Genomic DNA, 242,235 nt, shown 5'->3' with positions numbered 1-242,235 from the left:
CAAGTCCTGTCCTGAATTTTTCCACAGCTGAGGTGACTGAGGTATGATTCTCATTTTACCGGAACGCACCTGCAAGTAAAATCATCAGTAAGGGCTGTTAATTTGGGGCCCTGCTGGTACCATACTTCCCCTTCTTACTCCTCTATAATTTTGTTTCTAATGTAGTTAAAATCTGCAGCAGCTAAGATTTGGGGCTCTACCTCACCAAACAAGCGCAGAACATGCCCTTAGCAGTTGTGCTGTGTAAGAAACGGTGCTCGCTGTCTTTACAGTCAGCTCAAAAAGTGCGAGCGACGCACTGCCATTTTAAAGAACTTTTTATTAGTAATGCATAAACAGGAAGTTGCATTTCAGTACCACGTAACATGAAAACAAGCAGAAGACAATTCTATTGCCTCTCTCTGTTAGAGCTGATGCCCCGGGTGTACCTGAGGCTGCACGGATGGTACATGCGCAGTGACAGCACAGAAGCAGAAGTTCAAAGGGGAAGGGTTTGTGCTTTGGGCCTATTAATGTCCAAAAAGTGCATCATCTCCTGTTTGGGATTTCTTTTTCTCCTTTATTAGAGGAGAGGCGTGGGGAGAGGGAACCAACTTTAACAGAAATACAGCTCAAACACAATCCTCATTTTAGTTTCGCTTTCTAATTCACAGGCAATGTAACCATCAGGCCCTTCAACAGAAACGTGCCCATCTTAAATGTCTAAGCCGAAGTTGGGCCTTGGCCTCTACCTGTCTTGTAAGCTGGGCCATGAGAATGCAGCCTCTCTCTCTTTCTCTGTGTGTGTGTCAACTGGTGCTTATTTCCACCAAACTTTGGAAGCCAACCTTCTGCAGAAGTTGCATCAACTCATGCCTGTGTCCTTTAGTTCTAGACTGAGCAGCCCCTGAAACCCAGTTTAACAAACCCACCCTGCGATGCTTGGCCTACAGCCTGTCCTCCAAAACCCAAAGCATTGCTGGCTCCCACTGTTCAGCACTGACATGACTCCAGTTAGAGAAACACAGGGAGGACTCGTAGCTTAATGTAAAGGTTACAGCTGAATGGGAGGCACCAAGAATGTGTTTTGTTTCATACTGGCTGCCCACCTTTTTGCACTTGCAGGTTTTTTTAATCAAAGGGATGAATAATCAAACAGGTCTTTTCCAGCTGTGACTGTACAGTAAGTAGCCTGGCACCTCCAAAGACGATCTGCTTAAAAATGTGTTTCATTATTATCTATAGAAAGGCCTATTCTGAATGGCTTCCTCTAGAACTGCTCTGCAAAGACATCTTGATGACCTTTGCAGACTGCAGTGGCTGCTGTCATGTCAGGACACAGAGCCCAGGCTACCTGCGTATCTGACGCTCAGTTCAGCCAAGCACTGCTGCTGCAAAACAGCCCGACCCGAGGACGCATGGAAAAGTCACTGAATGGCAGTTAAGTGCAAATAAACAAGCGAAACTACCGCCACATAAAATTTGCTGTGTCTGTTCCATAACTGTTTAGCTCCACCACCTGATTATGCCCTAGGATGTTTATTGAGTGCGGAGCACCATGGTAAAATTCACTCACGAACCTTTGCTTGTCAAAGTGTCGTAAAGTTTCAACTATCTGGAATTCGGTGTGCCTGGAAGTGGTGCCAATTGCTTTCAAGCACTGAAAGCTGATGGCAGCTTGCAGCGCAGGATCCTGTTAGCTCTGACACCAAGAGAGCGCGTCTCACCGTTGGCCGATCCCAGAATTCTTTAAGCAGCTGTAACCGCCTTGTAGGCCTTGGTTTTGCAGGTGGCAACCCCAGGGCCCGGAAAGGCTCACAGCTTGCGCCAGGTCAACTGAGCAACACAAGCAGCTCTGGGATTCTTCAACGTCAAGCCGAGAACGCGGGAAGGCTGCGCGCTTCCTCTGCTCTGGGCTGCCAGAGTTTGCAGGCGCTGCTCAGTGCCCGCCCCTCGTACGCGGTAGCTGGCACCAGCTCTCCCAGCGGGAGTGGGCTGCGGGGCTGGACTCCATCGAGCTGCCATCAGGACAACGCTCATGAACTTACACTTGTGTGTCAGGAAACGGGTTCTGTGTCTTTGTGTATCGTGTCAGACTGAGCTAATGCCCTTCTCTCGTGGTTCTCCTAGCAGGAAATTTTGGTGAACAGCAGTTTCAGGTACCCAAAAAACTGAAACACAGTAGTAAAAATCAGACAGAAACAACAAAACAGATCTTTATAGCTGGAATCAATATTCATAAACATTCTCAGATTGGCCTTAAGATACATATATACAGAAGAAGAAGAAATAAACCAGAGCAGCTCCAAGTTGCCAACATGGAAATACTACAGAATTTTATGGTAACATTAACATAATCCATATGCTATAGCACCAGAGCGTACAGTTGCAGCACCTTTCCCTCATGCCTGTGTGCTGTCACTGTTTCACAAATGAGACTGAGCTCATCAGAAGGACATTTCTAAAAGACGTACAGAGCTGCTGGATGAGGTAAAGCATGAAGGTAGTAGTCGGGAGTCTGAAGTTGGAGCTTTTAAATTAGTTTTAACCTATACGCATGCAGGCAGTAACTAACTATGGAAGCTGATGCTGAACTTGCCTGGGAAAAGAGGGGAGCTTGGAAGGGAAGAGAGAACAACATAGTAACTGTGATAAAAACATTGTCTCCGTTTCTGGTTTAAAAACTAAAACCAATCAAAAACCTCTCCAAAAGACTGCCAGCATTTCTCTCCCAAAGATGAGGACAGAGATTTCCCAAAGCCTGTACTACATGCAGGACGAGCGTACCTTACCTGCAGACCATCAGTGTTTGAAGTAGCAACACGCTGGTGAAGGAAGGAGCTGGCTGGAAACAATCCCTACATTCTAATCACGTCGCTGGGGTTACACAAGCAGTTTTATTGCTACTCTAAGAGTACTTGGATGTGTTTCCGACCCTTCATGCAGCCCAGCCAGTGTTCAGCTGTTATTCAGTCATTTTCATTAACAATTCTTTGCCAAAAGAAACGTCTGACTGATCTTACAAAAGTGTGAAAAACAGAAGGAGAAAGAGAAGCTTTACATCTGCTTACACGTGAAGAATTAACACAAGGGCTATAATGGAAAGGCATTTTATTTTCGCCAGGTAACACCCCTTCCTGTGTAAAGAAAGTAATGGGGAAGGAGGAAAAACCAACAAAACCCGTAAGCGCTGTTGTCACCACGAGTGTTCGGAAGGTCAGGTTTGAGAGCTCCAGCAAAGGCCTGCTCGCTTCCTCCACCGCCGCCGTGCGGCAGAGCTGGCTTTCAGTTCTCCAAAACCTGGTTCACATAAAAAACAAGACTGATGCTGCCAGTGGCATTTTTTAACTCCTTAGATCTCCTGTGATGTGTTCAAACAGACCCTGGGCATATTAATAAAGTTAAAAAAAAATGAAAAGATTTTAAAAACTCACGGAAGGGATCTCACTGTGCTAGTCCCGCTTTTTTTTTAGCAGTAATTCACTCTAAAATGCCTGTGGAGTGCAAACTGTATCAGGGGGCTGAAGGTGTTAACTCTAATAAAGATAATAGCCAAGACACATATAAATAAGACTCATTTCCTTTTTAAAACAATATGGGAAAGTTAATTCCCATTGCATGATTGATGGAGACTGCCTAAACATTAATAAATATATTACACATATTTACAAGCTGCTGATTTCATCCTCTGATGCTAATGGCAAGTTCAGACCGTAAATAGGACACGCTGGGCAGCACCGCGGGGTACGCAGGCGAATGGCTGCGGCGGATTTGGGACGCTGGCGCAAGCAGCGAGATGGGAAGCTAAAAATAGCCCACTCCGCAGAGAGCCGGGCAACAGAGCTCCTTCAGGCTTTGCGCGACAAACCAACGTTCTTCTGCGGAACGAAACGCCAGGATAATGCAGAGCAACCGTGGCAGAGAGGAAGGGATGGGAGGGAAGCGGGGAGGCAGCCCTCCGCGCCACATTTTCCGGCGCTTGCCACAACGTGTGTCAGCAGCCTGGGTGTTTTTTTCCAGGGAAAAAAGGAGGTATCCAAGCCCTGCCCCACGGCAGCTCCGCGTGAGCAACATGGAGCTGTTTGTACAACCACTGCGTTGTTGTTCGGCATTGGCGCCCTGCCTAGCGGGGCAGAGCCTGGCCTGAGCCAAGGGCTGCTGGGCATCCCAGGAGGGCAAAGCTGGACGCCGAGGCTCCGCCGTGTCCCCAGAGCCGCCCTGGACACTGCTGAGGCGGAGCAGGGATACAGCTCGGGGATGGCGCGGGCATGCCGTCAGGGACTCACTTCCCTTTGCACACTCGGGATTTACTTAGTCCTTGATCCTGCCTGCTCTGCAACATCCTACGTCCCTCTCAAAGGGGAAAATAAGCGTGCTGGATACCCTGCACCTCAGTGGCTTGAGGATGCCAGGGAAGAGGACTGCGAGCAGAGGATTAGAGCGATTATAACCTGTGGCTGGGGCTTTTCCAGAAGAAAATGGTATGAACAACAACAGGGGAGATGCAAAGTGAGATTTCCTGCATTTCTTTCAGTCTAGTTTTCCAGATGCACTGTGCAGCCAACACACGGCCTGGTTTTGGCACAGAAACAAGAATAAGTGCTGATGTGACTGAGATCAGGTGACCCTTCCAGCAAGAGCAGATCTTTCAAATCAGCCTGTCCGAGCTGCTCACCTCCTGCAATTCTACATCCTTACCTCCAGGTGCTTTAGCATGCAAGACACTCTTCCAGACTGTCTTGGAACACTCCCCGAGGAGAGGGCCGTGACAGCTGACCTTACACAGGACAGCTAAGAGGGAGAGTTAGCCTTGAGCCCTGCTTTTCCTGTTCGCATTGGTTCAGAAAAAATTAAAAACATTAATTCAATAATCCCTGCATATGCAAAAATTCTCATTTGCCAAGGGGGTGTTTAAAGAAAAATAAGGATCGATGAGTCCCTGGGAAGGTGTAAGGAGACTTTTGCATGTGCTTTTCAAATCAACTTAGAAGATATGATCTGAGTGGCTGCTCCGAAGGCGGCGATGTAACATGCAAATATACTTTGAAGGGTGTCCTGGTTTTGACTGGGACAGAGTTAGTTTTTCTTTTTAGCAGCTAGAAGAGCTCCGTGTTTTGGTTTTAGTCTGGGATTCCTTATGAGAAGAACGTTGATAGCGCACTGATGTTTGTAGTTGGTGCTGAGACATCACGGACTTTTCAGCTTCCTGTGTTCTTGCCAGCGTGCGGGAGCACAACAGGCTGGGGGGGAGCATGGCTGGGACAGAGGGTCCACAACTCCCCTTACGATTTGAACTTAGACTTAGGATGGAGGGCCAAATTGGCCAATGGAGTATTCCATATCAGGCAGTGTCATGTCCAGTGTATAGATGAGGGTTGACCAGGAAGTTGAAATCTCAGTCTTCTAGGGGGACTCTCAGATTCTCATTCTCTCAGAGTTCTATGTCCCTCTCACTCTCTTTTCGGGCCTCTTACTCATCCGGAATTGCGGACTAACTCTGTCCCAGCCAAAATCAGGACAAAGTGGATGCCTTGTTCCCCTGGGCAGCAGGAGACAGCCCACAGTGGGACTGAAGCCCAGCTACCGCACGGGAGCCAACCACCCCTTGTGCCCCACGGCCTCTGCACTGAGCCTTACTGCAGCCTGCCTTTTCTTGGGCTTTTCCATGCACGAGATTCGGACAGGAGAATCTGTTTTGATGAATACGTCTTTAAAATCATGTTATGGAAACCTAGTCCCAGCTACTTTGGAGCAGTTCTGAGGTATCTCTCATTAATCCGAAGTATAGAAATGTTAATAAATAGATCTGAAACTTTTCTGCTATGTCATTCTATAATACACTGCTATATAGATATTAAATATGCCTCAGGGTATTAAAAAATTTATGAAAAAGTTACAGTAGTTGATTTTCAAGTATTAATAACTTGGCTACGTTAGCTTGTTTTTGAATACGAAAACGATCTGGCCCCAGATTATTGACTAAACTCTGGCTATGCCTGAATTTAAAAAAAGTATTTTGAATATAAAAAAAAGTGCAAAAAAGCATGAGATGTCAGTTAACGTTGTAACATTGTTGGAACTTCTAAATAACTAGTCTAGCTCTATTTCCTACATGAAATAAAACCAGAAAAAGAATGAAAAAAGGAAAAAGAAAAAATAGAGAGAGATTGCTCCCAATCTGAGACAGCACTGTCCCAAATTTCAGCAGAACACGAATTTTTACAGCCAAGTTATAAACCCCAGAAAAAACGGGGTTATCAGCAGCTACGCTGTCAGACGTAACTATAGCAGTATTTGTGTGCTCCGTTATAATACAAATGTACACCTTACCCACCGTTTTCTCTGAGGAACCACGAGAACAACTTGACAGGTATTCAGTTAAAATCAGAAGCCTCCCTTATTTCCCACCCTCCCCATAAACTGTACAACTCTGCCTACTACTAAAATTCACCGCTACTAGTAGTCGTCATCGTACATTCGAGATAGAAAGTGAACTACAGACGCCTGCTCAGGAGACACTTAGCAGTACACTAAGGCTTAGAAAGTCCAGCAGCTCAGAGGAACGGCCAGCCAGGCGGGCGAACAGCGTCTTCGCCACGTGTTTCGCTCTAGGACGCAGACATTGTTGAGGCCCGTGCTGAACCCTGATCTCAGAGCAACCGAAACGGTTCAGAGAGAGGCGGCTTCGACCGCGGTCGCTCACACTCGGAGTCTGGTGCGCAATACGACCCTTTCCCGTTTCAACGAGGACGTGAGCATTACTGGGGTGGTGACGCCAACGTGACTTACTGTGTGCTACCGCGCTAACGCTGACACTTTGTTAGATTTGGTTCTCCATTAAACATACGTTTTCAGCTCACCTCCTGAAAAATGATTCAAAGCATGGTTAAAAAAAAGACTGAAAGCAAGAAAAGGCTTTCTAGTTTCAACGCACACGTACAAAAGAGGCAACAATTTCAAACTACTGATTTTCTTCCAGTGCGAGCAGCTAACCCGTTGCGTATCATTCTGCACAGACCTAAACGTAGCGTCCTGCGTCTCTGGGAACCGCTGGAGTAGGAAATCCTGTGATCTACTGCAAGTTCAAGCCTGTGAAGTGAAATGAAGCAACGGAATGACAATCCAGTTTCGGTGACCTTGCTCATGGATGATGACCTCATGAAGACAAAAGCAAAGAAAAAGGCACAAGGCTCAGATCTCATTGATAGTCCTTTCAGAGGGGCAGTATTCAGAGGTTCCCGGTGACGACATGTAGAAGGACTGTGTTTTCCTTTTTAACCTGGCTCGCTTGTTGGCCAGAGATAGGCTGCGCCGGCTTGAATTGATGATTTCTGAAATAAACTTCTTGCAGTCCACACACACCTCCATCGTGCTCCAGTCCTCCATTAATTCTTTGGGAAACTCTTCATGTGACTTATCCACAGATTTGGACCTCGAGGTCAACCTGAAAGGCAAAAAAGCAGGACCTGTCACATTATTTAGCAGCGTGGCAGTGGGACCCAAGGGACACTCTCACGCAACAGCACATCAGAACGGTCTTGATTCAACTCTTCCTTTCTCCTGTCCCAAAAACGACACCAGGAGACCAAACACTGGAGAGGACAGCCTCTGCCTGGTTGCAGGGTCACTAACTGAGGGCATGTGTAATGTTTACCTTAACAAAAACAACATTCCTAATAACTATAAATAGATGATGTGTTTGGCTAACTTGGCTCAGCATTGTAGCACTAGTGATTTATGCAGAGGGTTTATACTGTAGATCCCCTCAAAAAGGAGCATTTCTTTTATATCTAATTTGTTGGATTAACTTCGTCGACCATTTGCATATAAGATATAAAACCAGTAGATAACTTCATAATGTCAATGCAAAAAAAAAGGGGGGTGAAAATTAGAATTAGAAAAAATTAGGAAAAAAAAAGATAAATCTGTGCAAGACATCATTGGATTTCCATTCAGTGAGTGATTCTAGCCTGTGAGATTTCTCTCTGGAGAGTCTATTCACACCAGAAAAAGACAGGCTAAGGATATTTTTGCAGAGGTGCTACAGAAATGCAGTTGTCTCAGACGCGTATTATTTTTCACCTTTTAAGACACTGTTAGTATTGCTGTTTCTGTAAATCAAAGCAATGTGTGGAAGAGACATGATTTTCAGGCTTCCGAAAAGATATTACAAGTATTAGAAACATCGATAACTACAAAACAGGTCGCCAGTAATAATGATTGATAACTCAGGAGGAAACATTTAGGAAGTGCTTCCAATAGACACAGGTGAGTAGAGTTGTTTCTCACCTGGACATGCTCCGCAGCGATCGGTGGTGACTGGTAGAGGGTTTCTCTGGCCTCATGAAACTTTCTCCTCTTTGCAAGGTTGAAGGTCCCAGCGAGAAGATGGGGAGAGTAGAATATGGCTTTGATGGCAACCGCATCTGTTGTGAAAACAGCAGAAGGAACATGCAGTATCATTACAAAGACGACAGCTTTTTAGAAAGGTTCTAACCATGAGTTTATTTACTTACTTTTTTGCAACACTGTGAGCATACAGGCCTGTGTGAGAAAGCAAAAGCATGAATCATTTAGTTGGGCAAAATTACATTTAAATCAAGAATAAGGGATAAATGTTTTCAGGAGTTAGAATCCTCCCCCATCCTCCCCTTAAATAAACATTTTTATTTTTAAAGCTTCTTCAATGTAATAACTTCAACGAGAACATGAAGCCAAAAGCAAGAAGAAATGCTAAAAAGAACTACAGCTAAATTAAAAGATAGGGGGGGAAAAAAAAAAAAGCTGCTTTTCCTCTAAAGCAACCTCGTTTACTAAGTGATGCAATAAATTAGTGATTCCATACATCTCCAGAGTTATTGTCTCACTGTTCGACTTAACATTTTTCATTTTATCTGCAAATTATTCCTCTTCCCTTCTCCACCCACGAGAACTCCAAAAATAATCCAAAAGGTAAATTGCCTTGAAATGTTTTCCACAACAACAGAGATTATGGAAGTGTTGATTGAGGAGTCTGAATAAACCCCATCTTGCTCTCCCATGAGCATAAAAGAACAAATGGGTGTTCTCTCACTTTTAGCCTGGAGTTTCAATCCTAGGAAGCAATTCTGTCACTTAGGAAGGATCTGGTTTTGCATTGGTTTTTTTTAACCTTGACTGTCACAGAAACAAAAATCAACAGTATGCAGTGGAAACATTTGTAAGTTTCTAACATATAAATCAGTATTTTTCGCTCTGAAATGGTACTTATTTATTAACAGATACTAAATATTTACCTCTTACAGAACTGACAAGTGTAAGACCAGGTAAAGAAAGAAAACCTTCTTGTTCGACAGCAAAAGCAGAGCTAAAAGAAGAACAGAGGAGTCCACAACGTTAGGCAAAGTCCCACACAATAATGACTTCATCTATCAGTTGCTACCAGTGAGACCACAGTTGCAGCGCTACATCAGTTCTGGGGTCCATACTTCTAAGACAACATTGAAAAGATTGGTCCAGAATTGTATCTTCATATATTTAGAAATACTCTTCAAATTTTTTACCCGAATTAAATACTTGCCAGTTAATTATTAACTTATTTTTATTCCTCCCTCACTGATGTTTCTATCATTACTACACAAAAAAGCAATGGAAAAGTACGAGTAACACCGGTAAGGAAGGGTACGTGTTACAACTGAAGAACACAAGAATAAATGGGCATAAATTCAATCATGAATACATTTAGGCTGCAGATTGTTCCTAACCATCTGGGTCAGGCTCTGGGACACAAACGTTTTTGCCTGTGATAACATTTGATCATTTTCTCCCAATCCTACGTTCCTGAAAACTAGAGGAGGTGCAGGAAAGAGCTATTATAACAATCTTACTTGAGGAAAACCTGCTTTATAGTGGGATGATAAATCCCATCTATTCAGTTTATTCAAAGGAGGTAGGGATCACAGTTTAAGAACATTTCTAGGAAAGAAAGGCATTGAACAATGAAAAGATTTGCAGTCAAAAAAAAGATGACGTATCGAGATACAAAGACTCAGGTGAGACTAGATAAATTTGTTTAGAAATAAAAGTGAACCATTTTAATAGTGGGGTAAATTAATTAAAGCATCAACTTTGAGATTTGATAAAAGCTCATTACTAAGTTTTATGTATCGTGACGATATGCAACAGGTGAATCTAATGAACAACGTATTAAGATTTTTGTTCCTCTGCCTTAAATGTATGAAATCATTTAATTAAATCTGTATAATAGACACAGGTAGGCCTATAGGTGAAATACACCGTGAAGTCAAAATACACTTGTGGGAGATGTTCAAGAAGCACAAGTCAAAAATGGGAGAAAAGGACACTGCTTCTACTGCTGAATACTAATTCCCAATCTGCAGTTACGGAAAAAAATGTTAGTTAATGAGTTATCTAATATTGAACCTCCTTCTGGGGTCACATGTTCTCTGACTTCTCTGAAGGCTTTCATCTCCTCTTTGCTTGACAGTGAGGATTCATATGAAAAACCTGTGGTAATTTCCCGCTGCTAGCTGTTACTCTGTTTTCTGGAATAGAAATACTGCAGAAGGCATCGGGGCAGAAACCACTTCAGTCAATGAAGTTTAAAACATACACATACAGATACGCTCTGATAATTGCAAACACTACTGCATTTTTATAGACAATCTAAACAAATAAGGTACTTCCATGGAAATTTTCCATGTTTCTGCACAAAATTCAAGGAAGCTGACCTGTATGTTACACAGTTAGGGGGAGTTTGGTGGATATTCCTTCTTTTTCTCCAGTACAGGGTAAGAAACAAATGTGTGAATGGGAGGCTTGTGTGACCGGCCTCCCTCAATAAGCTTCAGAGCCTCCACGGACCCAGCCCTACCTTTCCTTTTTTCAGAGCAGTGTAGACATCTTTATACTGCTGATACTTTTCCAGCTCTGCCTTCACCAGCACCTGACGGATGTGCATAACCTCCTCCACCGTCAGAGCCAGACATTCCACTGGGTAACAGAACTCCTCCTGGAAGCCAAAAAAACCTGTATTATTTCAAAGCCAAATGAGCTCTTCCAGACTTCAACCTAGACAACCAGCCACCTGGTTAGTAACTCCAGAAACAGAGGGTTTCTCCCTTCAAACTGGAATAGCACTGGCTCATTCATGGGCATCACATGAGTTTCAAACCATCGGAGACTGCGTAAGCGTGATCTCAACGGTCTGATGTTCAGCCTTCACAACAATGAGTTTTCTTCATTTTTGCTCCTCAAACCACTTGACGCTTCTCTCCATTTGTCTTTTGTTAGAAAGATTTGTTTCAAACCAATCAACGTTTGGGTTTGTAATTTGAAAGGGAAAAGGTAATTTGGCACATGGTATTACTATTAAGCATATTGTTTGAAGACACACAATTTCTCTCAGACTTTGTGGTGCCCAGAGTGGCCAAGGAAAGTTGTTATTAGCCCATTCTAGCAGAAATTTTTATTCAGTGGTACCACATCTTGGTGCTCACATGATCAGAATCTCACCAAGACTACAAAAGGTTACGGCAGTTCAGGCAGAAAAGTTCCCCTTTCTGCCCCAGGAAAGTAACAGTAGCAATTTAAGCTTTATAGAATAATCTCCAAATATAAAGCAGGAGAACTGGTTACCCAGTGTTGCATTATTAATGGCAGAGACTCAAAGAGAGACTAATGCCACAACTTCCCACTTCTAAAATTTTGCGTCTGTTCTGTATTACAGCGTTTAGGAGACTATTGAGCGGAGAACTCCTGAATTTGGTACCAGAGAATAAAAAGCACCAACCCAATTTGTAATCCAGCCCTGTAGTTGATTATACATTTCCAACAGAAAGACAGAAACCTCTGTGGGAACTCCCATCGATTTATGCTTAGTGAACCTTTTCAGTCGGCCCAGAGGGGCTACTGTGCGGTAATGACAGTGACACGTAATGCTCTCCGAATAAAGGAAGGAAATCTCTCCTGCAAATACAAAGACGTGGCTGACAGTTTGGAGATCCCGTTTACAAATTGAAGTGATGAATCGGATTAGCAGTGAAATGCCCCATTTCCATGTACTCAGAGGTCTGTTCTGTCTTTCCATTAGATTAAAAAGAAAATCTTTTCTACGTTGCAGACCTGGCAAACATTAGCATTTAGGAACCACCACATTTTTAAAAACTGTTGTCTTACCTATCTAGAAAGGGAACACAAAGAAACTTCACTCTGTTTAAGGTACCCCACAAAAGACTAGAATTGAGTTAACTTTGTTAGATTTGCCAGCTAAACCTTTGGGGTATAGAATCACTAGTTTTCTAGAAAGAACAAACTACATCAAAAGCAACGGCAATTTGCTCTGAGGTGTAAAACCGCACAGCCAAAACAAAGTAACTTCTGTTCCTTACGAGCAACTTTACAGCTCACCAGCAGCTCTCAGCGTTTCATTCTGGGTTCTCCCCATAGCAACTGCCTTGCTATGGAGAAGGCACGGCTGAAGGCTGGGGCGAGACGGGAGAGGAAGTGGGTGGGAAAGCGTGATGCACACAATGGCAGCAAAAAACCTCAATTCTGCATCGTGGGAGACTGAGAGAAACTGTCCGAGGTGAATGAGGCTGACTGAATGCTTGTAATCAATCAGAGCTTTAAGTCCTTTAGAAATACATTTCTTACTTGAAGCTCTTCCTTCCCCCTCATGAACGCCCATTCCTTTAATTTACAGAACGATGACGTCAGGGAATATTGCTCCTTTGAAGAAAGTCTGCCATCTGCTATAGGTGTAGAGCAGGTACTAGGGGAATAGTGTGGGCCTGTTGTTGTACCAATCGAAAATTATTATCACTAAAGCGAATAGAAATAGCTAGCAGGCAACAGGGGAAACAGAAAAAATGTTTACATGTTTAAATGCTAATGTTTTAATTCCAGAGGTTACACAAGGACAACAAAATGTTAATGCAACATTAAATGAAAGATAAATATTATGCTGATTTCAGAAAACTGCTCAGTTATTTTCTTTTTTTCCTTTTCGGAACAGAAATAAGTACACGAGAAAATCTTTTGTTTCAACACTAGCTCTAAGGCATTGAAATTAATTAAAATTACGCTAAGCTCTGACTAAACTTCATTACACAATGATGCTTTGGAGTTATTGCTCAAACTCTCAAAAATAATCTTCACCCAATTTAGGCAGCTCCAAGTGAGAGAACTTCAGCTCTCTGCAACACTTGCATACAATACAACATACTAAAGAAAAAAAGTGGTTTGAATGGTTTTGATTTTCTGGAATTGTACTCAATACTAATTTTAATATGAAAGAGAAGTCAGTAGTCTTCTTTTTAAAGAGAAAAAAATCTTACTTAAAAATATTATTTTGAACTTGAAGTTTTCATAATCCTCATGAGAACTGACTTAACACTTTGACTGTGCAATCTTATTATATACACCATAATAGCTTAAGGTGTATATGTGTAATTTTTTTACCTCAGGAAAAGTAGGTACTAAGAATTACATATCCATAACGCGAAATAAAGTGCTTTGTAGGTCATTCTCACCATACACACACCTAATAGGTCTTTACGACTAACATATTTTTACACTAATAAAAAATTCTAATGTAAAAATTCTCATTAAAGGATGTCACTAGGCATTCAAATGAGCTGCCCTGGTAAACTGCAATATGAACAAGTGCCAGATTGGTCTCTAAATTCTGCAATTCACAATTAGTCAAGCACTCTAAACTCTTGTTGCTTTTGCAGACCAACAGTTTCTAGGAAGTCAGCTGGATATCTCAACTATAAACTCTCCTGCAACAGGTTTCACACTTTCACTTATCGGTTGGGACAAGAAAAGGAAGGAGAAAATTAAATTATTCATGTTCAGTTCTACATAGGGGTAAATTAATTAGTTTTTCTTTTCAGTGGATTTGCCTTCCCTGGTACATAGTTATTAGTTATTCTGAATGATCTGATACGTAAGTGTGCTGAGGACCAAAACCATGTGTAGGTTTTCAAGTAAACCAGATTGCAAATGCCCTTCCATTCTACATAGAGTATCTTGTTAGAAACATAAAACCTTATTCTTTTCAACATAGTCCGAGGATTATGATAGTTTTGGTGGATTTTTCTGCAGGATCTTCATGTGCTGTAACATTTAAGGTCTGTCCCATTGATAATCTTGTGATGTTGCATTTTTAGTTTGCTGTCCTTTCAGAACTGATTTCTTTTCCCCGTGAGGTGATTGAAGACACACAAATATCCTACACACATCGAAATCAATGTCAATCAGGTGCAATGTCCCAGCCTAAGCTTTAATTCTTGCCACAGCTTAGGACGTGCTCCCCTAGGAGGGAACATGCTGGTGAAGGTGATTTCCAAAGCCAGCAAAAAGAGGCAAACCTTTGCGGGTTTCCACCTGCTGGCAAAAGCTCTCTCACAGAGATAGTACATAGCCCCTGCCACCCCACACATGGCTGCTTCAACGGGATGAGAGCTGAGCAGAGAAGCTGTTTGCATAGTTGAAAAAAGTGGTCTGAAAGTCATCCTTGGAAATAAACTGGTTATCCTAGGAACCTGAACGATAGATAGGAAGCAGAGAAGCGAATGCTGTGTATAAATGAAACCATTAGCTTTGGTCCTCTGGGTCATGAAAAAAAAAGATTATAATAATAATAATTAAAAAAGCAAACAGACTACAAAGGCATCCATATGTACATCTCAGGACACTGGCTTCATCCCACTGATTAAGCACCAAGTCAGCTCACTACAGCAAGCACACCACCAGGGCTGACCCCCCCCAAAATCACTGAGCTGCCCTGCCTTTCCATGTAGCACTGGTAGGGTGACATATCAAAAGGCCTATTTTGGCATTTTTCCAGGTTTGTTTCCCCTCCCCACCTACTTCGGTCTAACTCTCTCGGTCTGATGAGATGCCAGTTCACAAAACCGTCGTTAGTATGCAAGACCAACCAGTTTCTTGCTAATCCTGCTAAGAGACTGTAGCAAACTCCTGCCTGTTTTCACTGGCATTGAGGGCTATTTATTGACGAGGCCTTTTTCACCTTGGAGAGAAACTGCGGTCACAGGAGCAGGTGACAAGAAATGAAACTCCATCAATCCTGGAGGAAGGGATGAAGAAGTGTGAAGTCAAATAAAAAGGAAATAATATTCTGCACTCATTGAGAAGCATTCACTCTGGGAATGGCAATGTTACATATGCAGCATCTGGTACAGCCCCTGAAAGAAGCTGGCATCTCCCTGGGGAAGGAAAGGCTTGTAGTAAGCCAAAGCGTGGAACCGAGCCAGTGCCAGCATATCAGAAATCATCTACCAAAACAAAAAACAAAAGTATTGTGGGAGTTGTCTGTCACACCCTAGAGGGCACTATTGCCAAGTTAAAGAATTAGCTCTCTAGGCATCAAATAAAATAGGTTCTTATTAACAGAACATCATTTCACTACTGATTTTCCTTCTTCCTCACTTCACAGCCAAAACCAAGCTAGCTGATGGTGCTCTGAAGATTTAAAAAAAACACCCCAAAACCCCCCAAGCACAAAAGAAACTAGTAAAGCCTCTCCCCGCATGTTCCTGCATTAGCCTGACTTATCTAATGTCATCTTCTCCCTTTTCCTTTAGCATTTTTAAGGGGAAGTGGAATAATCGAATTAGCTTTCCTGCAGTGGTTTTATTTTTTATAAGCTTTTCTAGGCATGTATCAGTGAACAGACTGGCAGAAGGAAAATACGTATGCGGTCAAAAGGTGCTGTTAAGAACTTGGTTGATCTATTTAAAATAATGGCTTCATATATAAGATTTTTAAGTTGCATGATCCCCTCCAATAGATGATATGAGATCAGTATTATGATGTAGCATAGTTAGATACATTGAAAGTGTGATGGAGCAAATGCCTCAGTATAACATATAATACTTTCTCCCCTCCTCCTTGTAAACAAAATGTCTGTGAGTGACTCTGGGCCTAGCAGAAAATAAAGCTTGTGCTTCCACATACAGTGAGCGCAGCCAGTGATGACTGGACAATCCATTTTACATGACAGTGCCTTCAAATGCACGAGTTCAAAGGAACTCTCCAGCTTAGTTCTGGTGCAGTAGTTTCTGCTCCAAGTTCACTTTGGCAGAAGAAGTCTACTTGTGTTTTGCATTTATCAACATGCTACTACCTGATCTTCACCTGGAATGAGAAACTATGTTCGACTTGGAAGGATATAACAAACAAAACCCAGCAGACCCTCTGAAAAGAAGAGGAGGAAGCACGTTGAGGGAATATTTGGAGACTATTTTCTTGTTACCGTTCAACTTCATCATCTAATAGGTTTGGAGCCCGGCCATCATCTCTTGGGCCGACAAAAACACTCTTCAGAGCCCATTAATACCAGTGCACTACAAGATGGGGCAAGTGAATATTCCCTTTCTTTCAAAACTCTGATGTATTTATCGATTTCTCTATTCACCAGCACCTCATGGGGCATACTTTGAAACCCTGCTGGTAGGAAAAGAGACAAGGAACATATCCTGCGTGAAATTACAAAGCACTAATCAGTATGTCAGCATAGAAGAACCAGGATTTCATACCCTTTGCTGTTTGTACTCTGCTGGAAAACAGCTCTCAATTAAAGCTAATTGATCAAATGTACTGTACTTTCTTTTCAAGCGGCAACACAGGTTTTTGCCTCAGTAACTTCAACAAAGCAACACAGACAAACCTTGATTTGGATTACTGAAAGAGCTTTCACATGTATAAACCTTACCATGCAAGTTCTTAAGGTGGGAAGAAAAGAAACCATTCTATTCATTCAGCCATTAACTAAAATACTTCCAAAACCGAAAAAATTCCCCCAAATCCCAAAATAGATCCGCTGCTTTGGAATTGTCTCTATTCAAATGGAAAATCAGTAAGGTGAAGTTCGTCTGTTTTGGTAACATTCTGAAATAAAGTCAAGGCACGTGGCTTTACCCAGAGTCCTAATCAAAGTGCAAATGTTTTCTGAGGGACCTGTACCTGGGATTTTGGATAAGTATGCTAGAGAGACAAAGTTCACATCTTGATTTCGAAATGTCTTTAGTAGCCAAGGGCTGTTTCTGAATTGAGGAGTTTTCTTTTGAGTCAAGTTCTAATCACACTGAAGCCAAGTTTTAATTTTCATTATACTTTTAACATGCCTCTTTTTCTCTCTCCTACCACTCACTCCACTTACAAGTGATCTGGAGCTCTGTTTTGAAGGTGGTAGGAACTGTCTCACATTGGTTGGCGTTTCCTTTTCAATGGAGTGTCGTCTCTGAGGTGGCTGCCGTCTCTCAGGCTGTGGTGTAGATGATATGGGCAAGAACTTTGGAGGCACTAAAGATTCAACCAGTATCAAAAAATTAGTTCTTCTAAGACAGACTGTTGGATAACATTGCTCAGTACTTAAATTTGCTAGAATCCCCACTACTGGTGGCTGAAGTTACACACCCACTCTCAGAGCATCTTCAAGACAGGTATCATATTCATCACATTTTCCAGATTGAGAGAATAGCAATACTGATAAAACTAGCGAATATAGGCATGCTACTGTCCAGTTACCATTGTATATAAATTGTTTCAGGGTATTGGCTTACTCTACTTACCTCACCATTGTGCACAGATTGCACGTTTCATTACAAACCCTTTCCAGTGAAACTGAAACACTTTGAAATAAATGAAAAATATTGGTACACAGTAAAGCCTACAATAACTGTGCCTGAAAAAAAAGAACAGATCTTCCCCTCTTCCCAGTAAGTATGTATGATTGCTGTATGGTGATTGTTATGTGTCTTTCAAACACGTACATTCACTGCCACAGTGACAGAGATGCAGGAAATATTTAAATTGATATTAGGTTAGAATGCATTTCTGCAGCAACACATCCTTTTATGAGATGAGCAGAGTTAAACTACCCTCCATTCACTTCTGACTTCCTCTACAGTTCCACATTGAATTCAAGTAGGAAATCACCTTCTGTTTCACCAAGACATCTACATATAGTGTAGCCTAATGCCTTCTAATCGTTAATCACATTTGACCTATTCAGCAGGTTCTAGGGTTCAGCGTTAGAGATTTATTCCATTATCAACACTCAGCTTCAGCTTTCTACGAAAGTTGCAGACAAAGTTCATAGAACAGAAGACAACAGAGGTATGAAAAAGGTCTTGGCTTTTTCATCAAAACTCACTCTTTCTGCTGCTGGTGCCTTCTTGAGAGGGGTCTTCCACTTGTGAGGGGGAGATGCTGCTGCTACTCGCTGACTTGTGCACTGATTCCTCCTGTGTGGCAAGAGGAAAAGAAACAGAATTCCTCAGGGATTGTTTTTCCTTCTCTTACTACTTCTTAGCATGCAGAAATCACAAGCTATCAAAGGTATTTTGCAGCATTCAATCACTCAAATCCCTAGAAGAAGTCCTAAGAAAAACATTGATGCTACACAGCATGGAGTAAATGGAATTTCCAACACTCAGTTTTTTAGAAACTATACGAATAAATAGCACATGGTTGGAATTTGGTGTATTTAACTATCACATGAAAGAACAACATCAGAAGAGAGGTGCATGAATCCACTGTGTAACCTATTTATTTTCCTCATTGTATTCACGGACTTCTAAGGATTTGCAGCTACAGGAGATACATTAACTCAACTTTATATCTCACACTAGCAAGGAATCAGCACTTGAATTTCTCTGGTCTCCAAAGGAATGAGAGCCACTCATACAAGTGACTCAGGTAAAGAAATTCATCTGATCTCCACTGCACTCTTCTCTAATCTTGGTGAGCTTCTCCTTTCTTCTGTATTGAAAAGAAATCTCATTCATTATATAAGCATGTTCCATCACAGCAGCCAAGAGCAATTCCTGCAAGATGAATGAAAGTGAAATGGGCTTTGACTAACACCTTTCTATATCTAAATCTAAATCATAATCTAAAGCATTATGCCACCCAAATTATTAAATCCTTTAGTTTTACCTAAAACCTCTGTCTTCAGCCACCAGATACCAGCAAGATACAGATCATCACAGGAGCCTCCCAAAAGAACAGAGTTGAAGGACTGAGTGTGAATGCTGTTTAGCTCTAATGTGAATGCTTCTAACCAAGGAGACTTACATCATTTAAGTTGTCAAGATTACAGATCAAACGAGTGATCTGCTCCAAAATTCAGGAAGTGGCTGAGCTTCTCTCTCACAAATGTTCTTAGTTACATGAATGGCAAGCAGGAAAACCTCCACTGGCTCAAAGACTGCCGTCTTTGGTAATGGCAAGTTGGAAAAGAAAAGCTGTCAGGATCACCTCAATGAGCACCATGCATCACAACACAGAGGCCTTTACAAATTCCATCAGGTGATGTGTACTTTATGCTTAGCCCAAGGGTATGTATGTGTTGGATGTGAGGACACCGTGATGCACACTGTTCCCACATATATGCTACAACGCAGTATTCTGCAAAGGGACTCAAACCAGCTCAGATCCCAAACAACATATTCACTTTAACTTATCAAGCGTGACCTCACAAAACAGTTGTGATGGGAAGCTTGTAGGGAAGTCTGAGCAGCACATTTAGCTGCATCAGCTGTTTTACTTCCAGTTCAGTTTCGCTACAGGGCTAGCTCAGATAGCTTTGCATATCACCACTTCACGCAGCGTGGTTGCCTTAAAAGACCACTGGTGCACTTGCAAAACAATTGGATGCACTGTTCTTTAGAAGGGGGGCAGCAGTGTTCAGAAGTCTAGAGTTAAACATTTGAGTTTTGTAAAGGACAATAATCCCTGTACAAACAGAACTACTAAACTTTTCACTTTGTAGAAGTCAAATTTTTCAGAGTTGAAGATTACTTTCCCATTGCCAGAGAAGCTAACAAGCTAAGACAAAGAATTAAGTAGGCTGTCAATTAAAAAAACATAACCATGACGCTATGCTGCTTGTTTTCATGAACGAAGAGCAGCCAGGGCTTCAGACAGGGGTTTTTGCGGAGCAGACAGGGAACAGCTGTCTCTGGAGCACAATCCAAGCAATCCTTGCTCTAGAGAAGTCTCTTGTTCTGTGGGAACCTACCTAGTCCTGACAAAAAATTGTAACTGCTTCAGTTGTCGGCATCTTACGGTGTAGAGATTTATAAAAGACTGAATCATGATTCAAGCAACAGTCTGTGCATTGAGTTTATTTACATGCTTTTCTGGGTTTTACTGTTCTCCTTTTTCTTCCATTTTTCCTGTGTCTGAAACACTGGCACAGAGAGAAGAAAGACAAAACAAGGTGCACACTGAAAATATCAAAAGATTATATATATTTTAACGTAAAACTGCAAAATAGGGATTACAGAAACATTTCACATGTCTGTAATTTTGCTAATTGCCACCTTTCAATGGAAAGAAATAGCTATTGACTATTCTTCATTCCACTTCTGAACTCAAGATGGACATGATGTCTCAGTCAGATGTTGCAAAACTAGGTAGCGCATAGATGTCTCCATCTTGCTCCCATTTTTGTGAAAGATTTCCAGTTACTTCACTAGTAATGGATGAACACTGGCTATGCCAGTGGCCTAGGGCTCTCAAAAAAAAAAAAAAAGAGTGAAAGGAATGGACAAAAATAGAGGTGTTAGGGGCTTCTCTGTGGTAAAGACCTACAAGAAAGATTCCAGGAGCCACACTTATTCTAAAGAATGAGAGGGAATGAACTGTCAGAGCCAATGGCTAAGTATAAAAAACAGGTAGGTATAAACAGCCAAACCAGGGATAATGGAATCCAGGAGTATATTAACTCTGACCTATCATCCTACTTAGAAAACAGGTATTCCTGGTTTGTAATTTCAAATTAATTTTCTGCGCACAAACACATGCACTGAAAATGCTATTACTGCCCTATGATTTCTCAAACACAGAAGGCTTTTTTGAGAATGAAATCTTGTGTAGGAAGTACTGATGAACTATCGTATGAATTTCTTCATGCCAATACAGTAACTGTCAATAGCAGTAACTGCTATTATGATAGACTATCCAATGTTTTACATCTGAGGTTGCACCAGCCCAACATCCGGGACTGCACACTTCTCCACAGCAAGCTAAACAATTAGAATTCTACAAGCACAGAGAAAGCTGCAGCTTTAAAGGCATCACCTTAAAACTTCTGAATATGTTATTGACATGATTTTTGTCCGGATAGCTGTAGCTTTGCTAGGAAGACACCATTTTTGTATCTATATCAAAAATCACTATTAGATGGCGACTTCTTTTAGCCACACAAAGCAAAATAGCACTTCCTGCTCCTCTTCTGAAACTGTGATTCTAGTGGTGATGCAGAAAAAAGCAAGGACAGAAAGCAGGAACGGTTTGTACAATATTCATCCTTGCCAGCAAATGGGCATAGGGCTGTATCAGACCTTCCGTTTCACCTCTGGCTGGCAACACTGAGTGTTAGGGTGTAGTCTGCATCACTACGCAGCTGAGAGAAGAACAAAGGGGATGGAGAGGGAAAAAAAAATGCATCTGCATCATAGCTCATTTGGAGGTCCACAGCTCAGCAGTGCAGATATTTGCAGCCTGTAATTTAGGGCATAATACAGTCATAATTTAACTCCCAGTGAGTAACTCTAAGTAGGTTAAGCCCAATTCAAATTGCAGGCAAAGAGGTGGCCGAGTCATTTATAGGCAATGTACACTCCTCTGTCAGGAAAGAAAGAAGACATTTTGACAGAGCAACGTTCACTGTCTTCAAATGTTCTGTGTCCCACTCCCTCTGTCGGCTAGGAAAATTTCACCCAAACTCCCTTCAGTTTGTTTATTTACACTACTTTAGCACTGTTCCTCAGCCCCAATCAGTATTCTGTCGAGTATCTTAATAATCGTAATTGCTTGACCAGCTACTTCTGTTGACTCGAATCAGTACAGCATCTGTTCTTTGACAGCTTGATGTGGCTGATTTATTTTCAATTTATCTTTTGCTGTATGTTTCACAGCTTATTCTATACACATTTTTTTGCCTACACAGTAGCCCCTAATCAACAGTCACAGTCAGACATCTTATTTTCTCCCTCCTACAAGAATCACTTCACATTTCCCTTTACAGCATTTTCTTTTACTGACTTCTGCTCACTTTTCCATGTGAAATATCATGCTGCATGAGCTTCAGGATGCACCAAGCTTCAAGTTGGAAAGCTGTAAATTCAAGACTCAGCTCTCACTGACAGGTCTTAATATTCGTGCATCCTGCCCAGCTTCACTCATATTAACAAAACCTCATATAGTCTCTATGGTAATTTTAAAGACTGTTGAGAGATTTCAGAATGCAAATCTCTTCTGCTTTCAGAACAGATGCACCAAATTATGCACCCACACAAGTCACTCATAGTATAACCTGTAATACAAAGAGGGCCAACCGTTCACAGATCAAGAAAGTATGCAAAGAGAGAAATTTCTCCCCACGTGTATTTCTCCCCAGCCTCCTATCTTTCAGCTTAGATGCCTTTGTAAAGCACCCTGTCAGAAAACTCCTCCTTCCCCATTTACTAGAGAGAAGGAGAATCAGGGAAGAGTGCCTTCCCCCGGCTAAAATTAGCCTCTGTGAATAAACCCTGCCTGTATGCGCTTTCCAGACAGCAGAACTTTCCTAACTTTCAGAAAGCTCCAAACGGAATTAATACTACTACTACTGGTCCAGAAGACAAAGCTCATTCTTGAGGATGTAACATTGGTACTTCTTGAGGATCATATATAATGCAGCTTTTAAGCTAGAGAGCTTTTTTAAGCTTTTCTGGCTTTTAAGCTTTTTTAAAATCATTAACTCTCCATTTGAGAGAGGATGGATTCAAAGTTGTTTCCTCATCGTATTTGCGTGTCCCTATCTGTGAAACATTGGCTGGGTGTTACTTCCCAAGCCCACGTAACAAACTAATGCACTGACATTCGCAACCGAACCGCAACCCGTCTGGCGCAGCTGACGCTCTTTAATTTAACAGCTGGTACCGTGAGGCTGGCCTCACGTCTGAGGCCTTCAGTGACAGCTCCTGCACGGGTGCCAGAAGGGTGCAACGCTTTCGCCTGCATTCCCAAAAGCATAATTGCTACAAATACACTGTGGACAGATAATGAGCATTTACTAAAACAAGTAATTACTGGGTTTAAGGCCAAAACTAGCGTTTAACCTTTTAAAACAAAATTCTCATTTTTGAGGTCTGATGTAATATTTTTGAAGTTCTGTGGGCTGACAAAGCAGTCATGGAAAATTCAGGTGATAATCTGCAAAGTCACTTCCCAGTTGATCAGCTCAGCAACTTAGGGAATAAGACTCAATTCTGACAAATCAAGCAGCAAGGTGTGTCCTGATTTTTTACCTCTGAATCTGAGCTGTCAAGTTCAGCCAACGTGGGAGCCTTAAGGAGTCTCTTGCGTTGTACTGTCACTTGTGTGGCTCCATTCTGCTTTCCTTGTGGTGCCAGGCCACCGTTCACTACAGAGGCATCCACTAATTTTCTTCCAGCCTCTGGCGTAGATACATCTAGCAAAAGAAACAGAAGAATTGGTGTTTGGATCTGATTTTTATTTGCCTTCTCAAATCTTACTGTAAAGGTAATACACACAAAAGGAGAAAAAATATTGTGATAGTTACATGTGTGCAATTATTTTACTTTAGCAATACATTGCTCAGAGAACTACAGGCAACAGCTTGTGGTACAGAAGCAATATGAAAGAATGAAAGCAGTGGAAAAAGCAGCAGTGCACAATACTAAAAACCAACTTCAGACTAACATCAATCAACTTACAAAAAAAAAAAAAATTCCTGTGTTAAACCCAAAAATATTCTTCCTTCAACTTATAGTCTATGATTAACTATATAATAAGTATCAGAAGAATGCACAACCGTATCTTGACAAGCAGGTTTTCAGTCAATCTGAAGACAACGCCACACAGAAATTAGGAGGTTTAGCATGGAGTAAACCTAGTTTTTCCTGTGAGGACAGAATTACACTTTATTCTGCAGTATACAGAAAAGGAATGAAAATGAGCTAAATAACTTACATTCATCAAAAATATGCACAATTCTTAGGCTTGCGTGGTCATTTGTATTAAAAATATGTCTGTGATATCAAATCTTCATGTAACAGAAGAAACCTGAGGCTCCAGCTCTATTTCACCTACACGAGCTTTACAAGGATGCAACTCTACTGAGTAAATTACTCGGGATTTCTGCCAGTGTGCAATGAAGATGCATCTTGGATAACGTAAGCATTGGGTCTGCTGTGCTTAGCCTAGCTTAGCTTAGACATTAAGATAATGACCTAGGCTTTGATATTTTAGGAGAGCTTAGAGTTTGGTCTAATAAATCAGCTTTATCCCTGTAAAAGTACAAAGTGCAGTATTCCAATCTGGAGAAAATTATGTCGGAGGGAGAAGGAAGAGAAGCTTTTAATCTCCCATTTGCATGTATGCCTAAGCATCTGGTCTTTCTACAAATGTGTTTTTCTCCCCATGTAATTATAGGACTCCTTCCCCAGTCTTGTAATAACAAAGTGCCTCCAGATATTTTAAGGCTAGGGTAACGATGAGTTATTAGTCCCATTTTTATACACGGTGAAAAGAGGCACAGAAGGTCAAATGACTCGTACCTTAGGTTACAGGGAGGACTACACGGAGAAGTGATATCACCCAGATATTCCCAGTGCCAACAACGTAAGCACTCACACATCATTAGGAGTTACTTACATAGTTGCCCTGGTATAAACAGACACGGTCACTGCTGCTACAACACAGTTTGCACTGATAAAAGCTGTTCTTGCACTAGGTAAGTTAAAACTACGCAGTCTAGACAATGCCTCAGTTGCAGTAGCAGGTCTGTTCTACAACATTCTCACCGGAGCAGCTATTGAAAAGGAATAAGATGACAAATAAGTTAAATCAATACACACTTTAAATAATTAATTAGGTTATTGTTAAATGCTGGAAACTGAGCTAGAAAGGACAGAGGATGTATTAGTTTCTCTGTAAATCATATCTTCAACTGGGAGCATAAGGAAAGGCAATTATTTTAACTATTAAAGTCATGGTGACATTCCAAACCTATGAATCTGTGTGCTACAGTGTTATTACTGTCTTCAGGTTCTCCCTACAAAGAGTTGCAATCAAAGACTTAGACTCTCTAACCCTTAGTTCCTATCTTCAAAGGCTTTGCTAATGGGTGTCCTAACTAGCACTATGGCTTATAGGTCATGGTTTGTTTTTTTTTCCCCTCCTAGATTTCTGCGAGTACAGCATGGGCGTCCTCCACATCAAATGCATTCCTGTTCTAACAGCCGCTCAACACAACCCCAGAAAGCGACAGCAGGAAAACAAAAACTGAACTGCCTCACCTCCCTGCTGCAAACCCCACTTCTTGAGACCTCATAATTAGCTGGCATGCAGTTGATTGAAGAAGCTCAGGGTTTCCCAAATGAGCAAGAGAAAAAGCTTTGATTTGCCTTTCGATTGCACAGGGCAGCTCCTGAACAGACTATCCAATGAAGCAGCCCCAGCACCAACAACAGTAAAGCCAAAGGTTACGTCCCTCCTTCCAAAAACTTCCTGGGTGATGACTCCCTTTGCCTGATGGTAGGGATGTTGAAGAATGGCCTGTAACTACTGTTGGGACTCACTGAGAGAATAAATGATGAGAAGGCCAACAGTATTGTCTCCTTCCAAAAATGTAAAACCCATGATAGATCTGGGGAAAGGAAAGAGGAGGGAACATCCATCAGACATACCCTAGCACTATGGGAGGTGATGGAATGGATATCCAGGGTATGTCATAAATTGTTTTCTGTTGGGTTTTTTGGTTTGGGTTTTTTTTTGTTGTTCTTTTGGTGTTTTTGTTTTGTTTGGTTTTGGTTTTGGTTTTTTTTGCTTGGTTGTTTTTTTGTTTTGTTTTGTTTTCTAAGAATTTAGGCTTCATTTCTTTACGTCCCAGAAATGGAAATTTCTGATCCATTCGGGAGGTAATTTATATAGCCAATTACTATCTACAAAGCCTAAACTAGTTGTTATTAAAATTCACACACATATGAATTGTTCATGCATATTGTTAAATTGTTCATGTGTTAGTTTATAAGTCTTCTTGAAATACCAGAGAAGTTTTAGATGAATCGAGAAGACAATTCAACATAGTATTTCTTTTGAAGGGCTCTTCAGTAGGAAATGTCATTTATCACCATTCTTTCCTCTAAAGAAAAAAACGGTGAGTTTTTACAACTTGCAAGCATTAAAGAATAAAAATTAAAAAAAAGGTAAAACTAGAAAAGCATCCAATTTATTAAACCTGTTTCGTTAATAGTGCTCAAGTTCAGTTTATCATTCCTGCACTTACAGTACCGGATATACATGAATAAATGGATTATCATAATTTAAGGAGAGGATCATGAAATTTTACCATTTCAGTAAACAGATTTCAACAAAAATAACTTGTTCCAAAATTAAAACCAGAATTTGTTACAAGATACAGTCTAAAAAATTATTAGTTTAAGCTATTTTAGTAACGTACTCAGGAAACAGGAACATTACTGGGAGGCAAATAATGGTACATCACCATAAAAAAGATAAAATTAATCAAGATAAACAAGTCAGAAACAACCAATAGACTAATGCTTATAAAAATGAATATGACAGAAGAAAATCATGGATAATTCTTTTAAACAAAAACCTAAATTTATTTTTTTAAATGGATAGTAGTTCATGATCTCTAGTTTCATAAAACATCTAAATGTTTTGAAGATGATTCAAATGATATTAAAAAAAAAGGCTTGTGTGAGTAACAGCCTGGGGTTAAGATTTTATTAGAGAGACAGACGCACTGGGAGAGTGTCATTTCTCCGTGTTTTCAGGCAGCAAGTACAATGAACAGTACTTGCAGACTGGATGAATATGTTTGGTTTCTTTTGAGCTTCTTCTAAGCTATCATTACAACAGGCAAATGAAAGAAGAGGTCTTGATTTGATTACTCGATCTTTGTGTTGGCCTTCCCTGACTAGCCTTAAGAAGAGGCAGACAAAAAAAAACCCACCCTAGGATAATATGAAATGCGCCTTTATTTACATGTAAGATCACGTCTCTTACGAGACAAGGAATTAAGCAGACCACAGATTACATGCAAACCACAGCAGCCATGTAACCATACGCTGTCTGCCTCCTAATCAGCTCTCCTTGGCAAATAACAACAGAAACCTGAATTTTGTTCTATACAGCAAATGTACTCCTCAACCTTATAATTTTTATACTGAGTTTAAAAGAAGGCTAAAATGGATTTGCAGAATTAATATAGGTTTACTCTTTTCTATTTATGATGATGATAATATACTGGGAAAGATTATGTAATGAATAATGGCAACAGAGATGTGCTGTTCCTTTCAATGAACTTTGATGTTGAAGTCAAACCTCAGAAGTAATAAGTCAGTATAACAAACTGCTAGTCTTTTGCTTGTGTTTGCATCACATTTATTATTGTATTATCTAAATTAAGAGACAAATTAAGGACCTGGTGGAGTTCCTTTCTCACACTGGTCGGAGGCACATATCAAGTAAAGCCAACAGTGATATACATCACTTCACAGGGTTGGGAACAACAGGAATAAACCCTGTGAAATTTCAAGTTAAATGTTTCAGTTTCCTTTTTCTTCTCTCCTTGCACCCCACCCCGCCTCACTCCCAAAACCTACAAACTTTCTGAAGTAACAACTTCAAAGCAGCCCTGCATCCAGCTTTGAGGTAAGGATTTGAGGGTTAAGAGTGGGAATGATTGATCTTTTGAGCTGCATTCAACATAGTGCAGCGCAATTAAGCCGCTTGTAAGCTATTTTTCTATTAGAGGAAGTGGGCCATGACTGCCCTGGTCCCTAGTCGATATCTGAGCACCTCTCAGCTTACTCTCATTCCAGGTGGCTACCGCTTGCTACTTCTATTCTACCCGTAGAGAACAGCAGGGTAAAAAGAGGTCCAAGGCGCCCCTCCTCTCCTCTCCAGGATAACAGCAGGCAGATGCGTGGAGCCGGGCAGCGTGACATACCAACTACACTGGCTCAGTGCCAGCTAGTGTCTTCTCAGACTCGGTCTGCATCATCCCAGTCGCAGACAGCATGTGTGATATAAGCCTGCCCCTCTCCTTTATCACTTAGTAGGAAACACTTCTGGATTTCAGCTGGTTTGTGCTTTTTCATGGCAGCAATTCCATCGAGCAGAGAGCAATGAAAGCAGTGAAAAAGCAAGTGTGTGAAAACAGTGATGAAAGCAGAGCGTAGCTTCCCCGTCTCCAAAATAATGAAAAAAGTAAAAGCACGCAAAGCAACGACATTCAAAATCACCGCTTATCTGCTTACTATCGACATCCCAACCCATCTAATTCATTTGTGCTGCTCATCTGGTGTCTTGCATCTACGTAACTGGAATGTTTTAATCATCCTGAATTCACTTCTAAAGACAATTTATCAGATCACTCAGTCACGCCATATGATACTACTTGCTGAGAACCACATGACTTGAAAAAACAAAAACAATCACATTTGGAAGATGGATAAAGAAAACAGGAAGAGTTCTTCAATGGTCAGTCAAAAAGAGCAAATCCAAGTATAGATTGCTATGAAGCTACTTCTTTAAAATAAAAACATTATGGTAATGAATTAATGGATTATGAAGGGAGCTTTTAAAAATAGTGTTTGGATTTAAACAAATGAGGATGTCTGAGGATTCTTAGAAATAAAAGGCAAAAGAAGAAGCAAACAGACACATGTAGAAGGACAGATCCGAACATTTCCCTTTTGTTGGTCGCTGCCACATTCAGTTTTACAGTCTTAAAACTGAAGAAACTTCTGGCATAGCTGAAAGCAGTAATACTTTTTGAAAAATGAAGTTTGCTTGTTTATGCTATTACCTGACCCTCTGAGGACCCTTCAGCTTTCAGTGGAGTAAAACATGATACCAAGTACATACATAATTTGAATCCCACCAGACAGCTGCAATAGCTGTGCAATATGCCATGAGAGTAAGGTTTCACAAAAGAGCTCGAGATGGATTAACAGCTTGTCACTGTCTCTGAGGTGGGAGGTTCCTTCCTCCCATCCACTCATGTCATCATCTGCCCTCACCTAGCTCTCTGATCATCATCTGATCAGATAGCAAGCAGGTTTAAATCACTAAAAGAGCAGAAAACCAACCTGGTAAAAACCCAAAAGTATTTGTTCCTGGGTTACATGAGTTTAATAAGGTCATCTTGTGAATAAATGAGCAGGACTGGCACAGAGGAGGAGGGGGAATCACATGCTTGGAAAGGAGCTTGGCGGGGAGAGGGAGCAGCGAGGGCCCCTCCTTGCCTCTTGACAGTGGCAAGCTCTTTACTTGGCCCAGCCAGAACATGAAGCCACGTTTATAGATCGGTCACTTTTGAACTTCACTCCCACATTACAAAACTATGGTATTTTTTTATACTATGGTAATCAAAATAACTTCTGTATGGTCTTTCCAGTTCACAATACGCCAGCATTTCAGTCAGGTTATGCCTTTCTATGGGGAAAATGACCACAGGAGCTTAAAGGGTGCATGGAGAAACAGAGTTCCAAAAGTCCCAGATGAGATGTTTCCACATGCAACTGCAAGGAAGGGGCGGAGGGTAAAGATGCTGTTGCTTCTTCAGAAAATGAGAGCATGGATTTATTTGGACGCTGTTTTTCTTGGGAGTCACCTAGGAGAAATAAGGTAAGAGCTAGCTTAAGAGCTCTCCTCAGTGGACAAACCTTTGAGGCTAACATGGCATATTTACGACCTCAATCATGGAGTCTTCGGGCCAAGGCATCCTGGAAAGTTAGTGCACAATGATGGAGGAAATAATTTATTTTCTGGCTAGTAGGCACAAACTCTCTGTGATGTTGTTGTCTCTGAAGTAGAACGTGTTCATACAGTTATTGCATGTTCTAACTAATGGCCCACCAAGGAGAATGCTTAAATTTGCTATTAGATAGTCGATGAAGGATCAGCTATCGAATCCTGCGTATCAGCTATTACCAGCAAACTTCAGCAACTTATTTTGCTAGCCAGGAAAGAAGAAAGGTTTAGCCTCTTTTGAGTGAATGTCTTTGATTTCACGACTCACAAAGCATTTACTGTAAAGACACTCAGTAGAATTGACAGTTCCTTTCTAGATTAGTATTCATAGATGTATTTCATTAAGTCTAGAAGGGTAGACGAGTTCAAAACTAGTTTTTGGATCCTCGTGAGAAATGAAGTACTGCAAAAGATGGTCTAGTCAAAAAGTGAGTGTAAAGACACAAAGTAAATCAGACTTGAAAGTGACACTGTATTCTGCAATCCTTTTTAGAGTTCGGAATAGCTCTGGGCCACCTTATTTAGGCTATTTATTTAAACAGAATTCCAGCACTCTACTTCAGGTGAAATACAGTTATTTTTTATACCTAGGCATCCTTTTTTGGCAAGGGAAATGTAGGTATTGATAGGTAATTTATGTTAATTTTTGTTTTCACTGACCATATCTTGGAAGAATCCCTTCAAGTTTCTTTCTCAAATGGGAATTCAACAAACAGATGGAACAAATTCCACAATAAGCACAATAACCACGTCAGGTGTTGTTGCACCTTTTACCTGACAAGTCAAAACTGTAAGACATGCTAAGTGGCCGCATTGCTGTAAAAAAGAAACAAAAACAACAAAAAGAAAACGATTCAGCTATTAGAAAAGCAGAGGGGTAATGAAAACAAAAGATTAACTCCACTTGAGACATTTTGGATTCTGTTGCCTAAATCCAAAATGTGTCAGACATACCATTGCTTTACTCTAGTGAAGCTCAAAGTCTGAAAACTACAGTAGCATAAATGGGACTTGCAAACAGAGCAATTATAAAGATATTTGTATAGTTGTAGAATGTCATTTTTGGAATTCAATAAATCAAATATCAAAACAAGAGGCAAGTATCTTAAAAAAATGAATATTTTCAATTAAAATTAAAGAGAGAAAGGGGAGAGGGAAAAGAGAGAGAAAGGAGAGAAAGAAGGGGAAAGTACAAAGCCACATTTCACACAAGTTTCAGTGACCTGAAATAAAGATATTTCTAATTTTTTTAAGCGTAATCTCCAGTGATTATAATTAAACTAATAAAGACAGACACTCAAGCTAAGCTTGAGCAGTAGTTTCCTTGAAGAGGATGGAAAAAAAGGCCAAACACAGTGTGATTTGTGCTGATTCTCGCTTTTTAAAAAAAATCTTAGGTGGACTTAGCCTTTAAAACGTAGGCATAATATTACCCTCTTCTTTCTGAGCCTTTAACTATTTTGTTCCTAGATAATAAAGTGGTCGGATCTTCTTTATTTCTGGAAAGACCTATCTATATTTCAAACAGTGTAATTCAGGGAGTAGACACTCAAAATATTTCTCAACTGAAAACAAAGTTTCAACGCACTAATCCAAACAAGCAGGCCAAGCCCAAAGGCAAGAATGTACAAGAATACATCAAAGCTGACATCAGTTTATCTGTCTTATTTGACCAGTGATAAACACCCAAGTTGGTATGAAAGAGCCTGTCAGCCACACATACCGCAGCATTAAAAGATGTTAAAAAAGGGTTATGCTCAGACAAGTTTTGCTCATGAGAATAAATCTATGTGGTGAACACAGTAGGCGGCTGACTCAAAGCTGAATTTGGGAGTCAGGGTCTTTTTCCTGTAGTACATTAACTAGACAACATCAACCACAGATAACAGCTACAGAAACACTATTTAAATCCCTGTTAAAACGTAGCATAAAGGCAAACACATTGTAAAGCGTGAAGGGTGTTTATCACCTAATGCTGAGTCCTAACTGAAAGTTGATAAAACAAATTTCTCTCCAAGCTCCACTAGCTCAACTTGCTTGAGTCACAAATCCATGCTTTTAATTAAAAGGACGTGTACCTCAGGGCTGTGTTTGTCTCGATAGCTTACTCTGATGATTTTATGAGGTCATTTGAAAGCTCAATCCAATTCTTCTACTCAAACCTCTCCCTTTGTGAGAACAACTACTGAGATTAAATTACCGTTTCCAAAGAAGTTTTACATTGAGAGTGGCCAGTCACAGGCTGTTTCTTCTCAGTGGCAGCTCAGGGTAGAGAAGATCTTACCTGTACACGTGCTGTGCAGAGCAGAGGGACACAGCCATAGGTCTACCCATATCACAGAGGAGGAACTGTAAGAGTCCAGCCCCCCTCACCCAAATAGTCAAGTGTAGTTGTGCCCTTGACCGCTATAAACTAAGCAACAAGGAATAACTGCGACACGTGCAATGTACCTCACACTCCCAAATATTTCACTCTAACAATCTTTTTTTTTTTCTCTTTTTAACAGCAACAAATATTTCTGTCCAGATGGTGCAAGTGTCCCACATGGTGTTTCTACTTAGATTTATAATCCTTAAATCTCATTACATTACATGTTGTTACACTAAATTACATTCAGTGGTGATCTAAACTATATGGCAGATCTATTTGTACCATCCTGAATGTTACTAGCACTACTCTATTCTCAATTCTGCACAAACACATTTCATTCTAAAAGGAACTTTGGACATAACAATCATTCCAATGTGAGAAAAAACAAAACCTCATATTTCAACATAAGAAAAAATTATCTTCAAGGCCTTTACTCTTTTTTCTTCTTCATGCCAGCAGCAAATAAACACTAGGGAAATAAAACCTGCATGCATCCCTGTGCTGGTTTTCGCTGGGATAGCATTATTTTTCTTCATAGTAGCTAGGATGGGGCTGTGTTTTGGATTTGTGCTGGAAACTGTTGATAGCACAGAGGTGTTTTCACTACTGCTGAGCAGCGCTTACACAGAGTCAAGGCCTTTTCTGCTTCTCACACCACTCCACCAGCGAGTAGGCTGAGGGGCACAAGGAATTGGGTGGGGACAGAGCTGGGACAGCTGACCCTGACTGACCAAAGGGATATTCCACACCATATGATGGCATGCTCAGCATATAAAGCTGGGGGAAGGAGGAACAGGGGGATATTTGAAGTGATGGCATTTGTCTTCCCAAGTCATTGTTATACGTGACGGAGCCCTGCTTTACTGGAGATGGCTGAACACCTGCCTGCCAATGGGAAGTGGTGAATGAACTCCTTGTTTTGCTTTGCTCATGCACAGCTTTTGCTTTTCCTATTAAACTGTCTATCTCAACTCATGAGTTTTCTCACCTTTACCCTTCCAATTCTCTCCTCCATCCCACTGCGGGAAGTGAGCAAGCAGCTGGGTGGGGCTTAGTTGCTGGATAGGGTTAAACCACAACAATCCCCTTCCACGCCTCCAGTAACGTAGCTTTTAATCCAAATAGTTCACTGGACTGAAGGAGAATTACCACAGTTCCAAAACTCAAAAATTTAATTATTTAACAAAAAATGAAGAATTGGTGAAAAATAGGTATTCCTCATTGGAGGCCATGCCCTGAAATCAGCTCAGGAAGTCCTAACCACTGATATTCAAAAATTTAACATTTTTTTTAAAAAAGTTTTTACTAAATGGGTTTGATGTCATTTATATCAGTTAGAAATTTTAAAGATATATTAGATCAAATTTGCTGTCCCTATGAGGACAGGATAGTTCTCACATGGAGAACATCTAAAATGCTGAAATTGAATGTTTGAAAGAAAAGTAAGGAATCATTCCATGTTTTTACAAGATTCCTACATTTTGAAACATGTTTAGGCCTATTAGAAACACTAGTTGATACAGCAAGCATAAACTGAATCCAAATGAGAAACTGGAAAGCCTAAAGAAATAATATTCAAAACATCATGCTTTTAAAAATACAGGCAAGCATTCACCAAACTCTTCTGAGCACTTCAAAAACAATGCAATAAAGCAAGACTGATGAAATTGTTTTTCTCTGGAGACAATGGGTTGTCACAACCCACTTGAATCTGGACCAGTGCCTCTAAGCACATGTGGCAAGCACAAATATTTTGCAAAACGCAGTGACAGGGAGTACATACGTGGATTATTTCATGCTTTTTAGCCATAAGATGCCACTTTTGCTCTTGAAAAATCCAGCTAGCTCAGTTTTTCTGATACAGATAAATACCATGCTTTTAAAGAAACATAAGTCACAATGTAAGACTTATGTAATATTTGTCATGCTTTTGTCATCAGAACCATTGAACTAATGTAAACTGGTGATCGTTGGAAAGCATAGTATTGGGATAATTTCATAGTAGGTTGTTGAATATACACTGCAGAAATGAAATGCTCTGCAGTGCCAGTCTGAATTATTTGCTTGCTGAAAATACATATAAACACATGTTCCATAACTCAGAAAATGAAGCAAACATTGAGATTCAAAACAGAAGCAAGAGATTCAGCCACCAAAATAAAAGCATATTTCAAATTAAAATATGGAAATTTATGATACTAACAACAGGAAACAAAGAGAATAAAATTACTTAGAAACAGACATGTAAAGAATACTTGCAGATACATAAGGAATATTGCACCGGGGAGGAGCAATACCCATTCCATTCTGAACAAATCTAACACTGTCACGTGCAACAAGCAATATAACGCCATTAAATTTATCTAATACTTACATTAAAAACTTGAAGGGAACCAAGCTGAACCATACAGTATCTTATTTTTAAATATAACTTAGCACAAAGACTGCATGGCCCTGGTGAAGCCTGCAGGTTCTTTCTTTTTCTGAAGGGATGAGAATAATTTTATCTTCTATGCCATGTGCACAGACATTGCTAATATTGCTGCTTCTTATGTGGGAAGTTTTCTGTGGATGCTGCAGGTAAAAACTAGCAATGTGCTTACCCAGCCTGCTACGCCTTATCTCATCGGGTGAGACTGGACGTAACTTCCTCTCTGCCTTGATTTCCTCCAGTATCCTTTCATGAAGGCTGCGTGGCCGTGGTGGGGTTGGTTTCAGTTTTCGTGCCGAGGCCTCGGGATATAAAGATAATCACGTTTACACAAAACAGTGCTTCCTTGAAAGCAGATTTCACACTTTTTGGAAAAAAAAAAGTGGAATTCTGTGATACGATTTTACATGCACTCAATTGTAAAACTCACATAAATTGGAAATAGGATTGTATCTTTCCCCAATTCATTATGATTTCCCAAAGAGATAAAGGGTCACCGGTAATAACAGTTATAAATTGGTAGGTGCAAGATATTGCACACAGTTCTTTAAGAGACTACATTCTATATACAGAAGACAATGTTTTTGAAAGCTCATGTCAGAAAATGTGATATTTAACATATTTCCTGGACACAAATGTGATTTACAAAGCCACATTTTTGTTAGGAATGAAGCCCACTGGATTACATACAGGATTTAATGGAGGTCGCGATCGGATGAAATCCAGGATTATTTCATGGGCACTCTTTTTTAATCGAGGTGGAATGTCACCGTTGACCTGGAAAGGAGAAAGTGAAATAAAGTGAAATACATATTTCCGTGTTTTGCAGTCATATTCACGCAGATGATGAAATCAATTGAAAACTCACAACAACCCTGACAGAGCTTGCAGGGTTCTGACACCTGCATCAGACGTAAAACCCCACCAGTCCTGAGCAGATCAATAATCCATATGCAAAGCACAGGCAAGCAAAAACGTGGATAACAGCTTTTCAGCTTTGCAGACAGCTGCAGAATAATCACAACAGCAGCAGCTTTATCCAGAAATACTTAGGATTTTGAAATGATGAAATCAAATGTCAAGACTGTAGTCGTGTCTATGGGAGAATGTAGACGAAGACCCTATCTTGCTTGGACGAAAAGTTGCCAACACCATTTTTAAGAACAATTATTTGAACCATGTCTCACTGTCAAACATTACACAGTCTCTAATACTCTGTTGTTTGCCTCTGAGAAAACATGGATGGTCTTTAAGGCCCCAGTTTGCTTATCATCTCCCAAGCACTGACGGGAAAGTAAAACTAGAGCTGGCATAATCACCAACAATTTGCTTGTAGCAATGGATGAGAAATATGTTCCCCTTGGTTTTTTGTTTTTACTACCTGTCTCTGCTGCTCTGGCTGGGAAGAGGTGTCCTTGTGTGTAAATCCCAGCAGAAGGAGAGGGAAGCCCTGAGCATGTTTTCATAACTACCTCTCCCCCTGCACTTTAAAGATTACTCGAGTGTAAAATGAAGTTTGTTAACAAGTCTAGAAAGGTAAATCATTAGAATGCCATGGCATGCCATTGGAAGTGCAGGAGGTGCGTTTCCTTGCTGTAAATCATACATTTCTGTAGAGAGGGGCTGGATGAGGGTTGGTTGGTTGGTTTTCTCCAGAAAGATATCAGCAATTCACTGTACGTACAGGATATAAAAGAAGGCAATGGAAGTTTTCCTATCACGCGAAGAGTTTATGAATTGTAAACTGGCAATAAATGGATGGATTTGCTTAAAAAAAAATCCACCTGTCAGGTTCAGTCTTCCTATAGCACAGTACCCAAGTACACTGTCAGGGATGAAAGAGTATCCTACACCATACATCCTTTTAGTACCTTCTGTCACTACACAGTAGCTGGCTATCAGCCCTGTCCTCCAATTTGATAGGAATTCCCATGACGCTTTATTTCTTAGACCAAGTGTCTCAAATTTCAGTACTTTTTTTTTTTCTTTTTTAAGGGTCAGTTGGCTCATTTTTCTTTGGGAGACTCTATTCATACAAGCTCTGTAGCCAGAAAATGTATGTAAAGACACAGTTCTGGTTTGTCAAATCACATGGACTTTTGCTAACCAGAAGGAATGCTGCAGTCAGAAAAATGGGTTTAAACATCCATAAGGTCACCTGAATATGATCTTTAACTGAACTTCACTAATGCCATGCAGCTTCCATATAAGCTCTGCTCACCTCAGTCAGACATGTCCTGTTTCCAGGCTGAGGCAGAGCGACAGCCTCCCAGAGAAGATTCATCCGTTCCCGGATAAGGAAGCAGCTGCAGAGTCCCTCCTGGGCAACATTTCATTGTTTTCCTAAGGACTCCTTCTGGAGATATCCTACACCAGACACGGTCCAAATTCTATTTCTTCCTCCCACTCACTCCCTTAGCTTCCTTAGAGTGAATTTCATACTGCTTGGCACAGAATACCAAGCTGCTAAACTCTACAACAGGTATCATCTTCCCAAAAATAGTGCAGAAAAAAAAAATCGAAAGGTTTATACTAAAGGATGATTTGACATTTTATGATGAGGAGAATATTATTTTAAGTAGTGTGACTGACTACTTCTGTTTAGAGACGGAGCAGTTTTTTGAGGCCAGCATTCTTCGCAGGATTGTTAATGAAATGAGAAGTCTCTCTTCCCCGAGTTACTGTTCATCAGATGTCAAAGTTGATAGCTGAAGTTGAGAGTTATTACCATCAGAACAGCCATTTTGTAAACTGATAACCTCCGTTCCAGCCTTGGGGAACAACCCTCTGCATGACAATAGGAAATAAATAATACATGGCTTGGAGCCTTTCACCTCAGGGCACTCTATGCCCTGACTTAATGCCACCAGGGTATAATGAGAATCAGTATTCCCATTCGATCGGAAAAGGTGAAATGTAAGATTTGCTTAAGTGATTTTCCTCAGGACACATGGGGAGGTGGTGGCAAAGCAAGTGGATGTTTCACAGCCAACAAGCCAAGAGCAGAAGCACTGGTGGCAGAATGTACCTTCTCATACTTGGCACCCAAACAAGATACTGATAGGAAAGGCACTGAAGGGAAGCTTTTATCCCCTCTGTCCACATTAGAACTATTTCTTTATTCAAACTAACTTTCTCTGTAATGAGGAATTTCACATGCATCTTTTAATTAATTAAAATTCATGGCTCTTGATTAAAGTCAAAATCAGAAATATATTGCACAGATGCAGCCATGAGACATGCAGGGGAAGAAAAAAACCCACCACTATTCTCCTTTTTTTTTTATTTTTTCACATACCAGATTGGCCCCAACTGCAAACTAGTATTTAAATAAATACCTCAAAACACTGTAAAACTATCCTAAGTCTACATGTGTGTAAAACGGCCTTTGTACAGCAATATGCATTAAAACTGGCAGCGTGAGGAAAGCATAACCAATGATTATAAAAATCAACCAGAAATTTAGAGATCCGAAGAGCTAAAGCACAGAAAAATTACCATGCAATCATCTACTCACTCACAACCTGCTACAGTTTAATATAGAAACATGGATTTGCAGTTAAAAATATAACTGCAAATGGTACTTAGTAACCTTTGGCTGAAGCTTGAGCTTTAAAAACGGTGATCCCAAACAAGAAGCACATTGCACATGACTCACGAAAAATACGTCACTTCTCACTGACATTCAATTATCTCAGCCATTTATTTGTCTCTCTATAAAAGGTAACAGCATTAAGTAGGAGAATGCTATCTCTAAATAATAGGCAACATGAAACTGATATTGGTTTGCACTACCTAGAAATTTTCATTTAAAATGAAATTGCATGGACACTGAAACAGACAGAGAGGGCATGCTACATAATTTCCAGAACAGATCATGATAAACGTTCTGTTGTGAATTTAAGTATTATAAGTTGGTGTATATTTGCCATCTGTCACTATGCAGACAGTATAGTGCTTTTTTTAACATGGTTGTTACACAGTGCGTATTGGACAGCCCACAGCAAGCTCAAGCAACAGTGTCCAAGGACAAAGTGCTTTGGTACTTCACATGGTAAGCCACTGTATTCACACTGCTGTTCCTGCACTTCTATTACAGATACAAGTTTGTGACACCCCACGTTAAGCATAGTGCTTACACAGAGTCACTCCTTCTTTGAATACCCCTAAAGCATGATTAGGAACCGTAAAGCTCACTGCTCTACCTAGGATGACTCCTAAGCTTCTGCAGAAACATATGACAAAGGCAGAAAATGAAAAATGATAGTTCCCTGCTTAAAGAAGCTGAATACCACACAGTAAAACTAAATCAGACCTGTGCATAAGAGAACAACAGACTCTACAACGCTCAGCTGGACAAACTGGTCAAAGTCTCTTCCTCACATTCTCTATGCTCAGCTCGAAACATCTGAAATCTCACCTATAAAAATACTATCCATGCGCAACTGCTTTTGAAATTAATACAAGTAGTGTAAGATGCTGAATACTGTAAAGAAATAAATATTTTTTGTTAAAATATCCAGTCATGCCACAAGATTCTCAGATCAGACATTCAAATTACTGCGTATTTTTGATAAAAATAGCTTCAATCTATATGCCTACATGCCCTTTTGCAACATGGCCAAGCTGATACCACTGCATCAAGTATTTGTGAAGAGCTCAAATATAAAGACAAGAGCACAGCTACCTATGAAGAATTTAACTGTTACGCAATGTAATGCTAAGTGTGGATACTACATAAAAGGTACTTTACAGCATCAGTTACTGTGCAATAAGCACTGCTCAAGAAATACAGAGAATGATGCACATCTTGGGGGTGGGCGGGGAGGTTGTCAGGAAAGAGAGCTAATTGTGAATCAATACTCATAACAAAGAAAAATTAAGCCTGTAAGAGTAATTTAATTCTTAAATTTCCTCATTTCCAAGCATTGACTCTAACAATGTTCACAATTTTCACCTTTTTGGAGTGAGTGGTCCACAGCAGAAAAATGCTATTAAATCTCTCCAGGTAGTCATGCAAAGATTACAAAATGCCAGGATGAAAGTCATCTTGTTCCCACAACAACCATAGAAACAAGGACTCTTGCATCAGAGAAACAGAGATGATAAATTTGAAATTATTTTCGTATGTACTGAAATAGAAATGCCAACGTCGCCGAAACTAATTAAACCAGTCACTTACAAAAAGCCCAGAATTTGACATTTTACGTCTTCAAAACATTTTGAACATTTGCACTATGATAGAAGATGGGCGCGAACAGGCAGCTCCAGTTATCGGCATCTGAAAACTCAACACTTTTGATAGCCTGAAACACCAAAATAGTTCCTAAGTACTGCACCTAATAGGAACATCTGTTTCTTTTGTAATTTCTACTCAGAGTACTGAGCAGTCAGGAACAGATCAAGCTACTCTTTTAAATACAGCATTACATTAATAAAAAGGACAGTAAAGACTTCATGTTGCATTTCATTCACTTAAAAAATTTACTTAATCTCTTATCATTAGTAGCACATGCATTTTCACAAGCTACCAAGTCTAAAAATACTACCGATAAATTTAAAGCAAAAAATGCTTTTAATAAAAATTTTGTCAAACATCTATTTTGGCTGATACAAAGAAACATAATCCATCTTTCTGAGGCTGCCTTAAATCTCAGATTTAGGATTCTTGTCCTTTTCTCCTCAAGAATCGCGACACTTTTCTCTGATGGGAATATATATAATCAGCTTTGACGCATGACGGTTAGCTAAAAGATGCTTTATTTATGGGATCCAACTAAACTTGTAATTCTATGTGAGTCCTTCAGGCTCCACACATTTCATGTAAAGCTGCAGTCTTATTATTGTGCATGCTTTGCACATTCTTCAGGCAGACCCTGCAGCAGAATTCAAGTCACCGAATTTAAGGTTTCTAATAAGAAATAAGTTCTTTTTCTAACACAACATCATTAGTAGTTGTCAGACTAAGCCAGCAATTGCATCACAGACAGCGCTACAGGTACTATACCTGCAGCTGATTGTAATCCCAATTCGTGTTTACGCTCAGAGGTCACTTTGGAGAATTCACCTAGTAGACATGATAACAGGACAAAAAAAAGATGCTTGCAGGGATTTCGTATACAGCAAGAGTCTGGATGAGCAGAGGAGCAGCTGTGCCTCGAAGACCTACCATATAATGAAGAAGATCTCTTCTGAAGAGGCAGGAGCTTGCTCAGCAGAAGATGAATTAAAAGCTAGTCTGGCAAAAGCAAAATGAGATGACCCAGGGGTTCCCATTCAAACAAAACTACTATCCTGATTGCATACAGTAATCAAAGTCCTGAGGGGACTGTTCCTTTTTTGCAGAGGGTATGAACACTTCACACAGTTCTCTGAATTGTTAGCAGAAAGACAGACAACATCATTACCTGAGGATGTATTTTATCCTATTGATTTAACACTTAAGTGACATCTGCTGCAGAGAACAAATACAATCTGATAGCCTAAATCCAGATCTTGATTAGGAAAGTAATTTCGGCTCATACATAAAAGGCATTTGTATTTGTAACAGAACTAATTTATTTGCTCCCCATGTAGTTGTTCCAATTTTTTCCTCCTTTATTCTTTTTTCTAATGATCTCTGATAGAACAAACTACGTGCACCTTCTGTCTCACTTTCCTCCCATTCCTATGTGTTAATTTTTCAAGTGGAATCATGGCTTTCTCACTAACAAAAGTTTAGTGAGATTTTGTCAGGAAAGCAAACACATTTGAACACTGAATATTCTAAGATGATGCTTCCACTGTAACTAATAACAGGCAAAGATCAGTAAGTGCAGGGTATAAATATTGACGTTCACTAAATAGGTGCCTCTGAAAGGGGTTTAAAATGTCCTACTAGGGATAAGGAGCCCTTTAGATCAGTTGCTAGCTTATCAGGAAGAACATCTTAATGTTGAACACAACATAAACCAAAAGGAAAGAAAGAATAGGAAGACACTAGTAAATATCAAATTGATTCTGAAAAAAGAGCATCTCAAGTCAAGCTTGCATACACCTTTATGATTATCTAGGAGGAGACCCATCAACACTCTCCAGCTTGCTTTGACATATTGTCTTGACTTGAAAGTAGCAACAGGATATGCTGAAACTAAGTAAGCTCAACTTCTACAAATTGAAGATTTAAAACTTTTTACATAGTGTATTCCTTGAAAATTCGTAACAGATCATGGTAACGTAAGTTTTCAAACACTGCAATATAGGTAGTAGGTGATACAATTTTTCAAATATTTTGAAAATATAGGTTTTCCTTTCCTGTCACAGTATTACTCATGTAACAGCACGGTAGCACTTTACATTCTGGAATTCCAAAAATTATGTTGTAACTCAAGATGAATGTTCTCCTCAGTAACAAAAGCCTAAAACAATCTCTTGGTGGAAAGCATGACAGGACTTTTGATATGACTGTTAAGGTTATCATAAAATCAATACAAGTAATTTGTTCAAGCATATGATATGTAGGTATGTCTTTAAGAATTTTAAATGCCTGCCATATGGAAAGCAAAATACGCAACATTTCTTGGTTTCATGATTTTCCCCTCAACATAATACACAAATTTAAGATGCCAAATAAAAAACAGGAACGTTGCTATCTACAAGAAACCACAATGTCAAGGTTCTCAGAAAAAAAGAGAGGAAAAGAAGATTAAGATGGAGAAGAACGTTTCAGATTTGACAAATTCTAGTGATTCTCTTGACTTACCATGACCTTCCTTAATGTATAGCGTTTGGATCTAATATCATCCATCAGCATTTCATAGGGTGTGAGCTGATATTCTATTGGGAGTGGGTTGTACTGACGCTCTTGAACTTTCTTAAGTTTAACACCATTCCGTAAATCTCGCATCACTTGCACCCAAAAACGAGCCTGAAGAGAAGAGCGAAATTTTATTTCATACCTTAACCTTGAAGATCACCTCAGATTAAAACAAAGTTGTTCACTCTCCTTTCAGGACACCACCAAATACGTACAGCAGTACTATTTTATTTTAACACATCAACCAAAACCCATCTTATCTGTGGTTATTTTATACAAGCCTGTTTTTAACCCTCATGAATGTAAGAAAACTTCGTTGCAACTCAGCAGCACTGCAGAGTCTCACCTCAAGTGATTTTCATCTCTAAGAGAATACAGAAAAGGGATTTTCAATTCTCATACCATACATCTATATTTCCATTTCAAGTATACTGCCAGCACATCAGGAAAGTTTCTAGACTTATAGCTAATATTATATGAATTAAAAGAGAGATTGAATCCGAAACTTTGTTTCCCTTAGCCTCAGAACTTTCTTGCAGAATCTCCCAGCAGTTGTTCTTCAAATAGAAATTTTAGAAAGGACTCCAAACCCTAAGGCCTATCAATATCCTCTCAGTACTCAACTTCCTTTTGCTCTGCCTGTAAGAGCACCACACACTAAAATCTCTCTCTCATTTTTCAGGCAGTGAGAATGGCTGGAGAGGAGGAAGAATAGATGGTGGATAGGAGATTGGGAGATGGAAATCAAGTACTTTTAAGAATCTCATAATATTCCTCTACAAACTGGCAACAATAGTAACTAGAAAATAAAACAAGCTACTTTCTCTTGAGAGTTTCTCTGTAACATTTTTCTTTCACCATTGGAGAAACTCAGCTGGTGGCCCTGCCTACTGCCTGGCTGCTCCTTTGAAAGGCAGCCAGCATGACACCTGTCTAAATGTCCAGTCTTTTTAAACTGCAAAAGCTTCTCCATGAAGACAGTCTAAAGAAAAAATGTAATGCTTGGATGCTTGTATTGTTTCATCTGTCTGCAAAGGAACATTGAGACCCCGTTTGGTTCTAACTTGTCATAACTTACTATTGATTCATATGTTAAAAAAAACACATTGAAAACCAAACAACTTTAGGTAAGCATTATCAAGAAATATAAACTACTAGCAATGATGCTGAATCAGTATTCAATTGTTGTCTTACCCAGTCAGCATTTTTCAAGTCATCAAGATCTGTGCTGGATTCATCACTTGCCTCTTTGTCCATTTCTTGAATCTTCTTCAGATTCTTCCAATGAAAAGAAAATGAGTACATAAATGAATGGTGGCATCACCCTCAAGTAAAACTGAAGCTTAATTTTTGACATTTGTTGAATTATGTTGTTTGGGTAGTCTACTGAGTGTTTCATGACTTAAATAGTAATACTGAAAAAGTAACTTGAAATACTATTTGAATGTACTTCTCTTAATTGGAAAGTGGACCTTAAATGCAAGAAAAAAAAGCTTAAGTTTTGAGTATGAAAGTACGTCAGATAATAGCATGCCAGAGGAAAAACTATACATAGAAATTTAAATATTTCTAAAATTGGGCTATGCATAGAAAAAAAAATGAGCCACCTTTCCCATCTGTTAAGCTACAACACAGAAAACGTTACCAACTTGGTAAGGATCCCATTCATACCAAAATTACTGTTATTTGTTCAATTTAAGACAGTTCATATTTGTAGAAGGAGAAATTCCCAGCAAGTTAGTTGTGAAGAGAAATAAACAATGAGAAATAGTTTAAACTGAATAGTGACAGACTTTCATATATATTGAAATATAGTAGTCTGTGTAATGTGGTTATAGATTCTGAAATCAGAGTAATAAAATCATGTAAGGAAGAGAAACAGATCTTTCAAAGGTAAAAACTGCTATTTATGAATAAGATCAGATCATGCAAATATGGAAAAGATTGTCTGCAAAGGGGCAAAAAAAGTTTTCATGCTAACAAGAATACAAAAATGGTTAAAAGCTACAGTAGATCAAAGAAAGCTTGCACACAGACAAATGCAAGCAAAAGATTTAAAAGGCTATGGGTTTACAGAAATGATCTCACACACATAAACAATTGCATATTCAAAATGCTATTTTTCAGTTACTTTTGTATTGAAATGTTCTGGAATCAGCAGTACAAACAAATTCTCAATAATCCATTCCACTTTTACTGAGAGTTTTCCAGGAAATCTTCAGCAATATTTAACTTGATCTGTTTTCTAAGTACTCACTAACGTATTAAAAAAGTAGTTCCAAAACTGCCAACATTTCAGTGGAAGAAATGGAAGCACTGGAAGAGTGCTTAACTTGCGCACCGAATGGAGTGCAAGTATCTACCAAACCTGGTTACAAAGACAGCATATGTGGGTCAGCCACCATAGAGGTTTTGGAAAGAGGGCAGATGGGTTATTTATTGTCTTATTTAAGTAAGTAACACACTCGCTTTCATATCAAAGAAGAAATACTACCAGTGCCCTATAAAAATAAAATACATAATTTACAGGAAGACTCTAAAAAACCCATAAATCACCTACACTACAGAAGCAAATATATCATGGGACAATGCGGGAACGTTTTGGCACGACTTGCAGTATCACCACAGGATACGCAATTGAGAAAGAATGTCTTTATGGAAACTTGTGTTGGTCCTGTCGCTGTGGTCAGCAGTCAGTCTGACACTTACAGGCAATCATCCTATTCTAAGGAAAAGAGAAGAAAAATGGAAAGAACAAGTAACATAAAGGCCTCGCTTATGTGTATTTTGCCATCCAGGGTTTCTTTTTTTCTGTATCATACAGTTGGAGTAATCATTTCAAGTACAGTATCTGTGATTGCTTGCAAGCTACTTGCTTTCTTGCAAACTGCTAACATTTCTTGATATCAACTGCAAAATATAAAATCATTCTGATACTTTCTTGTTTTCCTCTTTGTAATCAAAAAGCTAGCTTCAGTAAATGAGCTCACACTGTCAGATTTGCTTCTTTTTTCCATATTGGAAGGTACACATTAATTTTTTTTAAAAATTAACATGTTCCAGCTGCTTAACCTTTACTTCGACTGTTCAACAAGACTTGTGGCAATTACCCATCTCAGCTACTATGTTCCCTACCACACAGTTTACTGGGCTGGTTTATGCCCAAAGGCTCATGCCTCTGCCTGACATAAATATTCCATGAAGCTAAAAAGATAACAACCTATTTTTCTTAACAGCAGAAAATAAGAAGGGGAAAAAACCCCACCCTGAACAGCTGAAAGATCTTCCAAATAAGGCAACCACCTAATTAGTTTCTCTGGAACATAGCTAGAGGGGGAGCTTCTACCCGGGAGAGCGCAGGTGTAAGTCAAGCTGGCTACACTGGAGAGTTGCAAGAGCAAAACCTGCCAGCCAAGAGTCTCTCGAAGTGCAGTTTTATGACCCAAATGAGCTGATACTGGAGCTACTGCCAAAGCTGGGCTCCTACTCTTCCCCATGCTAGCCAAGTGTTCCAGCTGCTTCCCTCATACCAGCACATACCGGCACTTCGCAGGGATAGTTCAGTCCCCTCCCTGGCACCCAGCTCAGATCCCTAAATGCAGCTCACGCAGTTAGTGGAGAACCGTAGAAAGGAAAGGAATTTCCATCATTATAGAAGTTAGAAAGTTTTGGAGGATTAGGGAGAAAAAGAAACAGTGATTCTTGCAGCCAGTGCTTAGGAAGGCTTCTTTAACTCTACTCCACTTGTCAGGTGCTGCTTAGGAAGGAATAAATTCACTCTGACAAATGATTATGTTTAAACTTCCAGACTAAATAAAATATTATTATTTCCCTCCAGCACCTCCAGCCAGTATCAGCGGGTTTCAGCATCTGTTTCAATCGTAAATTATGGAAACCAACACATTTACAATACAAGAGACCATTTGTCAGAACTTAACTGTGATCCAAAACCTGTGAGTAACCTCAGCTGCTGTAGCCACTCGTACTTACCCTTGGGACAATGGACTAAGAAGAGCTATTACAGTATAATAAATATATGACCTAAATGGGTTTCCATTTCAGAAAACAGAAACATCTTAAAAGGGTTTTTCTAAGTGATCCTGGAACCTCAGGCCCATACCACAGACCTGATTCACCTATTACAGCCTGGGCGTTTGTTCAGAAAATAAGAGATGGATGTGTAGGAAGCAAGTGTTTCCACAGCTTTGGCTTTTTTTAAACCATTACAGCATTTGGCCTTTTAAAAAAAAAAATAAAAAATCTGCATTTTGTGACGAAAGCTAGAAATAAAAATATCAAATGTCATCAAACGTCTTGCTGCACTATCAAAAGCAGGCAGCTGATTTGCTGCTGCTGCTGTGTGTCCCACATTTGAGACTCGCTCTCCTGTGCTCGGTGACAGATGGGAGTTTATGTAAGACACTTGACAGCACAGCGTCAAAGACTCGCTTCCACAAAATGCTCTCTAAAACGCAACATTTTAATGAAGACAGTATTCTCAGGAATCCAGATCTGGACTTGGTCTTTCACCAACTGCAGAACAGAGTCTACTGCAGTTCCCAGTTTAAATTCTTAATTAGGAGTCATTTGTTTGCCGATGAAAGTAATTCTTATGCTGCTATCTGCAAAACTAATAAAATATTCTTGCACCTCTAGGTTCAACGTAAAAATACATAACCTGCACATAGGGGAAAAACTGCTTTTATAGAATCATAGAATGGTTAGGGTTGGAAGGGATCTCAAAGATGACCTAGTTCCAATCCCCCTGCCATGGGCAAGGACACCCTCCACTACACCAGGTTGCCCAAAGCCTCATCCCACCTGGCCTTGAACACTTCCAGGGATGGGGCATCTACAACTTCTCTGGGCAACCTGTTCCAGTGCCTCACCACCCTCAATGTAAAAAATTTCTTTCTTATATCCAATCTAAATTTACCCTCTTTCAGTTTAAATCCATTGCCCTTTGTCCTATCACTACACGCCCTTGCAAAAAGCCCCTCTCCAGTTTTCCTGTAGGCCCCCTTTAAGTACTGGAAGGCTGCAATAAGATCACCCCGGAGCCTTCTCTTCTCCAGGCTGAACAGCCCCAACTCTCTCAGCCTGGCTTCATAGCAGAGGTGCTCCAGCCCTCGGATCATCTTCATGGCCCTCCTCTGGACTCGCTCCAGTAGCTCCATGTCCTTCTTGTGTTGGGGACTCCAGAGCTGAACACAGTATTCCAGGTGGGGTCTCATGAGAAATACTATATATATATATGCTATATATATACTATATCTATATACTATACATAGATATAGTATGCTCTCTCTCTCTATATATTTTTTTTTTTTTCAGCTATTATGGGTTTTAATTTCAAGCGCTTGGCCAGCAGCATTACTCTAGTTTTTTGAAAAGATCCAAAACGCATTTAATTCAAACGTGGGAACAGGATCAGTTAAATCAGTCCCTGAAAACCCCTAGGGTAGATAACAGACAAAGTTCTCCATACATCGCGGTACGGGTCGACGCACTTTGCTCAGCTCTGGCAAGGGCATTAGTCACGACACCACTCAACATAACTGTTTAAGAGGAGGCAAAACAACCCCAAACCAAGTGCATGCAACACTTATTGAGTGACGGGGCCTGCATCACTTAGGAAAAACAAAACAAAACAAAACCCCAAAAAGAAAATAGCAGCCTTTTCCCTTATTAAAGCTCCTAAATTGAGAGATCAAACAAATCACGATGGAGCTGCAAGTCTGACAACACGGTTGCAAAAGTGGAGTCACTGGAAGCCTGAAAGTGTAGGCAAAAGTGAAGTTATGAGCAGAAAATTTTGTGAATCAATTTCTTTCTCCAGCAGTGCTGTCCAAAAATCCAAGCAGCAGGGTATTTAACAGCTTTTACAATCACGAGACTACTAAGAGTAAGTTGGCTAATGACCATATTTCCAAAATAAGTTAGCCATTAACATTGTTTAGGTACCTATTAACCACCTCTATTATCATATTTTGTACAAATAATAGTATAGCCATGTTAAATGGAAAGTAACACTTGACTTTTTTAATTAACTGTTTTCCAATTGAGTCTCTGTATGGCATGAAACTAGGAAAGAAAGGAAGGAACAATTTCATTTCCACTCATGTAGTTAATTAGAATTTGTGTGTTTACATTTTCATACAGATCAGACTGAAACATTTCCAGGCAGATTGAAAGAATTATGCTTTTACGTCAGAAAGGACAGAAATGAAAGGCGACAGATCTAAAAGAACAGTATGAAGATGACGGACTGGGAGCTCTATCTGTAGTCTATGAAAAACTTAATTACAAGGCATACCGTGGATAATGGAATTATGGAAAAGTTTTTGATGAACATGGACTTTCACTGCAATCGAAGATGTAAGCAATTATAAAAATTATAATTAGTTAAACTTAATTAGTTTGGAAGGAATATTAATCTTGATGCTTTAGGGCGTACATCAATCTCGAAAAATTTTGGAGGTATGAGTCAAACCTATTGCAGCAGATTAAGACACATCTGCCTACTGGAGACTTCTTGTATTTTATGCTGGCCAGCATCACATGGTGCCTTTTAGCACCAGCTATGCCAGCTGTGGAATCACCCACAACCCACTCATGAATGCTTAGCTCTGGTACAGGCTGGCATCGACATTTCCTGGTACCACTCACAGGCTCACAGAGGGCAACCTGTGCCACTGCTCAGTCACCCTGACAGTAAAAAAAAAACACGTGTTTCCTGATGTTCAGAGGGAACCTCCTGTGTTTCGGGTTGTGCCCACTGCCGCTGGTCCTGTTACCGGGCATCACTGAAAAGAGCCTGGTTCCCTCCTGTTTGCACTCTCCCTTCAGGTACTTGTACACATTGATAAGATCCACCTGAGCCTTCTCTTCTCCAGGCTGAGCAGTCCCAGCTCTCTCAACCTCTCCTCATATGTGATATGCGGCAGTTCCTTCATCATCTTCATGGCCCTTAGTTGGGATTTGCTCCAGTACGCCCATCTCTCTTGTACTGGGGAGCTCAGAATTGGACAAAGTACTCCAAGTGTAGCCTCATCAGTGCTGAGTAGAGGAGAAGGATCGCCTCCCTCGACCTGCAGGCAATATTTCTCCCAATGCAGCCCAGGACACCGTGAGACTTCTTTGTGACAAGGGCACATTGCTGGCCCACTCAGCCATGAAGCGCATGTGGAACATTAACTCCAGCAGAAGGTAGGACTGGGCAGTAACAGGGAGCTGAAGGAGGACTAGGGCACATATCCCCTCATTAAAGCAGGTTCATAATGTGGGTAGCAGATCAAGTAGATCCTGAGTCCGATCCAGAGCAGCAATTTCTGCATTCCTATGCTTGCAGAGCCTCTCCCTGTCTCTCTCAGTCACGCTTAATGCCATTTCTGAGCAATGTGTGTGACCTTTTCAGATACTCCACAGCAGGAACATCTGCTTTATCTCATAGACATCACTTATTTGCACCTACAGTTCTCTCTACGGCTAGGTGCCAACAAAGGTGATCTCAATGACTTTTGGATAATCCTGAAAAAGATGAATCTTATTCTTTCATGAGGCCCATTTTTAGTAGATATTCAAACTATCTTCTCCCTTGCCACACACGCATGCATCTCCTCCACCTTGTCGACCATTTTCCCCCATATACAATCAAAAAAAGAAAAAGGGGAGATTTTTCCTTTTTGTGAAAATTTCCTCTTGCAATTTTAAAAGCTCACTGCTTGAGATGAGAAATGAGCTGCACGTCATTTTTGTCACCAGCTGTAAACACTTAAACAGCAGGACACAGACTTAGAAGGTCTTGGCCTATGGAAAGACCACTTCTGGATGGCAGCAGATGGTAGCCAGGGTGGATCTGCAGCAAGGGCACCTTTCACAGAGCCTGAGCAGCATATAGATGCTGTCAGCAAGCTGAAAAAAAACACCCCAGAAACTTGCTAGAAAAACGTCACCTTGCAAAAAGATGCAAAGTTAGATCAGATTAGTTAACTTGATTTCAAGCCTACCTTTGGAGTTCCTGCTGCTATTCGACAGAAATATAGAATTTTACTACTGTTATTCTATTTTTTTTTTTTTTTTACTATTGCAATAGTAGTATCACACCTTTCTCAACTGTGGCTTGAGTCCTCTCCTGTGCATCCACTACATGAAAAATGTCATTCTCTTTAGGAAGAGAAGTACCATTTCCCTGTCTGCACCTCGGCTTTACTGCTGACCTTTCATACACAGGGAATCAGAGTGGAAATAAAATCCACACGGTATCAAGTATGTGACAAAGTGCCTACAACATTTTATTTGACATCCATTGAGATGACCTGAGCAGTTCACTCATTGCTTCATCATTTCTGATTAATGCACTCACTCAAATGCATGCCAGTAAAACCCTTTCTGAAGCTCCGCTCCGCTTGTTTTACGACAGTGATGTTGACAGGATAGACTGGAGAGCACACAACTATTCAGTGTATATATCAGAAACAAAACATATTACAACCCTATAGGCCTATCCCTCCTGCCTCCTGATGTATTCCTCATGAAATCCTGCGACTTTTAATATTCTGAAAAGTTTTTAGAGTGCCAAATCAAAAACAGCATCACAGCAATATTTTTTTCTGCCTCTTTCACAGTTTATTTCCCTTCTAAACTTGTCCTGGGCTGTAGAATAAGATAGGACAGACTTGGTCCACTCCTAGCAAGTGAATTACTGCAGATAAAAATTCTCTCTCCTTCCTACAGTGAAGTTAGCTGTTTAAGCATCTACTAAGCAAAAACTATGAACTTCATATACCTGGGAAACAGAAACCCAGATGCCATTCAGTGGCCCTAGAAGGAACCCAAGGAATTTCAAAGTAATTTTTATTCAGAGGAAAGCTATTTTAAGTAATTTTAGAATATTTTTTCCCACTCTTTAGTGTTTTTAATTCCATTTTGATCTCACGTCCACAACTATGTCTAGGTCTGAGAGATTCTTAAGAAAGATCTCTAAATAAAGCTGTCAGCTTTTGAAATAAACTAACAGTTTATTTCAAAATTATTATTTATTATTAAAATTACTGGCATCTTTAGTATCATGAAACCAATATGACATAGTATAAGTTTTTTTTAACTGGAGCTGACGTATGTAACTGGGTTTTTTTCCCAAGTTTTGTATTTGCAAGACAGAAGAACATATAAACAATACCACAGCTTTTAGTGGCACAAACCTAGTGTGATCATATGATTCCTGCTTGTCTCAAGTATAAACTATAGAGGTAATTTTAAAATGGTGTAACAAGATTTACGGCATTCCACCTCATATTTTCTTCATAGTTATTTTTTTCTTTGTAAGCTACATTATTTTCAAAATTAAATACATTCCAAATCTATAGTTAGATGAAATCTATAAGCAAGGATCAAGTGCACAATAAAACCAAAGTACTCAGATTCCAGAAGCTGCTTGTACGATAATTTTCTTGGTCTCTTCTTGTATGCCTACTGGGAGAGTAAAATGAAATCAAAAGATCAAAATTCTGGCTTTGGTTTGGTGCAGCAATAAAAGTCTTACTGATTTCAGTAGGGCTAAAATTCCATCTACAAGGATTACTTCTTTTGACCTAAATGTGCTTTGAATCAATCTCTAATAGCCTTTGAGAGGCAAACGGTTTCTTTCATTTGGGATTAACTCATAGTATGCTCTATGGTGTGATCAGGTGTTATACTTAATTTTAAATGGTTATAAACCACAATATTTTAATTGTCCTTGACAACAGAGATCATAGAATCATAGAATAGTTAGGGTTGGAAGGGACCTCAAAGATGACCTAGTTCCAATCCCCCTGCCATGGGCAGGGAAACCCTCCACTACACCAGGTTGCCCAAAGCCTCATCCAGCCTGGCCTTGAACACTTCCAGGGATGGAGCATCCACGACTTCTCTGGGCAACCTGTTCCAGTGCCTCACCACCCTCAGAGTGAAAAACTTCTTCCTTAGATCTGATGAAAATCTCCCCTCTTTCAGTTTAAAGCCATTGCCCCTTGTCCTATCACTAAACATCATTGTAAAAAGCCCCTCTCCAGCTTTCCTGTAGGCCCCCTTTAGGTACTGGAAGGCTGCCAGAAGGTCTCCTCAGAGCCTTTTCTTCTCCAGGCTGAACAACTCCAACTCTCAGAGCCTGTCTTCACAGCAGAGGTGCTCCAGCCCTCGGATCATTTTCGTGGCCCTCCTCTGGACCCGCTCCAGCAGCTCCACGTCCTTCTTGTGTTGAGGACTCCAGAGCTGAACGCAGTATTCCAGGTGGTGTCTCTTGAGAGCAGAGTAAAGGGGCAGAATCACCTCCCTCGACCTGCTGGTCACACTTCTTTGATGCAGCCCAGGAGGTAGCTGGCTTTCTGGACTGCAAGCGCACATTGACGGCTCATGTTGAGCTTCTCATTGACCAGCACCCCCAAGTCCTTCTCCTCAGGGCTGCTCTCAATCCATTCTCTGCCCAGCCTGTACTTGTGCTTGGGATTGCCCCGATCCATGTGCAAGACCTTGCACTTGGCGTTGCTGAGCTTCATGAGATTCTCACAGGCGTGCCTGTCCAGCCTGTCAAGGTCCCTCTGGATGGCATCCCTTCCCTCCAGCGTGTCGACCACACCACTCAGCTTGGTGTCATCATTACTGCTTGCTGTGCCTTATTACTGCTTACTGTGGCCAAAACGCTCAAGAACTACTGGAAACATAATTTTTCTCTGTGCTGGTTTCACTGGGATAGAATCATAGAGCCAATTTTCTCTTCAGAGAAGCTACATTTCTAAAGCTGCATTTTTAAAAAGACTGTAGCACTCGATTTGGTGAGAACAAAGTTGATAACACTTTGTTTCAGTTTGCAGCTAGCCGTGATATGCGGGTATCTCTAGTGCTCAAGAACTTTTCAACTTGTTTCTTGCCAAGGACCCAGATGTCTGAGAACCTGGGGCGAGTGTGGCCAGGGTGACTGACATCTGAACTGGCAAATGGGTACTCCATACCATAGAACATAATGCTCACTTATAAATTGGGACTGCTAGCCAGAAACAGGCTGGACATTGGCCAAATGCGCTGATGAGCAGCTGCACCGTACATCACTTGTCTATAAGTATTATTATCATCATTATTAGTTTCCATTTTTATTTTATTTTATTTTATTTCAATTATTAAATAGTCCTTATCTCAACCCACAGGTCTTCCTTCCTTATCCCAATTCCCCTTCTCAAGTGGGGAGCAGTCATTGGGTAATAGAACAGCTGGTTATTGTTCAACCCTGGATACAGGCTAAATGTAGACACTGTCTGAGCAGAAGGAACCCTAAAGGGCCTTATCTTTGAACTTCAATATGGAGTTTGCAATAGCTGTTAGCTGAGGTGTTTCCAGCACAGGTCCCTCAATTAGTATATTCAGAGATCAGAACACTAAGAACAGTCAGAAGTCGAGATGTGAAATTAATGACGTCACGGTTCAGGAGACAGATCTAGCACAGAGACACAGTATCCTGTCTGCTCTCTGTGTCAGGGGCACGGGATGCAGATGAACCATAACGGACACTTCAGAAAACAAGTGGCTCTTTAGTCATGCTGACACTGTCAAAACTATCCTTGTATGATACTGCTTCGGTTTGAAAATTGCTTTCAGTTTAAGTAGGACTAGAGAAAAAGTGGAGGTGAAACTTGACCCCATGCAACAGAAGAACATCTCTGAAGGATTCTCCCCCTCAGACGGATGTATCTCAAATAGGATGGAAAGATAGCACCACTTCCTTATGTCTCTGACTGGTTTGCGTCTTCCACGTGAGGACAGAAGCTCTTTTGTGTTGCTGTGAGGCTCATGTGATCCTTTAATAAGCTGATTCAGCTCATTAACCTGACAAGGAATGACTCTTTTATTTTTCTTTGGTATATGCTGTGTTTGTTTCCTAGACCTCGAAGAAGGAAAACAGTGGGAGCCCGTATGTGTGGGTGGAATAGCTCTGCCTCTTTCAGCAGCCAAATTTTTAGATCAGCCTGTAAAATCTTATCCTGCTTTTCAAAGGTACTGTACATCTTGACTTACCAAACAAAAGAAAATCCTTCAGGGATTTATTAAAAATAAAAGTTATGAAAGTGTTGTTACTTGACAAGTTGGCTTCAGTAAAGAAAACAGCTTTAAGAAGCATGTTTCCCATCCTGCCCTTCCCCTCACCCACCAGTTTTCCAATGTAAGCAAGACCGGCACTGTGTTAATACAATTGTTTATGGAGCCATTCTGCAGGCCAGACCATTGAAACTATCTTCATTAAAAATCATCCACCCATCCTCAAAGTCATTCTTCAGCCAGACCATTTAATTGCAGTGGTCCATAGGATGGCCTTTCAGAGAACAGTAGCAGCCAAGCAGGCAGTGAACATAAGCATCACGACCTACAGGTGGAAATTCTTTTTTTTTAAGTTGACTCTGCTGTGAAGTCTAAGTGACAGACAAACAAGCCAATTGCACATCGAAGGTAAGGGAAGCTGCTGACTGGGGACAATATGAGCAAGAAGAATCTCAGATAATTCTCAGCCAAAGACAAGGCATGAGAAGGAGCTGAGGAACAACAGGCAAAGCTCTGACGCTTCCCAACATCCCGAAACTGAAAGTTTTCAGACTCAAATACATTGCATACATGTATGCAATGTGTAACCCTCCAAGGAAAAACTTCTGGTTTACTCCCAAATAGACTAGTCACAATTAATAACAATCTCTATGAGACATCTGTAAAAGGAAATAGGCCAAAAGAAAAAAAAAAAACCCTCAGCTGTAGAACTGCTCTCCCTGAACGCTACAGATAATTTCCTCAAGCGTATGACATTCACTACTGACTGGGTACAGAAGTGATTTTGTAAGCCTAATTCACATAGTAATGAGCTCAAAAGTAGAAAACCTTCTCAGACTGCTTACCTCTTTTGCACTTTTAATTTTGGCCAAGAAAGTGTACAGTTCCATTGTTTCAGCGAACAGAGCCCGACATACTGCTTGATAGTGGTTCGGTGCCTCTGATCGGGTTGGCAGGTGGGCAGCACACAGCTAGAGAGAAAAATCAATAGCAATATCAAAATAATGCCTCGTTGCTTTCATTAATGCTACAGAGCATGAGATAACATGAAAGCGAATGCAATGGAACATTTAGGGTACAAGAATCCATGAGACATTTATGTTGAGGCAGAAATTGCATTGTATTTTCTAAACCTTCTGCTACCATGTACTTTATGAGAAGAGTTCTGTAAGGATGGTAAGGGGACTGGTTGACCACATCCTGGTTATGCAGTCAGTCCAGCATTGCTTTTAGAGTAAAACGTGCAGCTCCCATTTCTGACAAGAGAAATTTCACCGCAACAAGCCTTTATATTTCAAATAGAAACTGTATGAGCAACATCCAGCTTCATGAACATCCAGCTTCTACTATTGTAGAATAGCACAACACTAATGCTAATAGATGTAATATCTTTTTCCCCTAAGTCAAATCCATCACCTGTAAGTATTCATCACAGAAATCTTGGCTGGAAACGGACAGAACAAAATAACATCTATAATTTGTTCCCTAAATAGTTTAAAAAAAAAAATCCCAAAGCAGAAATAGAGCACCTCTATCATGTATCATAGTGGTGAATGCATTAAAATAAAACAAAGGCCTTAAAATTTGTTTTGTTACTGTGGTTTATAGTAGCTACTTATTAAATATATATAGCTGTATTTATAGCCATAGAGCTAAAACTAAGAACAAGCCAAAACCTGAGGCAGTGGGTGGCTACACTCAGATCTCCAGAACTAAAGCTTGAGACAAAAGCCTCTTTAGGAGAAGAGCCCTTAATTAGCCGCGCGGCGTATTTGTCTAAATCTCCCCCGTTACTGCAGTGAACGCTCTGGTTACAAGGGGCACAACGCATGTAAAGCTCGGGCTGCTTTTTCATGTTGCTTTCAATTAGATTTAAATCCATACTGCCACTAAAAGGTGTGGTGCTGTGGCCCCCAGCGGTACGCATCCACTGATGCCCTTTGTGTTGACACCAGAGTTCGTGCCCTAACTCAGACAGGATTGCTCACCTGGACAAAAATTAACAACGTGAAGGAAGTAGGGCAGGAGACAACTATTCCTCATGGCATGGGGACGCATGTAGTAGCGCAGGTGGAAAGGAACAAGGGGAATTCGCTGCCAGAGTGGGGAAAGGGAGGAAGGGCTGAACAGTTTCTTTTGGTTGCAGTCCGATTTAGATTGGCCCAATCTCACTGACAAGTTGCTTTCTAAGGCCACAGGCCCCTTGTTATCTCTTATTTCTTCCAAGTAGTAGTACAGTACAGAGCTCAGCGGTCAGATACGGTCAACTTCTTTGACAAATTTTTAGAAGCACAATTCGGACTCCTGCGATAATCTATTCTGATTATTGTGCCCATATATATATCTCCTTTTAGACATAAAAAAGAATATTTATAAGGAAAGTTTATATATATGTGTGTGTGTGTGTATTTTCCTTCCTTTCTATACACTTTCCTTATATACAGCGAATGCAAGGCAGATATGTTTACAAAACTATCCCTGATTTCTCCCTTTCAAATTTTATACTCCTTTACAATGACTGCCAAAATTTTCTTATACTCTTCAAATTTATTTCTGGATAATCACAAAGACATAGTTGACAGAAACAGAAACCACTTTTTCTCTTTTTTTTCCCCTGTCTTTTTTAATTCCTTTTTTTTCCTCCCTACACCCCCCCCCCCCCTTTTTTTTTTTCCTTTTTAACAAATCATATCATCTCCTTTACAGGTAAAGGGAAAAAAACCTAAACAGATGCACCTCTAATGTGTGCTACAGTGACAACACATACCATAAAGATAGAAGCTATTATTTCCCTTGACTTAATTAAAAAGTCAGAATATTTAAAAGATGAAATTCTGAGTATGGTTAATTTGTGTTCCTTTCTCGCAATAACTAATCATGCCCTTACCTGCCTTACTATGTTTTCAGTAAGCTACTTCTGGTTATTAATTATAGTACAGATAAAAAGCATTTCATTCGAAAATATACCACTTACAGGAATAACTATAAGAATAATAACAGCAGCATTTTCAAAAAGGTCATAAAATGGTACAAGTCTTCATAGTTGAGAATAAAATTTTAATATTACAGAGATTGCACACAGGTTTTTAAGAATGCTTTCTTCCTTTATTTAGAAGCATGTTAATTAGAAATAATTTGCATCAAATATTGAGAAAGCTAATGAAATGTAGCAGTGGCAAGCTCAAGCAGGGGATGGATATAATCTTGATTCTATTATTGAACACGAAGTGAAAAAAAATTAAATGCCTGCTGCTGAACTTAGTTACAAAAGTAGCCACATAAAAAGTTAACCATTTGGTTTGTAAACGTTAGGCTGCAGATATTAAAAGAGGGCCAGCAGCTCCTACTAACTTCCATGTTCTGAAAAATCAATCTCTGAGTGATCTTATGTGAAGATGCATTACACGCAAAAACCACTTATGGTAACATTAAGCCAAGTAACATAAAATTTTGGATTAGGAAAGGTAAACCTGAAGAAAAAGGAAAATGCAAATAGGACAGACTGGGGTTTTTTACCCCCTTCATTGTAACATATTGTACTTGCATGTTGTTCAGAGCACTTGAGAAGCTGTAACCTCCGCATGAATTATGAACCTGCCTATAAACCTAGGCAGGCAAGGCAAATAAAGTATGAAATGTCACTTCTAGCTTGAGTTCAGGATATTTATCCACTTTAAAAAAAAACAAAAATCACATCTTTAATTTTATGATAGTGTTTGAAAAGCCAGGTTACTGTAACATACCATAAAAATCACAGTCAGAATGTTTTAATAATTGAGGTACAAAAGGACAGTCACCTAATGAACTCCTCCTCCTCTTACCATGTCATAGAGGTCGTGGTGCAAGAAGGACTAAGGTCAGGTCTGCAGTCTTTCCCAGCCATTCAGAGCCCATTGAGGAAAGGAAGCCCCTGTATGCTGCTTATTCTGACATTTGCCTTTTCATCCTTCACGATACAACTTTATACTAAGGGGAACGAACACAAACAGTGCCCAGAGCTTAATACAAGGGCTGTTTGTTCTGTTTCCAAGAAGTCTCGAAAAGTATGGTAGAAAACAAATTATGTGGTCTTTGCAAACCGATGGAACATTAAAAATATTATCGACTACTGAAACATTAACTCGCTTGGTCTGTATTTCCATTTGCAATCACTGTGAAGAGCGGGGATTTTTAATTTTTTTTTCTCTTAACTGAGCCTATCCAAAACCCAGCTTGACCCAAAGCATTCAATCTTTGCTTAGATCACTAAGCAGATTAGAGACTGTTTCCATCCACATTGAGGGTTCATAGAAAAAAAAAAAAGGCATTATGTAAATACCATAGCCTTGCCAGCTTCTCTGTCCAAATTCATCCTCAATTGACTAGGAAACAGAGTGCACCAAGCCAAAGCAGTGTTAACAGAAATCACAATTTAACCATTTGAAGAGATCAGGCAGTGTTTCTTGCATCCGTTTGAATATACACTATCGAGGGATCCACAAACTTGCAAAAAATATGACTGACTCACCCACTAAAGCTCAGGTAGATTTTGCAAAACCTTTTTGGCTAGATATATACTGGAAGCTTCATCAAAACATCTGGCCTGCTGGAATTCAGATTTCAAAAGACAAAAAGTGTTTCCACTTGCAATCATCTTGGGCAGAGGGCCTGTGTGAATGCATCACAAAGGAGAAAAGGATTTCTTTTTCCCATGGGCCACAAAGACAAGCTATTGATATTATGCAAAACATACTACCAGCCTGCAAATGCCAGGTTTGTTAAGTGTTTTGAAAGCCTTGGGGTATTAACATAGACTTAAAAGACGTACTTTTTCTTAAGCAACGAGAAGAAATTACTTTAACCAACACATCACTGAAACATGCAACTGGACTAGGCATCCACCTGATCCTTTGCAGTATGATGCTGCAACAGGTTCAAAAAGTAAAATTCAGCTTGAAATGCCTTCCTAATTCAAGGTTATTTTCTGAAAGATTTTATCTCATGCAGATAAACTAGACCTTGTGATTAGGCTTTTTTTTTTTTTAATATCTATCCTTTTATTCCTACGAAAACGAACTTCAAGGAGCCATCTGCCTGACCAGAAAAATCTTACCAAGACAATATCTGTGTATTTACAAAATTCAACCAAGGATTTTGCTTCACTTTATTATCCAGAATAACATTAAGGAACAGACCATTCAGAGGAATAAGAACCATTTTGACAGGAGTTTGTAAGATGTTTCTGCCTCCTAGGAGCACCCCTGTTCATAATACATAGGACTTGGGCATAGTGCAAGATTTGAGGTGGCTTTCACAACACCTGGAGCCAGCTCACTGGCTCCCCACCCGTTCACAGATGCTTTCTCAAATTTTCCAGGCAGAGATTTGCCCCTGGCTCTGTTGTTTTTAATGCAGGAGGCCAAGGACTCGCTGATCCCTCTGATAATGGATTTAATGGGAATATTAGTGAGGTAAAACTGATGGGAGCCGACTTAGCTATTAATCCACAAAACAAATTCACAGAAAGTACAGAAAGTTCCTGTTCCCAGAGAGCTACCTGCAGAATCTTTGTAACTTTTAAAACTGGTATTTTAAATTATCATTTGCAAGTGCCATGGAATGTCCAATTGCTTGACATGAGCTCCCAATTAATGTTACACATCTCAAGGAAACGGTAGATTTTGTGGAAATTGAGGCAAATTGCTAGTTTGCTGGTGTCTAGCACTTCTACCTCATTATTTATGTGTTCTCTAGCAATCTGGTAAGGCTTTCCTCTCGCGCTGGTATTTGTCGTTTTGACCATGGTTTTCATCACTTTGAGGTGGACAAGAGAAGAACTATGGAGTTCTCTACTTACACAAGCTTAGAATTTAATTGTTTAAGTGAACCTCCTCATAAAATGGCTTAACAAATACATTCCTTCTTTACTGATTTTCCTTTCTAATACGAAAACCAAAATGCAGCGGCAAAGCTATTGCATTGAGCAGTAACAGGTAAAACTGATGCAATAGTATACTTGGTTGGCTCTCTCATTCAGGACTGTAAAAAGAAGAAAAAAATGTAGCTACTGAAATTAGAGCCAAAACTGCAAATGGGAATTAGATGATGCAAAGACTGAAAACAGTGCTTTGCATAAGATCTTGATCCTTAAAGAAGAGTTCGGTTGTCTGCATCATGCAATCTCCATCAGCATTAACTACCCTCTGCTTTGCAAACTCTGAGGATTAAAGGCCTCGAGCAAATTATTTATATATATGCTTAAATATCATACAGGAATGGACTAACAAGCGTTGGCAAATCCTCTCCTGAGTCAAACTTCCACACAGCCAGTGTGGAAGTAAAGTTGAAAGACTCATGAGGGTAGACTGTGTTTGGGAAATGCTGCAGTCCCGTTTCATATGCTGTAGTTGTTTTTAGAAATACAAAGCAAAACTTGTGCAATTCAACAATGCTCAGGACAAAACTAGTACATAGTAAAGGATTCTCCTCCACCATTTTCTTCTGAACAGAGTATCTGTCCTGACACTTTCCTCCAGGTACTGATTGCCTTGAGGTGCCGAGTACTGTGATCCATTTTCTTTCTTAAAATCTTCCATTTCACAGCTATTTGAAGAGTCTTCACTACTTTTCCACACCATTAGACCAAATTTGAGCAGTGATGAGAATCTTGATGAAATTTCAACAGACGGCAACTGCCAGACTAATACCTCATTGAACTGCCTCACTTGTAAACTTCAACCTTTTCCAATGACAGAAACAATTAAAGGGGAAGACAATTTGTATTCTGTTACATTTGTATGATACTGTCTTTAGGGAAACAAATCTTACAAATATTTAACACAATTATGAGCACTTTTGAAAGCAGTACTCGGGTGTTAAGAAACAGAAAGCAAACTACAGTACATGTTACTAACTGCATTTCAATTTTGAAGCCAAATCCTGTATTTTTCATGCTCAGTGAACCCTATTCTTACTCTTGATTAGCTTTCTAATGAAGCTAATAAATGTACAGAATGAAGACCTTGACTATTGAAATTGACTTCCAACGAAGGTCAACCTATGTTTTTGTGAGACAAGGATATTTCCACTGGACATTTTGACATTAATTTTTCAATGATTGACTAATTCTGTGTGCTAGTGCAGACTTCTTGACAAAGCTGCGTTCGTGTAAATTCTCGTTTCTTCTTGAAAGCTATTAAGCTATTTTTACCCCTCAAATACAGCCCCCCCTTGCATACAGCTGTTTCTGGAATATGTGTTAGGTTACACTCTCTTTACACAGTGGACTAACAACATCCTGCTTCTCAGAGAGGCTTGTTTCAAGAGCCAATTAAGTGAAACCCAATTCTGTATTCTCTCTTAGTTTAAGAGAAACTGTGCTCTGTTGTTTCTTAGCCGAATAATAGAGGAATTAATAATATAAATATGCAGTAATGTGAATTTGCTAGCTCTCGTTCTTTGACTATTCATGGAACATCAATGGGATTATTCATGAGCAAGAGTGAAATCCTACAATTTCTATTTTTCCCATTCTTTTACACAAAATATCAACCCCTGCAACATTTAGCAAAACCACTAGTTAGCCTGTCAGCAGCAACTGCTTCACAACAAGCTCTCTGCTTCACAAGGCAACAGCTCTGTGTACGTTCAGCAGCTCTCATCTGTACTGCTCACACATCTGTATGTCATGCAGAAGCAGCAGCGTAAAGGACAAGATGGAGGCATCTGGGCAGGGAAACCACCTTCAGAAGTGAAGTAGAGGCACAGATGGGGAAACATGATAAAACTGGATAATTAAAGGAGAAAGGGAGTGGCTGCACATATTCACAAGGCTACCTGCAGTTGTTCAGCTAACAGCCCATTAAGCTGTGGAACCACCCTTTACATTATTAAATAACTTAGACCCAAACAACTGATAGCAAAGGGTTGCACTCCTGTCATGTCATTTTGTATGGTTGTCTGTCAACGCTTCTCAGGCCCTCCTCAGGGCTGGAGGGTGCCTTCCTACCGGAACTACTACTTCTGTTCAGCAGAAAAGAGAGGGGAAAGCTGGCTTTGTACCAGGATGCTTGTATGCAGAGAGAATGAGAGCAAGATAGATGCTCTTCTTTCTTCCTCTCTCCACAAGCCTCCATACAAGCATATAAAGCAGCCATTACACTCAGCATACTGCTTGGGAAAAAAAAAAAAACAAAACAAAGCATCTCTGGAAACCAGTAGAAAACAGGGAAATTTTCTAACAGAATAACAGAGGAAACAATTTTTCAAAAGAAAACAGAAAATAGCAGGGAATGACTCAAATCAGAAACCAAACCTCACTGACATACATAGAAAAGGAAGGGGAGAATAATGCAGAACTGAGGTTGTTTATCGGTTTTTCAATAACACCCATCAATGTCATTACTAAACAGTTCAGATGTTTATGTACTTACTAAATGAAAGACAATATATTAATGTAAGGCAGTTTTATTCATGAGTCACTTAAAATCCAATTAAAATGTATCAACTAAAATAAAAACATGCACTTTCCTTGGCAGCAATTTACAGTTCATGTATAGAGCTTTAAAAGGTACATGTGTGGGAAGCTTGTTTGTTTTTATGTAAAGTGCTGAAACTTCTCTCAGTAGGCATAACAATAATTTGCTTTCATGTTTTGTCCTGAAGCATGATTTTTTTATTCCTATCAAAAAAAAAAAAACAGATTTCCAGCTGCATAACCAAACAAACTGCATTACTAAACCTAACAAGCTTTTAAACTTCACTCCCAATGAATAAATCCAGCAACTTTTAACCGGTCTCATTTTGCTTTCATTAGATTTCAGTGTATGGAAACCTATTCTATTCCTTCATGTATGCCGTACTCCTTATTTGTACTACCTTTGTCAGGAAATCAGGTCTTGAAACTCTGATTGCATGAAAAAGGCCTTCAGAAAAATTCTTCCTCTTCTTCTAGGCAAGTATGCTCAATATATTTTTCTTAAAATTCATAGCCATTGAATCTACATTGCAACTGTCTTACCAAGCATATCAGTTACATCAATGTTAATACTTAAAACACATGCCACTCTAAGATAGGTATGAACAAAATCATTTAACCCACAATTTATTGATTAAATTAACTGTTTAAAAATAAAATACTGCAATTTTGATTCAAATATATATCTTTGCTTATTCAAGCAGAATAGATATCCAATAAATCAAAATTTAAAAGATGTTACTTTGTCCTCAATTCCCTCTCTTTCTAGTGGTGGTGCTCTTTTCTGTCCTTTTCCTCTATGCGCACTCCATTCCTGGAAATTGTCCCCAGTATGGTAATTACTAGAAATGGAATTATCTATGGCTTTGACATACACCCTGTATATAGGTGGGATTAACCACCTGTAGGGACTGCAGATGGTGTTTATACTGCCCAGACTGCTCAGAGACTTGAGGGGAAGACAGCTTTACTGCTTCGCTTTGGCTCTGCAAGTTTCTTGCCTGTGGCAGCAACAGGAGTGAAACCACCACTCTGTCAAGAATTCAAGGCCACTTCATATATCCCAAACTGCACTGAGTCTACACCACGGGGAACTGCAGTGTGCTGTAGAGGTTCCACCGCAGTAGATGCCTCACGATCCATGCTGCATGTATTCTCTCACTCTTGTGACACTAGGAATTATCAATTCTATTTTGCCAGTGGAGCTCTGAGGCTGATGCAAAGCTCACTGAGCTGGTCAGGAATCTTTTCTGATAAAGAAGAGAAAAAAATTCTGTATCAAAGCCATAGATGACCAAATCACGTAAGGTGCTACAGCATATTTTTCCATCACGTCCCTACTTTCTTGGTCTATTTGCACTCCTCGCTGCTAAAAAGATTTCAGTCTCCATATAAAAACTTAGAATAGACAACTGCAGTGATTTATTATGTATCTTGTAGTAATTGGTGGTTTTCCTGAAATCTTAGGTCCTGGACTCGTAGGAATGCATATGAAATGAAATCTTCATTATTTGTAATTAAGAGATTGTGAAGATTCTAGTATAATCTAAAGGCTGACCTCTTGCTCCAATCTTAAAATATATTAGTTTCATTTTAACTTGTCTCCTTGGAGTGGGCAGTCTCATCAATACAAGATAAGAAAACAAAGATAAAGAGCATGAGAGATCCTCTCTTGCTAATAAACTAAATTCGGAAACATTTTGTCTTCTTCCCTAGAGTTTGGCTGTTCTTTCTAACAGTTAGCTCACTCATTTCAAAATATGCCACTTGCAGGAGGCAAAGCCATGCACCTTGGCCAATCTTTGATCGCAAAAACAAACAAAGTTTGTTTTATTTTCAAAAAGAGCTACTTGCACTTTCAAATGCTGAGCATTCTTTTTGAAATTAATTCCTTTGCAGACTCAAAAAAAAAAAAAAGCATTGGAAAAGAAATACATAGTTTAAAGTATTTGAAGAGTCTTCTCAACTCTCTTTGCTTTTAATTAACATAAAATAATTTTGCACTTCATGTTATTTCACTCACATCAGTTAAGTTTTACCATTCTTATCTAAGAAGCAGCTTTGTAGAAACAAGCATATTCTGCAGTAAAAGGGATATGTCCTTGGCAGAGAATAGTTAAGGGAAAAAACAAAAAATGAAAAACAACAATTAAAAAACCACCACAACCCAGCTACCACCCACCTCTCTTCATCAAAATCTTATTGTCTGGATGGAAAAAGAGAAAATGGAAGTAGGCAAATCACTTTACTAGTTCCCCAGTCAACTGCTGCATGAGTGCTTTGTTTTCAAACACAACTCTTAAAATAATTAAACTACTTTGTGCCAAGTATTCTAAGGACCTGCACCATAGATGATTACTTATCTGTTCTCAGTTACATATCATGAAAGATATATCTCTGCAAGTCAGGCAGGAACTCCCAGATCTGTTCTTCAACTTCAAAGCTACCTTTAAAACCCCTGGCACTTGCAGAAGCATCTACTACACGTCCGTTGAAATAGATGCTTTTTCATGATATGTTTACTAATGCCTTCCAAAGCAGAAATATAAAAGGAATTAAATTTCTGGAAGGTAATTAATACTGTAGCGACCTCAGTCCATGGAGAGTAAGGTTATCAAAGGGGTGATCGTGGCAGAGCACTCTCCTGCGTGTAGTCAAAGACTAATTGTTACTCTTGAGTAACTCTTCTGTGCTGATATTTTTAATGATAAAGCCACTTTGGAGGGCCGAAACCCAGGGCAGTTACTTTTTAAATGAACAAGACTTAAGAGCAAAGTACAGGTAACTAAAAATCCAAATCTATAAATCTATTTCAAACATTGCTACCTTCAGCAAGATCAAAGACGGTTTAAAATCAACTTCATATAGAAGAACTTGACAGCGATGGATAAAGGGACAAATCCAAGACACTGGCAAAGTGCCTCAACTGGAGTCTGTTGACAGCTCGGAACTGAATTTAGGATGTACCATCACATCTACAGAGAGTCTAGTGTAAAACCGACGAGTGTTAAAGCTTACAGCTTGTTCTGCCAGCAAAATAGCTGAAAACATCACTCTCTTGTCAAAAAGCCCCAGACCAGGCGTTTGTAAAGGACTTTTTGCCAGTATCCTTAAGTACACAGCAGGGTCCCATGAGAAAGACGACTTCAAGTGACAGCTGGGGGTGGTGGGGATGGCAAGTGGGGCTCAGCTCCCTCAAACTCTGCGGGACACCAGCAGGGAGCTGTCAAGAAACCACTCTGCTTGCAGCGTCTTCATTAAAAGACCTAGATAGCTGCCAAATTAACCTCAAAGAGAGGTTATCTTTATCTGTCAGAGTGGTAAAGAAAATTGTTAATCGTTTTATTGCGGTAGGCATGTAAGACAACAGAGGTTAGTGGGGGGTGGCCCAGTTATCTCACCAGTTATCTCACCTCAGCAGCCGGCTGCCGGGCACCCAGGCAGCAGCAACACCCAGTGGGAGACCACAAACCTCCAGAGTTTCATCTTTAGGGCAGAAAGTGTCCTGGATGCAACAGAGACACCCGTCCTGTTTTCGCTGCTCACTTAAGCCTGGAGCCAGGCTGAGGGCAGACGGGTGCCATGCATGCCCTGGCCACCGGGACAGCAGCTGGAAGAAGGTGCCGTGTCCCCTCTCCCCCTCTCCTTCTTCAGCCACTTGTGACAAAAAGCAGGCCCAGGTAGAAAAGAAAAAATAACCTGCAGCGTTCAGAGGTATGCTTTTGGCAACTATTTTGCAGATTGTTTTTTTTTAAAATGTTTCCTGTAAGGACAGATTTCAGCACTTCTGAAGGTGACACCATAAGGCCGAGTGTCTCCAGCAGACAAACTCTTCACTGGAAAGTCCTCGGCAAAGTGCCTTGGCTCCCAGCACAGTAAGCACCATTTCCAGGACAAGAAATTGCAATAAAGGCCTCTGCTTTGCTCACTACCACATTCAAACGCGTAAAGGATTGACATCACCCTTTGAAAATGAGCACAGTGGTTATTTCAAAGTAAAGCAGATCACGTGCTGACCTCCAATTACACTGCCCAGGATGAAAAAATCAAGACAACTGTTTAAGACACCAAATGACATCACTTTAATTAATGAAACCTGTCTATCAGTGTAATTCACTTAAACACTTGTCACGTTCAAAGCTGCTTTGAAATTACAGTAAATGGATTTACACAGACTGTCCCCAGCTTTCTTGATCAAGCTAAGGTACAGGAATCCCTTCACTTTCTGTATGGGTTTATAAGAAATTAAACGCAAACACAAGGGCAAAATTAACTTACTGAATATTTTTATTTCCAAACATGCGTGTTGCCTGGAAAACATATTTTTCTATTTATTTTTTTACCTCTGAGCCATTAAAAATATTTTGACTGTGACACAATTCCTCTGCCCAGACATGAAACGGCTTAATAAATCACGCTGACTAATACTCTCCTGAACTTTAATTTTTTCATTTGTTTATTAATATTACACGCTACCATCCAGTCAAAGTTTTTTTAAAAAACAAACCCTATAGTTCATTTTCTTCCCCCAATGCTGTCATGTTTTCAAACATCGCCTTATAATATTTCCGTTTTAGAAGGTGGATTGAGGACAGTGATATTTTACATCTACCTGTGCAAGTGTGCGTGACCGTATAATATACATATATGAGAGCTTGTTACAGTATGGTATAGTGGACTGATCCAACCTGAATTGATTAGAAGAGATCAGTTCACAAAGAGATTTGGATTCATGAGAATTTCCTCATTTAAAGCAAGTTTTGGTCTTAGTGCTCACATCAAAAAACCTTGGCATGCCGAAAAGGAAAAACAAATACAATTGCTCATTAGGGCCTTCTTGTCCCAACTCCAAGCTTGCTTTCTCCTAAGAGGAAGCCAGGCAAAAAAACGTAGAACTCTCTTTTGGCTTAAATCACCCAAAGTATCTTGTTCTTCCTTGCCATCATGAACTCAGTAAAACAAACGCCTGTTTTTTCTAGTGTTTAAAATCAAGTTTCTAGTCTCTTTCTCAGAGATGCAAATACATACATAACAATAAAACAAAGGGGTTTGTTCTCTCTTCAGGGCAAAGGCAAAAAAACCTCCTCTGTTTTCCATCCAACCAGGCTTCCAAAAAAAGTCTCCCTAGCGCTTGCTTTACAGGCTTTACACAAAGCAAACTCAGAGCAGAGTATGAAGCATTGCCCCCGTGTGCAGATGGCCTTCCTTAGCATGATCCCTTAGATCCCTGCCCTTGCCAATCCCTCAGCTAAATCTTCTGCTTTATATGATTTAGTTCGGGTGTTCAAACAACGAGTAGCCATGGCTGCTACTCAGCTCTGCCAGTTCGCTTTGCCTCTCCACACAAAATCCTTGAATTCCCATGCCTGCTGTCTTCCTACAGCTTCCACGCTAGCCTACACCTTCCCGTCAACAAATGCTCTGCCAGAATTAGTAGATTCAGTTTATCTCTTGGGACCAGTCTGTTCAGTGGCACAAATTAGTGTGAGTTATTAGGAAAGCTGCTACATTAAAATGTTCAAATAATTCTCCACAACTACACATACAAGACTCACCTGCACAGATGCACAAGCTTTGGGATGTACGGCCCAAGAAATGCAGTAAGGCAAAGCTAAAACTACCCAAGAAATGCACTGAAGCCATCACCCAAAAGAATACTGCTTTTCCCATTGCGTTATTTCATTAAAAATATTTACAAATCAATCATTTAAAATATACTCAGGGCCATGGACAATAGCCTTTTGAAAGCTACCCCTGAAGACTGCTTGAGTTACAATACTACTTGAGGATGTTGCAACTACATGTTTTAAACAAAAACCTACTGTAAAAATCCTTTTACTAAGAAATGCAAAACATTCCCTGTCTTGAGGCCAATCTTTGGGATAAATAGGATATTCTGTCTTCTAGATTCAGATCATCAGGGGACAGCACAATCTAATATACACTGTTTATTTCTTTGTATCAAATGGCCTTATCTCACTTCAATATTTTTCTAAAATACAGCATGCAACAGTACACTAAGCAAAGGAGAGCAGAAAATAGCATCATTGGAACCCAGTAATCAAGAGCAAATGAAAAAAAAAATCACATAGCTAAACCAGAGATTATTAGTGGTACTTTTAAGTCAATTCAAACAACTTTCCTCCAAATGTTCCATTTCTTTTAATACTGTTACCAGCACTGAAATACATGCACCAAAAGAAACTTTGCCTCGAGCCCAAGGCGCTCTCTTGAATAATTCAAAAGCAAGAAGATCACAGTGGCTTAATTAAAGGGCCCTTGCTCCATTTCTTTACTTTTCCCGTGTTGCTGTTACAGTACAATATGCCTCTATAAGGAATTAGGTAATTTTATAGCATCTATGCGGCTTCCATTTTCTTTAGCAATGCAATTATATCATCCTTAAAGTGACTCTGAACTAGCAATATTGACAACTGAAATACCCATAGTTTTTTCACACGACTGCTATCAGCAAGAAAAACTTCCGAGTGTCCTCAAATCTAGTCATTTGTGTCCTGGCAAGAACAAGAAAAGGCAAAGCTTCCACAGCCACTTTTCCTCTTGACCCCTCTCCTGAATGGAATGGTGGATTGTGAGGCTCTAATACATCACAGATGTTGGAGACTCCAAAATTTAGAGTGGACAAGCACTTGGAGAATCTGCCATTAGACCTTTCCATTCAGCCTGGAAGGGCTAACGTATTTTCCTCCAGCTAAATCAGTTGGCCTAATTAAGAAGTTCTCCCTCACCCCGTAAATCCTGCTTCTCTCATGTCGGTAGAGCATTACAGCTACAAGAACACCTATACTGCCCATTTGAGACAAGAGCTGGACACGCACAACTTAAAAACTGCAGAAACAAGTTACTGTTTTGAACACGGTCTGTGAGGGCAGGTACTGAGAACCTTCAACACTTAACACCATATGAGAGAGAAAATTGTACAGCAGTTTTGCATGTCATTTAATTTACTTGTCTACTGCAAGATATATCACATAAATAATGTAAATAATATAATAAGCAGTACTGATAAAGTACATGAGATATTCCCTATGGGATGTGGGCATTACATGGAAATCAAAGAACACTTGTGCCTTACAGACATGATAGAAGATGTCACGTGAGTCTGTATAAAAATGGCCTGCATTTTTAAAGCAGTGAAAGGAGTCAGGAGAGCTAAAAAGCTAGCTGAAACACCACGAACATCCAAAACTGCAAAGTCTGCGTGGGTAGAAGGTAGATTCTGACAAAATGAACCTTTGCCAAACTCTAATGTAAAGCAAGCTGCTGTCCTGGCTAATTTTTCTGAGCAGACCTACTGCCTTCGCCAGGCTGACAGTGAATCTGGAAAATCAATCACGGCCTTCTGTGCAATTACCAGTTTTTAACACTTAGAGAGGGGAGGCAGTTGCAAGTTGGAGAGAGAGACTCTCGGGCAGATCCCTTCAGCATTGAACAGGTCAGTCTGCACGGCCTGGCTGAGTGCTGGAGTTAATCATAGGGTAGAGAAGACATGGGTCACTTTTCTAATGGCTCTGCTCTTTTTTGGCTTCGTTACATAGAATCATAGCATCATAGAATGGTTAGGGTTGGAAGGGACCTCAAAGATCATCCAGTTCCAGCTCTCCTGCCATGGGCAGGGACACCTTCCACTACACCAGGTTGCTCAAAGCCTCATCCAACCTGGTCTTGAACACTTCCAGGGATGGGGTAGCCACAACTTCTCTGGGCAACCTGTTTCACTGCCTCACCACCCCCAGAGTGAAAAAAATGTCTTCCTGATATCTAATCAAAATCTATCCTCTTTCAATTTAAAGTCACTGTCCCTTGTCTTATCACCATATACCCTTGTAAAAAGTCCCTCTCCAGCTTTCCTGTAGGCCCCCTTTAAGTACTAGAAGACTGCCATAAGTTCTCCTCAGAGCCTTCTCTTCTCCAGGCTGAACAGCCCCAACTCTCTCAGCCTGTCTTCATAGGAGAGGTGCTCCAGCCCTCTCATCATCTTCGTGGCCCTCCTCTGGACTCGCTCCAACAGCTCCATACACTCCAATGTCACTACAGCATTACTGTGTTAACTGACAAACCATTACTCTAATTTCCAGTAATTAGTTAGAATTTCAAATTAATCTGATCAAACAAAACATACCTTGTGAAAGTAAACATTCATTGATCTACTTGAGTCTCCAGGGTCTATTTTAGGCTATGAAGACTAACAGGTTCTCTGATACTCCAGATTAAACCTCATACTCGGATGTGTTATTTCTAACAGATTGCTTTGCATGTTCTAGACATTTGTATTTTTAAAGGGAAAACTGGAGCTCTGTCATGATGAATTTTGCATTTTATGCACTACCGGACACCATTACCACCAAAGAATCATTCCACTTTCACTAAAAACTGGAAATTTATTTTTATCCATGTATAAATTATTTATAACTGCAGCATAAAACAGATATGAAAAAAGTCCATGCCCTGCTCTGCTTGTTTTAGATGCATAAAGGCCACATACAAGTTTCAGGTGTATTACAGTCTCTCCATACATAAAAATAATCTGAACAACCAATCTGTGTTTCCTGTTTTTGTTGGACAACTCCTTGGATTCCTCAGATTATTTTAGACCTTAGACAGGTTATACCAGTATAATTATGTGAATTATGGGTATAGGGGTTTTTTAACCTCACAGTATTACTGTGAGCCATAATGGGAAGGTAAAAATCACCTCAGAAAAGGTGATTTGGTTTTGTCTCTCAGCCTGGAGTAAGACACTCCAATCCATCTAAGACCACACTGATGGAAGGGATGTTTCCACTGTTCTGTATGAGAATAACTAAAGTAAGGGAAAAAAACCCAAGCCCTTCTTTTTTAATGGAAAGACCAAAGTCGTGAGGGACAACTTCCTTGCAAGTATATCTGGTATAATGCAGTTCTAAACAAAACCTCTCTAAATAAATGTTTCTTTATTACTTCCATTTCTACTTATCCTTCTCTTGCAGTTCTAAGTTGTCATATATCCACTTGCTCTGCAGCTGTTTATAAAGCCCTTCATATCAAAGCTCTATTATTATTGTTAACTAATTTTTATTTTAAAACCAACAACATGGCGATATTGCTCATACATTACGAAGACTCAAACACGCAGAGAGACACTCCTGCTTCATTTCGCACAGTCTGCCCTCAGCCCAGCTCCCTGGGCCTGCACAGCACCAAACCTTCAAACGCTGAAACCTTTCATGACTCAGCCAGCAGCACAGTTTACTCTGCCAGCCCTTCGGCTGTGCCTGTACCAATGTTTGAGGGATCTTGCAGCATAACACAGGAAGGAACTGATGGGAGTTTAAAAAAAACAAACAAAAAAACCCTTTCAGGATGCTTCGACTAAATATAGGTGACATGGATCTTAGCCAAGGTGACAGCACAGACAGGAGAAACACACTGTGGTTTGAATGAATAACCATGTTGTACAACGCTTGCTTGGGCAAGAGAAAAATAGCAGGTTTACTGCATTTCTAAGACAACTAAGCTCAAAGAATGGTGAAGAAATAAGAAAATGCCTGCAGATAGGTCCTATTCAGTCAAGTTCTACATATTCCTTTGTTAACCCAATCTCAGCAATTGTTTTTCTGGGACCTTTGCAGTGTCTGTGTGTCTACCTGAAGACACTGGGTAGTTGACACAATAACGTCTCAGTCAGCATGCTTTGGGAGGGTGAGAGCCCAAAAGGAAATGTTTTTAAGCCTCTGAGCACAGGAGATGAACTAGTCCTTGGGAGTTCGCTGCTAAACTCAAGAGGTCTCACTTTTGTCAAGGCACCACAGAGAGAAAGCGTGGCCAGGGAGCGTGCCAACACAAGTCGTCTACCTGCTCAGACCAGCACCATGAAGGTGCACCTTCAGAGGCCCGAATTCCCCAGAGGCATCCACCTTGGGGTGTCCTGTCACAGCAGTGTGACACATGGAGGCGTTCACGAAAATCACTCTGAGACATCTTTGAGTTTCTTTCTAACTTATAGCCCCCAAAGAGTTAAAGTGCAAAAAGGAATAGCCAAAGGAGAATCTGCTCCCTTCAGAAATTAAGAGGTACAAAAATTAGATGGTTGTACTTTCAGGGACCTTAACAGTTGGGACAGGAGGTTCCCCAACATTATAAAAGGGGTCTCAGACACCAGGTTTGTGTGGACAACTGAAGATCCGCAGGTAGAAGATGACTAATTTTTAGTCAAGCCAACATATCAAGCTCAAGTACCATGACAACAAAAGCGAAGGGAGCTGAGGACTTCTGACCCACTGTAATTTCAATTTTTTTCCCCAATAACATGTGGAGACATAGATTGCCTTTTTCTAAAAGAAGATTCACCAAGATAAAGACTAGCATGTGACATTTGAGTACACTACGAACAGGACTCCAGAGAAGACAGCTGATCAATTGTTGTCTTTGAGTGTGACGATTTTCACAAATGGCCAATGTTGTTGCATTACTTTTTGATATAAAATGAACTGACAACATCTGAGGCACTGGTTACCATCTCAGTAAGGTTTCAAAACCTTCACCAGCTTCAGAGTTACAGGGTACACTGTAAGTTGCTTGTTTTGAAATGAAGCACAAATACTGTTCCACAGGCTCATATAAAAATGTTAAAGCCAACTCAGCCTTAAACTAAATTACACTCAGAGAAAGTTGTATCTTACTAATTTTAACCTCATGGACTAGGTGAAATTATGGGCCTTTGAAATCCAGTAACATGAACTCTCTAACTGTCTGACATAAACAAATACCTAGACTTGGTTTTGACTACATTTTCTGGTTCCTCTCTGACAGGTTCCCTATTATACTTACAGGGGATCATATCATCTATATCTATTACCAAATAATGTACATTCTCAAACTCAGAAGGGAGTCTCCAAAATACCTATATCTAAATGTAGATCTTCTCAGCCTGCCTGCAATTGCATGGAGACAGGACATATTCTTCTTTTCCTCTATAACTCTATGCATACCACAGACAGATGATATGTACTACCATCAGAGTACTCAAAAGAAAACACAAGCAGATCAATATCAGCACTGTAAACTTCAGTTCCTTCCAGCTGAAAGAAGTCAATTATATACTTGAACTACTAAGACACATGAGTCACCCAGACTTGAAAGTTTCTCATTTTAGAGACCATGTCGATGATTGAAGGACAATTAAAATATCTGAAATATGGAGAGGGTTTAACAGAAACAATTTATTCTTCCTCTTTGCTTATAAGCACAGCACAAACATGAATTTCTATCAATAAAAATATTGCAAACTGTAATCTTGTTTACGTTTGTTACAGTGAGATAACACAACACTGCACACATTGCTCTGAAAATAATTTTCATACGAACGAAAAAGATCAGCACAGAGATTTCCTAAGTATGAAGTTTTTTTTAATATGGACCTAGGTCACTAACTCATCTTTGTGAAGCAGCAGTTGCATGACAGTTAATTTTTGGTCAGAATCAACAAATATTATTATGGAACTACCTAAAAGTGATTAGTTAGGTAAGGCCTGGGACCAGAGGCCACTGAGCACTGGGGACCATTCACATATATTTGTCTCTGAGACGAGAAGGTGTGGCTTGGTTACAGATCAGGTTTCTGTTAGAGTTAAGTTAACTTCCAGGATGAAGGGTGAACATAAATAAGAGCAAAATATTGGTTCAAGAAGACCACTGCCTCCTTACATATCTTCTACGAGACCTGCAGAAAAAGGCAGCAGAGGCAGTGACAAAGGTTATTGTCATGACTTGCAGATACTACTGACAACGCCTCTGCTCTGAAGAAGAGCTAAGGTAAAGTCTGGCAGTAGCGATTTGGCTACGATGACATTCAAAGCTAGAAGAAATGATAGAGCTGGGGCTGGGATGGCAGTCCAGCCCAGCAAATGTCAGCATAGAATAAAACCTGCTATCAAAGGCTTATGTGGCTTTATTTACATCTGGAATTAGAAGAGACTGCTGGCATAGAATAAAGGAATTAAGGTTTAGGTTTTAAAACCTGGAATTAGGTTTAGGGTTGGGGCTCAGATCAGCAGATATTGATAAACTGCAGCTTAGAAAGCACCTCCAGGTTAACATGAAAAGTGGTGTTAGCTTAAACCATCTGACAGCAGAGATCTGTGAGATAAGGAGTGAGATAATGTTAAGATAAGGAGTGGAATTAGGGTTTGAGCATACTCTGGAAGAGGTTCATAAACTGTATCATCTTGTTTCATTATCAGGGAGGGCCACACACTGTGATAGAGGTGCCACATGACAAGACTTCACACTCCCTTAGCAAGCCCAACACCGCCCAGCATGCCAGACCTACTCTGTCTATACTCTCTGTTGACCCACCGCTCCCCAAGCCATACATGTGCTGTCAATTTGATGCATTCCTGACCCCTTGGGATTACTGTATATGTATAATTCTGTACTTGTGTATGTGCACAGCAAACGTGGCACTCCTGAGACATACAGGTTCCCTGTACCGTATGTGCATAGTGTGTACGTATTGCGGATGGAGGCAGGGAAGAGGGCCTCAAACAAGGAAAGCATCTGTCTGAGAACATCCAGTCCTTACTGTCTCTTTTTCTCCCTTCATTTGCACTAGGGCTGCATATCCAAAACATATCAAAGACTCAAAAAAGGGTCTGGTAACCAACGTCTCCTCTCTTCATAGATGCAATTTTAAAAACAGTGGATCAAGTCCATGCAGCAGGTTGGTCCTGCCAAGGAAATCAAAAGCCAAATCAGCCAAATATACCAAGAAGCAGCACAAAAGCTTTTCTGTGTCTTCTCCAAACAGAAGCTTTGCCAATGATGATCTTGGCAGTACTATTTGACACTTATCCTTTTCCCAGTTCTTAGGAACAGGTGTCCACCACGTTACTCAGCATTTTCCAGGTTAGGGGCGGATTCAGGATTGACCTTTACTACTTCACATTACAGAAAAACCTGACACATATCTTATCTCCGTGTTTTAATCACAAAATAGGCTCACCTACATTAGTGATTAATGGTGAAAAATTCAGTCTTAGTAGCAGACAGGCTTTGGACACATGACACCTGACACCTTCTGGAGAAGGATGAAACATATAACCACGTGTCAAGGACAAAATGTCCATACTGGAGGCTATGTAGTTAAAAACCTTAAAAATCAATACAAGTAGCACACAGCCCAACTCTACCATTTTCCAAGCTTGCAATTTAGAGAATGCAGGGTAGGCAAGAAAGACAGTTGCTCAATTCAATGAGCAAACCTGCTGCAGCATTCAGTACAAACTGCAGAGGAGAAAGCCTCACAGCGAGCCTTGCCAAGAGGGAATTACAATTATCGAGCCTCATGGTCACAAGACCACACACTACTGTTGTGAAACAGTCACTGGGTAAACAAGGGTGTAGTCTGCAACACAGTTTACCACTTGGGGAGGGGGGAGGAAAAAAAAAAAAAAGAAAAAGCCACACGCTAAACATGGTCTTACCCCTGGAAAGGCATGAAGAAAAAAGGATCTTGCAAATCCCCACTGAAGTCAAAAATGTGGCAGAATGATGCTGCCGTTCTGGTACTGTCAATGCAGTAACGACACAGAGTAGGGAACAAAGGCGAGTCGCAGAGTTAAGCCTGCAGCAAACAATTTAGGCAAAAGCAACAAGAGCAAGAAAAGAGAATTCCAAGAGATGGAGGAGTAAAAGTTAGGATGATGTAGAAATGACAGTTGAACTTCAGTTCACTGAGGTGAAGTCACAAAAGTCATACACTTCCAGAATGATAAAAAATTAATAGCAAAAGATGATAAAAGTTAAAATGTAAGATGCTGATTTTAAAACATACAAATAGGCAGATATCTCAGACTAGAGATACACACTAACAAAGCAGAACCAGAAAGATGCCACTCGGCAGCCTTAACAGTTGAAACCTCACCAAACATTTTCTTAGCTTTTTTGTATTTCAGGGAGGCGTACCAGCCTAACGGAAGGAGTTCAGAGAAGTTTTCCAAACTTTTCTTGTTTGCAGAAATCAAGTAAAGAACTTGCAAAATAATCACTTCTACAAGCCACTGCCCTCAGTTCTGCCTCTGCACTAAGCAAAACTTCCTCTAATGATCCAACTTTGACTGTTCCAGTAATTCATGGCATTTTTGCCAAACTGGGAGAAAAGAGGATATATTTCATCTGTCCTCTACGTAACATGGTGCTGTTTGGAGCAGCTCCCACAGGGGCTTAGCAGGGTGCTGCCGGCCACTTCTAGAGAAGACAACTGGACGACAGGGAGCAGCAGAGCAAGGAGAGAGCAGAGCAACCTTCGCTCCTGCCTGTAGCGAGGGCACCGACACTCAGCTCGGCTGGGAGTGGCAAGGGCTTGAAGGGGAGACTACTTCAAGTAGTATGCAGTAGTATGCAGCCTGGACCTCCCCACCACAGGGGAGTCATAGGCCATTTCATTCATTTCTCCTTCTGACCGCTGCTTCTCTGAGGGAGGGGTGAAAAAACGAAGGCATTAAGCATTTAGCGTTATTCCTGATGCAAGGAGGATGCAAAAGCATCTCAAACAAAAGCTACTCCCAGTCTCCTACAAGCTTCCTTCTTCACTGTCAACCCATCAGGAGTGGTGGGCTTTAGCGGGGTCTTGTTTCTGCGTGCTAATGCGTCCTGACGTGCTACCCGAGACAATCTTCCAGCTTCCACCACTACACTCGTATCAATTCCTGTGGCACGCTAAGCTTCTGGTCTTTAGATACGACTTGCATTTACAAAGAAGCAATATGCAGGGTTCAACCCCCCGGTACAAGTCAATATATCGTTTTCTAACCTGTATTAAACTCTCAGATTATTTATGAGGTAAATCAATTACACAGATTTTGTCCAAATCCACACTTCGTCTGTACTAAGAGCTCATTGGGCTCTAAAATTTGTACTGAAGACTATTCTACAGAAAATAGATGGCTAATATTCTCATACGATTGTTCACAGTAGCCCAGATAACATTAAAGAACCTGTTGCAATTAAAATCCATAAGGTGTATTTCCAAAACTCACAACTCGGGTCAAGAACCATAACCATAATGATGGTCAATGAAATACTGTATCCTGACTCATTTCATTCAAACAAGCTACTCTTACAAAAGCACTCCTCTGCTTCAGTAGAGGAGGGTGGCAAAGGAAGAAACTGATAAGGAATAATTCAACTAACATTGCACTAATGAAAAGGTGAATTAATTGAAACAGCCCATGAAGCATCCGAGTGCACACAAAGTAATTCAACAGATGTTACACTGGAAAGCTGACTATCCAGTGCATGGATGAAATCAGAAAGTGCTATTAATGGCACATCCAACAATAAAGTTGATCATGAATTTTCTGCTGCTTACAGTCAAACATGAAAAACTACTGCACGTCATTTTTGCAAGCAAACCTTACAGAATGACCACGGAAATCAGAAAATGACATAGCCAGTATCACATTGGACAATAACATGGAAAACAGAGTTGATTTTCTCATTGATAAAACCAGTGAAATATCATATAAACTGCCCATTACTGTACCTTCATGACATCTTTATAGGAATGAATGGTCTCAACTTCCTCTTTGTCATCATCATTGTCATCCTCCACTCCTTCATCCAGAGCATCATATCCTTCATCCCTACTCCCATCTGTTTCTGTGGTATTAGTCATACAGTCAATAAGCTGCTCCAGTGGAGGACTTAATTCTCGCTCTTCATTGTCCTTCAAACCATAGTCCAGGGCTTTATATATAATAATCCCTAGGGATTCAATAACCTATAAAAGTGAAAAAGAAATATTTATTAATGCCATTTACATGAATGAATAGGTCAGGCTAGGAACACCCTTTTATGGTCTTTATAGAACAAACTTAGCAACTGAGAGGGCAATAAAGATCAAAATTAAAGAGAAAAATGATCATCTAATACCTACAGTAGTACTTCAGTAATACAGCATAGAACATGCCAGAGCGAGTCATACCACATACCTACTGCTTATTTCAAAGTTTGAAATAAAATTTGTATTTTAAAAACAAAGCAGGACCTTTTTAGATTATTTTATCTTTTTAATATGACAAATCTCAAGTAACATTACTCTAGACTTTGTAAGACTGTACTACATGCATACGACCTTTTTTGGGGAGGCGGGTGGGAAGAAATTAAAAGAAAGAATAAACTAATATGAGATGCCTCCCTCCTCCCACAAAGTAATGACACTTGGAAACTGCCCTTCAGTTTCTGCATCTCTTCACTGACCTGATGGGTGCCTGGACACAGCTGCGGACATCCCAATACTAACTCACTGAGCACTGGGGCATCAGCCCACAAGAACTCCTTTGCCTGTTACACAGCTGGTGGAGGCACACATATTTCGCTGAAACTATCAACAACTGAATTTCATAGTAACAAGGTAGTACGTCGATTTTTCGTTGAACTCGAGGCTTCCTTTTTGTGCTCTGTCAAGAGCAAAGCAAACAGACAACCTCTTACTCAGTATAAACTAGCAAAAAAATTGTCATGAACATCCCAAAATACTAAATGCACGTTTTCCTTCTTGGCATTATTTATTTTCCTTATGAGTAATAGTGAAGCTTTTAGCATTTTAAAGATGTAAAAAGATGGCATTTCAAACCAAGTAGTTTGGAAATGGGTATTAATGGAGTGGGAAGGTAAAATGGGCTTGCAAGAGTAAACCACAAGAAGGTAATGTCGCTGCTGGGAGATCCTTGTCTGACAACAGAAGTAGGACTTGAGTTATTGCATGTAATCTCTGATCTTCCTTGAGTGTTGTGATGGCTAGCATGTCACACAAATGAGCAGACTCCCATGTGGGAGTAGTTGGCACTAGAGCAACTTTAATAACAGAGGCATTTCTAAACATGCCAAACCTTGTCATCAAATGCCATTTTCTCTCATCCGGCTTTCAGTACTATCCTGGTCAACATACTTTTTAATGCAGATTTTTGAAATTCTATTCAAATGGGTTCTTAAAACATTAAATTTGACTCTAGCAGCTTACTTATTTAAGCACAGCAAAGTATTTTTGGTCTGAGAGGCTGGAGGTTAGCAAAGACCTAAAATAATATCGTATTAGATTATCTAGACACACAATTTAATGAACTAGCTGTAGTCTGACAGCTTTACACTTCATGCTCCATTCCTCTGTTGAGATGACTTTGCAGTGCAAATTCACTTTGCAAGACAGTGGCTAATAATAATAAAAAAAAACCTTAAAAGCAATACATAAACCCCACCCTTTTATAATTTATTTCCAATAATTTTGGTAACTCGATTCAATATAAATTTTCCTATGCTATTATCTTGAAATGTGTTTATACATTTGGAAAATACTCTTAAAATGCAGTTAAGAAAAGTGATTAGGCAAATTGTCTTAATTTATTTAGTTCAAAGAACGGCTTCTAACTTAGGAAATGCTAGCAAAGTATACCAAGGAAGCATCACTGCATGCTTGCTCAGTTCTCATACCTTTCCCCAGACTTCTGCCACGACCCACTTTGGAGACAGGACAGTACACCATATAGACCTTAAAAATAGCTGTGACAAATCAAACGTACATTTGCAGCATATCTGATTTGCCTCTTAGAGAAGCTATTTTGTAATAATTGTCCTGTAAAACTTGTACTGTTACAAAAAATTAATCTGAAAATGTGAAAACTTCACAAAATAAAATACATTCTACTGGTAGATATGTATGTTTCCTGTAACTCAGGTTCTGAGTACAACCTCAACGTGTATCTTTTCAGCAACTGAAAGGGAACAAAGAATACCAAGGTAATTCCAATTTGAAGTAAAGCTAAATTAAAATGAAGTACAACTGAATAATTGCTTTGATATTTCAAACACTTGGGAGTAAACAATGTGAGTAATTTCTAACTTTAATAAAAACTAAATTTGAAAGAGCTTAGCATACATGAGGAGGACTGAAACATCCCAATCAGATGCAAAGAAAATAATGTCTTGTGCCATGCAGTGATGGCTGCTGAAGACAGCTTTTGGATTTTGCTACATCAACACTTAAAAAAAATACAAAGGAGGGGGGATATAAAGAAAGTGCACTCTCTCTGCCTCCTTCTGTTTGGGAAGAGGATTAAGGCATTCAAAAGCACCGTGGCTAAAACTGGATGACAGCTGCTGCTTTCTTTGATGTATCAGCAGTGGGGCTTTTGCAGTTCAGTAATACAGTTTGTGCATTTTTACGTACAGATTTCATAATACATGCAAAGCTGACAACACGAAAGCCTGCAATGGCACCATTTCAGACCTATATTTCAGTCTCTTAGCACCTTATTTAGGAGTCATGATCAAAACCACATTTATTTAGTGTCTGTCAGTATCATAGATTCTTCTTGCTGAAAGACAAAGCAGCAAACATCCTAACTGAGAAACACTGCTTTGACTTGCATTAAAACTGAAAACATTCAGCACTTTCAGCAATACTGGTCTACCAAGGATCTTGTAAAACCACACAAGTGCCATATGAATATCAAACAAAAGTCGCAGAATCGTCAACGCTTCTTCACAGGGACAGAACTAATAATGCCACTTCACGCAAATAAAACTTCTGTCTATATAATTAGAAACATAATATACAAGGTTAGACAGACAGCTCGTTGTTGCTTAAACGCATGAGTGCTGTCACTTTGCCTGTAATACAAATCAAATATAAACAAAAAACGAAAAGCTTTTCACAGCTGAATGGATGAATTGACAAATACGCAGGGTTTTTTAGTTGGATAATCAGACCCTATCACTTTTTTTTTTTTAAGTATCAATTATTTACAAAGAAGTCACTGGTTCTAAATGGCACTGTTTGCTGATTTCACACAAAATAAATAATTCTGGCATCTAACAAGTGACAAGCACTGGCACAGTTTTCAATTATAACTGTGAAAGCAGAAGTATAGTAGGAAAAACAAGGCTAAAAAGGGACTTAGCAAGGCTCTTGTAAACCAGAGTTGTACCTTGACACACCAAAACAATTGTATGACACTGAAATAAGTGCCAGCACTAATGATAAATGATGCTGCTCAATTCTGATGAAAATCAAATATATTAAGTTTTACACCTTGAATTTTAGAATTCATTTGGTTTTGATTGATTTAAATTTTGGCAAAGGACTTGATATTTACAAATCAATCAGTGGCTAAGTAACTTAAAAAATAAACAAGGAAGTCTGTGTTATTATACTTTACACCTCCTCACCACGTTCTCTTGAAAGTCATGGCTTCAGACCAAAAAAAAAAACACAAACCACCAATGTTTCCCACAGACTGAACTTGTACTCTGTTGTGCTTAAATCATTAGTGAAAGGGGAATTTTGTCTCACGGTGAGTATTCTTTCAGTTCCTACACCAGTCTGGACTTGTATTATACTGTTCTTTTATAACAAGTTGTGATAAAGTTGCTGGAATGCTTTGACTTCAAACACGATGCAAAAACAGTATCCTCATGCTGCCTTCACACACGCAGCAAAAACAAAGCCCAAAGCATTCAGGTTATTTTCGTACACAAACACTGTATGGAACTTTTCATTCTGTGTACCTTCCTCCTACATATTAAGGCATGCCTCTTGGAAGGGGATGCATTAGCATTAGGTCTTTTATACGACACAAATGATGTTCTCCCAATGAATACTGTCAATTTAACATTCTGAAAAACTCTTCAAATATACAGCCCATGTATAGGAACCAAACATGTTGGTTCCTTGCGAAAGTCTGGAGTGAAATTATGGAGAGTACTTCACTTTTTTTTTTTTTTAAATTTCAGAGAAGAATCCTTTTTTCCCCTCACCACACATATACCTTTCTGACTCTTGCTCAAGTGTAGATGAGAACAGGCAGAATCCGCATGCCGTTCCCCCTACTCCCCACACACACAAAAGGGCACTGTCTGAGCTTTCATCCCCTTCCTAGGCTTGCCTCAATTTTTAAACAAAGCAACAAAGCCTAAGGACAGGCTCGTACTTACAGCAGCAAAGGGCTTTTTTTTTTCAGCTCAGATGCTGTCCCCTCCCTAAAGTTCCCTTCCTCCAAAAGCCACTCAGGTTTTGTATCCCTAAATTGGGATTAAAGACGCCATAAAGCTCCAGCTCCTAAGGTGATTCAACTAACTTCTAACTTTCCCACAGGGACCTCAGATACGGCAACCAGTCACAACAATATTTGCATTACTACTGCGTTGCCTTTTATGAATTCTAATAATTTTCTTACTAAAAATGTATACTACAATTATTAAGTGTGTCCATTTCTTACAAGCAGATCTCCAACACACTTCATGAAGGAGAATCATTCTGCCTTACGGTAAGAGTGTCAAGAGCCTGGAGCTGGCATTAGCCACGGCACTCCTTAGGGCAGAGCTCCTCTCCGCCACCAACTCTGCCACCACTCCTGGTATTAGGCAGCACTTAGTCAATCTGCAGAGACTAACCTGTCCTGCTGCTGACTTTAAATTAGCCTGCCAGGAGCTTCACGCTGTGCTTCTGGAATCATAACACACAGCATTAGCATATCCACAGACACCTTGAAGTCAAGAGTCACGTTTCTTAAAATTTACTATGGTGCGTTAGGAGAAGACACACAAACACACACAAGTTTTTCTGATAAAACACTGTACTACAGTCTAACAGAAAGGCATGTTAAAACTTTATGTAAACCCAACAGTTCCTCTCCAGCTACAGGACAGAGGGAGTAAGCTACTGCTCTGGTTATCATTTTCATTTGTAACACAGTAATTTGTTGTTTCTTCAGTATCCAATTCTGGAGCTGAAAAAGACTGTGCTTTTAGGAAGTGGGAACAAATAACGGGGTTAGGATAAACCAAAGTACACTTTTCGGTTATTTACCTCATCCTTTGATGCCCTACAGAACTCTGAAGAGTACCTCATGGAAGAGTACATCTAAGTAGGTTGTTACAAGAGGTGCATTGCTGTCACTGCATACCTCAGGTATACTAATGTATTTTTTACCACAGCATTCCCCAGTGGAAACAGGCTGGCATTACCCAGGTTTTAATAGCTGGGGACATAGCTAAATTTAAATATGACCTTCACTAAATCAGAGCAACTTGCAACAGCCTGTCAAATGAGAACATTGAAAAAACCTCCAAGTGCTTCCAGGTAAGCAGCAAGGATTCGGACTATTTCCAATGAATCAGATGAATCACTCATTTCCAAAGAATATAGACATAAGATATAGGATTATTTAACTTCTGCATGATGTTGGTTTGCTACCGAAATAACAAGATACTGCTTTCTTTAATATAATGAGCCTTGCTATTTAAGACAAAGCAGTAATAAAAGCAAAGCAAAAAAAAAAAAAAAAAAAAAATATCAGAGTATGTCGGGTCTAATAGAGAGAGAAATATGAAATGAAATTAAATACACTCTTTTAACAAGATTCAGTCTGGTTTAGATACATTCAGAATTAGGAAAATTTCTCTACTGTATTCAGGGGAGATCTTTTTCAAAATTATTTTATATCTACAAGTCTTTGAATGCACTAAGTGGGTAGAGACCTACTTACTGAATTCTTTTTACTAGTCAGGTATACATTAAAGAGATTCAGTGGAAGAACTCCTGATCAAAGACACAGAACAATCCTAAAACATACAAAGGTGATGCTAGCTTTTTTGGGTTTGGTTTTGGTTTTTTCCCCTCAAAGTGAATATGTAAAAATTTACGTGTTGTTGGACTCATTTCTCTCTAATAAAATAGCAGTAATTTAACTGTAAATTTATTAAGGCTCAAGTGTAATGTAACTCTCCAACTTATTCAAAGGTTCTGATAATTATAAACATGTTTTTGGTTGTTCAAGTTTCACTATAGATATTATCTAAGGAGAACTATCATTTATTAGCATAAATGAAAGCAGAATTTATTCCACTGTATCAGTCTCAACTTACATTTTATCTGCTGGATTCAAACATTGAAACAAAACCTTCATTTTGCTTCTAGTTTTTGTTCATACATTATAATCCCCAAGTTAAGACAAATCGTTACTCTGTTATTAAGGAATTTATCCAACCTGAAGGAATTTCACCAAAGTGACAGTTGATCACCAGAGAAAAACAAAATTAAATGCCCTGATTTAACTGTGCAGACTCCAGTAACAGCTGAAGGTCCAGTAAAAGCATTAGGCGCAATAATTGAGTAACATACATGGTGAAACTAATTTGAAAGTTCTTAAACGCATCTCTATTCATATCACTGTTTTAAATACAGGTCATGTTATCCTGATCCCATTTAAGTAAATGGCAGAGATGGCGATGACATTAAGAATTCTAAAGTTGGAATATATTTGCTGAAACAAATAGACAGAATGGGTATGTTGTTACATTTCCCTACCATAGGCTTAAAACTATCTTAAAATTGTCTTAAAATATCCTATGTATTTAGAATTTTAGGCACTGTATCTCGTCTTGACTTTTTTTAGAAACATCTTATTATTACTGTCTATGAAGACACTTTGCTCAAAAACTTTATTCCAAATCTCAGGAGCTTCGAAATTAAGTATATCAAAATTAAGGTCATGAAAGCACCAGTGACTATGGAAATGCTATTTGGAAACATCAAGAGAATACATGGGGTTTTATCTCAAGTTAAGGACACAAAATCAGACCATGTCACAAACTTCTGTTCTAGTTCCCTTCTCATCTACATCAAAGCCATGAATCTGCTATCACTCTTCACAGTAATGCTTCTTACAGACAAGGGGTAATTTTTTAAAGAAAATTTTCAATCCAAAATTAATCTGATAAAAGGACATGTAGTCATTTAGTACTACACCTATTCAATCAAACCAATTATTATTCTTTCCAGCACACGTAATGCTTCAGTATTACTGACTTTACTAAATAAAGGTCTAAACAAAGTTTTTGCTCTTTTTTTTTAAAAAAGATGAAATACAGTTAAATATCTATATATAGTTTTATAGAAAAATAGAAAGCGATCAGGTAAACTCCCCAAGTAAGCCAACAGAAGGAGCAAAGACTTTAGCTGACTACCAAAAACATAACCAAGCCACAGAAACTCCAATGGGGTCAAATTGTGTAAGAGGCAGAATTTGCCATTTGCCACATCAGCTTTTTAAATAAAGCTTTATCTAGACTACATGAGAGTATCAGATTAACTACAGCAAAAGATTTTGTAGTGAGAGAGGGAAGTGACCAACTCAAGGAAAACTGGAATAAAGGAGAGTGAAACTAGTTCAGTAGCTCTGATCCTGAGAATTCATGCACGACTGGTTTAAATTTGGCTGATACTGCATACCTGCCTATGGTCTGTCAGACAAGCTATAGGAGAAAGATAATAAAATGCTTACAGTAGCTTTGATTCAGTTCAATTTACAGTAGTCACGAAGCAATGCAAAATCAATGGCACTTTTTTTTCAAAAACATCTACACAGTTCAACTGATCTACTCAAAAAGTCAGTTTGCATTAACTTCTCAGCCTTCCCACATAGATTTCATTTAAACCACTACAGTTGCCTGCTACAGGCTTGGGCCCCATTTAATTAATCCAAAAATTAAAGTCAGTAAACACCTGCTGCAACATAACCCATTTCTTCTTCTGTGAGTCAAGAACTTTCTCACACCTGTGTTCCCCAAAATTAACAACTACAAAAGCCAAGCAAACAAAATACCTTTACAATGAAAGCTGTTCTTTTAAATACAAATTTTTTATTAGTTACAGTTTTACATTTGCATGTATGTCTTATAAGCTTTCTAGCAGTGTCTCTCAACAGACTTTGCAAAAGTTAGGCTGGTTTCACCTTATTTGTCGGAGGTATATGTGCATTTCAAGCGTTTCACAGATGATGAACTTCACAAAGACAGATGAAGCACCTGAACAAGTTCACAGAGTTGGGAACACATCATCTCTTTTGGTTTAACCGTAGCTTTCCTAAAATCCACCCTTTGTTCCTGAAAAAATATGTCTTTCTGTCTCTGAACAGACTTCACTTGTCAGCTGAATTGTCAAAATTCCAAGATTTCAAGGCTACACTCAATGATGTCAAGAAACAAGCCCAAATGTAATCACACAACAGGTCCCTTTTTTAAAGTGATGTGCCACAGAAGAAGGCTGACATATGCTGCTGCTTTCTAGTGACTGAACTATTCATTAACTTCACACAAAGTAATTCAAATTTAATGCTGCTTGTCTTAAAGGTACTGAATATTGATGGAAAGTCAAATAACCACTAAGAAGGTTGTCCTTTTCATCCATACTGAAGGAGAAACTTCAAAGATGTCTATGGGATGCTAGCATTTATTACATAGCTGCCCAAGATGAACCATGCACAGCTACCTCCACTGTCTTGTGGAAGAGCACTCAGCCATACCTAGGCAGATATCTATACTTGACTTCTTCCTAAAGAAACTAATAGGAATACGGTATGTGAACAAAAAGCTAAAAAAATTAAGAGACTTTTACTGAGAGATTTTTGTTAGTCAGATGTGCAAAGAAACTTGAGCTCGACATTAAGGACATAACTTGATCATGAAATACATGAATTTTCACATGGACTATATCATGATAGTCCGAGGAGTTACTAATATGCCAGACATTGTCTGCACAATTACCTTTGAACTCTTGCAATGGCCTCTTTGCAAAGACTGGCATTAGCTACAATAATCGAGAAAGCATTGGTAGGCACTGTTGACAAGTTATCTACTCATAAAAAGATATAAGCTTGACATTATTTTTTGGGTCTGAAATTCAGATACAATCATAGCATGGAAGGCTGACTTATGCTAAACCAAAGAGCAACAGAATGTGTGGCTGAGCCTCAGCAGAAAGCTTACCACCTGCTCTTTGGGCTGCAAAACCCCAGAGAATCCATTTATGAAATGACACTCAGAGTTTTCTATTTCCTTCACTGTTCCTTCTGAACAGTGAAATCCACCCCTCTCCCCCGAAGAAATCCATATTAAAACATACCTGCACCGTAGTTAAAGGTTATTGATATGTAAAACATACAGTTTATAACCCCAGGCATGAAGTACCTTAGCACAAGAGATTCCAGCAGCTGCCATCTCAAAGTGCTGACCTGTGACAGTTTATTATCTCTAAAGGGACAGTCATATTCCTGTATTACAAATTGCTGAGCATTGTTTTATCGCTCTTTGCCAATAATGATAATATCCATGTATTCTAGTACAGCAATGATAACAAAGATTTGCTTACAGTCACAGTTCAGAAGTGCTGTACTATTTTTAAAAAATAAAAATTCATATGCATTTTATGCTTAGATTAAAAACAAAACCAAAGCATTTCTAACTCTGTCTCTCTGCAGAAACCTGTATCACACAGCCAGATTTTCTACAATGTTCAGCACTTGGTCTTCTATCAAGAGTAGAGATATTATCTAGGTAATTCATTTAGCTGCTTAGATAGCAGTCAAATTACTAAATAGCCAACCATTGGTGGAGAGGGATTAATGCCAGCACTTACATCTACATATGCTGCACAGGTACTTGGGAACAAAAAAAAAAGGCTGAAGTTTTATTAAAAAAAGGTATATGCATACCAATTAACTCGACTTACTGCCTCTAAATCTATAGTGAAATTGTCTGTCCTATTTAGTGCGTTTTGCAGTTAAGAATCTCATAAACTTAGGCCTAAAGGGCCAACCTTGAGTTTCTTCTGTGTTGAGACCTTGTTAATGGATGTGCTAAAGTCAGTTCCTGTACAAGCCACTCTCTGGTCCTCAGGCCAAAGAAAAGCAAGATAGGTGAAAATGTGCATCGCAGAAAACACGCTAGCAAGGGGAAGGGGGAAGCACCAGGGCAGAGTGACCTGTCACTTTCATAGGACTGCGATGGGACAGCTCTAACACAGTCCTACACAATTCATCCCTGGATCAAGGATTCACAATAAGCTTCTCAAAGCTTCCTCGCTGGGTTGCAAAGAACAGAGCTGAGCTCAGGTGCACAGGGAGTATAAATCTCCTTAGAGTTCTCATGCTTTGAAAATTAAAATGATGCAGCGATATTCCCCTGTCTTTCTAGACACCTTATCATCCTTTAAATGGCAGAATGGGATCACTACCTGGAAAAGGAAAGTCAAGGTGTTATGTTCCTACTGTGGCGAGTTTCCTGGTTTTGAAAACATCACACTTTTTTGTAAAATATCAACTGCAATTCAGAGTTTATAATTTCTAGGTCAGAGTTGCCACAGCATCTCTAAGTCGGAATATAGTTGCCTCCACAATTTTCTTAACAAAAAACAACTAAAGAATTCAAATCTTCAATTTAGCCTCATCTTTACGGCCCCAAATGCCTCAGCAAAATAAACTGAGCTGCCTTTCCCAACCACATTGTAAACCACAGACATTACCTCTTCCACCCAGTACTTGAGCCAATTTCAGATGTAGAAAGTGTATGGGGCTGAAGGCCCTGTGGGGTTTTCCTAATTGCTCATTTCTTGTGAGACCTCACATTTGTCATTTCCCCTCTCTTACAACAGCTTTACCACCTATAATACGAGGATATTGAGCTATTTTCAAAGCTTTGGATGAGAAGTGCTGTGCAAGTCTAACTTATATTTCTGCATGTCATGCACACAGGCTTAAACTCAGCTGGAAGTGTCTCTAATCATCCAGTTTTCCCTATGACTTTTGTTCCCTATAAACTAAGGGAAGGAAAAATGAAGAAAAGTACATGCCTGAGGCTAATGAGGATAATGGTTAGGCTTATCAGCTGGGTGCAATGCAACACACAAAACTGCTTTTCTCTGAGAATATAAAGCAAGACCTAAGAGTGATTAATTTAAATGTAAGTAGCACAGGTAGCCAGAGAAAATAGCTACTAAGATTAGACTCTCACATTGTTCTAAACTTCACAGGAAATAAATTCTGACAGCATCATTCCTTTGTCTTGTTATACCAATGCAATTATGCCTACCAGTCTACACTCTAGAGAATGAACGTCTTGAAGTTTAAGAAATAGGAAGAATGGCCAGGTTTTAATGATTTTGGACGCTGTGGCTTTAAATTTAATTTAACTACAAATTCCTAATTATTTTAAACATCCTTTAAGATTATAACATTTTACAAACTAGATCATAAACACACACCCTTTTGGGAATACCTTTTGTAATACACACAGCGTGACAGTTCATATTACAGCTCAAAAAGAAATTGCCTGGCAATTTCTAGACCAAACAAGATGGAAAAAAGGTTGTTTCTTCAGATCATTCTCTAATAAGTGAAATAATTTTCCTGCAAGGATTAAAAAAAATACTAAAAATACTATTAAAAAAAGCAATTTAACAATCAGAAGGTCCATTGCAGAAGGAACACTAAATTCTGCCGGACTTCCATAGGAACTGCAGCTTTGGAATAGCAAAACCATTCCTGGCTAGCCAAGAAACAAGTTACTCAAAAGTTATCTCCTTAAATCAGAGACACATCAATTTGATTCCATCAAAGAATCTTTTTTTTCTTGCTCTTTTATTTTATAGCCCTCCAAAAGTTTAAGAAATGTAAGAATAAAAGAAAAACATCATTGTATTACAAACATAAGCCTAGATTTCTTTAACTAAATAAACACAGCCATCAATACCCTTGAAGAAGTTAAAGATCTTCAATCACATCAGTTTGAAAGAGCATCCACTCAACTACCTCCAGGGAATGAGACATTCAGTATTTCAAATGCCAGTGAACTATTTATATCTGTGAATTCTGAAGCTCAGAGTGAAGGCAGAATTTGTTTTTATTTTCTTCTTGTTAACCCTTTTGCACGGATTGTTCTTCTCCTTTGTCCAGTCATACTACACTTAGTTAAGCTTCGTATTCTCATGTAAAAAAACAAACAAACAAAAAAAACCCAAACAAACAAAACAGGCAGTGGTATGTAAACATGAGCTTATGTGGAGGTGAAACCTCACAAATGAGGGAAGTCTTTTGTAAGGATTGGGACCACAAATAAGTGTCAGACGAATTGCAATGACATCATTTCAGAGAACAATGGGTTTTAAGGAATAACCCAGGGGTGGGTGGGTGCCATCCTCACCTCTCCACCGTCCTAGTGCTTGTGTTGCAATGTGGTTTGCCAGATGAGGAAACTGACTTTGCTGAAAAAAAATCATGCTTTCCTGACCAGCTTAGGAAAAGAAAGTTAAAAAAAAAAAACACAACCAACCCAAACCCCAATTATCTGTTCTACCATATGCACTCTCTATGCATGTGCCTATGCACTCTCTGTGCTACCACACATTAACTTTGGCTTCAGGCCAAAAAAATGCACAGCACTGCAGAAACCTCAAAGCTACACTTACAGATAAAAGAAATGTCTATTTTAACTGGAAAAGCTAAAATCGGCCTTAACAAGGAATGACAGCATGACTGTTTCCCATAACTATGTAATATTTTTAGATAAAATGCTTGATGTAAACATAATCCTTTCTCTAACAATTTTTCTACTTTTTTGCAATACACTGTCTTTCCCCAATCTCCAGTTTTACCTATGAACATAGCTTTTTACCACATACTTATTACGATGGTTAGAGCTGGGATGGGAAAATGTTAGGAGGTTTTGCCTTCTACAGTTCAGATTTAAAAAAAAAAAAAGTTTGGTTATTTTAAAATTATTCTCTAAAGATGAATTGAGTCAATCAAAAGCAAGACACAATAAAATAGAAAAGTAACTCAAACCACAACATTATTTTAAATCAACTTGCTAACTAGTAAGAGAAATTTGATAACATTAAGGACATTTCAAAGTGGAGCAAAATACTGTAAATAAAGTGTTTTCTTTTCGATTTTTAATTTTTAAAAAAACCCACTAATTGAATAAAACCCCCTAAAAATCAAATTTCTAAGGATTTTTCCACTACACTTAAAGATTTTTTTTTTTAATGGAGTAGTATGTGACACTCCAAGAAGGCCCAGGTGCAAAACAGAGCAGACTGGAAACACAACCTTCCCTGCTCATTGCCATTATCTAATTAAGGTAACAAAAAGTATTCTACCAGAAAAAATTAAGCTTTTCTCTGTCCAGAAAGGTCTCTATTTTTAGATGATCAAATTGAGGGAATGAATAATGTTTATAGCCATTTTAACACATCTCCCAGCTAAAACATTTATTACATGAATTGACCAACCAATAGGACTACTTAAGTGTCTGACCTAGAATCTTATACAAAAAACAATTCAAGAGAAAAAGAATTTTTTTATTTGTTACACAGAAGGTACACCTCGAACTGTGGATTACTGCTCACTAGAAAGCATGGCCTCAGGGAGAAACTTCTTCCAGCGAGCAGATGCTTCAGTAGCTGCTGCTCATATGGGCACACTACACAAAACCTGTGTTAGGCAGGATGGCCAGCAGCCACCACAGATACAGACGGTAACAATTCCTCAGAAATGTTTAACTGAAGGCAAGACTTAATATTCTTAGAGTATATGTGATATTTGCCGAAATCTCTCCAGCCATTTGACTACAGCTAATTTTTCTGGACTGATTTACAGCTGCTTCCTCCAAACATACCTCATCTTACTATGAAACTTCCAGTTGATCTCTATTGGAGTATTTTGCTCTTTCCCAAAGTTTAAAAAATTCTGGTCAGGCGTTAACACTAAGCTGTTCGCAACAGACCACTGGTCACTCTTTTCTAAGGATCAGTAGCCATTACACCTAGGTGAGGCAACTTGAGATGACCATCTGACCTACCAGGTCTCCTACGAACATTTATCGATTTTTCAGCGTTCATTACTGAGGGCTCATATTTATGTTTCTTGCTCAGTCATCTTTTTCAGCCAAAGCATTAAAAAAACCACTGGATCTGTAAAAACCCATTTTCTTTCTCTTCCGTAAGTCGCTAATGAAGAAGTACCTGCTTATGAATTACAAACTTATAGAAAATACAAGCACAGTCCTGTTTTTGCATTCATTACTCACCCTGTGATGAACGTGCTAAAAGTGGAACAATGTTTCAGACTTACTGGGGGTTACTAAACTAAGGGAGCAACATGCTTGGATGAAGCACCTACCGTCACTAAAGGGTACTACAGCACTTTTTACAGTTTTCAAGCAAAATGGACTTTTCTTAACCTCAGATTTTTGACCCACCATTGTGGGTTCCTCTTTGGGGAACTCACATTAGTATTTACATTAACAGATCAGAACAGCGCTTTTCAACAGCTCCCCATCGTTCCTCTCTGAGCTTTTGGGTTGCATCATGGCGTGCTGTGCAAAATGGGGCTCCTTTTGGATGAAGCTAAAACAGAAGGTGAAATCCAGAAACTCATCTAACATACTCATTTTGCTGATGGCACACCCAACCTAAGGCTCTCAGAAGGGAGCTAATCTGAAATAAAGCAACTGGGACACATACTCCATGGACACTGGGTCCTCAACACCAACTTCCTTGCTCTACAGACTTGCAAGATGCTGTTTGTTGATGCAATGGACTGAGTTGGGACCAAAATGTCATCAGTAACTGTAATGCAAGACTAAAGAACAACTGAAAAGTTGTAAAGTAACCACAAAACTATTAAGCCAGCACAGAAAGAATAGCAGCAGCTAGTATCTTGGACGGAATTTTGTAAATGGAAATTTATGGCAGGTGGCTGCACCTCTGGGGTATTTGGGCCAGCACTTGTACCCTGTGATGAAAATCCAGCAGCATCCACTGGATTTCCTTCCCTTAGCTGAAAGAGGATGAATATCATCATGGCTGGATATGCTGATGGCAGGGGAATTTAATAATATCTATATTATCACGCTATCTATAACATAGCATATTAATGTTAAAGCATTCCACTTTGAGTCAACACACAAAATCAGCACGGTAATAGGAAAGAAAGAAATTTTTTTTGTATCCTTCACCTTATCACAAAGCACAATGGAAAGAGAACACAAATTTGGTAATGTAAAATACTTCAGAACTCCCTTTAAAATACTCCTTTGCAATAGAAGTGAAAATATTGTCAGAACAGAAAATTCTCTAAGATGAAAACCACAGCCCTATTTTGCAAACCTTTATCCTTCCATAGGTATAGTACAAGATGATGCCTTTCACCAATTTTTACAAAGTGCTTTAAATTCAGTCAAAGAGCATTGTCTGATTCCTTCCCTACACTTTAGCTTCTACTCTGATGGAAACTTCAGAAATTCTTAAAAAATGTGCAGTGGATGGTTATCATCATTACAAAATAACTTGAATCCAGTAGAACAAGTGGAAGAGCTAAAGATTCTTTTAAAACCAGAAGTGTCAGTAATTCAAGACATTCTAAACAAAATAGCCTGGTCTTCCTCCTTGAACATCTGTATATTTTCTTGCTGCTACAGTGTTGTGAAACTGCAAGTAATTACCATCAATGTAAAATTACAGTAGAAATGTAACAATCACCACAATGTAACAGATCTAAAATAGAATTTGGAGCTTTGGATATTAAAAGGTAAAATAATACAGGTAACACCTACACTGGGGTTCAAACCAGCACCTTCTACGCGCCCTCCTTTACCCTATATGAAGGAAATCACACACAGACTAGGCAATGGATACTTAAAAAAAAAAAACAAACAACAAGCAATGTTAAAACCAAATGGATAGTTTAACATTACTGACAATCATTGTTTTTTTTTAAAAAAATAAATACCAGTGTATATATACACATTGTTTAGCAATCTACTTGTCTTCTTTTAGGACGTCTATGTTTCTTACTGCAGGTTCAATTTCAATGGGACTACAGAATGAAATACTAATGAAATGAGGTTATAGTGATACACTAAACATTTACAACATCCTGTGAATAATTAAGGCATTGCAATTTCAATCTTCCAAGTCACACCCTTCCCCTACAGGATTTTTTTCACCTATGTAGTACCTGACATGAAACTTGGGGATCTCCTCTCTGCTGAGTTCCTGCTTGCTGAGCAGAAGACTGAGATGGGAGTGATGCAGGAGAAGGAATTCATCACTACTTGGCCACTTCTACAACCAGAAAGTGGTTACATCTTCTAGTACCTAAAGCAAGGGATTCAGGAAGGCCAGAGGGAGTCTGGATTCTCTGCACTCACCAAATCTAGTCCCTCTTTTCACCCCCAGGTTAAATTACTCAACACTTTTCAATCAGCAACTGAGAGAACAGCAGCTTCTCAAGGAACACCAAACAAGGACTGCAAGTTAAATTCTCAACATTTTTCCTTTCTCTCCTGCAAAATGAAATCATTACATTCATAACCTTAAAAAGGCAAGAAAGGAGGTATACGAAAAGAGCTACTAACAAGAAGTGACATGCTTGATTAAAACACATAGTGGAGCAAAAATACTCCCCATTAAAAAGTTCCTCAGGGTAGAAAAGGCAGCTTCTTTCATCTGTCCTACAGAGCCTCTCAAACACTAATAAACACTTGCTTCATAACAACAAATATTATCAGATTACTTTGGACAATATATAATAATATTTTTTAATCTCATCTCGCAATGGTTGATAAACTTACTTTGCTCTTTCAAAATCCTCTTCTTTATATCATAGACTTTGCAAAAGGTTAAGAATCCCATACAGATGAAAAAGTCCACATTTTTATCTACATAACCCTCACCTGAGATAACCTGCCTCCTATAGGAAACATCTGTATTGGAAAGTAAATCCTCAGATAATGTGTCATCTCAGAAAACCTGCACACATGGTGGTATCACAAATAAACGGGAGTAAGGGAAATTTTGAAGCATCAAAATCAGAGGTGGGAAAGAGGAGGGAGACTGCAAGGAAACAGAGCTTAAGAGTAACTTACACCTTATACAACCACTCACACGTACGTGAAACCGCACTGCTGAACGTCTGCAGGAAAAAAAGGAGTCAAAAAGCTGAGTGAAAACTGATAACCTGTGTGAAACGCACCTGAAAATACAGTCAATAATTGTGATCCATGGTCCCTAAAACAAATGGCATCAGGAACACAAGTGGATGCAGTGCCCTAAGCCACTTCGTCACACAGATCTTTAGCAGAGAGATCCCTCTCAAATGAGCATTTATACCAAAGGGGAGATAACTTCTGAGCAGATCAGCATTTGTCCAACATCACCTTGAACAGTTCGCCGTGCCGGAGCTACACTACAAGAGACTATAAAGGACTCTAATGAGGACTTGACTCACAAAGCAGCGTTGATGTACAAACCTACTTCGCAAGCAGTTACTGTAGCTACTTCACAAAGCCCAGCCTGTGAGATGCAATCTCAGGTGGTCTACACCTGTTCGGCAGGGCTTCGGGCTGTCAAGGTCAGGTATCTTGAGCTGGTTGCAACTTGAACTCTGGGGGAGTTCAAATAAATGCAGTTCAAGAGAGAAGAGAAAGCTTTAGTGTCTCTCGAGTATCCTATTCCAACAGAGAGCAAAGGGAAATAGAAAGAAAGTTTGTGTTAGTAACACAGGCTCGGCTCTGTCTTTTTTCCTTCCCTGTCCTGTCCCCAAACCCACAGGCATTGTTAGATGTCTAATTTTAGTTTCAAATAGCAGGTATCTTTTTCACAGCTTCTCCAAGCAAAATGAAATACTAAAGGGGGAGCTTCTTAAAATTTTAAAGGGCAGAAGAGAATCTGTTGCATCTCTTGCTGTAACTGTTAATTATAGATACTAAATAGATTTAATTAGAACCAACCAAACAGAAAAACATTTGTAATCTATGCCTTCGGCATAGTGAGAACCATACAAAGGGCAATGAAGCAAACTCTTGCCGGACAATTCCATTAATTTTATTTTAAGAGGAATACCCAGACCAGGATTCAGCAAGGATATTTCTAGTAATTGATAGATGATCGTTGTTATGAAGGATAAGCTTTAAAACCACATTATGTTTTGAGACAGTAAAATGCTTTGTCATGATAGATGAAAATCTTGTTATGTGAGCACAGGATGTTTCCTATTGTGACTGAATGGGCAACACTAATTTTGCAGTTTCCCAAATCTCACATCCATGAGTTCATACGTTTTATTTTCTGAAAGCAAGAAGTAAGAAGGGGAAGTGGGGGAGCTAACAAAAATTATCTCTGTGAAAGCATTACTATCAAGACATCTGTAAAATTGCAACCTTTAACCCAGAACCTAAACACACTACAAAGTTGCTATCTTCCACATGAACTGATTTATCCTTGGCAGATATCTGGAGAGGGAAAAAGATGTCCCTGATACTTCTCACCAAGAACACTTCAAAAGCATGTGGCCTGTCTCTTTCACCCATTATCCCCCCTGATTCTACTCCTAATGGAAAAAATTGAAGATATATTGTGTTAAGCTTGGGCAGTCTTTTACTGGCAAAACTTTAGTCCCCACTGGTTGGAAGGCTGGCTTAAAACGTATAGGGCTGTCCATGGCTTCAGTTTCAGGAACGACTCTTCTTGGCTTTAATAAAATCTTACACCATTTACTCACAGTAGATCTTTATAAATAGCCACAAGACCAGCTGCCCATACTTAGTCCAGGTAGCCACTAAATTTTATAGCCCTCTTTTCCTGTAAGCCTGAACTGTCGATGTAGGTCTGAACAGCAGAGGCACTGAACCACCAGAGCTGAAATGGAAATCGGTGACAGCTGTGCTCTCAGAGCTTGAAGTGCTGTACAGCATTAAGTACTCTGAAAGTCAAGTTCTATATTCAGAATGGGGTACCTAAAATTAGATTATCTGCACAACAAAATGAAAACATACTACGAAAATATACATTTGTAAAATCTTTTGAAATTACAGTAATTAATATAATGGTAAAGTCTATGACAGAGCCAAACTTTCATTGAAAATTGATTTGAATGTTATAACTAAACCATAGGATAACTCTGTGAAAATCCTGTAGAAAATCTGTAAGATGGTACAAACGCAGAAAGGAACCAAACTGCTCTTGCAAGGTCACCATCAATTACGGGCACTCTGAGTTTGTGAACTCTCGAATTTACAACCTTACGGAGTTTTTCCTTTTTTAAACACGCATGTGTGTAGAAATAGTATCATACACAGATCTTCCTTCACAACGATATTTTAAAATATACCTGTGCATAGCCCACTTTACGACCGTTTTGACATGTGCGTGCACATGGTATGCACGTGTGTGGATGCACATGCGCACATACACACAGAAACACCACTACCTACAGCAGTAAACGATTTTCTCATCTATCTCCTGCTATGGCTTTGAAGCTAAGCTGCTTATTTTAAAAGAGTTGAACCTACTCTACTCTGGAAGCTTATTAGAAACAGCGATTTTATACTGTAACTGTTAGAGGGATAATTGCTTTAAAAAGGCAAAACTGAAAAAAAAAAAAACAACAAAAACAGTTTGCGTTTTTCTGAAGACCATAAAACAAATGTTCAACCCTCTGTCTAGTGTCCAAGTATCTCACAAAGTAGAGACCAAACCTAGACTTCAGTAGTTTTTTTCCTGTGGGAGAAGCTACTATAGGGAAGTCAGGCAGCCTTTGAGATAACGCTGTCTGAACCCATTTAGGGCTTTGAACATAAGCAGCCCGATTTAGAGCCGCACCCAGAACGCGACTGGCAGCTGAGAGCAGCGTAGAGCACAGGCACAGCACCAAGCCCTCTCATCAGTCAGCTCCACAGGGTAAACCCGGCATTTTTTCCTTTCGTGTTGCCTCGTAGCCATGCAATAGTGAGCTACAGATACCATAATTCAGTCCTTCACAAGAAGACCATTAACTACAGTCAAAGAAGCAGTCAAGAGGAAGGGGTTCAGAGCCCCATCAGCAAAAAGTATCAGATGTTAACCATTACCACTTGTTAGCAGCTTGCTTTAAATTAAAACGAGTAATTTAGAGAAACAATGCAAGCTTTTCTCGACTACCAACTGCTAGTACCACCTACGAATTTCAAGCACTGGGTCAGTTCCACAGAACTCGAGAAAATCAGCTTGAGCTTTGTTAATGCTTAGTTTTAGCAAGTCTTGTTTCCAAGTGTTTTACAATGTGATTAAGCAAATTGTAAATTCAAGCGTAGTTTGAGAAGTTCCATTTATGAAATGTGACTTGCAAAGGTGTTACATAAAATTAATTGGGAAAATAATAATCATCTAGAACACAGTAATTACGTTTTTGAAATTAAACCCTTGGCCAATTCACAGCTATCCATAACTAGGGAGTTCATAGCTAATGTATCTAATATACCACTGCTCTCGATGTTCCTTTGTTTGTTTGTTGTTCTTTTTTAAAGGAACAGCCATAAGGCCTGTAAAAAGATGAACCTTTGTAATCCTATCACTCTTTCAAATTAATGATGCCATACAGGGAATAAAAGAGCAATTATTTCTACACATTTAACAGACTTAAAGATTTTTAAATCAGCTCTTAATAAGATCATGAATGAATGTGTGAACTTGGACTTCCATGCCCCTTCAAAGATATACGAGGAGATAGATAAGCATTTCAGTCAATACAAGCATTACCAGCAAACTAGTGAAATGAAAGATCTTTGTCATGACAGAATGGTTTAATTTTTTGTACATATTTCTACTCTGTATCCATTCATATCAAAATATTCTGCAGAATTCCATTTCAATATAATTTCAAACACTTTTGCCAACAATTGCTAGGAAAAAACTCAAGGGTGATTACATGTGTCCTGCTCAATTAAGATCTATTTACAATATAATTTTGCAGAATTTTGTGAGATTAGAGTGCAGGATAGTAGAAGAAAAATAACTTCAGAAATATATGCAAATATTCTCTCTAATAAAGAATATAATCTGAATATTAATGCTACAAGTATACAGAATAGATAGCAGCAAAGAGGATTTCCTGGTGGCTTTTGATTAGTTTGTTAGTAAACACACTGACTAGCAGCATAACTAGGAATTTTGCTCTGTGCCTGCAAGGGCAGAAAGGTCAGGAACACAAAGCTCCTTTTTTACAAGCAGGAAGAAAGAAGGTTAATGAAGGCGTCATAAAAGAACGGGGTTTTTTCCCCTCCTTGCTTTCAAAAAAATAAGGAATTGGAGACAAGCTTGGTTAACTTTTAAACAACACCAAGAATTTTTTTGTTCACATAAAGAAGCAATTTTATTACAGCAAGTACCTCTACTGTTTTGCCTCTATACTAAACAATAGTAAATGCCAAGTGCATCTTGAACATTATCAGTTTAAAGAATTCAAAACAAAGGATGAACAGAGTATTAGAATAACTGCCAGTAAAATGAATGATAAAGACCTTTTGGTTTTAAAAGCACACAGATCTTCCTGCAGAATGTTTCTTTCACTGACAGATCACTTTCCCAACATGACGTACTGTTTCCATGAGCACTAATTCAAACCTATTGATGTATTTCATACCTCTCCACCTATTCTTATAGCTCATTTAAACAATGCCTTCACAAAGCAATCCATGAAAGTCTCCAGAAAAAAAGTTACATGAGTGCTTACAACAGATTCAAGAGTCAAGCAAACAGATAATCAGATAATATGGGAGAGCCTATTATACTGCATGGGTCAAAAGCTTAAAAACCCTCCTCATTAAGATTTCATTTTTAATCACTAAAATGCCCTGTGTTCTTATCATAGTAAGGTTCTTATATCTTTGTAACACCATATAGCAAAGCAGTGAGTTCCCCAGACCAGGCTTTGGCTGGGAACAGGTTGAGTTTCCTTCCTGCTCGACTTTACAAAGTTCTGGAGGTGTTCCTTCCCGCCACTCCTCTCCCCTCCTCTACTCTAATTAGCCCTTTAGTATTATTTTACAGTCTCTTAAAATATAATTTGCTGAAAAATATTTAAAAAATAAATCATAAAAAATAATCCCTGGATAAGACTCTCTTTATTTCCTTTGTTATAGATAGTTGGGTGTCAGAGCATTTGCCATTAGAGGAGAGGCAGATGGACCTGTGCTTCTTCGAGGCTGGAGAAGAGAAAATTTTGAGGGAGCTAATCACAGCCTGCCAATACCTGCAAGGTGGTAATTAAGAAGACAGAGCTAAGCTCTTCATTGAATTGCAGAATGTGAGAACAAGAGACAACGATCATGAAGCGACACAGGAGAGGTTCAAATTGGATATAAGGGGAAAAAAATAATCACCTGGAGGACAACGAAGCCCTGGAATAGGCCATCCAGAGATGTTATGGAACCGCTGCCCTTGGAGGTTTTCAAAACCCAACTAGACAAAAGGCCTTGAGCAACCTAGTCTGAACGGAGAGTTGACCAGAGGCCCCTTCCAACCTAATGGTTTGTCCTGGTTTTGACTGGGACAGAGTTAGTTTTTCTTTCTAGCAGCTAGAAGAGCTCTCTGTTTTGGTTTTAATCTGGGATTTGTTATGAGAAGAACGTTGATAGTGCACTGATGTTTATAGTTGGTGCTGAGACATAAAGGACTTTTCAGCTTCCCATGTTTTAGCCCGTGTGCGGGAGCACAACAGGATAGGGGGGAGCATGGCCAGGACAAAGGGCCCACAGCTCCGCTTATGATTTAAACTTAGATTTAGGATTGAGGGCCAAATTGGCCAATGGAGTATTCCATATCATGCAGTGTCATGGCCAGTATAAAGATGAAGGTGTTGAGGAAGAAGAGTTCTTGCTCTTCCAGGGGCTCTCACTATCAGACTCCTGTAGTGCTCTCTCTCTCTCCTTTTTTTTTTCAGGCGTCTCACTCATCCAGGATTGTGGTGTTGGGACTTACCTGTTTCAGAATCATTTGCCAGGATGGCCCAGGCCTTGGTCACCAGGTGGTGAGCAACTACACTGTGCATTGCTTGTTTGTAAATGTTATTATCATTATACATATATTTTTTTCATATATTATTATCATTATTACTTTTATGTTATTACTATTATTAAATTTTTCTTATCTCAACCCACAAGTCTCCTCCTCTTTTCCCCTTTAATCCTCTTCCCTGTTCCCTGGGGGTGGGGGAGGGTGAGTAAGCAGCTGTGTGGCTTAGTTCCCAGCTAAACCACCACACGGTTCTGTTTGGAAATTTTTAGGCAAACGTTTATCTTTAAATTTTAATGTTGCAGTTGCAATGGAAACAGTGGTTGGCCTAAAGGAATCATACTGATGGCCATAAGCAAACTTGTGAGCAGCAGCCAATACAGAAATGAGGAATTTTCTTTTTAGAGAAATAGAGTGATTAATCATCATATATACATGATTTTTTTAAAAAGGCTGTCCCTTAAAATCCAAGTTTTAGAGGCTGCCAGTATTTATTAAGTTTTATCTTTTCTTAAGATGGCATCTTTCAGTGGACATGAGTACATGCACATGCATACAGTATTATTATCTCTTTCTGGAATAAGTGCTATTGTTATGTGTTACATAAATGAAAATATAAAAGTCATTACATATTTACATATGGATGTTTTGGAATAAAACTGTTTTCAGGGTTGGTGTTTTGCCTGGCTAACAGAGAATAAATGATTTTCCTGGCAAATTAATTAAAAATTTGCACATAACAATTCGTAATTTATAAAAAGATAATTTTTTCAGTCAAAGTACATTTCACATCAAATGGAATGCAAATCATTATAAAAAAAAAAAAAAATCCCCCCCTCTCTTTTTTAATAACAAATGTAAGCAGTTACCCTACTTGAATCCCTGTATTTTTTTCCATTATTTTATGTGCCCGGATGATAGCAATGTACTGAAGAACTTCCAAACAAACTTTCAAACGTCGTGCTAAATTATAATACGGGAAAGCAACCAAACATACCAAAGAACTAAAAGCCACTAAAAAATCTCTAATAGCCAGAACTCACTCCTGATGTAGTAACTCTTTTTGCGCCATCTGATTTAGCTGCCTGCTGTGGAGTACCAAATATAAACACATCCATCTTGTTTCCAAGCCTGTACCTCAACAGGGAGAAGACCGACTTGAAAATAGACAACTTAACTGCAGGTGAGATGGCACCACATACTGTCTGAAGGACAGCAAGTAGGAACAGATTGGACATAAGGGGGAACACATCTAGGAAGATTCCGGTATATTCAGAACTCCTGAGTTATGTAGGTACTTTATCAAAAAGATCAATATTGACTGGTTGGACAAGGTTTTCCTATTCTAAACAATTAAATACTTTACTTGACTTGCAGAAGTGCTGCTGTTTGACAGAGCCAACTCTCTGAAATGTTATGTAGAGTCACACTCTAAAATCCAAGTCATTTTCTCTTTTCAGTAATTACGGAATGCATATGTTTCTACCAGAACAGCCAGTCTTACAAAAATAGTATTTGTGAAAAGCAGAAATTATGCCAATGTATTCTGACTTTGCCAGCTGAAGGTTCAAATTATGGGTTGTATCCAGCAGTGGTTCACAAAAATACCTTGATTTCCACTCCCCACAAGAAGAGGAGGCTTCATTACAAAGATGTAACTCTTCAGATAACTCTCTATCCAAGGACTCCTGTTATTTTGCTGTTCTTGATGCCAGTCTTTGTATCACAAAAAGGCTACATCCAATTTTTTCCTAAAATATTATGTAAATATTATGTTTACCTCTGGTAATACAGTATAGCATATTTTAGTTGTATCAGATGAATGTGGTAATATAATTTATGTTCTAGGCATTCCTTAGGAGCCCAATTAAAACTTGGCTTGAAAACTTTTTAATGAAAATGTAAAGACAAACTTAAAATACACAGATCTTTAAGACAACTGATGAGGTCTGTAGCACAGCAGTTACGAAAAACTATCTAGTTATATTTGTAATAAAACCTGTTCTGTCTTGAGACATCTTTCCAATTGCACTTGAAATATTAGTTACCAGTTCTCATGATTTCATCAAAGACTCATGCAATTTAGCCTGTTCCTTACAGTCCCAATTCCTGAGTTGTGCAACAGAGTTTAAGGATTTTTGCTTGTTCATTTTAAAGTGGAGTTTTTCTAGCCTCTAAAGTTCAAGTAAATAAAAAATAAAAATCAAATCCCAGGAATTCTAAAAGGCTTGGGGCTTTAAGCAGGAAATGAAAGAATTCAAACTCATTAATTTCTGAGGAAAAAAAAGGGATTTTTAAAGCCTGACCCAATTTCAAATGCTTGGATTTTATACTACTGCTTTGCTTCATTTCAGATTTCTCTTTCCCATAATAATCATTATATAACTTCTACTTTTGAACAGTTGCAGATTTTGCAGGGATGCCTAGGATATACAAGCTTTATACACATTTTACACAAATATTGTAAGTGCTAGGGAGGAAAATGAAAAAGAAGAAAAAAACCAAACTCACACTATCAACATTCTTGCTCCTACAAACATTAAGCTATTTTTAAACACCAGCCAAATCCTACTCAAAAAGGGTAGTATTACTAGCAATTATCATTATCATACTTTCCCAGTATCTAACCAAGGCTAAAACTCACTACCTAACAAAAACCAAGCTTACTGGACTCCGACTTCTAACCATATGCAGTAAATTCACAGACTTTCAAGCAATTTACTTAATGCAGCATACAAAATAAAAGCAGAAAACAAAGAAAAAAAAAGAGTAATGCATAGTTCTTCAAAAATCATTAAGCATTCAAGAAACAGTTTTTACATTAAACCTCTCCTGAACTTAATCTTAGCTAGTTTTCACTCTCATTTCCTCAGACATAGACCAGACAGCCCTTTATTGTATCCAAAGGATTTAAAGAATCAGGAAACATCATCAAGAGGATAGAATATTTACAGCATAGGTGGTAGATCTATTGTGTTACGTTAACGCAAAGGCATGAAAGCCAGCCACCACCCAGAAAGCAAAAGATAAGGATTCACATGCCTTCATTGCTTTTTTTTATTATTATTACTATAAGCATTAATATTTTTTCCTGGTAGGGAGTGCAAGAACAAAGAGGAGCAGCACAGGAATAAACAAGTAAATCAACTACTTTTCTAAGAAGAAACCATCTAGTGAGTGAAAGGTGATGGCCTAACTTACACTTTTTTTCTGCTTCCATGTAGAAGGGAGAATTATACAAGATTTCTAAAAGTCTCTTCTACCGACATGTTTATGATTCTGTGCTTAATACAGCTTCAGGCAGCTATAATCACTAAAGACTCCCACACTGAGTATGCAAGATGTCATGAGATCCAAGAAATAGAATGTTTCTATTGTTCTGATGGGATAGCAATATTCTAAAAAAAAATATTTTCACCATTCTTCCTAGAAGACAGATGCAATGTATTTGTAGCATGGCATTATTTTCTTAGAAGTTTATCTATCTTGCAAAATTTCATGTAAGACCTACAGTCTTGTGAGATTTCCCACTTTCACATTCTGCTGCTAATGGAAGAAAAAGAAGCTTCAACCAGTCATCCCTGGTATGACAATTTTTGACTTATCATAAGATATGACATTAGTTTTGGGCACATCTGTTAGGCTGGCACGTATAAGTACTTCTATTGCAAAGTGACTTCTGTCTAATCTTCCTTTGGAAACTACGTTTACGTAATCATATGAAGTTTGTTCAAAGATATTGCTTCCCAACTAACGTACATAGGCAGCCCACCAACATTATGTAGCAGTGAAATAATACTACTTAATAACAAAATTGCAAGTCAACTCATCACATTTTTTCTTGCTTATTTGGAGAACTGTTGCAACAGGCAAAGTCACAGAGAGTCACCAAAAGAGTCGAGACAAATAAAAAAGCATTTTGCTAGAAAAATAAAAATCGATTGTTCCCTGCCTCCCTGATGCTTTTGAATCAAGTACCTTGAATAATCTCCCCCATGGATATTGCTCCATCCCTGGAGACATTCAAGGCCAGGTTGGACGAGGCCCTGAGCAACCTGATCTAGTTGGAGATATTCCTGTTCCTTGCAGGGGGGTTGGACTAGATGACCTTTGAAGGTCCCTTCCAGCCCTAACCATTCTATGATTCTATAACCATAATAAGTTTGACTCATCAATCACACCCTACATCAGAGAAGAGTAGTATGTAGGACTCTACACCCAGTTTTGCTACCAAAGAGCACTTTTCAGCAGCAAGTACAGCATCTATTCTGCATGGACTTTGAGGGTACACCCACACCGTGCACACCACCAAAATTTCCAGCAAGCTGTGGCTCACACCAGAAAACTACCTGTTGCACTAGCTGAGAGCTGCAAGCAAACGACTTTACAGTAGCATCGCACACGTGGAGCTGTGGGCCACCACGGCCACCTGCATTCACAAATAGCTCAGGGAGACTGAAACAAAAAGCCAGGTATTCCCTGTGGTTACGAGTATTAAATTTTGTGTTTTCTATTTGGAAACTGTGGCTATCATAGTCTTTTAGCAAGACAGATTCAGAGCCCAAACTCCTGCACAAACACTGAAACTCTAAAATTAAAAGGCAATCATTAAGCCAAGAGTTAAAGTTAAGTTTCCAATTAAGATAACAGGCATTTATCCAACCAAGGTGGTCCTTCTATATTAGATACTACTATATAGATGGCAACATCATAGATACATAGATTTTCATTAAAAAAAAAATATATATGTGTGTGTGTATATATATATACATATGTGTTTGAAACTTTTCTAAGTATTTCCTTTCTGGAAAAATTGCAAACTCAAATCCAAAGCATTGTAATCTCTGCTCCATCAAGGCTTGAAGGCAGCCCAAACACATCAGTCAGCTCAAGATGGAAGAATCTCAACTACAACTCACTGGTTGGGGAATTTCTGCCCACTCCACACCAATTAGGAAATGACTCAGTCATGCTGAAGAGAGTGGTCCTCTTGCAACACAGCTACTGAAAAAATATCTGTACATCAATTCATACTCCAACCACCCTCCCTGATTCACAGTCTCAGCCAGTGTGCGGTCAATCTGTAGATACTTTAGTCAAAAAAAAAAATATAATTTTTATGTAATATATGAATATTTTCTGTTCTTGTTTTTAATGAAATCTCTGTATTTGTAAAATAGCAGCGCCTAGTCAGAGGAGCCAGAATGGCAGAAAGATATGAAAAAAAAGTGGTATTCGATGATGCTGGGATGCTCACCTTGTAGGATCTGTTAGATATAACCAGTTGACTAAATAATATATTTTTCATTTAACGTATTTGATTCTTTTATTCATAGAGCAGCCACAGCTCAGGTAACAACTGTTATCCTCTCTGCTGAGCTTTTCTGAAATATTGTCTTAGTAATTTAGACAAGGAAGATTTTTGAAGTTTTCCAGTTTGCAATAATAGCATAAGCAAAGCTATCTAATAAACAGTTCTAACTTAAGAGCTCCACAGATATGTGAAATATGTCATCATTCCTCTTTGGAGAGCAATGAAAATGGGCAAAGGATGATTTTGTGTGTTCTGTAGAGTCCAAAATTAACTTTGGTATGAAAGCAAGTTTTGACTAATACGTTAACAGTATGGAAGTTACAAAACTGATGTTCCTGGAAAACAGCTCCCAGTTTAGACACTGCAAGATGAGAAAGGACACAGTATTGACTTTGTTATGTATCCTTAGAAAGGACAGGCTTTTACTATTTCTGTTTACAGTAAGTGAGGTTCCCTCTCTGCATGTACTATCTTTTCTTCAGAGAGAAAGCGGACACAAAATGTATAGTTTGCTTTAAAACTATTGTTGGAGTATTGTGTGATGATGTTAACACTGCTAATGAAAGTAAGTGAGGGGCACTTACAGTATTAGATGAGATTTAGTATTCACTGTATTATTTTTTGTTGGCCTGAGAGTTTAAGCCTGCTCTTTTCTGACTCATAAAGTAAGTAGACATCATAATTTCTCTTCTCAGAAGTTCAGTGACAACATTTCTTTCCAAATATAATTTGCTATGAAACAATTGAGATGTTTGTTTTTCCACATAGGAATTCCTCTCAATCACAAACAAGTCTCTGACCTTCAAGGGAATAGGCACAATGATTCCAGTAATAATCTAAAATTATATTGTGACTTGTTCACAATAGCCACATAAAACAGACATCAAGGGTAAAAGATGGAAAAACAGATAGACCACAGTCACCCCACTGGCTGGTTGGTGGCTTTTCTATGGTGTTGCGCCTATCATCATGACATCTCCACTGGCTGGGGAGAGGATGTGGATGTAAAATACTGAAACAAATCTGGAATGAATTGATAGGGGGAGGACAATGGGGCATGCTGACTCCTGTCAGCAGTTAGGGCATAGTAATGCACTGGGACAAACACAGGACAACTCCTCAGCATTTACTTTGATATCCCACTGTGATACTCTCAAGATGGATGAGACATTAAAGCTATGACTTTTCCAGATCATTCATAACTTTACCTTAAAATCCTTTATATTCTGTGTTCTGCAAACCTGTACTCACATGCATGTGTTGGCTGCCACTGAGAAAAGAGACGCGTGTGTATCCTCCCTTACAGGGTTCGGCATCCATGTGTGTCTGTATTTTCTGTACTGGTGTTTTATGTTGTGATCAGAGAAAGGAAACATGCTTCCCTGTTTTTGAATGAGCAAAGAAAACCACGTGAGGAAGCGGCAAAGGCAGCAATCTCCGCAAGGGAAGGCGAGTCAGCAGCTGAGGGTGACCAGAGAGGCAGAGGCAGTGCCCTCACCGACCAGGGACGTAGTCCCAGGTACCCGAACAGGAAAAACAAAGCAGGTCTAGTGACAGAAACCAGGGTCAGCCACAGTCCACGATCACCAAAGAAGCCCCACGGTGACGAGGCAGGTCCGAGGCTTGGCCAGGAAGGCAAGTCAGCGGGTCAAGCCCAGCAAGGGACGTGGCTGGGTGCAGGAAGGGCTGCAGCGCGGCTCAAGAGACAAAATGCAAAGGCTCAGCTTAAACGTTGCTCCTGAGAAAACAGGAAGAATGCCCACAACGAGGCTTCTCATGGCTCTTCACAGCTCTGACATGGCTGTTTCCACAGCTGCCCGATCCAAGGCTACAGCTGCACCACAGCAGAGCTGGCCTTGGGCACAGGCAGCCCACCCCTACCCAGGGCGTGTGCGCAGCACCCTGGGATGGGGCACTGTGCTTCGGTACCAGGAAATACCACAACACTAGAGGGAAAAGAGCGTATTCTTCTATTTATCAGTATGTGGCAACTATCAGAAAACAAAGCATTACTGAAGAATCAGAGGTTTAAAGTCAAGATCAAGAACAACCCAGTGTTCAGACATAAGATACTGAAATATATATGGACTTTGAAAGTTAGCTTGTTAGAGAGCTGCATTGAAATCTATATTTATCTTGAGTTTTCCTGACCTATGAGACAAAATACTAGCCATGTTCTTCAGGAAGAGAAAAACTCCATCCTCCTGAATGAAGAAGATTTGGCAATTTGCTCGGTACACTTGTGTCATCACTGATCACGAGACCAACTAACAAACCCGTGTTGTTCATCTTTTAATTAAATGAAGTCTATTATATTTGGGAATCTCCTGGAAAATACTTGTAATAAAGTCACTGATGGTTTTGTGTGAGAGAACAATAGCCTTTTTAAGCCAATATTGTTTATGAAACTAACACTGATTAGATCCATCAACAGCATCACATAAACAAGACCTCCCTTTAAAAGAAAGGATAACAACTATTGCAGGAATTACTGAAAACAAACATGCACACAACTTTCACATCCACAAATCAGTCTCGGGTATCACGTTACTGTGACTCCTGCACTGGCCAACTCATTTTGGGTGGCACAAGCCTCCCCAGTGCATATATGGGTGCAGCAGTATCCTCATCCTGTTCACACTCTGTCCTTCGTATGGGCCTCTGACTCACTTTAAAGAAACTAAACTGTTTTAGCCACCTCATAGTGCCTCATTCCTTCCAGCCATCTGACCATCCTACGCTCCCCGTGACACTCCATGCGCCAGCCAGCAGTGCGTGCGGCCAGGGCAACGCTTCTGCCTCCACCCTGAAACCTCCCTGCACCATCTCTGACACCTCATCTCCGTATTCGAGGTCAGCATGGGCGTTCCAGGCTATTAAAATATTTCAGGACTCCCGTGCGTTAAGACTCTCTTTCTCTTCCCTGAACCTGGAAAACAATCAAACTTTCTTTCCGTCAAATACTTGGAGAGGATAATGCAGACAAGTAAATACACAGCTAAAATAACCCTTACTCAGAGCATTCAAGGAGCAATAAAAAGGATAGATTTACACATAAGGATTTGGTCTTTTTTACATAATTTATTTCATTACAGCAACATGAACAAACAAATCACCAAAGTGCTCCAAACGGTATATGTTCAGGCTGGTTTAACAAAATGAGCAGCCAAGAAAACACTACTAATATCTAGGAAATACATAAAAATCTTTGCTTATCTTGAAGCCTTCTCATTTTAAAACTGAATTATCTATATAGGCATATATATGAGCAAATGTTTTATAACACATGTTGCTTGTTGTCCTTCTGTAAGACATATAAAATAATCTCAGGTATGTAAAGTCTATACAAGTAATCACTGGCAAACATGTATCTAAATTTGAGACATTCACATGGGGGGAAAAAAAAAAGGATGCATACAACGAAGTGCAAAAGATCTAGGATAGACAAAGAGTTCTTAGTTTGCATAGAAACTGTCCAGTCTCATACGTCTGGAAAACATTTCATCACCAGCTTTACTGCAAGTAAACAGTGACACAATCCAAACTAAGAAATGAAATATATCCAATTGTCTAATGATGATGTTGCCTAACAGTCTTTTTAAGATTATTTGATTAAATTTGAGACTGGCTACATTGGGTATTTCAAACATTACAGTCCATAAGACTTGTTAAGTAATGGCAAACTTTATGTAACATTAGGTTCAGTAGTTAGAAGTCTCTTCTAAAACTTGTGATCAGTCACAAGGCTCTATGACTCTTCAGATTATCATTTCACTTAAAGGGAAACCGTTTTTTTCCCCAGATCTTTACATATTCAGAATGAGCACATATCTACTTATCATAATTTAACAAAAAACTACCAAGTCTCACTTTACTTTTGCCTTGTGCAACACAAGCTAATTCCTGATGTTGTTTCACATGTGTGTGAACCAAACAATACAATTCCACTGCTAACAGGAAACACCAATGTATCCACTATGTCTTCTTTTTGTCTGCTATTTCACATGACAAAAATAAATATGGATACATACATGCAAACAAGCATATGTGGTTTTGTTTGCTAGGCATGATAAACATGAGCTTTGTATCAAAAAAAACCCCAAACCATCAAAAACCTTAGCACGATTTGCAAAGTTTAATTAAGATCACTCATTGAAGACTGATGTGAAATCGCTGGAATGAAAACCATGTCAATCATTTTCCATACGAGTATAAGGTTATGTGCAGAAACTAGGAACAAAAGGTTTATTACCAGTGACCCAAGTTCCTCAAGATCTGTAACCCAAAGTTTCAGTACAGAAGGGCGCTAGAGTTTGGAAAGTCTGTTTCTGACTTTAACAGTACCCTGAGAAGGAGCCCATGCCTGTGTCTTTGATGTTGTGCTGCCACATCAATGCCCTGCTCTGAGCACTAACCTCCATGCCCCCAGTATTTCTCAACCTGCAATTCAAAAGGAGTGCTAGTAGATTAAAGACAGAAAGAATGTACCCAGACCTGTGGATTACATTTTCAAGTAACTACAGCTACTACTAAGAAGTTCTTTTTCTGCATTTGAGTGGCTGTCTGTGTATGTGTTCTTCACAATGAGGGTGGTGAAAGAGAGGAATAGATTTCCCAGAGCGGTTGCAAGATCTCTGACCTTGGATGCAATCAAAACTTGACTGGACAAGGTCCTTAACTTTATCTAACCTGAAGTTAGCATTATCTTCAGCATGCTGGTCATCTAGTCCACACTGGACGACCAGAGGTCCCTTCTAACTATGTTATTCTACAATTCCATAACATTGTAACTTTGTAAGACAGGGTTTGAAATTGGCCAAAGTTACAGTCATTAAAGAGCAGATCGTAGAAGCCTTCATATGTGGCAAGGATCGAGAGTCCAGCACAGTCCTTAGCAAGCAGCATTGTCGACAGTTTTCAGCAGTGCCACATAGCTTAATGAAGTTACAGAGCTCCTGGTGGCCATGCCGAACAAGTCAGTCCTGGAAACCTTCCCAACATCAACCCTAATGCAGCTAAGGCTCTGACAAAATAAATGGAAATCAACAAAGCCAGCACGACCACAGCTAATATAAATCAGTCTTGGCACAACACATTAGCCCTGTCAAAAGGATTTAAGTAGGGATGGCCAACCTCCCCCAGGTTACTCCACAGTGAAGACAAAAATCTGAGAGATAATATGAAGGGCTTAGACCTGTGAATGTTAAAAGACAATTTTTCATATTCAGAGCAAGTAATAAAGCTCATAAACTTTGTGCATCCAGAAGGAAAACACAAGTAAATTGTCTGTATAGGAACAGCAGGCAGAGGATCTTCAATGACTTCTCATAAATAACTCTGTGCTTAACAGAAAGACCAACTTCATAGAAAGACACACCAGTAAATATGCTGCCAAAGGTACAAATTCAATAGGATATTTATTGTTCAGTGTCTCATGATACAGGAATCAGGTTGTTTAGCATCTTATGACCCAATAGTGTTCTGTGCAGACTGGAAAAGGACAATGCTTGTTTTTCTTGACCCTAGAAATCCTGGAAGATATTCTTAAGTCAGTCACTGTAATGGAAGAAGCTGAAGAAATCAGAGACTTCGCATAGTAATTACATCTCTAAAATGGACTGCGGCAGCATGAGTTATTCCTCCACCTTGGTGTCAAGAGGACGCCGTGCCACGCAGCAGGAGTCATGGAGGTCAGATGCCAAGGACACACAATAGACAGAAGGTATTAAGAGGGACATGGCATCCGTAAGAGTCTTCCATACGCTCAGGATCCTGACTCTCTGTAGCTATAGGTGTTATCAGAGAGTGCAATGGCAGCAGCTGCTAGGCTTAGGGCAGTAGGAATTTAGCAGAATTTGTGGCTGAGGACAATCGTTTGCTGTATACATTTATATCTGTTTCTTTTGCTCAGACTTTTTTGCTCAGGATACCCTTGTGAGATCTACAGGTGAAATCCTGCACTAGGATGATGAGGATCCCTGTGATTTGCAGCCCCTAGAGTGATGACAGAAGTGGGTCAAGCCAGGGACAACCTGGATTGGCCTAGAACACCAATGGGGCCAACAAAGTCTAAAAAGCCATCCATCACCCTTACAAGAAGGGATTCTGCAGATGTGGGCTTTGCTCCCTCTATTTGTGGGACTTGAAACTACTAGTTGAAACTTCATCAATGGATCTCTCCAGAGCAAGAGAGATACTCAAGAGTGCGGGTGGATGACAACAAGTATGCTTTGAGGAGGCTGTTCTCAGGGGGTAGATCTCTGTCTACTGGCAATTTAAAGGAAGGCAGAAAAGACGCAGACTGCGATTCTCATTCACTGAGGAGCTAAAGAGGTCTGGCACTAAGAGGTGACAGGCAAAGTAATTAGAAAATAATTATTTTAAGAGAGATGGGGATGCAAAAGAGTAGTATAAGTGAGTCAAGATCATTCCAACAGAATGAACCATAAAAAAGTAAACTCAGAAAACACGACATCCATAATACACAGCTCCTGTTGTGCTGGGTGATTCAGAGGGACGGACATGCTCCTAACTAGATCTCTGCACATCACACAGAGCCACAACAGAGCTGCTTGGATGAGCACTGTAAAAATCTCTGGTCACGTGTGTCAGTGGTGCACAATAATTCAGGTCCTGAATGAACCTGGGACCTGTCACCGAGAGACAAAGTACCATGTCTTATTCAAATTTATGTATCAGTGTAAATGTAATTACATGTAGTTGCTTTGGATATGGGACTGGGACTATAAAAACATAATTTCTGAGGAAAACAACATTGTTTGTAGTTTCCATACAACTGTTAGATAGGCTTTTTACTTCAAAGTCTAACAATTTTTAGTTTCACAGCATCAAAGCCACAGAGGTCATAACTATCATAAAGCCTGAAGCAGCTGATGTTCTTTGTTCCTATAGCCATTAAACAGGAAAAAAGCATAGCAATCAACATTTTTCTACTCCAAAAAGCTTTTGAAAACTTGCTTTCATAGTCACTTTATTAAATCTGTAATAGGTCACATCAAACAAAACCCCTCAGTGTCACAAATTCAGCCACCTTTGGTGAACAGTATCTCAGTTATACAGAAAAAAAAAACCACAAATAAAATTGTCTGTTAATCCATAACACTCAAGTTTCCATGCCAGGATAGGAAATGCAAGACAGTGTGAATGTGTATCTACTACCAGTGTCTGTTGTCTGGTAAAATCCATCTATCTAGATATTCACACAGACATAAGATTGAAGAACCGAGACCTTAATACAAATACAAGCAGACTTTTTCAAAAACAAAAGGATGAGCCACTGACAGGAAAGTGCTTGGAATCTCATTAATTTGACACTTTGTGTTTCAATATGACATTTGAAATGCTAGAAGAATACTGAAATGCTATGTTGCACTGTAAATCCACAGTGAGGTTCAGGCTGGTTTTAATGATTGTATCTTCGTTCACGATACATCTGCTGAAAAATGATACCAGTCCTCTGAAGCAGGTTTTGTGAAATGAAATTCTATTTTTAGGACCACTAGCTTACTCACTTCTAACAGTTGTTTTTTTTTCTTCAATTTCTCTGTCCTACTACTTATTACTAGAGTATTACCACACTGTGAAGCTACACGTTATTTCACCCACATTTTAATGACAATACACTTCATTTGTTTCACTGCCTTTTGAAATGCTGCAGTAAATAAAGGTTTCCTTATTCTGTATTAGTTTTTCATGCTTCTTTTCCTTATCACTGGAATAGTTTCCCTTTCCTCATATCTAAATATGAATCCTACTTCACATGCCCCCAAGATTGCTTTTTTCTTCTATGAAACGATTCATTTTGATATTTCCTAAACATTCTACCTCTGTTTTGAAATGCTTTCTCTGTCTGAAATGCATACAAGACATTTAGGGGTAAGTTTGTCTTCTGTGTAGGAACAAAGCTCAGTCTATCTATTGCCAGCAAGTGAACAATAGAAAGTAAAGTCTGCTTTTGTAGTAGTATGGCAACATCTATATGTATAACCCTGAAAGAGAAGAGATTTATTTCAAAAGAGAATGGGTTACTACTTCTATAGAATTTTAAAGTATTTAAGAAATCTACACAGGAAAAAAAGGGATAGCCTAGCCTGAAAGTAAATTCCTAGTAGCTTAATGAAATGTCTCTCACAGGAATTAGTATTTTCTTGGCAGTGAAGTAACAGGTTTGTTATTTTGGGTAGTATTTAAAATCTGAAGAAAGATTTTTTGGTTTTGTGATTATGCTTAAATAATCTAGATTCTATGCTGGCTCCACCATGCAACCCAAAATTCACAGTGGGCAATTTGCTCAATGTCTTCAGACTTCATTTTTCTTTCTCCAAAATGAGAACAGCATTTATTTTCTCTCACCAAACATTCATTTTGCCTACTTTAGTGTCCATATAATTAAGTCAATGGGGCAACTCATAGAACCTCAAGTTCATCATACACCTCATTTACTGCTGGTCTGGGTTTTAAACTATAAAGCTTGCTACTATATTTGCATATATAACTAGCATAACAAGACACAGAAATCAACTGGAGGATCTGAGAGTTACAAGCAGACAAGAGTCCAGAAAGTTGGGAGTCCAGGGATTTAAAACCCTTAATTTAAATAAACATTTTCCTTCTGTAAGAGAACAAAGTACTTTAAATTTAAAAATAATTTTACTGTAATCCCTCTAAATAAGTGGTAAAACTCCTTCCATCACAATGGCTTTTTTTTCTCCCTTTCTGTCATTTAACAATTCTCACCAAAATTTTTCAGATTAACTTTTTATTTAACATCCAGTCTGAGACATGAAAAACAAATTGTATTCCAATACAATTTCCTAGTGCCAATGCTTTAAATGTTACAGGCATAAACATGCAGCTGACTCTCCATGAGCATGCAGTGTTACTGTTCAAAAGTCCCTTAGGTTGTGTGATAAAAGCACCAGACTCTGCACACAGAAAGCCAGGTTCAGCACTAGCTCTGTTTACCAGATCTGAACAAAAAGCTAAGAGTTGACAAAAGTAAAGGCAAAACTTTGAAGAAGAATGGATTACAATAAAAAGTTTGTTTACTAAATAAAATTATAGCAGAAGTCCTCAAGTACGTTAAGTTGGATAACGAAAGCTAAAAGTATTACGAAAAAATAATGCTGAATCTTACAAACACATCCAGGCCAACAAAGTTCATTAAGAACATTATTTCTGTTTGTGTACAGACAGATTAAAAAAAAAACACTTTCTGCATGCCTTACTAGTCGTAGTTTTAAAGTGAATTCCAATAGCAAACAATACAAAGAGTTACAAACAAGAGCAGCCCTTTGGAAAATTACAAGGCAAAAAGGTGGCCAAGGACCAGAGACCACAATTACTTCACTGTTTTCATGCAGTTTCAACTGTGTTTATTTTCTCCACGCTCAACTAAATGAAACATTTGTGGAAGACCTAGGAATCACATGGAGCTTTCACTCCAAGAATAAAAGTGAAATACTCAAGTATTCAAGCACAAGCAACATGCTCAGAAAAACAAATGTAATCTGCCATGCTACAACGCGTATTCAAAGGAAAGTATTGATTCACAATCACCAAATGATGAAGGAGTTAGAAATATATAGTTTAGAGGAATACATGTCCATTTTTCGTATCTATGTTCTCTGAAACATTTGTAAGAGCTTTGCTGCAAAGCAAACAGAACGCGCAGCACAAGGAATGGCACATTTTCCTAACCGAACAGACCAGATGGAGCAACTTGTTTACTCTGCAGTGACTGTCTGCTCCAGACCTACACTAGTAGGAAGAAGATAGTCTGAATGTGCAGACTAGAGATGAAGAGAAAAGCAACATATAGCAACTCCAAAACCATGATGCAGCCAGAGAAGAGTCTTTCAAAAAACTTTTAAGAAATATTTTACATCATTGCCAAGAAAGGAGTAGGTGGCAGGCCGTTTGCATTAGCCAAGGCAGCTCAACGAAAAAACCACAAAGCCTGAATTATCATCTTGGCAACACAGAAGGGTGCTTTTAGCAGACGGCAATTAAGGATTTGGCAAGCAACTGGCGGAAAGGAAAGAGTGCGAGTCAAAGATAACGCTAACATCACAAGTCCAGATAACAGAGAAAGATAAAGACACAATGAGAAATACGTAGCAGAGAAATAATGAATTCAGGTAGCAGTACAACATCCAGTAGGAACAAGAGAAGAGACAAGCAGAAGCGCAGGGACCTGTGAAAGAAAACATTTGAAGCAGAGTCATCTCTGCAACACTGAGAGTCATCAAATATTGGGCAGTAACACACAACCACAAAAGCAGATGATTAACTATTTGGTTAGGGAGAAACAAAGGAAGTTAATGAATGAACTATGAAAGATTTTGAAAGAAAACAGGAGAAGGAGGCTTGGAAGTAAAGGTACAATACAGATGGGAAACTCATAGGAGACTCAATCAAGGGTGTTTCAGGTGTAAGGACAACCATGTGGATGAGAAAAACTGTCAGTTTAACAGAACACTCCTACCTTCTTAAATGAAGCAGGAGTTAATCTACTAAGTGTGAACAGCTTGCCTTGTCCTAGTTAATTATTTAACCTTCACTTCTTGCTGAGGGTGAAGTACTAAAAGCATTACAGGTGCTTCACAATTATTACTGGTTAATAGAAGAAAGGGACACCATGAAATATACATTCAGAATTCAGTCACCTCTGTTTTATCTGTAAGTTTAATTTACCCTCTGTTATTTCCTTTGGGTAAATGAAAGTATTTTACTTCACATGCTACAGCACACAGCAACTCTAAAGGATAATCAAAGAGCTCAGCACTGAACATCTTTTAGAGTCTTTCCTTAACACCATTAAGCGGAGATCTTGGAGCTTGCTTTGTTTTCCCATGATTGACATTACAAACATGTAAGTGGCAGGCCAAATTAAACAGTTTAAGATTTAAATGTTTGCATTGATAGGTCATGGGGAGCACAGAAACTTACTAGTTGCTAAAAATTTCTCTTTGGAACAAAAGCTCAAATAAGTTGCACTGTGTCAAGTCTGACAAAAGAAAGTACAAAACTAACAAAAACTCCTTTTTGCCTCAGTGAGCCCCAAGACCGATTCAGTATCCTCTGTGCCAAAGAAAGCATGCAGTGCTGCACACTCTCACGACTCAACTGAAAATCTTGCTTTGTTTAACATCTCAACTTCTCAGGTCAAGTGATTTAGATAAAAAGCTACATGTTAGTGTCATGTGAAGATAAATGTTTAGTCATAGAACTGCAAAGAAAAAAAATAAATGTTTGAGTATGTATTAACCAAAACCTAGAAACTAACCCAAAACATATTATTTTCAACAGTTTGTTTTCTGCTGATTTCACTGTACGACAGAATAAGCCTTATGATTTTTGAATGCTCAAAGACAGTGTTAGTGGGAACTTCTGAACTGGCCACCATGACCTACCCTGTTATAAACCTACTGAAAATGCGTATCTGACTAAAATTTCAATTAAGCTTTACTCTTAGTATTTTCTCTAAGTAACCTTTGGAAATCCTGTGAGAGAACACCACGTTTCTCCTCCTTTCTCTTGCAGTAACTGAAGCTTCTGCACATTCACAACCAGAGGACAGCAGCTCTTCTTGCTCCCAGCAGAGAGACAAGATAGCAGAAGGCAGTAAGAGAAATTGAAGGTTGAACAAAGATTAACCACATCATCTACTTGTTCAGACAAATTCCATGTGTTCATCTGCATTAGATCAGCTAAATCTGTGTTAGAAAAAAGCCTTTCATAATGTTTTTTTCTCCAACTATAAATTGCTGGGGTTCTACATATATAAAGTGGCCAACAAGAATTTATTTTTTAAAACGTGATCTACTTCAAACAAGAATGGTTTAGATGAACTAGATCAATATTTCTAAGCACATTCAAAGCAGTAAAGCTATAATGGCTCAATGTTAATATATCACTGAAAAGAAGAGCACAGGCATCAATAAACAAAGTAGGTGGGAGCACTCTGGATTCACCTCATTCATAAATAACTATCTCACTTCAAATCTCTTCACATTTTGAAAATAAACTTATTGATATTATTAGATTCATCTTTCAGTCTTTGCCTCATTTTCTTAATGGTTAAATTTAAAACAACGTTTGTTTTTAAATTATAAGTTAGGAAACCAATACCTGGTTATCAAACTGCTGAAGTGAAATTAAGCGTTCAGCTCCCTTGAGTTCCTGTTTTCTTTGACCACTGATCAAATTCAAAACTGATAAACAAGCAATTAGTTTATCTTAGCTATGTTAAAATTAGCCTAATCCAGTAACACGTTATAGTTGAAACAATGCTGCTCAGATATTCAAGAGCTACTAAACCCAGCCACCCAGAAATAAGAAAAATTAGAGGTCCATTAGGAACACACACACACTCAAAGGTCTAATTGAAAAATTTTCTCTTTTAAGGTGATTTAATAATGTAGTAGGACTATAACATTTTACTAATTAAATTATTTTTTTTTAAAAAAAAGCTATGCGTGTTCTTTATAAAACACCACTAATACCCACTTCAGTCAGAAGAAGTCACTTATGTCCTGTAATGAGGTGACTATGATATCAAAAGTAGAACACCTGGAAGGATGAAGGAAGAATGCAGTACAAAATGAATAGAATAGCATACTCAGATACTTAATCAGCTCACCAAAGTGCTCCTTGCTCTCCTAAAAAAAATATGTGCTAAAGCCTGATTTCCCTTGGCTTCCCAAAAGTCTAACCACTCACTGAGCCTATTCAGTACTCCCAACTTCATCCCTGCAAGCTTAAGTGCTATGTGGACTGAAGTGGTACAAGGAAAGAAAGGTTGTAAACAACCAGAAATCTTCACAGATTCAGCTTCTTTGTGTGCTTTTCATCTGTCATTTAATCTACATTTTATTTACTTTATTTTCATCACCTGTAAATCTTCTGTGTACTTTTTATATTGCAGATGTTGGACTTCTGAGTTGTTTGGTTTAGCCCAGCCAGGAAATAAAGGGCACATAGCTGCTTGCTCCCTCTCCCTTACCCCAAGGGATGGGGAAGAGAATTAAAGGGGAAAAGGGAAGGAAATTCGTGGGTTGAGATAAGAACAATTTAATAATAATAATAATAATAATAATTTTTAAAAGGAAAAATAATAACGATAATAATAATATATGAAATATATACATACAAATAATGATAATAATATATACAAACCAGTGATGCATAGTGTAATTGCCCACCACCCGTTGACCAATGTCTGTCCCGTCCTGGTAAATGATCCCGAAATAGATAAGTCCCGATGCCACAATCCCAGACGAGCAAGAAGTCCGAAAAGAGAGAGAGAGGGAGAGCACTGCGAGAGTCTCAGAGAGCCCTCGTATGATCAAGAGCACTTCTTCTTGATCAACCCTCATCTATACACTGAGCATGACGCTGCATGATATGGAATACTCCATTGGTCAATTCAGCCCTCAATCCTAAATCTAAGTGCAAATCATAAGGGGAGTTGTAGACCCTCAGTCCTGGCCATGCTCCCCCCCAGCCTGTTGTGCTCCTGCACACTGGCAAAAACACGGGAAGCTGAAAAGTCCTTGATGTCTCAGCACCAACTATAAACATCAGTGCACTATCAACGTTCTTCTCATAACTAATCTCAGACTAAAACCAGAACAGAGAGCTCTTCTAGCTGCTAGAAAGAAAAACTAACTCTGTTCCAGTCAAACCAGGACATGAGTGAATAGAAATATTCAGGAATGGAAGGCTTGGGTTGGGTTTTTACCCACAGATCAAAATGCCAACACTATCAGGTCAAACTTACCACTGAAATTGAACTTACTGAACTTGGGGGTGTGTTTTACCTCAGTTTCAGAATTGCCCTAGGCGAAATCCACAAAGAAATAAAAAGAGCTCCCTCCATGCAATCACTCTAAGAACTCTTATCTAATTTCTATTCATCCCCAGTAAGCGTATCCTGTGTTTGGATTATGTTTTTACTATTAACTATTTGCTACTTAGCAAAGAGGCAGGAAAACACACAATCTCCAACAGAAAACTCGTAACTAGCAGACTTCATAGAAAAAGAACATTATATGATCTCAGAAGCCTTTGAAGGATTTAGCAGACTGGGAATGTAGTTATAACTTTTGTAGCTTAAAATTTATTTGCAATAACAAGCAAAAAAAAAAAAAAAACCTACCAAAAAATAAAATGAAACATAGCATTCTCATTTCATACTGATACTCTAAACATGTCTCTTACATACAACAACAAAGAAGGACAATACAAAGGGTCATTAAATTGTAGGCATGTAAACAACATCTAAAGCTTAATTTTTCCCCTGCAGTTTGAATAAGCAATCAGATTATTCTTTCTCTTGGTCTGAATAGAGGCACAAACACGTCCACTGGCATTGGTCTACTAAAAAAATACCACCTTAAAGCTAATTGATACAATAGCTATCATATCAATCAGTACATACGATAGCTACCATAGATAAGATAGCATGCCATTGATATCACAGGTATCTTCTCAAGCACAGTATAATAGAATTTATATAGAAAGGGTTCTGCAAAAACTAAAAACCGGTACAAATTACCTTATTGTCCAAAGACAGATGGAGATCCCTTTCAGAGTCACATAAAGTATATTTGCAAATTTTGACATTTAATCTCACGAAAAAACTGGGTAATTCTGTAGTTACCACAGGGTAACTATATAGGTAATAATTCTGTGCTTTGAGATTTAAATAAAACAAAACAAAACATAAAAAAACCCACCACCCAACTTAATGCTCCATGCTCTGCTATTTGTGCTTTTCACAGGCAAAACATTCCCTGGAGGGAAGTTACTGCAAGATCTAGCTTTCCACCAGTCATCTGAAATTGTCAGAAGACCAAGGCTGAAATCTGCCTCTGGACTCTTGCCCACCTGACTGAAAAGTTTACCAGTGGCATCACTGGAATGAAGATTTCATCATAAAACCTGTGTGACTTCAGGGTGTGTAGATTATTAAGGTACATCATACTACACGGCAAAATTACAAAGCCTTTACAAGGAACAGTCGAATTCTCTTTAGAGACTCTGGACAGATGGCAGGATTTGACTATCACTAAATCAGCTTAGACAAATACATTATTAGTTCTCCAGCCCAATATTCACTGTGTATTCCTAATGAAACTGCTGAATGGAAAGGGTGATGTGCCAAGCTTATAGAACGTAAACAACAGAAATCCATTTTCCTCCAAGATCAACCTCCTCCTGATGTGCTGTAAACACTTACACAAATACAAAAACCAAGGCTCCTCTTGAAAAAGCAGCTCATTACAAAACACAAAAGATCAAACCCTAAATTCTACTTTTTTGTGTGCTTACTAGTTAATCAAGTGTCTGCTAGGCTGCCTCTCTGTGACTAGGAAGTAATTCAGAAAAATCAGGAGGTCAGACTGCCTGCCACAGAACCACCGCATCAATGAACGAGCATAATGGTACCTAAAATAACAGGACCCTCAAAGGCTGGATGTGCAGCTTCCCTGTGAGATAATTCCATCGGCAAGGGATGAGTTTTTCACTTATCAGAACTGGCACGAAATGCTCACGCACGACTTAACGCTCACAAGAAAAGATGCACGATTCTACTTTGATTTCCAGAAGTCAATCCTGAGCTCCTGTTAATTCACTTAACAGCACAAGCAATCAAAACCTCTCATAGAATTACCACATTTGCAACCAAGCATTCACACAGAATTGAATTTTTTCAATGCATAACCAAAACTTATTTTGATGGAAGTCACACTCAGTCATATTTTACTAAGAGAAATGATTCCCATAAAAACATTTTTGCCTGTCCTCCAAGCAGTGACATTTCTTCTCCCTTGTCACCATAAGACTAATGCTCAGGAAGTAGAACAAAGTGATTATCACTGTGCATGACAACGATCATTTGCTGCAGCAGTTTCCCCGCAATCAGAACGTTGCTTTTGTTTACACTCAATAGGAAAAAAAAAAAAAAATATGCTAAATACACCCATTCCACATTGCTTTAATTTTGAGCAGGCAACACACTTTTATGTAGGTGTGGCATTATTTTTAATGCAAAATTATGACACCTCTTTTGAAATCCTAACATTGTGTGCTATTAAATAGAAGCTCTCATTTTCATTGGCATGAGAGGTGGTTGATTTCATTTGCATCAATACAATGAGCTAAGAAGTATACTCTTATTTCCTTATAACCTATATATTTATTTCTCTAAATTATTATCTGAAATATAGTCAATATTTCAAGTTCCCAACGAAAAGGTAAAAAGAAGCGATTTTAGCTGCATAGACAAGTATTATGATTTTCACTGTATGTTAAGATTTTTAATAACTAGAGACAACATATAACTGATAACTCGTTAATTGAATTTGCACAGAAATCACAGTCTCCCTAAAACATTTCTACAATTGATTCCTTTTGTCATTTGACATGAGGTGACTGGTGCTGAACAATTTATACACCATTGTTTGCGACAGGCTATTTCATTCATTTCTGACTTTTAAACAAATGTGAGAGGCTGTGTGTATCTTCATATTAGCGTACAAACTGGTTAACTAAGTTAATCACACACAAAAGGCCTGTGCTCAGTTAGGTGGGTCTTTTCAAATAGTAACTCCTACATATGACTCACTCAGCATTCACGGAATGCTTTCTATATGAGCACTAAATGTTTACAAATGAGGCTGGCATATTTTATCTAATCTTCACCACCTCGGTTAAGACAACTAACGAGCACTATCATTATGTACATAACAGAGTCACAGGCAGATGCAGATTAAATAAGGTCACCTTATTCCTTACTCCCATCTTCCCATTATGGCTATGGCATCTGGACTCTGAACTTCACACACCACTCATATTGCTAGTTTGAAATAAATGGTGTACCAATTCAGGATAGTTTACACGTGCTGCAGAAATGTTACGACTGTTATTAGTTACGATTTTCAGAAGTTTCCCACATATTGCAATACATTCAGTGAAGCCACGCTCTTTTCCACAGGAATCAAAAAGTGAGATAGGCTGTCTCTGCTGAATTCCTGTTTCTGAAAAACACAAACATCAACAACTCCAAGTCTAAAGCTGCAGCCCCAAAGGAATTCTGGAGGAGGAAAAAACCACTGACTCCTTCACAGTCTCCTTCAAAATGACAAAGATAAACAGAAGAGTCAATATGTTAACGGTCACAGTGCTGCTTATTAGAGACAACTTAAAATGAGGCCTCTTGTCTCATGGGAAACTCTAATCTGCTTTTCTTGCAACTACCAGGAAAAAAATATTTTAAAAAGACTGAAATTAAAAAACTCTTTTCTCATGGAAGACAAAGTATAATATATCCAACTGACTCTCACTAGACATCTTCATTTGAAACAAAAGCACGTTTACTTCCCCAAAATTAAATATTTTTTTTAAAATATTTTAACAGAGGTTTATTATTATCTGTGGTTTTAGCGTTAGGACCTTTCATTACCTTCCGTTAAAAAAAAGCAAAGCAAAATTGTAAACAATATTTAGTATGCAAAGCGAATGACACACTAGATTATCATTTGTAAATAAGGTACTAGATTTATGAACTGAGATTTTACAAAAGCTGAAACAAAAGCAGAATGCATTTGCTTAAACTGAACCACACAAAGAAACAAAGTGTGCCGACTTCCAATTTTCGTACTTAGATCAGTTACACATGACTCCTTACACTGTACTCTGCAGAAAGGACATTTCCTTTTTTAATTATTATTAGTACTTGCGAAAATCCGGATGGCCTTAGCATTTTACCATTTGTAGTTGAATTAGCTGGCCTTTCATTTTGATTTTAAACCAGTCATTTTGATGCACAGTTTACCTATGTATAAACCATTCAGTAACAGCAGTTTATCACTTTCACATATATTATTGATGAGAAAACAGACAACCCACCAATTAAGATGCATGCACTTGCCCCATCTCCGGGCTCAGCCTGAGGTACTGACGGAACAGCTGAAGTAAAAACTCAGTTTTACATTTCAAAGAAAGTTCAAAGGCAGTGCGAAAAGACTGCCCTGCAAAGGACACAGAAATTGTATTTATTGCTGGAAAAGTTTATTTACGAAGTGGACTATATTATTTACTGTGTATGATAATAAAAATTATGCTCTGAGTCCACATCTTGTTCAACAAGATGGTCTACTTAAGTCTTCCTTTCAGTCTTGGATTAAATCTGTGAATCTGACAAAACGATAGTTTTAACATTCTTACAACACTAGTCATAACTTAGTATCAAAGACAGAGAGTCAAATAATGACCAAGATATAAACCAAGCATATTTAACTGGATTTGTGTTTCTGTTGCTACCCCAGCAAGACATACGACAATGTTTCTTGGGCCCCAAAATATTGCCAAGTGATTAATTAAAGGAAATACTAAAAGTATCTGAAATCAGGATGTCTTTAGAAGGACAAATAACCCAAAGATCAATTGTCTTCTCTGCTTCCATCCAAATTCTTGGGCTGTCAAAAATCACTAAGCCATTCTATAAACACTAAATATTTTCTTCCATGACCTATTAGTCCATCCTAAAGAATTCAGATAATTTATCCAATAGAAATTATCTAAAACAAAATATTCTGCTAAAAATATATATTTTAAAGAAATTAATATCAAATGAGATTCCTGCAGCTGCATAAAATATCTCTAACTTGGTTTTTGGTAAACCACATGGCCTTTCTTTCCTCTGTTTCTGAACATGAGAATAAATATCCCATGTTAAGACACTTAATTTATGCAGCTGTTAATGAAAGTCATAAATACAATACACATTTCGCAGTACTACTTTGCAACAATAACTCCACACCATAAATGCACCACATTTACACTATAAGTTAATGGGAAAGAGCTGAGTTAAAATCAGCACTAGAAAAGAACACAAAATACTTGTCTTACCTCCATTTCTGTGCAGTGTAAATGGCCCGACTTATCTGTAATCGAAAAAAAAAGTTTTCAGATTAAGTAAAAGACGACGGACAAATAAAAAACTAAAAACTTCAGTAACTTTTTTTTTCTGAGTAATTGCCAAATATTCTTTGCCTTACTTTGATCATACATTTCAATAATATTTCTATTATATATGCATCATAGAATTAACAAGAAGGCAGCGCCCTGCCCTCTTTATTTGGATCCTTCACAATACTCCCTTTTAAAAAAGATGTGTCTTTAATGCCTGGCTTCATTATTTAAATTGTATGACTGATGCTTGGCCATGGAGGGAACATGAAAACATGTTGGCTTAAATTAAGCAACAGCAAATAATTAATTCCAGAGAAAAAACAACATTAATTCACAAACCAGGGAAAGCTACTGTTTCATCTGATACTACTGGGATACCAAAAAGTTCAATAACAACATGAAGTTCAAGCAAATTAATGTTGAAACATTACTGGAATATTTTTATAAGTCTCTCTTGTCAATTTTTGCACTTCCTCCGAGTTCAGAAATATCACTTTGGAATTTACATAATATAGAAAAATTAAGTTTCTGAATTGTTTCATCAAATTTAAATCTCAATCTTCTCAAAGACAAAACACTTTGGTATAAAAGTGTAAGTGGCTTGACATCTTACAAAAAATAGGACTGAAATTCCACAGCATATCAGGTACCATTTCACTAAAAGCAGCAAGCTTATAATTTCTCATTAAAAATTCATATCAAAGTAGGGTGAAGTAGGATTATTCTTCTGTTGGAAAAACGATATTCAAGAAAGTCAAGTAGTCCACAGAAATATATCCATTTCAAAGGGGAGATACCCAAAACTCTAATTTCAAAACACAAAGATACTGAATTCTACTCTTTCTGTCTTTGCTTTTCAGCTGCATTGCACCTGCACTGCTAGTTTAGAATTTGCGACTTTGGGCCTGATGGCACTCACCGTAGGAAACGCGTGACACGATTCCGAGTCTCCACACACGCCCGAACTAGAAGGGCGCGCGTTCGCTTGACCGCGCGTACACTGAGAGCATGTGTTACAGGTGATGGCTGTCGAACACCACTCGGCATGATCGAAGGATTTAGTGCAATAGTTAGGAAAAGCCTGCAATTTGTAGCCATAACTGGGAGCACCGTTTTATCAAATTGCCTGGCAAGCCCAAGGAAGCTCAACCAACTGGTTGGCATCACGTTTGCACAGAGGAGTGAACATGCTGACCTCATACGTTAAATCTGAACAGCATGCAAAGCTGTCGGCACTAGGGAAGACTCACCTGCATAGAAAGACCAGTTCAATTTTTCCTATTGAACTGGTCACCTTCCCTTTGAAACTAAAGGTTAAACACACCTTGAACAAATAGGGAACATCCACCTAACAGAGTGAAAGTTGTTTACCTTCATTTTGAACTGTTGCCAATGCAAGCCGAACACTTAGCACTGGTGTCTGACTTCAAAATGAAGAACAGAAGTGACTTAAAAAGGCTGCTTTTGCACCACATATCATCTTTTCAAAAGAACTGGGGATTCTGGTTGATTCACTTCAAGATTCACATAAGAGGTTTTTGTGTTTAAAATAGTAACATTCAAGTGATTGTTATAAATTATAAATAGGAGAAATGTACTGAGAACTTTTTTTAAATACTCCTACAATTATTAGCAGATTTATGAATATTAGGGGCTACTTCTGTGAAACTCAGATAACAGATGATCAAAACAATGTATCTCCGTGACACAAGATGATAAAAAACTAATTCACAGAAATGTAGTCAAGATAGGGGGAAAAAAAAAAAAGCGTGCTGCCCTTTTTGGAAAAACAGTACTACATTTTTTTAAATTAACACTTTACAAAAAAGCAGTAATTTTAAACCTGTAGTGATGCAATGGCATACAGAAGGCCACCAATGTTTGCAATCACTGATCATTTAAAGTATCTTGACCTGCGTCTCCTATGGTCCAACACAACAGGGGTCAAACTGTCTACTAGATCCGCTCAGTAGCACAGACACAAAGTACTCATTGCTGAGCCTCATTGCAATGCTGAGATCCTACAAAGATCCTTTTAATAGAAGTCCCAACTAAGTCCTGAAGCGTGAAAACAAATAAATCAGTCCAGATGAAAACAAGTAAGGCAAAAATTGGATTTCTGAAAGGAACAGCAAGAAACTTATCTCATAGCCCTTCTGACAGGTTTTTGATAGACTTCCATGAAAGCTGTTCTTCAAGGAAAATCACTCAAACTCTGGAAACTTCCTTTATTTCATATATGGTACTATCAACATTTACTACTGCTTTCAGAGTAAATCATAATTCACTTTTTCTTTAATTATAAAAATATAGGGAACATCTTAAACTGGATTATGTATAGAATCATAGAATGGTTTGGGTTGGAAGGGACCTTAAAGATCATCTAGTTCCAATCCTCTTTCACGGGCAGGGAAATCTTCCACTACATCAGGTTGCTCAAAGCCTCATCCAACCTGGCTTTGAACACTTCCAGGGATGGGACATCCACAGCTTCTCTGGGCAACCTGTTCCAGTGCCTCACCACCCTCAGAGTGAAAAATGTCTTCCTTGTATCTAGTTTAAATCTATTCTCTTTCAGTTTAAAGCCATTGCCCCTTGTCTTATCACTACATACCCTTGTAAAAAGCCCCTCCCCAGCTTTCCTGTAGGCCCCCTTTAAGTACTGGAAAGCTGCTATAAGATCACCCCGGAGCCTTCTCTTCTCCAGGCTGAACAGCCCCAACTCTCTCAGCCTGTCTCCATAGCAGAGGTGCTCCAGCCCTTGGATCATCTTTGTGGTCCTCCTCTGGACCCACTCCAGCAGCTCCATGTCCATTTTATGTTGGAAACCTCGGAGCTGCACACAGTACTCCAGGTAGGGTCTCACAAGAGCAGAGGAGAGGGGCAGAATCACCCCCCTGGAACTGCTGGCCACGCTCCTTTTGATGCAGCTCAGGATACGGTTGGCTTTCTGGGCTGCCAGTGCACATTGCCGGCTCATGTTGAGCTTCTCATCCACCAGCACTCCCAAGTCCTTTTCCTCAGGGCTGCTCTCAATCCATTCTCTGCCCAGCCTGTACTTGTGCTTGGGATTGCCCTGACCCATGTGCAGGACCTTGCACTTGGCCTTGTTGAACTTCATGAGGTTCACACACACCCACATCTCCAGCCTGTCATTCCCATTTATACCAGCATTTTAAAAAACAATAGTATTGTCATGATCACAGAATGGTTAGGGTTGGAAGGGACCTCAAAGATCATCTAGTTCCAATCCCCCTGCCATGGGCAGGGAAACCCTCCGCTACACTAGGTTGCCCAAAGCCTCATCCAACCTGGCCTTGAACACCTCCAGGGATGGGGCATCTACAACTTCTCTGGGCAACCTGTTCCAGTGCCTCACCACCCTCTGAGTGAAAAATTTCTTCCTTATATCCAATTGAAATCTCCCCTCTTTCAGTTTAAATCCATTGCCCCTTGTCCTATCACTACATGCCCTTGTAAAAAGTACCTCTCCAGCTTTCCTGTAGGCCCCCCTTGAAGTACTGGAAGGCTGCTAATGATTCCACATGCTGGGGAAGGAAGGGGGAATAACAAGTAGTTTAAGTCTCACACCAGCTCAAATGCACCACAGAAAGTATTCTAGACAGGTGCAAACTACTAATGAACTTACAACATTTTAATATATACTGCATTATGGTAATTATTAACCATACCATTCCATGTGCCTCTGTATCTTGAGTCCAGTTAAATACTTAGCAGATTTCCCCAAGCTGTCTGCAGTGACTTATACACCCTCTCCATCAGGAATTTCCTATATTTCTGAAGAGACCGGCATTAACAGTATTGACCCAAGAAACATGCACTTACTTACATCTATCAAGACTGAAATGAATTTGCTTTTGTATAGCCCATGCAAGCCAATTTACTTATACTGGCTTTACTTATACTGGCTGGGAGTAGAAATTTCTTCTCTTTTCAGCTGACATGACTTAAAAAGCAGAACCTTTTAAATGTAGCCTAAGGGTCCCACTTTCTTAATTCACACTGAGGGGAAAAAAAAAAATCCCTGTATGAAGTCATAGAATAGCCTGTCTGCAAGCAGCATTAAATGCTTGTCTGGTAAATAGGTAAAGATTTACAAAATTATTTTAGCTGCTGCTTCTTAACATAGATGCAGACTTCTCCAGACTTCACAACCTTTCAACTAGATACTAATCTGTGTAGCATTTTCACCACTCTTGCTGCCAAAAAAGACTCAACAGTATTTTTCCATGACAGCTTTCAAATAGCAACTAACGCATTCATTACTAGTAAATAGCATAACTTTATCTGTCAAGTTAACTTCAATTTATAAACAAGCTATAGTTTGAAGATTTATGGGTTTTTTTACTCACAGATCATTGAAATGCAAAAAATGAACATTTTTTGCAAGAAAGAAAGATACTTAAATTGGAGGTTTCCTATGTCTCTGAAAACATATTTTCCAAATTTTCCAAATCCAGAGACATATTTTCCAAAAAAAAAAAAAAAAAAAGGAAGAACTCCAAACCATCTCATTAATTTTTCATTCCTCAAAATTTCTATTTGAAAATTATTCTTAATTCAAACCCTCAACAGGAGGAATCATGCCAAACTTTCATCATGCATTACAGCACACTGTCTCACCCATCAAGGCAGGAGCTTCAGGCTGCTATTTAGACCGGAAAAAATAATTCTTTTCACAAAATCTCTCAGAATGCTGTTAAAAAAACCCAAAACTCTATTTATCTATAGCCCGTGCTTCACTGAAGCGCAATTTCCCTGCCTTCCAAGGATTAGCAGGTCACGGTTAGAAAGGGTCCTCATAGATTTAAAAATAAATAGTAAGCATATCATGTACTGCTGCCAACAGTAAGGAGCACACATTTAAGACAGAATTTTAAAAGCAAAATAGAGAATTCTGCATGTTAAAATAGATTGACACGGGATATTTGTAAGAAAGCATGTAGGATGTGCAAAACCATTTGCACTCTGCTATCTGAAGAAAAACTGAGCTACAGAGTTGACAGTAGTGATGTGACACCACGATCGCACGGCCACTATTTCATCCATAACCAGCGCTCTAAGAGCCTTGTAGCTTAGAGCCTCAGAGCATCTTCCCAGCCTTCCTCTACTGTCTCTAATTCCTCTGCACAGATCCAAAAGCATTTGCTTAAGACAGCTTCTTGCAGAACTGAAATTATTAGCACTGATTTTCAGGCAACAGGGTAGCTGATGCACATACTGGCAACAAACCTGAAACTCATTTTGTGTTACAGATTAATATTCTAATTAAATGCCACAGCCTATTTCTGCAGGTTTTAGGTGTAACCAAGCTGCTATTTCCACGATAGGAGACTCAAGTTGCCTTCAGGAAAGACGGTCATTGCCCATGCATACTGGAGGACAGCAGAAGAGGTGGCAGAAGAAGGAACACAGGGGCTGATTGAAGGAAAGGGAGTAAGGGAGAACAGGACACTAACTCAAGATCCACAAATACAACAGTCTTTAGACAGGACTCTAAATTAAAGATAAGTTGAATACGTATTTGCTTGTAGTTTTTACATCTTTTAGAGGCACTTTAGCTACAAAAGTAGGCTTTTCCCTGCCCTGAAGAAAATGAGGAATGCTCTTTTTAAAAAAAAGAAAAAAAAAAAGGTTCAAACTCCCATTTAATCATCTGACTGCAAGAACTGGAGCATTAGTTACCAAATCTGACAAGATTGTCAATACAAGAGTCAAGATTAGTACCAATGAAAGAAAAGGGAACGAACGAAGAAAGCAAAGGCAACCAAGTAACATAACAAAGAGAGATGAATATGCCAAGAACGAGATTCATAATTAAATGGAGAGGAAAATATTGATGTAGCAGGAGGAGTCAGACTTCTGGCAGAGGATAGACATTACAAGATCAACAGAGGAGCACAGAGAAATCTTGCATGATAAAAGAAACAGAAAAAAGTGAAAACAACAAAGACAAATATAGGTAAAGTATAGCTTAGGAGTAAGAGTAAGAGACATCAGGCTGCAGGGAAGAAGGTCAAGAAGAGTAAGAAGATGAGGAAGTGAAAGGAAGCACACTGGATTAGCAGAGGGAATCGGAGACCCCTCAGAGCAGTGAGCATGGAGACTCATGTTTTTAAGTAAAACACTTAGGCTTCGAGGATCAACATAGTCTTCCTTTAAACTGTGTAATTAGAAGGCAACAAGAAATAGTGTGTTTTTACAGCTTGTGGCTTCTGGGATCTGACTCAAGATTTCTGTATCAGCCTACAGTTGATGATTAAGAAGTGGTATGCTTCATTTTTCTACTCGGGAGAGGGAAAAGGAAAGAGAAGATTTGTAGGAAAATTCTTAGAGAAGTTACTAGACAAAAGGCAGCCAGGACTTTCCTTCCCTGTGTCAATCTCTTCATGCCTTCATCTTTCTCCATTCAACGCGTCACTGAAGTTACTCCTCATTTTGTACAGTCATAAGCAATCCTCTGTACATTGCACAAAGCAAAGGTAATGACAAAGAGGTCTTCGGTGTTAACATCCAGTTAAATTTTGTCAAAAAAAAAGATTTTAAAATAATATTCATTAATTCCAAATTAACAAATCTATACTACCTCAGTGCTACCTTCTAAGACATAAGTAAATGGTCACTCTTTGTCTTGTTCCATTTCTACTCTGCACAAGGAAACCGGCTGTGGCCACCATGTCACTCTTTCTATGTTCCACTGCTCACCTTCTATAGCAAACCTGTAAGTCTATCCAGGGGTCACATCAATTTGTGTTCTTCTAAGATAAATACTGTGGTAGATACGCATCTCCAAGTACTGCTGAGCTCTATTTGTAGCTGCCAGTCTCTTCTGCAGATGCTTAAGTACAGCTACTACACTCACTCATCTCTGGCCTGTCCAGGTATCAACCCTCCCCAAAAAGTATGAATATGCACTCAAGAGTTCACACATCTCTTTTTTTTTTTGAAGTTCTGTTACTTTAATCATATTCTAATCTTTCCTGGAGCTATTCACGTGCTTGCTTATTCAACAAGTATGTGTGCTTGCAGCTGAATTCTGACTCCACTGAAGTCACCAGCAATTTCTGCTATCATGTTTGATGGATCCAGAGTTTCAAGCAGGTTACAGCTTTTCTAAGTTGATAACACAGCAGTATTGGACCTGTTAGGAACTTTGGCCAGCTGTTAATAAACTCGGCCAAGTAGATGAAAAAGTAGTTCTCTCAATTCTTCTCTACCTCAGCTATGTCTTTGCAGTCTTATATTTACACTGTACAAACTAACACATCTCCTTTTGTTCCTCTTAAAGTGCACATCAATAAAATTCAATGACACGCTCATAGTTACACGTGTCATGCAAGCTGGCTTAAGGTTTTATCAGGAATAGAACAATATTCATTTTGTCTCCTTACTGGATCCAATGCTGTAATTCAGAAACAAAGAGCGAACACTCTCTAGTTTTCTTTTAACAGTCATTACGAAAAAGCTTCCCCACTTTTATAAAGATACGTTCATTGCCAACATGGATCCAGGATGTTATGTACCTTTAATCCTCTTGTCACCTGCAACACACCTACTCCACACTTGGCAAACACAGTCACGCTCGGGTCAGACTCATTCACAACGCTGCTGCCGGGCGGGCCATTTTCCCTGCCTGTCACTCTGATCACATCTTGCTCTCTGCGTTGTCCTGTTAAAGGTGTGCTCGCACTCTCTGTCATATCATACACAGCTACTGTCTTCATTTTCAAAGCTCTTCTCTTGCTATCCCAGTCCTACCCACCACCTCTCACTGGGTACTGTGGGGTAAACTGTCACCTCCAGCCAGCCCATGAAGTTGGACTCTGCTATCCATTACTTTTTTGTTTGTTTGTTTTAAATGAAAGCATCTTTGTTCTATCCCCAGTGATGCTCCTTAGACATCAGATTAACTCTCTGCAACATCACGGCAGATGTCTCATTTTTCACTCTACTCTTCAATCACTGTTAACAACGACGACTACAATTTCACTTTCTTTTCTACAGCAACATTTTTACTGCAGTACTCAAGAAAAACCTCTGATAAATTACAAATGTGTTATCTTTTACTTCAAGTCGTTATGAACATCAGAAGCCCACAATTCCTCAAAGTTCTTTGCTCTTACGTTTTCCTCGGGAACAAACGCAGATTTCAGACAACACAAAATTAGTCCTCATGCCTTCACTCCCTGCTTACCATTCTCAACATTTCTGCTTACAAATACAGGTAGCCAAGGTCACCTATCACTGTTAGCAACTTCCTCACATTGCTTTTGTGCAGGCATTTGGAATATGCTTTTTATTTTTTTTTAAGCCAAAATCCATATTTTCTTATGTTGAGATCTTTTCTTTGGTTATTTTTTCCTCCTCCACCAGAGCTGTCTACCATAAGGTCCCTAGCCATCCACCTACACTCACAGAGAGGCCACGTAACCCCCAGTGCACAGGATGCATCAGCATAAGCCATGACTGGAAGCCTTCCAGTTCACCCTTGCGTACTGGGAACCACACTGATGGCAGAAAGCCTTGCATAAACAAGGCCTAAGCTTTCTCTCTTCCACAGATCAGCAGAGCAAGCAAGCAGCGATAAAGCATCGACTCAACAAGGCTCCCCTCTGCTGTGTAGTGCCCGTTTTCTTCCTACCTTGACGTCCAACATTAACATATCTATATGGATTATATATAGATATCTGTTATCTTAAAACTCTTGCAAGGAAAGGTGAGGTTCAATACATCAAACCTTACTATTTTTAAACACAGATGTTTCTGAATACCCTTGAAAAAAAAAATCTGATTTCAGAGCATAATTAAGTCTTAATTCTAGAGATACTATTTATTTTAGCAGTATTCATAGCAACACCTCTTTTGAAATTTAAACAATTTTAAGAAGTAGCAAGGCTACTTCTACCCATTATGTTTCAAAAGGGTCAACAAAACTAGAAGTAAAACGTCAGTACATTCATTTCCCTCTAAAAATCCTGCATATTTTTCCTCAGCACTCTACAAGAGACTGACAGATGAGAACGTCTTGATGCACACAAGCTAAATTTGCATTTACTCGTTCTATATTTCTCCACGCTGCTTTCCAACACCCGGGCACACAAGGGTTTAAGAAGGACAAGAAAGTCATTAAAACCGCCAAGACAACGTGAGCTATTCCTCTGCAGCATGTCTCACCCTGAGCCCTCCGAGTCCTGTGAAAGCCACCGCGCAGTCAACTTTTCTGTGATCTTTCTGATTCAAAGCCAGAACGCTCCATGCGTTATGCCCTCCCGCTGAATGCCTGGCAGATTTCCAAGAGAAAAAAATCTGCATAGTACCTGCTTCTGATAAAGCCAGCAGTAATTTCCCTCTGTGCTTTCTCCTCTAGGGCTGGAGGACAAGGCAAAAGAAGGGCCACCAACACTACCTGCAGAGGCATGCTCTCAGGAGGGAAAGGCCAAGGAGCGTGCCAGCCGACGGCTGGAAATCACCATGCTTTGGTTTTCCAACTCCTTGCCCTTGACTCTTTCTGAGATCCTCAAGGCTGTTTCTCTTCAGGAGCTCAGCGCAATGCCCAAAAATCACTGTCTGCCTTTGCTAAGTCAGAGATCTGGTACTAATAAAACACGTGAGGAAAACGCTCAGTTTTTCCAAGCCTGCCCATCCCTAAAGCTGTCCCGTGGGAAGGAGGTAGCACAGCTGGCGTGCTGAGAAGCGAGAGCCCCTTATTTGGCACGCAGCGACAACGCGACCCCAAGGAAACAGCCTCCCGTGTCCTATGGCGTTCTGCTGCCATTAAACACTGGGCACGAGGTCGATTGACAGCTCTTGTGTGGGTTTTCTACTCCTGTATCTCTCACTTCATTATGGCTTCAAGTTTATAAAGATGCTTATAAGTACTGTTTCGCAAGGAGAGGGCTTGGAGGAGTCAAACCACATGTTTACACCCAACGTTTTAGCTCGTTCAGAAGTTATTTTTTATTGCATCTGGCACTTTACTAGATGCCACCGTTAGCTCACTTCATATAAATTACAAGTAACAAAGAGATGGCTAAAACACCCATTAGGTAAAATACATTCTGCGCTGTATCTCCGATTTCATCGTGGGTATTTCTAAGCAATCCACATTTCTGTGGTATTTAGATGTCAGACAAAGATTCATACTAAGATGACCACAGAGAGCTCTTTCATTTTTTGCACATTCGTGTTTCTTTCTTACTCACTTCAGTTCTGGAAAAACGATAAGGTTTGCAACACACCATGAAAACATCGCTCCGTGAGAGTCTCCAAAGCAAACTCTGTGACACGGCCGCGTTTGCTCCTGACTTAGCCCGAGCTCCACTGACAGGCATGACTGATCACATCGTTCTTCACGACCCTGAACAAAGCCCGAATGTTCACTACCCAAAGACACCATTCTTCGGGGACTTCTTTATTTGCCCACACAGGATTCTGTTGTTCACAAAAATAGAAACTAACAGCCAATATTTTTTCCTGTGAATTATCCAAACCTATGCACCAAACTACAGCTATACATTTTTTATGTATCGCTAGAACAAAATAGCTTTAGAGCTCAGAGCGTTAACCCGCAGAACCCCTATTGCTCTAACAAACCTCCTGACGTAGGCATTTAAACTCAAGTTGTCTGAAATACAAAGGCAGGAAAACAATGAGCAAGAATCCTTCCTGATCCTCCTCTTGCCAGGGATTCAGGTAATAGCAATACTTACATGAAAATGGACAACTGAGTGATGATTTCATTCTTAACCTTTTTACGTTTATTTAACCAGAACTTTAGGGGTTTTTAAATAAGATAACCAAATATTAATAGGCCACATGGGTAAAACTGGAAAGATCTGAGAATCAGTCTCTGGCTTTGGTTAAGGAGAGAGACTAAACTCCAAGGTTGTTTTTCTGCTCTGGTATCAGTGAAATTCATCTTTGTTTCCTATCTCAAGGACATTTTATTCAATTTCTAGATATTCTGACTTGGAATTTGAAGCATTGCGCATTAACCAAAAAACTGTTTCACAAGAAACAGCTTTGGAAAAAGTACCATCAGTTTCCAAGTAATTAGTGATTCTTTTTAAGAAAACTTTAATTTGTATCTACAGAGCACAATTAATGTGGCCAGGCAGCTCCAGGGCCTACGCTCCCCAAGTCATAGCGCCAGGGCAACGGTTCCTCTTAAGCTCTCATTGCTACTAACCGGAATACACGAGCCTAAGAATAAATACCCATTCAAGAGGCTCAAGCTGAAATTGGCTCAGAAAGCTCATTAATCATCACCTAAGGACACTGCAGTGAGCAATAGGAAAAGAACCAGGACAGTTCAAAAGATAGCAAAGAGAAGCAAGCCTACTATCAACTCTTCAATATTCAGTATAGTGAATTGACAACATTCACTGTATCACACCCACCATGTTTTCCAGCAAAAACCTGCTACACATTCCAGAAACCAAGGAAGAATGGAAGCCAACCGATTAGGACCACCTTTGTTTCATGCTGTTGACAGTAACTCCCACGAACACACAAAATCCTTTGTGAAAGCCTGAGGGCTGAGCAATGGCCTGTATTGCAGAAGTCTATTCAAAGTTAGGGAGATGAGGAAGAGCAGGGGCAGGGAGAGGACCCCAGGAGGAATACCGCCTCCTTTCAAACCCAGGCGCCTACCAGCCTGCGGCTGATGCAAAAATGGGATCACTGAATATGGTTTAAGAATGGACATCTGGCAGAAATCTGCCCTCCTCCCCTTTTCTATTATACACACTGGAGGGGGTGGTCTCCCTACATTATCCCCCCCTCATGCTTTCCTGGGAGGTCTTAGCAAACTGCTTATCCTTTTATATATATATACATACACAGACACACACACATATATATACACACACTCTCTAAGATTTTCAAGAAATAAGCACATGTATGTGGTGTTAATTCACATACAATATAGTACATACAATAATAAGGTTTTAGAAAAAAAAAGAGATAAGAGAAAAATAAATTTAAAAAAAAAAAAAGTCTTATCTATCCAAAGATTTAAATGCAGTATCAACACCTACAGGTTAGCATGTCAACTAAAACATTTTAAAAGACTAATGCAGATGTGGCATGCAGCTTTAGCATAAACTAAACGTGCTGGATGTCAATGAGGGGCCTGAACTTTATATTCAGATATCTCCAACACCTTTCTAGGAGCCATTAAAGATGTACTGTAAGAGGAAACAGAGTAAGTCCCAAATAGCAAGGAAAAAGCAACAAAAGAAAGAAATACATTGTAAACTAATATATTTCCTACAGTAGGAAAGAGAAAGGAAGTCTGATTATCATCCCAAGACACTGTAAGTAAAAGCAGCACACAATATACAATACAGAACTCTCCAATGCTCTTGTGACACGCAGATGTCTTGGTTGGGAAAGTATTTTCCTGGAACTTCTGGGTGTTGGTCTAGCATTTTATTAACAATACAGTAACCTATTGTTTAAAATGATTAAAAAAGCACATCAGATCACATTTAAATGAAAGTCATTATTAGGCTTATTGCAATTGTGGAACAAAATTATTTCTCTTCTTCCACTGAATTTATTTTGGTATCTGCATCTTCCACTAGCTCCAAACTGGATTACTGCAAATCTCTGCCAAAAGACTTTTCAGACAGGCACTCCATTAAAAGGCTTCGTTAAATTGTAGCACCAGGCATAATATCCATGTTCTAAAGGCTGAAGGTTCAATTAATCCTATTTCGTGAATTTACCATTGCCTTCTGCTTCGCATAACTTTGAAATCCTGAGATCTCTCTCTTCTTAGAAAATTCAGTCACGTTGAACATGGACTAGGTTGATACTGGGCAATTCCACCCTCTGTGTGACAACTGATCGCATCCCTCGGCTGCCTAGCTTTAGTTTCTTTTCAGAAATCAAGCTTTACTTGCAACGAAAAATATTCCTGTCCACAGTCATAGTCAGAATCTTTGAAACGCTGAGAAACAGACATGCGCCCTTCTTCTCCTTTCCAACGCAAAATATGTTTTCCTGCGTATTTTAAAGAAACAGATGGCAGGTGCTAAGCCCCTGGCAGGTGTACACGGCTTTATTATTTACTTAATGTCAGCATCCCTCTAAATTGATCTATTTCTAATAGGTGCCTTTTGATGCCAAACTGCTTCCGAGAGGCACTGCAGGATGAGCAATACGGCCAAAGGAACCCCAAAAGCAGGCGCTGTACGTGCGGATGACACAGTATTACGCACCAAACGACGACGCAATTACAAAACACTAAACCCGCATTCACCTCCCCCGGACCCAGACGCCGGCGATGAAATTCAAGGCGACAGTTTTTCCCCTTTCCACGCCACGAAAACAAGAGACGGTGCAGGGACACCCACCCCCCGCCCCCGGCGCGGCTGAGGAGCCGAGCGCTCGCTCGCTCGCCGCAACCCGCCGGCGGGAAGGAGCCCGTCTCCTCCCGGCTGCCACAGCCCACGGACAAAGGCGGAGGGAGAAGGGCAGCCGCCCGCGCCCCACACCTGGCTGCCGCCCTCCTCGGGCCAGGCCGGGCCGTTCCCGGGGGGCCGAGGGGGTCGGCGGCGGGGCCTGGCCTTACCTGAGGCGGGCGGGGGCGGCCGGTGGGGCTCGCCCTGCTCCAGGGTGACGGCGCCGTCCCGCCAGACACGGAGGCTGGCGGCCGCCCCCAGCCTGGCGGCGGGGGTCTCGCCCCGCCGGGCGCGGGCCCGCAGCGAGCCGCAGCACTGGTAGCACACGGCCCACGCCTGCTCCTCGTTGATGGGCTGGTTGTAAAGCCTGAGGATCTCCTCCAGCGACAGCGCCTCCGGCTGCCCGCCGGCCCCGCCGCCGCCGCCGTCCTCCTCCTCGTCGGTGGCGCGGGAGGCGCCGGGCTGGGGCTCCGCGCCGCGCTCTCCCGGCAGCGCCATGCCTTGCCTCCGCCGCGGTGCTCCTCGGCTCAGTGACTGGCCCCGCCGCAGCTGCTGCTGCTGCTGCTGCTTGCGCTGCTGGTGCTCGTGCTGCCGCCGCCCGGTCCCGCCGTGCTCATCCTCCCCGCCCCGCTAGTGCCACCAGGCCGCCGGACAGCCCGACCCGCGCAGCAGGCAGGCGGACAGCGGCCGGCGGGCAGGAGAAGCGACGCCCGGACCGCCCGCCGCTGCCGCCGCCGCAGGGGAAGACAGCTCATAGCAACGCAATGGCGTCCTCGCCCGCCCCCGCCGCCACCGGCCGCCGCCCGGCGCCGCAGCGCCCCCTGCCGCCACCGTGATGGCGGGCGGCGACCCGGCTGCGCGGGGCGGGAGGCGGGATTCACTTCGGGGGCTGCCGCAGCAACCTCCGTGTCCGCGGGCTGTGCTTAAACGCCCTTGCGAGGTCCCAGGCTTCCACGCCTGCCTTAGACACGGGTAACGATGCGGTGTTCTCACCTCACAGCCCTTGGGCCGCTGGTTCTGCGCCCAGGGTTGGTAACAAGCCCCCCGCCCCTCCGGAACAACTCCAGTGGGAAAGCAGGATGATACCCTCCCGCACCCCCAGTAGTGGAACAATGACACTAATCCACGCCGCCATCAGGGACGTTCGGGTTTCAGCAGAAAGCGTTATCAAGCCCCTGTTTTCCCAACAGGGAGGCGGCCGCACATCCCACGGTCCGCCCTCGCCAAGCAAACACCCCGCGCCGCACAGCTTCCTCCAGCAAAGCTCCATCCCCTGCAGCAGCGAGGCAGGAGCCGCCGAGGGTACACAGAAAGGCTGACAGCAGTTGAACGAGCATGGTCTGGAAATTAAAAAAAAAAAAAAAGGGAATGGCCTTCCGAGTAGTTGGGAACTGACGTTCCAGCCCCTGAAGGCAGCCGGGCAGGGAAGGGCAGAGCCTGCCCCTTCGCGCCAGTTCTCCCCAGCCGCTACCAAGTAACGAGCCCTGCACACAGAAAAAAACATCATCTTGTTGCGGAGACTAAATAACTTCAAATTCACATCAAGAAACATTTTATTTTTTTTTTCCTTTGGTATTCTACGATTTTACCTAGCATACGTAAAAGGAAATGAAAAACTTCCCCGTAGCGCCGGCCTTCCACGAAAGCCTGACGGGTGTAAATGAGGAGGCAGCGCTGAGCAGCGTCCCCTCCTGTGCACGCAGAGCGCTGCGCCCTGGAAGGGCCACGCCACGCTCGGCTCTAAGGAGCGAGCTCCTGTTCCGCATTTCACTTCTAGTTGGATTGAACATGGGTGCTTTCTTCCTCTTGCAGTGACATATATGTGTGTAACATACACTGCGCACAGAAGATACAACTAGTACTTCAATAAAGCTATTTAATGTATTTAATTTAGCAATATTCACCACACAATATGATCCAGGTGTTCACGTTACATTATAGATGTACAGTCCGAAGCTTTGATGAGGGTCCTGCATGTTGTGTAACAGGCAAATTAATATATTTTGATGTCAGGTATAAAAAGTAAGATCAGACAAAACCAGATTTGTAAAGTATTTTAAATCTGTTAGCAGCAAGGCCCGTAAGTACGTAACATACTATTAACCTCTCAAGTTAAAACCCAAGTGCTGCAGTAGGCAGTATTTAACACTTCTGGAAAAGACTCCTCAAAAAAGCGTCACACTACCACACTTCTGATTAAATGTACAAGCAAAACGTCAATGCATGTTTCTGTTGAACGCGTTGTGAGCTTCTATAGGGTTAGGTTTTTTGGGTTTATTCTCCAAAACCAGCAGAAAGATTTTGATCTTTCTTATAAGTGGAAGAAAAAGAGGTGGACATGGATAATCAAAGATATGGAATGGTTTCTACCGAAGAAATCAAAGTTTCAGATTCTTCAAAGAGATGGCTGGAGTCTATGTGGCGAAAAACATGAGAGGCAGGGAATGAAGTTCGTTAAATCCAATTAATTGTTTGCCATTTCTCAAAGCACAAAGACCAAAAGACACCCAGCAGAATCATCATCTACAGGTTTAAGGCAAAACCACAGATGGATACTTCAGTATGGATCGAGTGTCAGAATTAGACAAAATCATGCGTGGTTGTTAAGCAAAAGGGTCTGGCTACAACTTCGGTGTCAGAAACTTCCTAAACTCTGTTGTCAGAAACCACAAAGGAGTTACAGATTTTTTTTCTTTCCCCTCCACTAAATCGTTTTAACATCAGGGAAACGGCATCAGCCTAAACACACTTCATCTAACCCAGCACAGCTATTTACACATTCAAGTGCCCAAGTCTTAATTTTAAACATTAGAAAAATGCATAAATCATTAAATTAATAAATTAACAAGATTACCTATACCTGACTGAACTGTTCTTAGAAGATGAACTTGGAAGCTATTGCTGGGTCCAAGAGAGGCAGAAATCAATTTCCCTGTGAAAAGGAGACATCCTTAAACTTTAGTATTTCTGGATCTCAGTCACTCACAAACTCCATCCTGGATGCTACACGGAGAGAAGTAAAACAGTGTCTCTTAGCCTGGAGAGGTAAACCAGACTTTTTTTCTAAATGAATTCTCGCACTAAAACAGAACTGCAGAAGAGAAGCCAGTATTTTATGCAAGCATTTTAATAACCCGACCAACATTCCTTTAAGTATTAAAAGTAACTTTTATTAAAAATAAGAATAAACTCTTTTTATAAATACAATAATTACTGTGTACATTATTCTCTTCAATATACACACTGTGATGTTCAAAATCAGTGGCATTTATACAAAATCTTAGTTTTAAATTGCATAATTTTATACGCACATACATTATTTTGCAGATCTAAAAAGGTATGAATAATTTCAGTTTTTTCAAAGGACAGAGCGGTATTTACAAGCAAACATGATCCAAACAGCACATGCAGACTCAGGGTATGTAAACACTCGTACACGAACTGCAAGTCGCACTTGGTCTCCCCTACAACAGATTATTTCTTCACAGAAAGGAGACCTATTTGACAAAAAGAAAAACAGGTGTAACACATATAACTAAACTGTTATTAACATTTTCTATCGCATATGTGCAGCTATTTCAAATGTGACTTACACTTAAATAACAATGAGTGTCGTGAGTCTGTCATTACAAATAATAATATTGTTCCATAGTGCAGGGGCTGTTGCCGTGGAGGAAAACGAGAGCATCATTGATCACTTTTAACAAGTGCAGAGAAATTAAATGAACTCCTTGTTCTTTAATTTAACGCATGAGAAGTCTATCACCACTGAATTCACCAATGTAACGTAAAAGCTCTGTACCACGACCCATTCACATACTACACAACTCTTCTTCCAGTTGTAATTTAAGAAAATTAAATTTTCTTTAAATGCCATTATAAAAAAAAAAGGAGTTGCAATTCATAATTAAGTATTATTATTTGGTTTTAACATACATATCTTTACATTCAAACTTACCGAAGACACGTGGCAAACGCTCTCCTTGCATTTCTGTATACAAAATGGATAGGAAACCCTTTAAATGTGTGACCATCAGGCACTGCTCTTCTCACAGCATCTTGAAACTCTTCATTTCCTGCAGAAATGCTTGTTGTACGTTCAAGCTCATAGGCTGCTAATGCTGGTGACAACAGATAGGATAGGTGGTCATCCCAAACAGTAGAAAGGCCAAGATCCTGTGAGGCAAGTCACAGAATTAGGACAAGCGTGCAGAATGAACAACAGGATATGACTAAGCTTGTATACTGTATAGATTCAAATAAATCCATGACAAATCTTTAATCTGTAGTTAACAGAAGTGAACCCATGGAGCAGTAAGATTTATATATTGACTTACACACCAACCAGAAGAATCAAACACCACCACCAAAACATCAAACATTTTGCAAGAAACTCAGTTAGACTACTAGACTAAACAAGACCAGCAGAGTTGAAACTAGATGTTTAGGCTAATGTTCAAATCTCTGCATGAACATAAGAAGATAGTGCATAAATACACACAACAATATGGGAAAGATCAACTAAGATTCACCTCACATTTTTCTAACATCTCTCACGGAAACCCCCTTCTGAAAAACAACACACAACAGCTCCCCAAAACACATACATACGTACATGCATCTTCCTCCTACCATCCCACAAGTGCAAAGAAGTAGAAAAATCTACCACATATGTATTCAATGTTGCATGAGATTCATACTCTAACAATTATTTGCCACCCCAAATGTGAGCATTGTGTGGGAGATTAAAACAAAAACAACCAACAAAATCCATTAAAATCAGGCATAAGCTAACAGGGATTTAAAATATCGTCTCCTTCATATGCAGCACAGGAAGAAAAATTTCTGGCACATTACGTCTTATAAAAATCCTGATAAAGGGCTAAACTAAATTCTAGAAATACCTTCTGATTTTTTAAAGCAGTCAGAATAAGATCATGAAAGCTGAAAGCTTGCTTTTATCTAGGGACTAAAATAATTTGTGATGGATAGGCAAAGCCCACAGACAACCAGACTTGATCTTCCCAGCTTTTACATAGGTAGTAAGCTGAAGGTCACCGACCTAGAACAAGAGGCAATGCCAGGGGGCTGGGGAAGAAGAGTCCGAACCTGAGACTATGGAATCACCACTGCAAATAATATGACGTCTAAACTAGCTCAGTACAGTCATTCCAAACAATTTTTCAGTTATTTCACTTTTCACATACTGCATTTCTGCAAAAGCTGATGGAGAACACATTGTAAAGATAGGAGTACGTGAACTAACAAATGGCTATCCAAAACAAGCATACAGTAAAAACATGCACCTTTATTACCATAACAGATCAGCGACAATCTTTAAACATCATTACCTTTCTGTGTTCAGAGACCAGTATTCTCAGCTGCAATTCTATCTCATTGCTTGTTACCGCAGCGTCTACTGCAGAAGCACACAGAGGAGGAAAAGGAGGAATTGAAGATGTTGTTCCAGGGGGACACACAGATTTTATTGCTTCTCCACTCATTGGTTTCCATCTAGATTCATCATGCAGGTCAAACACACAGACCTCCACAGCATCAGAGGGCTGACAATTTCCAAAGAACTTTTGATGGTTGAAGATACAACCTATTGTGCGATAAGGATACAGTGGCTTGGGTTGTTCAACTAGTGGAGGGTCATCAGGGTTGATAGGTCTGTGGATATACCTAATCAAAAACATTCAATTTCTTATTAACACACCTTATTTCAAAGCAAGGTAAAAAACACTTAGATGAGACAGATATAAGGCATTTCTCCATTTAAAAATGTAAGCCAAGTTTGTTAACATTTTTTTTTCCCCAACATGTCATTCAGTTCTTTACAGAAAATTAATGATATATATTTTGGAGGCATAACATACAGTGAAATAATAAATCACTTTTTTATTTAAACCTAGAAAAGTAAGCTGAATAATCAAGCAGATACTCAACAGTAATTCAATTTTGCAACTATAACAACATAACAATACAGTTTCCCCACTGTTCATCACATTCAGAGAAACATCTTTAAATGCTAAACACAGGATACAAAAACAGTGGCAAAACTGACTTGCTTATTTTCAACACTGGATATAACAGGTTCCAGAAACTTTGGAATACAGAACAACTTCATGTGCCCTTCTAAAATGACTCAAGTGAGAGAGAACCTCAGAAAACTTATAGAGATTTCTGCAGGGGAAAAAAGTAATGTAACACTGATTTCACAGATAAAATAAGGAAAAAATACAGGTTCCTAAACAATCATGTCAGATTTCATCCCGTTCCTTACGGACAATGGCAGCAATAGCATCAATGGCAATCAGCTGCCATCAGACACAAAACAGTTACTATACGGTATTAAAGCCACTGAAAACTGTATTACAAACTGTTGAAATATTTCACCTCACACTGAACCAGTTATTTCCCAAACAAAAGCAGTACACAGAAACAAGACTCAACAACAAAAGTCTCCTGGATCACCTAACAGTTACATGACAGGGTTTTTTTTAAAGATAAAAAACAAAAAAGCAACAACAACAAAAATATCCCACACAAACCTCAATATAGTACAGTGTTCTCATATTCCTTTTACTCACCTATGTCCTGTTAAGCTCTCCCAAAAAGTAATTGTTCCATCAGTTCCACAAGTCATTACCCAAACGTGGGGGACTCCTTTTGCTTTAGTTCCAACACACACAAAGGCTTCCAATCCAAACCCAAGAAGAAGACTGCACAGAAGGTTAGCATGATCTTCACAGTCACCCTGGACAGTAAATATTAGTAAGTCGGTTTGAGTATCAGGCATGGATAAAATCTTGAAGAAAGAAAATAGTGATATTTCTCTAACCATTATTTAACAAGTCATGTTTCCCTCTTGTTTACCTAAATCACATATCAGAAGTAAGGATTTTAAGGTCTAAACTTGACAAGTTTTAGTTTTCTGTAATAGAAAAAATCAGTTAAAAACAGCAGTATGTTCTAATGATAGACTACTTATATTTTTCTTTAAATATCCTGTATGATTAATACTAGAAAACATTTCTTATGATTAAAAAAGATACCTCCAAGTAATAAAAAAAAATCAAAACCTATCGACCTGTGAAGACAAAACTAACATTCTAATTAAATGTAAAAACATACGTAATACAAATACCTGAGGTAATACTAGAAATTACACAATATTTTCACACAGTTAGGAAATTTAGTCACTTAATAAAACTAAATTCTACTCTTATTTCACTATCTTGAATGTGTTGTCAAAGTTGAGAAATTAAACAAAGATAAAATAACCTCTCTCACAGGTCTAACTATAAACCAGCTGAAAGTCATGTGTAGCTGCTTTTTCCTTCAGCCAGAAAAGCATTTCTTTCATAAATATATCACTATCACTGATAATTCACAGAAAACAATTTCTGAATGTGACATCTAATATTCTTTGTCTCAAGTTCTGAAGTACAGATGTTAGCTGTAAAGTAAGAACAAAAATTCCTCATGCCATGAAGCCTTCATAATACAAAGCACAGTATTCAGAAGTGAAGAGTAAGGCTCTTTAGTCAAATACTATTCAGAACGTTGAAAATGTAAAATTCAATGTTCTTGGGTGTAGCTGATCATTACACAGGTAACACAATCTTCTCCTACCATAATGTATACAGAAAATATGCAGAAAAGTAGGTTTAAACAAGTTTCTAGGGAACTTGTGTTCAATTAATAATGCCATACCACTTTCCACAAGAAAAATAATAATGGTCCAGCTGGTTTCTCAGAGGCTAAATTCAGCTATTTTCTATAAAGCTTTCCACTTCTGCCTTGGAGTAAATCCTTTCTCTGTGCCTCCAAACACAACAGCCCTCAAAGTCGCTATCGTCTCCACCTGCAAGTCAGTGGGTGACCAATGATGCCTTTATATGGTACCTATGCATGATATGATGTTCAGAGACAACAGCTAATATCTGTTTGGTGTGGTATTTGAGACAGATCTAGAAACTGAGATACAGCTTATGGCACCAATCATTCTTACCCAGCTGGACTGAGTTGAGATAATGAACTACTACTAATTACTAATCAACTCAAGGTACCTATCCTGCCTACAAGAGGCAGGCCATTTCCTCCTGGCTGTGGAGGATGCAACAGCGTCTTTGGTGCCGCAGCCCAGGCTGGTGAGCAACAACTGGTGACCCCAACGTGATACATCCGTGAGACCCTGGGAAGCCCCGACTCCCTCGCTGAGCCGAGAGCCCGAGCCAAAAAGGAGCCCGAGCCAAAAGAGCCGGAGCCAGGAGCTCGAGCGAGAGTCCTTCGGAGAAGAAGGTAAAGCCGCAAGCCCTGACGTGGTATTCACGGGAGGGAAGCGTGCTGGAGTCGGATGAATGGGCCGGGTCTCTGCTCACCCATAAAGCCTTTGTGAAAACAAAAAATACTAAAACAAAAAGGGGGAATTATGGCACCAATCATTCTTACCCAGCTGGACTGAGTTGAGGTAATGAACTAATTACTACTAATCAACTCAAGGTACCTATCCTGCCTACAAGAGGCAGGCCATTTCCTCCTGGCTGTGGAGGATGCAACAGCGTCCTTGGTGCCGCAGCCCAGGCTGGTGAGCAACAACAGCTCCTGCGGCCAAGAACACCACATCTTCTTAAATACAGACACATCGGTGACATTATTTTTGAGCACAGAAGTATCTCAGTAGCAACGAGATGCCACTCAACCAAAGAGGCATTAAAAGGGATCACTATTAGTTTTATTCATACAACAGAAGAGCTATAATCCAGAACGAGTTACAATTTGTTTCATTTATTGTAGTCATGATACAAGTGTCAGATCACCGAGAACTAGGCTGAAACTTTTAGTGAAAATCCCTATCTTGCAAAAATGGCACGTAAAGACTGTCAGTACATTTTAGCCCATCTAAAAACTCCATTTTTTCAAAAGAGACTTTTTCAACTCTTCCTAGATTAGTCCAGAATTTAAACTAGTGTCCTGCACACTAGCAGGGATTCATTGAATAATTATATGGGATCCTAGAAAAGCAAATGAAGAAAAGCAAGCTCATTGTCAAACAGATGTATTGACAAACAGACCCCAACAATAGCAGTAAAGAAAGCCTGATCCAAAGCCTTCTTGTCTATCATTTAACATCTGCTTCTCTTTAAAAAGATCTTGAACAAACTATTGTAACAGAATTCTCCAAATTTTATTCAATCCATGTATTTGCAGCCTGTCTTAAATTACTGAATTCAGTTAGAATACAATACCAAGTCTATTGTGTCACGCACAATGACTATTTTCACATACCTTGTTTCTACATAAAAAGGCAAGAAGGGTGCACCACTGCTCTTGCTTGCCACCACCTCCTCCGATGACAGGAGCTCTTTCATAACCCAGGACACTGACAAATCGTGCTGCTTGTCTAGGTGTGTCTAGTAACCGGCCTGCTCGGAGAGGTCTGATATATGAACATACTGGACGGTTTACTCCATTTTCATCCTAAACAGATAAAATATGGTTATTTGCCAGCCATGCAAATATCACAAGAGATTCACCTTAAACTGTCTTTTCACACTGGTATTTATTCTCCCTGAAATAAATACCACTAAAAAATATAAAGACACAAAAATACTTCTAGAATTAAGACACGAGACCATTAAGGCAACTCATTTAGAGACATTACAGTCAGATTTTTCCACTGACTCTGTCACTCACAGGTCATTCCGGACTAAATATTCAAACACCTCGAGCACCACAGGCTGCAATTCATTTTCTTAAATAGGTGAGGAACTGTTCATGCTTCACCCACTATCAAGTTCCACATTATCATCAAGCAAAAACACAAACTGAAACAAATCCCCACATACAAACCCCCAAACCCACAACAAACCCCAAAAACAACTCCCGCCAAAAACATTGAACACTCAGCAGCTGATTTTAGAGTTTAAAAGGTGTCCATCTGCATCTGAATTTGAATACTCTACCTCTTGTCATAACACCAAAAAGCAGTAAAATTTACTCACAATTAAGTAACTAGAATTTATATAAATAACAGAGTAATAATACTAGTAATTTCTAATTTCTTGGAAAAATGAAAAAATAAGATGACTGGAAAAAGGTCTGTTTCATTACATGCTGCAGGGAAATACTATGACTGTCAACTATTAAAACTATTTTAAGAGGTACAGAACTCTTCTTTTCCTCATTGGGCTAAACCAGTACTTTCATGTTCATATATTTTAAAAGGGATCAAAGCCTTTTAAATCTCTGCAGCTTCAGGAAATCAGGGTCTCATATTTCTACTGTAGTCACATACTGCTCCCATTAAGGTTTTGTCATGCTTTTCCAGCAAGTTGGTGTAAGAAAAGCAGCCTTTATTTGAAGCTGACTGGAATTTTGTCGAAAATTATTTCACAGCTTGAAAGTAATAATAAAAAAAAACCCCACAGGTAGGATTCATTATTTAATATAGTCTTATATATGTAATGCATACTTCTGCATTATGCATATGAAACTGGATGGTAACTAAATTGTCAAACAATCCTGATAATCTCATTTCTGTTCCCAGAAATGAGAAAGGCCATTAAGGGCAGTTTTACTAACACTTGCTATGGCCAGCAGGAGACTCAAGATAAGCTCTCTATAGGTACTGAACTAGCAGGCGGCCAAGTTCCGACAGCGTTCTGAGGGCTGCCAGTTTCTATACTAGTCTGTAACAAAGAACTTAGTCCTCCAATCCTATTCACAAACCCTTCCCCCTCCAACCTTCTTCCCAACCCTACTGTAGCTTTCTGAGTGCAGAAAGTAGAATACCATTAATTCACACACTGCTTCAGTCTCAAAATAGAACAAGTCTCATTTTCACCTCACATCCCCAGCCAAACTCCCAGTTCTAGAATTCCCTGTTTAATCATATATTTGTTTCTCTATATACCTTGCCCTGACACCCTTAAGCCTTTGTACTGGGGCTGGTTGGAATGGAGTTAATTTTCTTCATAGCAGCCCCTACAGCGCTGCGTTTTAGATTTGTGACCAAAACAGTGTTGATAACACACCAGTGTTTTATCTGTTGCAGAGCAGTGCTTGCACAGTCTCAAAGAGTTCTCTGTTTCTCATTCTGCCCCCACACAGAATAGGTTTGGAGTGGACAAGAGGCTGGGAGGGGACACAGCCAGGACAGCTGATCTGAACTGACCAAAGGGATATTCCACGCCATATGGCATCACGTTCAGCAATACAACTGGTGGGGGTGGAGAACAGATTTTTTTCTAAACTTGCTCCTGCTTGGAGCCCAGCTGGGCATCAGCCTGCTGGTGTGAAGTGGTGAATGATTGTCTCTGCATCACTTTTTTCCCACTCTTCCTTTCTTGCTTTCCTTCACTTATTATACCATCTTTACCTTGACCCATGAGTTTTTCCTCGCTTTTGGCCTTTTTATTTTCTCCCTCATCCCACTGGGGTGGAGTGAGGGAGTGACTGGGCAGGGACTCAGGTGGGATTTGGAAGTTCACATCACTACTGAACACTCACAGTACAGCCAGAATGCAAAGTGTTACTTCACTGAAGAGAAAGAATAGGCACAGATCACTTCAGGATGTTACTGTGAGATAACAAGCTACTGTGCATTGTCTATGCTAGGAAAACTGCTACTACACAAGCTAAATTCATAGCATGAAAAATGCATGGACCACACCATTCCTTTTACTGAGGGACAGTTATCAAGGAGCAACTGACACAGTAACTTATTAGCCTACAATAATTATATCTGTAGCTATTGTGTCACATTAACCAAACAGATTGTTTTTCAGACCACACAGAGCTCAAATACTATGTGGATCTGTTCCAACAGATCTAGTAAGTCCATTTTTTATAACTGTTTTGTCTGGTATAAAATTTGCTTGAAATAGTTTGCACAGATCACTTAGGTCTTTGCCATTTGTGAGTATTCAAGGAAAAGACTAAAGAGGCTTTATCACCTTGTACATCAGACATGGTTGGCGCAACCCTCCTGCCTGCATCACGCTATTACGCTCCAATACGCAAATAGAAGTTCAACACTTACAAATTTCATTTTTTGCATGATACACCACATGCAGCTCTGACCTGAATATAACCATGTCTTAAATCTATACAGATTCTATATACGCACAGACTTCAAAACATATAAAAAAAAAAGAGATAACTTAAAGAAAGGATTGATCTACTTGTAAAATTCACAAACCTGTGCAAAAATCTTTACTAGCCTCACGTTGTGTGTAGGTCTAATCTGTAGGTATTCTCTCCACCACTGCTTAGCGTATACAAGAAATAACCGTTCTTTTTCTGCTGTTTTCTGACGTTCCAGAGCAAACTGTAGGTAAGGAAAACATAACCAGTTACATACATATTAATTCTAAACAGGAAAAAAATAATAAGTACAATATGTAATCAATAAGTACATTAACATCAAATCCTGGCATACTGTCCTGGTTTTAGCTGGGACAGAGTTAGCTCTTCTTTTTAGCAGCTAGAAGAGCTCCGTGTTTTGGTTTTACTCAGAGGCTCGCTCTGAGAAGAATGTTGATAGCAAGCTGATGTTTGTAGTTGGCCAAGGACTTTTCAGTGTGCCATGTCCTGGCCAGAGTGCAGAAGCACAGCAGGATAAGGGGGGAGCATAGCTGCGACAAGGGGGCCACGATTCCCCTTGTGATTTGTGGAACTTAAGATTGAGGGCCAAACTGGCCAATTAGTATTCCATATCATGCAGCTTCATGCCCAGTATAAAGGTGAGGGACAGCCGGGAAGAAGAGGTTTTTGCGCTTTGGCTCTTTCGCGGCTTCTGCTCCTTTGTGCTTGCTGCGCTTTTGCTCTATTGCCTTTTTTTTCTCTGTCTCCCAGTACTCCCACTCTCGGAGTACTATCTCTCTCTCTCTCCCCTCTCTATTTTGGGGCCTCGCGTTCGTCTGGGATTGCAGCTTCGGGATGAGACGGGCTTCGCATAAGAGGGGGTGGTGAGCATCTACACTGTGTATTAAATCATCTGTATTAAACTGTTCTTATCTCAACCCACGGGTTTCCCGTTTATCCTTTAATTCTCTCCCTCATCCCTGGGGCTGGGGGAGGGTGAGCGAATGACTGTGGGGGGGTTTGGTTGCCGGAGCAGCCTAACCCACGACACATATGTAAAATAAAGCTTAATATTTAAAGCGTGCCACGCAAATGCTCAAGAATAGTATTTTTAAATGAAAATCCAATGAACAAAAATCTTAAGTTACATTTCTTGTTTCTAGGCTCATTTATCAAGCTTGACTGAAGTAGCGTTCATCTTAAGTGATGCATTTCTGTACAAAAGGATTGTTCAGCTTTTGATGTGCAGAATAATATCTGCGTGCACCTTCAGGTAAACATTTATTGGCTTTCCAGGCAGAATAGCCGACTTGAAATTATTGTTTCAATTGGGAAAGAGAGAAACAAAACATTTACTACCTGAAGAAAATTAGGTATATTACATCTTTCTTATTTTTCTTCTTAAAGTTTTGATACAAGTAATTAGAAAAACTACTGAAGTAATATTTCAAATAATGTTCAGCATAAACAAAGTAGTTTTAAAAAAGGTAATTATATTTAAATTTAAAGAAAAAAAAAAAAAGAAGTATCAAACATTCAAAACCTCACAGCCCTCAACATTTACAAGTAATTCTATACTAAGCTTCCCCCACTCCCCAATAAAAGAGTAAGTCAGCCCTCCCAGAAATTACTTACTTGAGTACTAGTTATTTCTGGAGACAGCGTCTTATTAAGCTGTGGATACATTTCCAGTCTAATGTTTAAAACACCAACAGAAACCTTTGATTCTGTACCTTTGAACCATAATAAATTTTGATCAGTTCTCTCAAATTAAATTTACTTCAGACATTTCAGTCAGACAGGAGCAAATCATTAAAATAAATGCTAGCTATATAATCATAAAAAATAACTAAATTTCTTTAAATATATGCAAAATAAGAATCCTTATTTAAATTTTAAACTCAAATGAGGCTGTAAGAAAGTATAATCTAGCCAGAAAAAGCAGATATCTAGATCTGAGATAATTAGCCAAGGCCCTCTTTGCAGCCAGTACCAGGACACATAAGATAAAGAGCATTCTAGAAACGTCTAGAATGGGCATCTAAAATAGAGTAGGAGAGTCACACACTGTAAAAGCACCTATTCCTTCTGACTACATAGGAAGCTCAAATTTGGGTAGTTGCAAACAAGTGAAGTTCATCGTCCACAAGATACAGTTTATTATCAAGGACCCAGAGTACATACCAAGAGATTAACCAACTAAAAAAAAAACAACCAAGCAAACAAAATAACAAGCAAACAAACCACAAAATTCCACAAACCTAACGTTGTTGCATAACGTTGAAAATTTAGAATTACATACAGAACAAGAAGCATTATAAAAGAATAGAGAGATGGGATTATAAGCAATACAAGCAATCGAAGCTTCACATAGGATTTTGTCTATTTATCCAAGATGGCAGCATGCTTTGATGTTCTTGATGCATTTCGTACAATGTCAAGACTTTAGAAGTAGAGAAAAAGTACTGGATTTACTGGATTGATACTTTATTACTTGGAAAAAAGCTAAGGATAATTAGATTTAACTCCTCCCATTATCCATTTGAGTATTAGACTCAACTTATTTATTATGCATTCCCAAGTCATTATAAATAAAAAGCTCTTTGAGAGACTATCTAAACACACATTGCTTACTAAACTTCTGCCAATGTCAGCATTTGCTGAAGGAAATGAAGCTAACAAATATATTAGGCAATAAGCTTACTATATTTGTATTCGCTGGATAAAACACTGCACCAAATCATCCCCCCCCAAAAAGGCAGGCAATAGTGACAGGAATAACTTACATAGTATATCCAATCTTCAAAGTATTTTGAAGATTCTTTTGAAACTATCAAGAGCTGCTTACCTACCTAACAGGTAGAGAAACTGTGACAAAGAATACTCAAATGATTCAGAAGCTACTACTTGACCAAACTCTGGGATAGCTCCTGTACGAAATCATGATAGATCAAGTCCTTGATCTGGTCTTTATCCACTAAAACATAACAGTCTAAAAACTTAGGTTGGAACTCCTAAAAAGGGTAGTGGGGACAAGTGATACACAAAAATACACATATATTTATACATATGCCCCAACACAAGAAGGACATGGAGCTGCTGGAGCAGGTCCAGAGGAGGGCCATGAAGATGATCCGAGGGCTGGAGCACCTCTCCTATGAAGCCAGGCTGAGAGAGTTGGGGCTGTTCAGCCTGCAGAAGAGAAGGCTCCGAGGTGATCTTACTGCAGCCTTCCAGTACTTAAAGGGGGGCCTACCGGAAAGCTGGAAAGGGAATTTTTACAAGGGCATGTAGTGATAGGACAAGGGGCAATGGATTTAAACTGAAAGAGGGCAGATTTAGATTAGATATAAGGAAGAAATTTTTCACTCAGAGGATGGTGAGGTACTGGAACAGGTTGCCCAGAGGAGCTGTAGATGCCCCATCCCTGGAAGTGTTCAAGGCCAGGTTGGATGAGGCTTTGGGCAACCTGGTGTAGTGGAGGGTGTCCCTGCCCATGGCAGGCGGGTTAGAACTAGATGATCTTTGAGGTCCCTTCCAAACCAAATCATTCTGTGATTCTATGATTCTATATGTACTAAGTGCTAAGCACCTAAACAAAGCTGTTCAACCCTTCTGTCAGAAAACATTCTTCCAGCTACTGGAATCAACAGCAGCACAGCAGAGATCACTGAGATCACTTTCTCCACCAGTTGCTAGTTTGCTATGAAAGGGACACAAGCTAGATTTTACTCTTCAGTGCACTGGTCTGCTATATTCCTGGAGATTAACTGATTGATTTTCGTTTGTTTGTTTTATTTATGATAACTTATCCAGATTTTGCAGAAAATCCATAGAAGGAGTTCCCACACATAGAGGCCATTATTACACAGGATCTGGAATATCCATTGTCAATACTCTGGTAACAGAAAAATCTGACCAGTAGTCTCCTACACATTTTCCAAGAATACCTTATACTAATTTATGAGTTGAACTAAAAATCAAACTACATCATAAATACTGCTTTACGCTTATAAGCAAGCTCAGTACCCAATATTTTAAGTCATCATTACAGCCTTATTATTTATCCTTACCTACACCCAGGAGTTCAACAGCGACATTTGTTATGCCATTCTCTGCAGCCAAGACAGATCGCCACTCCAAGAAATAGGATGCTACTAGTGTTGTCTCACCAAACGTGTCTGTTTTGATCAGAACCATATGCACTGGATCACATATAGATAACATAGTGGTTGCATCCACCATTTTACTTCCATCACCTGCCATTATTAAACCAAGATAAGACAGCAAGAATATTATCATCCTAAGTCCTCCTCAAAAATAAAAAAAATATGCATTTACATCCATTGCATATATTGCATTTTAAGAAAAATCTTGTGTCTGGAAGTGTAAGCAATGATCCTATCTTACAATCAAACTCCATTTAGGACAGATCTACAGAAAGATTATAGAGGAGATAAGAAGATTCCTGTAGTTGAGTACTCTAACGTAACTGGTTCAACTGCACGAAAATTAAAATGGAATTAGCTCTTAAGAAAATGAAGAATATTAAAGCACCATTAAGTAAAAGCAATTGAAAAACATTTTTTTAGTAAGTTGGAATGCGTCAGGTCAACTTACTAGACATCAGTATTCAGGAAACAACTTTCTCTGTAGTTAAGCTTGACCCTACGATAAAAACTGCTCCACGAGCAGCAGAATTAACAAAGTCTGGTTTTCTTTGACTTTGTGGTATATTCACTTCCTTGCCCAAATCCAACTGCAGTAACTCTGGCTTTCTCTCTGTTGCCTGCTATTCCATGAGCTACCCTGGATTTCTACAGGAATCAGATGGTATCAGAATCCTCTTCCCTTATCCCACTACCTCAAGTCTTCCCTATTTATTCCTGAAAACTTTTCATAACATACTTAGCTCCTGTCATATTCCCTGGCTACCAACAGAAGAACAGTAATACAGGCTGTGGATGACTGACTCTTCTGCAGGTGTTTGCCAACTGGTAGACAAACTGAACTCACACTGAAGTTTGTCCTTCCATATGACGACAAATTTACATTTCCCTTCTTCACTCGGAAGTACCAAGTTCATGAAAATTACAGCCATCTTAGTATCTCTTACCACCTCCAAGAATCTCATCTCACTGTCAACTACGGATAAAGTCGGTCAAATTTAAAAGTTATTTTAGAGTGGAAAAGAAGAGGCAAGAGTTGAGAAAGATCTACAAGTGGCATAACCTAATACAGTAATCAGTTACCTTAGGAAAACATGATAAAAAAAGGAAAGAAAGCCACTAAATAATATCAAACATATTTCACAATAACTGAACTCAGAAAAAACCCAATAGCATCAGCTTTAAACCCACAATATTTCTTACCTAGGCTATCCTTGTGTACTTCAAGTAAAAAACCATCATGAAAATCCGGCTCACAGGCACAGGGGACAGGTTTAGAACGGAAGCGCTGATTTCGAAAGTGCAAACACAGAGTGAAGGTAGAACAGATTTGGCCAGGCAGAGGCTCCGGTTCCTGAAGATGTTCCAGAAAAGCTTTTCCACCCAAAACCTGAAGGTAAAGATACCTCCGTGTTGGGTCAATGTTAGCTGAAAAGCGTAGCAATAAAAATAAAGAGACTACAAACAGATCTGAGGAAGCACGTTAAATATCAGCTAACTAACAGAAGACTAGAAAAAAAGAAACTTTTTTGAAACAAGTGCTTAGGAGAAAATGATTTTAAACTGTATGGAAGTCATCTTAATGTAAAATAAATTTTTTTTTTTTAAAGTCACATTTTATGCAACACTAATTTCTGCTGCTTACACAAATTTATCTCCTGTAGATTAGCAGAAAAAAACATTCACCTTTACGCCAGTTCATACTGGATTACTAATTCAGAGTTCAAAAATCACAGACTTCGAATGTCTCTCAAAATCATGATCCAAGTATTAAAATAAAAAAGCAACATACTTTTTTTCAAAACTGGTGGTTCTCTGTCAACAAAATGTGTTGATGGTTTTGGAGCTGAAGTTCTCTCCTTTTCCTTCACATCCTGGAATTAAAATTAAGACTTTTTAAAGCATCAAGGGATGCAACAGTGATCTTACCTCAGTCTTCTAAAAATTAAAGCATGCTCCATTTCAAGTGAATGCCATTCCTCAGGTATGCTGCCTTCTAGTACTTTAGATGTAATGAAACTGAACAAATATTTTCAATATAGTATCACTGTTAAACCAATTTTAGCATATGCATTAAGCTGTTGTGCTCCTAACAAGTCACAAATCAGTAAAGCCTCTAGAAGTAGCGAGTTTTCACATTATCAAAACACCAAATCGGTAAGAGGAATAAGCAAAAATATTTTCACTCTTTTAAAGCTACTTACAGTTACAAATTTAAGTTCCTTCATAACATCATCAATGATTCCTCGTTGTCTTAAGGCTTTTATCAGATCTTCTGTGGATAACTGCTGATGCTCAGGTGCTAACTCTTCACGTATAGTCTCAGCAAGAACTTCTCTTATCCTGCCATGGACATCCATCTGAAACAAAATTCACTATATGCTACAAACACAAGCTCTTTAAATGGCGGAAGATAAGACTAAACTGTCAGTCTGTAAGACTAAAGGTATTCTCCTAGGAAAACAGAAATAACTACACTAAAATATTAATCTTTTCAGAACTAATCAAATGAGTCACTACCTCACCAAAGCAGCTCTACTAATTAAAAAAAAAAAACACAACCATACCAAACTTGAGCATTTTTACTGCTCTTGACAGCATGTCCTGCCTTGAACTTCCCTGCTTACAAAAGGGTCTGCATATCAATAAATTATAAAATGGTTGCTGTTTTAATTTGTCTCTCTCCAAATTCAAACTTTGGATAATAGTTTATTATTTTTAAGGGAAAAAGTACACCTTTATGTACTTGTAGGCAAGGCACAAGAGTACGAAATCTCCATTGCAAACGTCCCCTACGCTCAAAGGGAAGTCTGACAATTTCTGTCCTTCATCTCAGCTGCCAAACTGCATGGATTTGTAAAGCTGTTTCTCACACAGGAAGGACATTAAGGACACAACCACTGGGATTTGAAATACTTCGCAATACATGAGTTAAAGCATTCGCATGTATTTCCCGGTCAGTTCAAGACCCAGCCCAAGAATCTCGCTCAAAAGGCGGAAAGCGGGAGGGGGGGGGGGGGGGTGTGGAACAAAAAAGCCCCAGTCCCGGGGTGCTGACCCCACCGCTCAACCCGCCAGTGCCTCGGGCCTCGCCCCCGCCGCTCCCCGCTGACGGCCGACTCTCTCTGCCCTGAACAGGGCAGCGAGAGCGAGAGCAGCGACGGCGGGGCAGGGGGTGGGGAGCGGCCAGGACGGCAGCGGCCTCAGCTCCATCCCCCGGTAGCGCAGGAAAGAGATCAGGGCGAGGAGCGGAGGCGGTAGGAGACGGCGGGGAAAAGGCCGCGAGCCAGGGCTGCTGTTAGGCGAGAGCGCGAACCACCGCGGCCCTCCCGGAAGGGGCGCGAACGGCAGTGAGGCAAAACAGCGCCTGGAAACCACCTGAAGAGGCTCAAGTAGGAAAAACAAAGCGGGACGAGGGAGCAGGCACGGACTGCACGCCATGTCACCACCTCAGCGGGTACTGCTGTCACCAAGGGCCGGGGTCCGCACGGCCGACACGGGAACCACCAAAGCCCGGCCAAGCCCTCCCCTCCCTCGGGGCTTTCCCCAGCAGGAGGAGCCACTCCGCCGCTCTACGGCGGAAGCACCCTCACCTTGACCAGCTGCTGGTGGATGATCTGCTTCAGCTCAGAGGCTTTCTCTGGCGGCAGCGACATGGCGGCGACGCAGGACAGGAGCCGCGACGCTTCCCGCCCCGGGCGGCGCGAGGGGCAGGAGGCCGCAGGGCCGCGCGCCGCGGGCGAGGCCCCGCCCCCAACCGCCGCTCCAACGGGCGCGGGCGACGGCGCAGCCGCGAGGTCGGCGGTTACGGACGTTACGCTCCGCCCCGCTGAGGAGAGCGGCGAGCCGCTCGTTGTTTTCTTCCTCCCCGGCCGGCATGTTTGTTCCATGCGAGCGCGGCGGGGGCTCCGCCAGCTCCGACTTCAAAGGCTTCACTCTGCTCATGGTAGGTCGTGCTCCTGCCTCCCCCCGCCCCGCCCTCAGTGGGCTTGAGCGGGCGCTGCCCCAGCGGGGCGCCCTGGAGCGGGCGAGAGAGGCGTGCCGCTTCCTGGGGCCTGGGCGCTCAGGGCTTCTCGCCGCTCCGTAGGGCGCGGGCAGGGGCGTCTCTCCCTGGCTCAGCCGCGCCTGTGAGGCAGGAGGGCCGGGGCGCTTCGGCCTCTCACCCCCGCGCGGGGGTCGTCCCCGGGTGCTTGCCCGCGGGAAAGCGTTGGGAGAGGCGTTGGGCCGGCGGTTGCTGTGCCTGCGTGTGTATCGGGTGTTTTGCCGATTAAAAGACGGGGATTTGCAGGATTCCTTCCCGCAGCTGTTTCCAGCAGATTAGTGCGGTCTCTTCCGTTTCTGTTAATTCCTCCCTCCTCAGTCCCCTGCTTTCTGCTCCTGTCAAGCTAAGCGTTGTGTGCTCAGCTATAGCTACATCTTTCACTCCAAGACTAAAATGTCGTATGTTGTCTTACGAAATTTGCAGTATCTGTGTGTCGGCACTGGAATACAAGGTTATTTTTTTTCGCTTAAATGCTATATATGTGTTTTTAATGAAAAACTGCTCATTTTGTTATGTTTAAACTCTGATTAGGATTGATTTAGGAAGCGTTTTAATCGTCTTCATACGTGGTGTGAAATCAATTTGAAGTAATCGACCTGAGGTTACATTGGTTATTGTGGGGTAAGAGTTCCAGTGCAGGCTGTGAAGTAGCAAACCATTATTTTTCCTAGTAGCGAGTCCCTTTACTGTATTACTTAGAGGTAACCTTATCCCTTTTCAGCGAGGGCTGCACAGGCTGGAATGACTCTGCACAGGAAGTCATTCCGGATCAGCTGACTAGCCACAGGAAAGAGATCTCTGCTGTTTTATTTGTCTGGCAGTAACAGGCTATTGAGAGCCAGCCAGTTTGTAATGACAGCCTGTAAGTGCTGTTAAGTCCTCCTTCACCTTGGGTTTATCAGTATCACATTCAGTGTTTCCAAAATTGGTGGCAGCAGCAATTTGTAAACACGAACTTGCTTATAAATTAGAGGGAAGAAATCGAAAATTTTACTGTTGTGTCCTTCTACAGAAACTGATACGGGAAGACAAACTCTTGAATTTCTCTTTCTATGCCATCAGATTAGGTCAGTATCTGCCCCGATTGGTGATAACCCATGGCAATTCCTATGAAATGAATCCAAGATGACCCCTAGCTTTTCGTCCTTAAAAGATGACAAACAATATGAATCAAGCTGAGATTTATAGATTTAATGCCTACATTACTGTTAAGTGTCACCTGAGTCCTTCCAATCTCTGCATTAGTCGTTTGAGTGACTTTTATCTACTCTGTATCCAAAAAAAGAGAGAGAGGAGACAAATTTCCAAGCCCTTGTTTAAGTTTACAGTGGTACAGGATTATTTACAGAAGTGGCCAGGATGTTATTGTGGGACAGGGACCAAAGTCTGCGTTAGTAATCTGTTAAGAAATAGTCCCCTTTGTTAGAGAATGAGCAGCTGCTTTTAGAAATCATGTTTGACAGAATTGAAGTAATTTAAACTTTAACTATTTGAACAGAGTATTGTATTGTCTGTAAAACACACTGTAAATCAGTAACTTCTGTTACTTCAGCCAGCAGTGTCGGTGGGAAATGTTGGTCAACTGGCAATAGATCTAGTGATTTCCACGCTTGACATGACTAAAGTTGGTTACTTCTACACTGATTGCCTGGTGCCAATGGTTGGAAATAATCCATATGCAACAGCAGAAGAAAACTCAATGGAGCTGAGTATAAATGCTGAAGGTGAGTGTTGAATGCCGAAGATGTCTGCAAACTGCATAAGGTGCAAGAATGTTATATTTACTTTTCTGTTGTTACATTTTGCTTAATTGAACAATGTTTAAACTAAGGTCAGTAATAACTTGAGTAACTTACAGATAAGAATGTATTTACACTTCACAGAGGAAACTCTTAACTCTTATTATTTTGGATAACCAGTTTGACATATGGAACCAATAAGAAATGCTGAATTTCAGCCATGTTACAGTGCAGCCAAAACTCTCTGTGGTTTTAATCCAAAGCAACATAAAGTGTGCACATAGAATCACAGGATGGTTTGGGTTGGAAGGGACCTTAAAGATCATCTAGTTCCACCCCCTGCCATGGGCAGGGACACCTTCCCCTAGATCAGGTTGCTCAAAGCCTCATCCAGCCTGGTCTTGAATACTTCCAGGGATGGGGCATCTGCTGCTTCTTGGGGCAGCCTGTTCCAGTGCTTTACCCCAAGAGTGAAGAATTTCTTCCTTATGCCTAATCTAAATCTCCCCTTTTTCAGTTTAAAGCCATTGCCCCTTGTCCTATCACTACACATCCCTGCAAAAAGTCCCTCTCCAGCTTTCCTGTAGGCCCCCTTTGGGTACTGGAAGGCTGCTAGAAGGTCTCCCCAGAGCTTTCTCTTCTCCAGGCTGAACAACCCCAACTCTTTCTTCACCCTGTCTTCATAGGAGAGGTGCTCCAGTCCTCAGATCATCTGCATGGCCCTCGTCTGAACCCATTCCAACATGTCTAGGTCCTTATTCTGTGAGGGGTCCCAGAGCTGAACACAGTACTCCAGGTCTTTCCCATATGAAATTTTCTTGTCAGACTTTCCTGTATGAATTGGTAGTTGAAAGGTTTACTATCCTGAGGTTTGTAAATTGGATAAATATGGATACTTCTAAACCCAGATCTCTTACTTGCTTTCTTCTTACAAAACTTTTTTTTTTTTTTTTCTTGTAGTATATTCATTACCTTCAAAGAAACTTGTAGTTCTGCAGATCCGATCACCTTTTATAAAGGTATGCATGCTCATTGATTGTTTTTACTTCACTACTCAGTTTGGATAGTTCTACTGGCAAATAGTTTAAGTGGCCTAGGTAAATTTTAAGACTAAGTAAGCAAAACTAGAACAATTGTGCCACTTTATAAAACATTTTGTGTTTTTTTTTAAGTAAAAACAAAACCAAAACAGACTGAAAAAGAACAAAGTATTTTTCTACTTTGTGCTGTAACATATTCTACAGTTGATACAATTTTAGCTAATGAAAATTAGCTTCTGCATTCATTGAGGGTTGAGGTTTTGTTTTGTTTTGTTTTTCAAAGTCTGAAAACAGCCCACCTATGTTGGTAGATTTTAGTGTAAATATGTCCTTAGTTATTAACAGCCTTGAAAACACAAAATGGGCTGGGTTTTGTCCGTTTCTTTTTTCTCCCTACAGTTGACTGTCTTTGTGTGTTTGTCTCTTGTTGTAATAGCTTATTTTTTTATGTCACTCCAATTTAATTATTTCGTAGTGTTCTATATTCATTTAAAGTGCATTCACTATGTAAAAAGATGAAGAATTCAGAATTGCTCATTAACTGGATGGCGGCTGTAATTTAAAATAAGTAGAATATTACACCAGAAAAACAATTGTGCTACAGTTTTTAGCATTTCAGAGTGTGCAAAAATACTGTATGATCCTACCATCCCATCTTACTCTAAAGCTTTTTCCGTTGGTATTAGTGACACACAAAACAGGGGGTACTGCTGCTGGTAATGGATCTTAATCATAATTTTTATCATCGTACATGTAGTTTTGATTAAGTGAACAACCAGAGCAGTCCTCTGCTTTTTGAAAATATATCTGAATCTGAAGACTAAATGGATATGAAGAAAAATGTACATCACTGGTAAACATTCTATGTCACACCTATATGTAATAGCTAGTATTGTTGGCTTTTGGCTTTTTTTTAAGGACATAATGTAGTTATGAAACTTTTTTTTCTCTGTCTTTGCATAAAGAACAAGTACAGGCCATTCTGTCAAACACTGCTTTCTTGGGTCAAAAGCAGCAAATGTGCCAGAGTCGTCGTTCTCTCTAGCAGCCATGCATACCAGCGTGATGATGAGCAACTTCTTGGGTATGTTTGTGTCATTAAAAGACCTTTTCTGTTCTTTTTGACAAACTGACGTATTTCCTTCTACTGAGTACTTTTGGCAACATTCTCTTGCTTGACTGCGTACACAGGTCATAAAATACTTAATATGCCATTAAAACATTATGCTATACACGATTAGTGTCTGAACTTTGTTAGTTACTGCTAAGTAACTCCGTCAAAAGTATGGAGCAAATAATAAGCTGTAAGCAAATTACACTTGGCCTGCACTGTCAGGCAACAGAGCTTCAGTTTTAACTTCTTAATTTCTTGTGGTTGCAAGCGATGTCAGGGATTAGCTGCTAACATACAGGTCACAGATTAGATTTTTACAGTTAATTAGAATATTGATTAGTTTCTTGCCTCTTCATTATTCTGCATTTAAAAAGCTTAGTTGTCATTCTTTTTTTATAGGAAGTTATCAATTCTTATTTGCTGGGAGGCAACTGTAAAGTTCAGACTATATGTATTTTTATGAGCTATTACCCCATTTGAAAACAAGCACAGCTTGCTGATTGAGGACATCATAGTCGGTGATTTACAAAACCAAACAAATATTAGTATTTTTGCAAAAGACCAGTTGTTATCCTCAGGCTGTATAGATGTGTAGGCCCTTAAAGGAGGTTTAGGTCCATGCACTTCCCAGATAAAGTTGCCAGTGATGTTTGTATCCAGTTGCAGAATAGCCAGCTAACATGGAATGAAATGAGTGGGATTATTTGATGCGGTCTGAGTCATAAATTGTGGAGATTTACCACTCCCCCTCCCCCAGCACCACAGAATAACTATCTGATAGCAGATTCACTAAAGAGGGAGGCTCGTGCATTCAGAAAAGTGTATTTATTGGCTGAAGTCTGCAGGTATTTGTAGTGTGAGCTTATCAAGAGTTTGGTATCCCAGTGAAGTCCAACTTTACTGTAACTAACTTTAATTTGATCACCTCCTTTCTGAAGGAAGAAAAAGCACATTTCATTTGTAAATAATTTTAACAACCATAAGCAGTTTTCTTATTTATCTGCTTATGTATCTGGTACTTGCTAGTTAACATCTAAAAAGACGTTACCTTAGTTCTATTTGTGGCAGAAAGCTGAGTAGTTTGTACTGTTTTGAAGCCACAGACTACTTTTTAACTTTGATTTGAGGAGGAAAGGGATGGCAGTGCAATTCCTCATTGCAGGTGTGAGGTCCTCAATGCTGGCAGCTTCTTTCTGTCACAAGTAATAACATCAGTAGTGACTTTTATAGTCCGACTGAATGCATTCTTGATTTGTTCCTAGGACACCGCTACGCTACCTACTTACACCTGACCTTGAGAAAGCAGTTGGAGGCGTTATGCAGGAGCTAAAGTGGAAAGAAATGGAAAAAGTAGCAGCTTACCCTGGAATAAATGATACTGAAAAAGTTCTACATATTCCTGGAGGTGGCATCACAAAACTGTTGTTCACTGAGAGGTGAGTTACCTAAAGATACGCACAGAAAGATATCAGAAGTCCTGTTTTTAGTGCATAGATAAAATTATCTTTTTGACCATTATGTTATAAGAAAAGTCCTTCTTTTCATATAAAAGGGTTTTGTAGGAATAGAACTTCCAGATCAAGCCCAAAATTGAGAGAAGATTTAGAGGATATAGTATGCCAGAAAACAGGGAATTCTGCATTATAAAGTTAAAATATGATAAAAACATAAGTGGCTAGGCTAAAGGAAAATATTAAAGCCTTTACAGTTAAGATCGTTATTAACTGGTATCTGATTTTATGCAAAGCACAATTTGTAAATAGTAAAATTTCTGTACCGGTGATACTAAACTGTGTCCTGTGACAAATAGTTCTGTCATCGGTTGTGAGGGAAAAAAAAAAATCTGAGCACTAAGAATGAGTTAAGATTTCAGGACCAGCAAACAACTAGGTGTGGAGTTTTTGTTAAAAGGTGCGTGCATTATAGGTTGTGCCCAAAGCATGTCTGAGTTTCAAATTTTGGGTAGTAATACCCACTCATTATGGTAAAACTGTGTTAGGTCTGCAAAAGGTGGAGTTTTTTTGTAACTGTCAGGTGGAAAATTCACTTTTATTTTTTTAGCTATTGTTTTTGACATCTGTCCAAACTGTTGCACCCAACAGGAGGAGAGTTACTAATATCATGGTTACCTTTGTACCGTCTTCAGGATGGAAACAATGTACAAATGAAAAAAAAAAAACACAACACCCCTCCCAGGACTTTAGGGGAAAAAATAATAATAAAAAATTATAACAATCTTCATATCTAAATGAAAAAATTGGAATATTGCGAGTAAAGAAGTGATATGCAGCCTGCAAAACTGTTGTTTGAAATACACAGAAAGATAAGGAGTGATAATATCAAAGGTTCTGTATAAATGCCCCACCAGCACAAAAATGCAATGTAAAAGGGGCCCCGAGTAACATTTCCATGACCTAGGAGTTCTGCCTCACAAAGCAAAGAACACATTCAAAACTAAGAAAAAGAACATGAAGTGTGAAAATGCAGTCAAGGAAGTCTGAAGAGGAGAAAAAGATCTCTCCATATACGCATATGTTTTTAGTTTTTGTTTGCTTTTGTGTTTGTTTTTTTTTAACAAGCCATATGCAGATTGTTGTTGCTCTTAATACATAAATATAATTGTTCTGGGTTTAGAAAAGCAATAGAAATGCCTGCTCATTTTTGTTACAGCTCTTCAAAAGGAATCCCGATGGCAGTTCTTCTGAAATTCTGCTCAGAAGGGGACAACATCCCTGATGCGTTTGCTCTTGTTAACTATCTTAATGAATGGCTCCAGCTAATTAAAAGCGAAGTAAGTGCTGTTTCATCTAGAGTTCTTGTTTTTGTGTTTTATATCAGTTATTTTCATTTTTCTTCAATGCAAAATCAAAAATGTTACTCGGCTGAATTTTAGAGAGGTTAAAAATGCATAGTTTGGGTTTGTTTTGGCCTTCGATTGTCAAGTATGTGCCAAATTACAGGTATATTTGGATTAAAATCTCACTGGAAGTTCCCCACCTGAAAAGCCAAACCAAAACCCCAGTCCCTTTGTTTGACAGGTGTGAGGGAGAATAGTGTGAAGGTTGATCAAGTTCAGTCTTCCAGTGCTCTTCTCTAAAGCAACCCACAATTATACTGATGCTTGAAATGCTCCCCATTGTTTTAATACATGTGTCAGAGATAGAATCACATCGTTGTTACTTAAAAAAGACTTATTCTGTTTTTGTTGCAGGGCAACAATTCCACAGATACTTCTTCACAATGGAAAATACCAAGTTCTTGGCGCTTGCTTTTTGGCAACGGTCTTCCACCTGCACTCTTCTGATAGATTTTGAATTCTTCTGTAAGTCACATGTGCAGTCTCAAACATCCCTTGAGGAGGTGATTACATAGTAATTGCCAAGCAACAGCAGCTTACTTTATTGTGTACATAAATTCTTTATTCAAAGAAAAATTCCTTTCACATATGTGGGTAGCAAAAGAAATTTAAAAACTTTCACAAATTCACCAAAGAAATATGTTTTGTACAGTTGTTTATTGAATAACTTTGGTTGAATTTTTTTCTAATAAAATATTATTTAAAAAACTTTTTTCTTTGGTTAAGTGTTATTGCTATGAAAAAGCTTACGGTGCCCTTTCTTAACATAGCTCAGAACTTGAGGTTGATGCACAGGCATAGATTTACTTATAAAGATAAAACCCTGCTATTCCTTGCCAACGGTGGATCTTGGCTTTTTTTTTTTTTTTTAAAAAGCCTTTCAGGTGATGTAAACAAAGCTCAGAAGTGACCAGTTTCACCACCTTTGCCTGATGCTGTTGTGGTATTGTCAGCTGGGGAGGCTGCAAGTGATACTGCAGCCTGTCCTAGCTTTTCTGGTCTGTTTCTGGTGTGCAATTTGCCTTCTGCTTCCAAGGGCTGCAGAGCTGCTAAAACTGAAGATTTCTAGGTAGATGAGCCTTCTTAGACTAATTTGAGCATGAACACAGTGCTCCGAAATACGAAGGAGTTAAACCAGGCAGTCCGGTATCCGTGTATTTTGTAAGCTTAGTGTGAGACACCAGTTGTGTGATGCGTAATTCCCATGTTTAATGTTTGTAGTGGTTCATGTTGCGTTATTAAGCTACATGTTCAATTCTGATCTTTTGAAAGTGCTTGGTCACATCAACTTATTTAAAAATAACTTTAAATCTGGAATTTCTGAGTTAGAGCTTATGAGTTAATAGACATGACGTATATACGGGGTGTAATTTTAAATACTTAGTCTGCTAAATAGATTTTAATTTTTCTGTGGTATTGTCATGCCAGTAGTATAAATGACGAGGAAAGTAACAGCAGCAGTCCTGAAGAGATCTGTTAAAGGTGTGGGTGTAAGATTCAGTTGCCAGCATTGTTTGAAAACTTGTGCCTGTTGGTCAAGAAGAGCCGTTCAGTCTAACCACTCGGTGAACGTGGCTGATGACCCAAAGGATGCAGTGTCATTCATCCCTTTGGATTTTTAAAAGTTTGAGGTCAGAATCATAGTGAATACCTGTCACAGAGGACTAATATTTGAATGAATATTCAGTTACTGTTCTTTTTCCACAAAACAAGAAGAAATTTAAGTGTTTTCCAGTCTTAAGTCTGCTTCGCAGAAGCAGATAATACAGGGCAAACTGAACCTTAGAAAACTGGTATGTGGAGCAAATGGTTCATATCATTGTATTTCCAAATAGCTTCAAATATTGTCTTAAAACGTAGGCAATCTCAAGTTAAATATTGAGGCAGTCACAAACCTAGACGTGTGTAGAACAATCTAAGCAGGAACTACCTGCTCCTGGCATTAGGAGTATTGGAAAAGCTTCATCATTACTTAATTACATCTGTGGTGTTTGGTGTCTTTCGGGTATTTTTTAAAGGTTTAAATTGTATTAACATCAATAGTGCTTAACACTATATACCATGCTAGAAATGTGACGTAATCCTTTGCTCATATTATTAAGTTTTTACAGTAGTAATGCACAAAGATGCCCCCTTGTTTTATGGTGTGAAAAATGAGCTATGAATAGTTTTGGAGTGCTTAGGAATGACCGATGTGCCTGTGATTTGTGAATCAAAAGAAGCTTACCTGAACAAAAAGTGACTTGCATACAACTGATGTCCAAGCTACAAGCAGCAGTTGAACCAAATAACATGACTGAAAAGATCACAAGGTTATTCTGAGCTTAAAGATTTATTTTGGCTCATGGTTTTCATCGTTGTTTTACAAGCAGCTTGAGTTTCTGTAGGCAAGTGGAGGGCTAAGCCCTTTGCGGCCTGCCTTCATATAGATCCCATCATGGTGATATTTCGTGCTTGCAAATACTGTTTCTTCAAATTCGGCGTTTTTAAAAAAAGGTCTAATAACCTAAATATTCTTCTGATGCCGTTCTTCATTGTGATGGATTCTCAGATTCTCTGTGAAAGTCATACATCACCTGTAACTGGACAGCAGTGAGCACAGAGAGATTTGGTAACTGTTATGAGCGTGTGATTTACTGCTGTAGGCTAGTTTGGAAAGCCGAATCCTACCCAAGCTGGCTGAAAACTTGAACAAGGAAATACTTAAGAGTACTTTGTAACTTTAAGCACATCATGCTGTGTAAATTTCAAGAACTACTTGCTTGTTGTTATGCACTGCTGAATCTGCAACCAAGTATTCATTTTCCTTGACCTTCTAAGCAGTCAGAAGTTGAAACTGATCATGGTCCTGGTTTGGGCTTTAGACCTGAAAGCCAGCAGGGGGTATCAGATTTGCTGGTAAAATAAGCTGACCTTAGAATGAAGCTGCAGGAGATACTCAGAGATCATCTCTTTCACGCACTGATGCCTCTGGATGGTCTAACGATCATGTTTGGTTTGAGTTGAGGCTTTGCTGACGTACTGGAGAGCAGGTCACAAAAGAATGGCCTAGCAGTTTAAACGTACTCATCTTGGAACATAAACTCTGTTATTTCAGAAGAGTGGATGGACGTGGGTAAGAACAATACTTTAAACTGAGAGCTGCTACATAGGATGGTGGTCTTTAAAGGGGGCAAAATATTTAACTTGTGGAGTTCTGTTGGCATCACCAAGAAACCAATGCGATGGAGATGGCTGTTTGAATCTGCTGAACCTTCTTGAAGCTTTCCCGAGATTAAAAATATTCTTCAGAAAGAAGGGGCCGAATGCCTCTCTGTGCTACCTTGGTGTGGGTCCCTCTGCTAGATGAGCATGGGACTGTTCCTGCATTTGTGCAGGGCTCGGAGAACTGCAGCGGGAATGAGTGTAAAGAAGAAGCCCTGAAGGTACGTCTGTCTTTTATTACACCAACCTGCAAGGTACTGAACAGTACCCACCAGAGAGCCAGCTCTTCAACCTCAGCTCGCCTATGGCTTGTACAGTGAGTGTGGTTGTTTGGAAATAGTCATAGATGCACTGGAGATGCTCCATCAGGCTTTTCCAACCATCATAGGATGTTGGTGTGGGGAAAAATGGAATTATCAAGCTTTTTAAGATTCTTAGCAGTTTTTTTGTTGGGTTTTGGAGGTGCTTTCTTGTTGGTTTTGTTTTTTTTTAAAATAAAGTGATTGTATATGCTTTATTTAGTTAGCTCTGGTTTAAGTATTTAGTTCTTTTGGGGTCTAACTAACTGCTTTGTTTAGGCCTATTCACGAGTGTCATTATTCTAACGCCTGGGACCTTCAGTCACGCTGCAGTAAACATTAAATATCTCTGCCACCTGCACCCTGGTGCTCCCCCATGGTGCTCAGAACTGCAAATCAGTTGTGGAGTAAGGGTGGGGTGGTGTGGTTTGTTGCAAGGAGTTCGTTTGCATAAAGGCTTGGGGTTCAAATACCTTGCGGCATACCAAGAGCGAGCCCACACAGAGTTCGCTGCAGCTGCTTTACGCCGGCGAGCAACTTTGTGTGAGATCGAGAAAGCATCGTGCAAATGAAAAATATACAAGGTCAAAGCAGATACCAACTAGAACGACCGATGTGAAAGGCTTGCTGAGAATGGCGTCTCTTGATACCTTTATACTTGTGAGTATAAAGGCACACCTAGGAGAGCAGGAGAAAAAAGAGCGGTCTGAGAGTTGTTAAGCACTAAATCACTCCTTGTAGCTTTTAAGACGTTACTACGAGGTGTACCTAGAACAAGAGGACAAACTAATTATTGAGGGAAAGAAGGAGCAGACAAAAGCAACGAAGGTGGTGTCATGTGCCTCGCAACATTGTTCTTAAACGAGCCACAGATGCTGAGTACCTCCTCAAGAGGCACAGCAGAGTAAAACCTCCAGGAGAAGGAACAAGGGGACCACTTAGTACCATGCGTACTTTCTAAAAGAGAAACCCTCAAGGCTTTCCAGTTTCCTGGGAACAAGATACCGGTTTGGGCTCTTGCGGACCTGTCGGTCTTCACCGGGACGAGGCGCCAGCTTCCCCCGGGGCCGGGCCGGGCCGGCAGTTGCCCGGGCGGCCGCCAGGGGCCCCCAGAGCGCGGCTGCAGCCGCCCCCAGCTCCTCCGGCTTCCCAGCCCACCGCCCGCCCGGGGGACACGCCAGACAACTGCTGCACCCACCCTCTTGCACACCCAAGCCTTGCTGCAGAACAGGGTTAAAAGAGCTAGTGAACAATAAAACCAAGTTAGATTAGATAAAAGCAAGAAATTTTTCACTCAGAGGGTGGTGAGGCACTGGCACAGGTTGCCCAGAGAAGCTGTAGATGCCCCATCCCTGGAAGTGTTCAAGGCCAGGTTAGATGAGGCTTTGGGCAACCTGGTGTAGTAAAGGGTTTCCCTGCCCATGGCAGGGAGGTTGGAACTAGAGATGATCTTTAAGGTCCCTCCCAACTCTAAGCATTCTATGATTCTATGATTCTCTTCAATGCTTCTCCTGAAGATGGAAAAAAAAAGTGGGAGCCAGTAAATCACAGCTTTTTCATTTGAAAATCTGCAAGTCTGATTCTTCTAACTCCATTTAAGACTGCGATTAGACATTCAAATTGTCCTTCCCCGCCCTCCAAGGCAGCCTCTCCCCTTCCTTCACCTTTTAAAATACATTTTCCCAGCAGTAGTCAAAAATTGTGGCCTTGCATAGAAATAACAAAACACGTGCACGTCAGAAGTTCCTGGGCCAGTTAGCCAAGACTTCTGCTGCCACAAGGCAGCCCTCAGCAAAACCTATCAGCCTGACAAAGCTCTGGTTTTGGAACAACTCCATCTTTATCCCCTTTGCCTGTTCATGCAGTTAGCCTGACAGCAAATTTAGTCCAGCAGCCGTTTAAAAACCAAGCACGAGGAAATTTGTATTTGGATTAGAAGAGTCCACTGTGTGATGAGAGTCAAAGTACCCTCAGTCCTCTACACACCACGAGATAAAACAAATCGGTTGCGTATTTGATAGCTACGCATGACAGCAGCAGGTAAAATAGCGAAGCACACGCACGTTTCCGGTAGTCGTACACCTTCTGCTTAGTCGCAATTCAAAGAGGACAAAAATAATGACAACATAAATCACAGCCAAAGGGAAAATGCATGAACAGCCGAAAGCCGTACCCAAAGCTGTATCAAGCGGCACAAACAGGCTCCGTTCCTGCATTCAATAACAACAGGGTTTATTGCAGTGGTTTGGGCCAGACCTGGATCTCTCACGATAAAAGCTCCTGGTCTCACAGCTGCACCAACTTGAAAATGAAAGCTGAATCAAGTTGTCCCATTGTTTTCCCCTCAAACACAGGCTAGGAGCAATCCTAACCATCTAAGGAAATCAAAGTATTTAGACAAACCAGACTGGTGATTTAGACTATTTCAAGATGGTGTCAAGCACGTATTTAGCTCAAGTAATGGCAGTAAGTGCTGCCCCGATTCAGCTTCACGTTCCAGTTAAACACAACTCAGAACATACTCGCCTTCACAAATGAGCCTCGAAACCAAGTTCTGCTAAGATTTCAGGTTGCTGCTTATTTTAGCAAAAACTGTCTCCATTGGCCTAGATTCCCCGCCCCCTCTGTGCTTTACTTTCAGCAACTGTATGAAAAACTGTACAAAAACCTGTTACAAAAATACGTGAAGTACAAATTACATACAAAACTGCACCACATACTAGTTTAGACAGGCATATTGAACATAGTTTTTTGGTGGATTAAGGTTTATCTGAAACCATCAGAGAACATCAGCGAGCGCAGAGTTCAGATCAGCTGGTACAGGAGGTACGGGGCTGGAAACCCTGTTGAGTCCATCAGAAGAATCCCTTTAATAGCCTTCCAGTTTACCCCTTTCCAATCCAGCTGTTCAGACTACGTCCAGCAGGACGCTGACAGGAGATGGGAGATGCAAAATAAAATATTATTATTCATACAAGACACTGTGATGGCACAATCCAAAACCCATTTAATTAAAGACACTGTTCACTTTGTGCACTTTACACCAGGCCCTCTGCACCTATTAATTATGTATGGCCGTGGGGGTCAGACTTCCCATTTTTCTTCCCTTTACAGCACCACCAACAAAATGCTTTCCCTTCACAAAGTGACTCTGAACATTCTGTGCATGTTTGATAGCAAACATAGGAGGATTACCAAACCAACTGGTCACAGATTAATAAAATAACATTCTTAGTGGTGTATTACAAAAGAAATGTGCAAGAGTTCCTCTTAGCTCAAACTACAATACTTAACAGTAAAGAAAATACTTGCATAAAGCACATTCTAATTGTTTTGCCGTTTTCCAGTTAAGACAGGGTATCAGGAAACCTTAAGGCGAAACACTTCTTTTTCCGCAAAACAGGCTCTTAACAGTTTCTCCCTAACATAATGTGCACACAACAGCATATTGTCAATTTAAAAAAATATTTAATGCTGCCAAAAAGTATAAAAATACAGTAAGAATGGCAGTACAAAACAAAATATTTCCTAATTTATTTCTTTTACATCTTTCTACATTAATACAGGCATTATAAAAACACAGGATGGCAAATTATTTTGTTTTGCAAAGTAGCACGCTGCTGGTGGTCTTCATCCCCTCGACGCAGTTTATGTTGTAAACAGATAACTGAGGTCTTCTTGCTACTTATCAGACCTCACTTTTTGTTCCCGAAGAGGGGTTCATGTCTCGCTTTGCATGTCAATAATTTGCAGTTTATAGCTGCAGAACATTCACAAGTCTCGAAGGCTTAGGTGTCAGTCAGTCTCGGCCTGCGACACACAACGCAAAAGAAAGTCACCGATTCAGTACACAGTACGGGGAAAAAAAAAAGAAAAAAACAAGAAAAAAACCAAGAAATCAGAACAAGACAGTGGGGTTGCAACTCACTATAAACACCAAACAGCTTCTCATGCATTCCCTGCAGCAACTACCAACCACGCTTGTCTGCAGCAAGCCCTCTTGGAAAGGCGTTGCTTTTTCCAAAAGTATTTCCGTATTACAGTACAAGGCACATACTCGCTGGAGAGCGTCAAGCACAGATCTATGGTCCCACCAACCACTCACTCGTGCATTTGGCCACAAGCACTGCAAAAGTCGTCTTGGGCCTCAGTGGGGCTACAGAGGGCTGCATCCCAAAACACTCATGTCACCTCTCACAGCTTTGTAGGCCAGTCCTGGCACAGTGGCACGGAAACAAAGTGTTTCTAGACAAAAGTTTCTCGCAGGGAGGAAGACATGCCAACACTGGACACGTCGTTCTCGGGGAAGGTAAGGCTCTACTTCAAGGGACACCAGAAAAGACCTTGGTGTTTACAGCACCAAATATCCAAGCTACTATATGTAAAACGCTTCTGAGTTCTGCAAGCACTACACTGATTCACAAAGCAGCCTTCCACGTTAAAAAAAATCCTTCCAAGTATTTAGCCTTCCAATTTAAATAAAGACTCAGACAGAGATGCAATTTTGAACACATTTATTTTTTGTACATAAAAAGGAAAGACTGACCTAAAACTTTGGTGGAAAACAAAAGAGCCCAGGAAGACTACTGTGTGTGAGTCAACTTTGCACATTTCGTCCTCTGACTTAAGCCATTTGGCCACGCAGAAGACTTCCTCTTTTGTCAGCATTAATTTAGTTTCTTGTGCGGTCCTCAAGTGTCTCAGGTTTAACTATAACGCCAAACAGCAAACTAAATAATTCCGTTAACATTCATTAAACTTAAAGCTAGCCAGGCTTTTCAATCGCCTGCACAATCCAATCACACATACATGCATACCATACACATTTACACCTCTTCCTTTTTCAGGGGGATATAAACTGATGTCAGTAAACCATTTTACTCAAACCATTTACTCAGCACAATAAGCTGAGTTTCACTTGCAACATCTTACTTCCATAAAATAAACCTATAGGGATGTTTGTTTGGTTTTTTTTTTTTTTCAAATCGCTATTTCACACTGAATTCAATTATTTTACTTAATACATTCCAAGAAAAACACAAATGTACCGTCACTCTAAGCGGACTGTCCCTGCACCATGAACATAAACAGAAAACCTAAAGGATTAATTCTCAATTTGCAAACCCCTTGCAATGGAGGTCCACATTTGTTAGTGATTTTTTTTTTTAAATAAAAACATGCATGATTTGTACACAAGGGTTCATCTGAGAGTCAAACACTGTTTAATCAAAATTCAAAGACCACCACTCTGCATCAAATATTTTGACTAATGTATTTCCAGAACAGAGGGAAAAACCCAACACAGTAACACTCTGAATCAAGTGCAACAGCATTTCAGAAGAAGCACAGGACCAGCCAGCAGCTTGCCAGAAACTGGGGTGGGGGGAAGCAGGAGAGGGGTCAGAAGGCACGTCCTTCATTTTTACTCTTTCTTTAAGCAATTCCTACGATAGAGGTCACTGGGATCTACAGTTCTTCATTTTGGCCTGTATTTGTTCCTATTTAACACCCAAGTTGTGCAAAACTGCTGCAAGTTTCAATCCTACAGAATAACCCAGTATCACAAGGGCTCAGTTTATGGTAAACAAGCCTCCCTCAGATTTTGTTTTTTAAGCATTACTGACAGACAAGAAAGAAGAGTTTTATCCAAACTATCTCCTAGAACGTACTAAGGGATCCAATGTTTCATCTCCTTTCTATGCCCATACTGTCATGGACAATTCACTGTACAAACTAGTTTTGTCCAAGACTTGTATCGGTTCATGGTCCTTAAATTATTAACACTTAAGACTCTCAAGGTACTTGCAATCATGTAACCAAACCAAATTTTTACAGATGGACTGCTGAATGTTCCAAGTCCTGCTTTATTGCATCAAGAAGGTAACAGAGTGTGACAAGACGTAAGATGGCCCCCTCCTGCCCTGCCCCATCCAGAAAAGAGGAATGCCTGCCTCAGGATCAGGAGAACGAAAAGGCCAGGATTTAGAAGACAGAATTAGGAAAAAATTCAAGTGACAAGTTGACAAGCCACAGTTAGAGCTCAGTGTCTGCAGGATACTGGTGGCCCAGGAAATCCTGAAAGGCAGTAAATGACAAACAGAAAGGCAGTAAATGACAGTATGATTTCAGTGAAGGTTTTGCATATGCTTTTTCCTTAGCTGCTCTTCAGTATTCAGAATGAAATCTGGAATATTTCTCTTACAAAAGCATTTAATTACATTCCATGTGTTTTCCCGTAACCAAAATATCTTTTATAAGGCACATACATTTACGCCTACTATCAGTTATAACTGATACTGAAAAACCTGTCTTCTCAACTTAATGAAAAAAAAAGTTAATCTTTTGCCAAACTTCTTGTTGGCTAAAAGAGTTACTGTGGTTGTAACAATTACAAAATGTCTTAAAATATGTAAGCTGCCTGCCTGCACCGTGCCAGAGCAACCAGTAAGCCATTTTGCTATTAGAGCTGCGTAGTTGGTCAGTAACGCCACAGGATAAATTATCTTGTTTTACTGACACGCAATTTCCCACATTCAGAACTGTATGTTCTAAGAAACTACACTTGTTTTCCTTATCTGGACCCTTACGCATTTGTTTACTATATAAACAGTGTAGTTCAAAATAGTATCAGCTATTTTTGTGAAACGAGAATTTCAAAGAGTAAACTCAACTTAGCTTTGCATTGTAAACGTCAGACTATTTGGGCCCCATGCCTGCTATCCTACTACTAAGATTCAATGTACTGGAAACCTTTCAAGTCAATTCCTTTAGATGAGGAGCAAAGTAATTACCTAACTCTCTTAATATTTTTCAGCAGTAAATCCAAACAGTGCTTTACAAAAGGACTGGGGGGGCAGGGAGAAAAGAAAACCCCCAAACCCCCCATATCCAAGAGGAAAATGGAGAGAGAAAACACGACTTCTCTGAAGTCACCCAACAAGGCAATGCTTGAATAAATAAAATCCAGGTTTCAAAGTGCAGTCCAATACTACAAATGACTAGGTCTCAACTTGGATAACAGTAAGCTACGTAGAGCCACATACAATCTCTGTACTCAACTAGAATTTAAAGGACAGAAATTGATTTGTGTTGAATTACTACTTGGAAAGTGTTGTCGTCCAACTAATGGAAAGGGAGTGCTCAATGATTTTACAGTGACTGTAGCATCGGTATTCCCAAAGTATGAGTCATTCAGTTTTCCAAGTCATGCCTCTTTAATACAGTGCTGGGGAACCTGAAAAGCAATTTTAGACTTTGTGAAGCTGTGGAAGTGGCTCGAACAGCTAAACATACTGGGCATGGGAGAATACTCCCAACATTTGTTTTCTATTACAACCACCCTTGGAAGTCCTACTATAGTTTCCTTTGATGTGCTTTCTACACCTATTACTGATGAATTAATTTTATTCTTTCTAGCAATTAAAATCTATAGACACACAAAAAGTTATGTTTCACATTTAATGGAATGTCAGAACTGTAACATAGTTGGCCTTCAAACACTAGTTGAAATCTGGATACATTAACCAACTTAACAGTATGCTTTTCAGTGGGGGCTAAGTTCTTCTCAAAAGCCTTTAAAAAAATCCAAATTTCCAAGCCTTATTTAAATAATGAAAACTACAAAAAAATAAATAAAGAAGGCAAATTAACAGAGTAGAAATCGGTAAGTGCTTCATCAGACCCCTAGCTGCTCATATCATAAATTTGAGAGTCAAAATATGGGGAATGGTTGCACTATTATTTTCATGCACAAATTATAATTACATTTACTTTCAAAATCAAATACTTTTTGGTCAGAAATTTGTACAAACTGAGCTTTTAAAAGTACAGTGAACTACAAAAAGATTAAATATGCAATTATAAAATATATTTATCCTAGGTCATAAGAATATAAAATGTTTATGTTCATGTCACTAGTACATTACACATTACACACATTAAGGATAACTTCTTTGCATTAATAATGTAAATGATACAACACTGTTTATTGCTTATGTCAGGCATGTAAATTTAAATCCAGACAGCCTTCAGTAGCTAAACCTCTGTGGTTGAGGGTTTGCTTAAGATCCGGTAAGAGTTAAAAAGTGTATAAACAGTTGCAGCAAGTTTGTACCTGCTCACATAAACAAAAAACATCATCTCTGTTGGGGGGCAGCAGTTCATTTTTCTAAGTACCTGCAGTGGAAAGTCCTGAGATGTTGACATGTGATCAAGTTTACATCACTTCTCTAGCGTATGTAATGGTCTGTACCCATTCCAGATGTAAGGAGTTTACTGCTTAAAGTCACACCCCTAGTCATTAACTTCCAGCAAAATTAGCTGCTGGAGCAGACAGGCTCTCTGTTTACTTACAAGGAATGTTCTTGAAAATACATTTTCCAGCAAGAATAAGCGCCAACTAAAATCAGTGTACCAAACCCAATCTTAGTGAGAATAGGTTTCCAATATAACCACCTTTTTCTTTTTCTTTCAGTCTCATTTAGCTTCTGCTTCATCTGCTGCAGCTTCTGTGCTGTGTTAGCTTTTCTATCCTCTCGCAGTCGTTTTCGGACAGCACTTAAAGAAAAGGAGAGAAAAAAAAAAAAGGTAAGCTTTACATTGTAGAACAGGAAAAAAGGTTATTAAAATATTAAAACAAACCTCTTCCCAACACACTCCCAACAGTTAACCAACCCACCAGTAGCATATGGCAGCAGCATATAAGATTTAAACCAAGCAATCTTTACTCTGTTTTAACAATCTTGATGAGCACAGTTTCAGGTCAGTGAAGCCCTGTGAAATTAGTAAATGACATATGTGAAGCTGTAAGTGGTGCTTGACCTACATGTTCAACAGGGAACAGAATTAGCTTCATTATCTGAGTTTAGTCTTTCACTCCACCAGTGCCCCCCCATTCGGCGTCTGAGATTTTTTGCATGGAGGCTGCTTTCATGTGTGGCACAAGGTGTTGCACACCAGCATTCACAGAGTGAACGCACAGTGCCTCCACTGCAGAGCTCATGCTGGCATCCCTGGCACACTGATCCTAAGCGACTCATGTCTGCACACAGACGTAATGGTGCTCATCTCAGGCTGGAAACCAATTCCTGATCAAGGACATGTGCTAAGTCAGTTGTGTGTTCTCACACTACCGCCTTGTCATTCTTGTCTTCAAAAGCATCCTCACAGTCTCTAAGAAAGCCTAACACCAACACAAGAAATGCTTTCTCAAGGCTCTAGCACACAAACACCGTGCTCACACTCATGCCCCCTTCCCCTGCTTTTGAGGGGCTCCTTCGAACACCTACAAAACCACTATCATTTTCTCTCAAAACACTCACAAAGACATAAAAAGATTAACTCATCAGGGCATTCAGCAAGTCATTATTTCACAATTCCAGTCTATCTAGCTTGCCCTGCTGCATCTCCTCTCAGACTGCAGCCCTTTGAGACAGACACTGCCTCCTCCTGTGCACTGAACAGCTCGGCACGACCCAGTCCCGGTCTCTGGATCTGGTGGATCCACATGCTACCCTCGGGTGGGCAGGCCCACGCGACACAGTGCATCATGGCACAATTCAGCCAGTAATTCCCAATACAGCAGCTGACAGCTGAGGCATCAGCACTCACGAGGCAGAGAAACTCGACAGAGAAAGACAAATTCGTATGACACAGCTAAACCACAGCAATCCCTTCACAGTGGTAGATTTAACATGAGTGGAGGGTAACACACAGCTTCAGTGATGTAATTTCAATCACCATATAGGCAGTGGTAGGTGATAAAAAATTGGTGTTTCTGAGGTATCATATATTTTTCCAAACAGAAGTTAGCACCGTATTTAAAACTCAGTATCAAATTATGCTGGGCACTTCTAGGACCTAATTCACACTGTAAAACAGAGTTCACAGACAGTCTGTAGGAAAATGCTTTCAAATATGAGGTTTAGCTGCTTCAATTAAGAGACATTTGGTCTTCTTCTCTTGACCTTTAAGCAATGAAATTTATTACAAGGGATAATTGAAGTTGTATTTTAAAAATAATTAAATAAGACAGTGAAACACCACCTGTCCTTTCCCTCTACTGAAAAAAAGATTTTGACATTTTCTTATCATAAGAAAAGCATACAATAATTCAGCTTTTTAAGAGAGTATATCTGCCTTCTAAACATTTTTTCTTCATCTTGCCTACCTTTCGATGTTTCCATCTGTGATATCTTGAACTTTATTGGAAAGGTCAGTATTTATTTTCTCCATTTGATCTTTGTTCTCCAGGCCTATGCTGTTCCCATTGTACTTCTCTGTGGTTATTTTGGTTGGGTGTGGAGGAGACTGCTCAGAACTTGGTGCTTGGTCCTCCTTAGAGAGCTCCTTCCACCGTTTCTGCAAACAAACAGAACATACTTCAAACATTCCCCTAATACTGAAGGCCCGCTTTGCCCAACATGCCTTCCAACACAACAGACACAAAGGTAGACTAAAGGAACTACTAGATCAACAGAAGAAAAAAAATTGCTAGATGAAGGAATAAGGTTAGGTGAAGATGCATCTTCTCCAACAATGAATCCCTTCTGTATTTCTCCAGGATAATGCTGCCATGAAGGTATGAGGCCACTAACTTCAGGGTTTATGCTGTCCACAGCAGCTTCACAACCAGGAAGCAACTTGTCTTGTATAGTCTGCCCTGTCCAGCACTCTCCATCTCCCTTTGCCACCTACATGCCTATGCTGTGCTGTTACCTTTCATGGCTTCAAAACACAGGAGGTCCCTGCGTGCAAGAACTGCCTAAAAAGACAAAACTGGAAAAATCTGCAACGCCAATGAAAAAAAAATCTAGGGTTATCTATGCCAAAGTTGTGGCCTACTATTTCACCTAGTGGTCCATTAGCCCAGAGGTCTACTGCAACATAACAAAACATATTCACCTTGTTTTGAGAAGTATCTGAAATTAGATGGAAGGAGAAAAAGAAAAAAAAGATCAGAAGTAAAACTGGTTTGCTAGATCTCTGTCTGAATAGGTAACTGTCCTAATGACGAACAGTGTGAAGGATTTCTCCCAACAAAATTTCATGCAGAAAAAAACCTAGAAAGGTAACAGGAAAGAAAAGAATCGCCCCTAAAAACCAATCAGTCATTTTCTCACACAAATCAGTCAGTCTATAAAGACGCAGACTATCTTGGGGATAAAAAAATCAGTTACTTTTTAATGTCTATGATAAGAAAGATGAACCAAAAATTGACTCTTCACAAAAGGAGTGTTCGATTCTTGTCTGTGGAATGAATTCAAGACTGCTGGTCTAAACTAAATATCAAACTCAAGAGAGTGATGTCAAAAAATGTCAGCTACTTATAAATGAACTACTGGCAGAATGAGCTTTAAACTGACTCCTCCACCACAGAGGAGCTTCCAGTATGGATCTGAAATTCACAAAAGGAGTCTTCATGCACAAGATACTTCATTCTCAGAGGCTCTTTGTTTTGTTTTACAACAAACAAACAAAAAAAAAACAAAAAAAGAAACAGCCATTAACAAATGGAAATCCACTTAGCAGCTCCCTCTTACTGTCACAGCAAAAGGCCTTTTGGAAGACATGGTTGTGTCCGCAAGAGACTTGCCGGCTAAGATAAATACTGATTCCATCTGGAGCGATAAGCTACAAAGGAAGAACTGAAAGCAGAGACAATTTGACTCTTGTCAAACAAGGAACTTCCCACCAAGAATTCTATTTTAAACATGTAATAACATTAGCTCAAATGACTGTAATTTTAAGTTTAAATTCACTATGTGAATGGCAGGACTGGAAAAATAACATACAACTAGGAGGAGACAGATAAGGAGGATTGTGCTGCCTTTGCCATTTTATGATAGTACCTGCAACTTTACAAGAAAGAACAATAAAAATATAACTCAGGAACTGAAGTACTCCACTACGTTTTGTGAAATTATGTCTGGAAGAAACAAAGAAGTGATGAAGTTTGATTTGAGAAATACAATTGTCTTTAAGATTACAACCAAAATGCCTGGGTAGAGGAGCTACGACTTAGGGCCTGTATTGTCTCTTGCAATGAACAGAAACCACTCATTTCAACAGATTTTTCTCTAAAGAGCGATGGTAAGTTATTGTACTATGTTGCTGAAACAGTATTAACTTATCTTTATTATGAAGGAATTTTATATAATGAAAATTTCAACCGTGTTCCACCTCACTCATTTCACATAGTGCAGTGCTGTAGTATAATCAGGAAGCAACTACTTGTTTCAGCGACAGCACCATACAGCAGCGCACCAACCACACGACTCTGCAGGGCTTCACGGCAACCTCGGCAAGTGTATGATCCATCTTTCCTTTCAATCAGGGTGGAAATCCCATCAGTGCTAAACGAGGGGAAGAACCTCCTCACTCCCTCAATACAAGTGCTGCAGTTGCAGCCACCAGCAGTTAAGTAGAGGCTCGAGTATATGCCGTGTTTCTCTGCACAGTCTTCTGACTTCCAAAATCCATGGAGATTCATCTCATGTTAGATATGAACATTAGGGTAACGATATATTAGAGAAGTGTTCAACGGCTTCACGCCCTCAGCATCACTAGCAGAGAAAAGTAAACACTTCTCACATTCTGGACAGTACAACTGTTCCATACGTGGGGAAAAAAATGATCTAGCTGACCTTGAAAGGAGAAATACTGCTATTAAGCCCTGCCAACTGACTTTCTGCACATGACCCTGACGCCTAAAGAGAAAAGCACCAGGACAACTGCCTGCACTGCAGAAAACACTGGTTTAAGAAAGATCATCCGAACAATCGTAACAAGAAAAAGAAAAAAATAAAACAAGAAGTGTGCCTTCATAGGCATTTTCTTAGCATGAAGAAATAACACACTTGAACCTGGCAAGCAGTATTCGGAGTTGACAACGCTCCCTTGTATCCAGAAACAAGAAATCCTGTGATCTAGATGGGTAAGTGTCGAAACCAGAGCTACTCACAGTTTGGAGCATGGCTTTTTAAAAAACAAAGCAGAAAAATTATTAGAGAGAATACCCTCATACCACCAGAAACAGCTTCCAGAAAATAAAGAGGCTAAATTGCTGTTGGTGTTAGGATGAATCATGCAGTCTTCTAGGCACACGGCACAAGTGTCAGACTAGCATGCTGCACACTACCGAGGTCTTGATCAGTAAGTTGTGCAAAATTATTTATTTACATAGCAAGTCAAGAAACACCTGGCAAAGAGAAGAATCTGAAAACTACCAGAACCACAGAAAAGAGGAAACGTGGTTTAACTTATCTACTTTGTTCATGATTTTAAGAACTCAAAACAAAAAAGCCCTAGCATATGAAAGCAGAATTAAGCCTGTTTCGCAGCCTCTCCTCCCAGTCCTCCCACCTAGCCCCAGCCATTTAAAACAGCTGTAGCTACTGTTACTTCTGCAACCCACGCTGATAAAATAGTGAGATTTGGTGATGTTTGCCCCAAAACTCATTACATTTGGCTAGAGTCTACTAACTGTAACACAAATTTTAACTGATATGGGGGGCGGAGGGGAAGGGAAAGCAACTTTACTAATAAACGTGATCTGTAGCATCAGGCAACTTTGTTGTAAGTAAAATATATAGCAAAGATCAGGAGATCCTGAAAAGATCCTTGCTATCTTTTCATAGTGATAATGGGCATTACTTTTTGCTTTTCAGTGTTGAAGAAACTGATTTAGATTTTTTTTTAAATGTGTACAGAGAAGTTATTTCTATATTTTATCTAAGAGGGGACGAATACATAGGATTAAAAGTTTAGCTGATAGAAGGCACTGATCAGATACCTCTAATACCTTCTAGGCATCTATCGAAAAAGGCAAATTATTTAAATCCCACAAAGTTACATGTTTTAAAATAGTTTGGCGCTCATTTTTAACTGCTGTTAGCAGTCTACTGTTTATGTTTAAATAAACAGAGATAAGCATTTACCTGTATAGTTGAATCCCCCATTATAAATTTTGCTCCCTCTATTACAGCCATATATGAAAATCTTAGTTGATCAGGAGTCTGAATAAGTCCCATTCGATATTTTCTCATATCCAGTAATACCTTCTTAATATCTACAGAGAAAGGGTCTTTTTTTTCCATCTGTAAAGAAAGTTACATTAAGAGTGTCATTGCTATTGATAGAGAGACAACACATAAAAAACAATTACGAGTAAAAATCAGTCATAAAATTCAATCTAAAAATTAATTTCTTCATATTATGTTTCTATTAGTTTTACATGAAATTAACATATCAAATGATTTCTACATTGTTTTTACAGGAAAGAAGTAAATCATCTACTGAAAGCTTATTATGAACAAATCAATGATCGCCTATTAACCAAATAAATCAGTACCCTAATATCAAGTCTTCACATGAAGATATTGAGATATGATTGATTTTATTCAGGCATGCATTTGTGCTTTGAAATAAGACTACAAGAATCAGAAGAATCAGAACCATAAAGCGTATTTCCTACTGCTCCTGAATGGAACAGCAATTTGGAATGATTGAATGTGGCAGAAAGTCCCTTATTTAAAGCAGCATCTCTGATCTGAGCAATGCACACACTTATTCCCACACTACATTTATGGGATGCTTTTAACGACATATCAGCATTTCTTGCAATGTTCACTTTACATCATCTAATATTATGCAGAAAGAAAAACTGAAGAAAAAAGAAAATAAGTTGAGAGGACCTAACCAAACCAGAAGACAAATGTCTTATAAATTAAATGAAACTCTATTTTGCCTAACCCTGTGCTGTACTTCTCATTCTCACTATTACCAAGCACTGTCACAGAGAAAAAGTCTGTGTCTGGATTTAAAACTCAATAAAAATTAAATGTTAAATAATATTTTTAAAAAATCTTTAAAAAAGTTAACTCGACTCATGATCAGTTATAGACAATGCAGCTCAATGAGTAAGCAAAAAAACTTACTCATTCAAGTGGTCCTGAAACTGGCTACCAAGCCCCACCTCCCAGACGGCTGCACAGCCAGGGAAATTCTGCACCATCCTTCATTACACACTGCAGGAGACTCAGGAGCATGCCCGAGTTCTCATTCTAGTTCAGATGACAATTTTCTGCAACCTTAAGAAAAGGGGCCTACAAGATATTCCATGTTTAGAGAAAAAGACTTACATATTCCATTGTCTCAATATATATTCACAAGCCTAACTTTAAGCTCGTATTTAAAAAAAAAAAAAAAGAAATCTCAACCTTTTCTAAGCATATCTTATGTAAAAGGAAAAGAATGCTTACTATTTACTTTCCAGGAAGCTTTGAAAATGTGTAATGTACTTCAAGATGGATTTGTAAATGCATTTCAAGAGCTGTGCTTTTAAACGGCCAAAATATGTGAAGAAAAAAAAAAAGTATAATGTCTTTAATTAAAGTTTTCACTGGCATGTCGTTAACTTAAATGCTTTTAAAGCCTTCTGACCAAAAAGTCCATATTGGGAAGGGGGGCAGGATGTCAGGAGAAGGAAACGGGCAACAGAGAAAACAACAGAACACTTACCAGAACAAGACAAGTGTCTACTAATGAAAACGTGCCGGAACGTCCTATTCCCGCACTGCAGTGAACTACTGCAGGTCCGTGTTCAGGACTTAGTGAACCAGACTCTCTGACTTTAAACAGGAAGTTCAGGAACGAAGCTGGGGATTCCGGAACTCCAAAGTCTGGCCAGGTAGTATAATGAAAATGAAAGATCATCCTGGACTCACCACTCTAGAAGTGAAAACAAATAAACACGACCACTAGAAAGTATTCTACTTTTGTTTAGTTAGCACACATTTCCCCAACCTAAATCAATAGCTATTTTCTATTTTAAACCTCTCACTTAGATAAACAATCCAATAACTTGCTTCAAGCTGGATGACAACCAACAGTGCAACCTGAAGCAGTTTTTCATCCGAGTTGATAGTTTTCCCCTTCGCAACTATGACCGTACACATCCTTTAATTCTTCTCAAACTTCCAATATTGTATTTGATTTGCTTTACTACTTGCTCCCAAATATTCTTCTTCTTCTACCATTAACGTAGCTTAATGGCTGACAGCAGTTATTATACTCCTAGCATTAATATGACTGAAAAAAAATCCATCAGCAGTGTAAACACTCTCCACTTTTGCTCAGAGCAAGTTTTAATATCAAGAGGTATTAGTATCCCCTTTATACTAATCACACTACTGAGAGGAGCAGGGAGCTTTATGGAAAAGGCCGGTAAGAACCCATACAGCAGGATGTCTAGCAAGACTTTGGCTGGACATACTCATTCTTTGTAAGTAAGGAAGAAGGATTCCAAAATCATGCAGTTGTTTTAGAACCATGCAGCTCCTCCTCCTGGACCAACTAGCTGCAAGTATTGAAATGACAGCAGGAGAGTATGTATATATCTGAAATGCTCTGATGACAAATTTGGATTGTATTTTTATGGAAAATAAAAACCTGCTGTTAAATGCTACTCCTTGTCGCAGTGATATTGAGACAACGTGATCATTGATTTAGCTCAGGAAATTTAGAAAGCTTCAGCTATTTTTATCCTCCCTCTATTTCATCTTGTTTTCCACATAGATTGAAACCTACACAATCCCCTACAAAGTTGGAACATAAGATTTTAAATATCAATGTATTCCAGAAAAGCTATTTTTCAGCAACAGTAAAACATAGCTATGAAATTAAAATAAATTCTACTGTTGCTCATCTGCTCAGTATGTTTCAGCTTCTTATGAGGGACAACTTAACGAAACTCTTTTGTGAAACCAAAATAATCCATGGTTACCACAGTAACAAAAATACTCTCCCATTTTCTTTATGCTTTCAACGCCTGATACTGCAGACTGTCAAGACTTTCATAGAAAACAGTGGATATTAACAAGACTGAAGCCTCTCTCAAATGCACAGTTATCTTCCAGGAATATTTTGTCTTTTGGCTAAGAGCTCGACAAGGACAACAGAGTCTGATCCATCATATTGGGAAAATGAGCACACAGTAGATTTCAAAGCGGGAAAAAAAAGAAATCTACCAAGGCCTAAACTGTATAAATACACTGGGATTTCCCTTTCTTATTTTTCTGAAGCAGAGCATTAAAAAAACAGTTTGGATTTTCAACTGAGATCTTCCTACTGGTCTTCTGTACCTAGTTTTTCAACTATTGAGTTAACTCACTAATCATGACCTATTTATTTAAAAATCATGAAGGAGATACATTTTTAATAAGAAACCTGGAAATTACAGAAATTTGAAGAAGATAACACTTAAGCAACTTCCTCTGTTTGGAAGAAAAATAACTCATCAATTTACAAGCAAAATTAAGAGGAAAACTGGAGAGATGAGCTAAATGCACATACTAAGTAAAGCAAAGGTTAAAGTTCTTTCTTGTGAATCTAGATAATCTTTGAAGCGGTAATTGATACTCTCCCCCTCGCCCTCAAGAGTCTTAAACAGCATTCCAGATGAAAGCCCCCATTATACCTCAAGAAGGCAAAAATGCCCTTAACTATAGAAAAAAAGTGATGTATGTTTGCTTGTTTTTCAAATCCCATACTGTAACAAGCACTATCATCCTCCTCCTAAAAAAACCAGTAGTGCTTCAAGCACGTGGCCAAGTATCACGCTGCTCATACACTAATCTGAAAATGGGTATTTATAAAGGAGAGATTAAACAGTGCTGTTGTACATCTTACCCAGCTCTAACCCACAGAACTACTTTTTTCTTCCTCCCCATGCTGTACAAAGGCTTTAACCATCCCACAATTTTCCATCACTTCAGCTCATTTTAAAAATACCTAGTCTCCTCATCTTTCTTCACAAGTCTCATTTCAGCACAGCGGAACTGGCTGGTCTTCTTTGAACTTGCAGTTTCTAATCGTACAGCCAAATCCCATTTGAAAATTTCAAGCCTCCCACGTTTTCTCTCTTCAAGAGAATGGCTCTTTCAAGTGGTGTTTGGCAGTCAAGCTGTACAGCTGAAATACTGTCTTTGTGTGAACATCTGTACTACCCTTTCTTAAAGAACTCCCCCTGCCACCGAGCCATGCACCACAGCTATCACAGCACCAAGCGATGCAGGACTGTAACGAGAAAAGAGTTGGCTTGCTAAAGATTCACAGCTGTTGATGAACAGAAATTCAATTTTAAAGAACAGTTAATTTTATTTAAAGTGTTGTGACAAAACTAGATATTCTTTTAAGGAAAAAAAGCTGGACTTCAAGACTCAGGCAGTAACATAAAATTGTATATATGTTATACACAGGGAACACATTTCTGCACGGTAACTGAAAACCAGCTTACTCTACGGTAACCACAACGTATTCTTCCAAGGTTTATTCCCTAAGACTAGCTACCAAAAAAAAAATTAAAAAATACCAGAGTAATTATGGGACAACATTTAATAAGCAACTTTTCAAGAAAAAGAGTCAAACTATTCTAGTGAAAGTTTCAAGAACCACTGGGATAAGCTTTTAGTAAACAACCAACATAGCTAAAACTAGTAAACTCAGAAAGTTACCACCACACTGAACAGTTCTCCACTGACTGCTGGCAACACTAACAGCATAATTAATGGGTGATCAAATCACAAGCCATGCTCCAGGTTACAAGCAGACATCCACATGAGGACTTGAGCAGAAAAACAATATAATGCCATTAGATTAACTTTCATTAAAACAAGCTTTGTCATAGTCTTTTTACAGTGACTGAAAACAAAAAGGTATAGAAGTCTTACAATAACTTTATGTTGTTCAGTCACCTGAGAATATGAACATGCATAAAATACTACCAAAATGCTCAAAGAAAGTTGACGCCTTCAGTATCAAGTAAAACATGTGAAGACAGAAAAACGGTGGTGTGTCAAATCTCTCACACTCTTTATAAAAGCCTTCATTCCATAGTTTTAGGGCTACTGAAACAGTCTAACATATGAAGGTGTAGAATACACCTACAATCCCACAGTGGTCCTGTATTTAATGATCATGCCATAAGTGCGTTAACAACTAATGTGATCATATAAAAATGAGAAGGCATGCTGCGAGGGCAAAAATTCTAGAGCAATGAAACTCAAAATCTTAAATCAACTTTTACCACAATCTTTTCTATTTGTTCTTCCTAATGCTTGGCAAAATGGTTTTCAAAACGTACATGTCAATGAGGATAATGGGGCCAAACAATCCTCACAAACATTCTGATTTTGTTTTGTGGGTTTTTTTTTGTTGTTAATAACTAGTGTATATTCTGCAAGTCAACACGGTAATAGCTATGTCCATTGAATCTGGAAAACACTTGACATTCAAGTGAGACTTGGTTCTCCTTTCCTATTAGACAACAATACCACTCCTGACACCTCAGTCTTATTTCTGTGGTCATGAAGACCAAAATTAATCCCTGCTGCAGTTTTGACAAAGTGACATGAGGACATCCCACGAGTTTAAAAGCACATGTATGCCATATTTCAGAAATCCCTTCCAAACACTATAGTGATTACATACATACACACATTCGTATACAAAGATATCACTAGATCCCAGAACATCGCCTGCCATTAGATTGTTTGCATCCACAAATGAAACATCATTTCAGTACGTTTAAAATTTTGGATATTGTAAACTGGCAGCAAAGCATATCTTGTCTTCTTGAACTACACTGACTCTTCCTGGTTCATTGACAGGATCAGATAGTAAGGGCCACTAAGCAGTCTTGTGTCACCTTAATCTGACAGCAATGGCCACACAGAAGCTTGATACTAATTTGAGAATCCATTTTTCTAACGTTTTTTCCCAAATATCTGCAGAGGATTCAAGCTTCCACTTCAGGTTTATTAATGGTGCTTACTCTGAAATATTATATCACCAGTGGCACATTAAATCTAGTTCATTTCTTCTAGTCCTTCTCCTCCAGCAAGTATTTTCTTTGCAAACCTCTTCTTTGGCTGCTTTATTCTGGTTTCTAGGAACACAGACTGAGATATGTTCATCACGGTTCCTCCAGCAATTTCAATTCCTTTCCACTGCTCCATTTCCTCACCCAGTCAATCCTTGGTTTCCCTCAAGTACTGATGCTCATTTGCCCTCCCATAGCTTCCCTGAATTCCCGAGGACCAACATAATGAGGTTTTGCTTATAAGCATTAATTATGTGTCACGCTGTATCTTTCTCCAGGCTATCTGAGTTGCCATATCAGAAATTACTGAAAACAGAAGTTTTCTTTCTCTAAAGACCAGTACTTACACTTGTGATAAGGAAAGTTGAAAGCAGCAATAAAGAATTACTTAAAAATATATATTCAACACAAGGTGGAGTCTTCCAGAAGTCATCTGTCAATATCTAACAATTCTCCCGTAATACTGTCACAAAACTTAGCAACTCCATCCCATAAGGTTATTTTACGTGTTTAACAGAAGGCTCTCATAAACACCTAACTAGCACTTCTCCAGTATACTGGGAGATTTTGCTTCGTATCACAGACATGCGATAGCTTCACACAAATGATTACAAATTTTTAACTCGAGCACAGTATTTTCCTTCTACCCTTATTTTACACCAAAGGCAAGGGTTTGTGGAAGCCTTCAGAGTCAGTCTTTCCTCAAGGACAGTTCTGAACCTGAGCGTTTACAGCAGAAAGCAGCAGTCAACTTTCTGAAGCACTGACAATTGACACCAACAAAACGATGGAGGATACACAATGAACCATGGTGGAAAGCAGCTTCAAATTTCTATATTCTAAAATGCAGGCTGGGAGAGGCAAAAAAAATAAGGAAATTCCACGATAATCACCAGCAAGACAAAGCACATCAGAAATACTTTCAAAACTTTTGGAAAGATACCAATAAACACCATCTCCTCTAGCCGCAACAGCAAAACCAAATGCATGCCTAGCACAGATGTAAACAAATCAAATAGCCAAATGCCTTGATCTAATCCCAAAAAACAAACATTGCCCCCACCAACCCCACCTGTACTTCTAACTGCTCTTTAACAAAACAAACTCACCATCAACAAAAACAAAAAAATATTCAGAGGTTGTTTCATTAGTAACAACATTAAACAAGCACTTTACTCTTCATACATATGTGCTTTGCTTATGTATTAGAGAGATTTGTTGCAGTACCACAAATTTACTCGAGTTCAGAATGGCTGCACTATAAAGACAATTCTAGTTCTCTCTGTTTTCAAGTAAATACTAAAATTTCTTAAGTATTCTTGGAATTCAGAGTATATTTTGTTTGTGAGTCATCTTATATTCCAGGCGTCAAGTGGCTAAATGTCTTACTACTCTGCCTCCACCAAAGTCCCCTCCAGGATAACTTGTATAAACATGGTCAAGCTCACATTTCAAGTTACTGTGAACACTCAGTCCCACAAGTTATACAGTATAATTATCAAATTCTTACAGAAGGCTGCACTCAACATTTGCAGTGCTGTTCTTGACGTTTTTCTGTTTGAGTAACCAAGAATGTTCTACTTCTTGTAGCTGTTTTATATAAAAAATATTCTTTGGAGTTAACACTTGTGGAGCCTTACAGGAGTGCCAGGGTATTAAAACAAAAATTCAATACAGTTAAGTTTGCTAAGTATTTGTGAAACTGATTTCCACGACATACAAGAAACTCTGTGCAGCACTGATGGGCCTGCATTACCAGTTCAAGGCAAACCCAGATATTTAAGTGCTCAATAGCTCCAACTCAAAAGTCTACTACAGTATACACTGTGCTGTTCCTCAAGGGATTTCTGCATTTTCCAGCTAATGTTATATCCAAACACAGATGTACAATGAAAATTAGATCCTTTGAAAATAGGAAGTTTAAGATTAGGTGCCAAGGTCAGCCAGACAATTCCATGAAGAAGCCTTTTCAGTAGTTAGGAAAACTGGCCTCAGCTTTCCAAAACGGAGTTATTCTTTCTCAGGCACTAGCTTGCAAGCACTACTCCTCTTTTCTTTGCCTTTGCTGTCAATAAACAAACAACTAAACCGAAATTCTTCAGGTCAGTAGGACAGAATTTCATAAAGCTCCTCTTACATTGAACAGACCAAGGAACAACATGCCAAGTTTTATCATGTTGATCTCGTGAGGGAGGTTTTGAATAAACAAACATTACCTCAAAGTACCATTAATATATACCATAAATATAATTTTGACCAAATATATCAATGTTTAGTTGTATAAAACAACATGTAAAGGAACATCTTCAAGCTTTCCTTTCCCAAATCCACTGACAAGACAACCTTGAATAAAACTTGCCATACTAGCACTTTCAATTAATATAAGGCAAGGTTTATAGGGAGAGAGAATATCTTACAAGACATAGCTGGAACAAACAGACAAGCTCTTCAGTCCTGTCTTCAGCTCTGAAACAGAAGCAGCAAATTCCAACCCATGCTCAGGCCAGGAACAATTTTTTTGAGCTTAACTTGATTAAATTGTCAAAGTGCTTAATTTTTAAGAGAAAAGGATGGTTGGTCCTGTGGAGCAAAAGGGGAGGTAAGCAAGAGGAGATAAGTTACCTATCTACAGGTGGTAATCACCCCTCCCGAAAAAAACTTAAGATAGATGGACTGAATTAAATGGAAAACTAAAGTTCCATTAAAAAACCCCAGTAATTACTGAGTCTGATTTCTGATATTCAAAAGAAACAAGAATTGTCAACTCCTAGGTTCCTCCTTTTAGGGTATTTCTTACAGCTCCTCTTAGAATCACCACTACCATCAATTATAATTCAGCATGTTAAGGTACTGCCAAATGGAAAAATTAAGTATAAAAATGCAGAAGCTGTTATCTCTTTTAATGCATAGATTAATTCAGGTCTAACTCACTTGCTTACATGCCACATATACATCTTCAACATTATCAGATGCAAAGTGCATTAAAATTTCCTGTGTAAAATCTCAAACAAACCTGTAGTGACAATATGCTAAACGGTTTTCATTCTATAGTTAAGCCCAGGAGTATGAGCTGTACAGACTGAGAAAAGCTTACGTTGATATTTTCTAATTGCAGTAGATGTACTGTGTAATAGGATTTGACGTCTTCAGATACTAGCCTCACACGGAAACCCGTTTCACTGAATGTCATGACTTCCTCTTCTTTTGTTGGCCAGTACTGTGCACACTTCACCTATTTTTTTTTTTTTAAAGGAGAAAAAGATAGAAGGAAAAAAAGAAAAAAAGAAAAATCTGGTTAAGTATCCTAGTATCTTGGGCTTTGCATGAGCAGTTTTTGAGACCCTATTATTCGATACAGTAGATTCAAGTACCTGCTCCCAGTCTGAGGAAACCCCAAGTCCATAATGTTTACAGGCAAACAAGTTACTACAGCTGTTTCAATGACTACTATGCATTCCAGTTTTATCTGTTCATGCTTGCTTTCATCGCAGGGCTAGTGTGTTTTGAGGTATACCTTAACCCTTCTCCCTCTCGCTCCTCTAGTGCTCTACAGTGAACAAAGATCTTTACTCAGCTATTTCAACAACATTTCCCCCACACTATTTCTGACACGCACACCTGCACATTTACGTAACTGATGTAACGCATCCAGTTTTCCCAAGGTTTGCTGAATATTGGAAGATTCTAGTGAAACCAAAGAATGAACTAACAAAGCAACGCAAAACTGTCCCTTGTCTTTTATTCCTCTTGTCCTGCACTCTGTATGGAAATTTTTGCATAAGAAAAAAAGTGACTTTTTAATGGACTTGTTAAATCTTTTTCACTAACAAATCTACTCTGAAGAAAACCCATAAATTTCAAATGACATGCACTTATAACTAAAATCCATAGTGGTTTTAGGCACATTAGCAGAAAAACTACATCATAACAGAAGATTTGCGTATTCTGCATGTATACTACCAGCTGTAAAGAATCAAAAATAAATAGACCTGTTTGACAGTTGCTGGGCAGCAGCTTGTCTTCATTGTTACAAACAAGTTAAGATCACTATATAACAAACATACTACTCTGTTAGATTTAGAAGAAACAATCTAAAGATACTTTAATTCAGACTTGTTTTCCCACCTTCCACTTTGTTATAGAACATCTTACACTGCTTCTGCTCCATCTTATTTCTATCTGTACCTCTTCTTTCTCAGGATGTTACTTTCACCTTCCTCGATGTATATTTATTAGACGCTCTTTTCACCCAACTGAGTTTTGTATCTTAGCTCCATCCATAACTTTAATGTTATATTAAGTACATGTTATGCCGTATACCAGTGAGAAAGTCTGTTAGTCCTTTTAACTTAACAATCAAACATTGTTCAACTGTATGAAAATTACATGCCTTACTTTACAACTTTAGGCCTAATATTACTTACCGATTCTTTTTCAACAATTCTGTTCAGCATGACAACTGCTTTGGTTTGTTGTTGCCATACCATTAGCCAAAAATGACAACACGTATTAGGTAACGGACCCTGCATAGTAAAGAAAAAAAACAGGTGTGAGAATGTATAGGCTAAGCAGTGTTTGAACACAGTTACTAGTTCACTGTGTGAAACGGGAAACAGTCTTCCTCTGAAAAGTTTAAACAAATTATTAATAGAATGATAGAAATGACAGACGAGAAAGTAACAACACTGCACAGATCATTCCAGTACTTAAAAGTTTTTTTTTTCTATTAGAAAAAAACAAACAACAAGAGAGTAAGAACTCAGGGAAAGGGTGTTTAAGTTTGGGCATCAATACTATCGTGCTTTTAGAAGAAAAGCTACCGCAGGCATGCTCAGAAGGTACAAGATGAAGTAAGGAGTAAAACTATTGTTGCAACCTATTTCCAAAAGAACCAAAGACAAGAACAAGCAATACTTCAAAAGCTTTATATGCAGTGAATTATTCATATTTAAATATTCTCTTTAGCTTTTTCTTAAAATATAAAATAATGTGTCTACAGCTAGATCTAATAGGCAGTTAGTATGAGATATATATAGTTCACAGAGACAAGGAACCATCCAAATATCAATTACAACTGTAAAAATCCTCCTCCTCCTAGTTCTCAGTTCCTATAACCGCCTAGTAATTGGTACTACTTACCTGTGTTAATATGTAGTATCTCTGGGCCTCTTCTATGACCACTAAGCTGGCATTGATATAGTCATTCTCGGTGTTCTGCAGTTTTACTCGACTATGATCATCTAAAATTCAAAGAAAATTGAGAACTAATGATGTATCCATCTTGATGAATACTCTCTAACACACAAGTTTAGATCTGAGAAGCAATTAGAAATAAATTCTGCAGTACTAACAAAATGGCAAACTACCAACATACATGAAACTAATTTCTCATATAACTTTGATAACTGCCTGTGTCATTCTCCCCTCAGCATTCCAGAGTAATTTCAGGTAGCTATTAATAGAAGCTGCTCAGAAAACTGGAAACCCCAATTTTCTTTAAAAAAACATCAAACAAAACAACCCTCCCACACATGCCAAAAGATGCCCAGAGCCATCCCTCAACAGTTGCATTTCCTGAGTACAGCAGAACCACAACCCACGCCAGGCAGCACTCTGTCCTATCATACCAGATCACTCTACTACATGGTTTCTTTTAAGTTCAGAATTCCAAGATCTTTGGTGAAATGAAGTTTCATAGATTGACATAGAATGATACAGTTAAACTCACACAGCGCCCCCTTCCCTCCCCCCCCCCCCCCCCCAAAAAAAAAAAAATCTACTTGCAATAATTCAAAACTAAGCTTTGGTCAATTTAATCTTATCTGTAATTTATTGTTTAATACTATACAAACTAAAAATACTAAAGAAGGGGCATATGCAAAAATGTACCTGTTTAACAAGTCTTCCAATTAAATGAAGCTTAACCTAATTACACACTTTCAGTCTCTCACAATTACACAGGCAGGACAGAAGATTCCTCTATTTGTGGTAGAGGCAAGCAAAGAACTTGGTTTAAAATTAATGTGAGAAAGATTATCGGACTGTCATACTAAAACACTGCATAATCAAAAATCACTGTGGCTGTTCCTACCATCTTTCAGTATCTGATTTATCACCCTCCAGCAGACATCTAGGCAACTAGACTTGTTTGCAGTAAGTAATCCTTTTGCCATTTATTAGAACTGTATTAAATAAACAGCATTTTTAGTTTAAAATTTGTACACAACAGCATGCCAGGAAATGAGATCCAACTGACTGCAAAGATCCTGAAGCTCAACTGACTGTTTATGAGAAGGGTAAATAAAAGATAGACAACTAAAATGAACTTAAGAGACTTCAACACATTTCAGGAAGAGAGGGAAGAGATTCCATAAAGAAACTGACAGAGCTGAATTATGGTGCAATGTCAGTTTTTAACCAACATTCACCTGGTCTAATCCACAAAACTCATTCAGGGTGCAGACTGATGGCACAGCTGCTGTTGAAATGTCAGCCCACTTTTCCCTCTCCCATCCCCGTACCAAAAGGCTAACCTCCTTTTGAAAAACATCTTCGGAAATGCAAGAAATCCATGAGTTTTGACATGAGCAACTACCAAGTAACAGATTCGATGCAGCTACGATAGCTGAACTCAGAAATCTAAGTCTCTGTACCACAGCCAGTCTATGCAGCACAAGGCTTATCTAAGAAATCCACGAATATGACCCCGGAGAGGCAAAAAGCTGATAGGAATCAAAAAGTAGTTACTGAATTAGGCTGTTGTTCTATGGACCGCTGATATGGTTTTATAAATACTTTCTGTATGTTTGGAAACCTGGGAAAAGTACATTTACTAGGTCTTGATCTGCTTTTATACTCTCCCTCATCTATCTGCTATTGACAATTGTCAAAGTGGATCTTGCTGGATATTCAAGGAAAGAAGTCAACAGCAAATTACTTTTCTTTCTTTTTTTTCCTTTTTTTTTTTCTTCTGAAGGACTAAGATTTGGCATTGTTATCCTACCTCCTTTAACTGCTAGCTTTTACATGCAGTCACATACAATCATGCAGAGAACAGAAATATGCTGAAAACCTATTTTAAATATAAAAGTATGAGAAAGTTACTAGTTTAGTCTGGTTTCATTAGCATTCCAGCTGTAAGGCAACACCATCTTGACTTTCAGGAGTCTTAAAACAATTTATGATACATCTGTATGAAGAAAAAAAATATTACCGAAGCCAAAACGTAATAAAATTAAGACACATGCATTTTAAAGTAAAATAGATCTCCTCGTTTTATTTTGTCTGGATAGTAAAGTGTTACTTTTTCCTTTCATGTATCACTTTATCTAAAACGTTTCTACTGGAGAGAAACCAAGACCTTTGTAAATATTACATGTCATTTGCCAACAGGAAAAACTTAAGATCTTGTTATAGTAAATCACACATACCGGTACTAGTGTTCTCGGAAAGATGACGTAAGCAAGCACTGTTAACAGTTTAATCACCCAGCAGCAGCTGCTGCATTGCTGCCAGCAGGAGATAACTACCGAGGCCCTAATGAGGTTTCCTACTGTAATCCTCACATACACTTTCAGCCTTATTTTTTCCTTCTTATAAATTCTGCTTTGTAAACACGACAAATAAAATTCTGAAAGTTTTTCTTAAGAGCCCCTTTAACAACTAATCCTATGCAGAGACAGCCTCCCTCCCCCCCAACTAAAACAGAGGCAATCCTGAAAATACACTGGCATACACTCCACAGGACAAAGAAAGTCACTAGAATATATCGATTTCCCGTCTTTCAGGGGAAAGGGTTCCTGAAGGACACAATGACCCAGAAACCTCATTCAAGCCCTGGCTTGCTCTTGTGAATTAAATGAAGCAAGCCAACTTTTGACAACAACTTAGCTGCAACATATTTCCCGCATGTAAATCATTTCCAGTTACGAAGTATTTTAGATTTATATGAATGATAAACCCGTCTTAAATCTTATCTTAAAGATTTATCTTCAATGTTGCCATGCCCGCAACAGCTAAAATACAGTACTCATTTTCTGAAGTGCTAATTCCCCTATTTCAACAAATTATGCAGCCTGGAAAGGAAGTGGAAACCTTAAAGATGCCTCTCAGTCTGGCTCCTGCACTAAGAAAAGTACTGCCAAAACGACCCTGGTCCGAGATAAGCAAACTCTTACTACCCACTTCAAGTGAAATCCTGTCCCACTGATATCGCTGACAACACTCTCTGTGTCTCAAACAAGGCCAAGACTTCACATTACACATCAATTTGCCCATTCTCTGCTAAAAAGAAAATGACATACCCAGTTAAAACCGAGATACGAAACGTGTGACATTTTACATCATAGAGTTCTTGCAGTTTGTTAATGAAAGGTTTTCGCTTGAAAACAACTGTGTTTCTAGAAGTTAAACCACTGTATAAAATTATCTTTTATCCAAAAGATGTCTCTGGCCCCCCCAAATACAGAGCTATTAACAACAAAAGAGGGTGAAACACTACTTGGTGGATTAAAGAAAGTCATAAATAAAACATGGAGCCATAAGCCATCCCAATGACCCAGTCTGACCCTTTCCTGCCTACTAGCAAATCCTTTCATTTCACTAATCTAAATCTAGTCTATCTGAGCTGCTAAATTATTCAAACTACAATACTCCCTCACTAGACTTACAGTCTCAAGTTTCAGAGGTAGCCTAAGGCAAAGGAAAGGCAAAGTGACTTTTCCCCACCCTGCCACTGGTTGTATGCAATGAATGCCATCATATCAACCATGGCCTAGCTCATAACTGAAATGTTTTCACACTGAGATACATGTGAAACTACCGCACAGGATCCCTACACTTTTAAACAAGACTGTGAAAAAAAAACAATAAAGTTTAGGATCAGTATGCGCTATAAAATTCCCCTCTTCCCCAACCCCAAAGAAATAAGTATCTCCAAAAGCAGCAAGTTGAGTTTATTTATACCACATTTTTGGTAACAAGATGTTTTAAAGAATCATTAGACAACATCATAACAATCATCGCTGTCAGCTTCTAATATGGACAACAAGAAGAGCAGAAGGCTTATTTTGTATAGAACATTTCCTGGTTCTCAGCACATACGCCTGAAACACGAGACAGAAAGGGAACGTTTTTGCAATGACGATTAACCAGCACTATGTGCAAAACCATCCACATCAGCTCCAACTCTGTCCTCTGTAAAGCACAATATTCTTCACATTCCTCTCTCCCTGGTATATACCCTATGACGACAGTAACCCAATGGTTGAAAGGCCCAACACAAAGTCTACTAATGGCCACAGGAAGAAAACAAGAGAAATCACTACCTCTCAAGAGCCTCCAACAGCAACATGATCTATCAGGTGACAAATGTGCAGATGACCTAAGATTTTGGGCTACACACCACATTACAAAGGAAGGCCAAAGACAAAACTGCGTAAACCCCCATCTACCCTCCAAAAGCAAAAGGAAAAAAAAAAAAATCCTGCCAGTTTTGCTGAGGGGATTTCCTTCTTGCCTCTAAATCTAGGAACACAGTAAGCAGATCTCTAAAGGTGTTTACAGTCAATCTGAGACACTAGACTCCTCTGATACTAACCAAGGATAAGATTTAGAAGGAAAGTAATAACAGAAATCTTAAAGTTTCATTAAAGTTATCAATAAAGAATAATAACCTCACAAGTTATTTTCCTCTTGACAATGTTTTCTGAGAAATTGTTTCATCTGTCAGGAAATGACTGGCTGTCAAACCAAACCTATTTCAGATTAACTTCCTGTTTCAATAATACTACATAGTCAAAATATTCCTCTCCCTATGCTAGACTAATACCAAACTGCTAGACTGCTATTATTTTTGGCTAGGCAGTAACTCCTGAGGGCTTTTATCCAACCGAAATTATACCCAGCACAGCTCCTTAGCCAACAAAACTGGACACTAACAAAAACATTTAAGAAATCAGAGACAATGTGAAACTCAGCTGTAATGGGCAAAGATGATTAGCCTCTCCTAGCTAACAGAAATCAAATTTTATCTAGCAATGTAAGTAATGGACACAAATTTCAGAGTAACTGTCCTGCATATTATAGTTGAAATGGGGCAAACCAACCCAAAGGATTTTTTCCCACACTTGTAATTGACCTCTTTTCTTTAAGACAGAATAATCTTCACATTTCCTCCTGCAGACATACCACCTCAGATTTTAGACTGGCTTGGCTGCTATCTAAATTAACAAACCATTTTCTCACTGCTATGGAGAAGTAAAACATTTTAATCAAATTATGTCTGCTGTTTCACAATATGTTTAAGTAGCTACATTTTAAAAGTTTAACTGCTAGTTCTGGAGGCATTTGACTATCAGAGAGGACTAATATTATCATCCGTTTTTCATTTAAACACTGTTAAAGAGCAGTAAAATTTGTGAAGCAAAGGCCCGAGATGTTAAGATCATGTAGGACTTGAGTTGTCTTGCGCTTCTGCAATGCCAGTTCCTTGCCTACATGCACCCCAATTACATGTGGTCACCACAGTGACCAAACCACACAGCTTCTTCCCCAGCTCCTCTGAAATTTAGGTACTGCTATCTTTGAATGTTATTCATCATATATTCCCTTCCAGGTCTCTTTCTCCTCCCAGTGCTCACCATCATTACAGAAAAAATTATGAGTTATATTTGAAAACACACAGATGTAAAATTTGACAGGAATTAGTTCAAACAGAGTGTTTTGCTCGGTTCTCCTCATATAGTCTTGCTTCTACTGCCCAATTCTGCAGTCTTAGTGGCCCAATTCAGACCACCTTTCTTTCATAAATGCCAAAAACTGAGACGTGCATCAAAGTTCACCATCTTAGTTCAGCCATCATGTTATACTTCACGTCAACTAGCATGTAATGACTCTAACTCTTTCCTGAGTCCAACTACTACTTCAAGACTAGATTTTGTCTGTCTCTCTGCTCTTGCATAGGGTTCAGGGATTAATACAACCACATAATTAATTTCCTCCTGGCTAAATGAGCTTTGCCAGGCCCAAGACAGAGACATTTTGTGCTCTTTTCACTACTGAAAAAGGCAGGCCATGATTAAGGAAAATGTTTACCTCCAAAAAACTACAGAAGATGAACATAACTCACACCTTAAGATATTACTGCAGGCATTATTAGATGCTACTTAAATAACACAATGCCTGTTTATTTATTTATTTTAGAAATGCTCTTTATAAAAAGAAAGAAAAACAACAAATATGTTGAAGGCAAGCTGCCAATCTCTTTGTAGCAGTGCCTAAGAAATGAAATCCATGGATGGGAGAAATGGTAAATACATTAATACAGCTTCTGCCCGACAAGTTGTACAAGATATCGGACCTAGGAACAGAACTTGAGTCTCATGGGTTCCAATTCAGTTTCCTGCCTTCTCTTACAACCCTCATCCCAACTGAGGTACGAAACAGAAAGTGAAAAAAACATTATCTACTTTACCACTGCTAAGATGCTAATGTTGTGCTGTATGTAACAGGATTGCAAACCTGGGACGCATAGGTACCTCTGGATAGATCCACAAAGGTTCAGCAGAGGTCCATCTCCCTTTGCTGAGCATACAGCGGAAATAAGTAGGCCTTGACTAACTTGAGGTATCTTCTTCAGAGCTGTACATTTCTCAAATAGACCATACTGGGGAATGCCATGCAGACACAGCGAAGAGGCTGTGCACTGAACTCTAAGTTCAGTTTCATCAGAGTGCAGGATTGAGATTCAGCATTAAGCCAGACTGGATTCATTTGCTGCGAATACACCACGCAGGTGAGCTTTCCGGCAGCAGTCTAACGAGCAGCACACAGCACTGCATCTGACCAGCATGACTCAATCCGAGACCTTTTCCGTGTAATTTTGAGAAGTGATATGCACATGCCACGACCACAACTTTCAACTGGAAACAAGGAGTTCAGCACTTCTCCAAATCTTACGATAGGTATTCAGATCAGGCTTTCAAACAAAAAGCCCCAATACATCAGCAACTCTTCAAAAATTCTAGACCCAGTAACAAGAAGGCTCTTCTGAGCCTTTGGTCCTGAATTTCTTCCGAATAGAAAAAAAAACCCAACAAAGTCTCAAGTATTTTTAAAGCAACAGTAGAAATCCAGTGGCATTTATCCACACATTTTTAAAAATAAACAAAATCACTTAGCCCAAAAGGAAACTGCGTTAGTCAAGGCTTATTAACTTAACTTCTATCCTCAGTAGATGTTGATTTTTTTAATGACAGATAAAGCAATATTAAAAAAGTAATTTCCTTATGAGAAGAATATCTTTAAAGTATTACTGACGCAGCTCACAAACATTTACCTATATACCAGTAACTGATATGCAATCACCTCTCATTCACCATTCAGCGCAATGAGTTTAACTGGCAGACTCTTCCCCCTTCTGTTACACGTATTTGTGTTAGTGTTATGAAAAACACATTTGTCAAAGGATATATGTCTACAGAAATAAACAAAATACAAAACCTACAATGACTGTGATTTATTAGCTACAGTGTTTAAAAGTAAACTGGGTAAATAAAAGGCTAGAAAGTTTACTGCAATAATAACAGAAAAGATACTTACATGGACTAACATCTCTGTATCTGTTTCTATTTCTGTTTTCTGGATATTTTGCAACTCTATGAGGGTAGTCACTGGATTTATGTCGAATTTCCTTTGAAAGACAAAAAAGTGCAATTTACTTACAGCCAGTAAGCTGATTAAGGCTAGCGTTCTACACATCCTATTGTGAGACTTGCAAGCTTATTAATTAATGTTATTAATAATCAACATTTTTAAACCAATCTTTACTACACCTAGTATCATTTTTCACTCAGAAAATACGTGTCTTATTCTTGGCCAAGATGTCACCATTTAGATCCTTCCTCACTTGGCTACCACCACCAAACTAAGATAAGCGCAATTCGGTAAAGCAACTAATGTAGCAGGAACAAAGGGAAAAGCAACCCAGATATTTATTATACTTACAGTTTACCTCAGACTAGCACATTATTTCCTACAGTAATAAGAGACTCAGATAGGCAGAATGAACAGCAGTATACTGCTAGCTCCTTTACACCACCTGGCAACATAAATCCCCACAAAGGTAAGTGAACTAGTCAATGATTTATTGGTGCTGTTAACAGCCACAGATTATTCTTGGTGGTTTGATGGTTCAGCCCATATAGCAGCAGCAGTTAAACATGACCCAATTTGAAGGAACAATTTTAGACTCACAAATATCAATATGACATCATAACCTACTTTGCCCAGGCAATAATACAAACCTTTCAATAATGTGCATTTGGAAGATATTAAAACATACTCGTTTACACATTATTTTAAGGAGCGTACTTGTTCACATACTCTGAATGTTCAGGGTTTTTAATTTTTTGCCTCTGAGTGTATCTTTTGGGTAACTTCACTAAGATATACAAATTTACCTTATGTAGACAACTGAAAACACAGCTAAAGTGCTATTGACAAGCAGCCTCCCATGAACTGAACTATCCCTTTCTATCTCTGTACTGATGCCATCTCAGCAGACATGTTGTATGATACAGAATTAACAATATTTTATTTTGAATTCTCCTTTTGTTTTCAGATGATGTTGCTACATGTCATCATTACGTTCCAAAGAATACTTACACTTCTCTTTACAACTAAGCATTCTTTGGTCTTCTCTACATTTTCACTACCTTCTTTGTCTTCTCCAGCTTCCTAAATAGTTTATACATTTCCAGACAATGAACACAGCCAAAAAGGACTTCAGTGGAAATCTAACATACGTAAGGAGGCTCCATTTTTTAGCATCTGGTGTGTGACTTTATTTAAGTGCAGTGCCAACCTGCAAAGAACCTAAACCGCAACGCAGAGCAGCAACTGTCAGGCACCAGTGCTCTACATATATGTAAAAAAGTATCTTGATCTATTAGACGATCTTTTTTTTTTTTTGATACAGCACACTGGAACTTTGTCTTCTCCTGTAGCTTCTATGGCTTACAAGCTTTGGAAGCAACTATATGCATGTTGAACAAATGCACGTGGTAGGTATTCACAAGCAAGTTCCCACGAAATGTAAATTTTGTATTGCTCCATAACAGGATGCAACATATTTTGTTTTTAAAAGCACTAGCATCCTCTGTGCACAGAAAGAGACCTCTAATTTGGTTAAGAAACATTAGAACAGCTAGAAACGCTACTACAGTGATTGGAGGGGTGGGGGTGTGCTAAAAGAAATTAAACCTAAGGAAGTCTAATGACTAGTTCCAAAATCAGTTTTCCCACATATGATCCAGCCATCGCAAACTGGAGAAGCAAACCAGATGCCAAATGTAACGTAAGGCATATTGCACAAGAAAAACTTGCACTGGAAAAAAAAAGTGAAAATCAGTACTATTTATTCAGTCATTAATTCAGATTGGATAGGAGCTCCAGGAGTCAGCATAAATATTCCAAGCTTCATAGAATTCTACCACAAGTCTCGGCAAATTCGTGGAACCGAAGAGCAAATATACAAAAGTTGTCTCAGCAAGAAGAATAAAAAACCTTTAATTTTTTTTTTCCTTACACCTCTCAGGGCAAGTATGTATGTTTCTTATACAATACTATCATAGGAAAATACCTTCCTAAACAAAAACTCTGTGTAAAAACAAGTAGTCAGCAATTAGAGTATTTTCTACAAGTCTGTGGTATTTAAAAACATAATACGCTATTTTGTCTTCATGTTTTTAAGCAGAATTGTATTCTCTGGTTTTAATATAAAGCAAATACATTAAGTACCGTGGAAAAAAAATGAGTTTGCAAAATCTACAAAATCAGGGAAACATAAAATTTTATTATAAAAAAACTGCTAAAAATTATTTTACAGCATAGCTGTAGCAAAATTAGGAAATCCACATACAATGTTTAGCAGAGTTTACTACATAAATTTCTCTTCAGTTTACTTCTCCAAGTACAACTAAATAATATTAAAATGACTTGGGAAAGCTAACTTGCTCAGTCTGGATATACCAGATGTAATCTGTGTGTACTTTTCTACCTCATGAAAAATAGTGGTTGCAGAATTCTTCCATTGCACTTTTACCTCATTAAACTGGCACAGTTTATTTCTGCTATTCCCCTGTTAAATTAAAAACACAGTTCAGTTCCATAATACGTGTCTGGAGATAATGTATTTGAAGTACATGTACATCAAATACACCGCTAATTTAACACAGAAAAAACACAACTTAAAGTCGGTTAAGAGAATTTTCGCTTTGGGTTGTTTTTCCTCATTTGGGAAAGAGCACTGCAAAATACATACTGGCTGAAATAGCTGCTCTGGTTTTATAAGCTTACACATGAAGCCCGTTTCACGGAACTGACTCAGAGACTATCGTCGCAATAGTTAGCAGTGAGTGCTGTTTCTAGAGAAAAAGGGCAAGCGGCGTGTTTTCCGAGCTGGCCTCCTGCCGGCGCCCAGCCGGCGAAGGCAGCGGTGACACGAGTGACGATGGCGAGCGGGTGCCCGAGGAACGGCGGCGCTGCGGTTCCGGTGGCAGAGCCGCGGACCCCGGGACAACGGCGAGCCCCGGCCCGACCGCTATGACCGGGAATAACCTTCCGCTCTGCCTGGAAACCGTGCGGAAAACACCCTCGTCCGGCTGCGATCGCGCCGCTCGCTTAAGCCCCCGGCGCCTGAACCGCCACGACCGCCGGTGCCCGGTGCCGGCACCCGCCTGAGGGGCCGCGGCCGCCGCCGCCCTGCGCATGCGCAGCGCGCCTCCAGCTCCCCAGCCGCGGAGCGCCGCGCACGCGCAGCGCCACCGCGCGCCGCGCAGCGCCTGCGCACTGCTCCCCTCCCGCCCAGGGAGACGCAGCGGCCGCCCCCCGCGAGCATGCGCAATGCCGGCCCGCAGCTTCGCTGCCTGCACCTGAAAACGAGTCGTGGCCCAGCGACTTCCGCTCCCCGCTGAGGCGGCGCGGACCGGCTACGGGTGCTGCCGGCTGGCGGCCCGCTCCCCGTCCTCCCTCCTGCCGCCGAAGAGCCGGAGCGACCTCCCCGCCCCCCCCCTTCCCTTCGCTCACCAGATAACGCGCCTGCCAGTCGTTAGTGGCATCGATCTCCTGGAACTCCTGCTCGATGATGGCGGACATGGCGGCGGCCAGAGCGCAAGCCTGTCCGGAGACCGGCCAGCTCCCAGCACCTCGCGCGCTGCCCACCACACCGGAGCGGCGAGCGCGCACATACGCTCGCAACAGGTCCCGCTGCCGCCGGTGCCAGGCGCATGCGCGGCCCTCGGCCCCGCCCACTGGAGGCTGATGAGGCCACGCCCCCGGAGAGGCGGGAAGCACCTGGGGTGACGTCACGGGGGAGGGGAGCGAAGAGGAGGGGGCGGGGGCTGCCCTCAGGTGGCCCCGGGGCGTGGGGCCGCGGCTGAGGAAAAGACGGTTCGGTGGCACGGCAGTCAACAGCCGTTCGTTGTCCCAATGCCACGGAAAGGACAAAAGGCGGGCAGACCGTGGCGAGAGCATGAGCGCTTCCAGCCAGCGGCGGGGCGCCGCCGGTGAAGCCCGGCCCGGTTCGGTGCGGGGACTGCCGGCCCGCCTGCCCGCGCCGCGCCTCCAGCTGCTCGTTTTACAAAGCAGAAGTACGAAAAACACGGACGCGCCAGACAAATCCCGGCAAGGCCCGCCATCCCGGCAGCAGGAGCGCGGCGGGGCGGAACGCGGCAGCCCTCTGCGATCGCTTCCAAAAGCCCCTTAGGAAGCGGCCTCGCAAACGCTTGGCGAAACTACGGGTCACGCGGAGCTCGGCGTTGCCCAGGCCGCGGGGACATCCGCGGTGCGACTCAGCGCAACGGGGAAGCGCCCGCAGCCCCCATGCCCCGGCACAGGCTGCCCATTAACGTCACGGCGGCTTAAACACGCGTGGCGTTAATTGGCACCGCAAAGAGGAAGGGACCGGGCTCCCTGCTCGTACCCCCGTGGCAGCCCTGCTCTCCGCAGAGTCCCTGTGCCGGCCATAACTCCGGGCCCTCCTTCCCCCTGCAGCTGGCTCTACCCGACCCCCGACGTGCCCCCTCACGAACTGGGAGGGTTCCCGGGGAACGCTTTTATCTGCTCCCGCCCACCCGGAGGGGCCGCCGCGCCCCTCCTCTCCCCCGTTCTGGCGACGCCCGCGCCGTGGGTGCGGTGCCCGGGTCCCTCCGGGCACCCTCAGCCTCGGGTCCCCGCAGGGTGCCCCGCCGCCAGGCTTGTAGGTGCGTGCAGAGGCTGAGCGTGGCGCCTCCTGTCACCGTGACCACCAGCTGCGCGGTCCGACGCGTGGCCGTACCGCCACCGCGCTTCCCTGCAGGCTCATCACTGGAGCCCCGGGCAGCAGCCGACCGTGGCGCAGGGATCGGCCTCGGCCTCGGGTGGTTTCTAAGAACAACTCCAGATGTGTGACCGCGAGCAGGAAAAGGCAGCAGAGCGAGGCGCTCACACCGTTATTACACTGATGCAGTTACGTCGGTAAGCTGCTGACGAAGTAGCGTGCCAGCCATCGGTAAAGCAGCGCAGTGTGAAGGCCGCAGTGGCACAGGCAGCCAGGGACGATGCCTGGCACGAGCGTTGCCCACTTTGTGACTAAAGGCTGAAAGTTGCATTCTGGAGAAACGTGGGCCTCAGCGCTGGGTGAGCTGAGATCATGCTCCCCTCCGCTGAGGTGTTGCATAGCTAGAAAACACAGCGACAAAGGGTCGCCCAGCATGACGTGAGAGATGTGTGTGTGGTTACACCAGTAAGGCAAATCTTCTTGGAACAGACTTGTGGTTTTGACATCCAAATACCTGGCATTGGCTGTTTCATTTCCTTCCTGTCTGTGGGCTGCAGTGCAGTACAGCGCTCCGAATCCACCAGCTGATGTGCTCCCTCAGGTCCTGTAATGCAAGTTGGTGTCTCGTACGCTGGGGGTTTGCGTGATGCACCTCTGAAGCATAGCTGATGGGACTATATGCATCAGTAAGTTCGTAGCATGTGTTTCCAGCTAACTCAAGGAAACATTGCATAAGATTTTCGTGAACTGTGGGTTCAAACTTTGAAAGCTATATAGGGAGTAGCTTTTCTGGGTTTTCCTGCCTGCAAGACGGAGGGACAGGCTATGTCTATCATTCTGCACGTGTTCTCTAGTAAATCAATGCGTTACGTGTGATCAGTTGTGAAATAAGTAAATTAAGGCAACATCTGTGAATTATGTTTCTGATTTAGGAGTGCAGAGAAGAATTTCAGTGCCCATCCTCAAGGTAATGATTCTTTTTAATTAAAAAAAAAATTCTTCAAATTCATGTTTCAATGAACAAAAACTGGTTTTAACTTCAGAAAATTGGTCTTGCGCAGGCTGGGTGTAAGAAAGTAAATAGATACGTAGAAACTGTCTGCCAAATAACAAATTTTAATAAATTAAAATAGACAACTTCCTCACTGATTTTAGTCTTCAGTAGGCTTTTCTCTGCATATGAACTTGCTGACCAACCTGTATTTGTAGCACTTGTTATTACGGCCTTTTTTACCCCTTGCTGAAGCTACCTGTAGGTCACAGACATCATGATGCTCATAGAATCATAGAATGGTTCGAGTTGGAAGGGACCTTAAAGATCACCTAGTTCCAACCCCTCTGCCACAGGCAGGGACACTTTCCACTAGCTCAGGTTGCTCAAAGCCTCATCCAACCTGGCCTTGAACACTTCCAGGGATGGAGCATTCACAGCTTCTCTGGGCAACCTGTGCCAGTGCCTCACCATCCTCAGAGTGAAGAATTTCTTCCTTATATCTGATCTAAATCTGCCCTCTTTCAGTTCAAAGCCATTGCCCCTTGTCCTATCACTACACGCCCTTGTAAAAAGTCCCTTTCCAGCTTTCATGTAGGCCTCCTTTAGGTACTGGAAAGCTGCCATGGATTGCAGCTAAAGGAAGCCCAGTCACTGTCCTGTCAGTCCAGAAAGTGATGCTGCCCAATGACAAGTTACTTTCTTTTTATTCTAGTGCAAAGCCCAGGGAAGACTTGGAGGGTGCTGCCCATGGAGTGTGAGAAGATGTAAATGAGTTCAAGGACAGCTCTATCAGCTAAGGAACACCCTGTGTGTATCAGCTGAGCAGGCTGTCGAGACACTGGTGTGTTTTGAGAAGCACGCTGAGAAGTGGTAGTTGTGATACACAAACACAAGAGCACGTATTCTGCTCTTCTAATTACCAGCTGTCATGCACATTAGAAGCTTGTGCTTGCAATTGCTTGTGATACTTGGGCACGTAGTTCGTACTGGGAAAGCAATGTAATTGCGTTATTAGGAGAGGTGGTTTTATGGTAGCAGCTATGTTTAGAATCTGTAATGCAAATCAGTGCCTAGAGACAGCTCATGGAAAACTAAAGGAAGAATTGTGGTTTACAGCTGGCTTAGAAGAGCAATAACTGGTAAACCAGGAGTTTCTGGAGAAATTGCCATTGTTTGCTCTTTGGTTGTTATTTTTTACTGCAAATATGTTGAAAATGTTGCACTAGTTCTCTGGTTTTTGGGAATTGAGCCCAGGACAGGCCCCAGGCTACGGCTATAATAGTCTATGGAGGAGAAATGTATGTACAGCGTAAACCAAGTACGCTCATTAGAAAACTGTATTTATTCTATTGCCAATGGTATATTCCAGTTCTGTATTAGCTGTACAGCCAAATCCAGATGGACGACTACATAAACTCTCAAACCCTTGAGATAGTGTGAGACATATGCAAAGCAGGATAATGGAGTTCCTGGAATGTATGGTATATTGTTAGTGTTTTCTGTCTTAGTATGAACACGAACAAGTAGCTATTGAAATGTTTTCTTATTTAAAGCATCTGATAATTTGAGAAGCCCCTTGCTGTGGTGACAAAGCAGTCACCCCAGGGTAGTTGGTATCCACAGCAGTTCTCATCTCAAAATTGGTTTTGGTGCCCTTGCTTATCTGAATGAAAAAGACCAATCAAGTTAACTTTAAATGGTGTTTGTCCGGTGACCTTGGCTGAACAATTAACTTCAGTACCAGTCTGGAATGGGCTGAGTGCTTGTTCCTCCATGTGTACCTTTTTTTGGCCTATTCACTGGAATTACTTAAGTATCATTTATTGGAAATGATCTGTTTTGTGCTGCTTTTCTGAGAACCACTTTGGATATTGGTAGATAAAGAACAAATTCTTCCCTGAGGTGGTTTTATTCACAAACACGTTCCTATCCATCTTAGCCGTTAAGGAAGGAAGCTATAATGTGCTTAAGCTTGCTACGATGTGAGAGGATAAGAACGTATCATTCCTGATGAAAGTCTTATAGCCCAAGGCCTAAAGAAGAGGATCCTCCTTCCCGCACAAACCGGTTAGGACTGGAAACTCAGAAGGGCTGGCCACTCTTCTGGCATCTGTTAGGGAGCAGCAGAAGCTGAATGAAAGGTCCAATGGTCAGGATGAAACAGGTTTCATTCATTCTGTTCGTTCACAGTGGAGTCGTCCTATTTCAGACTTTCAGGGACTGTATTCCTTGTTCAAGTGAACATTGAAGCTCCTGTTACTGAACGTGGGTGCTAGTGCAAATACCTGTCCTCAGCTACATTGCTGATTTCCTTCCCCTGCCCAAAACCATATTGTGGCATACAGCAAAGGAAAAAAAAAACAAACCAAAATCTATGTATCAAAATGCAAATCCTTGTAGCAGCAACAGTAGCAGAAGCACAAGAGGCTCTAAGAGGTTTGCATTCAGCCAAGGAAGTCCGTCGCATCAGTCACAGGTCCACGGCAGTGGGATTTTAGTGTCTAATGTCTGTTAAAAAATGGCTGGGTAGTAAAAGTGATGGAATTATGGAAGCTGTAATTGTTTTTTGAAGAGGACAGCACAGCCGTGCCCAGTCTAAATGACTGCCCTGACACTGTAGTTTGCAGTTCTGGGGAGAAGGAATTCACGGCCAAGGAAGAAAAGAGAGATTAAGTTCGATTTAGGAAGTCTGTTTTATAGACCAGAGATTTGCGCCAGTCTGTATGGCACGGGACTCCTATGGTGAAGCCGAAATAACTGTGGACTGTGAGAAGGAAATGGCAACTGGCAGAAGTGCTGTCACGAACAAATGGGCACTAGCTAGCTGAAAAGGCAGGCAGCCAGGATATCTGATGGATTGAAGGGCTTTAGGCTGTGCTGTGGCTTTGTGAAGCCGCCTTTTCAGCAACCAAAGCTGGGGTGTGCAGTCAGCCACAAAACCTAACACCTATGAGTCAACGCAGGGGGTGTGGGGTATGGCTACGGGAAGAGGAGAAGAGCCAGTTTCCAAGAGAAAGATGACTCCAAGTTATTATTTTTATTGCTTGTAGAGAGGATCTTGCTTGCTGGGGATGGTTTGTATACGTTACTTGATTTTCTGTCCCTCTTTCCTTTTCACCCCTAGCTACAGCGGCATTTATTAAAATCATAGTTTGCAAGTGAGAAAATCTAATTAAGTTAGTGTCCAGAGTGGCTTGATGTCATTCCGTGTTCTTGGTTAGAAGGTAATTTTTTACTAGAAACTGCATCTATAGAAGCTGCCTATAGCTGATGTAAAGCTTTCATGTTGAAGGTTTACTGAGACTCGCACTTATTTGAAGATCACTGGTTTCTTAGATTTTAAAATTGTTTTCCTCATAGACTGAATATGGCTGTTCCATGCTTTGTTTCTAATCTCGCAGTTATTATTTCAAAGCGTCACTCTACCTTGCTATATAATGGTTAAAAAGGTGTCTAAACTGCAGTTCTGGAAACACCTTTATGTTGCGAGTGAGTCTTTAATTCACGTTCTCTCATAATTTGGAAAGCCTATTTTCATGATCTTCCAACTTGTCTGTAGCACAGATTCTGTATTTTAGTAGCTTCCATGCTTGATTTTATGTATTTTCATCTACATTCAAGTTTGTCTTCCAAATTACAAAATTAAGGGCATTCTCTGAATTACAGCTGAAAAGGTTGCAATGTATGACTTATATTTGCTAGGAGAAGTTCTTGTAAGAAGATACTGTTCTGGCAGAAGAGGACTTTGCACTGAGGAGTATTGGTAAATGTTTCTGTTATAAATTTGTGTTCTCAATTTTATGTTCCAGTTTTCCTTTGGGTTTCCCAGCATCTGAACAGAGCAATTATGCCTATTTTCATGGGTGTAAAAGTCTCCAGATTGTGTTTGACTTTTTTTTTTTCCCACAGTAGCCTGAAACAAAGTAATAAAAGTGATGTGATTTATTATTGTAATCCATTTTGTCATTTATGTTTCTGCGTTAGACAATTCGAAGTGCCAATAACAAGACAGGGGTTTCTTTTACTACTAGCTGTAATAATGATTTAAAAAATCTTATTGTTACTGACTTCATAGAAACTTAAATCTACCATGTGGTGGTGAACCTTCAACATATATTAATCACTTCTGTCTTTCCTGTGCTAGCAGAGGTAGATCTGTGCAAGATTTGCGATATCTTTGTCTGTTTTTAAGTTGACATTAATAGATGTGATTTCATACAATTTCCCGTATAAGCTCGTCCTATTGAGATAATCAGCAGCCCTGTAGGAGCCACGTTCTCTGAGTCACTGTTTCGATGGCAGGGTTCCATGAATGTCTGGCTAATTTTGTCTGCTGAGATGTCCTCTGACAAGTTACATAGAGCAAGGTGTTCATGCCTGTCTCAGTGTGTAAAGGTATTGAATCTTGTAAGGGCCATGGAATACGAGCTAAGAATTTGCATAGCTGCATGTACTTAACACGGTGGGATTGCGATAATTGATACACCTCTCTTTTTACCCTCAAAGTAAATCAGAAAGCAAGGAGGAAAGTAGGTTTTGCCTGTAGGTGGCAAAGAGCCACTAAGAAATTGTTAATTTTTCAGGCTGTATCATTTCCTAACAAAAACAAATTAGTAGTGCATGTAAAATTTATCTTCCTTCTTTTTTCTTTGCCAATGCCTCTTGCAAAAATGGCTTTGAAACTAATCTACCCAAGTAAAGAGTCTTAAAAAAAACTGGTTTGTATATTACAGTTTCTGAATGTACGCCGTGTTTGCTTTGGTCTAGACATTTAAAACCTCTAATTCGTTCCCTTATGGCCCACGAATTGCTGTAACTGCTGAACCAATTTGTTTGTTTTCGCAAAGAAAGAAAAACTGAGTATAATGTACTCAAAGAAGGGTCCATAACACAAGTTTTCCAATTGGAATGCCGTCAAGGTCTTTAACATGTTATTTTAGCTAGTGGAACAGTTCCAGCAGCTCAAGTCATGACACCACCACTTACTGGAATTAACCTGGGGAGAAAAGCGCCCTTGTACAGAATGTGTCCAGTAGTGAAATGGGTACATGAAATTCTTTGGATCTTTTGAATTTTAAATCTTTTTTCCTACTCTCACTGCATGCAAAGAGATATCACTAGTCATTAAAAGATATTATTTTCTTTTTAAAAAGAACATTTTTGTGGTACCACTTCTCAAACAGACTACTGCAGCTTCTTTAGTGGCAGACAGTAGTACCCTCTGAATACACCGAAAGTAGTTTGTCACAAAGAAAATGCTTACGGTGTCCTAGTACACCATTTTCTTTACTTTGCCACTTTTTTATAACAGAAATTTCTCGATTGTGTGTTAGGTCAGATTCTTCTCAAGATTTAAGTATAAAATAATGTATTTACTAACACAGATTTGCAGTAATGGAACAATGCTACAAAAAGATGAAGAAACAAAGTAAGTTATTAAAATTGTATTTGTCAAGAAATATCCTCCAGGGTCACTTTAGCATCTCAGCTGGCTTCCAGCTCCCATTCCCTCATACTAATTTGGGAGCTCTATTCACTCGAAATGGAGTTTATTTGACCAAGATGTCTGTTTTTTTTCTTACCTTCTTGAGCACTGAGCAGGAAAGGTAGGACACAGAGCAAAAGCAAAGGGGTTTTTTTTCCTATATTCAAGAAAGACCACCCTAGTTTTGCCCTTTATTTTCTTGGTTAAGAAAGAATATTTAGTTGAGTCTGATGATCAGATTCTTGAAAGTGATTCTGTGAGGAGGGGATTAGGACATATGACTGCCATAAGGCCATACCTGCATACCCCAACAAGTTGTTACATTAACATAATCAGTATGTTTTCCCACTGGTTTCCCACTGCTTCTCTACACATTGGTAACACCTTATACATAATGTGATCAGAAGTTATAAATGCACAATCTAATTTCTAGATTCAGGATAAATTTTGGCTGGTGAATACCATATAGGGAATAAATACGATTATCAGCAATGGTGAAATGAGAAGTCGGATGCCTTATTTGTGAAACTGCCACACATAAACTCTTGGTTCCTCTGAGGAACATCACGAATCCTGTGATGCCAGTATTTCTTGGTCCCATAAAAAGTGGTAAGGATAATTCTTACTTAATTTCCAGAGTTTCAGCAACCTTGGAAAGCAGGATGAGGCAAATGGCTGAAGGAAGTAACTGCATTAGCCATTACAGCTAAATCTGCTGTCAAATATGCATCAACAGTGTGCAATAGCAACACAGAATTTACACAATTCTGTCACAGCAAGTGGAATAAATCTCGAATATCTTTGGAAAGGAGGTTCCAATGAAATAATGTAGTGATTATGATTTTTAAAGATAAATATTTATGCCTTTCAGGGTGACATGAAAACTTTCCGTTCTCTTTCTTTTACCTCACTTTCCTGAGAGAGGAAGTAGTTGGAAGTGCCTTGTTCACTCAGAGGAGTGATTCATTAGTAGGTTCAATGATTAATTAGATTAATTAAATCTATACTGCAAGTTATGCCCCCTTGGTTACTCGAACTGGAAACTTACATGCACAGCATTTTATAAAATTATTTTATAATGTGAGTGGCATATATGTATACATTTAAATCTACCAGGTGTTACCAGATGTCATGGGAATTAAATTGGCTAGAATTACCAAGTGCTGAATTATATTTTTCTCAGTACTTCAAAAATATTTCTATACATAGTAGGGCAGATACTTTCAGTAATTATGCAGATAATGGCATGATAATGGCATGATTAACCCGATGAAAGTTTACCACTTTCAACATTAGAATATAGCATTATTGGGAGAAAATGGAAATAATTTGACTAATCCGTGTAATCAAAAAGACAGTGGATAAGTAAACTCCATGCACGGAACAATTCTGTTCAGCCTTTCCTGCATGTGTTTATCCTCTGTGCATAATACTTGTGTATATAAATATCATCTGTTCCTGCCATCCTCCCACAGAGCACTACCAGGTGCCGTGTGTTCTCTTTGTGTTTCAGATGTCTCAAGGACATTTGTTAGGCTCAACAGTTATGCTCAGTACTTGGGGACAGTACATCAGCCACTCACCAAAGATGCACAAATCTGAAGTAATTATATTTCAGCTTATTCAAAAGCAGATAATTTTTGGGAACGTTGAATGAGTTCTGTCGGTAGAAATGATGTCTGTCAGGCATGCATTGTTTTCTCCACAACATGGCATGTGAGTTACCTTGGGCAAGAAGCAATTGCTGGTAATTAGTGTCGCTTATGTGACCTTTGCTGAAAGGAACATTCACTGTTCAGCAGTTGCTTATAAGTCTCCACAATAGAGCTGTGTGGGAACATTCAAAGTGCCATTAATCCTAAAGCATGATGTGAACGTGCCTTAAAATACATGAGTGCTCTTTTCAGTGTGTTCATACGGTGGATGGTTTCTTAGCTTTGGACTGTGCTTGTTGTGACATGTGTCTAGATTTTCAGTTTAAATATCAGTCACAGCACAAACATCCCTTATTCCTGTAAGGCCAACTAACCATGCTAATTAGCACAAGTCTGTAGAAAAGAGACTTAACAATTTGCAGACCTGATTCTTGTCTTGCAACAGTGAAGTTTAGAAATAATTTAACTGAAAATATGTTAACATAAACTATGACCATGCAGTTTACGCAATAACAATTTAAAATTATGTAAATTCTTTGCTGCATCTCGTGACTGGCCCCTTGGTTACTCTGTCCTCAGCGCAATTCCTGTTGGAAATTTCTCCTTGTTATGATTTTGATCTAACAGTAACTCTGGGTTGAGACATGATGAATAAAGTGGTTGGTGATGAGTATAAAATCACTGTACAGTTTCTCTTCGAAGGGAGCACACCCTTATAGCTGACTGTAAGGCAGCATTTTTGTTAGTAAGAATTGCACTGGCGGGGGAGAAGCCTTAAGTGAGCACAACAGAACATTTTCAAAATTTCCAGTGAATGGGAAATTAGCTTTTGTATTCATATGTCTTCTAGAAATTCAAGTACACTTCCCCTGGAATCTTGTTTGGGATTCCATTACATGTTCTTAACCCAGATGTTTCAAATGCTTTGGAAACAATGAACTGTCAGAATAAACTCGTCATCTTCGCTTTTATAAATGTCAGCAGGAGGAAGAGCGTTTAGCAAACCTCTAGGGAGCCTTTTGGTGTTCTCTCTAGTGGATTCTGAAACCTTCCTAGACAGATATGTTTAGGTTCTCCTAGTGGTGTTCCAACAAGAAAATTACTCCAGCATTGTCCATTTAACATTTGCTGATACATATTACCTAGACTAAGTCCCCAGACTGTTCCTTAGTTGAATTAACTCCATCTTGTTATGTCTCACAATGATCTAAAAGCTAGATATAACATACACCATATGGAAATGTAAAATCTGAGAGAGAGACAGGGTCTATTCTACATAAGAAGAGATGAAAGTGTCTTCTAACAGTTTGAAAACCTTGGCTATGCCCTTTCACATTACCCTTTCAACAGTATTTCTTGAAGTCTAAAGTTGTCTGTAAGTACAGGCACTTGTCCTAGCTGGGATTCCTGTTAGCCCTGGAACACGGAATAGATTGTGATTCCTTAAGCACTTACTTTTACAAACACGAAAATGGCCCCAAGGATTATTCTTTTGCTGGAAATCAGAAGTATAAGGCTGCTTGCAGGATGGGCCCTGCATTTGTTAAACTGCTGCCCTTGTAGATGCAGAAATATATTAATGTCCTTGTATAGCTCCATTTTTTTTTTTTTAATGGGTAATCCTGTTGGGTTTGGGGAATATGTGGTTTTCCTAAAACATTAATTTCAAAAGCTCTTTAGCTTATTATAGCTAAATAGCATTTTAACAAACCATATTTGTTACACTTACCAACAACAAAAGTACTCATCATGTGAAGAGTACTGAGCAAGTTACTTCCACAGCTAATGCTGCAATGATAACATTGTGGTGTTGTCATCTTTCAAATCACGTTGTACCACCTTTGCTGCACTATAAGTTCAGGTTTTTACCAGACAAATGTTCAGATATTATGTCCTAATATAAGCATTTCTTTTTCTTTTTCCAAATGAAAAAAAAATCATAAAGATATTTATTTCTACTGATAGGCAACGCTGAAGTTTCCATTTTAACTTTAGTCTTTCTTTTATTTGCATAGAGAACAGCAGGGCCAGCTGCAGGTATAGGCAATATAGGCAGGTTGCTTATGGATGCAGATGTTCAGGGTGGCACCACGGTGAGCAGCCAAGCTCAGCTCTTTCCTCTGCCATGGCCTTTCCTCCTGTGGAGAGGAAGACCACGAGTTTGAGCTGTTGATGCTAAGCTAACAACTGATTTCTGCCTCCTGTTGGCAAACTCTCTCAGTGTAATTCATACTTTTGTACTGTATATATGTGTGTTATACTGTATTTGTATGTATTTTGTACTCAGAGTGAGTATGCACCAGTGGCAGTGGCAAACCTGATCCTTATGACTCAGTCCTATCAAAGCCCCTTCCCTTTACAGAAGCAGCTGAGTCCTGGCTGCAGTGGAGGAGATGCAAATGATGACTTGTTTGCTGCTTGAGTGGTAAGGAGCATGGGCAAGGAGAAGCACAACATCCTCAATCTAGACACTGGAGGGCTGGGATCCAGTTACGGATGAAGAGGGCCTCTTAATTCTACTCCTAGTCAGCCAAAACCCCACTGAGTCTTCTCAGCCTGTCTCCACAGTGGATCTCCCTGCACCTCCCTCTTCTCTTTCCTCCATGCTCTTCTTTATGCACCTCCATGTTCTACATCCCCCATGTTCTTTTTTATACAGACTTTGACTACTACAGCTGCAAAATTCAAATTTTCCCGAATGTGCAGAAGCCTTGAGTCAGCTCCAGTAACCAACCACTTAAAATTTTCCAATTTAATAAGCAGGTCACATCAAGTTGAATACTCACTTCTAAAATGTGAGAAAGGAAAACTCCAAATAAAGGAAAAAATAAACCAAAGAAGATACTTATGGCAAATGAAGTGCAGTCACATTCGGGATGGATGGCATCATGATGTGTATGTGACATCAACCAGTACCTTGTGAGAAACCACCCTGTGCATCACGGCCCAGCCCTGCTTTATGTGCCCCGTCGCAGCTGTGCCTCTGCCTTCTCAGAGCAGGAGGATCACCATCTGCAGAGCGTCTTCATCCCATGGGTGAGAGGCTGAAGAGCAAAGGCTGTAAGAGTTGGTCCTTCCCTCAGCGGCACTGCTCATCCTCCTTGTGAGCAGACTGCTTAAATGAGAGTTAGCTCGTGTGTGGAGTCACTGGGAGACTATGGACTCTAGAAGGCAGAAGGGTATTCACAAAGACAAGTACATGCCAGAGGGTCCTCCATCAGGAAGGGGATAGTTCCCTTGACGCGCAAAAGGGCAGGCTCCAGGCCTTAGGAAGGACAGGTCATCTGGGGAGAAGAATAATTAGTGGGGTAAGGTCCTTCTACAAACACAGTTCACCAAACCCTGTCTGACCCCACTGCCCAACTGACCATGGTATATCTGGTGGCGCTATGAAATCTTTTTTTAAGGTAGTGAAAGATTCATGTTACCACCCACCAGTAAAGGCATTAAGGCTTCCTTGGCTTATAAACGAGCTTAAATACTCATTCTCTAAGCAACAGCTTTAATATTGCGTTCAATACTCGATCACAACTGTAGTCTGCAAAAATGGTTTAGCTGTCAACTTTGTCTTTTTCTACTTCTGCTGTTTCTTTCCATACACACCAAAACAGATGGAGGAAAGCCACCGCTGCTAAGTTTAGACTCTTCTGTCTGTTCTCACTGTGAAAACTCTCAGGGCCAGCTATTTTCCAGTTTTACTCCTACAAGCTCTATTTCTATTTCCCAACCTGAGATCGCCAGTTTAAAGATAGCTCAGATGTAGTTGTATGATCTGAGATCCACCTTCATATTCATCTGTTATGAAGCCATTAGTATCCCCTTCCTAGCTGTCAGTTATGTTGCTGGTCAGTCCGTCATGCCGATTTTCCCTTACATTTCTTTGCACGTTCGCATGACTGCAAATAGTTTTCCATCCATAAGCCGCGCGCTTATATAACATCACTTCTGTTTCCCCATAACTCATCTTTTATGGGGTGCCAAAGCTGTACTTGATCAAGGCTCAGTAACTGTTTTGCTCAAATGGCATTTCTTGGGCTAATCAATTATTATTTTGCTTACTTTGCCTTCCTGCAGCCTTTTTTTACATTATGTGGAAAAATGTAAGTTCATGGAGTTAGAACTTATCTTTTTCTTGCATCTTTTTAATAGTTCTTTTTTAAGTAAACAGTAAGTTTTCATTTCAGTTTAGGACATCCTATTGATTTCCTAGCAAAACAAATAATAACAGGTTGTAAGTGAAACTTATTGCAGCAGCAACAAAGCAGGATGACATATAAAGAAAGGTTCACTCTTCTGCTTTCCTTAAATGCCTGTAGGAGTTTCACTCTCACTTTACTCACTTAAAGACTTGGGGTCTTTATTTACCCTCATTTTTTCCCATGAAATCTAATTTTGTTACTAATTTCTTTCTGTCATCAGCCAGTCACGCCTGGTCAGTGAACCTCTTAATTTGACTTACCCTTCATAGCAATAATTGCTGGTATTCTTTTTCCTTGACAGGAATTCATCCCATATCTTTCACATGCTGCTGCAATTGTGACTGCTTCCCTCTGAAACATCCACCTTTAGATTTCCAGTCCGTATGACACAGTATGTTACACATACGAGACTGCTTGCTGGCAGCATGCCTAACATTTTCAAACTCTTTGTAATCGGGAAGCTTCATATTCTCAAAACTAAGGAACCTACTTAATGACTGGGTTTACTAGGATTTTTCCCTGAATCTAATTGCTTGATAATGCCACTTTGTATTTCTACAGTGCCTTAATCCAGGAATCTCAAAATAATATCTATGAATTATTTTACCCTCTATGGAATATTAGGAATTATTTGGAATCCAGTTGTTAAGGAAAACATGGTAGAGAAAAGTGTATGCATTTCACAGGGTCAGGCAGGTCTTCCCTCTCAACAACAGTATTTTTAAATGGTTATCAGGAATGGAGCCTTTAACTATGCTGCAAGCTGCTTGCTGTCAGCGTGATAATCCATGATGGTCTGTAATGGATCAGCTCCTACTGCAGCTGGGACTGAAGCTTACGATAGAGGTAGCCATATAAGACAGACTTCCTCACCCTCTATCCTATGCCGATACAAACATCCCTAACGCATACAGCTCATGATTTACTTTATTTGGTGCAGGCCTTTGTATCTTCTAACGTCTCCCTCTACAGGCAAGAGCATCTTTTACTTGAGGAAGGTAGTCAAAAGGGAAAAAAGGAAAGTACTAACTATATTTTCTTTAAATCCAAGGCAGCATCAGTCATAGTCATTTTGAATGAGAGTATCTCTACCGATGCTAACACAGTTACCCTGAACTTCCAGCAGAAGATAATTCAGTTATACAGTCAATATTGAGAACAAAATTATAGGCAATTTTCTTTCTTCTCTGATGTTGTGGTTTAATTTAATTTGATCTAGAGATAATACTGAACCCGAATGTTCAAAAATACGTATCGAGATTGTTGTAATTCAGTATGGTCTTTCTCTGCACACGATCAAGCAAACACTAAGGTTAAAATATGGCTGTCTTTTCCACCTCATGCACAGTTTTTCTTTAGCGTTCAGCTCTAGCTGTAAGAGGAAGTCACTGAGGTTAGCTAATAGTTGAATCCTAATTCGTGGCTCAATAACTGGAAGCTGCAAATTTCCTGGGGTTTCCATGAGTTCAAGCGTGCTTCCTGTTATCTCGCTACACGGGCACACAGTGTTCTGGTTACCATCAGTAACGAAGGACGCTTATGCCCTCCTGACCGTGGCCACGGTGGCTGCCCACCATCGTCCTAGTGCGCACCAGTGTCTCTACCCTCTGGACACTCCAGAAACGCAGCAGGGAGCAGCACCGCGTTTCAGCACTCCGTGCCTTGCTTTCTAGATTGGTTATGCTATTCAAAGGGGAATGTCGTGCTAGGCAGCAATCTTGAATTCATTCTTGGTTTCATCTGGATTAAGATAAAACAGAATTTTATTTCTTTATTACTTGAAGTATTTTTTCACAAGATTAAAAATAGGCATCAGAATAACAAAAGTTTATATTAGACCTAAGTGAGGAAGTGAACATTTAAACATTTAAACTATACATGCTATTTACATTATTTTTATCTGATTTACCAAACTACTCTCGATGTCGAGACTTCTGTGGTCCTAGATCTTATGCTCATGTCACATCATTGGAAAATCCGTCTTTTGATGTAGCATGTTAGGTTTTATAGACGATTTCTTCTATAGCATCTGGAGTCTTCCTGAAGAGGTCCAGAGAGATTTGATCTTATTCAACAAATGTTATTGTACTTTTAATCCAGAAGATAGTATGGCCATTTAAAAGAATTTATATAAGCATTGTTTCATTTCCTTCTTCTTAGACCGGATGCCATCTGCTCTACTTGATTGTCTACTTAATGACTGCTTACCATAATAAAGGGTATCTTGTCCCCTCATCCCTTTGCTAATTTTGATGTTTCACTGGGAAGCATTTCCTTTATTGAACCTTAGTTCTGTGGCACTCTTTCCATGAACAAAAAACCATCTGATACAAATGTCTCCATCAGGTAAATGTATTTATCTCATTCCTGGGTATTGACTGAAATCAGACACAATGATAAATTAACATTCTGGGATGACAATCCCCCACATATTTCCTGTTTTTTTTTAAGTAAGTTAAAATTTTGGACCCAGTTGTAAACAAATCTAAACTGACCTACCTGCATTTAATCTGCAGACTGAGGATAGGAGTAGATTGTATTTAAATGAATAAATAACTGTGTATATGTATTAAATAAAAAGGTGGGTTTTTTTTGGCTTACTGACCAAACTAAAATGTAAGAAAAAAAGTCTAGTCTTGATTTGAAAATTATGATTTTGAAAATTATGATTCTTGTCAAAGAAAGTAAACATTTTATGTCAAACAAAAATGTGCATTTGTGCCACATTTAAATATAGATTATTCAAATGAAACAGATTGATGCCAATTATTTGTGAATCTGACAATTTTGCCCTGCTCCAACTATACTGATGTTACTGGCTGAACAAATATACTAAATTTAAGCAGGTGAAAAATGTGAATTCACTCATTGTAACGTACTCTGAGTCTTGACAAAATCATTACATTACTAAAAATTGCAAAAGAATGAGTTTTTGACAGCTGAATCACTGACTGGAAACAATTCTGGGAAAAGAAAGAAACGCAATTTTTTATAAATATAATCAACGGCTTACAGTAAAAGATATTTCCCCAAAATAGCTAACAAAATCAACCATTCAGAGACACTGCCATGAACTAAAGGACTTACGAAACAGCTTTAATGTTTTTATTAGACTGACTCTCCAGCTATTTGAATGACGCAATAACTGGAGTTTCAAAGTATAAATGTCTCTAATCATGCTGCAAAGAGAAAAAAAAATCTTTCTCTTTAGCAATCCAAATAAGTGCCTGAATATTATTTGTTGGGGATTTTTTTTAATTTGTTTTATTCTTACATATGAGTGTTTTCCCTCTAGCTTGAAAAACATAATACCTTTCTATTCACTGCACTGGAACTACCAGGAGCAATCAAATTTTCTTACTTCTCCTATTGTATTACTTAAATGTTACCTATCATTTAAAAATGCTGAAATTTCAACTTTCAAAGTGATTGCATGGGATTACAGGGGGGGAAAAAACGGGTACATTGACCATGGCCCTACAGTCCACACTGATGTTCCCTCTAGGACAGGAATTGTGCAATACCAGTTCATCTTCAGAAAAAAGAAAATGTTACTTCCTTTCCTTAGCTCTTATTTTTTTTAAATGCTTTACAGATTTTTCTGTGATACTTACAAGTTTCAAACCAAATTCCCCACTAATATAAATCGGTAAAACTTAGATGTCTTAATTTTCTTGAAAACAACTTGCAAATTCCTCTCTTCATCTCATGTTCTCCATTAAGATTTACCTCTCTAGTATTTAAAAAACCACCCTTTTTAAACTACCATGGGTCAACTTAGATGAGAATGTAAAACCAGCTGGTAATTTTTCTTCTAAATCCTTCCAAATTTTCCATTCTCTGTAATTTAAAAAATTTTTATCATACTCCTTGTACTTGAATAACAAAATATTTTCCAGTATGTTAGCTTTTCCTTACCTAGTATCATTAAAATAATTAAATCCTAGCATCTTAAAGCCACAGTGTCACATCGAATCCAAGTTTATTGTCATTTATCTCTATTATCATTAATCTCTTATCGTTCCTTATCACATTTGGGTACCAGCATATCTAGTCTTAATATGAGATCTACTCATGAAACACACGCATTAGTGTGTTCAACGCTTGCGCATTAATTATGCTTGCACATCAGGCAGAAAACAGTGGCGTGTAATAGCAGCAGCTCCATCAGTTGCTAGGGAATAAAGTTTACAGCTTGTAAAAATAAATGCATTAAGTATCAAACCCAGTCTGCCAGGTTTATTCCACAAGCAGGTAATGGTTTCTTTACAATTCTGTACAGTATTTGGACATCCCTGACCAAATTCTCTTCACCAAGTGGACAGATTTTGACTGCTTATTGCCATGACTGAAAAACATGAAAATTTTAAATGAGGTGGTAAGAATAAAAATGGTAAAACTAATCTCCTGTTAAAGGTGCAGACATAAAAAATGTTCTGGAAACAGTCTGAATCAGACTTGAATCAAAAGAATTTGAATATATCTGATTTCAGGAAACTTTACATTTGATTCTCTTCCTTAATCACTTAATGTATGATTTGAAAACTTCACTATAAGGCACTGAAGGTGTCCTAATGGCTTGAGTACTGTTTTGGAACTGATATAAAGTACAGTTAAATACAGTGTGCTTGCTTTTCTTTATCACATACTCATTTAATTATTATTTCTTTTTGTCTCTAAATCTACTAACTGCATTATTACTATTTGGATTGGAGTGAATGAATTGTTTATTTTCTCTATGTTAATATTTATCAGCTATTGTAATTAGCTTCAGAATAAAGACTTGGCCCCTACACACCTCTCCTCGAGAAGCAGGGCTCGTGTTCTTTTGCACCACAGCATTCCCCGGGCTCATCCGACAGTACTCATTAGTACAGTAAATCATAAAAGAAGTAAATGAAGTAAATCCTACACTGCTTCGTTCAACGTTTCCTCTGCTTGCTTATGGATTTGCGTCAGTGAGCTCCAACACTGTAAGCACGGTAAGGTACAGAGAGTTGATGGTACCTGCTAAGAGAGGGAAACGGCAACGGCCCTGGCAGGAAGAGGGGAGAAGAGGGAAGCAGCAGCACCGCTCAGGAGACGGCAGTCGGGCTCCAGAGGGCAGGGCGAAGGTGGGCACGGTGATGACCGAAAGCAAACGGGGTTTATTTGGCTGAACTAAACGGCTGCAAAGGGTTCCTGCGAGACGGTGAAAGGAGCGACGTTCAGGAAAGCAGGAACCGAGGCGGCGGTGAGCTGCGGGCCGCGGGGCTCCGCGGTGCTCCGCGGCGCACGCCCGGCCCCCCGCAGCTGCCCCGGCCGCCCCGGGCCGCGGGGACCCGTCACTTGCCGCCACCTGCCGGAGCGGGGCTGCCACCGCCGAGCCGCCCTGCGCTGCACGCGGCAGCCGTCACGAGGCGGCGGGGAAGGAATCCTCCACAGAGCCCAGCGACCGCCCGCGCCGGGGCGGGAACGGCCTCGGATGTGACACGGGCCGGGGGAGCCCGGCCGCGGCTCCCGGAGCTGCCCGGGCCTGGGTGACTCCTCACGGCAGCTCGCGCCCCGCCACCTGCGGAGGAGCGCTTCCTTGACGTCCCTACGGGAGTGCCCCCGGCCGTGCCCGGTCCCACCCGGCCATGGCCGCGCTCGCTATCAACCGCCATCAATTCCGTATGTCAACCCGTTCCGGCTGGCTCGGCAGCCCGGCCCACGGCGCTGTGTGCAGGGCGGAGCAGGAGGCCGGGGGGCTGGATGGGCCGCACCCGCAGCCCTCAGCGCACCCGAGCACGGAGTAGACCGCCCGACCCGGGCTGGGCACCGGGGGGGGGGGGGGTCCACGCCGCGGCCGGGCGTGGCGCCGCGGGAGCTTCCTCCGTCGGGACGCAGCCCTCTCCCCCAGCACCGGGCAGCCCGTCCCGTCCCGCCGCCTCCGCAGCACCTCCCTCAGCCTGGCGGCGGGGCGGGGGCAGCCGAGCACGAGGCACCACTCCGCCCCCGCCCCTCTGCTCGGCGGGGGTGACGGAGCGCGCGCGCTCCCGCGGAGCCCGACCGCACGTTGCTCGGCGGTGGGAAGGAGCGCGCACGCGCGGGGCAGCCAGCGCGCGCGGCGAGCTCCAGCGGCTGCGCGCGAGCCGGCGGCGGCCCGTGGCCCCGCCCCGCCCCGCCGCGTGAGGAGGGCGCGCGCCTGGGTCGGGCGGGCGTCGCGGCGCGCAGCGATGTTCGTGGCGCGCAGCATCGCGGCGGATCACCGCGACCTCATCCACGATGTCTCCTTCGACTTCCACGGGCGGCGCATGGCGACCTGCTCCAGCGACCAGAGCGTCAAAGTGAGCGGGAGCTGCCGGGCCTGGTGCTGGCGGGGTGTCGCGGCGGCTGCTGGCGGCAGCGCGGCACCGGCGGGGCGCGGCCTACCGGGCGGGCGCCGGGGCGCGGCCGGGGTTCAGCGTTCCCCCTCGCTGCGGGCCCGGGCCTCGGGGCGGCGGGGGCTCGTACCGCTGCGCTCCGTTCCGCTCCGCCGGGGCCGGCGAGCGAAGGGCCGCGCTGGGCGCCCGCGTTCCGCCGCGGGCACGTTCTGCGGGAGCTCCCGGAGCGCGAGTGGTACCGGCCTGCGGCGGCGCGGGCTGTGGAGCCGGGAGGCGTTCGCGCATCGTGCGCGTTGCCTGTGTACGCGCGTGTACACAAACGCGCGTAAAAACACAACTTCTCTTCGGCTCCTTGCTGCAGTTGGGAAAACGTCCTTAAAGTGTTGTGGCTCTGGCAGTGCCGCGTTGGTGGGTTCAACCGAAAACCTGGATTTAAGGGCACTAAGGGAAGAAGCTACTGCTTCGTAATGAAGTGCCGATAAGCAAAAGGCTGGAATGTTCTGCGTGTGCTCTGGCAGATTAGGGAAACGGTAAAATACTAGAAACCTTAATTTTTACATTCCTTTAGAGGAAATAAAATAATAGTAAATGAAAAGTTAATAGCGTTTTACACTTTTTTTTTGTTGTTTTGCGTAGTGAGAAGATGGGCAAAAATTCAGGAGTTCAGGCTAGATTTAACAGACGTAATTTGCAGAGAGCAGTCGTATCTTTTGTTAGACCAGGTAAATGGTTGAGAAAACTGCTTTATCATAGAAAGCTATGTCAAATGTAGATCAGGCTCAAAAACAAGCAAGCAGCTCCTTCTTCTTGACCACGTATTAAAAACCACCACCACCACCACCAAACAAACGTCCCCCAAAAAGTAAGCCAAAACCATGTCAGTGTTTGGTCTGGACTATGTAAAACTTGCAGCCGAAAAAGAATGTTCTTAAGAAAGAGGTAGGTAGAACTCAAAAACTGTGTTCTTTAGCAATATAACATTACTTTCCAATCCTAACAGTGTCCTTGATGACACTGTCTTAAGAACTTTTGTTCCAACTACAGTTTTACGACACTTGTAAAGCAGTGGTGTATCTGGTGTTGGTCCCGTTGTCACTAGGTGGGCCCTGCAGAGTAGCAGGCGGGGAGAAGTTATGAAGTTGGCCCGAGGTGATAACAACTGAGGTGGTGTTGGAGATCCAGAATGGCAAAAGTGAGGTGACTTTAAAGTTGCATAGTGAGCGCGTGACAAATAGGAGCGGATGCCAGGGTTCTTCTAGAGGTGTCTTTCATCTGGTTATGTTCATGGCTTTCTTCACAATTTTTCAGAAAAAAAAGTCATGCAGATGTATGGGAAATCAAGAGAAAAGAAGGTGACTTGCCTGTGGGTAGAAATCAAGGCAGAAGCATTAGAAACAGAAGAAAGGTCTGATGATTCCCCACTAGCTTGATCTTATTTTACTGTCCTGCTCTGTCTGTGGGATAATTGCTAGGAGCCACATCAGGGTTTTGCAGCCAGATCTGAGCACGTGCTGTGGTGAGGTCCATTAGGGCTCTAGAACGAATGTGAGTAGCATTACTCATGGAACAGTGAATGAAGTGTTGAGAATTGTAATGATTTGTCTTCTATGCATAATTTATTGTTTCTGAAAAGATAGACTTCACACAATAGTGAGTTTTGCAGCATTCCTCCTCTGCCTGCCTGTAGTGGAGATATTTTCAAGGTTGAGTACAGGACTTGTGTGCAACAAGTGCAGTTGTGTACTGGAGCCAGGTAGGGTTTTCCAGATGAAAATGTTTAGTGGTGTGTGTTTATATATTTTTTTTTTTTAATGACTGTGTTTTGTAGCACTACTGAGTAAGCTTTATATACAAATTTTATGACTGTGTTTTGATTTCTTAATAGGTCTGGGACAAAAGTGAAAATGGGGATTGGCATTGCACTGCCAGCTGGAAGGTTCGTATTTATAAAAATTACACACTTATAACTATGATTTCTCCTTTGTTTTTGAAGAAGGATACTTTTTTTTTTGCTGACCTGTGGAGTAGGAATACTTTTGGTTTGTTGCAGATCCTGCATTTCTTACGGTAAAATACTTTTTCTCTGCTTTTATAAAACATCTCTAATGCCTCTCGCTTAAAGCAGAGGCTAGCGTGCAGTCTTGAATTATTAGTACTTAGTTATGTTGGCGGCCTTTGTTACCAGTAAACATAGCAGTAACTGGTGTTTAGGGAGTTGGAAAACAGTACCTTCATTTTTAATTGAATAGTTACTTTTTGAATACTGTAAGACAAAAAAAAAAGGAAGAGAAAAGAAAAAGGAAGAGGTCTGGCTATTAAATGTTACGACATCTGACCTCTATTTTTTTTTTTCCCCAAACCTTGCTGAGAACTGTGCCGTATAGCCACTCTGCTTCATCGGAATAATTAGTGCATTCAGCTTCTGAATTGTCCTTGAACTCGTATGTAATAGGACCGCAATACAGTAATCCCTGTAAATGGAAATGCAAGTGAAGCTTTTGAATTCCTCTTCTCTAAGAAAAGAATCGTTAAGTTGACTAAGTGTGAAAGAGGAGTTTCATGTAAAAAAGGAGATTGTCAGTAATGCACCGCATATGCTTTGGAGAAGTACAGGCAAGCTAGAAGTGAGCATGGAAGTGGCTGAAAACGTAAAGCAGTATTTTTTTTATGTCAAGGCAGAACCTTGGCTTGGAATTTATGGTTTAAGGAGTAATAAATAATACTTTGTAATACACTTGTAATAATTACCTTTTAAGCGTTAACAGCAACAAAACTTTGCAGTGCTTATAGGAATACACAAATGCAACAGCTACTGTGTGACTTGGAGCTTTATAAAAGAACAGATAAGTTTCACAGGATTAGTCTTACTACTTCCTGGAATTCGCTTCTGCAGAAGGTCATGAAAATGTATGATCGCTTGGATTAATCCAAAAGTACGTTCCTCTGTAGTGTTTTGGCGTTCTCTTGCAGACACATAGTGGATCTGTGTGGCGTGTGACATGGGCCCATCCTGAATTTGGGCAGGTCCTGGCTTCCTGCTCTTTCGACAGAACAGCAGCTGTATGGGAAGAAATAGTGGGAGAGTCAAATGATAAGCTCCGAGGCCAGAGTCACTGGGTGAGGCTTTAACATATTAATTACAGTTTCTGCATGTTCTCGTATAAACAGATTTACTGTGCCTCATTGATTTGTTTGCTGATGATAATGGGCTGAAGCTTTAAACTGTTTAAATTCCAGAATTAAACTGAAGGCTGAACATGAAAATTGTCCCAAACACTGAGTTACTGGACATCGCTGGTTTTGTAACGTATTTTCTATTCCTGAAACAGGGAAAGCACCCTCTTTTCTTCTCTTAATATAATATCTTCCTGATTTTGCCTATAAAATTGTTAATTTGTGGCAATATTTCAATATAGAGGAAGCGTTTTTAAGGCATTCGGACGAAACAGCTAAATGGCAACATTCAGGCCAATTAATGTCATTACTATTGGTGTTTCTTAATAAGATGTTCCCTGGCAAACAACTTGCAGACATGAATTTACACGTACAGTAGAATTAAAGTTGTGGGGTTTTTCTTCTGTGACAAGAGCTTCTTTGAAACTATCTCATGCTGTTCTTTTTCATCTTTCAAACAATAGATCAAGTTTTTTGTGGAAACGGTTTGCTTGGAAGTGGATTTTCTGGGTAGCATTTAATCAAGGGAATTTTGAATCTCAACAGATTATTTTGCAGCTCTTCTTCGTGTGTAATCTTATACACCTCAGTATAGTATTTCTGCATCTAATGTTTTGTTTTGGTTTAGCTTGCTAAAATATCTGCAGTTTTCTACTTTCCACTAAAGTTTTCTAACATTAAAATACATATTTGTGACAAGTTGGGTTGTCAGGACCTTTGGCACCCACTGGGGTATGCAAGCTGATGTCCGTGTGCAGAAGGCAGTTATGATGCATAGTTTTCAGCTCAAACTCATACTTTCTTGGCAGGAGAGGAGACAACTTGAAAAACAAATGTTTACAATTTTTTCCTCTTTCATTCTAGCTAATCTTCCTATCAAATTTCTGCTGTATTCACCCATTCCCTCATCAGAAAAACTTGTTTTGTCACTTCTGTTGGGAAATGCTTTATGGGAAACTTCAGCAGCACTGAAATTAGAAAGCAGTTTTGATGGGCATTGTAGTTAATATTGTCACCAGTATGAATGGACAGTTTCAAACTGTCTGTAGACAATACTGATGTATTTTATGCTTATGTTACATGTATGTGTGTTTTTTTTTTTCCCTCTGAAGAGCCTAATCTAAACAACTCTGTTATCAGAACTTTGATACCACTGTATCTCTCGATGCTTGAAATTGCATCAGTGCAATGATCTGTCATTTCTCCAATTCATTGATGTATAAAGATTATTTTTTAATTTTTTTTTTTTTTTTTAGTTCTTGATGAAAGAGGTAAGTGGTCCTATGAAACAGTGTTGTCAGACTTTCATTAGCCTTCCTTAGGGAATAAATTTTTGATGGAAATTTCTAGCATTTCCTTCAATGAGTTCTGCTTTTCTTTGCAGGTAAAGAGGACCACTCTAGTAGACAGTAGGACGTCTGTTACAGATGTGAAGTTTGCTCCCAAACATATGGGTCTTATGTTAGCAACCTGTTCAGCAGATGGAGTTGTAAGGATTTACGAAGCTCCAGATGTGATGAATCTCAGTCAGTGGTCATTGCAGCATGAAATCTCGTGTAAGCTAAGCTGCAGTTGTATTTCTTGGAATCCTTCAAGGTATGTTATTAAAACGTTAGGTTTTGCTTTATGACTATTTAAGCAGAAGATCCAAAGAATTACTTGTGAAGTTTTGTAGAATAAATCATAAAACATGCATGGAGAAGATTGAGTGTACATTACTTAGATCTGAAAGAAAGCTGCTAACATTTCTTTTAATAAAGCAAGTTTGGCGGAGCCAGAGAAGTGTTACAAAAAGCCCTCCTGTGCTCTGTGAGGAAACATTCCCACCTTAATTACTTTTAACAAGTAATGAGCTAAAGAGCTACAGAGTGCTCTTTTATTTATTCCAGAGAACTTAACTGGGATTATCGTAAGAGAAAGTGTTTATAAAGGGACAATTCCTGTCTCTTTCTTCTTTCCTTAAGAAAGATGTTGCAACAGGTAATTTTGACAACTCTAACAAGGACATGCACCCTTGCCAGTGCAACAGAGTACTAGGAACCACAACAGTCTTGCTAGCACAAATACAAAGCCTAAGAGTTGTTCTTTTGGCTGTATCCTCAGGGGCTCAATGATATACTTAACCTCTTGAACAGGAAGGAATCAGAGAGGAGTTTGATTGGATAGTCCCCATGGGGAAGAACATGTACAAGCAGAGGTTCTCCTTTGCTTACCATCTCACATCCTCCCCAGCAGTAACAAGAAGGAAAAACCATTCAGGGATGAACTGCTTTGGGTTCTATTTGTCCAGGAATACTCAATGGCTTTCTCTTCAGATGTAGCCGTCTGTGTCCTGCTGATCCAGTTATTCTTCTATTCATTAGCAGTAGTCTGTGCTGAAGGTTCAGAGTACAGGCTTTCAATTTAACGCATGGGATGAGGTTAAAAATTGATTTAAAAACTAGAACTCATCTACGTTTAGCTTTTTTAATCCCTCTTCCAAAACCTGAATGAAATCCCACTAAATCAATCATTAAAAGTACTGCAAAGAATGCAGACTCTGCCATGAAAGTTGCAGCAAGTACTTGACTGCAGATGTATATAGGAAATCAATCCTGCTCTCTGAGAGCTTCATCTTGAATTGCCATTTGACATTCCCTAATGATTTCACCTTAGGCAGTGTATAAAGTGGGCTTTCAAAACAACAGAATGGAGATTGTACTGGTAACTGAACAGCACGTACTCATATTTCCTTGTGTTTTTTTTGTTGTGTTTTGTTTTCTTTATAGATAATGTGTCTGGCATTTAAAAAATAGCTTGGTGTACTTTCTATGGAATCATTTGTAACAGTATTTACTGGTAAATAACAGTATTTGTTTTCACCTTTTAGCTCTCGAGCACATTCTCCAATGATAGCTGTAGGAAGTGATGACAACAGCCCAAATATATTGGCTAAAGTTCAAATTTATGAATATAATGAAAATACCAGGTATGCTAAATGACAACACGTAACATTTGTGAGATCTTATAGTTTGTAATGTACGGCCTTTTATTTTACTCCTGTCATTCGATGTGGGGTGGAGTAGTAAATAATAACAATTCTGTCTCTGAGGCATTGGATGGGAAGTGAGAGAGAGAGGGAGACCTCAGAATGGTAACTGATGTTAACAGACATGAAATTGATAATTTCCTTCTATCTCCGTGCAGAAATTCCAGTGTTCTGGCAGAAATGCCAGGGAGAGTTGTTGTTTCTGCTTCTACTAATTTATATGCTTAATTTTGCACAACAGGGCAAAGTTGAAACTTGAGTTGTGTTGCACTAGGCACTGTTTTGTTCAAGGTGACCTTAAAACACCTTTAAAAGCACATTTATAATGGCAAAGTCCCGTGAATTACTAGTGTTCTGTGAAAGTTGAGTTTGTACAGTTACGAACTCAGATCCAGAAAAGGCCAGGAAGTGTGTGCACAACCACTTTCAATTAAACGATGACGTAAAACTTGGGTTTCATTCAGGGTGGTTGGTGTGGGAAAGGAGCCAAGGTATTTTGTGGATTTATGCCTGACTTCAACAATGTTCTCTGGACATTAACAATAAAGGAGGCAGATAGCAGTCTGCTTACAAGCACAGAAAATGTAGTAAGTTACTGAGATACAAAGTCCCTTTAGATTTTTGAATGGAAGAATCTTTGTATTTGCCTTTTCCAACTGTAGACAAAAATGTTCTTTGTACTGGAATCCTTACTTTGTTATACTGTTCTTAGTAGTTACTGTATCTGATATATTCAATTTCTGAAGAAATCAGCTTGTAATTATTACTTATAATTAAATTTATTTTATTTTTGCAAGTCTCATCATGTATACTAACCCCTTTTTCCCTGTTCCACTATATCTGGTTTGTATGATTTGCCTCACTGGCAATTTTGATGGCATTAAAGGTTAATTTCTTATGCTGTACAGGAAATATGCAAAAGCAGAAGCTCTGATGACAGTCACAGATCCTGTACATGATATTGCATTTGCTCCAAATCTGGGAAGATCCTTCCACATCTTAGCTGTAGCAACCAAAGATGTACGAATTTTCACACTAAAACCTCTAAGGTGAGCTTAAAAGGAAGATAGTTCGGTATGATGTGGTGCATACTATGTAGTCTTATTTTAGTAGTATCTGCGAAGCAAAAGTAGTAACTTAACATGTGCAGAATTGTTTTTTAGCAGTGTGATGTTTAAGGTGACAAGATTGTGAGCAAGTCTGTAATTTTGTCTGAATACCTCTTAATAATCTTAATCTAGTAATAATAAACTCCTTGAAAGACCTAGTAATATTTTTTTTTTTTTGGTCATCATGTTCAAGCCCAGACCTTTGAACAGGTGTGTGCAGAACTATCGCTTTTCTCTTAAACAGGAAGGAATTGACTTCATCTGGAGGATTAACAAAATTTGAAATTCATATTGTGGCACAGTTTGATAATCACAACTCCCAGGTGTGGCGAGTGAGCTGGAATATTACAGGCACAGTGCTTGCCTCCTCTGGTGATGATGGCTGTGTTAGACTCTGGAAGGGTAAGGTCACCCACCTGAAATAGATTAGCTTTGTTGTATGCAGAATATATTTGAGAAATTTTACTCAAAAAATAATTTTGGAGTAAAAGTTCATTTTAGATTTGTGAATGATAGATTTTTGTATTTCTATTTACATTTCAGAAAAAGGAAATAAATGTCTGTGCTGGAACACTTGCATGATTTAGGCTGCTGTGGATAGTTGTTACTGTACTCTCAAATAGTTTCACCAGACTAGAGCTACGTAAAGTTGTCACTTTTAAAATTAATATATGTACTGCATTAGTATCTTTGCTTGCTGCCAAAACCAGAAAACGTACATTCAGTTACAGTGTTCAGGCAAACCGGCCTTTTTTCTGTTTAAGTTTCCAAAAGCCATAACAAAAAACAACAGTGGCAGTTTCCTCATCCAGTCTCATTTGTTTCTCAGTATTTGATTAAAGGAAACTCATTCTTGCTACCGAACAAAACTGAATGTTAAACCATGGATAGGCAGAGAATGTCAGACAGCTAAAGGCCACATCCCTAGCTATTTGGGATTCATATATTGGTATTGAAGCTCAATTCTGTTTCACGCTAGGTGTGTAGCAGTTGAAACATCGTAGTTGTATCAAAAGCTGAGCTTCAGAAGAGACACTAACAGTTTTTTTCTGTCTGTATTTGCAGCTAACTACATGGACAACTGGAAGTGTACTGGTATACTGAAAGGTAATGGGAGTCCAGTGAATGGTAGTTCTCAGCAGGGAATTTTTAATGCCTCTCTAGGTTCAGCCAATACAAGTCTACAGAATTCACTAAATGGATCATCTGCCAGCAGGTAGGTTAATTAGTAGAGAGATGGAATTTCAGTAAATAGTCTCTTCTCTGGATTGTCTTAATTTCACTTAGCTTTCGTGTTTGGTTTTGGTGGTTTTTTTGAAGTGCAATGTCATTTATTGCATGCATACTTCTACAAGCTCTTCTAGTTTTGCTCTGTGATGGTGTCTGTTACGCCATTGATAAGAGGAAAACAAACAAAACTGTAAGCGATACTGAATCATTCTGTATAAATCAGCAATGTAAACAACTATTTTCACTTTTAGTCTTTTCACATTATTAAAAAAAAATTTCTGAAATAGTTTCAAACAAGAAGGAAACTTCATCATACTGCTGGATGTCTGCCTTTTTATTTTAGATGTATGTTTAAAAGTGAAGCAAAAATACCAGCAACAAATTCTGGTTTTGACTGTAGCAGAAGGGAAGGAGGAAAAGACACTTCATAATGTATGGTTTCGACAATCCCATACTAGTGTTAGTTTACTTGCATTTTTGCAGGTGTAACATCAATTGAATAAAAGTTTTGGGTTTTTTTAATCTTCTTCATATGGCATTCTTATTGCAGGTTAATTTGCTTTCTCTGTTATATTTTTATTCCCTAATAATTACTGTTTAGTAGGTAAATTTAATTTCCTCTTCTAAAAGCCATTTTAATTTGTGCATGCCAAAATCTAGAAATACGCTTAGCCCCACGTTTGTATGGCGGAGTGTGCACAATCCGCTCTACAGGATGTGTCCTATGTCAGGACTAGATGGGACCAAATTCCATACTAGCAGCTTCCAAGTTTCGTGGTCACCTTTATTTTTTTCTCTTAAAGGCCTTAGTATAGCCTCCATTTCCATCTACGTGCATTTTTCATTTTAAAATGCTCGTCTGTAAAGTACTAAGACAGTTTGCTTTTGGAGAGTAGCCTTTGCCCCCGCTTCAGTGGTCAATCCTGAATGGCAGTTCTGGTTTCTAGATCCCTAGCTCCGTTGAAGAGAGAAGGGTTTTCACATTTGCCTCACAAGATAAATAGAAGAGCAAGAGGTGGTCAGGGGCCAAGTCTCCAGCAAGGAAGGAGGCCAAAATGATACTGGTCATGTGGTGCCAGGTGCTATTTAACGGTCTAGCAAAAAAATGCTGAAATGCAGTCCTGTCTTGGAAATGTGATCTCCAGAGCTATGTAGCTGTATTTGCTTGGGCTCCTGTAGGGAGACACAGGCTGTTTTATACCTCTGTAGCATAGGGTGTGGTTTCACAGTGTCCTTATGTAAGACACTGCTGCTGCCAGCAAGACTACCCTACCCACCCCATTGGTTGCTCCTCTTCTCTCCCTGAAGTTGGTAGTAAGCTGTTGAGAAACTGAAGCTTCTAGCATTGTTTCAGACTCCATCCGTTGCTCTGTATTTTGAAAGTGTTTGTTTTGTTTTGTTTTTTAATAAACTAGTCTTGGCTCCAATTTGGAGTTTACGTTTTGTTACAGAATTAAGTCTGTGGCTGTGGAATTTCAAAACGTACGATGTCTTGTCATAGGATTGAGCTTTATTATAAAAAAGATGCACTTAACTACGTTTTCTTTTATAATCACATTGGCTTGAATTGCATAAGCACAGTTGCTAACTTTTGTTTTAACGTATTAACACTTATAATAAAGATTTATTTACTGACATTTGTCTAAATTGGTATGCTACACAGAATGTATTTTGTCAGTGACTCTGGATGTTCCAGTGTCCATACATTTAAACACTTAAAACAGCTAAAGCATAGGCAGCTCTGGAAAACTTTGTTAAAACACAATCACCAAACTTGATTTCTAATCAAAATGGTTTCAGAACAGATGATGTGGATTGTTGGAAAATAAGTCAGTAGGGCTATATTGTTATGTTGATGTAATTGTGTGTCTAGATTTATGATACAATTTCCATTCTCCATTTGTATTATGTCCTTTTTAACAGAAAGCAGAGCTGATACCAAGCTAACGGGAGTAACTTTGGTGTTTTGCTGCTTGTTGCATGCACACAGGAATGGAAAACGAACTCCTTTTTCCCCTCCCCAACGCCGTTTGACCTCTCCCAAGACACCAGCAGCCTGCTAACTACTAAATGCTATTCAAAAAGCGTTTTTAAAACACATTGTGTATGTTTTTTGTACTAGCCCGCACAGTTTGATACTGTTGGAACTCCTGATAAAAAAATACTTGGAGAGGCTTCTTGTTTGGAAAAAAACCACAAACAAACAACAACCCAAATCCCAAAACTTCCATCAAAACATTTTTTTTTAAAGCTTGTCAAATTAGAAAACTAGTTCCTGAATAAAAACGAGAATTTTTGTCCTTGATTGGGGTGGGAGGAGGGAAGTGACTATTAAAATAATTTTCATTAAAATTGTTTTGATAACTAATTTGGTTTGTGTTTCATAGTGTTCAGCATTTGATTAAGATTCCTAAACATGACAAGTTTGTAACTGCTTTGTAATATATGAAACTGTTAGTTTTAAAGGAATAAGAAAACTGTGTTTTGACAATTGTACAGATGGTAGCTTTTAATAGTTTGGTATTGCTTCATTTATACCTTAGTATGACTTCAAATAAATGTTTTGTAAGTACTGTCATACTTTCTTCATCTTAAGAGAAGTACTTTTTCTGATCTGTACTTGTACATTCCTATGGTAATAATTCCATCAAGTAACTAAAATTCTCTAAGCATACTATCCTAAAAAAAACCCATGCAAATACTTGAACTATACAAAGATTGAAACCAAAACGCAGCTTGTTGTGAATTGTCCTATAATTTCATTAACCGTATAGCTGTTCCTTTATGTAAGTCCACAGAACTGTAAACAAGACAGAAAACATCTGTAGGTATCTAATATAGTTATACTAAAATGCACAAGTATTACGGGTAAGTTCTAATAAAAATGGAAGAAAAATTAGATGAAATGGCATAGTGCTGAATCTTGCATTCACCAGGAAGCTTAAATTTACTATGAGGATTTTGCAGAAATATGTAAATACATACAAAGATTGTATTTCATTGAAAGTAGTTATTCTCTGAAAATGTATATTATTAAATTTAAAGTATTGTAAAAACAATGATGTTTTTACCTCTATTCTAGAAGTGCTGTGAAGTTATTCTGAATTGGATGCATATGCAGAAAATGTACTTAGATAATATTTAATGTATATTTTGTGTTGCAAATGAAGCGTTACAAAAAGCTCTGTTAACAAATGGCAGGAATTCTGGGAGAATGAAAGCCTGTTAATAGCTGTGCTACAACATCCTTTTGATTTCCAAAGCAATCTGTTCTTTTGTAAAAATGTGTACTAGGGTTATTATTATGGTATTCTTTTATATGAGTTTCAGTGGAAAAGACTGTATTATTTTCCTTTAAAGAACAGTTTCCAGATTTGTCTTGTTTTGAATTACAAGCCTTGATTTCTGCTATTTTGTTCTATTGGTTTTGGCATGGATATACTAAAGCCTTTTTTTTTTTCCAGCATGTCTTTTCTCCCCTTTGGTTCTCCTTGTATTTACTACCTTTCTCTTTTTCTTGTTTTGTTTCTGTTTTGTTTTGTTTTGTTTGTTTTGTTTTTGTTTTTTTTTATTTTGGTGTTTTGTTCCTTTCTTAATTGTTTCAGGTATTTCTTTCCCCCTCTGGATTCCCCACGGGCTGGATCGAGATGGTCCAGTCATGCCCAGCTCCTTCCTCCTCCTCCTCTGATAGAGCACTCTTGCGATGCTGACACTGCCAGCCTCCAGTATCCTCACCCTCGCAGACGATGTGTATCTCGGCCTCTTAATCTGTTACCTGAGAATGAAGGGGTTTAACAAGTTACTTTAAATATAAAACTCTGAAGGGCCTTATTCTGGTGTTTGTGAATGCTTCCATTTCCGGCTGCCTTTGTATTTCTTCTCTCGTACAGAAGATTTTAAAAAATTTGGGGAACTTCATGCATGTTTTGCAAAACAAACTACAGCATTTGGAACATGTTATTTATGTTTGTGTATCATGGAACATTTTAATCTGTACCTTTTGAACTATGGCAACACATGCAAACAGTATTAGCCACAGGCTATTTACGGAGTAGCTGACTTCAATGTGCCTGTCCTTTTTTCCTTTTTTTTTCTCTTTTATTTTTGGAATCAGTTTAGTATGATCTAGAATTTTTTTCTTTGTGTGTATTGCACTGACAAAGGTGAGATGTATTCTCAAAATTAAACATGCCTTTAAGAAGTCATTGAGTAACAAAAGGATGATATTGGATCAACTTGTAAAAGAAACAAACCCATTCCTGTTGTATACTGCAGCAAAATAGTTTGGAGTGTTTGGTTACTTAAGAATTTTCCATCTTGCTGTATAAATATTTAAATTTTATAATTGTGGTTGACTAATAAACCTATTCTAAAAGTTCTGTATTAGTATGCTTTTTCTCGTAATAGGCTTTTTTTTTTTTTTTAACAGGCCTCTGATCAAGGAGCTTTTTTGATTCAGGTGTCCATTCTCATAGCTTTGCCTTTGTGCAGTCATGTGCCATTCTGGATATGCATCCCATTTTTCTGCCACAGGGTATGCTCTTGACTTTTCTCGTGGGTGTGTTGAAGGTCCGCAGAGACAACTAGAGTTGTTGGATTTCATATTATCTCGTAATACTTTTCCAGCCATTGAATGCTTCACTTAGGAAGTTTTGAAGAAACAGTACTGACTTAAAAGCCGCCTTTTTTGATGCGTCGGCACAGGAACGCCATTGCTGTGGATCAGTGTGCTGGCATTGGCTCAGGCTTTGGCTGGCGTGAGGCAGGTGGGAGGGTACAATTGGACAATGACTACATGGTATTGGTAGGGAGTAGCATAACTGTACAGGATGTAATTGCTGAGCTTGTTCAGCCGATCGTAGGGGAGGAATGATAAAGGTGGGCTCTGTGCAGCAGAAAACCAAAGTGTGACAGTGTACTTCAGTGTGCTTCAAAATGGGCTCATGCTACTTCCTTGACTAGACCACTGTAGAGGGCAACCTGTATTCTTCCAAAACAATGGCAACTTCCTGTGAATTTTTCTTGTATTCTGAAAACTTGATTTGCTCAGATACAGTAGATTAGTTTCTTGGTTTGTCTCTAAGGAATCTAGTTTTACTTTACTAAAGAACCATGAGGGGTAATGATGTTACGGAGTGCTAGATGACCATGCGTTGAGGTAGGTCGCTGATATTTTTCAGCCAGCAGGAACAGAACTGTGAGAAAAGAAAGAAAAAAAAAAAAAAGTTTAGTAAAAGCAAGTATTCGGACCTTTTAACCAAAATGTTAAATTTTATAAAACTATGCCATATGTTGTTATATGGTAACAACGTAAACATTACATGATTAAAACATAAGATTTAAATGGGGTTAGGAACTAACAATATTCCTCTATGGGAGAATGAGTCATTCAAAAAAGCCCAAAACACAAACATACCCAACTATTATACTGCGATTCATTCCTGAAACAGAACAGACTGTTTCTGAGTATGCAAGCAGCAGCATATACTTTCGAAGATTTAAGGCACTTGCAGAATTTCTGTCTTACCCCTTTAAAAGGTCACTCCCTTCAGTACAGCAATTGGTCTTTTTTTTACTCCACTTCTACTTGTACCAGGAAAAAAAATAGGGCTCTTTCCTGAGCAGCCATCAAGAAAAGCAAGGCGGCAGTGTCTATAGATATGCTGCTGTTTCCCAATGGTAAAAGTTTGTGCTGTGAGACCCTACAGTGTCTGTCGGGTATGCCTCAATTACTGCAATGAAACAAAAAGTAGTGTAAAGTATGTTCAAAGATAATTCTTTACATGTAACTATCCTTGATAAGCCAAATGTAAGGGAAAGATTCCTGCTTGCATTTTTTTTTAATTTAAATTTGCTTCTGCTATTCTTTTGGAGCCCAGAATAACCAGTTATGTTAACAATAAAGTAAACGACAACTTTTTGCAGCTTTTAATGCATTTGTTCATAGTTAATTCAGCCTCGTCACATTATTTTCCTCTTTGCTGAACATGTATTATTATTAGACATCCTGACTAATTCCAGTCACTCATCTTACTAATGGAAACATGCTGTTACCGTTTCAGTGCAAACAAGTCACGTTTCCAATGGACTGGCCAAGTACTTTGGCTTCAACAAATGAACGTACACTGGTTTTGTAGCTGACGGTTGCTTTTCCCCCTGCCTGCCATTTTGCATTGAAGTCTCTCCAAATCTTGACCTTACACTCCATATCCTTGGCTGTCTACCTCTGCTTCTTCAAACTCATGCTTCCCTCTTTATTCATCTCCCTTGCTCCCATGACTCCAGATTGTGAACTGTACTTCTGTGAAGGATCTGGGCCCTCAAAAATAAGCAGCAGAAACCCTAGGAGGGAGGGAGATTACAGAAGGGCTTAGAAACGGATGATTACAGCAGGTACTTGTAGTATTTTAAATTTATCTAGCACTTTGTAAGGCTGCTGTCCCTTTTGTTCTTCTGAAAGAAGATACGCATTATCCCATATTGTTTATGTGCTTGGAGCACATCTCAGCTGGAACTTCCAGGACTGTAAGTTTTTGGGTCTTGTAGTAGCTAGGAGGTGGCTTTGGTTTTCTTGTTGTTATTTTGTTGTTGTTTGGTTTTGTTTTGAACGTATTTGAACACAGTACGAACTTCTGATGACGTCGAGTGTGTGAATTTTCACTCTCGTTCTAGCTTTTTGCCATCTTCATACCAGAAATACAACTGTAGAAGTGCATGTCGTGGTTTAGCCCCAGGAAGCAACTAAGCCCTGCACAGGTGCTCGCTCAGTCTCCTCTGGTAGGATGGGGGAGAGAATAGGAAGCGTAGAAGTGAGAAAAATCATGGGTTGAGATAAAGACAGTTTAATAGGGAAAGCAAAAGCTGCACGTATACATAAAGCAAAACAAGGAATTCGTTCACTACTTCTCATCAGCGGGCAGGTGTTCAGCCATCTCCAGGAAAGCAGGGCTCCATCACATGTAGCAGTGATTTGGGGAGACAAATGCCATCACTCCGAATGTCCCCCTGTTCTTCCTTCTTCCCCCGGCTTTATATGCTGAGGATGATGTCATATGGTGTGGAATATCCCTTCGGTCAGTTGGGGTCAGCTGTCCCAGCTGTGTCCCCTCCCAACTCCTTGTGCCCCCCAGCCTACTCTCTGGTGGAATGGGGTGAGAAGCAGAAAAGGCCTTGACTCTGTGCAAGCACTGCTCAGCAATAACGAAAACATCCCTGTGTTATCAACACTGTTTTCAGCACAAATCGAAAACACAGCCCCATCCTAGCTACTGTGAAGGAAATTAACTCTACCTCAGCCAAAGTCAGCACAGTGAATTGTAAAAATGTCCAGGAATAACACAGAATTTGATTTAGATCTTTTGAAGCTGTTACACACACACACACACACACGTGTATTTGGAAGGCATCTGCTGCCTTCTCATCCTCTACTTGAAGAAACGTGACATTTATGCTTCGAAATCGAAATACGATTTTCCACGTACTGCACATAGACTGCACATCGATGGCTCAGCCTCATCTGAGCGACTCACATAGCAACAATACGACGGAAAACGAAGCCAGTCATACAAACAACGCAGGCGACACAAATAAAAAACGCCACACAAGTAAACGCGACCAAAGCTTTTCCCTTTTTACACGGCTATGCCCTGACCGGCCGGTCCGGCATCACCGGCGGCACATCTCCGCGGCGACGCGCTGGCTCAGGAGCGGCCGCTGCTCCCCTGAAAGGCCCCGGGCCAGTCTGCGGTACGGGGGTTCGGACCCCGCCGCTCCGTAAGCAAATACATGAGATAACCGATTTCACCGTCTCCTTCCGAATCCCGCCCCCACGTCAGCCCTAGCGCCACACTGCCCGCCCCGGCGCGCGCTCTCCCGCGGCACACCGGCCCCGCCCCCGCCCGCCTCCCGCCTAACGGACCGC

General features: G+C 39.8%; 5 protein-coding genes across 11 annotated transcripts; 2 read left to right on the top strand and 3 right to left on the bottom strand.

Moving 5' to 3' along the window:
• Positions 1-6,496: 6,496 nt before the first annotated feature.
• On the bottom strand, positions 6,497-139,841 carry SPIRE1 (spire type actin nucleation factor 1). 3 transcript variants are annotated; one of them, XM_086609185.1, is made up of 18 exons: positions 139,514-139,841; positions 125,851-125,885; positions 78,477-78,713; positions 55,323-55,448; positions 43,603-43,686; positions 42,355-42,519; positions 35,304-35,390; positions 34,786-34,915; positions 30,586-30,627; positions 23,310-23,473; positions 18,164-18,254; positions 17,168-17,310; positions 14,355-14,528; positions 10,853-10,990; positions 9,255-9,325; positions 8,496-8,523; positions 8,269-8,405; positions 6,497-7,423 (listed from the first exon to the last, which is right to left on the bottom strand). In XM_086609185.1, the coding sequence occupies exons 1-18, from the start codon at positions 139,839-139,841 to the stop codon at positions 7,171-7,173; spliced, it is 2,433 nt and encodes an 810-aa protein (XP_086465311.1). In that variant the 3' UTR covers positions 6,497-7,170. The 3 variants fall into 3 exon arrangements, with proteins under 3 accessions (XP_086465311.1, XP_086465312.1, XP_086465313.1); XM_086609186.1 differs by lacking the exon at positions 14,355-14,528; XM_086609187.1 differs by lacking the exons at positions 14,355-14,528; positions 30,586-30,627; positions 125,851-125,885; positions 139,514-139,841 and having other exon boundaries at positions 78,477-78,707.
• A 2,699-nt stretch (positions 139,842-142,540) lies between these two features.
• On the bottom strand, positions 142,541-159,314 carry CEP76 (centrosomal protein 76). 2 transcript variants are annotated; one of them, XM_086608555.1, is made up of 12 exons: positions 159,199-159,314; positions 157,810-157,965; positions 157,398-157,479; positions 156,809-157,033; positions 155,510-155,695; positions 153,072-153,169; positions 151,552-151,680; positions 148,638-148,829; positions 145,937-146,103; positions 144,695-145,028; positions 143,302-143,519; positions 142,541-142,840 (listed from the first exon to the last, which is right to left on the bottom strand). In XM_086608555.1, exons 1-12 carry the CDS (start codon positions 159,259-159,261, stop codon positions 142,702-142,704), a joined length of 1,989 nt encoding a protein of 662 aa, XP_086464681.1. In that variant the 5' UTR covers positions 159,262-159,314; the 3' UTR covers positions 142,541-142,701. The 2 variants fall into 2 exon arrangements, with proteins under 2 accessions (XP_086464681.1, XP_086464682.1); XM_086608556.1 differs by lacking the exon at positions 156,809-157,033.
• A 105-nt stretch (positions 159,315-159,419) lies between these two features.
• On the top strand, positions 159,420-167,528 carry PSMG2 (proteasome assembly chaperone 2). 2 transcript variants are annotated; one of them, XM_086608554.1, is made up of 8 exons: positions 159,420-159,551; positions 161,200-161,371; positions 162,347-162,405; positions 163,392-163,510; positions 164,803-164,976; positions 166,211-166,331; positions 166,752-166,862; positions 167,274-167,528. In XM_086608554.1, exons 1-7 carry the CDS (start codon positions 159,483-159,485, stop codon positions 166,842-166,844), a joined length of 807 nt encoding a protein of 268 aa, XP_086464680.1. In that variant the 5' UTR covers positions 159,420-159,482; the 3' UTR covers positions 166,845-166,862; positions 167,274-167,528. The 2 variants fall into 2 exon arrangements, with proteins under 2 accessions (XP_086464680.1, XP_086464679.1); XM_086608553.1 differs by lacking the exon at positions 167,274-167,528 and having other exon boundaries at positions 166,752-167,264.
• Positions 167,529-172,979: 5,451 nt separating this feature from the next.
• PTPN2 (protein tyrosine phosphatase non-receptor type 2) lies at positions 172,980-206,036 on the bottom strand. Of its 2 annotated transcripts, XM_086608551.1 has the most exons (10): positions 205,866-205,971; positions 202,380-202,470; positions 194,919-195,019; positions 194,204-194,302; positions 192,874-193,011; positions 185,420-185,629; positions 183,838-183,996; positions 180,069-180,259; positions 178,355-178,456; positions 172,980-173,710 (listed from the first exon to the last, which is right to left on the bottom strand). In XM_086608551.1, exons 1-10 carry the CDS (start codon positions 205,932-205,934, stop codon positions 173,689-173,691), a joined length of 1,182 nt encoding a protein of 393 aa, XP_086464677.1. In that variant the 5' UTR covers positions 205,935-205,971; the 3' UTR covers positions 172,980-173,688. The 2 variants fall into 2 exon arrangements, with proteins under 2 accessions (XP_086464677.1, XP_086464678.1); XM_086608552.1 differs by lacking the exon at positions 172,980-173,710 and having other exon boundaries at positions 173,717-178,456; positions 205,866-206,036.
• A 19,575-nt stretch (positions 206,037-225,611) lies between these two features.
• Positions 225,612-238,693, top strand: SEH1L (SEH1 like nucleoporin). Of its 2 annotated transcripts, none has more exons than XM_086608549.1 (9): positions 225,612-225,737; positions 227,659-227,709; positions 228,744-228,890; positions 230,332-230,543; positions 231,817-231,915; positions 232,884-233,024; positions 233,329-233,486; positions 234,150-234,300; positions 237,920-238,693. In XM_086608549.1, exons 1-9 carry the CDS (start codon positions 225,627-225,629, stop codon positions 238,107-238,109), a joined length of 1,260 nt encoding a protein of 419 aa, XP_086464675.1. In that variant the 5' UTR covers positions 225,612-225,626; the 3' UTR covers positions 238,110-238,693. The 2 variants fall into 2 exon arrangements, with proteins under 2 accessions (XP_086464675.1, XP_086464676.1); XM_086608550.1 differs by having other exon boundaries at positions 236,238-237,962.
• Positions 238,694-242,235: the final 3,542 nt, after the last annotated feature.

Source organism: Tauraco erythrolophus, chromosome 3 (assembly GCF_009769465.1).
Source record: "Tauraco erythrolophus isolate bTauEry1 chromosome 3, bTauEry1.pri, whole genome shotgun sequence".
In the NCBI taxonomy this organism is placed as follows: domain Eukaryota; kingdom Metazoa; phylum Chordata; class Aves; order Musophagiformes; family Musophagidae; genus Tauraco; species Tauraco erythrolophus.
The sequence above is the reverse complement of the archived record's forward strand: the minus strand, read 5'-3'. Positions and strand labels throughout refer to the sequence as shown.

Excerpts from the sequence above, each read along its gene's own strand:
- SEH1L (XM_086608549.1), top strand. The coding sequence starts at position 225,627 with ATGTTCGTGGCGCGCAGCATCGCGGCGGATCACCGCGACCTCATCCAC. Across the intron at positions 231,916-232,883 it reads GAATATAATGAAAATACCAG|GAAATATGCAAAAGCAGAAG; the intron begins GTATGCTAAATG and ends TATGCTGTACAG. Across the intron at positions 234,301-237,919 it reads AATGGATCATCTGCCAGCAG|GTATTTCTTTCCCCCTCTGG; the intron begins GTAGGTTAATTA and ends TAATTGTTTCAG.
- PTPN2 (XM_086608552.1), bottom strand. The coding sequence starts at position 205,934 with ATGTCCGCCATCATCGAGCAGGAGTTCCAGGAGATCGATGCCACTAAC. Across the intron at positions 202,471-205,865 it reads ACTGGCAGGCGCGTTATCTG|GAAATTCGACATAAATCCAG; the intron begins GTGAGCGAAGGG and ends TGTCTTTCAAAG. Across the intron at positions 195,020-202,379 it reads ATACAGAGATGTTAGTCCAT|ATGATCATAGTCGAGTAAAA; the intron begins GTAAGTATCTTT and ends TTTGAATTTTAG.
- SPIRE1 (XM_086609185.1), bottom strand. The coding sequence starts at position 139,841 with ATGGCGCTGCCGGGAGAGCGCGGCGCGGAGCCCCAGCCCGGCGCCTCC. Across the intron at positions 42,520-43,602 it reads ACTTGAAAAATGCTGACTGG|GCTCGTTTTTGGGTGCAAGT; the intron begins GTAAGACAACAA and ends TCTTCTCTTCAG. Across the intron at positions 30,628-34,785 it reads GATAAGGCGTAGCAGGCTGG|CAATGCGGCCACTTAGCATG; the intron begins GTAAGCACATTG and ends TCTTTTTTACAG.
- PSMG2 (XM_086608554.1), top strand. The coding sequence starts at position 159,483 with ATGTTTGTTCCATGCGAGCGCGGCGGGGGCTCCGCCAGCTCCGACTTC. Across the intron at positions 159,552-161,199 it reads AAGGCTTCACTCTGCTCATG|CCAGCAGTGTCGGTGGGAAA; the intron begins GTAGGTCGTGCT and ends CTGTTACTTCAG. Across the intron at positions 161,372-162,346 it reads GCTGAGTATAAATGCTGAAG|TATATTCATTACCTTCAAAG; the intron begins GTGAGTGTTGAA and ends TTTTTCTTGTAG.
- CEP76 (XM_086608555.1), bottom strand. The coding sequence starts at position 159,261 with ATGTCGCTGCCGCCAGAGAAAGCCTCTGAGCTGAAGCAGATCATCCAC. Across the intron at positions 155,696-156,808 it reads AGTACACAAGGATAGCCTAG|GTGATGGAAGTAAAATGGTG; the intron begins GTAAGAAATATT and ends TAATAATGGCAG. Across the intron at positions 143,520-144,694 it reads TGGTCTCTGAACACAGAAAG|GATCTTGGCCTTTCTACTGT; the intron begins GTAATGATGTTT and ends CTTGCCTCACAG.